The sequence below is a fragment of the Macaca nemestrina genome, chromosome 13 (genome assembly GCF_043159975.1).
Source record: "Macaca nemestrina isolate mMacNem1 chromosome 13, mMacNem.hap1, whole genome shotgun sequence".
In the NCBI taxonomy this organism is placed as follows: Eukaryota; Metazoa; Chordata; class Mammalia; order Primates; family Cercopithecidae; genus Macaca; species Macaca nemestrina.
Genome location: NC_092137.1, coordinates 116851749 through 117135207, shown reverse-complemented (window position 1 = coordinate 117135207; position 283459 = coordinate 116851749). Strand labels below are relative to the sequence as shown.

At 42.1% G+C, this 283459-nt stretch overlaps 1 protein-coding gene, 4 long non-coding RNA genes and 1 pseudogene across 57 annotated transcripts; 1 reads left to right on the top strand and 5 right to left on the bottom strand.

Moving 5' to 3' along the window:
• Positions 1 to 68038: 68038 nt before the first annotated feature.
• LOC105490119 (mitogen-activated protein kinase kinase kinase kinase 4) lies at positions 68039 to 258890 on the top strand. Of its 50 annotated transcripts, none has more exons than XM_071077197.1 (32): positions 68039 to 68475; positions 68816 to 68881; positions 160672 to 160728; positions 190913 to 191038; positions 192306 to 192416; positions 196484 to 196574; positions 198728 to 198858; positions 201059 to 201113; positions 202581 to 202659; positions 206474 to 206649; positions 209223 to 209295; positions 210663 to 210873; positions 222638 to 222799; positions 225640 to 225726; positions 226287 to 226508; positions 227453 to 227614; positions 230460 to 230693; positions 231573 to 231679; positions 233056 to 233207; positions 233841 to 233938; positions 236312 to 236487; positions 236985 to 237105; positions 238192 to 238383; positions 240365 to 240482; positions 240801 to 240971; positions 243715 to 243858; positions 249682 to 249816; positions 252334 to 252434; positions 253962 to 254111; positions 254657 to 254816; positions 255662 to 255801; positions 258034 to 258890. In XM_071077197.1, exons 1-32 carry the CDS (start codon positions 68419 to 68421, stop codon positions 258115 to 258117), a joined length of 4149 nt encoding a protein of 1382 aa, XP_070933298.1. In that variant the 5' UTR covers positions 68039 to 68418; the 3' UTR covers positions 258118 to 258890. The 50 variants fall into 50 exon arrangements, with proteins under 50 accessions (XP_070933298.1, XP_070933312.1, XP_070933311.1 ...); XM_071077199.1 differs by having other exon boundaries at positions 68262 to 68475; positions 226380 to 226508; positions 233059 to 233207; positions 253962 to 254135; XM_071077198.1 differs by having other exon boundaries at positions 68262 to 68475; positions 226380 to 226508; positions 253962 to 254135.
• On the bottom strand, positions 98463 to 98967 carry LOC105490118 (protein S100-A11 pseudogene; annotated as a pseudogene).
• Positions 102305 to 117024, bottom strand: LOC139357970 (uncharacterized). 2 transcript variants are annotated; one of them, XR_011612100.1, is made up of 3 exons: positions 116903 to 117024; positions 116531 to 116570; positions 102305 to 102432 (listed from the first exon to the last, which is right to left on the bottom strand). It is a non-coding gene; the product is annotated as an uncharacterized lncRNA (long non-coding RNA). The 2 variants fall into 2 exon arrangements; XR_011612099.1 differs by lacking the exon at positions 102305 to 102432 and adding an exon at positions 115033 to 115151.
• LOC105490117 (uncharacterized) lies at positions 191047 to 204069 on the bottom strand. The gene is made up of 3 exons (XR_011612098.1): positions 203937 to 204069; positions 192283 to 192410; positions 191047 to 191289 (listed from the first exon to the last, which is right to left on the bottom strand). It is a non-coding gene; the product is annotated as an uncharacterized lncRNA (long non-coding RNA).
• Positions 258891 to 261726: 2836 nt separating the features above from the next.
• On the bottom strand, positions 261727 to 262755 carry LOC139357971 (uncharacterized). The gene is made up of 3 exons (XR_011612101.1): positions 262629 to 262755; positions 262267 to 262484; positions 261727 to 261853 (listed from the first exon to the last, which is right to left on the bottom strand). It is a non-coding gene; the product is annotated as an uncharacterized lncRNA (long non-coding RNA).
• Positions 262756 to 272411: 9656 nt separating this feature from the next.
• LOC105490121 (uncharacterized) lies at positions 272412 to 282450 on the bottom strand. 3 transcript variants are annotated; one of them, XR_011612096.1, is made up of 4 exons: positions 282111 to 282450; positions 280974 to 281114; positions 276954 to 277111; positions 272412 to 273230 (listed from the first exon to the last, which is right to left on the bottom strand). It is a non-coding gene; the product is annotated as an uncharacterized lncRNA (long non-coding RNA). The 3 variants fall into 3 exon arrangements; XR_011612095.1 differs by lacking the exon at positions 272412 to 273230 and adding an exon at positions 273973 to 274705; XR_011612094.1 differs by lacking the exon at positions 272412 to 273230 and having other exon boundaries at positions 276658 to 277111.
• Between the last annotated feature and the right edge of the window lie 1009 nt (positions 282451 to 283459).

Sequence of the window (283459 nt, the reverse complement as noted above, 5' to 3'; positions counted from 1 at the left end):
ACCTGGGTGCAAATTCTGCTCTGTAGTTGACCATTATACTACAATGGTTTCCCATAACACCAGTTTCTATGTTTTCCATTTATAAACACCTGTAATTTGCCTTGCTTGGCTTTATGATGTGTGACTACTATACATTTGACGTTATAATGGAAATGTGGAAATGTGCACTAATAAAATGCACCTTTAGCCATTCGCTATCTTAGGGATCTGTAAAGCATTATTTATAAGAAAGATGGGTTTAGCCATTTCTTTTCTTTTCTTTTCTTTTCTTTTCTTTTCTTTTCTTTTTTGTGAGACAGAGTTTCACTCTTGTTGTGCAGGCTGGAGTGCAATAGCGCAATCTCAGCTTACTGCAACCTCTGCCTCCCGGGTTCAAGCTATTGTCCTACCTCAGCCTCCCAAGTAGCTGGGACTACAGGCACATGCCACCATGCCTAACTAATTTTTGTATTTTTAGTAGAGATGGGGTCTCACTATGTTGGCCAGGAGGGTCTTGAACTCCTGACCTCAGGTGACCGCCTGCCTCGGCCTCCCAAAGTACTGGGATTACAGGTGTGAGCCACCACGCCCAGCCTGGTCATTTCTATAAGTTTGAAAACTACTGGCTAAGGAGAAGAACGGTGCTGAGGCTGGGGGTGTACGGAGGATCGGCATCCATCTCCCAAGAAAACAAGGCAGCAGCCTGGGGCCTGGGCCTGGGAGGGCAATGAAAGAGGCTCAGTGTTACGCCCAGGAGTGAGGAAGGCCAGGGAGCATCTCTGAGCCCCTGTGAGCGCAGGAGCCCTGCCTGCCTCAGGTCTGGAGGAGGGTCTCACTTCCGGCTTCAAAACGGGCTGCCTCTGCTCTGCTGCGGTGAAGGCCCTGAGTGACACATGCTGGAGCCCCTGTGCTGGGAACTGAGAGGACGGGGACAGTCCTGCCCCTCCTTCCAGATTCCACAAGGGGAATTACAAAGGGGTCAAGATCAGAGGAAATGTAGCCTCAGGAGCTTTACAGGAACCCAGTGGAGCTAAAGAAGGAGAAAGAGGCTGTGCTGGGCCCCTCTGCCCTGGAGCTAGGCACAGCACCCAGAGCCCTTCTTTTCCCCCAGGTGTCGTGCCGAGGGGGTGCTGTGGGGTTTGCTGTCCACCTGGGCCTCGCACCCTTCCCCTGGTCCTTCTTACTCTTTTATTTCTTGAGACAGAGTCGCATTGTGTTGTCCAGGCTGGAGTGCAGTGGCATGATCACGGCTCACCGTAGCCTCAACTGCTGGCGCTCAAGCGATCCTCCCACCTCAGCCTCCCAAGTGGCTGGGACCACAGGTGCTTCTTGCCACAGCACCTGGCTAATTATTTTTGTATTTTTTGTAGAGATGGAGTTTTTGCCATGTTGCCCAGGCTGGTCTGGAACTCCTGGGCTCAAACAATCCTACCACCTCGACTTCCCAGAGTTGGGATTACAGGTGTGAGCCACTGGACACGGTGCTCCTGGATCATTTAACAAAGGTACGTTGGGCAGCACAGGCCAGGGCTGGGCTCCCTTTCTTAGGGAGTTTCTCCAGCTAGACTGACTCAGGGATACTCTACTCTAACAAAATCCTTCCCTTGACTCCGCCTTCCCCTCAAGCTACTATCCTATCTCATCTTGGAAACTTCTTGAAAGAAAGGAATCACCACCCCAGACCATTGTGTGTGTCTCTCCCCGACCTAATAATATACCTGGCTCCCTGCACCCCACTGCACCGATGATGTCATCCTCCGAAAGGTCACCAGCAACTTCCTGATTTCAAAACCCAGCAGCTTTCTGTCAGCCCCGAGTCCTCACTGACCTCTCGCCTAGCGATTTACACTGGCAGCCACCCCTCATCGGGGGGATGCACTTTGCTTCTGTGACTCCACCTGCTGCCTCTCCCACCACCTCTCTGATGCTTCTGTGCTGTCTCTGAGGACTCTTCCACCTCTTGCACCGTTCTTCTTAAGGAAGAAGGTTGTGTCAGTCTTTCAGGGCTGCTATTACAAAGTACCATGACTGGGGGTTTAAACAACAGGAGTCCACTTTCTTGAAGCTCTGGAGGCTGGAAGTCTGAGATCAAGGTGTCGGCAGAGCTGGTTCCTTCTTTTTTTTTTTGAGATGGAGTCTCACTCTGTTGCCCAGGCTGGAGTGCAATGACATCATCTCGGCTCACTGCAATCTCTGCCTCCTGGGTTCAAGTGATTCTCCTGCCTCGGCCTCCCGAGTAGCTGGGATTACAGGCATGTGCCACTACGCTTGGTTAATTTTTGTATTTTTGGTAGAGGGGGGTTTCACCACGTTGGCCAGGCTGGTCTCGAACTCCTGACCTTAAGTAATCCACCCGCCTCGGCCTCCCAAAGTGCTGAGATTACAGGTGTGAGCCACCGCACCCGGCCCCTTCCATCTGAGGCCTCTCGCGGCATGTAGATATGGGCTTCTCCCTTTGTTTCCATGGTCCTTCCTCAGTGTGTGTGTGTGTCCTGATCTCCTTGTCTAAGGACAGCAGTCATATTGGATTAGGGCCCTCCCTAATGACCTCATTTTAACTTAATTACCTCTGTAATGATCTTATCTCCAAATATATAGTCACACTCTGAGGTACTAGGGGTTAGGACTTGAACATATGAATTTTGGGACGTAGGGGGACAAAATGTATTTATGTATTTGTTTGTTTACTTATTTATTTTCATTTTTTGTAGAGATGGGGTCTCGCTGTGTTACCCAGGCTGGTCTCAACCTCCTGGCTTCAAGTGATCCTCCCACCTCCGCCTCCCAAGGTGCTGGGGTTACTGGTGTGAGTCACCAGGCCTGGCTGAAGAGACACAATTTTTTTCTTAACAATGGTCTTCCAGATTTGGTTCTTGATCCTTTCAGACATTTCGTTCTTGTGCCCACTGCTGAAGTTTCATGTATTATTATTGAATAAGCAATTTTATTAATTTCATTATTTAAATTACAGAAGTAATGTATTTTATTTCATTAAAGCGAAATTCCTTTTTTTTTTTTTTTTTGAAACAGAGTCACCCAGGCTGGAGTGCAGTGGTGCGATCTCAGCTCTCTGCAACCTCCACTTCCTGGGTTCAAGCGATTCTCCCACCTCGGCCTCCTGAGTAGCTGGGATTACAGGCACGCACCACCACGCCCAGCTAATTTTTGTATTTTTAGTAGAGATGGGGTTTCACCATGTTGGCCAGGATGGTCCCAAACTCCTGACCTCAAGTGATCCACCCACCTCGGTCTCCCAAAGTGTTGGAATCACAGGCATGAGCCACCGTACCCAGCCAGAAGATGTTATAATTTCTGAATAAATAAATTGCTCAAAGTTCTTTACTGAGCTGTAAGATCAAATTCCCAGAGCATTATCGCGGGTCTCCCACCATGGCTGTCCTATCACATGTGGTGTGCTGTCTCCCAAACACCATCTTCTTACCTCCTCTCTGACACCGACATTCCCCGCAGCTTTTTCAGTTCTTTCTCTCCTCTGCCCCACTTCAGAGCCAAACATTTTGTTGGTCTCCCTCTCAAGGCTGGCCACAGAATTTGAGAGAACCAGGTCAGAATTGCGGGACTTCCTGTTCAAAGCTGATTCAGAGTTTCAACAGAGTGACAGCAGACCATTACACCGAGCCAGCGAGGGCTCTCCTGCCACCAGCTGGGAGGCCAGCCCAGCCCCCCCTGCCCATCCCTCCCCCACACGCTTCTTTCCATCCGCCATACCCCAGCCACCACCTGCCCAGGTTTCCACCGCAGCCTCCTGTGACCCCCACATCCATCTTATCTTCCACCCCATCTGCCTAGTTACTCCTACCCAAGGACGCCAGCCCTTTGAGCCTGTGCTCAGAGCCTCTGGTATTTCCTCATTTCTTTAGCAAACTGGGCACAGTCTCTTTGGGCCAGCATCTGAGGCCCTCATTTCCTGGCTTGACTCCTACTCACTCCCCAACTGAACACAAAGCTCGAGGCCAATGCTTCCCCGTACAGCTCAGCCTCTGTTCTTCGGTGCGGCTGTGCCATTTCTGTGCAGTCTTACCCACTTGATCTGTGTCATCAGAACCCCTCCAAAGATCAAGGCCTACCTCTGTTGAGAAGCATTTCCTGGTGTCTGACCAGGGTCTGATCGCTTCTCTCTGGTCAGTCCTACACACTCAGGGACCACGCTGAGCCCCTGCTGCACACCGGGCACCCTGCTAAAAGCTCATGTACTTTTATCATTTACATCTTTAACACCCCTACCGGGAAGGTTGTATCAGTATCCTCTGGGGGCTCAAAGAGGCTGAGTGGGTTACGCAAGGCCACTTATACTGCCAAGTGGTGGACTGTCTGGCTCGAGGTCCGTGCCCTTGTTGTGCCTTATGGGGCTGACGTTGGTGCATTTCTCTTGGTAATACGCTCTTGGAGGAAAATAGATCCTTCTCATTTTTGTTTTCCTGGAGGAGCTTTCTCCATCCCCACATTCAGCCCTTACTGTTACTGTGATGAAGCAGCAGCAGGCCTTCAAACTTTGGGTTAGCCGGGGAAGATGCAGTGAGCAACCAGATCACCTTATCGTTCCAAAAACTCAACCAGTTATGGATTCCCTGGAGTGAAAATATCCCCTTTCAAAAGCAACATACCTTGGGCACTATTTAGGGAATATGTATTTGTCAATCACACTTGACTATGAATTGTCAGATTCAACTCAGAACTGGCTTGCCTTCCTTCCAACTGAGAGCAGTCCCTAGGGAATTTCTGGCTGGAGGGAGGCAGGCGGGCTCCCCACGTTCATCCTTTTGTTTGCTTTTGTGCTAGGCTCTGTCTCTGCCTCAAACTCCTCTCCCTGGCTCAGGGTAAAGGAGGAAGTCAGCCTTCTTTGTTGTTGTTGTTTTGAGACAGAGTCTTGCTCTGTTGCCCAGGCTGGAGTGCAGTGGCACCACCGCAGCTCACCATCACCTCAAACTTCTGAGCTCAAGGGATCCTCCTACCTCAGTCTCCCAAGTAGCTGGAATTACAGGTGTGCAGCACCACTCCCAGCTAATTTATTATTATTATTATTTTGTAGAGATTGGGTCTCCCTGTGTTGCCCAGGCTGGTCTCGAACTCCTGGTGTCAAGTGATCCTCCCACCCCATCCTCCCAAAGTGCTGGGATTATAGGTGTAAACCACTGTGCTTGGCCAGATTTCTTAGCTCCTAATATTTCTTTTCTTCTCACTGGCACTGGGGGAGCCAACTTCTTTCAGAGCTTCTGTGGGGCCTGGAAATAGTGCTCATCCCTCCTCTTTGTTTCTTTCCCTGCCCAAAAAGCAGTTCCACCATGATGCAGAGTGAAAACTGTGGCAGGTTTCACTGGGAGGAGCACCTGACCAACAAAAGTTAGAGAATGTGCAACCATTAACTACTGCGTTGGGCTGGGTGCAGTGGCTCACACTTGTAATTCCAGCACTGCGGAAGGCCAAGGTGGGTGGATCACCTGAGGCCAGGAGTTCAAGACCAGCCTGGCCAACATGGTGAAAACCCGTCTCTACTAAAAATACAAAAATTAGCTGGGCATGGTGGCGGGTGCCTGTAATCCCAGCTACTCAGGAGGCTGAGGCAGGAGAGTCTCTTGAACCTGAGAGTTGGAGGTTGCAGTGAGCTGAGATCATGCCACTGCACTCCAGCCTGGGCGAAGGAGCAAGGCTCCCTGTCTCAAAAACTAAACAAATACATGAATAAATAAATACTGCACTGCAAAATAATATTTCATGTTATGGAAAATGTCCGTCACATACTATAAGCAGATGACAAAGCAGTATGTGTAACAGGATCCCAGTCTTCTATTTAAATAAATGCGTGTATTATACTTCATCCACAGAAATTAAATGTGTATTGTAAAACGGTAGACATACTTTTCCAAAGATATTCACCAATATGTTTTCAGTGGTTGGATCTGGGTGGCAGATTTTGAATGAAATTGTCTCACCTTTTAAAAGTGTATTTTAATAATTTTTTTTTTTTTTTTTTTTTAACCGTTAAGGTGTATCTCTCAGGGACTTGTGCACAAGCTGTGTGCTGACTTGGAAGCTAAGAGACAAATCTGCACGTGGCCTGTTGGCCTCCCGGTCTGGCACCTGCCTCTACACCTCACACAATCCCCACCCTGGCAGCTGCTGGGAGGAACAATATGCCACCAAAGGCCCTTCACCTGCGGTCTGCAGGCATGTGAGCGCCTTTGCCAGCAGGAACTTGGTCAGGAGTGTACCACTTCCCCTTTGTTGGGAATTCCAGGCTGACGTGGGGATGTGATTTGAGGGTGTGACCAACCCAGAGGAAAACAGGGAGTTGGGCCGCGTTCTCCTGACTCACCGTCTTGTGTTTGCGCCACACTGCCTGTGAGGTTGGAACAGGGGACAATGGCTCACAAGGGTCTTTCCACCCTGCCAGCCAATGCCCCCTTCTCTGCCTGGCTCATCCTCACGCCAAGAGTGCCTGCTTCTGACCTCTTCTTGGTCCACCTGGGCTGGCACATGGTTGGCATTCTAGAAATGCTGCTCAAGGGACTGGGCTTCCAAGCTCTCATTACTTCACTCTGACTCCACATTACCTGTCACATCTCTGGTTAGACAGAAACCTCTTAACAACTCCAGCCCTCTCCCACCCCACGCTGGGAATCCAACTCGGTATGGGAAAGGTCTCACTGAAAAGAACACCATATTCCCGCCCCTCCAGACTCCCCAGCTTCAGATAAATGGAAGGGTGAGAAAAAAGCACGAGCACATGAAACAAGCCGGGAAGAAGTAGACGCTGGACGCTGCGTCCCTGATCGCACCAACAGAACAGACATTCCCCTGGGTCCATGCTCAGCCCACTCGTCGGCCTGGACTGCTCTGCTTCCTATTCCTCTGACCCATCCTTCTCAGCCCACTGCAGCCCACAAAAGCTTCTTGTGACAGCGCTTGTATTGTGATTTCACTGTTCCATCGTTTATACTTTTTTTTGTTTTTGAGATGGAGTCTTGCTCTGTTGCCCAGGCTGGAGTGCAGTGGCACGATCTCGGCTCACTGCAACCTCCACCTCCCGAGTTCAAGCGATTCTCCTGCCTCAGCTCTGGAGTAGCTGGTATTACAGGTGCGCCACCACACCCAGCTAAGTTTTGTATTTTTAGTAGAGATGGGGTTTCACCATGTTGGCCAGGCTGGTCTCAAACTCCCAGTCTTAAGTGATCCACCCACCTCGGCCTCCCAAGGTGCTGGAATTACAGGCATGAGCCACCACGCCCAGCCAACTGTTTATATTTTATCTCCTCCACATACTAAGGTTTGAGGACAGAGATCCCATTCCTGAAAGCAGCAAAGTGTGTCAGGCTTAAGACTGAGACCTGGGCAAGATTCCTGGCTCAGTACCTTAGTAGTTATATGGCCATAGGTAGATTGGTTGAAGTACTTGAAGGCCAACACAAATCTCCACCTCGTAGGACTAGCGGAAAGAGTAAATGCAACAATATATGTAACAGTCCTGATAACTAGTTATCCCTCCAACCTTTAACATCTTCCTATCCTTTACAATACCTGTCCCAGGGCCTTTCAGATTGTCCAATAAATATTTGTTGGTTGACTGACAGGTGGTGGTTTAACCTCCATTCCTTCCTGAATCTCATCTGCCTGTCTCAGAAAGCTGGTCCTTAAGAATGTATTATAGAAAAGTTCTTGTGGCTATACCCTGATATTCACAAGAAATTAAAGATAAACGTCACTGATTTTTTTTTTTTTTAACAATCTACCTACAAAGTAGTCTTTTTGTTGTTGTTTCACAAGCTTCCTGTTCCCAGAGAAAAATAACATGTCTTTTGATTTGTCCTAATCGTCTGTTGCATCACAATTTGTTTGGGGCCTGTCACTCTAGTTGGTATAAGACACATTTCCTTCATTGCAAGAGTTATTAATAAAATACAATTAAATAGAGTTGGAATTGCGTTTGAGAAAAAGTCCATTCCAACCACTTCTAATGTAGTAGAATTTGTGTGAGCAATTAGTAGTCTCTTCCACAAAAGAGATTTAAGAAAATGTAGGGGCTGGGCACAGTGGCTCACACCTGTACTCCCACATCTTAGGAGGCCGAGGTGGGTGGATCACCTGAGGTCAGGTGTTCGAGACCAGCCTGCTCAACGTGATGAAATCCCATCTCTACTAAAAATACAAAAATTAGCCGGGCGTGGTGGCAATACCTGTAATCCCAGCTACTCAGGAGGCTGAGGCAAGAGAATCACTTGAATCTGGGAGGTGGAGGTTGCAGTGAGCCAGATCATGCCACTGCACTCCAGCCTGGGTGACAGAGCAAGACTCTGTCTAAAAAAAACAAACAAACCAAAACCCATCAAACTCCGTCAAAAAAAAAAAAAAGAAAAAAAGAAGAAAATGTGATCCAATATTAAAACAAATTCTTATGAAAACTCAACTTGGGGCTGGGCGCGGTGGCTCATGCCTGTAATCCCAGCACTTTGGGAGGCCGAGGCGGGCGGATTGCCTAAGCTCAGGAATTTGAAACCAGCCTGGGCAACACGGTGAAACTTCGTCTCTACTAAAAATACATAAAAATTAGCCGGGCGTGGCAGAGTGTGCCTGTAGTCCCAGCTACTCGGGAGGCTGAGGCAGGAGAATTGCTTAAACCCGGGAGGTGGAGGTTGCAGTGAGCTGAGATAGCGCCACTATACTCCAGCCTGAGTGACAAGGTGAGACTCCATCTCAAAAAAAAAAAAAAAAAAAAAAAAAAAAAACGGAAAAAGAAAACTCAACTTGGCCAGGCACGGTGGCTCACATTTGTAATCCCAGCACTTTGGGAGGCTGAGGCAGGTGGATCACCTGAGGTCAGGAGTTCAAGACCAGCCTGACCAACATGGTGAAACCCCGTCTCTACCAAAAATACAAAAATTAGCTGGGTGTGGTGGGGCATGCCTGTAATCCCCTCCTACTTGGGATGCTGAGGCAGGAGAATCGCTTGAACCTGGGAGACAGAGGTTGCAGTGGATCTCGCCATTGCACTCCAGCCTGGGCAACAAGAGCGAAACTGTCTCAAAAAAAAAAAAAAAGAAAAGAAAAGAAAAAGAAAAGAAAACTCAACTTATCAACTCTTTTGGAATGCAGCTAAAAGAATACTTATGGGAAAATTAGAGCCTTAAATACATATATTACAAAACAAAAAAATCTGTAAATTAATGAGCTAGGTGTTTAACTCAGGATGCTGGGAGAAAACAACAGTGAATTTGATATTTGTCTTAAGGAGTATCACACTTCAGTGGGATCACCCACACACACATATTTTCATACAATGTGCAGCAAATTCATAAGGTGCTTTTCTGAGTTTTGTAGCTGTCTTGCTTATATCAGTTTCTCAATAAATGCGCGATGAATGAATGGATAAGCGAATGCTCAAGGCATTTCTCATTTCCTAGAAGCCACGTTAAAAAAATGTAAAAGCACAAAACAGATAAAATTAATTTTAATATTACATTTTGTTTAAGTCAGTATATCAAAAATACTGTCACTTTAAAATATAATCAATAGGCCGGGCGTGGTGGCTTATGCCTGTAATCCCAGCACTTTGGGAGGCTGAGGCCGACGGGTCACAAGGTCAGGAGTTCAAGACCAACCTGGCCAATACGGTGAAACCCCGTCTCTACTAAAAATACAAAAAGTAGTCAGGTGTGGTGGCGGTCGCCTGTAATCCCATCTACTCGGGAGGCTGAGGCAAGAGAATCGCTTGAACCTGGGAGGTGGAGGTTGCAGTGAGCCGAGATCATGCCACTGCACTTCAGCCTGGGCAACATAGTGAGACTCCTCTCAAGAAAAAAACAAACAAAAATAATAATAAAATAAAATGTAATCAATATAAAAAATCATTGAGATATTTTTCTTCTTTTTTTCATATTCCTAAGCTTTCAAAAGCCAGTGTGTATTTTACGCATAAAGAATATCTAAATTCAGATGCTAAATTTTCATCAGAAACACCATATCAAGTTTTATATTTCATAAAATTTACATTGAAAATGTAAATAATATAGAATCATATATCCACATGATACCCAGACACCCAAGTTGTTTGAAACTTACTTAAAAGTTTTCCATAGCTGGCCGGGCGCGGTGGCTCAAGCCTGTAATCCCAGCACTTTGGGAGGCCGAGATGGGCGGATCACGAGGTCAGGAGATCGAGACCATCCTGGCTAACACGGTGAAACCCCGTCTCTACTAAAAAATACAAAAAATTAGCCGGGCGAGGTGGTGGGCGCCTGTAGTCCCAGCTACTCGGGAGGCTGAGGCAGGAGAATGGCGTGAACCCAGGAGGCGGAGCTTGCAGTGAGCTGAGATCCGGCCACTGCACTCCAGCCTGGGCGACAGAGCGAAACTCCGTCTCAAAAAAAAAAAAAAAAAAGTTTTCCATAGCTGAATGGAAAATCAGTTTTCAAACTTAAATTTAAATACTAAAATTAAATAAAATTAAACATTCAATCCACATTGTAAGTGCTCAAGGGCCACAGAGAGCTAGAGGCTCCTGTATTGGACAATGTCATCCTAGTCCATACAATATTTATACAGTGAGTGACTGTCCCTTTCAAAGTGTTCCACCTTGCCTCAGCTGTCTGCTGGCCCATGTTAATATGGAACTTTCCATTCTGACCTCAATCAAAAGCAACTGGCTGGGTGTGGTGGCTCATGCCTGTAATCTGAGCACTTTGGGAGGCTGAGGTGGGTGGATTGCTTGAGCTCAGGAGTTCAAGACCAGCCTGGGCAACATGGTGAATCCCCAAGAAAGAGGGAGGGAGGGAGGCAGGGAGGGAGGCAGGGAGAGAGAGAGAGAGAGAGAGAGGAAGGAAGGAAGGAAGGAACCTTCCTAAGTTACTCTGTAGAAGTAAGGAAGCCTCAGATTATCAAAGCATCCTCTCCCAATATTCCATGTGAATTTCTATTTGACAATAGCACTGAGCATGGTATTGTCTTTCTTTTTCAAAGATCAGTAAATTATACTTCAAAAAATATTAATAACTGTGCAACTGAAGCCATAGGTTAATGTGCAAATAAATTCATAGCATTTCATTTCAGAGGATGCCAACAAAAAGGAGATGAGAGTTTCCTAGGGTCAGTCCTCTCCCCAAACCCCAAATGGGGTGTTTTGGAGAATGAAGCAGGAGAGCGCATGGCAACGTCGCTCCCTGAGCTTGAGCTCATCACCTACTACCTGCTCGGAGCTTCATGACAGGCCCCACACAGGGCAACACACAGGGCCACCCGTCTCCTCCTTCCCCAGCTTGGCTTAGTCAGAAAAGAGGAGGATTTATTTCAGCTAAAGGAATTGAACCCCCTAATCAGGTCATTCTTTGTGCTGTGGCATAAATGCAAGACTTGCAAAACCCTTGGGAGGCTCTTCCCCAAATGCCTTTGGCCACTCATGGCTGGTCCTTCCAGCTTGTAGAAGGAAATTCAGAGAAGCAGTTCAAGGGCCCCGCTTTAGGCATTGACACTGACTTGCAGTGAAACCCAGGATAAGTCTTTACGGCCAAGTTTCTAAAGCAGGAATTGTAAAGCCTTCCCTACTTACTCCATGACTACTGTGAAGACCCAAGGAGAATGTGCATTCTGTGTAAAAATACCTGGAAAAGCACAGAGTATTTTACACACCAAAAGTATCATTGTAAAAATCACATTGGCTGCAAATCTTCCAACATACGCCAGGAAAGACTTAAAACAGGGGAACCCAGCCCCCAGGCCCTGGACCCATATTGGTACCTGGCCTGTTAGGAACAGGGTCGCATAGTGGGAGGTGAGCAGCGGGCAAGCGAGCGAAGCTGCATCTGTATTTACAGCTGCTCCCCATCACTGGCATTACCGCCTGAGCTCCGCCTCTCGTCAGATCAGCAGAAGAATTTGATTCTCACAGAAGTGTGAACCCTATTGTGAATGGCGCATGCGAGGGATCTAGGTTGCATGCTCCTCATGAGAATCTGATGCCTGATGACCTGTCTCTGTCTCCCATCACCTCCAGATGGAACCATCTATGTTGCAGGAAAACAAGCTCAGGCTTCCACCGATTCTATATTATGGTGAGTTGTATAGTTATTTCGTAATATATTACAATGTAATAATAATAGAAATAAAGTGCACAGTAAATGTTATGTGTTTGAATCGTCCTAAAACCATCTCCCCTCCCCACCAGTTCGTGGAAAAATGGTCTTCCATGAAACCGGTCCCTGGTGCCAAAAAGGTTGTGGACCACTAACTTAAAAGATCCGTAAGCTCCGCAGGCCTTCTCAGTTCATGTTGGGGGTACACATCAGAAAATACAACGTCTTGGAGGAAAATTTGGCATTATCTATCAGTGCTAAATGTTCATGTCCCCAGACCCATAAATTCCACGTCTAAGAGTAACCCGAGGGTGGGGAGCCATGGCTCATGCCTGTAATCCTACCACTCTGGGAGGCCAAGGCAAGTGCATCACCTGAGGTCAGGAGTTTGAAACCAGCCTGGCCAACATGGTGAAACCCTGTCTACTGAAAACACACACACACGCAAATTAGCCAGGTGTGGTGGCGTGCACCTGTAATCCCAGCTACTCAGGAGGCTGAGGCAGGAGAATCACTTGAACCTGGGAGGCAGAGGTTGCACTGAGCTGAGATCGCACCACTGTACTCCAGCCTGGGTGACAGAGCAAGACTCTGTCTCAAAAAAAAAAAAAAAAAAAAAGCGTACCCTGAGAAATACATATTGAAGACGTATGTACAAGGATTTTACTTCAGTGTGATTTGTAATAGCAAGAATTGAACCCTGCCTGAAATTCTAACAGTGAGAGGTAACAAATAGACTGTGCAGCTGCTAGAGAATAAAGGAGACTTATGTGTATCTATGTGCAAATGAAGCCATACATTTCACTAGTTTTATTTTTCTTTTCTTTTAAAACAGAATAAAGGAGACTTATGTGTATCTATGTGCAAACGAAGCCATACATTTCACTACTTTTTTTTTTCTTTTCTTTTAAAACATTTTTTGGTAGAGCTGAGGTCTCACTATACTGACCAGGCTGGTCTCAAACTCCTGGCCTCAAATGATTCCCCGCCTCAGCCTCCCAAAGTGCTGAGATTACAGGTGTGAGTCACTGGGCCCAGCCATTTCACCAGTTTTTAAAAGCAGGTTATAGACTAAATGATAAAATAGTATAAATATGTTATTCTTATTGCGTTAAAACCATGGAAAGATATCAGCAAATAACCTCTAGAAAGGTAGACCTAGGTGGACCTTATACTTTCTACTTTGTTTCCATAAAATGTTGTTTAATGTTTAAATGTTTACATTGTTTAATGGTTTAAATGTTTAAATGTTTACATTGAGCATTTGTCACTTTACAAGAGTAGTAAAAATATTTCCGTCTTTAAAAACAGTGAAAGAGAAATAATTTTGCCAAAAATGTACTAGGCAATGGGAATTTGAAATTTTAAAATATGATCCATTTCTTTGCGGAGCTCACAAAATAGCCAGACATATTTAAAAGGAAAAAAAGCTTTACCTTTCTTCTGAATAATTGTCTCAGTCTTCCAAATCACTTTGTAAATTTTGTTTTAAAATGACTCTATGAGATCTTCCACTGTTTTTAAAGTTCTCTGTAGCTTTGAAGTCTCAAGATACTCTTTACTTCACTTTTTCCTTTGTTCATTCAAGAAATATTTACAATTCACCGCACAGCCAAGGTATTGTACTGTGTGCTAGGGTGGAACAAGAGGATTTCTTACTCTGATTATGGGGAGTTTGCAGTCCGATGGGATACACAAGAGAGTCATATAAATAATAATAACAAAAGGAAGACAGGATGATAAATGCCTGAGGAGATGGACCAAATGGAGTGTCCTCTGTTTTAGAGAGCGTGCTCTGGGGATCGCAACAAGCAGGATGGCCAGGGCTTTGCAAAAGGGCGCTTGACCTGCATTGCGAAGGAGTGGTGGGCTTTGGGAAAGTCAGTATTACTTGCCAAATTTAGCAATTAACTGAGAAACATGTAGCAGCTGGAGCAGGTTCTGAAGCTTGCCACACTTGGTTTTTGTTGTTGTTGTTGTTTTGGGTTTTGTTGTTGTTTTTTGTTTTTGAGACAGGCCTCACTCTGCTGCCCACACCGGAGTGCAGTGGGGGTGATCTCTGCTCACTGCAACCTCTGTATCCTGGGCTCTAAGACATCTTCTCACCTCAGCAACCGCAGTAGCTGGGACCCCAGGTGTGCCAGGATGCCTAGCTCATTTTTAAAATTTTTTGTAGAGACAGGGTTTTGCCATGTTGTCCAGGCTGGTCTTGAACTCCCGGCCTCAAGCAATTCACTCACCTTGGCCTCCCAAGGTGCTGGGATTACAGGCATGAGCCACCGCGCCTAGCTACCACTCATGTTTTTAATTCCAGTGACGAAATCAGCTCTCTGCCACACCGCCACCCCTCTGTGTTAACCAAAAGGTGAGCCTTTACATGCACTTGGTGGTCCTGGTGGCATGGCCCAGGGCTGGGCCTTGGGAGCTCATGGCTGAGGGTTTGCAGTACTGGTCCAGACTTACCACCCCTCCCTGCTGAAACCAGCCCTTGGATAGATTTTTCTGGTCATTGAAACCTCTTGGCAGACCTGATCTCCGAACTGAGTTTAAAGTCACATGTGTGTGCAAACCACGCCCCACCTCCCGCACATCAGGAGGCAGCTCACACTCACAGGGCCCTGACATACAGCCAGTGTGACCTCTGTGTGCCGAGCCACAGTGTGCCCGGCTCGATGGAACCACGCCCTTGAGCAAAGGCTCCTCTGTGAAACAGCAGATCTAACCGTTTCCTCCCAAATCCTGATTTCAACATTCTAGAACGTCCCTCCATAAAGACGTGCATTTTCCCCTATTTTCCTTTGTTCTCATGACAGTTTAAGGAACACTTGTGTGAAGGTCATCGCTTCCTCTTGTAGTCGTGCTGCACCCTGGTAAACAAGAGGATCTAGTCACAAGGCTGGCAGCTTGGACTGGGGAAAACATCATTCTAGCAATTATTTTGGGAACCACCACGACTGGGAGCAGCAGATGCTCATAGACGCAGTGAGCCAGGATTTATTAAGCAGTTAATATGTACCAGGCACAGGGGATGCAAAAATGAACGGCCTGATCCTTCACCTCTAGGAGTCTGCCGTCTGATAGAGGAGACACTGTTGCAAATCATATTCATAGCTACCATTATTTGGGACACCTCTGGATCAGGCATTATGCCAGTATGATTACAGTCATACCCTCTGCAACCCTGCAAGATAGGTTTGGTGAATCTCTTTCCATATGGGCAGAGCAAAGGCCCAGGGAAGTCAAGCCTGGAGGAGCACAGAGAAGGTGCTCATAGCCCAGGACAGCCCAGGTAGAGGCTGGGCTGGATATGTCCCACATATGAGCTGGAAGTGCATGCAAGGCCTGTTGTGAGTAGCAAGGAGTGTGCAGAAGCTGGGAGTGCTAGTAAGGCAGAAAAGGCTGTAAGAGGCATGAGACAGGTAGGCAAGCAGCCCCAAGGTTGAGAAGCTTGCACGAACTGTGGCTCCATGAAGATGGTGGCACCTCTGGCCAAGAAATATGGCAGGGCTTTGCTTCCAGAGTAGAGATGGCCTGAGCTCCAACTTCTTCCTGAGCTCCGACTTCTTTCATCTAGCCTCGCTTCCCCCGGTAGCCAGTGGCACCTTGGTCAGCCATCTTCAAGGCCAAAGAAGACAAATGCAAGAGTGACACAGAAGCACGGCTTATCTACTTTCCTGGAAGGGTGATGCTCCCCTGGGAGGGACTTGGCAGAATCACTTCACAGAGCACACAGCCACTGTGTGTCTGCCACAGACCAAACGCTCCAGTGGGAAGGAGTGGGCCCACGGGCTGGTCAAATTTACCCTGGTCCACGAAGTTTATTTACCTTTCTTTCCAATTCCTGAAAGCTCTGCAGGCAGTGGCCAAACTTGATGTGACATTGGGCAAAACACATTACCCGTTGGTGCCTGTTTACTTATCTGTAGGAAGCGCAAGGTTGGACTTGATGATTTCCAAGGTCTCTCCCTGCTCTAAACATCCACAAGCCTAAGCCAGCATCTGGAGAAGAAAGATGAATTCCCACACTCCACCTCTATTTGATGGGCTATTTTGACTGCACTAATCAACATTTTTTTTTTTTTGAGACAGAGTTTGCGTCTTGTCACCCAGTCTAGCATGCAGTGGTGCGATCTCAGCTCACTGCAACTCCCACCTCCTGGATTCAAGCGATTCTCTCGCCTCAGCCTCCTGAGTAGCTGGAATTACAGGCACGTACCACCACGCCCAGTTAATTTTGGTATTTTTTAGTAGAGATGGAGTTTCACCACGTTGGCCAGGCTGGTCTTGAACTCCTGACCTCAGGTGATCCACCCACCTAGGCCTTCTAAGGTGCTGGGATTACAGGCATGAGCCACCGTGCCTGGCCTACAATATTCAACTTCTATAGATGGAAAGAAGTTATTCTACACCATAAACCTGTCAACAGAATATGGTAATGTGAATATTGAAGAGTTTCCAAGTATTTGGTGTCAGAGGATCCATGTTTTAATCTAGGTGCCATCACCTATTGGCTACTGAGCTTTAGATGCACTGTGCCCGAACCCCAGTTCCGACATCTGTCAACTGTAGGAAAGCATCTAACCACGCAGAGTTATTGGAAGGATCACCTAAAATGATAGATACAAAAGAGGTTTCTGGAAAGTATGTTAGGAATATCATTTCCAGTATTAAATTCTGGATGGTCCAAAATTTGGTAAGTATGTAAAAGACAAAAGGAAAGGAATTATGGGTGAACACAGAGTAATTATAGATCAGGACCCATCAGTAAAGTGAGGGAAAGCGCTTGCTGACAAAATAAGAATGAGAAAAACGGTGACTTGATTCACTTGAGAAGATGGGAGGAAGCTATGGTGAGCAGTACTGGGGACTTTAGCAGTCCAGGTAGATTTCCCTTAAGCAGGTTCTTCCGTAGGTAAATATATCGTTCCCTACTGGAAACCAAGCACCGGGGTCAGAGAGTACTGGAGTTCATGTTACTTCTCAGATTGCTCACTTTGGGATCATCTGGCTGCGCCAACTATGGCATTTAAGTTTGAGGAAACAGGCCAGGGAAGGTGAGATGGCTTACCTGAGGTCACAGGAATAGAAGCATACTCAAAGGGCCTTGGGAGAATTGCATCAGACGATGAGGGAGCATGGCCTGAGCCAGAGCAGGGGCTGTGCAGAGGGCAGATCTCTCCTGATTCTAATGGGGCTATACTTGATCCCACTAGAAAAGGATTTTTTCCTCAAACATTAGGATTACGAGGCAAACTCTTCTTGTGTGAGAATCAGGCTGGACCAAACAGGAAATATATCTTAAGCGGTGTCGAGCTGGGTTCAACGATGAAAATGTGAGTTTCTACAGGTATAACTCAGAGACATTGCAGGTTTGGTTCCAGACCACTGCAGTAAAGCAAGTCACACAAATGTTTTGGCTTCCCATTGCATATAAAATTTATGTTTACACTACACTGTGCTCTATTAAATGTGCAATAGCATTATGTCTAAAAAAAATGTACATACCCTAATTAAAAATACTTTATTGCGGGCTGGGTGTGGTAGCTCATGCCTGTAATCTCAGCACTTTGGGAGGCTGAGGTGAGTGGATCTCTTGAAGCCAGGAGTTAGAGATAAGGCTGGCCAACATGGTGAAACCTTGTCTCTACTAAAAATACAAAAATTAGCCAGGCGTGGTGGTGGTGCACGCCCGTAATCCCAGCTACTCAGGAGGCTGAGGGACGAGAATCGTTTGAACCCTGGAGGTGGAGGCTGCAGTGGGCCGAGATCATGCCACTGCACTCCAACCTGGGCAATAGAGTAAGACTCTGTCTCAATAAATAAATAAATAAATAAACAAACAAACAAATAAAAATAAAAACACTTTATTGCTAAACAATGCTAATGATCATCTGAGCCTTCAGCGAGTTGTCATCTTTTTGCTGGTAAAGGGTCTTGCCTAGATCTTGATGGCTGCTGACTCATCAGGGTGGTGGTTGCTAAAAATTGAGGTGGCTGTAGCAATTTCCTAAAATAAAACAATGGGCCAGGCGCAGTGACTTACGCCTGTAATCCCAACACTTTGGGAGGCCGAGGCAGGCAGATCACAAGGTCAGGAGATCGAGACCATCCTGGCTAACATAGTGAAACCTCGTCTCTACTAAAAAAAAAAAAAAAAAAAAAAAATTAGCTGGCCGTGGTGGTGGGTGCCTGTAGTCCCAGCTACTCAGGAGGCTAAGGCACGAGAATGGCATGAACCCAGGAGGCGGAACTTTCAGTGAGCCAAGATTGCACCACTGCACTGCAGTCTGGGTGACAGAGCGAGACTCCACCTAAAAAATAAATAAATAAATAAAAATAAAACAATGAAGTTTGCCTCATTGATTGACTCTCTTTTTCATGAAATATTTTTTTTTTCTGTAGTATGTGGTGCTGTATTATAACATTTTACCCACAGCAGAACTTCTTTCGAAATTGGAGTCAATCCTCTCAAACTCTGTTGCTGCTTTATCAATTAAGTTTATGGAATATTCTAAATCCCTTGTTGTCATTTCAACAGTGTTCACAGCGTCTTCAGCAGGAGTAATTTCCATCTCAAGAAACCACTTTCTATGCATATCAATAAGAAACAACTCTTCCTCTTTCAAATTTCATCATGAGATTGCAGCAATTCAGTCACTTCTTCAGGCCCCACTTCTAATTCTAGTGCTCTTGCTATTTTTCCACCACATCTGCAGTGACTTTCTTCACTGAAGTCTTGAACCCCTCAAAGTCATCCATGAGGGCTGGAATCAACTTCTTACCAACACCTGTTAACGTTGATATTTTGACCTCCCTGCCACGAATCATGAATGTTCTTAAAGGCATGTAGAATGGTGAATGCTCTCCAGAAAGTTTTCAATTTACTTTGCCCAGATCTATTACTATCCATGGCAGCTATAGCTTTACAAAATGCATTTCTTAAATAATAAGACTTGCAAGCTGAAATCACTCCTTGATCCATGGGCTGCAGACATGGAAACAACATTAATCTCCTTGTACATCTCCATCAGAACTCTTGGGTGACCAGCTACATTGTCAATGAGCAGTAATATTTTGAAAGGATTTTTTTTTTTTTTTTTTTTGAGACAGAGTCTCGCTCTGTCGCCCAGGCTGGAGTGCAGTGGTGCGATCTCGGCTCACTGCAAGCTCCGCCTCCCGGGTTCAAGCGATTCTTCTGCCTCAGCCTCCTGAACAGCTGAGACAACAGGCGCCCGCCACCATGCCCGGCTAAATTTTTTGTATTTTTAGTAGAGACGGGGTTTCACCATGTTAGCCAGGATGGTCTCGATCTCCTGACCTCGTAATCTGCCCACGTTGGCCTCCCAAAGTGCTGGGATTACAGGCGTGAGAAAGGAATTTTTTTTTTTTTTCTCATCAGTAGGTCTCAACAGTGGGTTTCAAATATTCAGTAAACCACGCTGTAAACATAGGTGCTGTCATCCAGGCTTTGCTATTCCATTTTCAGAGCATAGGCAGAGCAGACTTAGCATAATTCTTAGGTGCCCTGCGATTTTCAAAATGGAAATGAGCACTGGCTTCAACTTAAAGTCACCAGCTGCATTAACTCCTAACAAATCAGCCTGTCCTTTGAAGCTTTGAAGCCAAGCATTGCCTTCTCTCTGGCTGTGAAAGTCCTACATGGCATCTTCTTCCAAAAGAAGGCTATTGCATCTACATTAAAAATCTGTGTGGCCACCTTCATCAGTGATCTTAGCTAGGTCGTCTGGATAGCTTGCTGTAGCTTCTCCATCAGCACGTGCTGCTTTACCTTGCATTTGTTTGTTATGGAGACAGCTTCTTTCCTTAAACCTCAAGAACCAACATCTGTTAGCTTTCAACTGTTCCGTAGCTTTCTCACTTCTCTTAGACTTCACAGAATTGAAGAGTCAGAGCATTGCTCTGGATTAGACTTTGGCTTAAGAGAATGTTGTGGCTGGTTTGATCTTCCATCCAGACCACTAAAATTTTCTCCGTATCAGCAATAAGTCTGTTTCTTTTTCTTATCATTCATGTATTCATGGAGTAGCACTTTTAATTTCCTTCAAGAAGTTTTCCTTTGCATCCATAAATTGGCTATTTGGTGCAAGAGGCCTAGCTTTTCTTCCTGTCTTGGCTTTTGACATGCCATCTTTACAAAACTTAACCATTTCTAACTTTTGATTTGAAATGACAGGTGTGGGACTCTTCCTTTCATTTGAACACTTAGAGGCCACTGTGAGGTTTTTTGTTTGTTTGTTTTTTAAGACGGAGTTTCACTCTTGTTGCCCAGGCTGGAGTGCAATGGTGTGATCTTGGCTCACTGCAACCTATGCCTCCCGGGTTCAAGCAATTCTCCTGCCTCAGCCTCCTGAGTAGCTGGGATTATAGGCATGCACCACCATGCCAGGCTAATTTTGTATTTTTAGTAGAGATGGGGTTTCTCCATGTTAGTAAGGCTGGTCTCAAACTCTCAGGTGATCCGCCTGCCTTGGCCTCCCAAAGTGCTGGGATTACAGGTGTGAGCCACCACGCCCGGCCTTTGTGAGGTTATTAACTGACTTAATACCGTTGTGCCTCAAGGAAAAGGGAGGTCCAAGAAGCAGGAGAGAGATGGGGAAATGGCTGGTCAGTGGGGTGGTCAGAATACATGTAACATTTAACTTTTGTTTGCCTTTTTATATGGGCGTAGTTCGTGTTCCTCCAAAACAATTATAACAGTAACATCGAGGATGACTGAGCACAGATCACCCTAACAGATATAGTAATAATAAAAACGTTTAAAATATTGTGATAATTATTGTGATAATTGTGTCAAAATTTGACACAGAGACACAAAGTGGGCACATACTGAATGAAGCCAATAGACTTGCTTGACAGAGAGTTGCCACAAATCTTCAATCTGTAAAAAAGGCAATATAGGCTGGGCGTGGTGGCTCACGCCTGTAATCCCAGCACTTTGGGAGGCTGAGGTGAGCAGATTGCCTGAGGTCAGGAGTTCGAGACCAGCCTGGCCAACATGGTGAAACCCCGTCTCTACTAAAAATACAAAAATTAGCTGGGCGTGATGGCACATGCTAGTAGTCCTAGCTACTCAGGAGGCTGAAGCAGGAGAATTGCTTGAACCGGGGAGGTGGAGATTGCAGCAAGCCGAGATCGCACCATTGCACTCCAGCCCGGGCGACAGAGTGACTCTGTCTCAAAAAAAAAAAAAAAAAAAAAAAAGACAATATATGGGAAGCACAATAAAATGAGGTGTGCCTGTACATTACCTACTTCTCTATAGCGGCAGTAGGGTCCTCATATAACTGTACTCCAGGTGGCTTTCCTGGGCATAGAATGTGCAAACCAGCCACTAACAATTGCTTTGCTGGTGTCATCCCCAGTAGAGTGGTGGAAAATATGATTATTGTTATATTCTTATGGCTATTATATACTCAGAGCCTTTCATGTGTTCCATGCTATGCTATTATCTCCACGAACTCCAACCTACACAATGACCCAGTCATGTAGGTATTTGCAGTAAATCTGCTGAGGCTCAGCAAAGTTCGGAAATTTGCCTGAGGTCACATAGCTGGTGAACAACTGAACCAAGGTTTAAACTCAGTTATGCCTGGTTCCAAAGCCCCGCCAGTGTTCCTCCCACTCCTTCATATTGCTCTAGGCCACAGGGACCGCAGACAAGCAACTGCAATAGCCGAAACCCCAGAGAGTTCCTGTATCAAAATCACCAAACCAGTTGAAAGGTTAAGTGTAAAGTCAGTAATCACAAGTCATTATTTCTGCAATGTACTACCTAACTACTGTTCTATTTAGTTCAAGATGCCACTTACTAAGTTTGGTATCGAGAGCAACTGTGCCAAGGTAGAAGCAGTCCCATTCATGTAGGATCTCAGAGTAATGAGAACCCATGTTCATGGGGCATAGAGCAGGCCACAGGAGGATGTTTATTCTGAGGTAGCATGAGCTGAGTCAGTTCAACAAGCATGACTGGAGCACTAACACATACTAAATTCTGTGTACACTGGGAATACCTGGGAATCAGTGGTTTCTCCAGGAAGATCTAGAGGTGACATGTAAAAAGACAGTATCATTATATCAGACTAGTGCTTATTAAATGTCTCAGTACTCTTTTCAAAGATAATCTTGGCTGGGTGAGGTGGCACATGCCTACAATTTCAGCACTTTAGGAAGCTGAGGTGGGCAGATCACGAGCTCAGAAGATAGAAACCATCCTGGCCAACATGGTGAAACTCCGTCTCCACTAAAAATACAAAAATTAGCCTGGCGTAGCAGCGCATGCTTTTAATGCCAGCTACCCAGGAGGCTGAGGCAGGAGAATCGCTTGAACCCCAGAGGTGGAGGTTGCAGTGAGCCAAGATTGAGCCACTGCACTCCAGCCTGGCCACAGAGCTAGACTCTGTCTCCAAAAAAAAAAAAAAAAAAAGATAATCTTTATTAGCTGACAATAATTTCATCCCGCTGGATCACTTAGAGAAATGACTTAAAGAAGCCCTATACATTTTTTTTTTTTTTTGAGACGGAGTGTCACTCTGTTGCCCAGGCTAGAAGTGCAATGACACGATCTCGATTCACCGCAACTTCCGCCTCCCGGGTTCAAGCGATTCTCTTGCCTTAGCCTTCTGAGTAGCTGGGATTACTGGCACCTGCCACCACACCCAGTTAACTTTTGTATTTTTAGTAGAGATGGAGTTTCACCACGTTGGCCAGGCTGGTCTCAAAACTCCTGAACTGAAAGTATTCCGCCCACCTCGGCCTCCCAAAGTGCTGGATGACGGGAATGACCCACTGTGCCTAGCCAAGATGCTCTACTTTCATAACTTTATTTAAAGGTCTAGAAGTAAAAAGACTTAATAGAATTCAAGTGACAAATTTGGAGACATGAATCAGTGCCTTAGGCAAAATGAAGGCGAGCGTAGTGTCCCGAGACAGAGTAATGAGAACAGAATCTCTATGTTGCTGCTATGGGGATGGCCAGAGGTACAGGCCTCAGACGGCAGCTACTTGCACATCTTGCTGCCTCCAGTGGCATATGCATTATTCCTTCACAAACACCAGGAAGCAGGGAACAGTGGGGAGCCCTCAGAGAGGCGGCAGGCAAGCCAAGCTGGAAAGACATGAGTGAGGAAGGCCTATAAAGTAATACTAAGCCTTAGGGGTCACTGACTCTATTTCAGGAACCTTTAAAAAATATCCATTAGTACCAGCCTAAGCAACATAGTGAGACCCCGTTTCTACAATACATAAATAAATAAATAAATAAATAAAATTAGCCAGGTGTGAGGTGCACGCCTATGGTCCCAGCTACTTAGGAGGCTGAGGTGGGAGGATGGCTTGAGCCCAAAAGGTGGAAGCTGCAGTGAGCCGTGATTGTGCCACTGCACTCCAGCCTGGGTGACAGAGCGAGACCCTGTCTCAAAAAAAAAAAAAGGCCAGTGTCTCACTCTGTCGCGCAGGCTGGAGTGCAGTGGCGCCCGCCACCTCGCCCAGCTAATTTTTTGTATTTTTAGTAGAGACGGGGCTTCACCGTGTTAGTCTTGTGCCCTTTCTTAATTCTTACTCCTCATCCCTACAGGCAGTCACTTCTGATTTCTGTATCGATCGATTAGAACGTCGTAGGAAAAGAATCATATAGTGTGCACTATTTGGTGTCTGACATCTTCGGTGCAGCGTAATGTTTTTGAGGTTAGTTCCAGTTATTTATGTATCTATCGTTCATTTATTTTCATTTCTGAGTAGCATTCCATTGTATGGATATGCCATAATTTGTTATTCATTAGTCTTCTATTGATGGTCATTTGGGTTGTGTCCAGTTTTGAGATATTATGAATGAAGCTGCTATCTATGAACATTGTTGTTTTCCCCCGAAATTGTTTTAAAAATCCATTTTCTGTTCTCTTGCTTTTTTCTCCCTTGTTTATTTTCTTAAAATCTTGATGACTCTACCACAGACACCAAGTGACTTGGAGCTGAGGCCCATTCCCTGGTAGAATAATCATACAGATGAGAGCCTTTGTATTCCAACCTACCACACAAAACAAGAAAATATCAATAGGCCGGGCGAGGTGGCTCAAGCCTGTAATCCCAGCACTTTGGGAGGCCGAGACGGGCGGATCACGAGGTCAGGAGATCGAGACCATCCTGGCTAACACGGTGAAACCCCGTCTCTACTAAAAAACACAAAAAACTAGCCGGGAGAGGTGGCGGGCGCCTCTAGTCCCAGCTGCTCCGGAGGCTGAGGCAGGAGAATGGCGTGAACCCAGGAGACGGAGCTTGCAGTGAGCCGAGATCGCGCCACTGCACTCCAGCCTGGGCGACAGAGCCAGACTCAGTCTCAAAAAAAAAAGAAAATATCAATAATTTATATGACTTGGTTGTATTTATCAAGAGTTTTGATGAACTTAGCAGTAAAATGTGACGGTAGTAACTACTGGAACATTCTTTCTAAGCAATGCTACAGAAACAGTTTCCCCCATACACACACAAGGATATCTCACTCACCCATGTATGAACCCATGGCGTTAAAAATAAAAGAGGTAGGCCAGGCATGGTGGCTCACGCCTGTAACTCCAGCACTTTGGAAGGCCAAGGTGAGCAGACAACTTGAGGTCAGGAGTTCGAGACCAGCCTGACCAACATGGCGAAACCCCATCACTACTAAAAATACAAAAATTAGCCTAGTGTGGTGCTGTGCGCACCTGTAATACCAGCTACTTAGAAGGCTGAGGCACCTGTAATACCAGCTACTTAGGAGGCTACTTAGGAGGTTGAGGCAATCACTTGAACCCGGGAGGCAGAGGTTGCAGTGAGCCGAGATCATGCCACTGCACTCCAGCCTGGGCCACAGAGTGAGACTCCGTCTCACAAAAAATAAAAAATAAATAAAAGAGGTAAAAGATGAAAGTTACATGTCTTTCTTCTTCCTCCATTTGCAACAAACTAAGAGTTAAAGACATTAAGAAACTAGTAGAAAGGAGAAATTTGGCCCGGAATCAGTCCTCTTTCCATACGCCACTTCAGTCTTCCTCTCCATCCCCCTAGCTCGAGCCCAGTCAGTGCTCTACGGATTGCGAATCCTCCATAAGTGCTGAAGATTGACCGCCTCTGTGATGTGGCTGCCATCCAACCTTCAGTCACTCACATCCAAGGTGACTTTTCTTGTCATACAACATCCATGTTTGAAGACCTTTCTCATTCCCAGAACTTCTGATCCACTTAGGAAGGTCTCTAGAGGGATATATAGTTAAATATGGTAGATGGAATTATGTGTTTATCTCCCTTCCCTCCAAAACCTTCACTCAAATAACAGATATGAGACTTAAAAGAATGAATAAAAGGACACAGAGCAAGATAGAAAATGACAGCAATGACATTTGGGAGCCTAGAAATCATGAGTTTGTGCTAATGGATTTAGCACCCTGGAGAAAGCCAAAATCTAAACTGGCAGAGAAAGAAATTCAGAAGTAGGCTGATTTGTACAGCAGAAAGTCAGACGGACTCAAGAACTAGAGGTACTAGGTGACTAAAAGTAGGGATCTGAGTGAGACTCAAAATAAGTATATTGGTTAAAAGTCACTCTCAGAATCTGTTACCCCTGAATTTCCCCTTCGTGTTTAAGCAGCCAAGCAACTGCCCCAGCCCACACTGGGAAGAAGACCCCAGGTTCACTCTTGCTTCAGTGAGGCAAGATTGCACCACTGCACTCCAGCCTGGTGACACCGTGACCCTGTCTCAAAAAAATAAAAATAAATAAATAAATAAATGGCCAATAAGTTCAGGTAGTCCAATATCTGGAAGGGAGTTCAAGAATGAATAAACGGAGAAAAGTGAGGAAAAGAAATGAAGCAAACCATCATAAGAGACAACTTCTGGAATGGAAGGATGTGCGTTTGTAGATGGAGAGGGTTCACCAAGGGCCCAGAGCTAGGGAGGAATGACAATGACAGGTCACAGGAAATCTCAGAACACCGAGGACACAGAAAACCTCAACAGCTTCCAACAAGTTAAAGAAAGGAAAAAAAAAAAAGACACAGTCAAAGCCTTGGGGAAAGACTGGGAATCAGAATGGGTCCAACTCCTTGTCAGTGACCACCAGAAGACAAGGATTATACATCTTCAAATCCTAGGGGAAATGACTTCAAACTAAAATTCTACATCCAAGCAACCACTATCAGTCTAGGGTGAGGGTAGAATAAAATGTTAAAAAACTTTACCTTCCTGTCCCCATTTTTCTTTTAAGGACAGATATTCTCCACCACATGAGGGAATGCTTGAAGCAGAGGCAAGCCCAGGGTCTAGGCATGGGAAGGCATTGCCCATGCTGGTGGCTAGGGCTGCCCTGCAGTGACAGTGACCTGCAGGCCTGGGGTGCTACTGAACTGAAACCCAATAGTCCCATATACAGGTTTTTTTGTTTGTTTGTTTTGTTTTGGATAAACATAGAAATTGACCCTCTGGTGCTAAAGCTTGAAATTTGTATTTGTTTTATCTGAGTTGCTTCCAGGGAAAAGACCCTCAGGCCTCTCAAAAAATAGTATCAAAGAACTGCAACTTACCAGATCATTGCATCAGCCAATGAGATGCTAGACCCCTCATTCATCACAATTGCTTCCTTACCCCACCCTTGTTCCCGTTTTCCTACACATTGTTACATTTCTTCCCTGCTATGTAAACCCCTAATTTTAGTCCATCAGGGAGGTGGATTTGAGACTGATCTCCCATCTCCTAGGCCGCAGCACCCAGTTAAAGCCTTCTTCCTTGGCAATAATCACTCTCAGTGATTGGTATTCTCTTCCGTGAGCAGCAGGACCTAGACGGAACCCCTGGTATTTCCATAACAGCATCAGTCTGAAACTAGAGGACAGAGGGTTCCAGGAGGGGTGGCCCCAAGGGAAAAAGAAATTGATAAATTACCTACTACATTTGAATGTACGGAGAAGCAATTTACATTTTAAGAGATTTATAAGAATGAAGATAAATTAGCAATTGGCACATAAAAATCTAAAAAGAAAAATTATCTTAGGAAAGCAAAAAAGAAAAAAACTGTTATATGAGAAAGAAAATGTAGTTAATTATATAGTATACCACATGGTTAAGCTTTGAATAATATTTCCACAGTCATAGTAATATAAATACTGGTAACAGTTGACCAAAGTATTTTTTATTTTATTTATATTGGGAGGGAGATTGTAATGTATGAGAGTCAATTATTCTCTTCTGCAGAAGGAAGACAAAGGATAGTATTAAAGTAGAAAAATAAAGAAATAGCAGCATAAGCAAGTTATTTAAAAATATGAAGGCAAAAATCAAAACAAACAGCTGAACTAATTGAAACCGGTATCGCCTGTAGTGGGAATAGGGAGTAGAAAGCTGGTACAGGAGCTGCTGTTTTTGTTACTAGCTCGTAAAATGATTTCACTTATTAATGTATCTGTCACTCTAAAAATTAAGATTTTCTAAAGAAAAGAAAAAAATAGGCTTGAGGGCTTTGTTTTTTTTTTTTCTTTTGAAACAGAGCCTTGCTCTGTCACCCAGGCTGGAGTGCAATGGCGTGATCTCAGCTCACAGAAACTGCCTCCTGGGTTCAAGCAATTCTCCTGCCTCAGGCTCCTGAGTAGCTGGGACTATAAGTGCACACCATCAGGCCCGGCTAATTTTTGTATTTTTGGTAGAGACAGAGTTTCGAGATGTTGGCCAGGCTGGTCTCCAACTCCTGGCCTCAAGTGATCCGCCCACCTCAGCCTCCCAAAGCGTTGGGATTATAGGCGTGAGCCACCGTGCCCAGCGGGTTGTGGACATCTTTCGGTGTCTGGAGACAGAAGTACATTGGGTAATGTGGGATCTTACGCATATCCAAACCCCTATCCTGCTGGATGCAGCCACCCACAAATCCCCAGTGTAATCTAAGCCTCCTTAAGGACTCCAGTCTGCGTCTGGTTCCTCCTTCCAAGTTGTTGTAGAGGTCACTAACCAGAAAGATCGATTTCTCTTTGGTGGTTTATCCCCAGTAGACAGAACACACTATAGATGCAGTGCTATCTTTTTTAACATGTGAAAGAAATGCATAGGTTGCCAGGCTAATTAACTAAATGTTATATTTAGCTGGGAAGATAACATAGCCCTAGTGTTTGGATTTATCAAAACAAATTCCAGATGGCACACAAGCCACAGAGAGAGGGGCCATCTGGTAAGAAAAAGCAGGGCTCATTTTTTCTAAAGGTGAAAGGTAGTAAATGTCAACACTTTCTTTTTTTTCTTTTTTTTTTTTTTGAGGCAGAGTCTTGCTCTGTCACCCAGGCTGGAGTGCAGTGGCGCGATCTCGGCTCACTGCAACCTCTGCCTCCCGGGTTCAAGAGATTCTCCTGCCTGAGCCTCCTGAGCAGCTGGGATTATAGGCACCTGTCACCACACCTGGCTAATTTTTGTATTTTTAGTAGAGATGGGGTTTCACCATGTTGGCCAGGCTGGTCTCGAACTCCTGACCTCAGGTGATCCACCCACCTTGGCCTTTCAAAGTGCTGGGATTACAGGTGTGAGCCACCACGCCTGGCCGTAAATGTCAAAACTTTCTATGGTGAAAATATATCTATCTGTTGCTCTCCTGGAGGAGCAATCCTCAGCCTCATATCTTTGCTAATTCAAATACCTGTAACATTATGCTCTTTCAAATAACTGAATGATTAACTATGGCGAGTATAAGTGATTAACACTTGGTGAGTATTGTAAGGTTTCAGCACATACCTGTTAAATGTATTTTGTACAGTGACAGCTGCAAGCATTAATAACACCATTTAACAGACTCTACAATTACACAAATTCTTTGAGTATATAAACCAATAAAAACTGAAATTATTTTTTTCCAAAATGATTTAAGATGTTGCTGCCATTTTTTTTTATTTAGCTCAGCAGTGGTATTTTTAGTGCGTTTTCTGTTTGACAGGATGTTTCTTGCACAAATTTTCCTCTCTCCCTATTCCCACTGTTCCTCTGAAACTAATCATTCCCTGCCTGTATTTATTCACCAGTTTCCCACCCCCCTCCCCCTGGCCCCACTTGCACACAACTGCCAGCTTAATCTTCTTTAAACATTGCACTGTTTATATAACTTCGCAGCTCAAAAAACAGTCAATACCTCTCTGATGTCCAGAAGATAATGTGCAGGCTTCTGCTCACAGACACCCCAACCTTGTCACCCAACCCCCTCAGTGTGAGTCCCCCACACCCCACGGCTGCAGCCAAGTTGTCACCCCAAGAACTGGAGCTCTGTGCCCAACCTCAGTGCTTTGGCTGGGACCAGATCCTCTCTCTGCTGGGCCCTAACAGCCTTCTCCTTAAGGAGTCTGGGCCCTGCTGCGTCTATCTTGAGCTGAATCCAAGATGATTCAGCATGAAGGTGGGAATTGTGCCCACAGAGAGGCTTCTTCCTCAAGCCCACCTGCAGGTCAGTTTCCAGGGGTGAGGTCATTAGCCCAGATTTTATGTGATGGGAACACTTGGCTATCCTTGGTGGTAAGCACGGTAATAATGTCTCCTTACCCTACAATGTCTACAGCCTAATCCCCAGAACCTGTGAATTTGTTACGTTACATGGCAAAAGAGACTTTATGATTAAGTCAAGGATCTTGAGATGGGGAGATGATACTGGATTAGCCCAATAGGCCCAATGTAATCATAAGGGTCAGAGCGAGGCAGGAGGGTCAGACTCGGAGAAGTTGATGGGAGGACAGAAGCAGAGGTCAGAGAGAAAGGGAGATTTTGAAGATGGAGGAGGGGGCTATGAGCAGAAGAATGCAGGCAGCCTCTGGAAACCGCAAGGAATGGATTTTCCCCTACCCTTCAAAGAGCCAGCCCTGCCAACACCTAACTTTAGCCTAACTCGTAAGACTAATTGAGATTTCTGACCTCCAGAACTGTAAGACAGAAATTTGTGTTGTTTTAAGCCACGAAGTTTGTAGTAATTTGTTCCAGCATCAATAGGAAACTACTACACTCCCTTTGCAGGCTCTCCTGGTCCCAGTTCTAATAATCCTGGCCTGCACTCTGATGTATCCATTACCAGGCTTTCAGGCTGAGACCGATAAAGGCTAAAACCTGCACAGTCCAATACATTCACCACCAGTCACACGCAACTATTTATAATTAAACTTAAACCAGCCATAATGACTCACACCTGTAATCCCAGCACTTTGGAAGGCCGAGGTGGGAGGATTGCTTAAGCCCAGGAATTTGAGACCAGCCTGGACAACACAGTGAGACTTAGTCTCTACAAATAAAAAAATTAACAGGGTGTGGTGGTGTCTACCTGTGGTCCAAGCTACTCCGAAGGCTAATGTGGAAAGATTGCTTGAGCCTGGGAGGTGGAGGCTGTAATGAGCCGTGATCTTGCCACTGCACTCCAGCCGGGGGGATAGAACAAGACCCGGTCTCAAAATAATTTAATTAACTAACTAATTGATTTAATTAAATTAAAATAAAACATTCAGTTCCTTTTTTATGCTAGCCATATTTTCGGTGTTTAATAGCCACATGTAGGTAGTGGTTACCAAACTGGATAGTGAAGACAGAATAATTCCATCATCTTGGAAAGTTCTATTCGACAGTGCTGGTTATAATGATATGGTGTGTACCACTAGTTTTTATAAGTCACTGAACCGTTTGACTAAGTCAAATGAAATCTCAAGTAGAAGCCAAATATATTACAGAAACAAAGTCAGAAGTGCTTTTATGAGTGCCTTTATGTCCTCCTCCTTTTTACCTTTTTTTTTTTTTGAGATAGAGTCTCACTCGGTCACCAAGTCTGGAGTGCAGTGGAGTGATCTCGGCTCACTGCAGCCTTATATATTCTCCTTCTAAATAGGGAGTCCTGGAGATGTTTTCGGGTCTCAGGAATCGGTGTTAACTCAGACATGGTTTAAAAGCCCCTAAAGATATAGTTTCACCTTCCCCCACCAGGAGGCTGTAAATAGTATAAGTCTCTTGGGGGACCTTCCAGGCTTAGGAAACAGGGCTTAGAGGGGACTGATATGAGCATACTGGAGTGCTTGGCCCTGGCCCAGGACTGCCGCCTGACACCAGAGAGCACTTCTGCTCTGCTGTGTTGCTTAGAAAGTCTGTCCTTGGTAAGGTGATTCAAACATCTTCACCATTTTCTTCTAAGTTTGGATGTTTTCATTCGAACACCTTTTTTTTTCTCTGTCACCCAGGCTGAAGCGCAGTGGCACGATTAAGGTTCACTGCAACCTTGACCTCCCACCTCAGCCCTCTGTGTAACTGGGACCACAGGTTTGCACCACCATGACCAGCTAATTTTTATTTATTTATTTATTTATTTATTTATTTATTTATTTATTTATTGGTAGAGATAGGGTCTTGTTTTTTTGCCCAGGCTGGTCTCGAACTCCTGGGCTCAAGTGATCCACTCACCAAGAGCTGGGAATAGAGGCATGAGCTACTGAACCCAGCCATTTTCTTTAATTTGTCTGGTATTTGTCTGTATAATATGAGGTAGTGATCTAGGTTTATTTTCTTGAATGGATAGCAAATGTCCTATCATTTCCCCCCACTAACTTGAGATGCCACTTTGGTGATATAAGTTCCCACGTATAAATGGATGTTTGTCTTTTTATCTCTCCCTGCAAGGTTATAACCCTGCTTTAATTTCTATAGCCGTGCAGTTTATTTTGCTCTCTGGCAGAGCAGTTCTTCTCCTATTATTCCTATTTTTCAGTATTTTGTCCGTTCTTGTTAGTTTCCTCTTCCTGAAGCACTTTAGCATCTGTTTGCCAAGTTTCCTCTAAACAGCCAATTGAAAGTTATTGGAATTTACAAACTAATGAGACAATTGACATCATAAAAACATTGAGTCTCCGGATTTAGGAACACCATTTACTGTTCCGTTTATTTAGGTGCTTATTTTTTTGCTTCTTAAAGCTTTATACTTGTCTTCATTTCATTGTAAGTCAATTTTAAGGCATTTGCTGTTGCTACTGTGAAAGGGTTTTGTGCCACCCCCGCCCCCCATGGATTTTTAAATCACTTAATGAGAGTATACAGAAAAATGAGATTTTTGTGTCTATGGTTATCTTACTGAATACTCTATTTTATTTTATTTTTCCATCAATTCTCTGGAATTTTCTAAACAGACTATGATACTATATACAAACTATGAGAGTTTCTCCTTTCTTCTCCCTGGTATTTTTATCTTTCACTTCTTTTCTTGGCTTACCTTATTGGAATATCCAGCGTGAGGTTGGAGTGGGAATAGCGAGTACCCCTCTATCTTCTTGACTTTTAATGACAGCACTTCTATCTCTCACAATTAAGTATAATGTTTGCTGAAAAAATGTCTCCGTTTTTCTAATTTGCTCAGAAAGTGATGTTGACATTTAACCAAAATACTGTTTCACATCTGAGATCATTATATATTTTTTCTTTTTTCTTTTTTCTTTTTTTTTTTTTTTTTTTGAGACGGAGTCTGGCTCTGTCGCCCGGGCTGGAGTGCAGTGGCCGGATCTTAGCTCACTGCAAGCTCCGCCCCCCGGGTTTACGCCATTCTCCTGCCTCAGCCTCCCGAGTAGCTGGGACTACAGGCGCCCGCCGCCTCGCCTGGCTAGTTTTTTGTATTTTTTAGTAGAGACGGGGTTTCACCGTGTTCGCCAGGATGGTCTCGATCTCCTGACCTAGTGATCCGCCCGTCTCGGCCTCCCAAAGTGCTGGGATTACAGGCTTGAGCCACCGCGCCCGGCCTATTTTTTCTTTTTTAAACTGGAAGTGTTGAATTCTAATAAGAGATCTCCTAATATTAAAGTAGCTTTATATTCCTGGAATAAACCCTATATGGCCAATCACTTTAGAATTAGTCTTTAGATATATGGATAAATTCTATTTGCCAGTATTTTATTTGAATTCCCACTTAGGATTTTTGCGTCTATATTTTTAAGTGACGTTCCTTTATAGTTTTCTTTTTTTAGGCAATTTATTTTAAAGTTTCTCTAGACAGCAAGACTGTGTTAGCCTTGTAGGATAATTTGGGAAACTTTCCATCTTTTTCTAGCCTCTGGAACCTTTCTATGTCCTAAGGTCTGAGAGAACTTTCCATGTAATTGTCTGAGACAAACAGCTTTTTCAGGATGGAATTTTCACTAACTTTAATTTGTCCTGTAGTAATTGGCTTATTCTGTTTTTCTACCTTTTTTTTTTTTTTTTTTTTGACAGAGTCTTGCTCTGTTGACCAGGCTGGAGTGCAGTGGTGCCATCTTGGCTCACTGCAACCTCCGCTTCCCAGGTTCAAGCAATTCTCCTGCCTCCACCTCCTGAGTAGCTGGAATTACAAGCACGTGCCACCACGCCCAGCTAATTTTTGTATTTTTAGTAGAGATGGGGTTTCGCCATGTTGGCCAGGCTGGTCTCGAACTCCTGACCTGAGGCGATCCACCTGCTTTGGATTACAGGCGTGAGCCACCGCACCAGCCCTTTTTTTCCTCTTTAAATGTCACTTTTGGCCCCAATGTTCATTACAGTGTTATTCACAATAGCCAAAAGGTGGAAACAATCCAAGTGTCTATAATAAACAGATGAATGGATAAACAAAATGTGGCATGTACATACAATAGGACAGTATTCAGCCTTTAAGAGAAATGAAGTTCCAACACATGCTACAACACGGACCATCCTTGAGAACATGCTAACTGAAATAAGCCACTCACAAAGAGACAGTGTATGATTCTACTTATATGAAATATCTAGAAAAGGCATATTCATAGAGCAAAAGTAGATTAGAGGTGACCTAGGGCTGGGAGAAGAGAGGAATAGGGAGTTACTGCCTAAAAGTCCCAAAGTCTCTGTGTAGGGTGATGGAAAAGATTTGGAAACAGACAGTGGTGAAGGCTGCACAACAGTGTGAATGTAATTAACACCACTGAATTATACACTTAAACTGGCCAAAATGGCATATTTCATGTTACATGCATTTTACCACAATAAAAACTTTTGAAATCCACATAAAGTGCTTTTTGTTTAAGAAAACTGCCACTTTTGATAATTTGTATCTTCTTAGAATATCTTCCATTTCATCTAGCAGCTTCATTTTTGGGTATGAATTTATAATTTTGTCCCTTTTCTTAATTTTATTGATCTGCCTTCCCATTTTTGTTGTTCAGGCTTGTCTAAAGTTTGTCTATTGCCCCCACTTCGGCACCCCCACAAGAAACAGTTTTTGGTTTAATTGATTTAATATGCTGGGTTTTTCTCCTTTTCAATTAATTCTTCCTACTAACTCTACATTTCTTTTTCAATAATTATTTTCAAGCTTCCTGTGGTTTGTTATGTGGTAGTCCCACTTTCCTTTACTTAAGAAGTTAATGATTTTAGTTATTTCTTATTTTATCCTAGAGATTGAACTTTGTTTTTTTTGAGACAGAGTTTCACTTTGTTGCCCAGGCTGCAGTGAAATGGCATGAGCTCGGCTCACTGCAACCTCCACCTCCCAGGTTCAAGCAATTCTCGTGTCTCAGCCTCCCACATAGCTGGGATTACAGGCACCTGCCACCACACCTGGCTTCTTTTTTTGTATTTTAGTAGAGACAGGGTTTCACCATGTTGCCCAGGCTGGTCTCGAACTCCTGAGCTCAGGCAATCTGTCCATCTCGGCCTCCCAAAGTGCTAGGTCAATAGGCGTGAGCCACCGCGCCTGGCCTTTTTTTTTTTTTTTTTTTTTTTTCTGAGATGGAGTTTGGCTCTTGTTGCCCAAGCTGGAGTGCAATGACACAATCCCGGCTCACTGCAACCTCTGCCTCCCGGATTCAAGCAATTCTCCTGCCTCAGCCTCCTGAGTAGCTAGGATTACAGGCACGCACCACCACACCCAGCTAATTTTTTGTATTTTTAGTAGAAACGGGATATCGCCATGTTAGCCAGGCTGGTCTCGAACTCCTGACCTCCATTCGCCTGCCTCGGCCTCCCAAAGTGCTGGGATTACAGGTGTGAGCCACTGCGCCTGGCCAAGAGTAAACATTTTTTTTTTTAATTTAAAAGCTAATTGATTTCTTTTTTCTTTTTCTTTTTTTTGCTACCCTTTTTCTATTACTAATTTCTGATTTTATTGCCTCATAGCCAGAGAATGAATGTATGGCCATGTACATATAATTTGTACTTTTTGAAGTATATTGAAATTTTCTTTTATTTATTACTAAATTTTTTTAAAATATATTTTTATATAGAGACAGGTCTCACTATGTTGCTCAGGCTGGTCTCCAACTCCTGGGCTAAAGCGATTCTCCTGCCTCAGCCTCCCAGAGTGCTGGGATTACAGATGTGAGACACCGCCCGGCCTATATTGAGATTTTCTATGTAGCCTAATTCATAGAGGCTCTTATGAGTATTCTGAGGTCAACTGAAAGGACTACATGTGAATATATACATATATATGTATATGTAAATAAATGTGCATGTGTATGTATATCCATTATATATAAAATCCAGTTATTTGTATTATTTGAATCTTCTGTGTGCATGCAGAATTAATTTTTTGTCTGTTTTATTTGTCAATTTTTAAGAAAGGTATGTTAAAGTGTCCCACTAAGATTTTGATTGTCAATTTTTTCTTGTATATTTGCATGTATATTAAAGCTTTGTTATTACAAGGGGAAAAGCTCATGAAAATATATTTTCTAGGCATATAGTGTCTTTTATCATTATGAAATATCTTCTCATTCTATCTAATACTTTTGGTTTAAATTCTGTTGTGTCTGACATTATTTTGCAAAACTTACTGTCTTTTTTTTTTTTTTTTTTTTTTTTTTTTTTTTTTGAGGTGGAGTCTCACTCTGTAGCCAGGCTGGAATGCAGTGGCCTGATCCTGGCTGACCGCAATCTCCACCTCCCGGATTCAAACGATTCTCCTGCCTCAGCCTCCCAAATAGCTGGGATTACAGGCACGCGACACCACACCGAGATACTTTTTTTGTGTTTTTAGTAGAGACAGGGTTTAACCACGTTGGCCAGGATGGTCTCGATCTCTTGACCTCGTGATCCGCCTGCATTGGCCTCCCAAAGGGCTAGGATTACAGGCATGAACCACCGCGCCCGGCCTGAGCCATCGCGCCTGGCCAAAACTTTTACTTATTTATTTATTTAGAGACGGAATCTCGCTCTGTCGTCCAGGCTGGAGGGCAGTGGTGTGATCTCAGCTCACTGCAACCTCCGCCTCCTGGGTTCAAGGGGTTCTCCTACCTCCGTCTCCCGAGTAGCTAGGACTGCAGGCGCCCACCACCATGCCCGACTAATTTTTTGTATTTTTAGTAGAGACGTTGTTTCGCCATGTTGGCCAGGCTGGTCTCAAACCCAAGTGATCCACCCACCTCGGCCTCCCAAAGTGCTGGGAATACGAAGTGTGAGCCACCTGGCCCGGCCCGGGAAATCATTTTCCCTTAGGATTTTGAAAGCATTGCTGGTTCTAGTCATGTTCTTGAGGCATGTTAGCCAATCTGATCTCCACTCCTTTGTCTATGGCCCGTTTTGTTTCCTAGAAGCTTTCAGTATCTTTCTTTTGTCCTGAGTGCTCTGAAATTTCACAATGAGTTGCCTTAGTAGGGGTTTATTTTCATCCACTCTGCTGGGCGTTAGTGAAACGGAAACCGTTCCCTTGTCCCCCTCACGGGGTGCGTGATGGGGGTGTGGCTTGCTTCTTGGGTGCCCCGCTGCTCAAACCCCTAGGGGTGGCACGCAGACGGGCAGGCTGTGGGGCTCTGACCCCACGGCAGTGTCTCAGGGTGGACGTCTGCAGCTCCTGAGGCTCCAGTGGGCGCGTGTTACAGGGTGCTCTTTTAGTTTAGCTGTCGGTAGTCAGTTTATGTCAGCTCAGTTAGACCCTCTGCCTTATCACAAAGACAGAGGGCTTCCTGCATCCCGGGGTTTCTTGCTTTGGTGTACCGTAAGAATCGGAATACACCTGGGCTTGGAGAATGAGTGCAAGGTTTTATTGTGTGGGAAGAGCTCTCAGCAGATGGGGGAGCCACAAGGGGATGGAGTGGGAAGTGGTTTTCCCCTGGAATCGGGCAGCTCAGTGGCCCGGAGTCTCCTCCCACCATTCCGGACAAACTCCGCGAGGTTCTGGTCGATGGCTTGCCGGCGTCTGTCGGTGTGCTCTTACGCTGATGTGTTTCTTTCAAAGTCCAGCACTTGTGTCTTCTTCTACCTATAAGCTCCTCTCGATGTGCAGCTGCTTGTGTCTCTGCCTGCTAGGGTCTTGGGGGTTTTATAGGCACAGGATGGGGGCGTGTTGGGAAATGCAGCATTTGGGCAGGAAAACAAACAGAACATAGGTGTTCTGGGCACAGGCCCCGGGGTCCTAGCCAGGGACCATGCCTTTCCCTTCCCAGCACTTCCCTGCCCAACTCCGGTATCATCAGTTGGTACTTTCCATCTAGAAACTCATGTCTTTTATGTCTGAGAGAGCTCTTGAATTGTTGACTTGATAATTTTTGTCGCCTTTGTTTTCTCTCTGGAACTCCTGTTCCTCAGTAGTCTGCCACACTGATGCACTGATCCTCTATCACTTCTAGCCCATTTCCATCCTCTTTCTTACCCAAGCTCTTTATTTCTTCCATGTCTTAGGGAATTTTCTCAAACTTCTCTTCATTGAATTTTTTCATGAAAATTTTTTCAGTTTTTTAATTTCATTGCAAAAGTTCATCGAATTTTTCATATGTGCCATTGTATTTTTAATTTCCAAGACAGCTGCTCTTCTTACCTTTCTAAATAAATACAATTATCAGGCTGGGCGTGGTGGCTCACTTCTGCAATCCCAGCACTTTGGGAGGTCCAGGCCAGTGCATCATTTGAGCTCAGGAGTTGGAGACCAGTCTAGGCAACATGGCGAAACCCCGTTTCTACAAAAAATAGAAAGAAATTAGCTGGGCATGATGGCGTCCTCCTATACCCAGCTACTTGAAAGGCCAGAGTGGGAGGATCACTTGAGCCCAAGAGGTTGAGGCTGCAGTGAACTGGGGTGGTAACACTGAACTCCAGCGTGGGCAACAGAGTGAGACCCTATCTCAAAAGATACACGAATAAATAAAAATAGATACAATTACTATATTTTACCTCTTCGAAAATAATGTTTTGTTTTGCTTTCAAAATTTTTTATGTTTCAGCATCATTTCTGATTCCTCAATTTTATTTTCTCTTTTGTTAGTTTTTTGTTTTGATTTGTGCTTTTATTTATGTATTTATTTATTTGGAGATGGGGTCTCACTCTGTTGCTCAGGCTGGAGTACAGTGGCCTGATCATAGCTCACTGCAGCCTCACTGCTCAAGTGATCCTCTCACCTCAGCCTCCCATGTAGTTAGGTCTACAGGTGTGTACCACCATCCCGGCTACTTTTTGGAGAGATAGGGTCTTGCCACGTTGCCTAGACTGGTCTTGAACTTCTGGGCTCAAGTGATCCTCCTGCCAGGGCCTCCCAAAGTGCTGGGACTACAGGTGTAAGCCACTGGGCCTGGCCGATTTTTGCTTTTATGTGGAAAGTTTCCTTAACTGTCAATCCTTAGAGGATCATTTTATTCACAGCTAGGAGTGAGTCACTTAAAGCATATAGGGGGGAAAAAGCTTAATGGAAGCTCTCTATGAGTGGGTGTGGCTTATTTCCTAGTGGAATTACTATGAGATCTCTCTGGGCAGTGTAGTTGGGGGACCCCAACCATCAATATTTGAAGGTCTTTTCTCCTTGCCCCTCTGCCATGAAAATAAGTATGTCTCGGTGGGTCACGCCTGTAATCCCAACACTTTGGGAGGCCGAGGCGGGCCGATCACTAGGTCAGGAGATTGGGACTATCCTGGCTAACATGGTGAAACCCCGTCTCTACTAAAAATACAAAAAATTAGCCAGGCATGGTGGCGGGCCCCCGTAGTCCCAGCTACTTGGGAGGCTGAGCCAGGAGAATGGTGTGAACCCAGGAGGCGGAGCTTGCAGTTAGCCGAGATCGTGCCACTGCACTCCAGTCTGGGCGACAGAGGGAAACTCCGTCTCAAAAAAAAAAAAAGGAAAATAAGTATGCCTCAGATAAGGGTGCTCTATGATTACAAGTCCTAGATTGAGAACATACATGGAACAGACCCACATCCTGAGGCAGAGACATAGTCAACGCATGATCATCAAGTGATGTGAGCTGGAAATACATTTTTACCATCATAGCTGCTGACTGATATTTTTGATACTATATGAAACTTAATATATCATGTCATTTTGTATCTTCCAGTTACCATTCTTTTTTGTTATAGTTATTTTTATTTTTCTATCCTTGTTGAATTGATGACATTTCCTTTATTCCATTTTCTTTCTTTCCTTCTTTAATTTGGCAGGTATTTGTATTAGTCTGTTCTTTCATTGCTATAAAGAAGTACCTGAGACTGGGTAACTTATAAAGAAAAAGGTTTCATTGACTCAGAGTTCTGCAGGCTGTACAGGAAGCATGGCTGGGGAGGCCTCAGGAAACTTAGAATCGTGGCAGAAGGTGAGGGGGAAGCAGGCACATCCTACATGGCTGGAGAAGGAGGAAAAGAGAGCACGGGGAGGTGCTACACACTTTTTAAAAAAAACAAAACAAACAAAAAAAACCAACCAGATCTTGTGAGAACTCACTCACTATCATGAGAACAGCAAGGGAGAAATCAGCCCCCATGATCCAATCACCTCTCACCAGGCCCCTCATCCAACACTGGGGATTACAACTCGACGTGAAATTTTTGCAGAGACACAAATCTAAAACATATCATTATTCTATTTCTAATTTTCTAGCAATTACCCTCAAATTATTAACAATGTAATTATTATTCAACAGATTTAACCTTCATATTTTTAAAAACAGAGTAAATCAGTGTCTATATCTTGAAAAATACAAGTCAGATTTACCACAAATTTATTACCCCCATGTTGAAAATAGTTGGAATTTAACTCCAGAGTATTAAGAAAATTATATTCCATTATCCACCAACAAGTATTTAAACTTTCGTTTTTCTGGCCTTCTTGTTCACTCTTTTCTCTTGCATCCCTTTCTTCTAATTTCTATGATAATTTGTTTTCTTTCGCTGACATACATTCTGGAATATTATCTTGTAAAAGCCCTAGGGGATGTAAACTTCCAAAATCTTTAATGCCCAAAAAAGTCCTTTTTTTACATTAAAAAACTTTATTTGCAGCTGAGTTTAACAACGTGACACAAAAAAAGCATTGTATATTGCAAAACTTCTAACTGACTCTGCCACTTAAAATATCTGTTTATAAAACCACACTAGCATGCCTCAGAGTCAGGCACTGTGGTTCACCAAAAGTTATAAAGAAATAGAAAAATGGGAGTAAGGAAGAGAAGATTTTAGTTTCTGTTTTTACAGAAGCATTAAGAACATTTGAATGCTAATGACCTGGAAAACAGAAAATGAAAGAAGCTTTTCTTCTTACTGCTGGTTGAAGAGACCTTTCTAAATTTCAGGGCATTAAAATAATATATACGCTACCTACCACAGGAAGTTGTTTAAAGCAAAGGTTTACTTTTTTGTGCTTTTATATTACTTTGAAAGCTATCAGGACAGAGCTATAAAAGAAAGTTACATACTCCGACTCTGTTTGATCTCTCAGATTAACTAGATTTTTATACACACGAACAATATGTGCCAAATTTAAATGCATACTAATTATTAAGGGTGATTACTCAGTTACCCTAACTGAGTGGGTTCGAGACTGCTGTTTATAAACCTAACACTAAAAGCTCGAACTGAACAGTAAAACCAGTCAGTTTCATAAAGGTATCTTCATTTTGACCTCCCACTTGAATGTTACTTTGGCTGGATATAAAATTTGAAGTTCAAAGTAACTTCCACTCAGAATTTTGAAGTTAATTTTTCCTTTTTTCTCCCTTATGCTGATCTACAGTTTCCATGCTAATCTGATTACCCTTTCTTTCTAGATAACCTGGTTGGTGGGGGGGGGGGGGGGGCGGGGGTTGTCTTCTGGAAGTTTTAAGAATTTCTTTTTATCCTTGGAGCTTTAAAAATTTAAGATGAGGCCGGGCGCAGTGGCTCACGGCTGTAATCCCAGCACTTTGGGAGGCCGAGGCGGGTGGATCACGAGGTTAGGAGATCGAGACCATCCTGGCCAACATGGTGAAACCCCGTCTCTACTAAAAATACAAAAAAAATTAGCCAGGCGTGGTGGCGGCGTCTGTAGTCCCAGCTACTCAGGAGGCTGAGGCAGGAGAATGGCGTGAACACGGGAAGAGGAGCTTTCAGTGAGCCGAGGTCGCGCCACTGCACTCTAGCCTGGGTGACAGAGCGAGACTCCGTCTCAAAAAAAAAAAAAAAATTAAGATGACACTTCTGGATTATTTTTCTTTTTTTCTTGCTCAACGCATAGTGAACTTTAAATCTGAAAATTTATATTTTCCATCAGTTCTGAAAAATTGGCAATTATTTATTTGAATAATTCTTCCCCTCTTTTTTCTCTATTATCTTTAGAAGGCTTATAGGAAAAATGTCCAATTACCTGTCTTACATGTCATTTACTTTCTATCTCATAATTGTCATTACTTTATCTTTTAGTGCTATATTTAGGGAGAATTTCTTGGGTTGATCTTACACTTTTAGATGAATCCATCCTTCTATTCAGCCCAATTATGTAAGTTTTTATTTCATCAATCATTAACCCATTTATGCCTGAGGTTGCAATTTTTTTGAATTTTTGCAATCAAAAAACGACCTTGAGCAGTAGGATATAAATAACTCCCACACGCTTAGCGTTCCAGTAATGGAACACTAGGCATAAACAGGTTTTAATAGGTATTGGAACTAGGATTCAAATATAGAACCTATACTATTAAACACTATGCTGTTAGTATACGGTATCAAGACTTTTTTTTTTTTTTTTTTTTTTTTTTTTTTTTTTTTTTGAGACGGAGTCTGGCTCTGTCGCCCAGGCTGGAGTGCGGTGGCCGAATCTCAGCTCACTGCAAGCTCCGCCTCCCGGGTTTACACCATTCTCCTGCCTCAGCCTCCCGAGTAGCTGGGACTACAGGCGCCCGCCGCCTTGTCCGGCTAGTTTTTTGTATTTTTTAGTAGAGACGGGGTTTCACCGTGTTCGCCAGGATGGTCTCGATCTCCTGACCTCGTGATCCGCCCGTCTCGGCCTCCCAAAGTGCTGGGATTACAGGCTTGAGCTACCGCGCCCGGCCAAGACTTTTTTTCTTTAAGCCAATTAGAGTCTTTGTCCTTTAATGTAGGAATTTTAACCCCCCCTACATTATGGGATAATGGATATATATGAATGTACTCTTACCATCTTGATGTCAGGATATGAAAACCTTTTAATTTTCTCTAAGAATATCATTTATACTTTAAAGTATTTTTTTCTTTCCTTTTCAGGTTATTTACTTTTTAAGTTTTTTTTTTCAGTTTGATGATTTTGATGCCTTTCTTTTCTTAGTGTTGCTTTTCCACAAATACTAGGCTAATCTTGGCTATCTGTGTTCATATTTGAGATTCTTCTTCACCTATCACTGAATTTTTTTTTTTTTTTTTTGAGACAGAGTCTTGCTTTGTTGCCCAGGCTGGAGAGCAGTGGTATGATCTCGGCTCACTGCAACCTCTGCCTCCCAGGTTCAAGTGATTCTCCCACCTCAGCCTCCCGAGTAGCTGGGACTACAGGCACCCGCCACCACACCCAACTAATTTTTGTATTTTTAGTAGAGACGGGACTTCACCATGTTGACCAGCCTAGTCTTGAACTCCTGACCTGGTGAACCACCTGCCTCGGCCTCCCAAAGTGCTGGGATTAAGGCAAGCGCCATCACACCCAGCCTCACTGAATGTTTTAATAAGAGTAGTGTCTCCGTCTGACTGTAGGGAAGGATCAGGATTTGGGTTTAGGTTGGTATGGGTGGCCTGCCTTCTGAGTCTCCCTCCCTTTTGCAGTTTGTTACTTCCCTGGAGCCCTGGGCCCATTACTCATTCTGTGGGTCTCTTGTGTGGGACTCCTAGGAGGGTCCCCCAATTAGGAGAAGCATTTCTTTCTTTCTTTCTTTCTTTTTTTTTTTTTAGAGATAGATCTCACTCCTTCACCCAGGATGGAATAGAATGGTGCAATCTCGGCTCACAGCAACCTCCGCCTCCCAGGTTCAAGCGATTCTCCTGCCTCGGCTTCTCAAGTAGCTGGGACTACAGGTGTGCACCACCACACCTGGCTAATTTTTGAATTTTTCAGTAGAGACAGAGTTTCACTATAAGTTGGCCAGGCTGGTCTCGAATTCCTGACCTCAGTGATCCACCTGCTTCAAAGTGCTGGAATGACAGGCGTGAGCCACCGCGCCCGGCCCAAGATGGTAACTATTTCTCTTTTGAAAGCAGCTTAAAGGGTTTTAACTTGGGGACACATGCTGCTGTCACCACTGGATATGCACTAGAAAAGCAGGGCAAGGGAAAGGACTGTTCCAAATACACCTAACTAATGGCCCTGAAAATTGCTTGAAAGTCCATGCCTGTTCTTTGTAATCACATATGATGAGTGTAGAGAAAGTTGCAATCGCTCTTGCAGCCCTGAATTTCAAACAGGATTTTTCTTGTTCTTGTTTTGCCACCATTTCAGACCTGTTTGTCTTCTACGAATTCCTCAAATTTCTGGACCATGGAAGCTTCTTTCTTGAATTTTCTGTTTCGTTTCTCTGTTTAATTATTTCTTTAATGGAGAGTGAGAGGCATAGAGCATGTCTTCAGTTCTTCAGTTAGCCAACCTGATTCAGCAGTCTCTACTTTATCCTTAAACACATCATTTGTCTCAAAAACAAAGTGGGAAAAGAGGGTATGTTTGTGGGTAAATAGCTCCCTACCGCTCCTGACAAGCTTAGCTGAGAGAGCTTTATCATCAGTCTCGCAGCCCACACCCCAGGTAGGCTGCGGTGCTTGGCCAAACCAATTAACTCCCTTTCCTGAGTTCTTGGTACGCCCTGCCCTTCATGTTAGTTTCACCTTTTCACTTGCCCTCCTCCCCGAACCCACCTTTTCCTTCACTCAGGTGTGCATAGTTGTCAAGTAGTCTATTTTGTCCTGTACAGAAAATCATCTAAGAAATTAATCTACATTAAAATGTTAGGAATTTAATGTATTTTTCTTACCAGTGATATGTAAACTTTGAAGGATGGTGAATGAAGGAAAGTAACACTCACCTTAAGGGGTAGATTGGTAATAATGGCATTTCAGATATTTCAAAGGGAGAGGTCTTCAATATCGATTTCAGACAACCGTCACTTTGCCTATTCATAAAGATAGCCTTGCCTTCTACAAACGGGATCCTTCGGCAGCTCCGGTCAAGGCTGTAATGAGAACTACTGACAGTCATTTTCTTTTCCTCCTTAGTCCTTTGCAATCGATGATGAAGCTATTTTGAAAAATATTCAGTATAGCCCCCCGGATATTTGTTGGAGGTGGCCTGTTGTGTAGTTATAAATGGCACCTTTGGGAGGGTACAGGCCATGGTGAAGGTGTGCAAAGGAGGAATTTCACTTATATGTCAATGTCTTCATACTTTTGTCCAGAAATGGCACAAAGGTATCACTTTCCACATGCATCTCTCCCTCCTTCGTGATCTGCCGTCATGGTAATTTGCCTAGTTTCCAGGAAGGAGGTAATTCCACTCTGTACACCTGTGGCTGGGAGGATTAGTCAACACCGAAGTCATCAACCTACCATGCAGGTGTCAAGTCAATGAGGTGTGCATACAAAACAGGCTAATTAGTTCTGGTAATTCTCCTCAATTACAAGATCCTCCTTACACTGGGAGGAAAGTACCTTAATGTCTTGTCCAGATTCCACACCTCTCCTGCCACTCTGGGTTTTTAACAACTCACTTCCATATGCAAGCCTATCCTATTCATTGTGAAACTTCTTTTTTCAACTCATCAAAGCTTTGTTCATCTTCACTCCCCAGTTCTAGGGTAAAAGTGTGCTACGGTTTGCCCAAGACAGTTTGTGTTAGTTGTCCTGACGTTATATCTGGCTTAGCTTTTTTTAAATCTGTATTTCAAATGTTTATTAGTTTATTTTTAATTAATTAATTGATGTATTTATTTTTAGATGGAGTTTTGCTCTTGTTGTCCAGGCTGGAGTGCGGTGGCGTGATCTCAGCTCACCGCAACCTCTGCCTCCAGGTTCAAGTGAGTCTCCTGCCTCAGCCTCCCAAGTAGCTGGGATTACAGGCATGCCCCACGACGTCTGGCTAATTTTGTATTTTTAGTAGAGATGGGGTTTCTCCATGTTGGTCAGGCTGGTCTCGAACTCCCTACCACAGGTGATCTGCCTGCCTCGGCCTCCCAAAGCGCTGGGATTACAGGCGTGAGCCACCGTGCCTGACCAATTTTTTTAACTAGTATTGTTATTAAGCCAGATGGGTTTGATATCACTCCACCTTGTATTTCCAGCTTCTGTTGAAAGTATGTGAAACCCGGCTGGGCGCGGTGGCTCACGCCGGTAATCCCAGCACTTTGGGAGGCTGAGGCAGGTGGATCACCTGAGGTAGGGAGTTCGAGACCATCCTGGCTAACACGGTGAAACCCCGTCTCTACTGAAAATACAAAAAACTAGCCGGGCGTGGTGGCGGGCGTCTGTAGTCCCAGCTACTCCGGAGGCTGAGGCAGGAGAATGGCGTGAACCCGGGAGGCGGAGCTTGCAGTGAGCCAAGATCGTGGCCACTGCACTCCAGCCTGGGTGACACAGTGAGACTCCGTCTCAAAAACACAAAAAAACAAAAAAGGAAGTAGGTGAAACCCATGTTGTGAACAGAGGCCTTACCTTAACATATGATTGAATCTGGAAGATAAGCCTTTTCAGACTCACTGTATTTAACATCTCTCTTTCAAGGATGGCTCGCAAGCACACTTGCTGACAAAACAAAGTGCTTGGAGAAGGAGCACCTTGGGACAGCTAATTTATTCTGGTCTTGGGGATAATGGGAGAAATATTTAATGTTCTTGTCCTTGTCAGCTACTTTTTGTACTAGCCAGTTGTGCTGAAGCCCACAGTGATCTCTGAGGTGTATATTGTCAGGGTCATTGGGAAATATGGGAAATTATAGGAAAGATGCATGTGAAACATGGACAGGAGATAGGTGAGCAGTCTCCCATAGAGCATTTAGAAAGTGGTCTGAACACTCTTGCTACAGTGGACTTGTACTATACTGTACAGTATAAATCCATAACTGTTTATTTTGAGAAATTCAGTGAGTATTTGCATTGCATTTTGGAGGAATGAGGTTAAAAAATGGCATGTGTAATAAGAAATTAAGTATCAAATTTCTATTTTTCATTAATGTGAATAATGATCTTATAACCTTGCACAAAATATTTGTTGACATCGACCAACCACCGTGGGGACCTTAATGATCTCACTGATTGAATGCAAACCAAAAGACACATGTCTGCTGAGGACGCATCAGCTTCTACTTGAATATTAGTAGGTATTTTAGGATCACTGTGCCCCAAAACAACATTTTAACTTGGGAGATACAGAATGTGCATTTACATATTACCCTGTGAAACGTGAGTTTTCATTGATATCAAATGGTGGTTCTTCTAAATTTATTTTATGAGTGAAAAATGAAAAGATAACTGTTATTACATTGGCTCAATCAAAAGAAGAAATCTGAAAAGATTTTTAAATGATGCCAGTTTGCATTTGCAAATGACGCTTCAAATAGAAAATCAGCTAATTCTAGTAATGATTACTTTCCCCTTCCAGCCAAGTCAAAAAATGAAAATATAGCATTTGGAAATTCATTACGTTGAGAGTGAAACATTTGACATTGTTAATGCTACTGTAAATTCAAGTTGACTCTCTGGTGAACCCAGGTCATTTGTAGGATATCCCACATTTCTTCATGTTGTCATTTAACTTGTTCCTCTGTTCCCTGTATTTCTTGTAAATAGGAGGTTCAGTCTTGACAAGGCTTGATTAGTTCTTATTAAGTATTTCTGTCAAGACGACCTCAATCTCATTATTTTATTGGCCAAGAAACAGGCCAAAACAGGAATTTAGAAGCAGGCTTATGTATATGGCATTTGGTTTTGAGTCAGAAGGTCTGAGTTGAAAACAAGCTTTACCCTAACATCTAGACAATTTGCTTTATTACTTTCAAGCTTATTTTCCTCTGTAAAGAGGAAGTGTCGGAACAGATGCTCCCTAGTGTGTTTCTGATTGAAGGTTACATGTCCATTTTCACATAATTAGTTTGGTGAGCTTGGACGTGACAACTCTGATCTACCCTCCCCTAATTCACAGTGCTTTTAACTTTATCATACACACATACACACATATATATAATAAATATATATTTATATATGGTATATATAGTTATAACATATATTTGCATACAGTGTATATTTATATATATGGTGTGTGTATATGTATATATATTTGAGACAGGGTCTTGCTCTGTCACCCTTCAGCCTTAACCCCCTGGGCTCAAAGTGATCCTCCCACCTCAGCCTCCTGAGCAGCTAGAAGTACAAATGTGCACCACCACCACACCTGCCTATCTAAAAAAATATTTTTTTGTAGAGATGAGGTCTCACTATGTTGCCCAGGCTGACTTTTGATTCCCATCAAATACTTTTGACCTTATTGATTCCCATCAAACACTTAGCAATGCTTGTTTGTTTGTTTGTTTTAACTGAGGTATAACACAGTAATATGCACTAATCTAAGTGATAAATTTTTGCATTCGTATACCAGCATGTAATCCACCAGAGATTAAGTTATAGAATACATTAGCAGTGACAGGCTAACCTAGTGGTTTTACTACTACTAAGTTTAGAATGAGTAAGCAGCCCACTGTAGTATGACCTGATATATAAAATGCAAGAAAGATGCAGAGTTCTACCACAGTTTTGAGTTAGAAGTCAGAATAATAGATTTGCTGTACTATTACTGTCTTCGCATGTGCTTTCTGGAGCCATCTATGTAGAAACACCATGACAAAATAGATTTTAATGTTAATTAAACATGTTTTATTACATGCAAATTAAAAAAATATTAAGGCCCCTGTCTTAGCACACTTTATTACTCACCGCCGCCCCCCTCATCAGAGTCAGTGTCAGGGTTCAACATGCTGTTCTCCTCTCTTGGGTGCTGACCACAGTCACTTTGGGTTTTTTGTTTGTTTGTTTTGAGATGGAGTCTCACTCTGTGCCCCAGGCTGGACGGCAGTGGTGCCATCTCAGCTCACTGCAACCTCTGCCTCCCTGGTTCAAGCAATTCTCCTGTCTCAGCCCCCTGAGTAGCTGGGATTACAGGCGCCCACCACCACGCCTGTGTAATTTTTGCATGTTTAGTGGAGACAGCGTTTCGCCATGTTGGCCAGGCTGGTCTCGAACTCTTGACCTAAAGTGATTCGCTCACCTCAGCCTCCCAGAGTGCTGAGATTATAGGCATAAGTCACTGGCACCCGGCCTGACCACAGTCACTTTGGATGCAGAAGCAACCAATCCCCCAAATCAGCCAAGTCCATGAGAGACTATGGCTACGAATCACTTCTTTTACAGATTATCTCATGCTTCTTATTTCTGTCCTGCTTTAATACTGTGTAAGAAAAGCAGGTATTTGGTAGTTTAAATCATGTGTGTGCATAATATATTAACCACATCTGAAGTGAATAGACACATCTGGAAATCTAAGGTTTTGGTTCTCTCCACGTTTAGCGAACATAAGTGCACGCCACACACCAAGCTCCCTGCCTCGTTTCAACGTTACAAAATGGCACACAGAATCGTGCTTGGGGTTGAGCCTTGTTTGCCTTTGTTTGAGCCAACAAACTGGGCATTGTCTTTGCACAGTCAGTCAGAGCTGTAAATAGTTGTCAAGAATGTGTAACCAGACATATAATTACCAAGAGTGCCCTTTTTCAGACCCCATTTCAACTAAGTGCATTCCCCTCATTTCTCACATTTGCCAGGCCTGTCAGTTTCTCAAGATTGCAAGCCCAAAGTCTTGAGACCCTCTGTATCTTGGACAGCATCTATTGTGTGGTTGGAATTCAGCAAATGTTGAAAAATAGAGATAATTACTCGTAAAGCAAGTTCAAGGGTTCCTTGGTATAATGCTGAGTATTTATTTCCACTTGTCGAGGGGGAGAATCTTTGACACAGATTCTTTTTTCCTTGAGGAGAGACAGATAGCCTTATACAGGAGAGTGGAACAGATCTGGGCTTCTCTGCAGAGGGTGGTGTGACCTCACTTGAATCTCTCTCAGCAAAATACCAGTGGTTGTAAAGCTGCATCATTCCAGGGCTGTGATCAGAGGAAACAGTGGGCAGGAAAACCCTTTGTTTTCCTAGGAACTGCCTTTTCATCTTCTGGCTTTCCTGCTGCTGTGGTTCTCCATGCTTCTCAGGGACCATTGAACTTACAGCCTAGAGTGGGCAGGCAGTGCAGAGCCCAGGGTTACGTCCTCTGTTCCAGGTCTTCTCTGACAGACCTAGGGTCTTTCTTGGATCCCAGAGAAAGACAGCGGGTGGCTACCCATAAGGCACGTCTTAAGAAGTGACAATGTTCTAAATTCCCCATGATCTCTCCCTTGAGAACCTGTACTGGAACCTGAAGTCCCCTCACCGTTAAGCTGCTCCTCAGGTCGGGCGCGGTGGCTCATGCCTGTAATCCTAGTACTTTGGGAGGCCATGTCAGGCAGATCACTTGCGGTCAGGAGTTCAAGACCAGCCTGGTCAACATGGCAAAACTTGCTCTCTACTAAAAATACAAAAAAAATTAGCTGGGCATGTTGGTGCATGCCTATGGTCCCCGCTACTCAGAAGGCTGAGGCGGAAGAATCGATTGAACCTGGCAGGTGGAGGTTGCAGTGAGCCGAGATCGGCCACTGCATTTCCAGCCTGGGTGACAGAGTAAGACTGTCTCAAAACAAAAAAAAAAAAGAAAAAAAAAAACTGAAAAAATAAAACTCCTCCTCTTATAACTTGGCAGAGCCTTTTTGGAGGGAGTTTGACAAAATGTTCTAAGAGCCTAACAAATATTCATAGCCTTTTTGTTTGTTTTTTGTTTTGTTTTGTTTTGTTTCATTTTGTTTTGAGATGGAGTCTTGCTCTGTTACCCAGGCTGGAGTATATATAGTGGCCAATCTTGGCTCACTACAACCTCCGCCTCTTGGGTTCAAGTGATTCTCCTGCCTCAGCCTCCCGAGTAGCTGGGACTACAGGCATGCACCACCATGCCCAGCTAACTTTTGTAGTTTTAGTGGAGATGGGATTTCACCGTGTTGACCAGGCTGGTCTTGAACTCCTGACCTCAGGTGATCCATCTGCCTTGGTATCCAAAAGTGCTGGGATTACAGGACTGAGCCATCGCGCCCAGCCTCATAGTTTCTGAATCTGCCATTCCTTGTCAAGAATTTGCTTAGGGAAAGTACTAGCATGTGTGGTAATTAAAATAGTGACTGATGAGAAACAACCTAAATACCCAAAATCACAGAAATGGTGAAATAAATTACATTCTAGTCAATTCAGCCATTAAAAATTAGGTTGTAACATGGTGTTTAATGATGTGAGAATGTTAGCAATATATGAAGTCAAAAGAAGCAGGTTACCAAACAGTACAATTTCGATTACATTTATAAATAAATAAATAAACCTAACATACTTAGGAAAAAGAACACAGAAAATGTATTAGATGTTAATGATTGTTAGTAAGGATTGTAGGTGAATTTTATTTTTTACTTTATACTTTTCTGTATTTTCTTCAATGAATATGTTACTTTTGAATTATTATTATTTTTTAATAATGGGTCTTGCTACATTGTCCAGGCTAGCCTCAAACTCCTGGGCTGAAATATATGCCTGCCTCAGCCTTCTGAATAGCTGGGATTACAGGCGTGAGCCCTCATGCCCAGCAAATATGTGTTATTTTTATAATGAGAAAAAAACTTCATAGAGTTCCCCTTTTATGTTCCTTTATGTCAAGGAACTGGATCTTCCAAGGCTTGGTTAAAATGCATAAGTTGGCCAGGTGTGGTGGTTCATGCCTGCAATCCCAGCACTTTGGGAGGCCAAGGCAGGCAGATCACTTGAGGCCAGGGGTTCAAGACCAGCCTGACTAAATGGTGAAACCCTGTCTCTACTGAAAATACAAGAATTAGCCAGGTATGGTGGTACATGCCTATAATCCCAGCTACTCAGGAGACTGAGACACGAGAATCACTTGAACCCGGGAGATGGAGGTTGCAGTGAGCCAAGATGGTGCCACTGCACTCCAGCCTGGGCAACAGAGTGAGACTCTGTCTCAGGAAAAAAAAAAAAAAAAAAAAAGCATAAGTTACCTGAAACTTAGAGGTCAAAACCATGAGTTGTCCAGATGATCCTGGTTTTTAATCCTAGATTAGCTATTTTCCATAAAGGTGCAATCATAGCCAAGTTACTTAACGTCCCTAAGTCCTGGTTTTCTCCTCCATGAAATAGGGATAATGGAAGAGTTACACAGAGCAGTGGGAGGATTAAATGAAATAGTGCAGGAAAAGTGCTGTGTAGAGTGGCTGGCACCTGACAAATGGGGACTGCTAGTAATAGTAATAGTAATAGTAGTGCTGGGAGAACTACCACACTCTGCTGCCAACTATCCATGCCACATCAGTACGAGTAGTTTAATTTCTGTGAGTTTAATTTCTGGCCGCCTTCTTGTAGGACAGACAAGAGGAGTTGGGAGTCCGAGAGTCTGAGGTCCCAGGAGACCCAGAACTGGTGGGCACACTGTCCCCAGATGGTTGGGTCAGCCCTGCCCATGTCCTGTGCACCGAGTGGGGAAAAGAGATATTCTTATCTCCTCGCAAATTCACACAAGGAAAAACTGCCCCACTTTCACTTTTCTGTCGTGTAATGTTCAGAATAGCCAAATACCAGCTGCTGGGAGAACAACACATTCTAATTTCCTGGCTTATAGGTAGTAAAGTTTCATCGTATTGGCATAGCTTTGCCAATTTAAGGAATTTAATTTCCTTAGCTTTTTAAACACAAAGCACTCCCAACAAGAAAAATGGAAATAAAAAGGTATAACTGCACAATGGAATACACATACCAATTTGAAGATGTCACTGACATTGTCATAATCACTCATTAAAACACATGCATGCAGGCCAGGCCCGGTGGCTCACCCCTGTAATCCCAGCACTTTGGGAGGCCGAGGCAGGGGATCACCTGAGGTCAGGAGTTCGAGACCAGCCTGGCCAAGATGATGAAACCCTGTTTCTATTAAAAATACAAAAATTGGGCTGGGCGCGGTGGCTCAAGCCTGTAATCCCAGCACTTTGGGAGGCCGAGACGGGCAGATCACGAGGTCAGGAGATCGAGACCATCCTGGCTAACACGATGAAACCCCGTCTCTACTAAAAAATACAAAAAACTAGCCGGACAAGGTGGCAGGCGCCTGTAGTCCCAGCTACTCGGGAGGCTGAGGCAGGAGAATGGCATGAACCCGGGAGGCGGAGCTTGCAGTGAGCCAAGATCCGGCCACTGCACTCCAGCCTGGGCGACAGAGCAAGACTCCGTTTCAAAAAAAAAAAACAAAAATACAAAAATTGGCTGGGCGTGGTGGCATGCGCCTGTAGTCCCAGCTACCCAGGAAGCTGAGACAGGAGGATCGCTTGAACCTGGGAGGTGGAGGTTGAACTGTGCCGAGATTCTGCCACTGTACTGCAGACTGGGCGACACAGTGAGACTCTGTCTAAAAATAAATAAATAGGCCGGGCGCGGTGGCTCACGCCTGTAATCCCAGCACTTTGGGAGGCCGAGGCGGGCGGATCACAAGGTCAGGAAATCGAGACCACGTTGAAACCCCGTCTCTACTAAAAATACAAAAAATTAGTGGGGCGCGGTTGTGGGCGCCTGTAGTCCCAGCTACTCGGGAGGCTGAGGCAGGAGAATGGCGTGAACCCGGGAGGCGGAGCTTGCAGTGAGCCGAGATCGCGCCACTGCACGCCAGCCTGGGCGACAGAGCGAGACTCCGTCTCAAAAAAAAAAAAATAAAATAAAATAAAATAAAATAAAAATAAATAAATAAATAAAAAATAAATGGGTCGGGCGCGGTGGCTCACACCTATAATCCCAGTACTTTGGGAGGCCAAGGCAGGCGGATCACAAGGTCAGGAGATCGAGACCATCCTGGCTAACACGGTGAAATCCCATCTCTACTAAAAATACAAAAAAATTAGCCGGGCGTGGTGGCGGGCGCCTGTAGTCCCAGCTACTCAGGAGGCTGAGGCAGGAGAATGGCATGAACCCGGGAGGCAGAGCTTGCAGTGAGCCGAGATCGCGCCACTGCACTCCAGCCTGGGCGACAGAACAAGACTCTGTCTCAAAAAAATAAAACAAATAAAATAAAAATAAATAAATGCATATAACAAGAGAAATAAATATTTTTACTTTCAAAGGCATGCAGCAGCAATATAACCATATAACAAGCAATATAAACTCACGCTTGCTTTATCCAAGCCATGCCATAGTTCCTTATTTATATTTTTATGTCAAGCAATTTTGTCAAACTTAGCAAAAGACATGATTCTTCCAAAAAATTAAATAAACATGCTTAGATCTCAATATAAAAAAGAAAATTATTTTAGCACGGCAGTAGAAAAAGTCACCAAAAAAAGTTCAAAGCCAGTAAGACACTATTTTAAAACATTAGCTAATTCAAAAATATCCCCACCAAACTGGACATTACTCAATGCTGAAAAAATACTCCTTTTGGCAAAATCAACTTCTATTTCCATCTATTTCTATCTTAGTTTTCTTCCTTCTTTTTTTCCTATTAGTCTCTTCCCTGTCATCTGTTATATGTATGTAAAAAGGTCTAAGAAATGCTTTTACAACCTAATTTTTAAATATTATTATTATTATTATTTAGAGACAGAGTCTCTGTCACCCAGGCTGAGTAGTGGCAAAATCATAGCTCACTGCTGCTTCCAACTCCTGGGCTTAGCCTCCTGAGTAGCTGGGACTACAGGTGCAGGCCACTCTATGCCCAGCTAATTTTTGTTTTACTTTGTGTAGCGACAGGGTCTCGCTATGGTGCTCAGGCTGGTCTTGAACTCCTGGCCTCAAGTGATCCTCCTGCCTCCACCTCCCAAAGTGCTGGGATTACAAGCATGAGCAACCCTGACTGGGCCAAAGATATTCTTTATAGCGATTCACAAACTGTAGTTACTTGTTTTGTTTGTTTGTTTTTTGAGAGGGAGTCTCATTCTGTTGCCCAGGCTGGAGTGCAGTGACATGATCTTGGCTCACTGCAACCTCCACCTCCCAGGTTCATGCAATTCTCCTGCCTCAGCCTCCCGAGTAACTGGGATTACAGGCACCCGTCACCACGCCCAATTAATTTTTGTATTTTAGTAGAGATGGGGTTTTGCCATGTTGGCCGGGTTGGTCTTGAACTCCTGACCTCGGGCGATCAGCCTGCCTCGGTGGCCTCCCAGAGTGCTAGCATTACAGGCATGAGCCACCACACCTAGCCTTGTAGTTACTTGTTTAAAAGTCAATCTATTTGAAAACTATGGTATACATGAAAGCAACTTGATGGTTAGAAGAGAGTTTTGTCAGATTTATCTTGATAGATTAAAACAGTGCTATGAACTTGGTATGTGCCTAATTACAATAGTCACCCCTTATTCACACTTTCGCTTTCAGTGGTTTCAGGTACCTGTGGTCAACTATGGTCTGAAAATAAGTGACTACTAAACAACAACAATTCTGAGAGAAAGGGAGAGCCATATTCACATAACTTAATGAATATGGTCTCTCCCACATTCAGGTGCAAGAGAGAGTAAGAATAGGGGAGAGGTGCCACACACTTCTAAAGGACCAGATCTTGCAAGAACTCACTATTGTGAAGACAGCACCAAACCATGAGGGATCTGCCCCCATGACCCAAACACAGCATATTATTATACTAGTTCTATTTTTGGTTATTGCTGCTAATCTCTTACTGTGCCTAATTTATACATTAAACTTTATCACAGGTATGTATGTATGGGAAAAAACGTAGTATATATAGGGTTCGCTACTATCTTTGGTTTCAGGTGTTCCCATGTGTCTTAGAACATATCCCCTGGAAATAAAAGGGCGGGGGGGGGCGGGGAGACTAGTATAAATACATGTTAGACAATGAGAGGGGTGGCTAGAGAGAAAGTGAGGTGTCACAGCAAAAACTACCCAAAGCACCACTTTCCTAAACCACCCATGTACTAAAGTGTGGAAACCATTACATTAGGGTGAAAAAGAATAAGGGTCTTCAACTGCTGCATGAAACATCAAAATTTGCCAGGTGCGGTGGCTCAAGCCTTAAGAGGCTGAGGTGGGTGGATCCCAGCACCTTAAGAGGCTGATGTGGGTGGATCACGAGGTCAGGAGTTTGAGACCAGCCTGGCCAACATGGTGAAACCCCGTCTCTACTAAAAATACAAAAATTAGCGGCATGGTGGCATGCGCCTGTAGTTCCAGCCACTCTGGAGGCTGAGGCAGGAGAATCGCTTGAACCCAGGAGGTGGAGGTTGCAGTGAGCTGAGATTGCGCCATTGCATGCCAGCCTGGGCAACAGAGTGAGACTCTGTGTCAAAAAAAAAAAAAAAAAAAAAATCAAAATTGTTAAAAATAACTGCTGTGGTTTGATTTTTGTCTCCCCCATATCCCCAAAAAGGTATGTTAAACTCCTAACCCCCAGAACCTCATAATGTGACCTTATTTGGAAACAGGGTAATTGCAGATATAATTATGGCGGTACCTGCGCCGAATCCCTACAGGTCTGCAGCAACCTCAATTTTTGCCTCCTCAGAAGGAAGAATTTGACGGAGGGGCATAAGGCAGAAGGAGAGAGCGAGGCAAGTTTTAGACCAGGAGTGAGTTTATTAAAAAGCTTTAGCGCAGGAATGAAAGGAAGTAGAGCACACTCGGAAGAGGGCCAAGCTGGCGACTTGAGAGATGAAGTTCGCAGTTTGACCCTTGACTTGGGGTTTTTTGTTCTCTTTTTCAGACGGAGTCTCGCTCTGTTGCCAGGCTGGAGTGCAGTGGCGCAATCTAGGCTCACTGCAACCTCCACCTCCCGGGGTCTAGCGATTTCCCTGCCTCAGCCTCCCGCGTAGCTGGATTACAGGCACGCACCACCACGCCCAGCTAATTTTTTTGGATTTTAGTAGAGACGGGATTTCACCGTGTTGGTCAGGATGGTCTCGATCTCTGTCTGACCTCATGATCTGCCCACTTCGGCCTCCCTAAGTGCTGGGATTATAGGCGTGAGCCACCGCGCCCGGCCTGACCTGGGGTTTTATATGTTGGCATGCCTTGGAGGTCTGGGGTGGAGGTGGAGTTGCCTCCCTTCTTTCCTCATTCTTCCCTTGGGGCGGGCTGCCCGCATGCGCAGTGGCCTGCTAGCACTTGGGAGGGGAGCACGCACAGTGTGTTTACTGGAGTTGCATGCATGCTCGCCTGAGGCATCCTTCCCTTACCAGTCTAGCGTTCCTCCTAGAGGAAGGTCATGTACCAGTTAAACTCTACCATTTTACCTCTTAATGTGCATGATTGAGCCCACTCGCCCAACTCCTGAGATTTTATGGGAAGCTGTTGATCACCAATTTTAGGTGTTTTCTGTTTTGGGAGGTGGCCCTTCCCTGGTGCCTGCTGTGAACAATTATTATTTTAGAGAGACAGTTCACAAAACCGACTGACCATCATTTGATGGTTCCCTGACATTCCTGGTGTGTGTACGTGCGTGTGCACAGGGGCGGGGGTGGGGGTCAAGGTGGAGAAGTAGGGTGGGGTGGGAATCGGGGGAGCCCTCTTCTGCCTTGCTCATATGGGACTAGCTACCTACTGCAACAACGGGTCATACTGGAGTAGGGTGGGCCCTTAATCCAATATGACTGGAGTCCTTGTAAGAAGACAGCCATATGAAGACACAGACACACAGGGTGAGCAGCATGAGATGACAGGCAGAGATGGGAGTGATGCAGCTGCAAGCTGAGGAACAGCACATGCTGGCAACCCCCAGAAGCCAGGAAGAGGCAGGGAAGGACCCCCTTCCAGGCTTCAGAGGGAGCAGGCCCTGCTGACCTCTTAATCTCAGACTCCCAGCCTCCAGGACTGCAAGGCAACACAGTTCTGCTGTTTTAAGCCACGCAGTCTATGGTACTTTGAGTAGCCCTAGGGAATTAATACAATTACTTTATTTCATGTTATTTTAAGTGCTATTTAAGGCCAGGTGCAGGGGCTCACGCCTGTAATCCCAGCGCTTTGGGAGGCTGAGGTGGGCGGATCACCTGAGGTCAGGAGTTCGAGACCAGCCTGGCCAAAATGGTGAAACCCCATCTCTACTGGAAAAAATAAAAATCACCCAGGCGTGGTGGTGCGTGCCTGTAATCCCAGCTACTCGGGAAGGCTGAGACAGGAGGATCACTTGAACCAGGGAGGCGGAGGTTGCAGTGGGCTGAGACTGTACCTCTGCACTCCAGCCTGGGTGACAGAGTGGGACTCTGTCTCGAAGAAGAAGAAGAAGAAGAAAAAAAATACACATCTTGAAAGAAAGTAAAAAACAGTTTTGTCAGTGAAAAACTATTAAAATTTCAAGTATTTCTTGCCATTATCTTTCCTCTGAATAGTTTTAAAATTTTACATAGCTGTGACCATAATCTCATACAAATTTTGTAGTGATATTTTCTTTTTTTTTTTTTTTTTTGAGACGGGGTCTTGCTCTGTCGCCCAGGCTGGAGTGCAGTGGCGCGATCCCGGCTCACTGCAAGCTCTGCCTCCCGGGTTCATGCCATTCTCCTGCCTCAGCCTTCCGAGTAGCTGGGACTACAGGCGCCTATCACTACGCCCAGCTAATTTTTTGTATTTTTAGTAGAGACAGGGTTTCACCGTGTTAGCCAGGATGGTCTCAATTTCCTGACCTCGTGATCCACCTGCCTAGGCCTCCCAAAGTGCTGGGATCACAGGCGTGAACCAACACGCCCAGCGAATTTTTTGTATTTTTAGTAGAGACGGGGTTTTACCGTGGTCTCAATCTCCTGACCTCATGATCCGCCCGCCTCAGCCTCCCAAAGTGGATATTTTCAATTCGTATTATAACATTCATTCTCTATGTTATTACAAACCTTTCGTAAACATCCTTTAAATTTTTCAGTATAGTCAATGTTGCCTAGATTATTGTTCGGCAGCTTTCTTTTATATTTCTATTTCTTTTATTATAGACGGTCTCTTGGATCTGACTCTTGAAGGAGTTAAAAATGCTTTTGATTACCTTATCAGTTCCCTTAAATGTGCTCTGTGCGAAATAGGACGTAGGCTATTTAATTAAAAAGCAGGCTACAAAATAGACCCTAATAGACTGCTCACACTTAAATAAACTGGAATGGGGTCACAACTCACTCTCAGGTCTATGTGTTAGTATGAGAACGAAGTGTCAGATAATTAATGCATACTTAGCCCCAAGATACCAGGTTGGGTGATGTAACCACTATGACAGGGTAGATTCTGGTAGAACCAAATCAAATCCCAGGTTCCTGGATTCCCTCCCCTGCATCATTTCTATTCTCTACTCAGGTCATGGCAGTGATTCCAAAAAATGTTTAAAGTTGGCATAGTTTGGATATTTGTCCCGGCCCAAACCTCATGTTGAATTGTAATCCCCAATGCAGGAGGCAGGGCCTGGTGGGAGGTGTTTGGATCATGCGGGGGGATCCCTCATGGCTTGGTGCTGTCTTTGAGATAGTGAGTCATCGTGAGATCTCCTTTTAAAGTGTGTTGTAGGGTTGGGCATGGTGGCTCATGCCTGTAATCCCAGCCCTTTGGGAGGCCGAGGCGGGTGGATTGCTGAGCTCAAAAGTTCGAGACCAGCCTGGGCAACATGGTGAACATGGTGAAACCCTGTCTCTACTTAAAAAAAAAAAAATTAGCCGAGTGTGATGGCACGCACACCTGTGGTCCCAGCTACTTGGGAGGCTGAGGCAAGAGAGTCACTTGAACCCAGGAGGCAGAGACTGCAGTGAGCCGAGATCGCGCCACTGCACTCCAGCCTGGGTGACAGAGTGAGATTCTGTCTCCAAAATAATAATAATAAATAACAATAATGATAAGATAAACATATGCTGCACCTCTCCCCCACTCTCTTTCTCTTTTGCTCCTGCTTTTTGCCACGTGATGTGCCTGCTTCCACTTCGTTTTCCACCATGAATAAAAGCTCCCTGAGGCCTCCCCAGAAGCCCAGTGACGTCAGCATCATGCTTGCACAGCCTGCAGAACTGTAAGCCAATTAAACCTCCCTAGAAATGACCCAGTCTTGGGTATTTCTTTGCAGCAAAGCAAGAACAGCCTAATACAAAAGTGTTGCTTAGTTTTGAACTCATCAGAAATCTATTTAACAGATATCTCTGCCATGTGATTATGTAAGTCTTGGTTTCAAGTCCACTTTAACTCAGGGCTTTTAAACTTCTCTTAGCAGTGGAAATCTCATCTTAAAAAATATTACAAACATTCCTAATTTATAAACTCTAAAAAAAGCAGAACTTGTGTGGTGGAAGAAGGGAGGGCCAGGCAGTGAGCTCAGCAGTCCTATTTCTAACTCCTCAGACCTCCCCTGAAATATTCAGGAGGACCTGCACCATCTCTAGGGAACCTTAGGGCACTGAGGAACACAGTTTGTACAACAGAACACATATTCTATTTTTCATCCACTCTGCATAGAATGGCTGGACAGAAAGGGACATTCTTAGAGGTCTGATTCTTCCTAAACAATGAATAGTTCTGAAAAATAGCTTTAAAAATTTTTCCTAGGTAACTGGTTCTCTCTTCTGAGTGCCTGACTTGTGCTCAGTTCCTGGAAATTTCAAAATGAGTGGTGACATTTATCAATGGCGTATATTGAGGCCATGTCCAGATCATTCCATCTTTAATTCCTCTTGCTCTCTACTGACATCCGGCTTCCTCTGTATCTTCTCTTATCTATATAACTAAAGAGCTAAGCTATGATTCTAAAGATGATGCTTGTGTCACAACTCTCCGCAAGTACTATTTCAAATCTGAATATATATATTCTTACAACCCAGGCAGCAAATAGTGATAAGTTCTAATGCAATAAAAGATGCAATGCTGTGAGAATAAGTAGCCCTTCCTTTTTGTGACTCTGAGTTGCATTTCCAGGAGTTGTAGACTTTTTCTTTCTTTTTTTTTTTTGAGATAGAGTTTCACTTTTGTCACCCAGGCTGGAGTGCAATGGCGTGATCTCAGCTCATTGCAACCTCGACCTCCCGGGTTCAAGCAATTCTCCTGCCTCAGCCTCCCAAGTAGCTGGGATTATAGGTGCCTGCCACCATGCCCGGCTAATTTTTGTCTTTTTAGTAGAGATGGGGTTTCACTATGTTGGCCAGGCTGGTCTCAAACTCCTGACCTCAGGAGATCTGCCCCCTCAGCCTCTCAAAGTGCTGGGGTTATAGGCGTGAGCCACTGTGCCTGGCCCAGACACACTTTCTCATCCAGCTCTTCCCCTCGTCCAACACCTCCCTACTCCTCAACTCCCAAATAACCTCCTGGCGTTGTCTGTAGCCAAGAATTAGGACAAATCCAGGTGACCCACGTCAGTCCTGCTGGTCTCTTCACCCAGTTTTTACTACCTTTTCTAACTAGTTGCCCACAGAATATAGAATGAAGATATGGAAAAGACGAAGATCATTATGTTTATTTAAAAGAGCAAGAAAGACCTCAAAGTCTGTAATTTATAAATATGGCATTTTCACTTCATACTTTATTGTTGGTATGTCACCACTTAATCTTTTGTTATAGGACATATTTTAGAAGGTTTTGAGATTGGAATCACTATAATTGACTGAAAACTGTAAATCAATAGGATGGGCGAGCTTGCAGTATCACTAATGGAGCCTTGTGGTTCATTCATTTTTAAAGGGATCAACTTGATAATGATTGAACCTCCTCTTCAATGAAGGCTCTTATGCATGCTGGCCAGGATCTGATGCATGATGTTCCAACTCATGATTCTATTTCAGTTGTGATACATTAAATGTCTGAGCATAAGAGAGGACCATTGGTCTGGTCAATCCTGAGGATTAGCTGCACGGGTGAGGACACAAATATTTCATTAAGTGTGAACAAAAGTCCATGATCTCCTTAGCTAGCAGGTCTAGCTCAGCCTTTCCTTGGTAGAGTCCCTGATTCCCTTCACCCAAGCACCTAACAAAACCAGACAAACCTGACAATCACTAACATCTCCATCCAGCTTTGCCCAACTACTTCCTACAATCCCATCTAGATTTCCAAATCTAGGGCTATCTCTGACCCAGTTTTTGAGGCCCTTTGAGGATTTCACAGGTAAAGGACTTTACACTAGTTAATTTAAGCAATCCTGATATATAAAAATTTATATAAATTTATAAAAAGGATAAATTAAGAAACGGTAATTCTCCTTATAAAATGTTTCAAATAGGTCTATAAATAGCAAGTTCCTCTGCATTTAAAATACTATTCTGGGCCCGGTGGGGCGGCTTATGCCTGTAATCCCAGCACTTGGGAAGGCTGATGTGGGTAGCTCACTTGAGCCCAGGAGTTCATGACCAGCCTGGGCAACATAGCAAAACCTTGTCTCTTAAAAAAAATACAAAAATTAGTCAGGTGTGGAGCTGTGCACCTGTAGTTCGGACTACTCAGGAGGCTGAGGTGGGAGGACTACCTGAGCCCGGGAGGTGGAAGCTACGGTGAACCATGATTGTGCCACTGCACTCCAGCCTGGGTGACAGAGACCCTGTCTCAACAAACAAAACAACAAAAAACCCAAACAACAACAACAAGAAAAACACGCTAAAATACTATTATTATTATTTTTTTTAAGATGGGGTCTTGCTTTGTTGCCCAGGCTGGAATGCAGTGGTGCAGGCATAGCTCATTGCTGTCTTGAATTTCTGGGCTCAAAGGATCCTCCTGCCTCAGCCTCCTGAGTAGCTGGGACTACAGGTGTGCACCACTATGCCCAGCTAATTCTAAAAAAATTTTGTGTGTGGCGGGTCTCACCACCTTGCCCGGGTTGTCTGGAACTCCTGGGCTCAAGCAATCCTCCTGCCTGAGCCTCCCAAAGTGTTAGGATTACAAGCGTGAGCCACCATGCCCAGCAGTGGCCAGATCTCAGCTCACTGCAAGCTCCGCCTCCCGGGTTTACGCCATTCTCCTGCCTCAGCTTCCCGAGTAGCTGAGACTACAGGCGCCCGCCACCTCGCCCGGCTAGTTTTTTGTATTTTTTAGTAGAGACGGGGTTTCACCGTGTTAGCCAGGATGGTCTCCATTTCCTGACCTCGTGATCTGCCCGCCTCGGCCTCCCAAAGTGCTAGGATTACAGGCTTGAGCCACCACGCCCGGCTATTCTGTTTTTTATAAAATGTTCACAAAAATCTTTTCCATGAACACATATACACGGTAAATTTGTTTTTTTAAAACGTTTTCTAGCAAGCGAAGTTCATCTAGCCCAGCTGCCTGCAGAGGTAACCTGCTCACTAACACTCATTAGCTCATCCCATTCTTCACTTGCCCTTCTCTTTGATTTGTGCTTCTGTGATCATCTCCCAAATAAACTGCACCCAAATCCTTGCTTCAGGATCTTTGAGAAACCCAAACTAAGCTAACTTCCTCTTGGCAGACGTGGCAACGTCCATGGCTCTGGTGGCTAGGGTAGGGGATTGGAGCTGCCCTGTCTGCTTCTTCTTTTCCTGCCCTTTGATCTGTTTCTGCATCCCATGCCTTCCATCCTGTTGTGCACTAGAGTAGTTGCTTCCTTTTAATTCAACTGAGGTACTAGTTAAAAAGACTTTGACTCTACCAGTGGTCATAGATGGTCTTTCAAGGGCTGAACCTGGCTGCCAAATCTACAGTACTATCCGTGTACCATTAACAACTTTCATCACTCATGCCACTCTCTTCCATCCTGGCTAAGAGATATGAACCATCATAGGGATGAAGCCAGGGTTGGACAGATCAGTGTCTCAAAGGCTCTCAGAGGACCTTTCAATCCTTTCATCTAATCCTCTAATCTCACATGTTAGAAAACTGAGGGGCAGAGAGGATAAGCATTTGCTCAACAAGTTGTCAACCAGGGAGTAAGAAGTCAGGTCTGCACTCCTCCCTTTTAAGCTTTTTCTGAACCCACCCCACCATTTCTTTGCTTGTTTGCCTCATTACGCTTGCTCACCAATACTTTCATTATTTATTTCTGGTTGACCTAAGTCCTCAACGAGTTATATCTATGCAATCCCCTGCCCTCCTTACCCTGCCCCATTTTGAGGTTGAAAATCTATTTCCCACCACATTCTTCAACAATGTAAAACCTAGGCAATAAGTGATGGACAGGAGGTTGTTGCTGTTCACCTGAGGCTCTTGCATTATTAAGCTCTCTCTGGAATTTGTGCGTGGGTGCGAGAGGGCTGCCAGTTTGGTCCACTGTATCCCAGGAAGATGAGCATTCATAGCTCATGGCCTGCCGAGCTCAGGAGAAGCTTGTCTGCCATCCAAACTCTGGGGAGCCAAGGCTAGGCTGTTTCTCACTTGATCTAATTGATCATCTGGGTTCTGTCTTCAATTGTGACACTGGGTCCCTGCCTCAGCTTTGCTTTCTGGTTCCACCTAACATGTCTCACTTTCTTGCTTTCCTTCTTTCTCTGTCTCCGTCTCTCTTTCTCTTCTGATGGAGTCTCTCTCTGTCACCCAGGCTGGAGCCCAGTGCCATGATCTCGGCTCACTGCAACCTCTGCCTCCCGGGTTCAAGCAATTTTTCTGCCTCAGCCTCCCGAGTAGCTGGGACTACAGGCAGGCACCACCACGCCCGGTTAATTTTTGTATTTTTAGTAGAGACGGAGTTTCTACTAAAAATATTGGCCAGGCTGGTCTCGAACTTCTGACCTCGGGCACCTGCCTGGGCCTCCCAAAGTGCTGGGATTACAGGCGTGAGCTACCGCGCTGGCCAGCCTTCCTTCCTTGCTCTCCCTTTTCTTTCTTCCTTTTTTTTTTTTTCTTTTTTCAGAGTCTCACTCCATTGCCCAGGGTGGAGTGCAGTACAGTGCAGTGGTGCAATCTGGCTTCGCTGCAACCTCTACCTTCCGGGTTCAAGCGATTTTCTTGCCTCAGCCTCCCAAGTAGCTGGAACTACAGGCGCGAACCACTGCGCCTGACTAATTTTTGTATTTTTAGTAGAGATGGGGTTTCGCCATGTTGGCCAGGTTGGTCTTGAACTCCTGGGCTCAAGTGTACTAAACACAGCTTATTATGAATTGAGCACTTGTGTCCCCTCCCGCAATCCCTCCATTCATTTGTTGAAGCTCGAATCCGTAGTGTGGCTGTGTTTGGAGACAGGGCCTCTAAGGAAGTAATTGAGGTTAAGCAAGGTCTTAAGGGTGGGGCCCTGATGGATAGGATTAGTGCCTCGTAAGAGACACCAGAGAGCTCATTCTCTCTCCTCAAGCATGTACTGAGGAAAGGCCATGTGTAAACATAGTCAGAAGGAGGCTGTCTGCTAGCCAGAAAGAGAACCCTCACCAGAAATCGAGTTGGCCAGAACTTTGATCTTGGACTTGTAGCCTCCAGAACTGCGAGAAAACATTTTCTGTTATTTAAGCCACCCAGGCTATAGTATTTTGTAATGGCAGCCCAAGCTAATACATGGTGTTAATTGAAAACATGGCCCTGATGCCGGGTGCTAGAGTGGAGTTTCAAGCTGGGCATGTGTACACCACTCCTGCATGAAAAGGTAATTGACTTTGGTTTTGGGTTCAAAACTAAATCTTCCTTTCTTGCTACCATTTAGTAATTCCCATCTTTTTCTCTGTTGTGACAGCATCTTCCCAAGTGTGGACATCCTCCCAAGTTCTGAACCACAAACAAATCTTTTACCTTCTTGTCTACACTGCCTTCTGGTATTGTATCAGATGCCAAGCCTTAGAGAATCTACTGTCTCAAGACCTCTTATATTAATACCTCCTGTCACCCCTTATTACCCTGGCATAGGCTCTTGTCTCTTGCTTGTTTTTCTCATTTCCAGTCTTCATCTGGTATGCAGAAGAGGAACGAGAGGCTCAGAAGAAACACATGCAAGGTTGCACAACGGACAAATAACTAGGGTTCAAAGCCAGTTCAGTTTTGCCCCAAATCCAGCATACTTTCCACTAGATCTGTTTAGTACTCTTTCCATCTTGCTAAAATCGACACTGTTCTGCTTTGTACTAGTGGTTATTTATGAAGCTGTCTTATGCCCATTATCAGTGTGTAAACTCTTTGAGGGTAGGCTGTCTCGATCTTCCCGATATCCCAGGCAATTGCTAAGCCAGTGCCTTGCACTGTGTAGGCACTTCCAGAATAGGTAATGATTCTAAAGTGGGAGATAACAGGCACAACAGTGATATAGAGGATAGCAGCGTAGGAGAGACACAGATTTAAAGAGAGCCTGTAGGAGAAGGAAGAGATGATTTTGAGTTGGGCTTGAGGTGATGAAGGAATGTGGATAGATGGAGAGGAAGGGGAGGTGAGAGGTGGGCTTCAATGTCATGGGTTTGGAGTTGAACCTGTGGAAGGAGGCTGCTTTGTGGGGGGCCCTGGCATTTCTGCATCAGGTCTAGTTGTGCATAGTGAGCAAGTTACTTAACTTTTTTAAGTGCTGGTTTTCTAATGTATAAAGTGGGAATAATGGAGTGTCATTTGGAATTAAGAGCAGAATAATGAGATAATACATGTGAAGGACTTAGCACATTATATCATCTATTATTAATAATAAACACTATTAAAATGCTAGCAATAGGCCAGGCATGGTGGCTCATGCCTGTAGTCCAGCACCTTGGGAAGCCAAGGCGGGCGGATCACCTGAGGTCAGGAGTTCAAGACCAGCCTGGCCAACATGGTGAAACCCTGTCTCTACTAAAAATAAAAAATTAGCTGACCATGGTGGCAGGCGCCTGTAGTCCCAGCTACTGGGGAGGCTGAGGCAGAAGAATTGCTGGAACCCAGAAGGCAGAGGTTGCAGTGAGCTGAGAGCACTCCACTGCACTCCAGCTTCGGTGCCAGAGTCAGATTCTGTCTCAAAACAAACAAAAAACAATGTTATCAATAGTAAGATAGCCTGAAAGTTCAGATGTGTTTCTGTCTAGTTCTCTGAGTAAATTATTTTATTTACACTTATAGATAATGCCATTGCTGCTGGCAAAAACCAAAATTATCTAAAAGCACCAATACATTCATAGGAATACTTGGTTACTATAATTTTCCTTATAAATGGATACCAGGAGCCCCTCAATATATTTTACCCTTACCAGGGATTCTCATAGTCAAAAATTTCAGAAACCAAACTGTTGGGAAGCAGGAGAGTGCCATACATATTCTGGGTAGAGCTAACTAACTTGGCTGACTGAATCAGAGATCCGGATTCTGCGAACAGGCTAACCTGGTGAAAATCCCTGCTCAACTTCCAGGCTGGGCTTTTAAGGAATTCGGACATATTCCTTATCTTTCAGTACTTTGCTTTCCTTACCAAAAAGGAGGATAACATTCCTTCAAGGCTGTAAATAGAGTGCTGTGTGTAAAGCACTTGGCACAACGCGTTTGTTTGGGGGAGACACAGTATGTGCATAAGAATTGGTAGACGATGATGGTTATGTTTATGAAAATCCAATCATGAATAGCCGGAGGCCACTGTTGTCGACGAGTGATCCCTGTAACAGTGACGTTAGCTACACTGAGAACTTACACACGCACATTCTCAGGCCCATTGCTGACCTCCTGAAACGGGAACTCGGGAGGCAGGGCCAGGCAATCGGCACTTTGCCTGAAGCACGCACGTTTTGAGAACACCTGTCAGGTAACCGGGAACCACTGAAAGTTTTTGGACGGTGGAGGAATGCGATGTAAATGGCTGTTGATTCACTGGCATTAAAGTGCCTAACTACCGACTGGCTTCCGAGGTTGCCGGAAGAAACCTGTTTGTTGATCCTTAGTGATGTCCAGGTTACAAAACGCGGGTCGGTACTAAGGGCCCCAAACACAGTGCTCACCTACCGAGCGCAGCCGGGAGCGCAGCGCCAGGCAATTACAGGAGCTGTTTTGGATGTGGCCCGGCAGCCCAGCGATGCTCAGCGGATCCCGCAACTACAACCACAACCGTACCACACATTTAGCTTGCAAAAGCAGAGAAAGGAAAAGAAAACCGTGCAGGGAAGCCGGAAACGAGGGACTTCAGGGTCTCCTCTCTAGGAGGTGGGAGAGTGGGGGATGGGGCAAGCGGGGCGAGGAGGGGGCGAGGATCGAGGGAGGCCCCTCCTCCGCGCGGCAACACCCGGTTCGCGTCCCTCTAGAGCCGGGGCGCGGCCGGCGGGACACACCCTTGCCCTGGGAGACACGAGGGTCCCTGTCCTCTTAGCGTCGGTCCAGCTCAGTTTCCTGTCATTTGTTGTTAGCGCGAGGTAGGGGCGTTTCTCCACCTCAGCTCCTCCCCGGGGAAATCCCAGCCCGTTTCCTCCCCGCTCCTGCTGTTTTCGGGAGCGCCGTGCGGGGTCGAGCGCCGGGGCCGCACCCTGGGCGCCGGGCGTCGTGTCGGGGCCGCTGCCCGCACTGCCCGCCGGCCCGGCCATTGTTCGGGCCCCACCCCTGATGAATATTCACGCCGCGCGGGCGCCTCGGCCCGCGCCCTCCCCGGCAGGGTAGGGGTGTGACTGCGTTTCCGCCGGTTTTTCCTGCCTGAGGAGGAAAGGGGGAGCTGTTTTCTCTCTCCTCAGAATATATTTTTGGTGTCCCGTTTCTCCTCCTCCCGCGCCGCCGCCGCCCCCTCCCTCCCCACCTCGCTCCCCACCTCGCTCCCCGCCTCGCTCCCCGCCTCCGCCTCCGCCTCCCGGGTTATCTTTGTCTCGCTGCCTCGCGCTCACTCGCTCAACTCTCGGCGCCGCCGCGGCCCCACGCTCCGGGCCCGTCCTCAAGGCGCGCGGCGCGGGGCGCGGGCGCCGGGGCCTGAGGCGGCGGGCGACGCCCGGGGGCCTGACGGCCGGCCCCGCGCCATGGTGTGAGCGCCGCCGCCGCCCGCGCACGCTCCGTCCGCCCTCCGCGCGGCCCGGCCGGCCGAGAGCCCCGAGCGGCCCGAGAGCGCAGCCGAGCCCGCCGCCGCCGCCCCCGGCCCCGCGAGGAGAGTCCCGGGCCGGCCCGGCTGCCGCGCGAGGAGCGCCGTCGGCGGCCTGGTCTGAGGCTGAGATACACAGAGCGACAGAGACATTTATTGTTATTTGTTTTTTGGTGGCAAAAAGGGAAAATGGCGAACGACTCCCCTGCAAAAAGTCTGGTGGACATCGATCTCTCCTCCCTGCGGGTGAGTGGGCCCGCGAGCGGGCGCGCGGGGAGCGGGGAGCGGGCAGCCGGCAGCCGGCAGCCGGGGCCGCGCCCTGGTCGGCCGGGCGCTCGGGCGCCGCCGTGGGCAGAGCCGCCGGCGCGGCGGCCCCTTTGTCTGCCTGTGCGGGCTGGTGCGGGGCGGGCGCTACCCTCCGCCGCCCCCACGCCCCGAGCCCGCCGCGCGACCCCCGGGCGCCGGGGGACCGCGCGGGGCGAAACCCACCTCTTTTGTCACCGCCCTTTCTCTCCAACTGCCCTGCTTGATTTATTCATTTTTTGGCTTCTTTTAAATGATAACCCCTCCCCTCCTTCCTCTCCAGGATCCTGCTGGGATTTTTGAGCTGGTGGAAGTGGTTGGAAATGGCACCTATGGACAAGTCTATAAGGTTGGTGTGGGCGCCTTCTTTGTTTCCCGTGGCATGTGGAAACTTCTTGTTGGGGGACGAGGAGAGGGTGATAAACAGGCTGCTGACTGGAGGCCACGCCGCTTGGCCAAAGTTGGGAGAGGGGTTTCGCCTTGCAGTCCCTCTGTTTTTGCACACCGAGTTTATATTCAGACTGGCCTTAAAAGACCTCATTTCCTGGCTTTGAGATAAGGAAATAAGCTACACTCTTAGGCATGCACTTTACTTCAAAAAAATGGAAAAGCATTTTTAAAAGATAAGACAACCTGAATTTTCTCTTTTTTTCCCCCCAAATCTGGCCTCCTGAGTTTGTGTGTAAATTAAAATACCGTGGAGGCGGGCCTTGCCTCTGACGATCCTAAACCACTGCTTTGGCCATCGTGAAAATTGTCATCATGTTTCAGCCTCCACTCAGTGCTTGCCAGTTGCTCAAGGTGGGGAGTTTGGCGTTACCTGGGAATACTTTATAACTGTGGTTGTCATCCTTTCTATTGATGGATACGTATTTTGGGGAAGCAGGGAGGAGTGTGTGTTTGGGCAACAGGAGCAGGAAGAATTACAGTGTGGGGATTATAAAATCTGAATTCCAGGAATAACCTGTTTGACAGCTGTGTAATTGAAACAGAAATGACGGAGAGCGAAGAGAATATAGAGGATGCCCTGGTTTCACACCCACCCAGGTCTTTATCTTTTTTGAAAATTTTAACACCCACCCTCCACCCCAACGATAAATGAAACTAGCAAATCTGGAGACTGAGTCTGCGCTGAGTAGCTGACACCTGATGTGACTAACAGTGTTCATTTTATCCATTGTACAGTCTAGAGATTATGAAAGAGCTGTAGGGAATGGAGGCACAGGCCTTGAAAATTCAGAACGGAATGTTAAATTCTTCCTGTCTTGATTCGTTTCTCATTACTGAAGGTTTTCTAAAAGTTTAATCTGCACTGGGGGAGTGTTCTGTTAGAGTCGGTACAAGGTTAGGGAAGCAGGGCTTTGTGGTTCACCATGAAGAATTGTCATTGTCTCATTAAAAATGGGTGGAGTTGGGGGGGGGGTTGGAAGCTGACTGTAGACGTTTTCTTAGGCTAGATTAAGTGTGGATCTTATTGTCTTCTCTTTTCTGCTTTGTGAGTAGAGTTTATCTATCACTTAAACGCCTCTCCTCAGCCCAAACTTCTAGCCTGGGCAGTGTACTTACTGGACTGTGGTCCGAACTTGGGTCAGTATTCTTAGGTGATCTCAAGTGTATTAGCTTGTGTTTTGTTGGTTAACTCTTGGGGCCGGAGCCAGATTTTTGAATTTGAAAGAGAGCCCTGTTAACTCAGCTTGCCGGGCTCAACTGAATTTGGAAGGCTTTGGAAAATTTTGGAGAAGATTGTGTTGCAATTCGCTGAGTGGTTGGTAACTGGCTAAAGGATACTCTCCCGGGTCTGTTGTTTGTTTAAGCATCAGTCAGTTTTTTTCTAACCCAGTTTTTTCTCGCCAAATCTAAGTGGTGATTGTAGTCTTCCAAGTGAATTAGCCAGAGCTTGTTTTTGACCTGGTTACACAGTAGTTGGATTGTTTGTCTTATTTGGTCAGCATGGATGTTAAGGGCAGAGAAGTAAGCCAGAAGGTAATATAGTCTTTAAACCTTAAGAAAAAGGAAAGAATGAAACCCCAGTTTGTCTTTATTGGTTTTAAGAGGTGGGAGCTGTTTATGGTAAGAGTTTAGTCAAGTTCATTGTTATTTCCCCTCATTGCCTTTTTAGTTCCATTCCCCCCAGCCCTCCCAAGCTTTTGAACTAGGTTTGCTGAGCGCTATGTTTGACAAGTATTTGGGATACTGGCATGACACAGCTCTCTGACTACAAAGTCTGTGCAGTTGAGAATTTCTCTAATTATGCAAACCTAAGAAATAAAATCCGTGCAAAAGTTGCCTACAGTCCAGAACAAAATAGTGCCTGAGGTTTTGCTCATAAGCAGTTACATTTTTATATTATGGAAAACTTGAAACATAAAGACTAGAGAGCTCGGTTTATCAGCACATGACTAATCTTGTCTCATCTGTATTCTTCTTCTCCTTTATCTTAATGTAAACCCCAAATGCCATTTCAGTCATAAATACTTGAGAATATTTCTTTTTTACAAAATCACATTGTTGTTATCACACTTGGAAAAATGTCTTACATTTACTGTTAACATTTTCCTGATTGTCTCATACATCAGGAAAATTTTTTTACTCTACGTGTTTTTTTTTTTACTATAACAAGAAGTTCTTTAATGTTTACAAGCAGGTACTGGGAACTTCAGTCTTAGAGGTGGTAAAAATAGCAGAGCATCTCTTTTTTCCTCTTTTTAAGTATTTAATTTCTAGAACCATTTACCATTATGCATAGGAGTTCATTTTGGATTTTTGTTGGATAGGAGTTCATGATTTGCTTGTGGTAGCTTTGGGATTAGATTATTAACGCTCTAGAGTTTGTTTATTGCTGCTAAACATCCTTTAGGATGAATTCGAAAAATTTTTTGTTGCTGAATTGTTACTTATAAAAAGGTCTTTATTTTTAAACATAATTTTAGGTAAAAAAAATCTGGAAGCTGAACAACTTGTGGTCCTAATTTATTTTAGTGTCATTTTCTATTTTTCAGTAGCGCAGAGGTTGCTTATTTTGAGGCAGCTATATATACATGAAGTGAATGAGTGGAAAAGAGAGTTTTCCGAGATTTGATATGTCGTATGAAATAGCTTTTTTTGGGGCGAATGACTCCCCTGCAAAACTGTGCTAATGGTAGACCCCTCATTTATTGAAGAAAGGGAGGGGAGGGGTTTGTGTGTGGCCGTAGGGCTGAGAGTGACCTTTGGGAATGGTAGAAAGGTTAGGGAGTAGTGGGAATTTCAAGGAGATGTTACTTGGACTTCAGGAGAGACAGCCTCTTTAAGCAGTGAGGAGCCACTGAAAGATTTTGTTGGAATTGGGGATCTCTGAGAGTGGGGGACTTGATCCAGTTTTTTGGGGATAACTTCTAATTTTCTGTATCTCTGACAACAGTGGTAAATGGTCTGGTATAGTTGAACAGTATATAACTTCATCTTAAAAGAGGGAGGTGAAAAACAGGGTATATTCTGTTTAGAGAAATTATTTTCACCCTTAGGTTTTCGAGAGAAGGATACTCAATAAACTTAAGATTATAAATTTTCTCTTCACAAGTTTACATTCAGAATACCATGTATTTATAAAAGAAGTGTCTGGTACGATCAGTGAGGACAATGATAGTGTGAAAAATTAAAACCAGAAGTAAATCAAGTTTGTTTCCATGTTATTTTGGATTTTATTGTTATTTTGTTTTGAGACAGAGGTTTGCTCTGTTGCCCAGCATGGAGTGCAGTGGCACCATGTCCACTCACTGTAACCTCCGCCTCCTGGGTTCAAGTGATTCTGCTGCCTCAGCCTCCTGAGTAGCTGGGATTACAGGTGCGTGCCATCACGCCCAGCTAATTTTTGTATATAGAGACGGGGTTTCACCATGTTGGCTGGGCTGGTTTTGAACTCCTGGCCTCAAGTGATCTGCGTGCCTCGGCCTCCCAAAATGCTGGGATTGTATACAGGCATGAGCCACTGCACCCGGCCTTATTGTTATTTTAAATATTTATTTGACCATTTTTGTGTTTTTCTTAGAGTAACTACTGTTATTTTGCATTTTGTGAGCATATGATGGCTGGTGTTCCAAATGTCTTGAATAAAAGACTGCCAGCCGGGCGCAGTGGTTCACGCTTGTAATCCCAGCACTTTGAGAGGCCCAGGTGGGTGGATCACCTGAGGTCAGGAGTTCGAGACCAGCCTGGCCAACATGGTGAAACCCCGTCTCTACTAAAAATACCGAAAAATTAGCTGGGTGTAGTGTCGGGTGCCTGTAATCCCAGCTACTCAGGAGGCTGAGACAGGAGAATCACTTGAACCTGGGAGGCAGAGGTTGCAGTGAGCTGAGATTGTGCCATTGCACTCCAGCCTAGGCAACAAGAGTGAAACTCCGTCTCAAGAAAAAAAAAAGAAAAAGAAAAAGAAGATGGCCAGTCTGAGGACAATTCTGAGTTTTAGAAGGACTGACAGAGGGGAAATCCAGTAACAGTAACGTGGAAGTCAGGGAGTTTAGAATCCAGCAGGTGAAATGTCTGAAATCAAGGTTCACTCAAAGGAGGGACCATAGACTTTGTGGAAGACTGACCCATTCTGACCTTGTCATTGGAGGAAGGGTATAATGTGGACCTTGGAGGTTGAGGACGAGGGTACCCTAGGCCCAAAGACCTTGATGGTAAGGGGAGCTAATGCTAAGCGTTTGCTCATTCCACGCCCATTTGACACTGTGCTAATGGTAGACCCCTCATCTGTTGAAGAAAGGGAGGGGAGGGGTGTTTGTGTGTGGCAGTAGGGCTAAGAGTGACCTTTGGGAATGCTAGAAAGGTTAGGGAGTAGTGGGAATTTCAAGGAGATATTATTTGGACTTGAGGGGAGACATCTTTAAGGGATGAGGAGCCACTGAAAGATTTTGTTGGAATTGGGGATCCCTGAGAGTAGGGGACTTGATCCAGATGTGTGTTGGGAAGGAGTTGGTAAGATGGTTGGCCTTGGGCAGTGGTCCAGTGGCAGGAGGTGAAGGCCGAGGCAGGATAGTGGCTGTGGTGGTAGAGAGGAGGAGCAGTTGGGGTGGATACTTGGGCATTACTCTTTGCTAGATTTAACTTGTTGAAGTCACTCGTTCTTTGCAGGCTTTGGTATGTCCCTTTAAGTGGGTACACTGTTTGGCCACGGTATTAGGAGGAGACTTGGGATTCCCAGCACTTTGGGAGGCCGAGGTGGGTGGATCACCTGAGGTCAGGAGTTGGAGACCAGCCTAGCCAACATGGCAAAACCCCATCTCTACTAAAAAAATAAAAAAATTAGCCGGGTGTGGTGGTGTATGCCTGTAATCCCAGCTACTTGGGAGACTGAGGCAGGAGAATCACTTGAACCTAGGAGGCGGAGGCTGCAGTGAATTGAGATCATGGCATTGCAATCCAGCCTGGGCAACAGAATGAGACTCTCTCAAGAAAAAAAAAAAAAAAAAAAAAAAAAGGGTGGGGAGTTAAAGTTCTAAAATTGCTTTTGATTGCTCAGTGGTAAAGAACCATATAGATTGTCTGGCTTATAAAAATCATTAGGGGCCAGGCGCAGTGGCTCTCACCTGTAATCGCAGCATTTTGGGAAGCCGAGGTGGGTGGATTATAAAGTCAGGAGTTCAAGACCAGCCTGCCAATATGGTGAAACCCCATCTCTACTAAAAAAACAAAAATTAGCCGGGCGTGGTATTGCGTGCCTCTAGTCCCAGCTACTCCAGGGGCTGAGGCAGAAGAATAGCTTGAATTTCCCCAAGAGGTGGAGGTTGAAGTGAGCCGAGATCGCGCCACTGCACTCCAGCCTCGGAGACAGAGCCAGTCTCCTCTTAAAAAAAAAAAAAAAAAAAAAAAAAAAAAAAAAAAAAAAATTTGGAGCAAGTACTTAAACTTTTGTGAGGGATTCTCTAAGTATTATCTTTTAAGTGTAGCAAGCCTTGTTCTTAATTGGAGGTAAGGTCACCCAATGGGGCAAAATGAATTTTGTAGAACTAGATGTTTTCATTAGGAGAAGGTTGTGTCAGCTGATCGGCCACTGAGAGGCATGTTCAGGCTTGTTCTGAGACACAGATTTCCTTCATGCTGGAAGATTCTGGACTTGGGCAAGGTGGGAGGAAGCCAGCCCTGTTGAGCAAGCCCTGTGTGGCTCTCTTCGAGTTTCAATCCCAGACTTTCAAAAACTGTTTCACTAACTCAGAAATACCAAAAGCTCTACAGAAAATCCAACCACCAAACAAAACCCTGCTGCTGATGGGTTTTTAACTCCTTACTGCTTGAAACTTGGTGATAAGTGTACAGTCATTTGCCTAGCTGCAAACAAGTATTTTGCCTTTTTTCTTAACCAATATTTTATATATATATATATACACACACACATACATACACACACACACACACACACGCGCACACACACACACAATTTTTTTTTTTTTTTTTTTTTTTTTGAGACAGTGTCTGGCTCTGTTGCCCAGACTGGAGTGCAGTGGCGCGATCTCGGCTCACTGCAACCTCCCCCTCCCAGGTTGAAGCAATTCTCCTGAGTAGCTGGGACTCCAGGTGTGTGCCACCACCACGCCTGGCTAATTTTTGTATTTTTTTTTTTTTTTGAGACGGAGTCTCGCTCTGTCGCCCAGGCTGGAGTGCAGTGGCGCAATCTCGGCTCACTGCAAGCTCCGCCTCCCGGGTTCACGCCATTCTCCTGCCTCAGCCTCCCGAGTAGCTGGGACTACAGGCGCCCGCCCCTGCGCCCGGCTAATTTTTTCTATTTTTAGTAGAGACGGGGTTTCACCATGGTCTCGATCTCCTGACCTTGTGATCCGCCCACCTCGGCCTCCCAAAGTGCTGGGATTACAGGCGTGAGCCACCACGCCTGGCCAATTTTTGTATTTTTAGTAGAGATGGGGTTTCACCATATTGGCCAGGCTGGTCTCGAACTTGAGTCAGGATAAAGTTTTTTTTTTTTTTTTTTTTGAGACGGAGTCTTGCTCTGTTGCCCGGGCTGGAGTGCAGTGGCCGGATCTCAGCTCACTGCAAGCTCTGCCTCCCGGGTTTACGCCATTCTCCTGCCTCAGCCTCCAGGCGCCCGCCACCTCGCCTGTCTAGTTTTTTGTATTTTTAGTAGAGACGGGGTTTCACCGTCTTAGCCAGGATGGTCTCGATCTCCTGACCTCGTGATCCGCCCATCTCGGCCTCCCAAAGTGCTGGGATTACAGGCTTGAGCCACCGCGCCTGGCCAGGATGAAGTTTTTAGACACACGGAAAGATGACTAGGAAGAAAATGGAGAAGGCCAAGGTAATCTTACATTTATTACTAGTGACCATTGTGGCAGCAATGGTTCTTAGGTTTTATAATGTTATATCACTGCTCACCAAACAGAATTTGTTCTTTTGTTATGGAGCTCATTCAGTAATAAGAGTTGGTGAGTATTACTCAGAAGAGAAGCTGCCTCTTGGGTTGAGTAATTAATAAAGTGATTCATTGGGAGGTAGTTTTTTTCTGTGAGAATCTCTAAGGAAAGATGACAATGCTAAGTTTTAGAACATCCCAAGTTTTAAAAACTGGACTCTGAGAAACTTTGATGTCTAGATAGCATTAGGTATAACTAAACTGGGGAGACAAAAGTGAAAAACGATTAACCATATAAGGGTGGTTTCATGCAGATGCTGTGGATGGTGCTGGGCCCTGTTCTGAGAGTTAGATGCACAGTGGTAAATGAAGCAGATGAGATACATCTACCCTTATGGAACTCAAGAAATACAGGGGGATGGACACAAAATGCCAGATGTGGAATGTCAGTCATACATTCTGTGTTGTCTGCATCCCCCTGGGTCCCCAACCCTGCACACTTGTGTTCAGACACAATGAATGCTCCAACACGTGGAGACGGCACATACTGCAATGTGTTCATTGTAAGTGGCTCAACCTCAGCAGGGCTTCTCTGTGCTTTACAGTAAAAACAAATGACTAGAAAAGTGAAATGAAAAGTTAGACATATAGAATGTCAGTCTACTTTTTTAACTTGTAGAATCAAAAGACATTTTTACTCTGTCAAATTGCTGTAAAAGTTTTTGTTTTCTTTTTTAAAAGCATAAGAAACTCAGGTGATACAAAAGTTTTTGTATACTTTTAATTTCAGAAATGAACTTGCCGTGGTCAGCAGACCAAACTTTGAGGAACACTGAACTGGCAGGATTGAATTTGTAGCAGGGCTGTTAGTGAGCTGTGGGTGGTTGGTGTGTTAGTGAGCTGGAGAATTGAGGACTGTTGTTTGTGCCCAGTAGGTGGTTTTCCAACCCTTTGAACATTGGGGAGCTAGAGCAGGTGCTGCTTACAGCTTTGTGCTTAAGTGCCAAAACGTCTTTGGCCCCTGTGCTTTGGAACTGTCTCAGATATGGCTAAATATGAACAAGTTATCCTATTAAATTTGAATAAATGAAAGAAAAACACCGCTTTTACATTATAACTTTAAAAAATTCTTTATGTGATAAATAGGGCCTTAACTTACCAGTTATGAATCCGTAGTTATTAATCACATGATAGTAAAGTGCTTCTACCTGAAGTCGGAGTCATCCTGTTCTCCAGAAGCATCTGTTTTCAGTGCTTTTAGCTGCTACATCAGAAATTTATTGCTATATTTCTACATTATGTACTTATATGGCCATTTCTTTTATCAGTTTTATACATTTATTGACTTCCTCTAGCAGTAGTTGTACTTATTGAACTACTTAGTTCAATAGTAGTTGAATATTTAACTCCTATATTTGCCGCCTCCCTTAAGTGGGCATGCCGTAATTTTGGGCTAAAGTGATAGTTGTTTCTTTTATCATGACTATGTAAATACCATTTATATGTGAGCTAAACAGTCTCATATGATTACATTTCCTTTTTAAACAACACCCCTGCCCCCACATCGCTTTTAGTTTTTCCTTGGCTTAGTTTTCTTTGTACCTATCATCACCTTCCCCCTCAGATACCCTAAAAGGTATAACAAATGCCTAGCAAAGTTTACTCTTTTTTTTTTTTTTTTTTTGAGACGGAGTCTTGCTCTGTAGCCCGGGCTGGAGTGCAGTGGCCGGATCTCAGCTCACTGCAAGCTCCGCCTCCCGGGTTTACGCCATTCTCCTGCCTCAGCCTCCGGAGTAGCTGGGACTACAGGCGCCCGCCACCTCGCCCGGCTAGTTTTTTGTATTTTTAGTAGAGACGGGGTTTCACGGTGTTAGCCAGGATGGTCTCGATCTCCTAACCTCGTGATCCGCCCATCTCGGCCTCCCAAAGTGCTGGGATTACAGGCTTGAGCCACCGCGCCCGGCCAAAGTTTACTCTTTATCACATTTTCCAAATGCTTAATTTAACACCACACATCAGATAATTTATTGTTGCAGATAACCTTGTTGATTTCAATTTTTTCTCCCTGGAGTTTTCCTCGTAGCTGCGCAGGTATGGTTGCCCCTGGGCCTGGCATGTAGCTATTGTCCTGGAACGTCTGTGTCCTGGGTACTGCAGTCTTCCTTTTTGGTTCACTATCTTATTTTCCTGAAGCACATCCTCTAGTAGTTTTAAAAGAAAGGGTGTATGGGTATTAAGGTTTTAAGTCCTTGTATGACTGAAAATCCCTTTTTCTTGTCACTGCCTCATCTCCTCTTGTCTGGAACATAACTGCTTTCGATTTCTTTAGGGACTAAATCTCTGGTTTCCTGTGGGTATGGAGTGATGTGAGACAGTTACCAGACTGTGTAAGGCAGAGAAAGGGGATCTGGGGCTTTCAGCCACTAAATATGCAAACTTTGATCAGTTCTGATTTTGGCCTTGCATCTCACTTGGTATTGATTTATTCCAAATGATGACCTTCTCAGGGTTTTGTAGGTCCAACTGTCTCACTTCTTTTTGGTATCCTTAGTAGGCACTTAGGTTGTAATTTTTACTTCTTGGTGAGTTACTCCTCCATCCACTTTTTATTTTATCTGTCTTTTGTGTGTGTGTGTGTGTGTGTGTGTGTGTGTGTGTGTGTGTGTGTGTTTTTGAGACAGAGTCTCACTGTTGCCTAGGCTGGAGTGCAGTGGCGCCCTCTTGGCTTACCGCAGCCTCTGCCTTGTGGGTTCAAGCGATTCTCCTGCCTCAGCCTCCCAAGTAGCTGGGACTGCAGGTGCGGACCACCATGCTCGGCTAATATTTGTACATTTAGTAGAAACGGGGTTTGACTTTGTTGGCCAGGATGTTCTCGAATTCCTGACCTCAGGTGATCCCCCTGCCTGGGCATCCCATAGTCCTGGGATTACAGGCATGAGCGACTGCCCCTGGTCTGCCTGTCTGTCTGTGTCTTTTGGAGTACAGTGGTGTGATCACAGCTCATCGCAGCCTCGATCTCCTGGGCTCAAGTGAACTTCCCACATCAGCCTCTTGAATAGCTGGGACTACAGGTGTGCACCACCATGTCCAGTGAATTTTTTAAATGTTTAGTAGAGCTGATATTTGAGCATCTTGCCCAGGTAGGTTACTGGACTCAGGTGGTCTGCCTACCTCGGCCTCTCACCATCCACTTTTTAACTGTCAAAATCTGACAGAAATGATCTCTACTACCTGTCTTCCCCTTTATCTCTTTATTCTTTTGTTTACTTTAAAATCATTTTTATGGGAATTAATTCTTAATAACTCATGTGACCAGTCCACCATGTTTGACCAAAAGTTGTGTCTTTGATTTTGGACTTAGGGTTTGGCTCAGGTGTTTGCTGCTTTTCTTCCAGAACAATAACAATACCAGCAAAACAATAACAATAACAAAAAATAAAAAATGAAAACAAGGGTAAGCAGTGCGTAACCTCTGTGACCTTACTGCATGACCTCTGTCAGAGATACTTAATTTTGGGAGGTGCAAGCCGAGGGAGACGAGGATGAGGAAGAAGGAAAGTGAGGCAAGATGCCAAACAGTGCCATGAGATGTATTAATTACCGTGCTGGCTGCTGCTTTGAACAAATCTTTGAGAGATAGAGGAGTGTGTTCAGCAGTATTTTTTTTTAAAGCAGCTTTATTGAGGTATATATTCTGTACTATGAAATTAACCCAATTCAAGCTTACGTTTCAGTGATATTTAGTAAATTTACTGAGTGGCACAACCATCACCACAAATCAATATTGGAACCCTTTGATCATGCCAATAAGATTCCTCCTACTGATTTACAGTTAATCCCCATTCCAGCCCAGAGCCCCAGGCAACCACTAATCTGTCAGTATTAATTTGCCTTTTTGGAATATTTCATATAAATGGAATCCTACAATGTGTGGTCTTCTGTGTTTAATGTTTTTGAGGTTCGACCATGTAGCCGTGTGGTTCTTTGTTCCTTTTTATTGCTGAATTTTAGGCTATGGTTGTACCACATTTGTTACCTGTTCACCAATTGATAGGCATGATGTTGATGGAACTGCACCTTAAGTCATCCACAGAAAGGAGGGGGAATTTATCTTTTTGGGTTTTCTTATTTCTCTTTAGTGTAACCAAACACTTGGTTCTGATGACCCCGGGTAACTGTCTGGATGAGGGAAAAGCAGTTGGAAGTTTTGTGTCCCTGAATCCTTTATCTTCCCCACTCTTATTATTTGTCATTACTGTGAGTTTATTTATTTATTTTTTGAGATGGAGCCTCACTCTGTCGCCCAGGCTGGAGTGCAGTGGCACAGTCTCGGCTCATTGCAGCTTCCACCTCCTGGTTTCAAGTGATTCTCCTGCTTCAGCCTCCCAAGTAGCTGAGATTACAGGTGTGAGGCACCACGCCCAGCTAATTTTTGCATTTTTAGTAGAGATGGGGTTTCGCCATGTTGGCAGGGCTAGTCTCGAACTCCTTACCGCAGGTGATCCGCCCATCTCGGCCTCCCAAAGTGCTGGGATTACAGGCGTGAGCCACTGCGCCTCGCCTTAAGTCATTTTTAAAAATGTGAATACAGCTTCTTTGTTATCACTATGAAGACAAACTGTTCACTATCAGCAAGGTCACTGGTATTAGGAACGAGGCCAAACGAGTTTTTCCTTCTATTTTTGGGGGGAATTCCCTTGTATAATAGCCAGCTGTTTACCATGTGATGCTAGACTGCAGTTTTCCTTTATTTCAAGCAGAGGCTATTGACTTGCCTGGATTTTAAAAAAACAAAGCAAAATGTGTTTTGGGGGAATAAGTTTGCTCATTTGTTTCAAGTGTGTTTTTCAGAGTATTTTTCTTATATTTTATTCTTAAGTTTTTTTGTGATATCTTTTGTTAGGGTCTTACTACATTCAGATTACATAAAATTAAATTAAATAATAGTTTAGTTTTTGAAAATTCTTGTACTGGAGAGCTTTCATTCTTACCTGCTATGACAGTGACAGAATGCTGTTGACTACCAAAGCCCTTCCCCCCATGAGTTTTTCGGAGACTCTTTATGTAATCGGTGTGTAGTTTTATGACTATTCAATTTTGAGAGGTATGTCAAAGACTGACTATTATCTGAGTTAGGGCTGTGCATCAAGGTACTTAATAATTTGTTGGAGATCCCAGGTTAGACACTGAATATTGCCTAAGGTTGAGTGTGTACATTTAAGTGACAAAATTCGTTGGGTGTATTCATTCACCTGCTAGGGCATGACTCACATTCTAGGGCCATTCCAGTTTGAAGTTGGCATATCAGAGCATCTTAGTTCTCTATATGTACACGTTTTGTCATATGTTCTTGTTCCCCACCTTGATTCCCAGAAAAATCTGACAGGTGTTCAGCTCTTTACTCTTCAGTGATTTCAAGGCTTGGTTTCTGTTTCTTGTTTCATTGTCTACAGATATTTTGAGCCTGCTCTGCTAGTCAAGATTTCCTTTATTTATTTATCTAGTACTTAATGTGTTTATAGTATGTGCCAGGCACCATGCGAGGCTTGCTCACTGGTGACAATGGACAAGAAAGGCAGTCAGCTCATGCCCTTGTGTAGCGTATAGCCTAATGTGTAAGGCAGAAAATGAACACACAGTTAAAGAGGATGATATTGCAGATGGGGAACAGCAGGGGCCTATGGGAATGTGTGACATGATAGCTAAGTCAGAGCTGATAAAACAGATATGGTGGTATGCACAGTGAAGCTTTATGATTTCAATTCAGATGCGCTAGATGAGGCATAGATGTATGTGGAGCAGTGAATAGTCTGCTAGGAGTTAAAACAAGCCACTGAGCTGATGATTCATCATCTTGGTTAGTACTACTTTGAATAAAGATAGGAGGGGTGTGTTCCATTGATTATGGTAATTGACTGCCTCCATTCAGTTTGCCTTGAGCCAGCTGTCTCTCAGGAAGCCTTGCCTCCTACATCTGCACTGTTTGGTGTTCCTTGCTTTTGAGTCTCCTGTATCAGTTAGGAGTTAGCATCCTGAACATTCTCATGTGGGTGAAGGAGGGGCCTTCGTCAGGCCTCAGATTGTCTTATGAGCAGTATCTGGAATAATATCTGGTAAATGGCTGGCCTGAAGTAGGCCACATTCTGCCCTTCATTACACACAGGGAGGCTGCTTTGTTTAGCTGCTGGTCCCCACGATGTTAGGGCTGAAAGGGACCTCTGTAAAATGGGAACAATGGTGTACAGGAACAATGATATTCACATAGTTTTTAATAAGTTTCTGTAGTTCCGGTTATATAACAAAATTATTAAAAGATAAAGTTTTTTTGCTCTTTTTTTGGAGACGGAGTCTCACTCTGTCGCTCAGGCTGGAGTGCAGTGGCGCCATCTTGGCTCACTGCAACCTCTGCCTCCAGGGTTCAGATGATTCTCCTGCCTCACCCTCTCATGTAGCTGGGATTACAGGCATGCAGCACCATGCCTGGCTAAGTTTTGTAATTTTAGTAGAGATGGGTTTTCACCGTGTTGACCAGACTGGTCTCCACATCCTGACCTCAAGTGGTCCATCTGCCTCAGCCTCCCAAAGTGTTGGGAATATAGGCGTGAGCCATTGGCCCTGGCTTTGCTCTTTGATAATATGGACAAAAGAGAATTTTCTTTTTCTAATCCTATTAGGTAAGATGATGCTATAGCTTTTTTTTTTTTTTTTCGATGTTGAGTGAGATATTTCTAACCATTCTGTAATCATACTGGAAAATGGGACTTTGTAGTTACTAATGCTGGCTTTCAAAGTGTGAAATTCTTTTTGCATTATTTTATAGAAGCAAGGGCTTTGTCAGTCATCAACTCCAAGATTGTATTAGACGTTTCATTAGTTTTCTAGTTAATTAGCTGAAAATACATTCTTATTGTTATATGAAAAAAGCGACTTAAATGTTGAATTTTTAAATAGGATGCTTATTTATTTTTTTCTTGTCTTTATACTGTTATTTTCTTGCTGGCTCTGTCAGCTAAGGACTTGCTCTCATTGGTAGTCCATCTTTCCCTTTTTTTTTTTTTGCTTTTTAATGATTCCTTTTGCTGGCTTATTAGCTATAACTTCTACTTAGGTTATTTTATAGGTTGCTTTAGGTTTGTAGCACATGTTTTTAACTTACCACAGTCTACCTTCAAATGATATTATACCTTACTATGGTATACATCCATTTCTACCCACTTGGCCTTATAGTTTTTTAGTGTACATTTTACTTTTATGTATTTATTTTTTATTTATTTATTTTTATTTTTTGAGACGGAGTCTCACTCTGTTGCCCAGGCTGGAGTGCAGTGGTGCGATCTCAGCTCACTGCAACCCCTGCCTCCCAGGTTCAAGTGATTCTCCTCCCTCAGCCTCCTGAGTAGGTGGGACTACAGGCGCCCGCCACTATGCCCAGCAAATTTTTTGTATTTTTAGTAGAGATGGGGTTTCACTGTGTGAAGCCAGGATGGTCTCGATCTCCTGACCTTATGATCTGCCCGCCTCGGCCTCCCAAAGTGCTAGGATTACAGGCGTGAGCCACTGCACCCAGCCCTATTTTTTATTTTATTTTTTTTGAGACAGTATCTCCCTCTCTCGCCCAGGCTGGAGTGCAGTGGCATGATCGTGGCTCACTGCAACCTCCATCTCCCAGGTTCAAGTGATTCTTGTGCCTCAACTTCCTGAGTAGCTGGGATTACAGGTGTGTACCACCATGCCTGACTAAATTTATTTTTAGTAGAGATGGAGTTTCACCATGTTGGCCAGGCTGGTCTTGAACTCCTGATCTCAGGTGATCCACCCACCTCAGCCTTCTCAAGTGCAGGGATTACAGGCGTGAGCCACTGCACCAGGCCGAGAAATTTGTTTCTTAAGAAATATCAAAGACCTTGGCCTTGGGACATTAAGAGATAGTTCACTTTGAACTTCAAGGGTTGATTAATTAAAAGTTTCTGGTAAACCAAAATCTTTTTTTTTTTTTGGAGACAGAGTCTCACTCTGTCACCCAAGTTGGAGTGCACTGGGCACCATCTTGGCTCACTGCAACCTCTGCCTCCTGAGTAGCTGGGATTACAGGTGCGTGCAACCACACCTTGGCTAATTTCTGTATTTTTAGTAGAGACAGGGTTTCATCATGTTGGCCAGGCTGATCTCAAACTCCTGACCTCAGGTGATCCACCTGCCTCCTCGGCCTCCCAAAGTGCTGGGATTACAGGTGTGAACCACTTCGCCCAGCCTTAAACCAAAATCTCGATTGTGCTTAAAATATTTAAGTAAAAAGGTACTTTGCTATAGCATCCCAGTGTTCCAGTTTGACAGTGATCAGTTAACAAATTTCTAATCCCCCTGCTAAGTGCAGTACCTCAGGCCTGTAATCCCAGCACTTTGGGAGGCTTAGGTGGGCAGATCATTTGAGGTCAGGAGTTAGAGACCAGCCTGGCCAACATGGTGAAACCCTGTCTCTACTAAAAGTACAAAAAATGAGCCAGGCGTGGTGGCACGCACCTGTAATCCCAGCTACTTGGGAGGCTGAAGCATGAGAATTACTTGAACTCAGGAGGTGGAAGTTGCAGTGAGCCGGGATCACGCCACTGCACTCCAGCCTGGGGTGACAGAGTGAGACCTTGTCTAAAAAAGAAAAAAAAGGCTGGGTGCGATGGCTCACGCCTGTAATCCCAGCGCTTTGGAAGGCTGGGGCAGGTGGATTGCTTGAGATCAGGAATTCAAGACCAGCCTCACCAACATGGCGAAACCCCATCTCTACAAAAATTAGCCGGGCGTGGTGACGGGTGCCTGTAATCCCAGCTACTCGGGAGGCTGAGGCAGGAGAATTGCTGGAACCCGGGAGGTGGAGATTGCAGTGAGCTGAGGTAGCTCCACTGCACTCCAGCCTGGGCGACAGAGTGAGACTCCATCTCAAAAAAAAAAAAAAACAACAAAAACTTTTCTCACCTCAGATGGCCTTATGACAAGAGCCAATATTTTAATATCTTTGTCTTAGAACCTCACTCATACAATAGAGACAATCCTCAAATCCAATCCAGAGAGTGTTGCTTCAAGGAACAGTGGTGACTTTTTTTTTTTTTTTGAGACGGAGTCTCGCTCTGTCGCCCAGGCTGGAGTGCAGTGGCCAGATCTCAGCTCACTGCAAGCTCCGCCTCCTGGGTTCACGCCGTTCTCCTGCCTCAGCCTCCCGAGTAGCTGGGACTACGGGCGCCACCACCTCGCCCGGCTAGTTTTTTGTATTTTTTTAGTAGAGACGGGGTTTCACCGGGTTAGCCAGGATGGTCTCGATCTCCTGACCTCGTGATCCGCCCGTCTCGGCCTCCCAAAGTGCTGGGATTACAGGCTTGAGCCACCGCGCCCAGCCAGGAACAGTGGTGACTTTTAAGATAGATTGGAAGTCTGATGGTGCTACATGAATGCTAAACAATCAAGTCTTTTCAGGTTTAGTTTAATAGTTATTATTCTTATACTTTCAAAACCATTTTCATGTAATTTTTTTCAACTATTTGTTAAATGTTAGTAAAAGAGGAACTACCCGAACACAGATTTTATCCAAGCAACCTGTTTAGAATAAATTATAGGGAAAGAAGGTTTCATTAAAATGCATTTCCTGTACTTGTGAAGAAACTTGTTGAGAAATTAGCTTTGAGAAAGTTATGCCATCTTTATGCAACATATTTATATAGTTAAGAAACATAATTAGCTTACATTTCAAAAGAGGCTGTTTTTTTTTTTTTTTTTTTTTTTTTTTTTTTTTTTTTTGAGAAGGAGTCTCGCTCTGTCGCCCAGGCTGGAGTGCAGTGGCGCGATCTCGGCTCACTGCAAGCTCCGCCTCCCGGGTTCACGCCATTCTCCTGCCTCAGCCTCCCGAGTAGCTGGGACTACAGGCGCCCACAACCGCGCCCGGCTAATTTTTTGTATTTTTAGTAGAGACGGGGTTTCACCGTGGTCTCGATCTCCTGACCTTGTGATCCGCCCGCCTCGGCCTCCCAAAGTGCTGGGATTACAGGTGTGAGCCACCGCGCCCGGCCTCAAAAGAGGCTGTTTAACAAAACAGTTAGAAAACCCCTCCCTATACAGTGAGAAATATATTGTACAATTATGTAACTAATCATAGTAATTTTATTTTCCCCAAATAACTACAAGAACCTTGTCTTCCCCTTTATCAAAAAACCTTGAGAAAATGAGCCTTCTTAAGAAGTTCGACACTGATACCAGCCAGATTTAAATCAAAATGGAAATTAACATTCCTTTCTAAATCATGTGCAGAGTTCATTTGAACATTGTGATAATTTCCATGTAAATCTGATATGTAAATGTTAGGACTAGGAGGAGGTTTGAAAATTATCTTGTTCAAACTCTCTGGTAAAAGAATGGAGCTAAAATTTGTTCCATAGGCTGCAGTCCGCTTCCGGAATCACAGAACTCATCAGTCACAGAAATGGGACTAAAATACCTTCTCCTAGTTAAAAAAACCAGCTTAAGAAATTCTTGCCACTCAACTTTTCTTCTATGAATCTCTCAATAATTTTTCACTACTCAGAGAATGTGGTAAAAGTAAGAGGCTTCCAGACCCAAAAGAACGAATGTATGTGAACTACAGACCTGCATTAGTCTGTTAGGGCTGCCATAACAAAATGCCACAGGCTGGGGGTTTCAGTAATATAAATCATTTTCTCATAGTTCTAGAGGACAGAAGTCCAAGATTGAGGTGTTGGCAGAGTTGGTTTTTCCTGAGGCTCTTTTTTCTAATTTGCAAATGGCCACCTTCTTAGCCTTTCCTTTTGTGCACCCCTCCCTGGTGTCTGTGTCCAGATTTCTTCTTACAAGGACAGCAGTCAGATTGGATTAAGGCTCACTCTAACAGCCTTATTTTAATTCAGTCACTTCTTCAAAAGGCCCTGTTTCTAAGTCTCATCGCTTTCTGAGGTACTGGAGATGAGGGTATGTGAGTACCCTCATGTCAGTAATTTGTCAGTAATTTCTGGGGGGCACAGTTTTAGCCCATAACAATACTGTAAAGTTTTTCTCGTACTGAAGACACGGAAAATAATTTTGCTCTAAAGTGCTAATGATTTATTAACTAACACAGGTGGAATATCCCTTGTCTGAAATGCTTGGGACCAGAAGTATTTCAGATTTGTTTGGATTTTGGAATGTTTGTATTGTATTTATTTATTTATTTTATTTTATTTATTTATTTTTTTTATTTGAGACGGAGTCTCGCTCTGTCGCCCAGCCCAGGCTGGAGTGCAGTGGCGCGATCTCGGCTCACTGCAAGCTCCGCCTCCCGGGTTCACGCCATTCTCCTGCCTCAGCCTCCCGAGTAGCTGGGACTACAGGCGCCCACAACCGCGCCCGGCTAATTTTTTGTAATTTTTAGTAGAGACGGGGTTTCACCGTGGTCTCGATCTCCTGACCTTGTGATCCGCCCGCCTCGGCCTCCCAAAGTGCTGGGATTACAGGCGTGAGCCACCGCGCCCGGCCTTGTATTGTATTTAATGGTATATTATTTCTAATCCAAAAGTCTGAAATCCAGAATGCTCCAGTGAACATTTAGTTTGAGAGTCATGTTGATTCTCAAATGGTTTCAAATTTTGGATTAGGGATACTCAACCTGCAAATTTTGAACCTTGTTTTTTTAAACTAAAAATTACATAGGGTCTTCTAATCCAGGGGTCCTCAACTTCCGAGCTTCAGACCAGTACTGGTCCTTGACCTAATAGGAGCCAATCCGCACAGCAGGAGGTAAGCAGTGGTCAAGCGATTGAAGCTTTATCTGTATTTATAGCCACTCCCCATTGTTGGGCAGGCTATGGGAGCTCCCCATAACCTGAGCTCCACCTCCTGTCAGATCATCGGTGGCACTAGATTCTCAAAGGAGCATGAACCGCATTGTGAACTGTGCATATGAGGGATCTAGGTTGCACATTTTTTCTGAGGATCTAATGCCTGATGATCTGTCACTGTCTCCCACCACTGCCACCCCCCGCCCACCTTCGAGGAAAAAGTTTCTTCTGTGAAACTGGTCCCTGTGCCAAAAAGGTTGGGACTGTTGTTCTAATCAGATAAATAGCGTATTCATTAGTATATACATTCAACACAAAAATACTACAGATGGCCAGGCGCGGTGGCTTATGCCTATAATCCCAGCACTTTGGGAGGCCGAGGCGGGTGGATCACGAGGTCAGGAGATCAAGACCATCCTGGCTAACACTGTGAAACCCTGTCTCTACTAAAAATACCAAAAATTAGCTGGGTGTGGTGGCGGGCGCCTGTAGTCCCAGCTACTTGGGAGGCTGAGGCAGTAGAATGGCGTGAACCCGGGAGGAAGAGCTTGCAGTGAGCCGAGATTGCGCCACTGCACTCCAGCCTGGGCGACAGAGCGAGAGTCTGTCTCAAAAAAAAGAAGAAGAAGAAAAAAGAGAACTACAGATGCTATTCTAGATGATGGAGATAAAGAATTGGCAGAAAAAAAAAAAAGATCGTGTTTTCATGGGGTTTAAGACGACAAAGTAATATATCAGTGAGCCTTTGCTGGGTAGCAAACCATGACTGAAACTTGCTGGCTTAATGTTACATAAGCATCATCTTGTTTGCTAATACTTTTGTAGGTCAGTAATTTGGATCGGGACATACTCAGTGTGGTAGTGTGGTGGCTCTTCTGTTGATCCCTTCTAGGATCCCTCTGGAAGCTGAAGTCAAATGGCAGTTAAAGTGGGAGGGGGGCGAGCTGCATGGTGTGACTTGGGTTGGCCGGCTTTTTAAGCACCCTGGCCTTTTCTTTCCCATATCTCAGTTTTTTCTTTGTCTCCTCTCTTCCTTTTGTTGTTCCCTAAAGAATATTTTAAAAGTTTCGAGTATTAACAAAATATTCAACTTTTGGGGAATGAGGCGGAGATACAGTACATGAAAATAAATATGTACATTTAATATCTTCATTTTACACAAGAATCTAATCGTCATTAATGGCAGTGTTGTGGCATGCCCTGTTACAGCTGAGAGTTAGGGTTTTGCATTCACTGATTTGGGTAGAGTGATAATACCAAAATGACAAATAAGTCATGAATTTTGCCTGGGCTTCTGGTGCTCAAATACCTTAATTCATGGATGGCAACACTCTATCTGCTTTTCTTAGCTCAACAGGAAATGAGAGTAGGGCTTGGGCAGGAAGAAGTCATGCATACCCAGTTCTCAGCGTGCGGCCTTCTCATTGGTTGTTTAGGAGAGCAAACGAAGCTTGTCTCCTTCCCCAAAATGTTGATAACGAAGGCGAAATGAGATATAGCTACAGGTAAACTAGATTGAATCTGCTGTTTATGTGTTGGAAGATGACGTTTGAAGATGAGTTTTAGTTCTTAGCACCAGTACAACAAATGATGGGATTTGAGGTTTAAGTGCCTAAGTTTAAGGGTCTCGTATAATAACTCTTAATTTCTTTTTGTGTCAGGAAAAGAACAAACTCTTGCCTTGAATTAACCAGGTATTTTTAAAAATCATAGACTTCTCTCATTAGAGGAAATGGCCTGAATTCCATTTCCAGGTGACTTTTTAGCTTTAAAGGAGGGGCACATGGGATTGTCTGTGGTGTGGCATCTGCAGTGCACAAGCCATTTGTTTCTGGAAACAGTCTCACAAGCAGTGATCTTGGTGAGTTTAGGAATGAATCAGGATTGTGCTGAACTCAATGAGGACTCATTAGCCTTGGATAATATGATTCTATAAATTAACGGAAATGGAGAGGGTGAAGGCTCAGGAGTAGAGAGAAAATAGGATGACACTGGAAGCTAGGCTGACTGGTGGGGGTTTTGGAATCAATGTGCTTCAACTATTAGTTGAATAAGCATATAGTTGAATTAGTAGAGTGGGAGACTTGACCCTTGACTGTGTGTTATAAAAAAAAAAAGCTATCTTCTCTGGGCACGGTGGCTCATGCCTGTAATATCAGCACTTTGGGAGGCCGAGGTGGGCGGATCACCTGAGGTCAGGAGTTCGAGACCAGCCTGACCAACATGGGGAAACTCCATCTCTACTAAAAATACAAAATGAGCCGGGCGTGGTGGCACATGCCTGTAATCCCAGTTACTAGGGAGGCCGAGGCAGGAGAATCACTTGAACCTGGGAGGTGGAGGTTGTGGTGAGCCAAGAACGTGCCATTGCACTCCAGCCTGGGCAACAAGAGTGAAACTCCGTCTCAAAAAAAAGCTATCTCGAGTACTGACATGGTCCACCATCTCTTTTATGTACATTTCCTCACCTTAATTTTTATTTTGCATATGCATGGAGAGGTTAAGTAACTTGCCTAAAGACACATAGCCAGGAAACAATTGGAGAAACCAAGTGTTAAGGCATTTCAGTCCTGACTTCTGAGTTTAGCTCTTAACCTTTTTGCCAGGTTGTTTCCCAGGGTATCGACAGGTTTGGTTGGTAGATAAGATGTGATTTGGCAGAGAGAGGCTGCGGGGGTTTAGGGCCAGCGCTAACAGTGGGAAGACAGGGAGTGTGGATGGCTTAAGGGGGGATTGAGAGGCAAAGGAGGTGCTGAGAGGAGCACAAGTTGCCAGTCCTGAAGCTTTCCTTTTTCTCGACTTTTCTGTGTCTTCCTTAGAGCCTCTCATACTTTAATGTGCATTCAGTCATCTTGGGAGCTTGTGAAAATGCAGATTCTGATTCGCTGGGTCTGTGATTCTGCATTTCCGATACGCTTCCCCAGTGATGCTACTGTAATTCCATACTTCGAATAATAAGGAGTAGTAGGGCAAAGAAGTTAGCGTGGGGAGTGTTGGTAGTTCACTGGAACACAGCTGCTAGGGTGGGTTATTTGGACTAGGGTTATGTCCTATCCATGTGGTGTAAAGTGTCTCGGCTATCTGTACATTCAAATCGATGATTTTGTGAACAGATGATAACTTTCAGTTGGGACTGTAGTCTTTCTGAGGCTCACAGGATGTTGATGTAGGAAGGGGTGTTAGAGAATGTGCAGCTTAACCCCTTAGCTTATGGAGAGTGAGGGACTTTGTGGCCTACGCAGAGCTAGGTTCGCAGATCTGGCCTCTTTTATGCTTTCACTCTCCGTCTGTCTGGGTTGGGTTGGAAGGCAGTGCAGTGAAGTGCTACTGTCTTCCCCTCTACTATTTGATGATTTGGTGACGTGACAAGGTCATAAATGGATTATGATTCTCAAATTCCATTTCATTTTGTAGTACATTTCCTGAACAAAAGTAAGTGTTGGAGAGAGCGAATGAATAAAAGGGCTGGTTTCTGGGTGAGGTGGCTCACAGAGTGGGTCAGAGGCCAGGACTGCCCCTAAGCCGTGGCAGTAAGTTTCTAGTGAAAATAGATGACAGCCATTGTGGTGTTTTGGAGAAGGCAGCAGACCCAGACAGTGGCAGGCTTTCAGGCAACAGCTGTGTTTTGAGGCCCCAGGAAAGAGGGGGAATGTGGGCAGGTGTAAGTACAATCAGGGAGAAACTGGGGAAAGACTTTTAGGCAGGCTTTTTGGTTCTTGATTATGTGGTCTCTCTTGTACCTAGGAAAGCAGACAGTAAAAAGTGTCGTTGTTGGAATAGAAAATTCAAATGCCTGACTGTGAGAATAAGAGTTCAAAAAGGGCACTGGGCGTGGGGGCTCACGGCTGTAATCCCAGCACTTTGGGAGGTCGATACGGGCGGATCACAAGGTCAGAAGTTCAAGACCAGCCTGGCCAATATGGTGAAACCCCGTCTCTACTAAAAATACAAGAATTAGCAGGGCATGGTAGCGGGCGCCTGTAGTCCCAGCTACTTGGGAGACTGAGGCAGGAGAATTGCTTGAACCCGGGAGGCAGAGGTTGCAGTGAGCCGAGATCACGCCACTGCAGTCCAGCCTGGGCGACAGAGTGAGACTCGGTCTCCAAGAAAAAAAAAAAAGAGTTCAAAACAGGAGAGAATAGTGGATGGAAGGTAGGAAGAGTCTGAAGCTTTAAAATACTGTTGAGAAAGAAACAAGGAAAAAAATCAGTCTGGACCGAGATTTGTACAGCACAGTTGTACTTAAGTGTTTGTGTTTTTTGGGGCAGTGGGTAAGGTCAGTGTTGTTGTTGTTGTTTTTTTTTTTTGATACTCCTGTCGTCCAGGCTGGTGTGCGGTGGCATGACCTTGGCCTGCTGCAGCCTCCACCTCCCAGGTTCAAGCAATTCTCCTCCCTCTGTTTCCTGAGTCGCCGGGATTACAGGCTGCCACCACCACACCTGGCTAAAGTTTTTGTATTTTTAGTAGAGATGAGGTTTCACCATGTTGGCCAGGCTCGATTTGAACTCCTAAAAGTCAGTGGTTTTTATGTTGAAGTCTTGGGACTATAGAATGATAGTTTTGGAAGGAACTTCAGAGAGCCTCTGTGCATCTCCCATGTTTTTCCTAGAGAAAGCTCCAAGGACCCAGTGAGGTGGAGGGACTGACTGGCTGAAAGATATGTCAGCATATAGCAGACTGCCAAATGAACCTTCGCATTTTTGCCTCAAATGATTTGAGGACACTCTGGGTTTCTCTCATCTTACTCATTAAAACAAAATACAACACTTTTACTGAGCGCCCTTTATGAGCGGGCACTGATCTTTTCATCATTTTTCTTAGATTTTTAGATTGTGCTTTCTGAAAATTTACATATTCAAGTTAAGTAATCTTTTATTACTGTTTCCTTGATGGGGAATAATTACTAGATCTAGCTCTTGTAGGTCTTAATTTGGAAAACCAAGTTGAATTATTGCTGAATTTTTGGTTTAGGCACAGTTGATAACATTTTGCATTTTGTTGCATCAGGTCAGTCTTTAGAGAATAACATTTTTAATACTTCATTTTTCCTATGAGTCACATTAATAAAAACCACATTTAAAATTTTGTCCTTTCAAAGCACTGTACTGTGGCTGAATTGCATTTAGTGCTACTCATAGGATTTTTACTAGCATTAATTCAGATCTTCCAGTTATTTGAAAGTAGAGAAATAACATTTCCGTTTTGCAAATATGCCTTTACAATTTAATTTCCACTATAGAACATGTCAGTAGACTCTGAGGTTTAAAAAATAGGATGAAAACTGATACTAGTAATTGTCAATACATCATACAAGACATTGATACAGAGATAATACCTTAAAGCAGACTTGATAATTCAAAATCCACTTCTGAATGGCTTTGGAGAGGTGCAGTTTTTTTCTCTGGGGCATTTTGAAAAACTATTTCCAAAGAGGAGATTGCCTGAGTTTTGTGAAGGAGGGATAGCTGATTGGGCAGGACAAAAAGACTGGAGGAAATAGCCTGTCTGAAATATCTTTGAGTAGTGTGTTAAGGGTTGGGTAGTATATTGCCTTTTTTTTTTTCTTTTTTTTTGAGATAGAGTGTCGCTCTGTCGCCCAGGCTGGAGTGCAGTGGCGCGATCTCGGCTCACTGCAGCCTCCGCCTCCCGGGTTAAAGCGATTCTCCTGCCTCAGCCTCCTGAGTAGCTGGGATTACAGGCACATGCCACCATGCCCAGCTAATTTTTGTATGTTTAGTAGAGACTGAGTTTTATCATGTTGGTCAGGCTGGTGTTGAACTCCTGACCTCGTGATCCACCTGCCTTGGCCACCCAAAGTGCTGGGATTATTACAGGCTTGAGTCACTGGTGCCTGGCCCCTGCTTTTTGTTTTTCCTAAAGCCTTTCGACCCACCTGCTCAGAAGGAGGTGGTAATTGGTTGAGAATTCAAGAATTGTTACAAAGCAAGGGTGTGTTTTCCCTAGCAAATATAGTATTTAGAGCAGAGCCCCTGCAAATCCCCTAAACCCAGTAAAAGCCAGCAAGACAATAAGCCCATCTTCAGCTGATAGCAACTTCTTTGGCTAGTCGTATTCCCTGACTCGTGCTGCACCCGATGAACAGAGTGCCTACTGAGACCTTCCTGTGGGCCTTGAACCTGACCGTCGTTTACAATAGAGGAAGACGGAGTGAGAAATCTGAAGGAAAAGCGTGGCAGAGGCTCTCAGCTCTGGTGCATCTTGGTATATCTTGGGGAGCTTTAAAGTCTCACTCTAAAGCAGAGAGTCCTAACCATGTCTGTAATTTGCAGTCACTTGAGGAAAGAAAAAGATCGATGCCTTTGCTGCAACCCCAGGATTGAGTATTGGGGTTTTCAAAACCTTATGGATTATTCTGATGTGCATTTGAGCTTTTAAACCATTGAGTTAGGACAGTATCTGTCTACTGGAATTGGCCAGTTATGGCCCTGCAACTCCGATGAAGGGTGAATTTGAAAGTTTTGTGTGCATTTTTCTCGTTTTGTTTCTTTTACCTTCATTTATGATAGCCCAATTTTGGGAAACAGATTCGGTTCCTTGTGGGAATTTGCTTCTTAGCTAGTTTTATATTTGAGAGAAGGAGTAAATAAAGGTCTGCGTTTTTCTTTTCTTTCCCTCATTCTCCCATCCCCACCATGGAAAGATCGTGAGTTACAGTTGATTTTCTGATTAACTTAAAGCTTTCAACTAGGATTACATTGGAAGTTCTTCCTTTGAGAGTGTATTGTTTTCAGTTTGTAAAGCCCTTATCTCATAAATACAACTTTACACGTAACTTTGCTAGAGGACGCTTTTTAAAGGATGCCTGTATTGTTTTTGGAGGAAGCGGCTTCAGAAGGCTAAGGACTAAAATTTTGGTTTCAGAATTTATTTCCTATCCATGTTCTCTATGTTGTATAGCATCACTCATAGTTGAGTTGAACTTGCAGCCATCAAACATTGGCATTGTAGTAGCAGTATACGGCATCTGTATTAGTCAGTTCTTCTACTGCTGTAAAGAACTCCCTGAGACTGGGCAATTTAGAAAAGAGGTTGAATTGACTCACAGTTCCATATGGCTGGGGAGGCCTCGGGAAGCTTACAATCATGGCGAAAGGCAAAGAGGAAGCCAGACATCTCCTTCACAAGGCGTCAGGAGGGAGAATGAATGCAGGAGGAACTGCCAAACACTTAAAAACCGCCGGATCTTGTGAGAACTCACTATCACGAGAACAGCATGTGGGAAACACTGTTATGATTCAGTTACCTCCACCTTGTCTCTTCCTTGAGGTTTATGGGGATTATAGTTCAAGATGAGATTTTGGGTGGGGACACAGGCAAACCATATCAGCATCTTATTGAGGATGTTCCCCTCCTTTTTGCATATAATGCAAACATCTCATTGTATAAACTAATATGCTAGTAATGTATTGTAAATATTTGTACTAAGTATAGGAGAGAGTTGCTGAAGATGTTTAGATGCATATCTTACATGGTAAGGGTAAGAAAAATAGGCTTTGGATAAGCACAGAAGGTAGATAAAGTAGGTTATAATATGCTTTTTGCCCAACCTCTGGAGAACTGTGAGAGTCACTGTTTATCTTCTGTTGGGTTTGGCTTAAGAAAGCCTCTCCCCTTGTGTAACTTGTGTGCCTTGAGTGGCTGAGCTCCTGGGCCAGAATCCAGGTGAGTTCTCTGTAAGGATGGGTAAGACTAGAGGTTTCACCTTAAACAACTTAGAAATGACTTTTGAAGGTTTGAAGCACTACCTACTTGTTTTTAAATGCTTTTTTGTTGCCAGCCTTGCTTTGTTTTTTACACTATGAGAGAGATTGAGAAGAAACCATAAACTGGTCTGGTGGAGTTAAGTAACCCTAGAATTGGAGGAGGAGATTTTAGGTTAACTAGTTAAACTTCTTGTTTCAGTTCAGCACACCCTCTCACAGCATCTCATGCCAGTCTTTTGCCCTTTTGTCTTGCAAACTCCGAGTGACAGGGCCTCCTGGCCACCATTGTTTACTACATCATTCACAGTTAGGAAGGTCGGCTGACATTTTCTTCCCTATAACTTCTGCTTTAGTAAGTGATGACTAGCCAGATAGTGAAGACCTCAATCATGTTTCCCTAAGGCTTCTTAGCTGTAGACTGAGCATCTTTAGTTTTTACTATGTTTGACACATCTTTTTTTTCTGTCTTACGTGGTATTTATGGATGTGCTTTAGTTTGATGATGACTTATTTAAAAACGGTGGTGCTTGGGGATGGACCCAGCATTCCAGCCAGCCAATCAGTGTGCAATGTCCTGTGCACTTGCTTGCCAGGTTCTGGTCACCGGAACAGCCCAAGATGACAGGTAAACAGGCAAAGCTGTGAGGTTAGTGAGTGGCAGTTTCTTAAGGGGCCAGGAGGAATTTCCCTCAGTAGTACACTGGGAGGATTAGTGATCTTGAGCCAGATCCTGTCATCTGTTTGGACCCTCAGGTTCCTTTTATACAAAAGAAGGGCTGGGTCATTATGGGCTCTCATTCCTTTTTAAAATGTTGAGTGCTTTCAAAAGGCGGCAGTTTCTGAAACCTCTATCTACTACAGGGATTTAGTAGAAGGTGATTGGGATTTATTGGGCTCCTGGTTCCACTCAAAGGCTAACACCAGACGGTGTTTTAGGTCTTCATTTGTCACTTGGTTTGGTATTTCTGCCACACTTTCCACATTCTGATTTCTCTCTTAGGAGGGAATGAAAACAGGATCAGCTTTGCCTTTAGAACTTAAGGAATATGTAGTTCTCTTCCACCTGTGGGTGATTCACCTAGAGAGATTACAAAACAAACTTATTCTAGTACTACTTCTACATAGATCTATGGATAAGGCCCAGAAATCTGTATTTTTTTTTTTTTTTTAAAGCTGGCAAGTGACTTCTTAGCCAGGTTTGGGAAGTATAGTTATGTGCATATAAGGATGTTTTAATCCATGATGGACCTAATATATGATGGTGGTCCTATAAGATTATAATATTGTGTTTTACTATATGTTTTCTGTGTTTAGGTACGTGTAGATACACAAATTGTAAACAGTACTCAGTTCATTGACATGCTGTGCAGGTTTGTAGCCTAGCAGCGATAGCTAGACCATGTAGCCTTGGTGTGGAGTAGGCCATACCATTGAGGATTGTGGAAGTACAGTCTAATGTGATGCTTCTTACATGGATGAAATTGCCTTTCACAGAACGTGTCCTCATCGTCAAGCAACACGTGACCGTACCAATTTTAAAAGTATTTGCTTCTTACAAATAGTGAAGTATTTTTAGATAGCATAATGTGTACCTAGAATTTGCTTCAGAATAGCTCAGTACAAGGAAAGAGGTATGGTTAGGAATAAAGATGAAATAGATGTAGCCATGCTTTCATAATTAGTCAAGCTATAGTGATAGGTGCACAGGGTTCATTCTTCTACTGTCTACTTTTGTTGTGCTTGAAGTTTTCCAGACAAAAAGATAAGCACAAAAAAAAAAAAAATATATATATATATATTTTGCATTTTGAAACCATTTACTCTTGTCGATTGTGCTTATTCTATAATCACAAAAGGTAAATGGTAAGGTATGTACCATACTTATCTCATTTAAGACTGACATGAATTACCTCCCTTGGATAATCAAGACTTTTCCCTTGGCCTCCGTCTCGGCTCTGTGCAGTACACTTGAGCTGTTGGGTGAGTGGAATGTCATGATGGCCATCATTTTGGCTTCAAGTCTATAAGATAACATGAAACTAGACGTTCTCTCACACGATGCCCTGTGCCACAGTCAGCGTCTCATCAACATTTTTGAGGTGTGACAGGAACACTCTGGTTGGTGCATGTGTGGCTGGTGACTTGAGGAGGAGCCAGGAGGCCCCATGGGCACATCGTGGTCTCACATGGCATTGTGCCCTCTTCAGGGCAGGCTCTGTGGTTGATGTGGTGGGTTCCGTCTCTTCCACATAAACCCACCTCGTCTTCCCCTTACAGCCTATTTTTTTGTGGTCACTTCATGTTTATTTTGGGAGAAGTCTGGATAAAAGCTGAGTGTTCTTATGAGTCTCCTGCATGTCTAGTGCCACCTGTGGGGGATCCTTTGTGTGGAGTGTCTTTTAGCCTCACCGCTTCCTCAGGTTGGGTATTGCTGCAAGAATGAATGTGAACTTTGGCTTGGGATAACTCATTTAGCTATTTCATCTCTTACTCTTTGCTGTGAAGATAAACCAATCAAATTGATTTCTGTGTTAGTTGCAAATTTAAGAGTTTTGAAGCTGTTTGCAACTATTAACTTTGAGAGTTCAGAATTATAAAGGGTCTTCGCGCATATTTCTAGTAATGCAAGGACTTTTGCAGAGTTTTGATGACTGCTTCTGAATTAAGATGGATTTAAAAACTGATGTAAGCATCACTGTACTGTCACAGGTTGAGTGGTCTGTCATGGGTGCTGAGACAGGTAAATGTGGACACTGTGCCACAGAGAACTGCCAGCCATTAATTTATGAGCCTTCTTTCTTCCGTAGTATTTTAGTTTTGATTTTATTGTTGACTAAAAGTCCGTTATATTAAAATATCAGGTAACATTTATGAATTATCTGAGTTAGCTGCAGGCCTTCGATGGTTAGTAAGTGGTCCTCAGTTTACTTTTCTCTCCTGAAGTTGGCCTAGTTTAGCTGATGCTTTATATTTCATTATCAAGACCTCAGATTTTACTTAGAACTCACTTTATTTTGGACTTAAAGAGTCTTTTTTTTTTTTTTTTTCCATGTTTTAAAAAAGTGACATTGTTTTATTACTATTGGCAGGTGGGGCCTGCATGAGGTGGTTGGTATGCTGGGCTCAGGGGATGTGTGGGCTGTGGAGATGATGACAGAAAGGCTGGAAGGAAAGGGGATGGGTTTGAAGGCCAGGCCCAAGGGATCCTCAGATCCGCTTCTGGGAAGGGACAGCCTTGAGGAAGGAGTCATGGCAAGCCATAGCTAGGCCACCAATCAGATTCAGAAATTCTGAGAAATCTAGCTGTCCATCACTGTTGGTATCCAGTCTCTTCATCATGCGGTCAAGGACACCGGGATCCTTCTGGTTCTTTGTGAAGGCAGCCAGTTCTGTATTCATGAAGCTTAGGAACTCCGTCTTGGAGAGAGTGTAGTTATAACCATCCTTTCCAGCATACTTCTGGAAAACAGCAATCAGGGACTCGAGGCACCGCTCAATTTCTGTAGGGCTGGAGACTTTTGCCATGTTGGAGCTGAGCGAGATGCGGGAGGCTGTGGCTGGGAGCGGCGCTGAGAGCTCTCGACTTAAAGAGTCTTAATGGAGAGGAGTGTAGAATATATTCCTTAAGCTACATGGGAAAGAGCAAAATGTTTTGTCATTTGTTTGGCTGGATTGTTTGACATGAGATAGAAAAGGAATTCATTTTGACCCTCTCAGTCCTTTTCCTGTTGCTCTTAATAGAATACCCGAAACTGGGTAATTTATAAAGAGAAGGGATTTGTTTTTTACACTTGTGGAAGCTGAGACGTTCAAGAATAAGGGACCACATCTGGTGGGGGACTTTCTGGTTGATGGGGGCTCTCTTCAGAGTCCTGGTGCAGGGCATCACCTGGTGAGGGGGTGAGCATGCTAACTCATGTCTCTTTTCCTTTTGGCCACCAGTCCCACTCCCATGATTACCTATGAATCCATGAATGGGTTAACCCATTTATGATGACAGGGCCCTCATGGCCCAGTCACCTCTTAAAGGCCCCACCTCAATATTGCCACATTGGGGGATTACATTTCAATGTGACTTTTGAAGGAGACAAATATTCAAGCCATAACACCCTCTCATAGCTTTCTAATGAGTTTTCTAACATGTTTGGATGGTATACAGATGGTCTGTAGAAATGCAAACAGTGAAAACACTTAGCATTTACTCATGTAGTGCCATCTTCAGAAAGAAAAGAATTTGCTTCTGCAAAACTCAGTGGACTATATTTTAAAGCTGCTATGACAGTTTACAAAAAATATTATTTCCACAAATACTATTAATATCTCAAAATACCTAGAAGTATAAAGAACCTGTGATAGTTAGTGAGATTGTCTTTTGATTGTAATTGCAGAACTCCTTAAAGATGAAGCCATTTTTTTTCTGAAATAAAATGATCTTTGTCCAACACAGCTTACCAAGTAAATGGCCTGTGAGTCTGTATTTTAGACTCTTAACATTTTTGGGGATAGTATATACTGGGTAATATAAAATGAAAGAGAAATAGGCAGTTGTCTCTTTTGGCATTAGCTCTCATGTTAAAAACCATGAAACAGAAGGTGGTAATTGTCAGGCGCAGTGGCTCATGCCTGTAATCCCAGCACTTTGGGAGGCCGAGGCAGGCAGATCACTTGAGGTCAGGTGTTCAAGACCAGCCTGGTCTTGGTGAAACCCCGTCTCTACTATAAATACAAAAATCAGCCAGGCATGGTGGCACGAGCCTATAGTCCCGGCTGCTTGGGAGGTTGAGGCAGGAGGATCGATCGCTTGAACCCGGGAGGCGGAGGTTGCAGTGAGCCGAGATCACGTCACCGCATTCCAGCCTAGGCAACAGAGTGAGACTGTCTTGAAAGAAGGTGGTAAGACCAAATAAGGAGCGCACTTATAACTCCAGGGAGAAAATGTGTAGCATCAGAGAGTTAGAAGGTTGTCATGGTAAACTTCCTGTCATTAAATAACTGAGGAAATACCCAGGTTACGTCTTTAAGATTACAGCCTAAGTAATCTCCCGATTTCCCAGTCTAGAATGCTGTTGAAGCTGGATCCCAAAGTATAGATTGTCATAGCATATTTCTCTGCAGCATGCTAGCAAGATTTTTATCAGTGGTTCCTCTCGTCTGGGGGGCTTGTTAGACATAGATTACCGGACCCCATCTCACAGTTTTTGGTCCAGTAGTTCTGAGGTAGGACTGAGAACCTGCTTTTCTAACAAATTATGGAGTGCTGCTGAGGCTACTTACTCCTCTGGAGACCACACTTTGAGATAATGTTTGTACATTTTAATCACCTGGGAAGCTTTCCTCTTAACATTTTATTATGAAAAATTTCAAACCTATAGTAAAGTTGAAAGGTGTAAAATGAATACCTACCTCCTAGATTTTATAGTAACATTTTTTTTTTCTTTTGAGATGGAGTCTCGGTCTGTCACCCAGGCTGGGGTGCAGTGGTGCGACCACGGCTCACTGCAACTCTGCCTCACGGGTTCAAGCAATTCTTTTGCCTCAGCTTCCCGAGTAACTGGGACTATGGGCATGTGCCACCATGCCTGGTTCATTTTTGTGTTTTTAGTACAGACGGGGTTTCACCATGTTGTCCAGGCTGGTCTCAAACTCCTGACCTCAAGTGATCCACCCACCTCTGCCTCACAAAGTGCTGGGATTACAGGCGTGAGCCGCCGTGCCCAACAAATCTCCTAGTTGATTTTAATGTGCAACATGTTTGGAGACTAGCTCTGGCTGCTCCTATATCTTGTAGTATATGAGAGAAACTGATTTATATTCAGAAACCTGGCAAAATTAAGAATAAAATCAATCTGTTGACATGAGGAAAAATTGGTGAGTATTGCACAAATGTTCAGCTTTCAGGAAATGGTGAAGATGTTAAGAATGAAACAGATGAAAGCAGAAGCAACTTAAGAATTATGGCTCAGAAAATGATTAGAGAGAGAGAAAGAAGAAGGAGAGAGAGAGAGAGAGAGAGAGAGAGAGTGAGAGAGAGTGTGTGTGTGTGTGTCCTGCTCCCACTCTCCCTCCCTATCCTTTTTTCCTGTAAGGCCTTCCCTGGAAATAATCTGCCCGATGTTGTGGAAGACATTATACTAAGAAAATATAATTTTTATTTAATATTCTGCTTACAATCTCTTTCCTTTATTTTTGCCAGCGTTTCACAAAGTAACAAAGTGGACAGTGCTTCTCTAGTTGTAGGGTACAATCTATTTATGTGTAGTACAGCCAGTTTATTTGGTCAAGACTAGCATCTTTTAATTGAATAGAAAATAGAGCGCATCACATGTGCTAAGAGTGTTTTGCGAAACCTTTATTTTGGTTAAAAATACGTGTTATAGGTGTCTTGCGTGTGGTTTTAACTGCATTTTTTATTATAGGCTATAGTCAAAATAGTTTGAAAGCTACTGTACTGGGAGATGCTAGGTTCCTTTTAGTAAAAGTGAAGAATGGTTTTAAAAAATACACTTTGAAACAACTGAATAAACATTTATTTTGAAATGGGATCCAGCCACATTGCCCACTGCTATCTGCAGTGTGATCCTCTTTTCGTTTTGTTCTGGTTTGGCTCAGGGCCTCACTGTGTCTACACCCCTCCAGGTAACTCCTCTTGCCCACATGTGTGTGAGGACCCACACCACCCGCTCCTTGATTTGGCATTCCTTGTCTCCAAGCCAAAGGTCCTTCTCTGGTGAAATCCTGTTACAGTTCCTGTCTTCTCCATCTGACATACTCTGTTTGGTACTCTGGATGTTTTCCTGTCTTGAGGGTTATCTTGATTAGCTTTGAGGGCAGGTTTTGTTCTTGGTGTTTCCTGCAACCCTCAGCACAACATCAGATAGTGTGTAAAGATGCCAGGAACCTGTCTTTGTGTCTCCTCCTGCAGCTCCATGGGGCCTTTGTGAGTGCCCCAGCATGAGACAGAACATCTTCTGGGGCAGCTAGAGTTGGTCCAGGGCTCTCTCTTTAAGATGTGTCCGTGGACCTAGGATAGGGGAAAGGAAAGGCTTATTATAAGGTTTGGATTCTGCTTCGTTTATGTACTTTGTATCTGAAACCTTTTTTCATATTCTTAGTCTTCTTTCTTTGAAATGGCTGTATGGCATTCTGTCAGGTTTCTGGAATAGTTGGTGGATGGTCTTTGGGGATTATATTCATGACTTAAAACTCCTTTCCTGCGTTGTGATATGATCATGAGTCTGGGGTGGAGAAGTTTGTAAATGGGGGCCAGCTCCCCACGACTGGAAACTGAAGGGCACACCTTCTGTCTTGCCCCGTTCCCCTTTTTGAGTTTGTGGTAGGGACAGTTTTTCAGGTTATATGTTGGTTATAGCAAAAGAAGGCAGAGGTCAAACTCATGGCTGGCTAGTGGCAGAGACACCCTTGTTTAAGAAGGTTGGGTGGCTCACGCCTGTAATCCCAGCACTTTGGGAGGCCGAGGCGGGCGGATCACAAGGTCAGGAGATCGAGACCACGGTGAAACCCTGTCTCTACTAAAAATACAAAAAATTAGCCGGGCGCGATTGTGGGCGCCTGTAGTCCCAGCTACTCGGGAGGCTGAGGCAGGAGAATGGCGTGAACCCGGGAGGCGGAGCTTGCAGTGAGCCGAGATCGCGCCACTGCACTCCAGCCTGGGCGACAGAGCGAGACTCCGTCTCAAAAAAAAAAAAAAAAAAAAAAAAAAAGAAGGTTGGGTGGGGGAAGGAGCTGGTGCCCTATTGTCCCGTGGGTCACTGTTGCAGATCACAGACGCCAGGTCACTAACTCCAGAGCTCTGGTGGGATGAATGCCCAGCAGCACTGGACACATGTTCAGTATGGGGGTATTTCCGTCATCTCCAGAGCACATTCACATGGCTTCAGTAGGGTTAAGCATACGTTTTTGAATTTTTCCCCCTAAGACTATTACAAATCCTTAAAACTTAATTCCTGTGAATCATTTTGACTTAGAAATACGTTGAGTAGTGGCTGGGCGCGGTGGCCATAATCCCAGCACTTTGGGAGGCCGAGGCGGGCGGATCACAAGGTCAGGAGATCAAGACCATCTTGGCTAACACAGTGAAACCACGTCTCTACAAAAAATACAAAAAAATTAGCCAGGTGTGGTGGCGTGCACCTGTAGTCCCAGCTACTCGGGAGGCTGAGACAGGAGAATAGCGAGAACCCAGGAGGCGGAGCTTGCAGTGAGCCGAGATTGCACCACTGTACTCTAGCCTGGGCGACAGAGTGAGACTTCGTCTCAAAAAAAAAAAAAGTTGGAATAGTGTATATTTACATTGATTTGAATGTGACAGTAATTTTAATTTTTTTTTGTTTTGTTTTTTGAGACAGAGTTTCATTCTGCTGCCCAGGCTGGAGTGCAGTGGCGCAATCTCGGCTCATTGCAACCTCTGCCCTCCGGATTCAAGTGATTCTCTTGCCTCAACCTCCCGAGTAGCTGCGATTACAGGCGCGTGCCAACACGCCTGACTCATTTTTGTATTTTTAGTAGAGATGGGGTTTCACTATGCTGGCCAGGCTGGTCTCGAACTCCTGACCTCAAGTGAACTGCCTGGCTTGGCCTTCCAAAGTGTTGGGATTAGAGGTGTGAGCCACTGCCACTGGCCGACAGTAATTTTGTAAAAATTATAAAGCAAAGAGCAGAGAATGATCTTGAAAAATGAAATGGGTTGGGTGTGGTGGCTCACACCTGTAATTCAAGCACTTTGGGAGGCCAAGATGGGCAGATTGCCAGAGCTTAGGAGTTTGAGACCAACCTGGGCAACATGATGAAACCCCGTCTCTACAAAAAAATACAAAAATTAGCTGGCGTCATGGTATATGCCAGCTACTGGAGGGCCTGAGGTGGGAGGATAGCTTGAGCTCAGGAGGTCAAGGCTACAGGGAGCTATGTTGGTGCCACTGCATTCCAGCCTGGGTGACAAAGGGAGACCCTGTCTGAAAAGGAGAAAAAAAAAAAAAGGTGGATGGGAGGGGTAGGGGAAAATAAAAGGATTTTTGAAAATAAACCAGAATAATGCACCCTCTTCCTGTTTTTCATTCACTCAGGATTCCTTTTAAATGAGAAAGTTTTGGTTCCTGGATACTTTTTGGTTAGTGATACGTTTCTTCTCTCTTTTCAGAAATAACTAGGAAAATTGTTAAAAGTCCCATAATTTTGTGTGGATTTACCAATGTTGTGAACCTTTCCCTTAATTTTGAATTATTCTTCAGAATTGGGGAGGTGAAGCTGGTTCTGCAAGTTTTTGTAGTAACATGTATGTAAAATAGCACTGAAGGAGTAGGGACAGATTTTGATATAATTTATTATTATTTATAAACTCTGTGGGAGATGAAATGGGCTTCGAAAACCCACAGAAGTAGCTGGTGTGTAATTTACCATGGCTCTGGGGCTGAAGTAACCCACGCACCCTTCCTTCATAAACTTTCCAGAATTTATTTAGCTTATGCTGATTTTATTCCTTTGAGAACTGATTACCTCTCAGGAGTGTAATCAAGATGGGCTTGTGTGGGGTGGGGCCAAAGGGAGAATGGCAGGCAACCATCTCAGAGAAAGTGGTTTTAACATCTTGAGGTGAGTAATCTTTAAAGTTTTAGCTGCTGTAAAATGGGATGCTATAAAATTTGGGGGAGTTTTCCTTCTACCTGGTTTCGTTCCCTCATCCCCCAGCCCCATGCAACTGCATTTCCCCTCTTCTGTGCTGAGAGAAAGGAAGGCTGCCTCTCCTTTCTTGGTTTGGTAGCATGGCTTCCAGTAGTCATCTCCTTGCTCCTTTTTTTTTTTTTGAGACGGAGTCTTGTTCTTTTGCTAGGCTGGAGTGCAGTGGCGCCATCTTGGCTCACTGCAACCTCTGCCTCCTGGGTTCAAGTGATCTCCTGCCTCACCCTCCTGAGTAGCTGGAACTATAGGCTCACACCATCACGCCCAGCTAATTTTTGTATTTTTAGTGGAGACAAGGTTTCACCATGTTGGACAGGATGGTCTCGATCTCTTGACCTCGTGATCCGCCTGCCTCGGCCTCCCAAAGTGTTGGGATTACATATGTGAGCCACCGCGCTCAGCCCTCCTTACTCCCATTTTAAGTGCTGGTGGATTTGGAAAGATGGATATGTAGTCTCTGGGATCATTGTGTTTGATGTATTTAGGGTTTAGCAGCTGTCTTCTCAGCCCAAGCCCTGTGTCGCTTGGCATCTCTGCCAATGTTACTACGTCCCAAGAAGTTTTCGGGTGGCTTCCAGGTCCGTATTGGAAGCGATGACCTACCTGTGTTGTGAGATATCCCAGGAGCCAGCCTTTGTTACTCACAGGCTCACGGATTGCTCAGCCCTGGCCTGGAGTCTCTGTGTCTGAAGAAGCATGAAAGCAGCTGGCCCCAGCCCTGCAGGGTACATCTAAGCCTTTGACTCTGAGGAAGAAAATGGCGATGGGGGGATGCAGGGATGAGGAGGAAAGGCCTGACTCTTTGAGGGTGTGATGAAAGGGAAAGGATGTCAGGAAGCCACTGGGCAAAAGGCTGTTACAGCTGACCTTGAGAGGTCAGCCGATCCGTGAGCTGCATGGGGCCCAGAGAAGGTGAAGTTCTTTCATGAGATCATGCAGCAAGTTAGTGTCAAGTCTAGAATTAGAACTTGGGTCTCTTTGACCCTGACAGCGGGAGGTGAGTAGTGGCCTTTAGGTGTGGTGGTGGTTGTAGGAGCAGCCAATTGAGGGAGAAGAGTCAGGGGAAGTATAGCTGGTTGGCTTGTCGGCTCCCTGAGGCTCTCACCTTGTGAGACCAAAGGGCACAATGTATGGCGTGTGCATGGGACAGTGGAAAGAACGGAGGTTTCAGGGCCAGACAAACCCATCAGCCCTCTCTCTCAGAGGAACTGCTCTGTGTGCAGGTAGCCTCGTGTAGTGCCAGCCGGAACTGCTGTGTGTGCAGGTAGCCTCGTGTAGTGCCAGCCGGAACTGCTGTGTGTGCAGGTAGCCTCGTGTAGTGCCAGCCGGTGGTTCCCTGCTCCAGGGCTCTCTGGCTCCGGGGCAGCTGTTCTGTGAGAGGAGTGTCAGGGCCCGTTGCAGGAAGAGCACAGATCAGGAGTCTGGTGTTTCTGAACCAGTTCTTTCACATACTGGCTGTGTGACCTTGAAAAAGTCAGCCTCCTGGAGCCTTTGTTCCCTGAACCACAGCCTGGCCACAGCAGTCCTGGCGTCAGAGGTGAGGGAATGAAACTAGGGACTTAGCACACTGTGTGGCACCTGGTGTACTTTTCATAAATTAGGCAGAGCTTGGTGCTCCCCACACCCCCCAAGTATCTGGTAATAATTCTTCATCTTCTTTTTTCCATTATTATTGATGACATTATTGATAGAAAATAAATCCTATGAGTGAGTTGATTCCTTATCCATTATGCAGGGTATCATACTACAATTTCTTTAATAATAGAAAAGGGTAAAGTTTTGGAATTACTCTTACTTGGAAATCTGTACAGAGTTAAAATATTAAGGAAAATGGAGAAGAATATAGTAACTTGATAAAATGTGCCCCCTCCCCTCATTTTGTCTTTTACTGTATAGCAGCTGATTATGTGTATACAACTTACTATTGTATTTAAGACAAAACTGAAAAGTCTCACAGATAAATCCGAGGCACATAATTATGTTATGACTTTTGTGCTGAGTGGTAATTTAGTATGGATATCAGGTAGTTTACTTAAAAGATTGTAATTATCCTTATTACACTGCAAGCCAAAGTTTTTAAAATTTACATTCTTTTGTATCAGCAGATACACACCAGTTCAGCCATCATTAGTTTGTCACACAGCTAGTGCTTGGTTGTTACCCATTTACCCGTGCACACATCAGAGCTAGCTGCTGTGTGTTGCTCTCTGAGAACTGGCCTGTCCTCCCCATACTCCAGCCTGTGCACTGCCTGGTGGCCGGTGGGCTGGCTGCTTTGTGTCTGTGAGCCAACCCTTCTTTGCTGCCTCCTATTGCTGCTGCTTGAGAGGGAGATTGAGGCAGTAGAAATCCTGGGTCTGTGCTCTTGGCCTGCTGTTCGGGGAACAGCATGATCCCCATGCTGGCGTTTGGCTGGAGCCTCAGCCTGAGATGATTGTGGAGGAGAGAAGGCTCTTGGGAAAATGGACTCAGAAGTCCTCAGCATCTAAGACTCTTAGAACAGAATATTGCAGAGGCTAGCAGTCAAAGGGGCTAGGCCCAGTTAACTAATGTTTTGACTTGTTCATGGGCAGGGTGTTGTTCAGAAGACAATGAAAATGCACCTGACTAAAATTGTACTGCCTCCCCTCTCGCTGGTTAGAACTTAACATTTATTTGTCCAGCACTAAAGCCCTTTATTTTCCCTCGATTAAGAGGCTTAATATGCAAATGTACAGTGTAGTGACTGAGTTTCAGTGGTTGTATAAATGAGACCACTGTTACCGTACCATGGCAAGGAGGATTTAGGCCAGAAAAGCAGGAAGGTTCTGGTGCTAGGGCAGAATGGGGGTGTAGAAAGTGTGTGGGGCTTTCTGGCTTTCTTACAGGGGCAAATGGTTACCTACAGTAAACTTCTGGACTCATCATTTTTGCCAATGCTAGCCTATTTATCTTCATCTTTGTACTAGACAGCTGGAAGTTGTCAGAGGGCCAAAGGTCTTTATTTCTTGGGCAGTGTTTGAGCAGAAGTTTTCTTCTGTTCAATGCCCAGTCAGGGTACCAAGTAGGGGCCACCTGCTCTATTTTTTTTACTGGGGTTTCCTGGTAAGATCATATGAAAAAATCTGTAGGTTTTGGAGTAAACACCTCCCGGAATACTATTGCTTAGTCACTCTTCTTAGTCATTTGTTGGGGTGGCCAAGGTCAAGGCAAAAAGGTGGGCTGGGGCCTGCCCGTGGGAGGCCATCTTTGTCAAACCAAGGAATTCAGGCTTCATGCTGAAGCCTCTGGATGAACTTGAAGCAGAAGAGGGAGATTTGTATAAAGACCACTCCAGCAATAGTAGGGTGGGTCCCATGGAACAGAGTATGACTGAGTCAAGGAGACCAGTTTGGATGTTGTTGGATTAGGAGCGAGAAAAGAAAATGGGAATGGAAGTAGATAGAAGGGTATAAATGAGTTCTGGCTGACAGGTCAAATTCTGATGAGGACGCAGAAGTCTCAGAATGGCTTTGAATGGTTGCTGACAGATACGTACTCTCAGGATGAATGATGTGAGTGATACTTTTTCCACAGGGAAGAAATCTGTTTCCTACAGCCTTCTATTTACTGATGGTGTTTTCCCTGTTAAACTTTCCAGACGCCTACTAGTTACAGGTGTTTTATTCCACCAAAAGCACATTGACATCAAATACTTAGAATGTTAAAAATTGCAGAGCTGCTGCTGCAGTCAGAATTTCTTGCCACTTGTTTTTACACAGTCCCCTGTGATAACCTCCGTCCTAGCTGGCCCCTATATCTGATCTGCTCCCTAACTTTCAGCTGTCCAAATCAGTTCAGTCTGTCCAAAACAGTTCCCTTCGTTCAGTGGTTGCCCATTGCTGATAGGATAAAGGCCAAGCTCTTTAATGCGACTCTAGGCCCACCAAATGCGTGGTCCTCTTTATCTTATGCTGCCACACTGGCCTCTGCCAGCCCCTGCTTCTTGCCCATCTCCTGCCTGCCAGGCACTTCTTCTGTACGCCTCTCTCTGCCTTCCCCAGCTGGGTCCTGTTCATGAATACAGGCACTTTTAGCACTGTGTCTCTTGCTGTCATAGCACTTGGCACAGTTGTGTTTTTTACATTTGTTTGTGCAGTCTTTGATTAGTATTGGAGAGGGATCACTTGCTTATTGCAGTGCCTGGCATGTAGCTGATCCTTACGTATTTTGAGTATAATAACTTGTTCTGTTGCTGACCCTCAGTCATTCAAAAATGTTATATTCAGTATATTTTTTTCTGATTGTCCTGTACAACTAAGCCCCTTTGCATTATGCCCTCTAGGACCCTGTTCTAACTTTGTAACGCTCCTCTGCTTCTTGTAAGTAATTGTTGATTCTTCCTGCTAGAATGTAAGTTCTGAGTTGCAGAGTTAGTGCTTGTGACACTTGGTACCTGGTGGGTACTTAATAACCGTTTGTTGACTGAAAGAACAGTTTAGAAAGTTCTCTGTTAAATTTAAAGCGGTTAAAGCCCTGGCAGCACAAGTGTTCATCAATCTCCTTCCTCCCTCATTCCTTCCTTTCTCTCTCTGACAACTCATTTGTACTATCATAGTATTACGTACTTGCTCTGTTATGAGCTGTCCATATACAGGAAAAAGGGGCTATTGGGCAATTTGGAGTTTTGATTATGAAAAGTTAGTCATTATGACAAAGGCGTGAAACACAGATGATAAAGCTCCTAGTAAAATTTAATCTTTTGAAATTATTTGTCACCTGGGAGAGCTGCCATTCTGACACTCAGTGCTTTTTAAAATCAGTCTGGTGTGTATGTACTTCTGTTGGTTAGAGATTGTGCGTGGGTTTGTGGTTTCTGGGAGACCTGAAAATGGGGCCGAGGCTGTTGGTTTTCTGCAGCACTAATAAGCTGCCACCCTTATTTTGTCGTGATGAGGCTTGTGCCTGCTTTTTAATTTTTTGATTAAATTGTGCTGATTACATGGTTTCAAAGAACTTATGAATGCACAGTATTGCTCCAGATTACTTGTCAGTTAGGATTTACCTATTGTGAGATATTATATATATGTATGTATATATTTTTCTTTTTTTTGCTATTAGTCATTGTTGTCTCATTTGATGGATCAGAGTATGAGATTGGGAAATGTTACGTATTAATATCAGGAAAAGAGGCCTGGAGTAGGTCTGGAGGTAGAGCTGCTTAGTGTTTTATTAACCATGCTGATGAATGCACGCATTCAAGATAATCTGTTTCCTTTCCATTCTCTGCCACTCCTTTTGAATTGCTCAAGGCTGGGATCCTATGTCTGGAACAGGTGACTCAGATGAAATAAAGTTTGAAAAGGAAAAAACCCCTGTCATTTTCTGGTTACTCATTATCATTCAGGGTCCAGATTCTGCCTTTTCTCTCGACTGTCTCCCACTTCTTTCTCCCTCACTTAGGCTCCTGTCACCTTTAACTTTTTCACCACACTTTTTGAAAGTTGGCCAGGAACGAATGGAAATGGCGAGGAATGGCATGAATTAATATTTGTTGATCTTCTGTTCTGTGGCAGGCTCTGGAAGTATTTTGAGATTCAGAGAGGTTACTTAACATGCTAGCATCATATGGCTTGTAGGTGGCAGGGCTGTGCTTGAATCCAAGATTGACTCAGGACCTATTTCTGGACCATGGTGCTTCCAGTGCTTTCTCATCCTGGTTGAACAAGGAGAAACTGTCTTAAAAGTCACCCACTACATCCCCAAGAAGAGAAAGCCGCTTGTACTTTTCCTTCTCTGAAGTCACAAAAATACATTCCTAGGTAAAGACTGGGATATTGCCAACACCGAAGAGTATCTGCACATGTATGGTTTCTCTCTCAGTCCATTGAACAAAAGAAGTTAGGTAAACAGCTTCTGATCAGAAACTGACTTGGATTCTTAGTGAACATGACGGCCAACCTGAGGGGTAAAACAATTTTAGGCAGGATATGTTGAGAAAGAAATGCCTTCAGTCAATACTGGAAGTAACTTACATGCAGATTTTTTAAAAAAGCAGTAGGATGCCTTTTTAAATTTTTTTAATATGGGGCAGTTGAAGTCAGTTTGGGTTGAACAGAATTGATAGTTACTGCCTTTGGGAGTCGATTTGTAGAGTGAAAGAAATCGACTTGTAGAGTGAAAGAAATAGAATAATGATCTGCAGAAGGTTTTTTTGGCCCAGTGATTTTTTAAAGACATCTTGCACCTGTCTTATTCTCTCGCTGTTCTCCTATGCTTTGGATTGCTGCAAGGACCTTGACTGAGGCGTTGCTTCCTTGCAGATCTGATGACCACTCTTTTCTTTTCTTGTCCTCTGCTTGCTTTCTGGGTTCCTGTCCTTGTGTTTATGCAGTTTAAGGGAAGTACAATGGTGGAAAGGTCACTGTCTGGCTGCCACCGTATTGGTGGTGACCTTGGGAAAGAGACTGAACCCAAGAATCCATTTTTGTAGTTGCAAATTAGGGTTGATTGTAATAGTCCTATTTCATGAGGTGGTTGTGAGGATTAAATGAAACAGCATTCGTAAAGTGACACATATGTAACGGTGCAGTGAATACGGTTGCTGCTGGCCATCATTATTCCTTGGTACCTCTGGAAAGACATTCGTTTTATTGTTCTTTTTAGCATCGTTGTCTACTGTTACATATAATACCTAGAAGGTAGAATGTGTGACTTATGAATAGTACAGGGCATGGTAGGCAGGATAGGAGGCGAACCTACTCAGTTCGCAAGCATCTCTGCAGTTGACTCAAATAAATCTGGCAGTCAACACAATGCTTTTCTTCCTTGCACACAATCTGATGTTCAGAAAACAAATCTTTACATGTGGACAGTAGTTCCCAAAGGTGTTACTTCTGTTGCCTTCAGGTTACAGCATGGATGACCCAAAAGTAAAAACATTTATAAAGTCATTTTAGTGTATAAATGGAAACATTTATTTTCTTCATCGGTAGGAGTCCTAAAGTCTTTTTTCCCCTAAAATATCATTTAATTCTAAAGCTTCTATTTACTTTTCTTACAATTTAAGAAATACAGGCAGAGCATTACCTCTGTAATACTCGGTGTGCTGTGCAATAGGTTTTTAGTGGTTGTAATTTAAGTTCTCTGGAGGTTGTCAGCTACCTTCTCAGAAAAATCTGAGTGCTCAGTGCCTTATTTAAATAGGGCTTATTGGATATACTTACTTTTTAAACTTTATTGACTAAATAATTAAAAAACCCCTATCTTTACTCTGAAAACTTGTTTCCTTTACAACTGGTAGTTAGGAGAATTTCTAGTGAATCTTTAAATTCAACTCCAGAAATGAATTCAGAATTCACTTGGATTAGAGTTGTTAATTACCTCCTTGTTCAGCCAACGTTATTTGAGTAGTCAGCTATAGAGGTATTAGGAGAACCAACCTTGGGACCATCAGAATGGCTTCTGCCTGTCAACCTGTAAACGAGACAGACCCTATAAACCTTTTGTTAGTAGGGCCGTCACTCTCATCTCTCCTTATGTCTGAGATTCTGGCCCTTCCTGTGCTTTAGGGAGGTCCATTATTTTACACTAAAGGGAGGAAGGGTGATGGAGAATTGTTGACACATTTCCTTTTGGGCATGTTGGCCACAGGTCGTAGGCACCAGGGATGCAGATGTTGAATATCCTGGGAGGATGGAAAATACTACTGAACGTTCAACATAACATCTGTCGCTTTCTTGGGCTTCAAAGTTGCTTTGTATCATCTTGATATTTCCCCCTCAACCATCATAATTTAAAGCCTGCATTATTGTACTGTGCCTCTAATTTGTTGTATAAATCTGGAATCCTACGCTGATAAGGTCATTTGCTGTTTCTAGTAGAATAAAAACTTGAAGCCATGCTTTTTGACCTTGATGTCTGCAGCAACTGTTCTTTTCAAGCTTACTGAGAAGACAGAAAGGAATGTTGACATTCAAGTGGGAAAATAAATATTTGAAGATAGGATTTAGTTGTCTCAGTTTGCACTGTCAGCATAAGCAAAGCCCTTCCCTTATTCGCTTTGAAAAAAAAAAACAAACCTTATTTTTAGAGTAAGGGAAGGAAACATGTCTGTTGAGAAAACCTTGCTAAATTTTGTGGAAGTGGAAAATTCTCTCCTTAGCCCTTCTCTCCTTTTCTGTAGCTAACAACAGTAACAATGATTACAGTCAGCATTTGAATGTGTATGAGCCAGATCCTGAACTGAGTGTTTACCCTTAAAATACCTCCATTGGTTGTTACTCTCATTGCTATAAATGATGAGACTGAGGTCTAGAGAGGTTATTTATCACTTAAGGCCATAAAGAGTTAAAAAGTGGGTCTGAGAATCAAATTCAACTTTGTGATGCTTGAGGACTCTTGGAACACTACTGTATTATAAACTTTGAAATTTTGACCCTCCTTCGCTATACATGGGGAAGTGTGGAGGGTAATAGGTATTTTTCTTTTTTTTTTTTTTTGAGACGGAGTCTGGGTCTGTCGCCCAGGCTGGAGTGCAGTGGAAGGATCTCCGCTCACTGCAAGCTCCGCCTCCCGGATTCACGCCATCCTCCTGCCTCAGTCTCCCGAGTAGCTGGGACTACAGGCGCCCGCCACCGCGCCCGGCTAATTTTTTGTATTTTTAGTAGAGATGGGATTTCACCGTGTTAGCCAGGATGGTCTCCATCTCCTGACTTCGTGATCCGCCCGCCTCGGCCTCTCAGAAAGTGTTGGGATTACAGGCGTGAGCCCCCGCGCCCGGCTGGTAGTAGGTATTTTAAGGATATCACGGACTCCATGTTAATGAAGAGGAGTTCCCTGCCGACTTGCTAAATTAGATCAACGACATTTTACTCTATCCCCTCCATCCCCAGCCCCCAACCTTAATTTTTCAGTTTTAATTTCTAATGTGGTAAATATTGATGTAATCCAGCAAAACATAAAGTTATTTGAAGTTTTCAATTTTTATGAGTGCAAAAAAGTCCTGAGGCTAAAGACTTTGAGAACGACTGGTTTAGTGTTTAAAACATAGGCTTTGGGTCAGTAGGCCCTGAGTTTGAGTCCCTGTTCTAGCATTTACCAGCTATGGGCCTTTGTGAAAGTTATTTTTCTGATTCTTAGTGTACTTATTTGAAAAATTGAAAAAAACTGAAAAATGGGTTAAATGGGGTTGTGAGAACTACATAGTACATGGCAAGTGTTTCACTTCAGGTCGGATGTTCTTAGGAACGCCATGCCGCTCTGCTACGGGGGCTGGAAGGTGAGTGTGTGTTTGTGGAGGGTTTAGTGAGGGGTCTAAGTGAAGAGCACGCCCCTTGTATCTCTTTGGTTGTGAAGAGACTGTCGCCAAGAGCACAGGAGGGCTGCATGACCTGGTTCCAGGGCCCCTGGGCTCCGGTGGGTCATCTGGGCGGGAGGAAGAATTGTACAGGACCCTTCAGAGTCCTGCACTCTTGGGTTGGGCTCAGCCTGACTCAGGAGGCAGAGTGCTGTCCAGGAGAGAATTTGAGCACTGAGATTGCCTTTGGAGGCTTCCCAGGCAGGTACAGGCAGGTTCTGACCTTGATTCCTTTAGGCAGACTGAGGAGGCAGCAAAGCTGTACTGAAAGCTCATGGGTAACCTAGGGTGTGTCTTTTGTCTTCAGTGGCCTCTTAGGACTGGTGCTGTTTTCCTTAAGCCTTTAGAATAAATTGCCTCTTCCTGCTCCTTGGCTTCCTGAGCCATGCTGCCTGTGCGCCTGCCCCTGGCTTCTCTCTCAGCCTCTTTGTGCCTGTCTGACTTCTCCCTCTAGGATGTCTACAATAAATGTGTGCCAGAGAGTGAAGCCCCTGTAATAGTGTTAACTTTGGCTTAGTAAAATGAGTGAGAACTAAAGCTAGCGCTGCTTTGCCACTTCCTCTGACCCCACTTTCTTTTTATGGAAAAAGTCTGGTCCCTGATTGTTTTTCAGCTGGAGGTCTTGCTCACAAGCCTTCTTTCTGCAGTAGTTTCATTGCAAGGTCAAGCAGGTAAAGGAGAGAAAATATTGACTACTTAGGATGACATATTACTCCTAATTGTATTTCCTGGAATGGGAGAAAGAAGAGTAATGAGTTATTAATATCTCCATAAATAGGGTAGCGAGAAGTAGCTCTACCTTTCTCCCTAAGCATGTCAATTATAATTTAGAAGTATGAAAGAGCAAACCTATTTCTTTTCAGATTTTAAATTCTAAAGGGAGAGGCTTTTTATCACACCCACATCCTGCTCTCCCTTTTGAAAGAGGTTTTATTTACTTTAAAAAAATTACTAAATTATAAATCTGTTTACATTCAGTTCTAACTTGTCTTCAAGTTTTCTACTTGGGAAGACTGGTGAGACTGCAGCAAGATGAACTCAGTTTTCCCTATGAAAGATTGTTGGGGATGTGTGAGCAGAAGGTAGATCAACCACATGCTAACATACCTTGGGGAGTGTGGCAAGGTGGCTGCCTTAAATTTCAGGGCAACTCAGATGCTTCCATCTATCTGACCTGAGCATGAGCAGGTAGAGGTTGATTAATGCTCTTTTGCCTTGTGTGTTGGCTTTTTTTGGGGGGTTTACATTTGGTAAACAATATTCCTAACACAGTGAAAGTAACAAAACGACAGAGTTCTCTGTAACAGAACTGTGACCCTTGACGCAGTAACGAGGAAGAGCATTGATTTGGCCATTCATTTTTGGAGCCAGTGTTTGGTAAGGCCCTAACTCTCAGTAACAGCCATCCTTTTCAGTCAGTGTGTTGTCTGTTCCCTATTCATGTGACAGGGCCACGTTGAGCTTTTCATGGGCACTTGCCTTTCACTGACAGGATGCTGTCATCCTTTATTTCCATTCTACCCTCCCCACTTCAGACATGATAACATTTTTCCTGGGGGGAAAATACCTCACATTTTAAACAACTCCCGGGAGCAGATAATACTTTTTTTTTTTTTCTTTTTTGAGACGGAGTCTTGCTCTGTCACCCAGGCTGGAGTGCAGTGGGGCGATCTCAGGTCACTGCAACCTCTGCCTCCCGGGTTCAAGCAATTCTCCTGCCTCAGCCTCTTGAGTAGCTGGGACTATAGCCGCACGCCACCACGCCCGGCTAATTTTTGTATGTGTAGTAGAGGCAGCATTTCACCTTGTTGGCCAGGCTGGTCTCAAACTCCTGACCTCAGGTGATCCGTCCTCTTTGGTCTCCCAAAGCGCTGGGATTACAGGTGTGAGCCGTCATGCCCAGCCCAGCTAATACTTTCAAGAAGAAAAATGTGATGAAGGTAGGACTGCCTGTTTTCTTGTTTCTAGCACCTCTCTTTATGGCGATGAGGAATCTTGCTATTAAAGACTGAGTGTCAGATTAGCATGAAACTTGTCTTAGCCTTGTAAAACAAAATGACAGGGAGGTCTTAAAGCCTCCAGAGCAGCACTGCCCACTAGAACTGACCTGAGCCACATAGAGACTTTTCCAGCGTACCCATAAAAACCTAAAAAGAAAGAGAGGTGAAATTAATTTTGAGGAGATTTTATTTAACCTATTTCAGCCATACTGCTATCACTTCAACACATCATTTAACAAATACATTAATTAGGCAGTTTACATTCTTTTTTGAAATCCAGTGTGTGGTACACATTTACAGCACATCTCAGTTGGGACCCATCATTGTCCAAGTGCCCACTAGCCACATGTGGCTTAATGGCTCTTGAATCCCAACAGAGCAGATTAAGAGACATTGCTTGCTCTTTCTACTACTTAATGAACTTTAGTTTTCTTTTTTTCTGGTTACTGAATTCTAGATGTTAGATTTGTAGGGCCTACCTTTTGACCAGCACAAGGGGTTCTGATGTCCCTTGAGCTTGGGAGACATAAGGAGGCCTGAGCCAGTCTGTGGTCTTCTCCTTGGGCTGGGGGTGTCTGAGGAGTGGGTGGGGCCAGCGTACCTCACTGGCAGGTCCTAGGCGAGTTGGGCTTTACCTTCTCTACAAGAGACCTGCCAGCCTCTTCCCTTACTTGAAGATAAAGGGGTGCAGAAGGCATTTTCTGGCCAGCTGTTCTTTGCTGATCTGTTCATCCTAAGAACAAAATTGAGTGGCTTAAAACAAAATGTAGCCAGTCTATAGTTCCAAACCTTTAAAGCCTCTGTTACTTAATAAAGGCTGGCAATGAGTTATTCTGAATAGCCAGAGTTTCTCAGAGAGCAGCTCTTTAAGCACCAGGAGCTTAGTAACTTTCATGGTGGGAAGAGTTCTAAGAGTGTTCTAGGTACTTCTGTCATCTATATGGGGTGGAAAATTTTAATTTCACTTTGTTGATGGTGCGGCATCACCTTTTTGGTATTCTGCTTCACTCACTGGATGAGTAGCTAGTGTAGCAGATTTAAAAGTGTGAGATCAAAAGCTGAATGTAGATAGAATGATGACGTTGGGACTTGATTTGTTGAAAAGTGTGTAATGGTGAGTTTCTTTGGTTTATTTGCATCCTTTTCAAAGGTGAAATAGAGCATATGCATATGCAGCCTGTAAAAGTGTGTGGTTCTAGATTAATTTTCACAAGATTTCTTCTGTAAAATTTCATATTATAAAATAAATCAGAAATATAGAAAAAAGTGAAAATATCACATCCCTCTCTACAATACTGCTCTCCTCCCTCCTTCCAAATAATACTATTTAAGCATAGTGGCTGGTCTCTGGTGATTTCCTACATACAGTGCCAAACATAGTATCATTTGCCACCAGGTAAAAAAACAAAATTATTAGAATCTACATCTTCTGATATAAATCCTAAATTTCTATATTTTATATAGCTACCTTTGGGCCATGAGTTCTAAGTTTTTTCTTATTATACATGTAGCTCTGATGTGTCTAAATTTGAAATGCCACAGCCATAATTACCTGCACACTTTTGGGGGCCCATTTAGAGCATTTGGTCTGAAGTGCCTTCCAGTTATTAGCATAGAATGTGTGCAAACAGCCATCCATAAGCCATTAAGTGCCCAGCTGAATATCAGTGTGTAAAGATGTGGTTAAAACTGCCTGATTGTGCATTACTAAATTATTTCTGGATCCACTAGCTTGCAAAACACTGCCCTAGAATGTAAACAAACCCCTCACAAAGTTTGTTGCCTACTTTTTTTTTCCTTCAGGCGAGTCTTCTACTCAGTTTCTTACTTGTATTGGCCCCCATTTGGCTCTCTGCTATGGTTGATACTTGTCAGTCTACACTCAGATCAAATGATTTGAAATCCTGTTTCCTTTTTTCTTTTTTTCTCTTTTTTTAATAAGACAGGGTTTCGCTTTGTCATACAAGCTGGAATACAGTGATGTGATCATAGCTCACTGCAGCCTTGAAGGGCTCAAGTGATCTCCCACTTCAGCCTCTTGAGTAGTTGGGACTGCAGGTACACACCCCCACACCCAGCTAAGTTTTTAATTTTAGTAGAGACATGCTCTTGTCGTGTTGCCCAAGCTGGTCTTCAACTCCTGGGCTCAAGTGATCTTCAGCCTTAGCCTCCTAGAGCACTGCGATTACAGGTGTGAGCCACTGTGCCTAGCCCTGAATTTTTTTTTTTTTTTTTTTAATGTAAGTGTATACTGATTTTTAAATTTTGGTATGATGAATGAACATGATTTTTATTGGCTTAGGGCACCTGTTATTGAGAAACTTAATTTTTTCATGTTTTGTAAGTTTAATAAATGTCTTTTTTGTGTTGGATTTGGATTTGTTGTTCTGCCATGGTAATATATATTATATTCAGGAGAACTGACTACCTCTCACAGCTGAGTCACAGACAGGAAGCTGACTCTCCATGTTGTCCTCTAGAATTTTAATTTTGTGGGATTACTTTTCTTATTGTAGAATGAGACCTTGCTATAAAAATGTTGTCTTTGGGATCTTGCACATTTTTGGACTATGTGTTTAACTATAAATATTGATTTAAGGAGATTTTAAGCTCACATTAAAACTAAATTGTATTTTGCTTCTGAGAACAGTACAGCCCTTTGGGAAGAAAGATTTTTAGGCCAAATGTGGAGCTGTTTCCTTAAGTTTGTTTTTTTTTCCTCCCTTGACTTAGGTAGGTAGGTTTTGTCCTTGCCGCCCCTCCCCCTCACAAGTTCTTTATAGAAACCTGTGATTTCTAGCCCAGTGTATATTGTTGCTTAAACATACAGAATATTGAGGAACCCAAGTTTTACTGGAAGAGTTCTTAGCAACTGACTTAGGTAGATAAAACATTTTGCCCTTGTGTGCCCCTACTCTTTTCCCTCAGGTACAAGTTGAGGTTGGCATCCTGAGGGTAGAGTTGACTATGAGAGTTTAGGACAAGACCAGGAGAGACATCTGAGGGCTTCTCTTGTGACTGCTTTTGTGTCCATATTATTTTTTTTCGTTTTTTTGTTTTTTTTTTTGAGATGAGTCTTACTCTGTCGCCCAGGCTGGAGTACAGTGGCGCCATCTTGGCTCACTGCAACCTTCCCCTCCTGGGTTCATGCGATTCTCCTGCCTCAGCCTCTTGAGTGGCTGGGATTACAGGCACCCGATACCAGGCCCGGCTAATGTTTGTATTTTTAGTAGAGACAGAGTTTCACCATGTTGGCCAGGCGGGTCTTGAACTCCTGACCTCAGGTGGTATGCCCTCCTGGGCCTCCAAAGTGCTTAGATTATAGGCGTGAGCCACCGTGCCTGGCCTCGTGTCCATATTCTTAGCCAAGAATGGTGTATATTTCTTTTAGGTTTGAGAAGGGGAGAGTGATGTATCTGGTCCCCATAGCAGGGGTAGGAATTTTCAAGGGTGGAGTAATTAAAGGCTTCTTTAAAGGAACAGATATTCCCACCTTCTAATTAGAGAAGATCTGCACTGCAAGTGACCACAAATTAAAACAGCTCAGTGGGGACAGAAGATTGGATGTCATGTCCCAACAGCCTTATTTATCTCTTTCTTTCCAAGGGTTCCCCCCCCCCCCTTCTTAGCTTTAGATAGAGATTAGAAAAGCTGTATGGGGAACAAATTAACCAGCAAACAAATAAAAGAGATCCCAAATATCATTTTAATGCTGTGTCTGGTTTGGTACAATCAATAGGCTTGGTTAATCTTTGCAGCAGCCTTTGAAAATGAATGGAAATACTAAGGAGGTAAACTGCTTATACTTTTTGGCACCTCTTCTGCTTCCAGTGAAGAAATGCTCTGCAGGTGCTTGAGGAACTGGAGTCATAATAAAATGGCACCATCAAAGTGAAGGGTCGAGCTCTTTTTTTCCGATAAGCAGAATGACTTTTAATGTCTGTAGCAGCTGATGTGCTATATCAGTTGTATACATTGTAGTGTGTTTTCTATATCCTGTTATTCAGAGGAGTATCCACAACTCCAGTCTCTGGTGTAAAACAGAGAATCTTAGTATTTCATAGAATTTTTGAGAGAATGTTGGCTGGCTCTATTTGTAAATACTGTACCTTGCTTTTTGGCTTCTGAAGAATAGTCTAAAGTTTACCAAGTGAAGCTGATTAAGCAAGGAAGCACCCTAAATAGATTTCCATTTGCACATCTTCAAAAAAGTGTGTGTGGGTATGTGCCTCTGCGTGTTTACGGAAGTAACAAATGCTTCTGGTATTTGCCTTTTAAAAGCAAGCAAACAAAACAAAACAACAGCTTCCACTGTTCTGCTTTAAGAAAGCAGGATTTTCTGTCAGATGACAAATGTATTGAAGAGGTTTCCTGTGTCCACATAATTTCCATTTCCCATTTCTTGACTCTGAACTTGGAATACAACAAGACTGCTTTTAGAAATAAGGAATTAGGCCAGGTGCGGTGGCTGTCATCTGTAATCCCAGCACTTTGGGAGGCTGAGGCCGGTGGGTCGCTTGAGCCCAGGGGTTCGAGACTAGCATGAGTGACATGGCGAAATCCCATCTCCAAAAAAAATACAAAAATTAGCCAGGCGTGTTGGTGCGGGCCTGTAATCCCAGCTACTCTGGAGGCTAAGATGGGAGAATTGCCTGAGCCCAGGAGGTGGAGGTTGTAATGAGCTGAGATTGTACCACCTGGACTCCAGCCTGGGTGACAGAGCAAGACCTTGTCTAAAAAAAAAAAGAAGGAACGAAGAGACATATCTAGGATCAGCAGGATGCTCTCACAAAGGAGTGGGGGTCATCAGGATTGTATATTCAGATAATGTTTGCTTCTGCTGTAAGTCCTCTACCTTTTTATCTTTTCACTTCCTTTTGTTTTGAATTTGGGGACCAGTCCAGGCCCCACAGCCTGGGCACAACACTGATACCTGCCACTGGGAAGGGAGGTAGCCTTTGTTTTTTTGTTGGGGGGTGTGTGTGCCGCTTCCATCTCCCTATTGGTGGATTGGAAAGTATCATAGGGTTTTAATAACAACTTTTCAGCTATGTATTAGCATTTTTGTAAAGAATTCAGTGTTCAACAGTTGTACATACACACATTCTTATCAGGTGAAGAAGCATGAAGTTAACTAAAAGGAAAGGAGAAAACTTACTGAAGAAACTGGTAAACGTTCGGTGGAACATATTTAGTAGGATACCACCTTTGTAGAAATGATCTTTCTCCTCCCCTTTTACTTTTATGCAACAGAGAGGCAGAATACTCGGATACAAGACTGATCCTCTCCTGCTTCTCAGTGCTGCTTCCAAGTCCCAGCTTGTGGTTGGGAACACAAATAGCTTAACCCCTGGAGTCTCAATGTCTCATTTGTAAAATGGGACTCAGACAAAAGGCCAAAGGGGCTGATGCCTTAAGATGCCTTTCTTCATTCAGTACATTATTGGGTACATACTGAGTACTACGCACTGCTGTTTCCATGTATTTAGATGGAAGGAAATGCATGGCCTCTGCCTGACCTCATGGAGCAGAGAGAGAGGACGGGCATTAAGCAGACAGCTCCTAAATCAGTGGTTACATGACACGTAAGTTAAGGAACTGTTTAGGAGGTGCTGAAACTAAACTGGCTTTCATTTAAGACAGGTGAGTTGGTAGGGGCTCAACTACAGACACCTGTAGGTAGGGTTGGCCGGCCATTCTATCTACAGGTGCATGTAGTTGAGCCCCTAACAAGCTTTGACTGTGTGAGTACTCTGTATCCTAGTTTGAATGCCCAGGATTTCTTGCATCTGAAGTTTCTGGGTGATGTGTTGTCAAAATGGAGGTGTTGCTGGGATTCTCAAGGTTGGTCAGTCCTCTTCAGTCTGTCCAGGTCACTTTTGAGGGTTCCTCTTTTCCTGAGTGGCAGGCCAGTTAGTGTTTGGCTAATGAACCTTTTTTACAAGCTTTTTTTGTTTGATTTGAGGCTTGAAGTTGTACAGCTTGGGGAAAACTTTTACAGCTTCAAGGACAGTTCTAGCTAGAGAAAACTGTCTCTGGAGGTCATAAAAGTTGAGGTAGTGGGAATGAAAACGTTTCATCGCATAATCCTATAAATCCACGTGAGTAAAGGAACAGGTGTTCTTGTCTCAAGCCTGTGGACGTGTATCTGTGAAGTGTTCATATATTCTTATTTTTAAGGCTTTAAATGGTATAGCTTTGAAGCGTATTTCTGAGGAATAACCTGTGGTTGGGGTTGGGCAGGGATGCCATTTGTCAGCTTGAGTGTGGACTGTGGTCAAGATATCACCACAGATGTCCTCTGGCTCTTCTGAGCACCAGCTTCCTGGCCTGGTACTTGTGTATCGCCTGTGACAAACACCTCTCAAAGCATTTCCCTTCTTGGGAGAACTTGGGGGAAATGGTCAATGGAATAGACAAGTCCTGTCTTTTTTTCAAGTGTCTTTTAATTTTTTGAAAATAGTATTTTAAAGTGTCCTTTCTAACCTAGCTTCCCTAAAATGGGTTAGGAGGAAGTTGGGTAAACTTGGGGAATGAAGTGGGGTGGAGGGGGAGGGGAAGAGAGACAGTGGGGAAAGGGAGAGGGGGAAGGGAGGAAGGAGAAGGGAGAGGAGAACACATTTGTAATGTATTCAGAAGGATCCCTTTAAACTGCGCCTCACACAGTGAATGTTTTGCACCTTTCACACCTTCAAGGTGTGAATCTTCGCTGTGGTCTGGACAGTGTGTCACAACTGTCATGCTGGTGTTGCTTTCTTTTCCACTGTTTAGTTTCAGTTGGGTCCCAAAGGAGCCAGCACAGTGTTCATCATTCAGGGGGAGGTGTCAGCTCTCATATTCTACTGTTTCCTTATCAATGTTTTACATTTTAGTTCTGAGCATTCTGATCCTCATAGAGCAGGTGACCTCTGTGTAGGGTGAGCCATGTGAACGTCCTCTGGGTCTGCTGGGGGAGAGCAGTGCTTTCCAAAGCTCACGGTGTTTGAGTTCCCTTTTTGTTTTTTGTTTTCTTTTTCTTCTGAACCTCCCTGTTTTTTTCAGGGTTGTAAAGTGGATTAAAACTAATTTTATATTGAAATGGAAACTTTTATAACATGCCCAAGGATAAATGAGGTCACAACAAGGTAGTGAATGAAAGATTTCTTGAAAGTTGGTGAAAATAAAGTAGCGTAGGAATCACACTTGGTCCTATGGTTTTACATTTCTCAGGTTGTATTCACAGTGCACCAGCTTGTCTCTTACGGAGTGCTTAGTTTCTCAGCAGTTTATGTTCTTGTATGAAGGGTGGCATTATCTCAATAGAATTGGTTCATTCTTAGCTCGGGAGAGAATGCCACTCCGTCTATCCATCTGCATTTTCTCATATCCTTATTCATACAGTACCTAGCCCATTTTCTGATGGTCATAGCTAAGCTCACCCCGTGTGCCAGAAGTCACATAGTACTGGGAAGTTCCGGGGTGACAGAGGGAAAGAAAGAGGATGACATTGATGGTGCACTCAGCTGGGCACTGTGCTAGTGCTTTCACCTGTGAGGATGAATTTGCGATAATGCTATATTCCCATTTAGCTGAAGAAAAAACCGAAGGCTTAGCAAGGTTAATTTACCTGTCTGTGGTCATACAGATTGGAGGTGCTGAGTTAGAATTCAAGCTTATTCCATAAAACTGCACATAAAACTGAGTTTTACTGGCCGTGTCCACATTCTACATCATTATCACTACCGGCCACTGCCCACATCTGTGTCTGAAACCGTGTCAGGCTCAGGAGACCTGTTTCTATTTCTACTGGTGCCAGGCTCCGACTGTAGGGAGCATTGGCAGCTCACACAGATAGTCATGGCATTCAAGGCAAAAGCAGACTGCAGGACAATGCCAGTTCTGTGTTTATTGCCGAGTAAATGATGACAGGAACAATAGCCAGCATTTATTGTGTGTTTTATGCACTCCAGGAGTTGTGGCGTGTACTTGTACATGCAGTATTTCATTTAAGCTCTCAAATGAATGCTATGAAGCAGGCACTGTTTTTATTTCCATGTTTTAGATGATGAAACTGAAGCTTAGAGGTATTTGTGCAGTTTGCCCGATGTATAGGTGCAGAGCTACTCAGTAGCAGACTTGTGATTTGACTTCCTTGCTAAGCTTAAATGCCTCTCCAAATTTGCCTTTGATTTAAAGAGTTAATCAGTTTCTTCAGCTCACACTCCCCACCTGCCCTTCTGCCTTGCCTACCACATAACATGCATTTTCAAAGAAAATCTTTGTTTGAAACAGTTTTTGAAATGTGCCTTTGGCATTTTGAACATAAACATTCTCATTGTGCTGCTTGCAGGCAAGAGGCTGTGGAAATGCATTCCCTGGAGGATTTAGCAAAATAGGGTAGATATCCATCTTTTTTTGTTGAGGTTCTGGAGTCTGAAAAATCAAGTCAGTGGCATTCTAAGATCTCATCTAGCTCTGATTTATGAAACACAGTGAGATATGGATTTCAGCAAGTATGGGAACCACTTTTAACATTTTATGAATTATCCTTTCAGACATTTTTGTCCACGAGTATTCACTTTTTTTTTTTTTTTTTTTCCTTAGCCCAACAAAAACCTTTCCAGGCTTTAGTCTGGAAGACAGTCTGTTTGTCTCAAGGAGTGTTCATTATAGAAACTACCAAGGGATTTTGGTGACTGTTTTGGATTCAACCAGTAATGCACTTTTAGGAAAGTACCTCAATCTTTTGTGGTTTGAAGAGTTAAATCATCTTGGTGTGAATGACTCTTTCAGGTTAGCTTTCTCTTTGGGGTTTGCAGGAACCACTCAAGTTCAACACCCACCATGGCCCCTGTTCAGAGGGTGGACAGCTAGCCTGCTGGGGTCTTGATTATTAGTAGTGGCTATTTCCAGTTAAAGGAAGAGAAGGGGATGATTGACAAGCCGAATATGGCATTTGGTTTTCTTTCTTTCTTTCTGTTAACTGGAAAGGCTCAATTAAATAATGACATTGCTTTTGTTTTTCAGTGTTAGATACTAGTTAATATTTATCTAGCCCTATCTGCATCTTCTGTTGTACATGAATGTGAAATGCCTTCAAGGGGAGAGATAATCTGCAGGGCATCTCTTACCAGTCAGTAGGTTTTCATGCCTTCATAGTGCCACCTGATTCTGCCAGACTCTGGGAAATCACTTTCAAGGTATGGATTATGACATCGTTCTATTCACAGTATATTAGAGGCTTTGAGTTGGGAAGCCTTTTTGCTTTTTTGTTTGTTTGTTCGGAATCTTGCTCTGTCACCCAGGCTGAAGTGCAGTGGCGCGATCTCAGCTCACTGCAGTCTCCACCTCCTGGGTTCAAGCGAGTCTCCTGCCTCAGTTTCCCAGGTAGCTGGGACTACAGGTGTGTACCACCATGTCCAGCTGATTTTTGTATTTTTAGTAGAGATGGGGTTTCACTATATGTTGGCCAGGCTAGTCTTGAACTCCTGACCTCAGGTGATCCACCTGCCTCGGCCTCCCAACGTTCTGGGATTACAGGCATGAGCCACCACGTCCGGCAGAGTTGGGAAGCATTGTTGATATAAGTTTTCATCAAGCAGAGTTAATTCAAACACAGCCCTGGGAATACGCGCAGAGAATGTAAGGTGGCTTACTGGCTGACAGTAAAAGAAATGCCACTCCTCAGTCTTCAGCAGCGCTATGTTGGAGCAAGAAAGGCTTTTTTTGCTTTATGAGTTGTTAGGAGGGAAGGCCCTGGAATGGAAGGCAGGCTAGTGTGAAGATGAGGGGAAGGAGTCCAGAATATTGTTAATCATGGCCACAAAAACCCAGTGAGTTGTATGAGGTCTCACAGTGGTGAAGTAATATGATATGATGAAATGTAAATATTTGTTTTTATTTATTTATGCCTTGCTCCAGAAATAATTTAAGGTCTATCTGGGCAGCTGCTTCATTTATATTAGCTAAGAAAAGTTAATGAGGAATTCACCTTGTTTGCTAGATTTGGTAATCGCCAATGACTAAGAATGACAGTGTTTGTCAAATACTGAAAAAAAAAAGTTAGTTTGTTGTTTTGGTGCCCCCTCCTCGCCTTTTTTTTTTTTTTTTTTTTTTTTTTTGGCCTTAAAAGCAGTGAAAAATTCTTGTATTCTGGGCTAAAATTCTTAAGGGTTTTCTTGTGGACTTCCTAGTAAAGGCCCTTTGTCTGTTATGCAGAGTCCGAATTCACATGACCGCTGCTGGGGAATAAATAACTACTTAAATACAGCAAAGGAAAAGGCTGGCTGGTCTTCTTGCTCCTTTCATACTTGTTTATTTCCCACCCCGAGTTCCTGACCCCAGGAGAAACTCTTGTGGAAGAAAAGCTTTACTGAAATTAGTGGGCAGCCTGACCCAACTGTTGAAGGAACAGAAACTCCAGAAAATGATACTCTGAGTATCATCTTTATGTCTGACAGATGAAAAGTTTTTGGTCTCTTTCCGTCTGTCTGTCCTTCTCTCCTCCCTGCCAGCTGCCCACTCTTTTCTTCTTCTTTGTTTATTTATTTCTGCATTAATCCGCCCTCGCTCTGCTCCTCATCTGCCTCTTAAGTTTCTCCATTTAGCAGAGTAGATTGTTGTGAACTCGAAACCAATAGCTGATTTAGGCCTGCCCCCTGCCTTGTTACGTGGGCTTGTCTTGGACAGAGTACTTTGTGCAAACAGGTACTTGTATTTACTGCCTGTCTTTTCTTTCACTAGGTGACTTTAGTGGGTGCACATCTGTCTGTAGTAGCTGTTACTGTGTTTTGATGCATGTAGGGAAACTTTATAGTATGAATTCTTTTTTTTTTTTTTTTTGAGACAGTCTCACCCTGTCGCCCAGGCTGGAGTGCAGTGGCGCGATGTCGACTCACTGCAAGCTCTGCCTCCCGGGTTCATGCCATTCTCCCGCCTCAGCCTCCTGAGTAGCGGGGGCTACAGGCACCCGCCACCACACCTGGCTAATTTTGTTTTTGTATTTTTAGTAGAGATGGGGTTTTACCGTGTTAGTCAGGATGGCCTCCATCTCCTGACCTCGTGATCCGCCTGCCTTGGCCTCCCGATGTGCTGGGATTACAGGCGTGAGCTACCACACCCGGCCGACACCTTGATCTTAATGAAGTCATAGGATCCAAGTGCTGCTGCCCAGACCCTCCTGCAAGATTTACTGTGGGTGCTAATACAAATTGAATTAAGCCAAGAGGGAGTCTGGAAGCTGAGTAGATGCCATCTACTCCAACCCGTTTCCTATTTTGCAGCTAGGACTATCAGTGCCTGCTCTGTAGTAGTTGAAAAATACTGTTGACATATTATTTAAGGTCAGAGGTACATACAGGTCATTAGTGATAGGACAGGAATCTGACCTGTGTCCTCCGGGGGTCTGGTTCATCTTTACCACAGGTATGTTTTTTTTGTTGTATTTATTTGTTTTTGAGACAGCCTCACTTTGTTGCTTTGCTGGAGTGCAGTGGCTTGATCTCCCCTTGAAGGCATTTCACATTCATGTACAACAGAAGATGCAGATAGGGCTAGATAAATATTAACTAGTATCTAACACTGAAAAACAAAAGCAATGTCATTATTTAATTGAGCCTTTCCAGTTAACAGAAAGAAAGAAAGAAAACCAAATGCCATATTCGGGGCTTGTCAATCATCCCCTTCTCTTCCTTTAACTGGAAATAGCCACTACTAATAATCAAGCCACTACAGCTCGCTACAGCATGGACCTCCCGGGTTCAGGTCATCCTCCCACCTCAGCTTCCTGAGTAGCTGGGACTGCGGGTGTGCACCACCATGCCCAGCTAATTTTTGTATTTTTTTTTTGTAGAAACAGGGTCTCAACATGTTGTCCAGGCTGGTCATGAACTCCTGGGCTCAAGTGATCTGCCTGGCTCAGACTCCCAAAGTGCTAGGGTTATAGGTGTGAGCTGCTGCACCCAGCCATACAGGGGTATTTTATTAGCAGAGTGACCTCTATTACTTAGAAATAAACTACTCTACTATGAAAAGGTTTCACCTGAATATTTATTGGGAGTTGTGTTTGGGAAAGACCTTTCATACCGTTATTGATTCTTCATTCTACTTCATGCAGAGCACAGTGGTACAGGGTTTGTTGGACTTCTGGGGTCTCATTCAGCTCTTGAGATTACTTCAGAACTATCTGTGTGTACCTTTGGAGTAAGGGATAAGAAGGAGGGAGGTGTCTTTCATGTAGGAGGCTTGGGGCATAAAGAGCCTTGGGACTTTGTTTTATACAATTACAGTGTCATCAGAAACTCATTGAAATAGTTGCAGTTTGACAAATGCTTTTTGGAATACTGATATGTTAACTTTATACTTTTATATCATTCTCTGTTAGTAACTCCAGATTACTTGTTACAGGTTTCAGAAATAGCGTATATAATCTGTATTTCTGCAGTTTTCTCTTTTTCTACAAAATTTGAGAACACCTTCCTAGGAAATCATTGGTAAATACTATAAGTGAATAGACTAGATCTACAGAAAACCAGTCAAATCTGTAGCTCACAAATGGTAGAAGTCAAGATCTGAACCCAGATCACTTTTTAAAAAATAAATCAGATATACGGTAATAATGACAGATTATTTAATACAGACTCAATGGATATATAAAATTTTAAAAATACCACAGTCCCCCGTTATCCACGCGGGATACATTCCAAGACCCCCAATGGATACCTGAAACTGAGGATAATACTGAACCCCGTGGTTTTCCTATATATACATAGCTAAAATTTAATTTATAAGTTAGGTACAACAAAAATTAGTAATAAAATACAAAAATAGGCTGGATGTGGTGGCTCACGCCTGTAATCCCAGCACTTTGGGAGGCCGAGGCGGGTAGATCGCTTGAGGCCAGGGGTTCAAGACCAACCTGACCAACATGGTGAAATCCCGTTTCTACTAAAAATAGAAAGATTTATTTTTACACGCGTGGTAGTACACGCCTGTAATCCCAGCTACTCCAGAGACTGAGGCATGAGACTAGCTTGAACCCGGGAGATGGAGCTTGCAGTGAGGCGAGATTGCACCACTGCACTCCAGCCTGGGTGACAGAGCGAGACTCCATCTCAAAAAACAAACAAACAAAAACACTAACAGTGCATTGTAAGAAAAGTTATGTGAATGTGGGCTCTCTCAAAATATCTTACTGTATATAATACTTGACTGTGGTTGACTGTGCATAACTAAAACCATGGAAAGTGAAACCTTGGGTAAGGGGGGTACTACTGTTGTCTGTCTTATAGTAATGAAGGTAGTCATGGAACCCTCTATTGTTGGAAGATGACAAAATTAAAGTATCTGTCAAATTTGTGGTTACAGTAGCTGTTTTACATTTTTTATTTGAGAAGGGATGCTACAGAAGGATTTAAGGACACATCGTGAGGGTTGTCTTACTCTCTATATGTGGCTTAAGTCAGGTCCACGACCAAGGGCAGTATACTACAGTTCACCCTGAACAACATGGGTTTGAACTGTGTGGGTCCACTTTTATATACTTGGATGTTTTTCAGTCAAATGCATATTGGAAATACAGTATATACAGGATGTGAAACCTGTATATAAGGAGGAGCAACTTTTCCTATAGGCAAGTTCCACAGAGCGTCTATGGGAATTGACTAAGTGTGGATTTGGGTATACTTAGGGGTCTTGGAACCATTCCCTTGAGTCTACTGAGGGAGGACTGTGTATGAAATTTAGGCTTTCCAGCTGTGTCCTTTGATAACCATAACCCTGACTGATCCCGTAGTTTTCCTTTGAGGAGGAACCACGTGGTCTGAAGAAAGGAAAAGAAAACATGAGAAATTTGGCAAAGGTCAGGAATACAGGCATTAGAAGTAATCACACTCACATCCCAGGTGGCACACTTTCTTGGAGTTAAAATGAAATTGATCTCTTATGGGTGTTCGCCACTATAAAGAAGGGTTGCCATTTCATTTTGGGGTTCTTGTTTTAGTTTTCAGTAGACTATAAAGGGTCATTCAATTAGGTTAGGCTTTTCTCTCTGTGAACAAAATTTGCTTCCTTTGCTTTCCTTGGTCATTTTTCTCCTAGAAAGAGCTCTTATCTGTTTTCCTTTAAGGAGTCTTTCATGACACCATCTCCTTGGCATTTCCTCTGAGTTGGCAGTCCTGAATTTCCCAGCCAAGAGGAAGGGGTTTGTTTGTGAAGGGGAGCTGTAACATCAGTGAAATGAGCTTTTTCTTTCCCTTTCCTCTTCCTGTTCCCTTTCCCTTTCCCTCCTCCTTCCTCTCCCCTCCTCTCCCCTCCTGTCCCCTCCTGTCCCCCATCCTCTCCCCTTCCCTTCTCCCTTTCCTCTCCTTCCCTTCCCTTTTCCCTTCTCCCTTTCCGTCCGTCTCCTTTGTCTTGACAGGGTCTCACTCTGTCAGCCAGACTGGAGTGCAGTGGCACAATCTCACTTCACTGCAGCCTCTGACTCCTGGGCCCAGGTGATTCTCCTACCCCAGCCTGCCGAGTAGCTGGGAATACAGGCACACGCCACCACACCTGGCTAAGTTTTTGTATTTTTTTTGTAGAGATAGGGTTTCACCATGTTGGCCAGACTAGTCTTGAACTCCTGATCTCAAGTGATTTGCTGGCCTCGGCCTCCCAAGGTGTTGGGATCACAGGCATGAGCCACTGTGTCAGCCAGCTTTTCCTTTCTTTCTTTCTTTTTTTTTAGATTTAGACAATATTTTCAGTTTTTAAAATACTTTTATAGGCCAGGTGCGGGGGCTCACCCCTGTAATCCCAGCACTTTAGGAGGCCAAGGCGGGAGGATCACGAGGTCAAGAGATTGAGACCATGTTGGTCAACACGGTGAAACCCCGTCTCTACTAAAAATACAAAAATTAGCCGGGTGTGGTGGTGTGAGCCTGTAATCCCAGCTGCTAGGGAGGCTGAGGCAGGAGAATCGCTTGAGCCTGGGAGGCGGAGATTGCAGTGAGCTCGGATTGCGCCATTGCATTCCAGCCTGGGCAACAAGAGCAAAACTCCGTCTCAAAAAAAAAAAAAAAAAAAATTGTTTAAAGTGGAGTGTTTAAACATGTTGGCAATTTAGATAAAAAAGACTAGATTGAATCCAAAGAACCAACTTAAAAAAATGTAGAATTATAGTTCTTCCTAGAACAAAATGTCAAGGCTATAATAATCACAGTTTTTTGCACTCCAGCCTGGGCAACAGCGTGAGACTCCGTCTCAAAAAAAAAAAAAAAAAAAAAAAATCACAGTTTTAAAGTGAAACATTTGTGTTTGGTGAACTTGCTATAGAAGTTAAAGATACTATTGTTGTAATATGATTTTCTTTTCACTTGGTTTTGGTATAAATGAAGTACTTCGTATTTAAAATTAAATTAAGGTTTTCAGGTTTGCTGTTAGATGTATTTTTTCTTAAAAAAAATTTTTTTTTAATGATTGTGTAGATAGTTTAGCTAATGTTGCTTGATCTTTTCCAGTGACATGTGTGGGGTTTTATTTGGGCCCAGTCATCTAGCACATATCAATTTGGTGTGTTGTGTGTGTCTGGCATCACACTAGGTCCTGGGAATATATAGAGAGGAGAGTCCTTGCCTTCAGGATTCTGTCACTTTACAGTCAGGTAATTAAATTACGGGGAGTATGGAGGCATTCCCTTTTTTTTTTTTTTGAGATGGAAGTCTCAGTCTCTTGCCAGGCTGAAGTTCAATGGCATGATCTTGGCTCACCGCAACCTCTGCCTCCCGGGTTCAAGCAATTCTCCTGTCGTAGCCTCCTGAGTAGCTGGGATTACAGGTGTGCGCCACCACGCCCGGCTAATTTTTTTGTATTTTTAGTAGAGACAGGTTTCACCATGTTGGCCAGGCTGGTCTCGAACTCCTGACTGCAAGTGATCCACCTGCCTTGGCCTCCCAAAGTGCTGGGATGACAGGCGTCAGCCACCACACCCGACTGAGTACGGTAGCATTTTAATCCCTATCTTGCCCCATCTGCCACCGTCACCGAGCTACATTCAGCGCTGCTGCTGAGTCAGGGCAGACATAATTGGAGAACAGTGGGTTAGGCTGTGTGACTGTGTAGACTTGGGTGGATTGAAATAGGTCTGTAAGCTTGGGCAACTCACATAACCCCTCTCAGTCTATTTCCTTGTCTGAACAAATAGAGCCAGGAGTCTCTTCCAAGCAGGGTTGTTTGCAGGGTTAGAAAATGTATGAGTAGAAAGTGAATTGACTTTTAGTTAAGCATTCAGTGGATGGTGTTTCTGTGATCTTGGTGATGAGCTCTGGCATCAGAAATTGTGGATCCCACAGTTAGAGGCACCTCATTTAAAATATCTGGAAGAAATCCTCAGTAAGAGAATATGGAGTCTGGCAAATTGCCACACCTCGGTTAGACGCTTAATCTACCCTTAATCTTCGCTGTGGTGACAAATCCATGCCTGGCATAGGTAGCCCAGTTGGTCTTGTCCCTGCACCCTTGTCCCCTCTGGGCAGTGAAGATTTTTCCTTGCAGTGACTTGAATTCCTGGGATTTGGAACACCAGAGGAGTTTTCAAAGGAGGCCCTTCTGAATAGAACCTCTGTCTGTTCCAGGCCCTCATACTCCCATTCAACCCTGAGTACAGAAGTACTTTTGATACCATCTGCTGAGTTGTCAGCTCTTGTGGAGGTAAAACGGCTAAGTGGCACAGGGGAAGATTATTAAGGGCATGCCCATCTAAATGGGAGCTCTTTAACAAAAGTCTGGCAATAAATGGCATTTCCTCATTCTAAATTGCTGTGAAGAAACCCCCCAAGCATGTGTTGCACAAAGCTGTACTGTTGTCTCACTGGGGCTAGCAGAGGGCTGTGAAGCTCCTCTGACTTGATAAAATCCCTCCTCCTAGGCTTTTCAGTGCTTTGCCCTCCCTGTGTGGGTGTAATTGGAACTGGGAAAGGAAAGGATTATGGAAAGCAATAGTCTGCTTTCTGCTAGTTTCCAGCAGCTGTTTTGGGCTGGTGGGGGCTGGGGTGTTATGTGTGTGGTGGTGAATTTGAGTGGCCGCCATTTGTGGAAATGTGACAACATGTCATCAACTGATAGGTAGCTGGACGTGAGGAATGTGAGGCCAGAAGATTCTAGCTGCAAGGGGCCCCAGCTCCGCAGCCCCAGATGCTGGGTCAGACCTCTGCTCTACTGCTCCTAGCCCCTGCTGTGACCTCGGGCAATGCACCTGGGAGGGGTAGGATGTGTAAGTCCACTCTATCCTTAGCACAGTCTTCCAGGAAAGAATTCTGTGAGACAGAAGAATCCAGTGAGACTGAGAGACAAGAAGCAGAACTTGTGTAGCACTTATTCTTACCTACCACACCAGCCAGTGGATAAAGGTGCTATTCTCAGAGTTGCTGGAGAGCTAGACGGGAGTTAGGTCATGGCAGAACCACTTTGCAAAGAGTAAGAAAACACAGTTAAGTTATTAGCATATACCCGCTTTACAAGTCATGACCAGGTCAGATGACTTTGGATACTGTATATACATATCATTTTCTTTTGAGCTTTATCTTGACGATTGCGATTTTTCTAGGGTTTTGGTGACCGAGTTAGTGGGCTTGTAAGTTTTAATTTTTTCTTGATTAAAGAATAACCAGAGTTGTTATGCAAATGTCCACAAATGTGCACAAGTCCTCCTTGCATCTTCTAGCAAAAGGAAGTGTGAGTGAAGCAACAATTTCCAGAAGGTTTTAAATACACCAGGAGTGCTGGCACAGAAGGCCTTGGCATTCGTGGACTCTAGACTTAATAGACGCTCAGGAGATGAACTAACTTGAAGAGTGTCTTACCACAATTTCTGTGAGAAACAAAGGTGAGGAATGCATAGAATTCTGATCTGAATGTTGCTGTGAAATACAGTTATTTTGTAATTTTGGAAATGCCTTTAACTTAAAAAGCTCTCTCTGGGTGTATTTACAACATAATCTGACTTTAAAAAAAAAAATCCAATGTTTCATCACAAGACTGTGACTGGAGAGGGGCCTGGAGAGGACCCTGAGAGGTCAGGGTGCATGCAGTGTGGCTGTATGATTTTGCCTGAGAAATAGGAATTGATGACGGCATTGCTGTCACATCTTTTCATCTTTGGCATGTGGGGCTATAGTGACACAACTTTATTTACAGGGAAGTCTGTGAGTTTGGTGTTCCCTAAGGAAGATTTATTTAACATACTTATAACATTGTTTACTCAAATAAGTAAACACTGAAATGTTAAAAAAAAGATTGTGCATGTATGTATGTGATATGCATAAGGGTCTACCTTCCTTTTATGAAATATGAGTGTCGTACGTATGTATAGCATTGAACTGTAATGTCATACATAAAGTTCTTTCTGAAAAATTATGCCCAAATTGAACCTTGCTGTTAAAGTCATAGTTCACTTTGTTAGAAAGGCCATTATACTGAGTATAAAATGATGTGGAGTTTTGACCTTAGTTTTGACACTGTGTTCCTGGCTGAATCTTTGCCTTGAGCTCAAATTCCCATTGGTAAAATTAAGATGAGAACATTCTCATTCTGCCTACCTCTCTGAGGTTGATTTATGATGATCCATTTTGTGAATATATTAATATGTGCAAGGACATGTTTGAAAAGTATGTAATGACTTAGGAGATGGTATGCCATATGTATCGCATTTTAAACCTTTATTTTAATGATACCTAAGGAATTAGTTGTAGGGATAGTTTTGCATTGTTATTAATCATTTAATAATTGTGTCTGCTTTTAAAGCTCTTAGATTCCTCTAAAGCAGATTATACTTGAATTAATATAAGCCCTGAACCTTTTGGCCACTCATAACCTAGAGTAATATAACCAAGACCCTGACCTCTTTGATATTTTGGCTCATCTCCTTCTTTTTGTTACTATTTTCCTTTTCTTTTCTCCTGCATTCTCTCTCATTTATAAACGTATCCCTTGAAATCCTAAATGCTTTTACGTGAAATAATCTCATTAAAATATTTATTTCACTACTTAAGTGATGAAATTTATAAGCATTATTAGTTGGACAAACTAACATTATGTAATCCCTTGCAATGCTGTAGGTAATATACCATTGTCAGATGGTCCAAAAAATGTTAATCAGAATTTAAGTAAGCAAGGTAAACTTGAGGATAAAGGAACAAATTAGCAATGCAAATAATGCAAAGGAATATTCAGATAATTTCAAAATGTGAGACCTTCCATAAGGCAACTAGCCAGTTTCTTTAAAAAGTCAGTACCGTGGAATCAAAGGGGGAGTTGAAGAAACAAGCTAAAAAAAAAAAAGTATGTAGGGAGGAGGGGGTATTGGGAATATTTGAATATAGACCCGGATATTGGGTAATACAAGGATTGTTGTTTTTCTTAGCTGTGATAATGGCATATGATAATGGTAAGATACTCGTAACTGTTTTTAGAAGTGAAGTATTTTTTGTTTGTGTGTTTGTTTTGAGCCTGGAGTGCAGTGGTGCAATCATGGCTGTCTGCAGCCACCATCTCCCGGGCTCAGGTGACCCTCTTGCCTCAGCCTCCCAAGTAGCTGGGAGGTGCGTGCCACCATGTCCAGCTAATTTTTGTATTTTTTGTAGAGATGGGGTTTCATGGTGTTGCCCAGGCTGATGTCAAACTCCTGAGCTCAAGCACTCCACCCGTCTCAGCCTCCCAAAGTGCTGGGATTACAGGGGTAAGCCAGTCTGTCTGGCCTTAGAAATGAAGTATCTTGATCTCTGCATTTTATTTTTGAAATGATTCAATGAGGAAATCTATCTTATTAGGAGAGAAATAGATAAATTTGTCAAAATACTAACAAGTGTTGAATCTCGGTATTAAGCAATCAGATATTCATTATATTCAGGACCATTCCTTTTACTTTTCCATGTTTAGAAATTTCACAATTAAAAATAGACAAAATCGTTATTTCAGTTGCCGAGACAATTACTCTATGAGGTATATTTTAAAGTGTAGACCCAGTTGAATTTCTCTAAAGGTATTTCTTTGCCTTAGTGAACTTTTGCCTCTTTTCAACTTGCTTGTTTCATCTTCTATTAAAAAAAATTAAAAAAATTAAAAAGTGGAAATTAAAAAAGGTTACATACGCTATTCAAAGACATGAGTGGATGGAAAGTGTGGATGCTTTCGTCGGCCCTGGCTGTCTCACAGACCCAGTTACCTTCACCGAAGTTAAGGGACCCTTTTTATCTTTGACTACTTCTGAGAAAACTTTATCCCTTGCCTGATAAATTGAACTAATGTGGGTACCCACTTTCTATGCACACACATAGAAGAATTCATAGATCTTATGAATTTCTGAAATTACAGAAAAATGAACTGACTGGTCTGATTTTTTCCTCTTTATGAGTGCTGGGGGCTGGGCAGGAGGTAAGCTGGTGGTGGTCACCTGGGCTTAGTGGGAAGGAGGTCACTGCTGTAGAAATTATGTCAATCAAATAAGTTGAGTGGATTTCTGCTTTATGATAAGCATTATCAATGTCTTATAGGTGGTCTTTGGGAGGACTCTGGAGACCTAGAGCAGTCCCTGGCTCACAGTCTCTGGGGGTGTGGCTCGGGGCTTTTAAAAGTTACTTCATGGCAATGTAAATACAGTTCATGTGCTTTGTATTGGTTGGGTAATTTTGGAGGAAATAAACTGCAAGCCACCAATTTCCAGCTTTATTCAGATTTAGAGCCTTTTGTCTTGATTTTTTTTTTTTTTTCATTTCAAAGTTTTCTTTTAACAAAAGTTAAACACTGGATGTTTTTTCCTCACTTGTTTCCGGCTTTGGCATCTCTAAGCTCATTTCCTTTTATGTTTCCTGTTCTAGGAAATAATTATTTCAAACTTTGTCTGTTGCATAGGTTGAGGTACCTTCTTTATGTTACTGGTAGAGGGTATCCAGGTTCTTGGCACTTTGAACAAATAATTGGACAAAACGCACAAACAAAGCAAGGAAAGAATGAAACAACAAAAGCAGAGACTCACTGAAAATGAAAGTACACTCCACAGGGTGGCAGCGGGCTCTAGCAAGCAGCTCAGGGGCTTGGTTACAGAATTTTCTGGGGTTTAAATACCCTCTAGAAGTTTCGCATTGGTTACTTGGTGTACACCCTATGTAAATGAAGTAGTGGCCTGCAGTCAGTCTGATTGGTCGCTTTCTGCAACTAATCAGAGGTTGAAGTTACAAAGTTATACCCTATGCAAGCATCTGATTGGTTGTGGAACGCAACCAATTCTCCTGCCTCACTTCCCACTGGAGGGATTTGTTCCTCACTTCCCACTGGAGGGATGTGAAAAGGGGATAGCTAAGTGAAACAATGGGCAAGTGGCTCAGTCTGGTGAGAACAAGCCACAGTGACATGTTTGGTATCCTCCTTCAGGAAGAGCAAACCGAGAGCCACACATGCTTGCAAATACGTTATCTCACTGGGAGTTGGGTGGAGAGGCCCTATAGTTTAACCTGGCTTTTATTAGAATTTTTTTTTATTAGCTCACAATTGTGAAGAGTTTATCTCTTCTCCCCTAAGTGTATGGTCTTTTGAAAGCTCTTCCGTTAGGAATTTCAGAGGGCGCTTTTGAACACAAAGGCTCTCCTTCTGTATGACAGCTTGCTTTGGCGTGTCTTTGGCTTTTGTTTGCGCCATGATCTATTTATCTCCACAGTGGCCTTGGCTTTTAACTCTGAGACCTCAGAAAGTATACCAGTGCTAATCATTTGGTGTGAACCAGTGTCTCACCTTTAGAGATGGATCTGCCCCTGTTTTTATCCAGCTCAGGGTCCTCAGCAGGCAGAGTTCATGCACTGCTGGCTCCAGACTGGTTTCCATGCGGAGAGAGATGCTCCCCTCTAACTGACACCCAAGTGGAGTATATGGCAGGTTGTCATAGCCTTTAATTAGGCAGAAAGTTCGCTTTAATAATTGCTGTGACAGCTGGGCCTGCTAATAACTGGGTTAGAATGAGCTGTAATATTCTGTTCCTTGTGTTCAGATGTGTTTCTTTTTTTTTTTTTTTCCCCCTTACTTTACCACAAATGAAATGGCCTTTTGGATTTGGTGGACTTACTATAAATCGATACTGTTGTTCCAATAAAAGGTTGGTTTTCAGGAGTGTTTTGGAGTAGGTAATTGAAACACAGATTTTCTTCACTGTACTTATTTGTATACTTCCTTTTTACACACGGCTTATTAACTGCAGTTACTTAGGCTGCCTCTCTAAGAATATGATTATATTGTATCATAATGATAGTAATATTTTAATATATAGTGAATCGGGCACTAAAGTGACTTAAAAATATGCATTTCTGCATCAAATTAAGGGGTATACCATGTCGCTTTCAGTAAATTTTGATCTGTTTCCTCTATAATTGACCCCAGTGGGCTTGGGAAATAACTGAGCATCATGATATGTATTGCTTTTCTTTGGATACTACTAACTGCTTTTACCAAAGAATACATTGTTGGATTAGAGAAGACAGAGCTCTCAAGGAGCAAATGAGTCCTGCATGCAGTTCTAAACACCGCATTGCTGTCGTCATTGCTTAGGTATTGTATGCTTTTGATTGTAGTCCTGACATTTTAGTTTTGTATGCTTTTTCTTAATATTAACCCCACAGTCTACTTTTTTTCTGTTGCAGACCTTAAGACAATGTGGTAATACATATTTTACCCATCCCCCAAATAATAGTGTACGCAGTGTGTGAGCAGTATGTGAGTGGGGTTAGGTAAGCATCTAGATTTGTTCTACAGAAAGGGGGTTTCCAGCCAGTATCAGTGATGTTGGTACTTCTCGAACAATCTAAATCTAAGGGTTTTAGGAGCCTGTTTAGTTAAGTGATAAGAAGATACTCTCGTCTGGTGTTACTTTCAGTGCTGCCTCTTCTCTTTTAGCAGAAGGCATAAATGCCTTATATTTGCTCTGTGGTGAAAAGCTTCCAGTTCTCAATAGGCACAGAATGTCAGTGGCCACAGTTGGTATAAACCTGTTCAAAGTCTTCTAATTTGAAACTGTGGTGGTGTTTAGTTTATAAAGGTAAAAGAAGAATCTGTGAGGGCCTGGGATTGCATTTGTGTGTAAATTTTGTGACTTTTAGATAAGAAAGAAAACCTTTGCTTTTGCCAAAATCTTGTGCCCATGTTTGTTATATCACTTTTTGGAAATAACTACAGTTCACTGACTATTAAGGTGTTGTTAAGTGACTTGGCTTTTTTAAAATGTGAAAATTAACTGATTCATTATAGTGGTCTCATTTGTTCTTGTGTCATTATTTAAATAAAAAGGTAGAATGAGTTTCAGCTCATTTTCACAAATATTTACTGTTAGCCAGTTCTAGAGCCGTAATAGTGAAAATTCAGCAAGGTAAGGTCCCTGGCCTCTTGGTACTTACAGACTTGAAAGTTTGTTCTTAAATGGAGGGATGGCAGTGGTCATAACAGATAGAATTTTGAGAAGAAATAAGGATAAGTTAATGGGATTGGGGGAGAATGGGAAAATTACTCAAGATTTTTGCAGTATGTACCTCTACAGTTTATTTGAAGTGAATTTGATTCTCTCATATGTTTGGATACCAAGCCACAGTGAGACTGTGTTATTATGATGCTCATCCAGAAATGTCTTTTTTTTTTTTTTTTTTTTTTGAGATGAAGTCTTACTCTGTCACCCAGGCTGGAGTACAGTGGTGCGATCTTGACTCACTGCAACCTCTGCCTCCTGGGTTCAAGCAATTCTCCTGCCTCAGCCTCCTGAGTAGCTGGGATTACAGGTGCCCACCACCACACCCAGCTAATTTTTGTATTTTTAGTAGAGACGGCTTTTCACCATGTTGGCCAGGCTGGTCTTGAACTCCTGACCTCAGGTGATCCACTCACCTCGGCCTCCCAAAGTGCTGTGATTACAGGCGTGAGCCACTGCACCCAAACCAGAAATGTCTTGAGTCATGGTTTTGAGCCATTTGTTGGGGACTGTGTATTTAAAGGAAAGTCTGGAGGGAAATCGGGGACAACCACCAATCCTAACAGCTGAGGTGTATCAGTGAGGTAAAATGTTCTGGCTTATACTAATTAATCAGCAAAATTATATTTCATAAACATTTACTAGAAGGATGAGCTTGCTTCATTCATCTTTCTTCAGTTACTGTGGGTTTATCATATCATTTGTTCTTTTTCAACAAATAAGTTCTGAAGATAACATTAACATGTAGTTTTCACCTTCAAAGATGAACATTTAAAAAACAGTCATAGGTCTGAATTTCTAAAAAATTACACTTCTGTTCATTATAATTTTTTTTTTCTTTTTTTTTGAGACAGAGTTTCGCTCTTGTTGCCCAGGCTGGAGTGCGGGTGCACGATTTTGGCTCACTGAAAGCTCCGCCTCCCGGGTTCAAGTGATTCTCCTGCCTCAGCCTCCCGAGTAGCTGGGATTACAGGCCTGGCTAATTTTTTGTGTGTTTAGTAGAGACAGCGTTTTGCCATGTTGGGCAAGTTGGTCTCAAACTCCTGACCTCAGGTGATCCGCTCACATCAGCCTCCCAAAGTGTTGGGATTACAGGTGTGAGCCACCGCGCCTGGCCTGTTCGTTCTAATTTATAGAATAAAAATATTATACTATAAAGCTCAGTAATGCAAATATTATGATTGGCAATGGCTTGTCTTCCACATAGCCTCATTTCTTAAATAGAGAGTAGGTCTTCGTGTCCCCGGTATTCTCGTTGCCTACTGCCCGTGGATTGAACTGAGAAACCTTACCTGGGATTCTTGGAATTGCTGTTGCTGTCTTGTGTGGCAGCCAGCCACAGGACCCATAATTGTCCCAGTGGACATTAAAGCTGGAGCAGACAGCTGTCACCAGATGGCGCTAAATTGTGACCAGAATCTAGATGAATGTGGATCGCACAAATAGCCCCACAGTCAGTCGCATGCCTCTCAAGTGTCCTGTCTACCAGCTGTGTAGGCTCTACCTCATTGATTCATTCAGTAACCATCCAAGTTGAATATTTTGGACCCCACTTACAACCTCATGGCAGGAGTTTCCACAACTAAAACAGTATCTGCTTTTAAAAAGTAATAAAATAGTAGTCGGATGTATCACCATGTTCACATAAATAGCACACCTTGATTTTATCATACTGAGCTCTCCATGTTGTTTTTCTGCTCTCAGCCTGTCCTAAGGTTGGGGGATGGTGGAGGGGAGCTATTTATGAAACCCAGAAAGCCTGGATCTGTAGTAGGGAGGAAATGCTGATACTGAATTGGGTGAGCAGAATGGGAAAAGGAGGGAGCAAGAGCAAACCTTCTTGTACCTTCTGGTGTCCTGATTAACATTCCAGGGAGAAATTTGCTAGACCACTAGGATCTGAAGTGAGATGAGAAGATGGCAGTGGAACTGTGCCATTTTAGTTAGTTGCATTCCCCTTTTCTGTGCTTATGCTTTTGTCTTTAAGCACACCAGCACCTCCCCTTTTGTTGCACCCAGTTATGTAAGTATATTCTTCTTTCATGTGTTTTCCTCTGAACCAGCTGCTCAATCTTCACTGAGATTTTTCAGGTGCCTTTTGGAGAGAAGGGGGAACGTTTTTTCCCTTAACATTTTCCTAGCCCTCAACTTCCCTAGTTGAATTTCATTTAGTCCACTATATTCTTAAGTGCACAGAGGCTGCACAACATGCAGACATGCAGTTTAGTTGTGCGATGACTCCAGCAATTAATGAGGCCAGATTGATCTTTGCTGTTCCCTCATTTACATGAGGAGTTGAGCTGCCTAGTGCTCCAGGATGGACATATCATTTGAAGAATTGAAAACTATAATGAGAAGACTCCCAATTGACCCTACTCACTGTCCTTCTTTAAATAGAAGCAAAATCCCTACATAATGTACTAGAGTACCAAGAGTGAAACACAATAGCTTGATGACTGGTGATTGATGGTTTGGAAATCTAATTGCTGGTGGTCCTGTGCTGTGGTCCATGGTGGTTCAGCAGCGTTTCTCTGTGGGCCTCTGAAGTCTCGCTCAGCCTGGCAAGTCCAGGCCTGTAGTAAGCCCTCCTGTGCCTGTGCTGTGTGATTGTTCTGCCAGCGTTCAAAAGTCTGTTGGCTCGGTGTGTGTTGAAAGGACATTGCCCCTATAAACACTGTTGTCCTTGGACTCTACTTGGGCATGGCCTCTGATGGAGAATACTGGAGGCCAGATTTGTACTCAACATCTCAGCCACCTGAAAATCATTCAGAAATAAATTCCTTGGTTTTTATTCCCTGGAAGGGCCAATTGTCTCCCCAAGTGTCCCCCATTTTAAACCCTACGTATGTCTGAAGTTGCAGTTGACACAGCTTTTTTGACATAGCTAACAAAATTTCTTTAAATTTGGTGAACTTTAGTGAATGTTGCAAACAATTCTTTGATCTAAGTAACAGCTTAGGCACACACCTGCTGATTGAAAAGAGGCATATCTATAGAAATATTTGTTCCATGTGAATTTTGTTCTTTTTAAATTGTGGACCATTATGACTCCCTTTCCAAAGACCTAAATGAAATTATTTTGTGTATCTTCATCCAAGAAAGGATGAGAAAGAAAAGTTACTGCTGATTTTCTCAGTTAACCACTTGGTCTTGAATAGTAGTGCGCTTCACTTTCTGTGCTAGCCTGGAAAAATGTGCATAACTCAAAATTAAATGAAGTCCTTTTTCGGCATTCACATTGCGAAGTGTTTCATCAGTTTCCTGTAATATGAAGAATTGCTTAGGCATTATGGTAATGAACATTTCTTTATCTTGCCCTGCAGCTGGGCACTGTGCTAAACCTCACACACATGAGGATGTCAGTCTTCATCTTCACTCCCTGATGCGGGTACAGATGCGGGGACTGGGCTTTGGAAGTTGGTAATGTTACTGCCTCTCTGTCTGAACCCATGCTGCTCACTTGCTTTTAGGTGTAACCCTTCCTTGATTTATCTGGGTTGACGAAGTCGGTTTCTGTGCATTGAGTTTTCAGAAAGTGGAGTACACCATCTTCACACTGGTGTCGGATATTGCCTTGTAAATGCTGCTGACCCCAAGACCCCTTTCCTTGGGCTTCTCTGTGCCTTAGTGGACCCTTGGCACTTCTCCTTGGACCTAATGAACCCTCCTTGATTGTAGCACTAGAGACAGGAATTATACCTGTTTTGGTTTTGAGATTTTCTCAACTCAAGACCCGAAATCACTAGAGACTCCGAATCAACCGTCTTGCATGACAATGTGGTAAGAATAGGAAAAGGGAGGGCAGCAAGTGGGAGGGAACAAAGGCAATGCCAACAAAGCAAAATCCCTAAGCGGATGTGTCTGTCTGTTGAGGGGCCTCTCACTGAGCAAACAGGAAAATAGGCTGAAGGCCCAGAGGCAACCTGAATTCCCCACCGCACAATTGCCTTAAAATTTTTTCTTTTGAGTACATAGTAGAAAAGATTTTATGGATACATAGCAGATGTATATACACAGTAGAAAATATTTTATGGATATAGAGTAGGTGTATATATTTATGGGTTACATGAGATGACGTTCTGATACGGGCATGCAGTGTGTGATAGTCGTATCATGGAAAATAGGGTATCCATCCCCTCATGCATTTATCCTTTGTGTTAGAAACAATCCAGTTATACTGTTTTAGTTATTTAAAATGTACAATTAAATTATTATTGACTATAGGCACCCGGGTGTGCTATTAAATACTAGGTCTTATTTATTCTTTCTAACTATCTTTTTTGTACCCACTAACCCCCCTCCCCAACCACACTTACCTTCCCAGTCTCTGGTAACCATCCTTCTACTCTGTCTCCATGAGTTCAGTTGGTTTGATTTTTAGCTCCTAGAAGTAAGTGAACATGCAATGTCTGCCTTTCTGTGCCTGGCTTCTTTCACTTAACTCAGTGATGTCCAGTTCCATCCATAGTGTTGCAAATGACAGGATCTTCTACTGCATTGTGTTTAAGTACCTTTTCTTTATCCATTCGTCTGTTAATGGACACTTAGGTTGCTTGCAAGTCTTAGCTATTGTGAACAGGTGCAGCAGCAGACATGGGAGTGCAGATAGCTCTTGGATACCCTGATTTCCTTTCTCGTGGGTATGTACCCAGCAGTGGGATTACTGGATCATATGGTAGCTCGATTTTTAGATTTTTGAGGAACCTCCAAACAGTTCTCCATAGTAGTTGTACTAGTTTACTTTCCCACCAACAGTGTATGGTTCCCTTTTCTCCTCATCCTCGCCAGCATTTGTGACTGCCTGTCTTTTGGATACGAGCCATTTTAACTGGGGTGAGATGATATCTCATTGTAGTTTTGATTTGCATTTCTCTGATGATCAGTGATGTTGAGCACCTTTTCATATACGTGTGTGCCATTTGTATGTCTTCTTCTGAGAAATGTCTGTTGAAGTCTTTTGCCCATTTTAAAATCAGGTTATTAGATTTTTTTTCCTATAGAGTTGTTTGAGCTCCTTACATATTCTGGTTATCAATCCCTTGTCAGATGGTTAGTTTGCAAATATCGTCTCTCATTCTGTGGGTTGTCTCTTCACTTTGTTGATTGTTACGTTCGCAGTGCAAGAAGCTTATTAACTTCATGTTATCCTGTTTGTCCATTTGGGTGCCTGTGCTTGTGAGGTAACCTGAGTTTTGAACATTGCTGCCTCTCTTCAGTTTTTTATTTGATTAAAAAAACTATCATAAAGTTAAATTGACTTAGTTTTCTTTTGATACACAAGTCTGTAGAGTTTTACCATGTGTATGGATTTATATAACCACAATCAGAATGCAGAACAGTCTCATCACCCCCAAAGCCCCTGTCATGCAGGTCCTTTTGGTTCTGATTTCAAAGGCATGTCTTAGTGCTTAAGAGACTTGCACTCCTAGGTAGGCTCTTGGGTGTGGTGGAATTTGGGCAGCCCCGGAAGGACTTCTCCAGAGGCCTGGAGTTCACTCTCAGGTCTACATCTTGCTTATTTTATCACTTCCCCCCATTTTGTTTATCAATCTAACAAAAACCTAGGGTTTCCTGTCCCCTCTTTTTTTTTTTTTTTTTTAAAGGGGCTGAATGATGGTTGTAGACATTCATGGATTTTGTAGCAGTATTTCAGGACATTCCTGCATCAATCTTAACCTTCACGCTTCCTGCATGTTGTTGCTGAGTGGCTTTGTGGGGCCATTATTGGTACAGTTTAGGAGGATGAGTTTCTGGGGGCAGCTGGCCTATATCCGCAAAGAACAACACGGGGTGTTTGGCCCTAGAGAGAGAAGCCTTGTCCATCACAGAGGCTGTTGAGTCAACTCTTAGGTCATATTTAGCCTCCTCAGTTTGCTTGTATTTCCTTTGAAAAATTTGTGTCTCACCAAGTTTATTTCTGAATGGCCTATTCAAGTGGGGTAACTGCTGTGGTGGACTTGCCAGGAAACCTTAAAGGAGAGATCATCTAAGAGGTTTGAAGGTTGTACCTCCTATTTGAGATTGTTTGTAAAGGTCTGTGTTTACAAATTACTGAATATGTTTGTCATACAACACCTGTTAGCCTCTTGATTATTCTTTGAAAAACCATTTACTGAGGGCCTGCTGTGTGCAGGGCCTGGGCTAGTGCTCGGGGTGAGAACTTAGAATCCAATAATTAGTGATTTGCCATCTGTTTTGTTTTTTTCCTTGAAAAAAAAATTCTTCAAATTCTTGAAGCCCAGGAAAGGGTGGGTTACCATAACCTTCTGTGTGCCCCGAGGCAGCCCTGGTTCACACCTGGTATCCTGGCGTACTTACTCTCAGTGCCCCATTCATGCTCAAGATAGATAGATTCATGTGGTCAGGCCAGTGAAAGGGTAACGAAGGTCAGGGTGCTTGCGTGGCCACTCGCTGTAGGTCAGTGTTATGTGGCATCTGCTATTGGGCTTTTCCCATGCTGTCAGGGCCAAACCTGTTTATTTTCACATGTCGGGGAGATAGACATGCAATTAATGAGCTGCCTTATGCTTAACTTACTGTAACATGGGATCCAGGGTGGAGGTATTTTGGAGGGCTTTCAGTTTCTTATTGAGAGTGTGAGTTTTGGTGGTCCATATAGACTGGGTCCTTTCTGACATTACTCCCCATCAAGCCGTAGCTGCAGTTACTCTGAATTATTTAGAAGTTGCTTACAGATTCTCAGGCCCCTCACCTAGGGATTTTGATCCAGTAGATCTGGGTGAGGCCCAGGCCTATTTAATTCAAAGTAAAACAAAAAACTCTCATCAGTAACAACAAAAAGCTCTCCCCGTGACCGATGGTCAGCCAAGGTTGAAGAGCCATTGCTGTTCTATACTCAAGAATATTGGGCCCATGCCTTTCAGGTTCATGTGTCAGCGTTCTGAGCGATGAGGCTTGTGGGGATGCTGGAGAGCTCCTGCTGGTCTAACAGGGCGTTTCCCGCTGGACTCTAGACATTGTTTTCTTGGGCTTCGTCTAGAGGCTCAGCTTTAAAAAAATCTATTTTTCAAGAGAAGCTAGAAATCTGGGTTTAAAAAAAAAAGTACAGCTTTCTAATTTTTGGAATGTTCAATTAAGAAAAGACAAAAAATGCACACCCCCCACCTCCGAAAAAAAAACACTATGGGAAATGTTATGTCCAATTTAGTCAATGAATTACTAGGGAGGATTTATTACCAGGGAGAAGAACCCTGCTATTAGCATCTAGAGAGTAGTTTCTGGCTGTAAACTCAGAGCCAAATGCCTTAATCAGATGCCAGGGTAATTTGAAGTGGAAGAAGTGCAACCATAAGAGGACACACAGGCTATTTTTAATATGGCTCTGTTAATTAGCTTTTGTTAATTTATTCCACAATTGAATTTTGCAATCCCGTAACCCAAATAACCACATACCAAATAATAATAAGCCATGTTGTGGACCTAAATTTGGGATTTTATTTTTAAATTAAAAATATATATTTTTCTTTTTCTGACTGTTGTCCTTACAGAAAGGAGGGAGACTTTGCTTTCAGTGCTTACTTAGAAAGTCATAGCCAGACTCTGCCAATATAGGCCTCAGACCTTAACCATGAGTATGAGTTCTGCTTGAAAAGTGACTGAAGAGATGTGTAGTCAGGTGGTGAATGGAGAAATCTTGTAGCATTTTTAAGCTAAAGCTTCTCGTGGCCCTTTCTCTATAACCCAAGCATGAGCTTTGTGTGAGGAAGTAGCCGCTATTGGGAATGGCTGGACATACCCACAGAGAGTCCTGCTCTGTGCAGTGCCTGTTTTCATAGCAGCACACAGCAGTGGCTGTGCTTTGGGCACTGTGTCTGCTGTTGACAAGAAGAAGTGGAGCACCTGAAGCTTGAGCAGAACCACCACATTACCTTCAGGCAGTATGGGTAGTGGAGCTAGCGTATCCCACCTTCCGTGCGGGCTCAAGGTTTTCTGTGTAGATTAATTCCGGCTCACAAGGTCCCGCAGGGCGAGTGGCAAGACAGTCATTCATCGCCTCCGTCTGCTCTCTGCCCAAATGACAGGGTATCAGGGAGACCTCCCTGACCACGCAGTGTAAATGCAGCCTCCCCATGTCTCGCATTCTCTTTCCTCAGTGCTCTGCCAGGGTTTTCCCTGTAGCTTGTTTCCATCCTTTTTGTTTTAACTGTGAGAATGTATTCAGAAGAGCAGAAGGTGTATTGCTTGATTTTTGCTTATATACCCCTTCAGAACTAGAGCGCAGATTTTGCACCCTTTTGTTCACTGTTGTTTCCCTAGCGTCTAGACCAGTGTCTTGTATATCAGAATGTTGGCCTGGGAAGCAGACCTCAGAATCATGACCGTTTTATAGTGAGATGGCCATACTTGCAAGAAGTGAAGAGACTTGTTCAAGTTCTTCCGTTTAGTGACAGAGCAGTGGACTCAGATAATCAGACTTTCCTTTTACTTTCAATATTATGGATTTGTCTTAGGAAGACAGATTTTGGTGTACTTGTTGCTGGGAGAGTTTCAATTCAGTGTTCTCTTTGTACCAGTCATTCTGTAGGGGTAATTTTGGATGCTTGTGGCTGTAGGTTCAATAGAATGACTTCTCTGGAGCAGCAAGTCAGACAGACATCCTCTCATCAAAGGTTGATGAAGGGGACCTGTGGGTCTGGGGGGAACCACAAGGCAGAGCTCTGAATCCCGGGGAAGAAGCTGTACTGGCATTTCTCCCTCCATTGCAAGTTAAATATGCTGAAAGCTCCTCAGGCAATTCTGTAGTGCTCACCTGCGCGTGTCTCTGATTTGTGTGGCTAGCACTGTGTGCGGGGTCCCCACCTAATCTCCAGGCAGTTGTGAAACCGCTTTTGTATCTTTTTTGTAGTCATTTCCTTTACACTGATAGCCCAGGCTTTGCCCACACCACCCACAGGGTGGACAGCATGCAGAAGGTGTCTTGTGGGGTAAGGGATGGTGCTTTGCGGGGATTCTTTGGCAGCTGGCAGGCTTCTCAAGGTGCCTTGGTTGGTGGAGGCTGTGGATGGAGTCAGTGGTTGAGTGAAAAGCAGGGGCAGAGTTAAGAGGAGTCGGAGAGGGTCTTCAGAAAACAGCCACTGGAAGATTCTGGCTGACTGAAGGGCACCCAGGGAAGGACAGGGAGTCGTATGAAGGGACATACCAATCCCTGACTGCCCAGGTGCTTTTTACTCCTCAGGGTTTACATCCTGAGAAGGCTTCACCTATAGGCTGTTGTTGGTGCTTGAGTGGGGTGGAAGCAGGTTCTGGAACACAGACCTTTGATTTTAAATCTCTGTGGCCTGTAAGGAAAAGTGCTGATCCAAATCAGTGATCCGGTAGCCGGAGCTTTGAAGCCAGACACACCTGAGTCAGAATTCCACCTCACCCCTCTTTCTAGCTGTGTGACCTTGGGCTCGTTTTCTAATCTCATGGAGCCTCCGCTTTCTTTCTGTAAAATAGGGATGTTTTTCTTCATTGTAACTTGGTTGTAATGACTTCCTGTATTATGTATTAAAGTATTTGTACACTTCTGTGTGCCCGGCACAATAAATAAATGGATATTTATTAAATATATTTGTTGAGAGAATGAACACACAGTGAGTGCTTCTTTATCGGCCCGCCCTTTGTGGAGTGAGAGAGGAGGTTTGCTTATTGATAGGGAGGAGGAGGTGATGAGGGTGCTGAAAAACAGAGGGAAGCATAAAGCTCATCAAAATTTCCCTTTGCCTGTTGTTTTAGTTATGTAATCTGATTATTGCATGGCCTTATTGTGCAGAGTAGTGGGGGAAGGTGGTTAGAGCACTGACTTTATCAACACCACTAGATAAGCCTTAGTAAAGCTATAAAACTGCCCTTCTGTTTACTTATTCATGGTCTTTCATTGTGATTCTTGTTCTGAGAAAGCGATGAGGGGTTGAGTGTACAACTCAAAAAGAAATGGTGTATAACACTGAGGAAAACTCATCTGTTTTAATAATATGATTACTTGTAACTGATGACTTTTAACAAAAGATGATGCTTTGAGGAGGGAATTTTCTGTTTCACATGCCAAGACAAGAGCTCTTTCTATCTCCATTTTTTTTCTTTTAATTTTGGCCAAGATAAATTTTAGATGGACATGGTATGAGTTTGCATGAGAGTGCTCTGGCTTTGGAAACCTGAGTTGATGGCATGGGTGCATTATTTCTGTTAAGGAATACTATCACATGTAACCTCAAAAGAAAACTCGAAAGGTGGAGTTTCTCTTTCACCTTTTTTTTTTTTTTTTTTTTTTTTTAAAAAGGATAGTACAGTTACGAGTAGTGAGTAAAATATGAATATACAGCATAGGCAAAGAGAGCTGTGTACAGACTTTGAATACCAGAAGGAAAACAAATACTGTTGTCAGAGACCACGTGCAGGAAAGGAATATGTCTTCTGAACTGTGCTACTGGCTGCAGCACAACAACACAAGTAGTTTAGGTTCACAAACCAGATTATACTGTTTTTACAATAGTTCAGGGACACACAAAGCTGCTTAGGGTTGACTTTATATGAATAGTATAAATATACATAGGTTCAAGGGCAGTGTATTTTAGAGTTAACTTCTTGATGTGCTGAGAAAGAAGAAACGGTTTGACATCTTAATTGAAAGTTGAGTTGGTAGCGAATGGGAAGGGACCATGGGTGGATCAGGAGCCCATATTTGAATCTGAATCCCTTCCACCCCTTTGTCTCTTGCCTTTTGATTTGTGTATGAAACTTTCATTTTTTTTCTCTAAGCCAATGAGAAGAGTTCAGTTTAAGTGCTTTAGTGATGCTTGAAGTGATAGTTCAATATTGGAGTTACACTGTGGATATAATTATGAGAAATCGAGTGTACTGTGAAGTCACATGGGAGAAATGTAGAGAAATTTCTTGGTATTGAGGAAGGGGACCCCACATAGTTCTGTGTTTTGTCTTTTGTTCTAGATAAATGCTTAGCTATTATAATAAACAAGCTTTTTATTAAAATCCACTCAGTTATTTTGTGTATGATGTCTTCTGATGTCGAATGGAATCATAGACTCTTGGGTTGCAGTGCTGCATCTGCCCTAGCTTCACAAGGTGTGTTTTTCTTGTGTAACCCGAGTTCCCCACTTGGTCACTAAGAGGCGCAGTCCATTGGATTGCCACCTGGGAGGAGCTCCCTTCTCATTGGTCAGTTAGTGATCTTTTATTTAGTGCTGAATTGAATTATCTTCAAGAGTAGAGTATTTTTAACGTATCTTGACAGAGTCACATGATTGAATTTCATGGTTAGTATTACCATATTGACTATATATTACTTGGCTATTGAATGCTATATTTTTTAGTGGCTACAATAAATGAATAACTTTATATGTAAGTTTACCTATAGTAAAAAAGGGAAAATTTTTCTTGCTATTAAACAAAAGTTACTGAGTCTTTAGCCAGTTGGGTTTTTCAAGTGAACAAAGAGCAGCTGCATATGTGTGATAAATACTACTGATAGCTGCTATAGAATCTGAAATCTCCTTTGTTTTGGATGCTTTGACATGAAGACTTGTCAGTACCCTTGACTGTTGATGAAAGCAAGCATGTGCTAATCCTTTTTTCGGACCCTTTAGTTGATGATTTTTTATTTGCCAGTCTCCCTCTTCAAACTTAGTTCCTCACACTTGTTGTAGTAGAGACTGCAAGGCCGTTACCACCCTTGGAAGGGGCGCTGTCCTTTTTAATGCATCTTCACCAGGTATCTGTAAAACTCTTCTGCCCTTTTTCCCCACCTGACGCACTGCCCAGCCAGATCTTCCCTCCCCCTTTGTCTTAGTCCATATTGTGCTGCTGTTATAGACCACCACAGACTGGGTAATTTAAATGAACAGGAATTTATTGGCTCATGACTCTGGAGGCTGAGAAGCCAAAGGTCGAGGGGCTGGCATCTGATGTCTGGTGAAGGCCTTTTTGCTGCATCATAAGGTGGAAGGCATCGCATGGTGAGAGGGAGGGGGAAGGGGACTGAACTCTCCCTTTTATAATAAACTCACTTTGGACATAACTAACCCACTCCCTCAGACTATCCTTTTCACTCCTCCCTCCTGGCCTTACACCTCTCATGAGGCCCCAGCTCCCAACGCGGTTGCATTGGTAATCAAGTTTCCAACACTTGAACTTTGGGGACATTCAAACCGTATAGCACCCTTTTTGAAAGAATTACTCGTAAACTCTCATGGCCGGATTTCTTCTCTTGCACCCTTCATTATCTGTGCATTTAAATTGTCTCCGCTTCTCTAACATAGAGGTGCTTTTTTACTACAGTGATAGCTCATCTAACTGGAACGGAGCTTGCTGCCTGGTCCCCCGACCTGCCATCTGTCCTAGAACACAGCTGTAAATGACTGAACAAGCATGCAGAGCCCAGATGACTGGGCCCTTTCTTTGTTGGAGTCGGAATGTTACTGCCTGACGTAATATTCCCGGAGGCTATCCCTTAATTGCAAAGACTGGATAGTAATTAGTGTTCATAATGATTTCCCTAGGCCATTAAGAAAAGTACCTTCAATGTGCTCAAGAATTCAGGGTTTAGAAAGATTTCCATCCAGATTGACTCCTTAAAGAAAAAAGATGTGGTGCATAATTTATTTTACTTTTAGTTATCTGCTAACGTAGCTATGCAAAATGACTCATTTGTTGGGGAGTGGGTGGTGGCATTAGGTAAAGTCTTACCATATTGTCTATTTTGACTGTTTCATTCTTAATAGAAGTCTACACATTCCCTGCAATTGAGGTATAATTTTCTTTAAAGGGAGTGTTGTTTCAGATAAGGTAGCTGCCTAAGAAAGGAATAATTCTATATTGAGTCTTTTAAGCTCTTTAGGGAATGGAAGCATTGTCTTATTAATTGGAAAGTCCCAACTGATAGCACTGACATATTCTTGTGCTTCCTTTGCCTGCCTGCTCATCTGCAGCCCTGATCACAGAAGGAAGGGAGAAGTAGATGAGAAATAGTAGTTATGAGGATGAAATGTGCACAAATAGGAGCCCTCTCACCTTAAGCTTGGTTTGGGGGTCTGGAGGCACGTGATGAGAACAGCAGCAGATCTGTGGGCTCACGTTCCCTTACTCGTGCTCCATTAGTACTCCAGTCTGAAGGGATGATTTAGTACCAACCAGGAGATGTTTAGAAGACCGAGATGTTTGCTGAAGTACTCTGAGCTCTCTCAGGTTGATTACATGCTTTCGTATCTTAGATGGCTCCTGGAGAGCTGTCTGGGTAATACGTTCTCCCACTTTGGTAATTTTGGTTTTTTTGCAGACACTTTTTGGAAGAGAGCGCCTATGAGTGAGACCTGTGGTTTTGGGGTTTACAGTGCACAACCAGTCAAGCTGGTCTTTGCCTTTTGGGTGGATGCATATAGAAAGAGTGGTCAGTAGATTTCCCAGTGCTATACTCATGCCATTCAACTCGTGGTCACGGACGTTTCCATATTTGCCAGTAAAAATAAGAAAATTCACAAAGGAGAGTAGTTTGGAATTGTCAAGTTGAGCTGCGAATGGTGTGGATGAGATATTCTGGGGAGAGAATAGACAGACCAGGTTTGGCTTAGCTACCAGGTGAGCGCCCTTCTAGCTCTCTGGGATTTCTTTCTAATCTGTAAAATCACCTATTTTGTTGAAGTAGGCTTGCCTGTCCTTTCCATTCTTAGACATTTCAGAACATAAGTTATGTGTTTTTCTGGAAAAAAAAAAAGAAGATATTTGTTAGAATTTACTTGTTACGAATCTAACCTTCACACACCAAACCCCCAGCTAAGACAGTAAGTTGCATATATAATTGTAATAAATACTATGTAAGTCTGCAAGGGGAAAGAGAACTTGAGTTTGTGACTTTTCTTGTAATCTTGAAGAAGTAATTCCCAAACTTCAGAGTGCGTTAAGAAATCACTAGGATGCTAGTTTTTAAAAGGCTTGGATTCCTATATCCCAGTTACACAGATCTGATGGCCTGGGATAGAGCCTGGAAGTCTGCGTGTCACAGGTGAAAGGGAGTGATATTTGTTACTGAAATTGACCTGCCTAATATACTTAACATACTTTACCCCCAGTAAATCTCTTAAATCCAAAATATTAACACTCCCAAACCAACAGCACACCACTAAAAAGTCAACGAACAAATTATCAGGAAACAAAGCTTCCCAGTTGGTTGGGAATGAGAAGCAGCCAGGTCTTCTCCCTTCTGTTGCAGGCACATGTCGCACTGCCATGGAATCTTCTCTTTTGACTTAGTGACGGAGACTGCCGTCTTCTTGAGGTGCATGCAGCGTATGACAGGCTTCTCTCATCCTTGCATGTCTGCAGAGATGTGATATGGTTTTGTGACATACCTTCTAGTCTTGGGGGGAATCATTGTGCTCTCCCTTTTTTTTCCTGGCCAGTTGCTACCTCAAACCTGTCCCCTTCTGGGATTTGGAAAGGATTATTTGCAGCTCACATCTTGAGAGATCCATGTTCTATCCTTTGATGATCTTCGGTGCCATCCAGGCATCTTTGAAGGCTCAGCTGCAGCCTGCATGGTGGGTCCACACCACTAGCCTCAAAGTGATGTGTCCTCCCTTAACAGCTGCTTTGCACATCCTATCAAAGCAGAGCAATTGGTTCCACATTGTCTTCTTTCCTAAGTGTTTCTACCCCAGGGCACAGTATTTCTCTGTGATGCTCATCTTTTGTGTGTATGTGTTTTTTTAAAACACCTCTCTAAATTGTAAGCTCCCTGCAGGCAGGTTGCTGTGTTTTATCTCCTCAGCAGTGTGAGGCATGTCCTGAGCACTGATTAAAGGTAGTCTTCAGGTTACTGAGACGTGCATTAATAGGCTTCACTATTAAGCAAATATAAAGCCAATTTCAGGCAATTAATCTCTGAAATTTTTATTTCAGATTAAACTCAACAGATAAAAGGAAGCTTTAATTTATGATGAGATAAAGATGGGAACAACTAAAAGCCTCTTACAGTTTCAGAAAGCCATGGACCAGAGTGGCTTGTGAATGTGTGTACACATGCCTTCAGGTTCCCTAAACAATTCCTGTGGGGTGTTCTTTCTTTATCACAAGAAGAAAAAGGCCAGGAGTTGAAAATAAGTTTTTATTATTGGTTAGTGTATTGCCATGTTTGATTATATCTATTAAAATACGTTATAGAATAATGTACTTGGCAGTTCCTATGTAAGTTGGTTAACAGGACATTTGTGGTCATTTCTGTTTCAGGTCCACAGCCTGGTATAGAGAACCAGTCTAGGTGTGACTCTTGAGCTTGTTAACCTAGCCCCCTCTAAGCTTTAGTTTCTTCATCTGTCAGTTGAGGATAATGATACTTGCGTTGTGTGGGGAAGTAAACAATACATATAAAATGCTTGTTCACTAACTGCCTCAAGAGTAGGGCCAACGTGGTTCCTGTGACCTGTTCTTACAGTCCCGCCTCAGGACTGTAATGCTCTCTGGTGTCACAGCATATGCTTGCTGGAGTTCAGGCTGTGTGTGTGTACCCCTCTGGGCTACTGAGGGAAGAAGGCATTTGTTATTCCTAACTTGCGTGTTTACCTTACATAGTGTCATTAACATGATACATTTTCCTTGTCTCCTATTTATTCGTAGGCTGTATGAATACAAAAGTTTTATGATTCTGGATAAAGGTGAGATTTAGGGAGAAAGCACTATGAACGGAAAAAGTGCTGCTGAGTCCTGGGCACTTTCTTGCTGAGATGTGAGGTGGTGGCACCATTTAATAGCAAGGCTCTGTGAGGGAAGGTCAGAGGATGAGTGGGGAAACTTTCTGATAGAGTGATTGGTATGAGACCTCTTCAGATTGGAGTCCGGAGGTGAAAGCTCTGTTTTTCAGTGCTTGAATTCATTCACTCCTCAAAGTTCCTCTTAATATGGATGAGACCAATGGAATTTGCCTCTCGACGAATATACTTAATCATCAAATGTGTTTTAAAGGGTAATTGGAGTTTAGGTAAGGATTATGCAGTGTGAAGTTACCTAGCCTTTAATGATAGTAGAACATTTGAGAAGATAGGAACATTGCCATCTTTTTCTTTTTTCTTTTCTTTCTTTTTTTTTTTGAGTTGGTGTCTTACTCTGTCGCCCAGGCTGGAGTGCAGTGGCACAATCTTGGCTCACCGCAACCTCTGCCTCCCAGATTCAAGTGATTCTCGCGCCTCAGCCTCCCGAGTAGCTGGGATTACAGGCGCCCGCCACCATGCCTGGCTAATTTTTGTATTTTTAGTAGAGATGGGGGTTTCACCATGTTGGCCAGGCTGGTTTTGATCTCCTGACCTCAAGTGATCCACCTGCCTCGGCCTCCCAAAGTGCTGGGATTACAGGTGTGAGCCACTGCACCCAGCCAGATCTTTTTCTTTTGGGATTTAAAAGCTTCCTTTTGAATGCTGTTCCTTCTGCCTGTAGGCTCCTCTCTATGGGCCGGAGACAGATTTCATTCTAGTGCGATGGTTTTTCAAGTGCGAGGTGGCAATTTTGACTTGGTTGGAAACATAAAGGAGAGTTGAAAATCAAGCCATTTTCTTCAGCTTGGACCTCTATTAAGAATAGTTTGAGTTTTCTTAAAAAAAGAAACATACATTTTTTGCAAAATTTAAAGACTAAAATTGAACCAGAAACTAAGAAGGTTGCTCTACCAAAGGGGATGTCGGTTGTGGTTATTTGAACCATTCAAGCTACGTGAAATGATGTTGATTGGAAGAAAAATTTTAATTCTAAGTCATGCTATGTCTGCTAACCCTTAAAAGCATAGAGGCGAAATAACTTAGGCTGTTTCTTTGAAAACAAAATATTTTGATAGAAATTTGATGAGTTAGTAGAAACAGTAGGAGTCCCTCTCTTTAAGTATATATATAAAATCACTGTGGAAAGGGGATCCTGCTGCTATTGTACTGTGGGCAGATAACTGAAGAAAATTCAAAGTTCCTCATCTGTAGAATAGGCTAGTGACCTGCTTTGTTGCCCTCATAGGGTTTTTTAGGATCTGTTGAGAAAATAGATGTGAATAGTATTTGGGGACTTTTTATCACTAATTGTCTTATAAACACATTAATGTTTACATGGTGCTGTATAAAGCAAGCTAGCAATGAGTCTTTAATCTCTGCCATCTGGCATTTTATGTTTATTTTATCCCTGGATGGGATACTGTGCCCAAGAAATGTAGATAATGGGACAAGAGAGTAACATTCATAAATGGATGCTAGGTATGTATATTTAATACTGACCAAGTAATTTACTGGTATATTTTAAGAATGGATGATACAAGGGAAAAAAAGACCCTGTTAAATACTAAATTCGGAATCTCTCTGTGCACAAGTTAGGTGTTTGAGTGACCCAACATCAGGTGGGTCCAGAGTGATCCAGTAATCCAGAGTTAGGTGAAGGAACATGATTTATTGCTCATTTTCAATGAGCAGGCTGGATGAAGCAGCCCTTAAGAAACCTTATAGAGGCCAAAATGGGATGATATAATAGATGTCTAGCCCCAGGCATCAGTGAGTAATGCCTTTTCCTGAGTCCTTAAGTTCCCAGCATAATGCAGTCCGTTTATGGTTACACGCAGTTTCATTTTCTCTTTAAATACTCTTCAGGTGGTATGAAGGAGGGTCGTGTGTTGTAGCTAAAGAGATGCCAGGAGAGGTGTGGTAAGGGCCTCCCTTGTGAGTTGGGCCACCCAGCTTGGGCAGGCCTAAGCTTGTAGCCCACCCTGAGAGGAGTCAGTATATTCCCTCTTGGGTAGTATTGAATAAATCACAGGCAAACTTTTGTCCTTTAAAAAACTCTTGGTGTAGCTTCCTTAGCACACTATTATATGCATATTAACATTCAGTACATTGAATCCCAGCTTCAGTTTTTCTCCCAAGACTATTTTGCTGGCCATTTTGGTTCCTTTACACAAAGGTGACCCATCTCAGCAGGTGGATGATTACTATTAGTTTCAAATTTAGAAGTTTGCTTTTTTTTTTTTGGAGACAGGGTGTCGTTCTGTCACCCAGGCTGGAGTGCAGTGGCATGATCTCAGCTCACTGCAGCCTCTACCATCCAGGTTCAAGCGATTCTCCTGCCTCAGCCTCCTGAGTAGCTGGGATTACAGGTGCATACCACCACGCCTGGCTAAATTTTGTATTTTTAGTAGATTCGGGGTTTCACCATGTTAGTCAGGCTGGTCTTGAACTCCCGACCTCAGGTGATCCACCTGCCTTGGCCTCCCAAAGTTCTGGGATTACAGACTTGAGCCACTGCACCCGACCCTTTTTTTTTAAAAATAGAGAAATACGTTATTTTAGGACTCCATTCCTTCCCATTGCATTGACCATTCCTTTCAAAAATTAGAAATGGGCCTACATTGACTACACTTGAGACAATTGCAGTCGACGAGGAGAAGGGAGCAAGGGAATCAGCATGGGCCTTTGTTGGAGTGGTATGAGGACGCATCCCTGCCGAGAGCCCACTGTGTGCTGGGTGCCAGGGCCAGGACTAGGGCCTTACGGACTCTGCACTTGATCTGCCAGCTGCCTGACTCTAGAGCAGGGATGAGGCACCTGAACACAGCGGGTCGGAAACTCCTAGAACTTAAGTTTAACTTCCCTGAGGAAATACGGTGATGGGGTGATGGACAAGGAAAGACATTCAAGGCTGCCTGGGTCCCAGATTCATTTTTCCTGGTACAGTGTCTTGTTTGAAAGGAGGGAGGCAGAATTCTTAGATGATTTTCTGATTTAAATTTAAAATAGACCTAGTCTGGAGACCTACTGTGTGATAATGAAGACTGGTGCTGTCACATGGTCTGGCCTCATCACAAAAATAATTGTTTGTTGCTGATACTCTGTTCCCTTAGTAAGGGAGACTCATGTTTTATGTAAAGCAGATGCTGAGTGAATTCACATTTCTCAGCTGTTATGCCACTTTCTAAGTCTTGAGGATACACACTTGTGGTCTTGAGTTCAGGCATAGAAGAAAGCATAGACCATTTTCTGTTCCTCCTTATGGCTTTATTTATGTTAACGTTTATTAGAAAAAAGAAAGGTACTACTCTATAAATGTCTGAGGAGGCTTTTTCATAGACCTGTGGATTTTCTTGATTTGTAGAGATCTTAGGTGTTAATCATATCAGATACTCAGAAGACCCTTCCATCCCCAACGTTTTGCTAACACATTCCCAATGCAGCATACTTATGCTCTTGAAAAGAGGGAAAGCCAGGACAGTGCGTTTGACATTTTCCCTCATCATTTGGTTTCTGTCAGCGAGAAATATGCTTTAGTAATTTGGAAATAAACTCACTGCAGGGGGTGAATAACAGGTTTGAAGGTTGATTAGTTGCTAAGGAGATGATCTTTGTGTGCTTATGTGGAAAGTATGAGAGGATCACTTAATACTATATCCTCTGAAGTTCTGCTCTTTCTCCTTGGGTTCAAGAAAACCATCATTTGGTTTCAGGTTGTGTTGACAGTCACAGTCAACTGTAGGAACTATCATTAATTTAGGGAAACAAGGTTCCAGGGTTGTGCTTGACCTCTGACCATGTGCCACACAATGTTCTTTGTGCTCCATTTGTTGTACACAGCAGCCGTATGAAGTGGGGGTACCACTGTGATCTCACTTACACAGATAGGAGCCTGAGGCACACCAAGCAGAGTCTTGCCCAGGTGCAGTTACTCAGTGTCATAGTTGTAATACAGTGTCATTTTCACAGAATTGCTTGGTCCAAGTTGTAACTTGAGTTCCTGCACACACTCTCCTCCTCAGATGTGAAGTTTTAAAGTTCACAACTCTTTAAATCATGAGAATACAAGAGAGACAGGCTGTTGGAAAATACGGGGATGTTCTTTCTGTTTGACATCTGTTGCAGAAGGACTGTTTCTCACAAAGTCCTTAAGTAGATCATGCTCAGCATATCTGGATGCTCTTTGCTACTGGCCTGAGAAATGACCAGCAGGGCATTGCAAAGAGTGAGTAGAGAGTAACAAGACTGACAGTAATTCAACCCAGTACTCCTCATCTGGGTGAAAGGAGAATGATACCAAGTATGACTGATACCTAGTGATACAAATGGGTTACAGAATTTTAGATTCTAGGTGAGGCATTATAATACACCTGTAAGAAACCTATCTCCCTCCTACCCCCAATTTCTTTATACATTAAAAAAAAAAAAAAATCCAAGAATTGTAAAGAAGTATATAAAGAAATTGGTGGGAGGAGGGGAAGAATTTAAAAAAGTGAATTTGTTTGATCGTTTCCTCATGTTATGCTTTAGCTTGTTTCTTTCTTGCAGTCCCCACATTGGGACTGCAGGAGAGCTTCAAAGAAGACTTTCAGTATAATTCTTGTGAAATAAAGTAATGGGTATTGGGAATACACAGGGAAAAATTACAGTTTTCCATTTTTGACGATAAAATGTCTAGAGGGTTTTTTGGGGGTCATTTTTTTTTTCCTGTAGCAAGTTAAGAAGGAAAGGATGGCCAGTGTGATTTGTAGAAAAAAAAAGTTTCTTCTAGATAGTGTTATGTAAATTAAACCTGTGAAGGAAATAAGTAATTGATGCTTTATCAAAAACTCATTTGTTCAAGGAATTGTCTTGCTTAAGTGTGGTTCATTATAAACTATATTGTTATATTGGAGAGCACAGGACTATTTTGTCATCACTGTTGGTTAGTAAGAGATAAGTATAGATGAAATACGATTTGTTGGAAACTTCAGCCATTTTGTTCTAATGATTGTGCAAAAACATTGGTGCTCATTGATCTTTTTTTTCTGTTTTTCAGGGTCGACATGTTAAAACGGGTCAGTTGGCAGCCATCAAAGTTATGGATGTCACTGAGGTAAGATTGAGTCACACACCTTTTTAAATAAATTGTTAGATGGAAGACAAAGATTCCCCCAACAACATAGAGCATTACTGTGTTTGGAAAATCTGATCACTTGAGCACATTGCCCTCCTGTGACATTGTGGGTTCATAGGTCCAGTGGACTAGTTGGCCTAAATTGTAGTACACGGTCTCTAGGTAACTAAAAGGAAGTAGCATTTTCTCAAAACACACGCAGTGCACACACACATCTGAGTGATGTCATCCTTGGCAACGTAATGGGCCATAATTGGAAACATCTTCTCTAATGGAAAAGAAAAAATTTGAAAAGGGATCATGGAGGTCACATGAATAGGGAGATTGAGGGTTTCGAGTGGAGGAAAGCTTCTCTAGGGTATTAGGCCACATTTGTGCCATTTCTTTTATTTTTAACATGGGGGAGGAAAACAGACCCAGCCAAGTTCCCAGAGGTTGGAAAACAGAAACATCTGCTAGAATGCTGAGCAGATTGTTGGCAAAATTTAGTAGCAAAAAATAGTTCTTGAAATGGTCGCATGAGGATTTACTGTGCAGCTTTAGATGGGAAAGAGGAGAACGTGACCGAGACAACAAGTAAGTGTACGTGTGCCCGTATGTGTGCTTGTAATATAAGCATGAGCCCATATTTAAATTCTTTAAAAATAGTAATAGATTATAATGAACTAAATCCATTTCATTTTAAAGTATTTTTATCTGAAATTTTGCTTCATGCTCATGTTTACCTCTAACTTGCCTAATTATGAGTAGGATTCAACATCATATTTCACAGATTCTAGAAAGAGTTCACCAGTAGCATTGGAGATTTGGGATAACTTTAAATCCAGCCGTACTTTCCCCAAGTCTGGGGTCAGTCGAGGGAGATAATGGCTAACCAATCTCCAGTGTGCTATCTAGAGAGTGAAATCTCCTTTGCCTTGCTCTCTGCTTGGTCTCTGACAACATGGTCATCTTCAGAATGGGTATTTGTCAGTAAGAGTTGGAAAACACTGTTGTCCCTGGACCACAAGACAACTGATAGAGCCTTTCATAAATATTTGAAGATGTGACATTTTATGAGGTGACCACTCTCTTTTCTCTGTTAAAGAGAATAATGGATACTTTAAAATGAAAATGTACCATTGCTTAGTTGAATGGCCAAAAGATTCTCCTTGACATACTCTGATGTAGACTATTCTGTTGTATTACAGTGATCCTATCTTGGTGTACAGCTCAGTGGGAAATTGGATGCTTTCCAGTTAAATATTTTTTAAAGATGTTTTTGAAGAGTGGCGAAGGAACCGTAACTTCTTGCTTATTTTATTTTGAATACAGTAGTTGAGCTATTTATGAAGGACCCTCTCTGTGAATGGAATGACCAATACCACCTTCCTACCAAAGTCTCCATTCAGAATGCTGTGCATCTTGCCAGTGCGTGTTGGGAGTGGTGTTGCTGGAAAATACGGTCTTTCCATTATTTATTAACACACTTTTTGACTTGTTTACTGGCAGACTTGTAGGTACAATTTTAAATGTAATCTTTTGGAATTTTATGAACTGAGAGTTCACCCTTGCAGTGTCATGCAGCCTGTGCTGCTTCCCCTGACACTGCTGTTGTGGCTGGTCAGGATATGTCCTCTTTCACATCTCTAACGGAATCTACATGGGGTTTGCTTTCTCTGTAGGGATCTTCTTCACCTAATCCTGGCTGTGATTATAAGTGTGCAATACATGATCACTGTAAAAAAAAAAAAAGTATAAAGTATAGGAAAATATAAAGAAAAAGTTAAATCCTTATGCTTCTGCCACATTATTATTATTATTATTATTATTATTATTATTTTTTGAAATGGAGTCTCCCTCTGTCACCCAGGCTGGAGTGCAGTGGTACGATCTCTGCTCCTTGCAACCTCTACCTCCTGGGTTCAAGCAGTTCTCCTGCCTCGGCCTCCATAGTAGCTGGGATTACAGACTCCCACCACCATGTCCAGCTAATTTTTGTATTTCAGTAAGATGGGGTTTCACCATGTTGGCCAGGCTGGTCTTGAACTCCTGACCTCAAGCAATCTACTGGCCTCGGCCTCCCAAAGTGCAGGGATTACAGGTGTGAGCCAGCGCCCCTGGCCCTCTGCTACCTTATAATAGCTCTTGTTAGTGCTTTGGTGTATTTCCTTTCAATCATGTCTCTGTGAACATAACTATAAAATACATACTCATATGTAATGGATGCTTTTGTATCCCACTTGTTGAGTGGGATACAACAGGTATTTTCTTGCCTGAAAAATCAGGCAATGTTGGACACATGCATAATGTAAGTATTTTTGGGACTCCTTTAAAAGTAATTATTGCAAAACCCATGTATTCAGGTAAAATGAAAACCAGATGGTGAGTCCTCAAATAAGTATTATACAAACCCAATCAACCATTTACCATATTGTCCACTCAGTAATGTTTCTTGTGTGCTGTTTTCATGCAGTGACCTTTTCTATAGCATGGAGCACAGTCATTGCCCATATAAGTGTTGTTTATGGATAGAGGGCCGTGTATAGCAGTCAGCCTGGAAAACATGCCCTTGCCAAGCCTGCATGTCAAAGCTCCTCTTGTGTAGTTGTAGGCACTGGCCTGGCTGGGACCTGGGAGCAAGTGGGGAGCAGGCTGAGTGAGAGAGATTTTGCAGCATGTGCTTCTGGTCCCAGCTCCAGCAGGAGGGGCTGTTGGAGCGGGTTCTCTTGATGAGAACAGGACTCTTCATGGTTTTTTACCTCCACTTAGTTTCATCTCAGGAGCAAAAAAGTGCAAATACTTGTTTTTGGGAAAAATCACAGATTTGTTCTGACTCTTTAGGTGAAAGTGAGAGGCAGTTACCAGGCTACTAGTTACTCCTCAGGCCCAGAAGGCAAGAATTGCAGCACGTGTGGGAAGTTGAATGGTGTGGCTGCGTTTCTCCTGAGCTGTCAGCTGTTGGCAGGCTGACTGAATCTAGCTCTGGAGCTGGCTGCAGACAGTGCAAAGATGGGGGCCCACTTCACTGGCTTTACTTGATTGTGTGAATCTGGAAAACAAGACCAGCTGAGAATTCAGATTTCATCCTGGGGTGAGGTGACAAGGGACTATGGAGGAAACCAAGGGGCCTGGAAGTGGGGAGGCATTTATTTGCAAGAGATGTCAAGTTCTTTTCAAATTTGGTGTGTGAGTACTTTAGCTGTATTAAGAATTGACTATCCTTAGGATTTTGAAAGGCTCTTTTTAAGGAAAGCATGTCTTTTATCTGATTGGTTTTGGGAAGGGCTTAAGGAACAGATTAAGGATGTGCTCAAAGTGGATGATATTAGGACAGCAGATCTGTAATGTGTTTTTTTGTTGTTGTTTGTTTGTTTGTTTGTTTTAAATAATGATAGATTCAGAGGATTTGCAGAAAATTGTATAGGGAGGTCTCATGTACCCTTCATTCAGTTTTCCCGTGATGAAATCTTGCATAACTGTAATACAGTATTATAGCTTAAGTACACATACAAAATAAAGCATGGTAAATGATTGCTTTTACCAGTGATTCTCAACCTGGAGTTCATAAACTCTTTGAGTGAGGTTTGTCTCTGAGAACAGAATTTTATTTTGCATTTTAATAGTGTCCCCCAACTTTTTATTATGAAAAAGTTCATATATCCAGAACTGTTGAAAGAATGAACACTCTCAACTCTTCACTTATATTCAACATTTGTTAACATTTTGTTCGTGTGTGTGTGTATTGTTTTTGAAAATAATTTTACAGCTATCACCGTGATGCTTCACCTGAAATTACTTGAGCATGCTTGTCTTAAAGACAGTCTTCTGCATATCGTAAAATTGCATCTGATGTTCAGTCTACATTCATATATCTTTGATTGTGCCAAGAATGTTTTTATAACTCTTTTTGATTCATAGTCCAGGTTTATGCACTATACTTAGTTATCTTATCGCTTAACTTATTTTTAGGCTAGTAAGTTTCTCTTTGCCTTCCTGCCTCCATTTTTATTTTTTTTATAAAAGAAAATTGACTTTTGTAAGAATTCAACCAAATTGTTTTGTAAAATATCTTGTATTCTGGATTTGATAGTTTCCTTATGTTACGCTGTAACTTGTTCTTTTCTCTCCTGTATTTCCTGTAAGCTGGAATTATGTTGAGAGGTTTGATTAGCTGCAGATTCAATATTTTTTGGCAAGAACACCTCAGTGGTGGTATTGGGTACTTCATATTGCCTCAGGTCAGGGGTACATTGTTCTAGGTGAAGCCTGCTTCACTCATAGCCTTCCCATTATTAGTGAAGCCAAGTTGGGTCACTGGATTAAAGAGGTGACTGCCAGCGTTCTCCACCACAAGGGTGCATTATTAGTTTTGCATTCCCCAAATAATCTATCTCCAGGGTGATACTTTGGCACTGTGTGAATATTCTGTTCATGAGTAACCTTTCAGCAATGGCTTTGGCATTCATTTAATGATTCTTGCTTAGGTTAGTTATTATTGCAAAATGATGATTTTACGTTCTTCCTTCTGTATTTATTAGTCAACAACAGTCTATAGAAGAGTTTCCTAACTACCCCTGCCCTTCTCTCTTTGTCTGGATATTGCTGTGGACATGAGTGGTTTTGTTTAATGTGTTTCCATCAATTACAGCTGTTATTACATAATCAAGTTGTACCATATTTGGCAGTGAGAGCCTTTGACATGACCCCAGTGGGTCCCCAGTGGAGTCTGTAGCCTTTCGACATGCCCCTATTAGTTTTTGAGTACCTCTTTGTTTTTCTGGGACAAGTAGATATTTGAAACTCACCTACCAAGACATGGAATCCTCTCCTCTGAGGAGCCTTAGTTCAGTTGAGTGGGGAATGTATTTAGAGACTAATATCTGGATGCTAAGTATACTCATTGCTACTGAGGTATTACTGCTTCTAGGCCCTTTGAGTAGGCAGAGCTAAGAAATGCATTTTTCTTTTTCAAAAACCAGAGTTTTTTTCTTAATTTCTTCTATCTTGTATATCTTATAGTTGTCTTTTCTCTTATACTGAAAAATTATACTGAACTTAAAAACACATTTTTGTGTTCAGTGAATATAAAATTATTTCAGTATTATAACAATATTACTACTTAAAATAGACATGGAAGGAGAAGTTTAATATTTTTCTGAAGTTTTTTTGGCCCTTTGCTTTGCATAAATCAAGGACAAACATTTCTTAGGTTAATGCACAGAGAACAGAGGCAAACTTACTATGTGGTGTTTTATGTCAGTTGGGGATGAAACGGTGCTCTTTGGAATGAATGATGTTTGACTGCATTTCGTCAGCACTGAGTAGCAGAGCTGCATCCAATCCAGTCTTCTGGCCTGTCTTGTGGTCTTTCCAACATTTGGTCCTTTTTCTCAGCCACTCGGGCATAGGATGGTGTTACAGCAGGGGATTCTCAAAATGTAGCTATTGGACCAGCAGCTGCTGCGAGTACTTGAAAACTTGTTAGAAATGCAGCCTCTGGTTCCATCCCAGATTACTGCTTCAGAAACTCTGGACTGGAGCCCTCCACAAAATTCTAATGCACCTTCAAGTTTGAAAACCCCTGCTTTAATGGAACCTTAGGAAAGAAAGAGCCCACTCCCTCCTGTCTGTGGGTGAAGAACTGCAGCTCAGAGACGCTGATACTTCTTGCTCAGGAGCACATTGCTAGACACTGCAGGAATTAGAACCTGGATCTTTGATTCCCTGCTTACTGTACTTGTGAAAGTATAACCATTTCAAACATCAGGTTTTTAAGTAAGCTCGTTGAGTGAGCTGATTTGATCTGAACTTTAAAGGATAGATGGATCTTAACATTTCTCCTTTTTAAAATTTGTTTTTGGCAGATTTGTCAGAGCAGACTTTCTTTTAGTGTTAAGACTACAGTGTCCGTGAATAGTAATTCTGTCATATTACTTAGGGGATGGGAAGATGCTGGGCATTATGTCTGTTACCTTCTCATTATTACATACATTAAAATACCACTTTTGCTGAAGACTTTTTAACACTCCCGATACCCTCCTCAGCCACTTGTTCAAATGATCCACTCTCCACCTGCCTTCTTCCACCTGTGGCAACCCTTTTTGCCGTGACTTTGTTCCCTGCAGGCTCCTTCTTCAGCCCCTCTGTGGTTACAGCCTGTTTGGTCCTTTGACAACTACCTTTGCCCTATGAACTGTCTTCCTCTGCTGTGTATGTGTGTGTGGGGTTTTTTTTGTTTCATTTTTGATTTTTGTTTTTTGAGATAGGCCTCACTCTGTTGCCCAGGCTGGAGGGCAGTGGCACCATCAGGGTTCACTGCATTCTGGACTTCCTGGGCTCAAGTGATCCTCCTACCTCAGCCTCCTGAGTAGCTGGGACTACAGATGTGTGACACCATGCCCAGCTAATTTTCAAAATTTTTTTGTAGAGACTGAAGTCTAACTGTGTTGCCCAGGCTGGTCTCAAACTCCTAGGCGCAAGCTGTCTTCCTACCTCCCAAAGTGCTAGGACTGCTGATGTGAGCCACCGATCCCTGCCGATTCTTCTACTGTTTTAATTGTTAGCTAGAGAACAGTGGCCACATGTTCATTTTAGATCATATCCTCTTTTAGGATTCCCTTCTAGGTTCATGACAGCACCCTTTGTTCACATGAGTGGTGCTTAGCTTATATTTGCTCTTTCTGAAGAATGTCCCAAGCCAAAAGGCAGTTCTTGTTGTTGTTCTTCTCCTTAAAAAATTAATAATAATAATAATAATTATTATTATTATTATTTTGAGACAGGATCTTGCTTCATCCCCCAGGCTGGAGTGCAGTGGTGTGATCACGTCTCACTGTAGCCTTAACTTCCCAGGCTCAAGAGATCTTCCCACCTCAGCTTCCCGAGTAGCTGGGACTAACATTTTTTGTAGAGACCCAGTCTCCCTGTGTTTCCCAGGCTAGTCTCAGAGTCCTGGGCTCAGGCTGTCCTCCTGCCTTGGCTTCCCAAAGTGGTGGAATTATAGGCGTGAGGGACCACACCTGGCCAAAAGGCAGTTTTAAAGGAGAATTTCCAAAAGTGTTTTGAGCAGTAGCAAAAAATATATATAGTGTCCCTTTTAAAAGATTAGAGACAGCCTTTATATTAATATTTATGTGCTAATGTATTTTACTCATACATTTACTCATTGTAGGCTAGTTTTAAATATTAAACAGGAATAGAGAAAAGTATATTCACTCTTACTGAAAATATGACTAAGCACTAATTGCTTTGTTCATATGTAATTTTGGTTCATTGGGATTGGAAATGGCAAATGTAAGCCATGGTTTGTAGGTTTTTTGTTTTTGTTTTTAATCCTGTTCATGGAATTGCACTAATTCATTTATTTAAACAAGTAGTGAACACTGTTCTCTCTGGAGTGGAATAGAAAGATTAATTATGCTTTAGGAGTAACTATTCTTGATTTCTTGGTAAATTAAAAGTTGCTGTGAAAGGACGATCTTTGTAATTATTAATGAGCATTCTTCAAGCAGATTGAACATCCACAGTTTCTTAGCTTAATTTCATCATTTTATGAACCAAAGGCATTTTTTCTAAGTAAAATAAATGGTTGAGTAAAAAAATCACCCAACACATTTTATATAATCTAAATTGCTGTTTTTTTTTTTAAAAAAAATGGATACTGTCCTTTCACCATCCCATCTCCTTTCCCCAGCTACCGCTGCTACTGCTGCTGCTGCTTTCTTCTTTCTTTATTCCTTTCAGCTTTGGGCTATACATGCAGGGTTTTGTTTTTTGTCTTGACACTTCCATTCTTGCTTCCATTCCCAGTAAATGTATTGAAAAGAATGTCGTGTTGGAGGTCCCCAAGACCACCCTCAGTTTCGATTCCAGCACATAGGTGTACTCTCCGCTGTGATTTATAGCACAATGATAGGATCTAGAGCAAATTCAGCAAGAGAACAGGCACGTGGAAGGAAGTCTGAAGGGATGCAGGCACAGACTTCCCAGAGTCCTATCCCAGTGCAGTCACACAGGCCCTGCTTAATTCCTCCAACAGAGCTGTGATGGCACGTATGAAATATTGTCTACCAAGGAATCTTGCTAGAGACTCAGTGCCTTGAATTTTTATTTGGGGATGGTAGTACAAGCAGCCTGTGCTTAGCATGCACCCAAAATTTCAGACTTCCAAAAGGAAAATAGGTGTATGGCGTAAACCACATTCTAGGTACAGTGAGCCACTCTTGGCCAGTTCTGGGAGTGGCAGAAACCCTACCCAGATCAAAATCCCAGATGCCAGCCGAAGGCCAACCTTGCAAGCTGCCCTTTTTAGGGATGGTGTCAGGCCTTAGGACTAAACAGACACCTCTCCTGAGTGCTGCGTTGATATATCACCTGCCTCTTCAGCATCTCTACTTGGATGTCGATAACCTAAACTCCACATGTCTCATGTGAGTTCCTGTTCTTCCCCCATAAGTTGTTCCACTTGGAGCCTTGCCTTTTCTCAGTTGGTGGCAACTCCACCCTTCTCATTGCTCAGGCCCAAAAAGGTTTTGCATCCTGGGTGAACTGCTTGCTTTCTGTCTTGTACCACTTGGCTCATCTGTCAGGAAATGCTATTGGTTCTGCCTTCAAACAGTGTCATTTGTGTTAGAATAATCTTGGTAGATTGTAGGTAGATTGACTACAAGTTAGTAACTACTAGTTAGTATTTTTGAAATCATAAAAAGTTTTAATGATGGTCCTCATAGTCTGTGAGAGTCTGTAAGAACAAACACACACAAATCTAACCCTTCTCACCACAGCCTCTGTGCTGCCACCCTTGGCTGCCCCTCTGGTTTTGGCTGCCACCGTCTGTTGCTTAGATTTCTATCGTAGCCCCTGTCACGAGCCTCCTGCCTCCATGGTTGTTTTCCAGCCACTTCTCACTGTAGCAGCTGAGTGAAGCTTGGGAAACAAAGTCAGAATAGAGTATTTCAGAGGCTGCTTACTTAGCTCAGAGTAAAAGCCCGGGTTCTTACAGTGGCCGACACGACAGGGCCCTACTTGACTGGCCTCCCAGCCCTCCTCTCCTCCTTCTACACACTCCAAGCACACAGGCCTGTTCACTGTTTCTCCACCCTGCTCGCCTGATCCCGCCAAGAGACCTGTCACTTACTGTTTGTTCCCTGTGCCTGGAATGCCACTCCCTCATGGCCGCCCAGCTCACCCCCGCACCTTCTTCATGCCTTGACACAGCACATGACCTCTTCCTACTCCTAAAGCTCTTGCCCGGTTCTATGTCACCATATCTAACTGGCTTATTTATTCTACTTAATGTGTTTCATTGCCTCCACCATGCCACTGACTGCCTATCCCCCAAGAATATAAGCTTCATACATAGTGACAAGGATCTTTGTCTTTTTTTTTTTTTTTGAGTTGGAGTTTCCCTCTTGTCACCCGGGCTGGCGTGCAATGGCACGATCTTGGCTCACTGCAACTTCAGCCTCCTCGGTTCAAGTGATTCTTCAGCCTCAGCCTCCCGAGTAGCTGGGACTACAGGCGTCCACCACCATGCCCGGCTAATTTTTATATTTTTAGTAGAGACAGGGTTTCACCATGTTGGCCAGGCTGGTCTCGAACTACTGACCTCAGGTGATCCGCCCACCTCAGCCTCCCAAAGTGCAGGGATTACAGGCGTGAGCCACTGTACCTGGCCAGTTCTTTTAGTGATACTTCATCCCATGTGCAAATGCATTGCCTAGCATATAGCAGGCATTTAGTAAATACTGTTGAATAAACAGTGCTTCCCCTTCTTTTTATAAGTAAAACCCCAAAACTCAAGTAAGTTACTATGCTTGGTTGATGGGGTGTGTGTGTGTGTGTGTCTGCTGTCTGTCTGTCTGTGTGTGTCTGTGTGCACAGGCCATGAAACTATTTGATGATTACACAGTTTAGATTGTCTTTTAATTATATAGTGACATGCCCTTTGAGATGTGGTAAAATGGTGAAGCAATACAATCGGAAAGAGGGTTTTAGATAACCTATGTCCATTCCTTTGAAACACTTAAAATGGTGAAGTCTCTTAAAAGGATCTCTTTAGCACCCCTGCCCTTTTTGTTTTTGCCTCCTGAATTTAGTTCCAATAACTGCTTTCCAGTTTACATTCTCTTCATAGGACTGGGGTATAAATTCTAGCCTAAACTAACCTGTCCATATGATAAAGCTTTCTGGAATTGCTTGTTTTATTAGTCTGTCAACGTCTCGTGAAAATCTATAGTAACAACATACACAGGATCTTAAACATTTATATGACAGTGGAATCATTTTTAGAATAAAAGCTCTAATTGAGAAACGGACCCCGCCCCCCATTCACTCCCATTAGCATAATACCCTGACAGAAGGAAAGACATTTTTGGTGAGAAATTTTTATCTCCTAGTTGTTCTGACTTTTGTACTAACCTTACAGAAAGGAGAGTTGACTTCTGTGGATTTGATCTAAAATGGGATTAGGGAGCCAGCTAGTTGATGGGCTGGGTTTTTAGCATCCGAACTTGCCATTGTAGCACACTGTTAATCTGTGAATGGCCTCAGCATTGCAGGAAGCCAGGCTCTCTGCTCCAAGGGCAGAAAATCCCCTTAGAAAGCTGCCTTCTGGTGAATGAGCAGCCCGTGAGAGTACAGCCCCTCTGTTCTGTTCTTCCACGTTAGCCTGCAACATCTGTGCCACAGGTCAGACTCTCTCCCTTGATTTTTAACTCTGTGCGCTAACAGGGAACCCAGATTATATTTTGGCTGTGATCCTGTTCCCGAGCTTGCATTTTGTTTTGCAGTTTGTTTTTATTGCAAAACAATTGTCCATTGAAGCTTGGGCATTATATGTAGTTCAGTATGTGTCAGAGGTTTTAGGTGATGTTTAGAACTGTGAAAATGATTTCATGGTGGGGTGAAAGAATTTTATTTCTGACTCCTCTCCCTAGTACTCTCAGGTGCTGATTGGTCTCCAAGTCTGAGTGCAAATTCTGCCTAGATGGAAACCTGCCTCTGAAAAGGGACTGCCACTATCTGTTGGTTATCTGATGGTTATCATGATGTCCTTGGGGCTCTGAAGTCCCCAACGTGTCCAGGGGGCTTTTCTCTGAGCACAGGAACCTTGTGCCAGTTTTCTTTTACCCGTGTTTCTTTTATGTCTAGACATTCCCAGACACTTTTTTTCACCCCCTAATATACCTGTGCTGTAGCAGCATGGCTGACAGGTCTTGGGAAACCAGTTCTCGAGGGTAGCTGTGTTTACTCGCCTTTGTCTATATGAGCACTGAGTTCAGGAGAAGTGTCTTCCTATGTACAACCCTCAGTAGCTTTTAAATTTTTATATTTTGGGCCGGGTGCGGTGGCTCACGCCTATAATCCCAGCACCTTGGGAAGCCGAGGTGGGTGGATCACGAGGTCAGCCTGGCCAACATGGTGAAACCCTGTCTCTACTAAAGATACAAAAATTAGCCAGGTGTGATGGCGTGTGCCTGTAATCCCAGCTACTCAGGAGGCTGAGGCAGGAGAATTGCTTGAACCCCGGAGGCGGAGCTTGCAGTGAGCTGAGATTGTGCTGTTGCACTCCAGTCTGGGTGACAGGGTGAGACTCCATCTCAAAACAAAACAAAACAAAATATATACACACACACATATGTATATATGTGTGTATATATATGTATGTATACACATACACCTTTTTATTGAAGTGAAGCATGCATACAGAAAAGTACACAAATTATAAACTCAGTAAATTTCCAAAAACTGTACATAACCCTTCAATGGACCGGCACCTAGATCAAGAAACAGAACTTTGCCACTTCTGGGGTACCCAGGAGTGCCCTCATAGGCCCCTTGCAGTCACTAACTGTTCCATGGAAGGGTGACACTGTCCCGACTTCTGTCAGCACGTATTACTTTTGCCTGTGTCTGTTCTTGATACAAATGGAACCATGTGGTACTCTGTGTCTGGCTTCTTTCAGTTAGCATTGTGTTTGTGAGGTCTACCCATGTGGCTGCTTATAGGGAGAGCTCATTTATTCTCATTGCTTTTAGTATTCTGTGGTGTCCCACTAACTTCCAAGTGAATATGTCCCTGCTGTTGATGTAATACTTACTATGTGGCAGGTGCTGAATTGAATTGCTGCAGAGATAGAAAGGAATTTACCTAGTCTAGGCAATTCTGTGATGGATAAGAGATGCTGGGATGCAGGTTATAGGAAAATATTCACATCTGTATTTCTCATAGTTTGGGCATGGTTAAATATCTACTTCTTTTCTGACTTCAAATTGTATTATCTTAATTGCAAGAGTCCTGAGAAAGAGTAGATGATGTTGCTGGCGTGTGATGACTTGGGAACTTTACTCTCTGCTATCTTTGTTGGCTTACAGAGCTTTCCCCACTATTACAGGTCTTCTGCAAAGAATTTGTGCGGTACTTCTTGGGATTCTTGTCTGGCCTGGGACTCACTGCTGCTTCCGTCTCACCCTGTTTCTGGGGCTGTCTACTTTCCTACCGACTTTGCTGCACTTGCAGCATGTCCTCCCCCTGCTCCCTTAGGGTGGTGTAGGTTTGGGGTGGATTAAAGATAGGGAGACACAGCCAAATAAAATTCCAAGCAAGCTTACGTTCTTGCCCCACCCCACCCACTATACCCTGCTCCTGTCCCCACCTTGTCCCTTACAGATGATGAAGAAAGAAATCGCTTCAGTTCTACTCATTCTTGATTTTAATGAGAAGGATGTTTTAAAAGCAAGGTCTTCGATATGACATTTTGTCATACCTAGGAGAGCAACAATAACAGCAGTAACTGCTAGGTTGAGGTAATCTGTAGTTAGGTGGTATTTCCTGGTGATGAGTCATTTCCCCCCCCAGGTCCCCTGGGGATCTTTCTTTCGTGAATGAGTGAGGGAAGGTGTTTATACAAGAAAAGAGTGAATGCCTTCATTTCAGCTGTTTCACTTTTTTTTTCTTTTTGGGACGGAATCTCGCTCTGTCGCCCAGGCTGGAGTGCAGTGGCACGATCTTGGCTCACTGCAAGCTCTGTGTCCCAGGTTCAAGCACTTCTGCCTCAGCCTCCCTAGCAGCTGGGACTACAGGCATGCGCCACCACGCTCGGCTAATTTTTGTATTTTTTTTTTTTAAGTAGAGATGAGGTTTCATCATATTGACCAGGATGGTGTCTAACTCCTGACCTCGTGATCCACCTGCCTTGGCCTCCCAAAGTGTTGGGATTGCAGGCGTGAGCCACTGTGCCCTGCCTCAGCTGTTTCACTTTTAATGTGCCGGGTGAACTTGCTTTTGTTCACTTACTGAAGATGCTGGGTTTTTCTCCCCCTGAAGCTAGAACTGAAGAAGACTCCCTGGTTATTTTTTCCTCCTTAAGTTGTTTAGAAAGCAGAAGAAAACTGTTTATTTGGAAAGTGACTGTGCAGATGTTTTTGTTCACAAGGGAAAGGAGGAAGAAGACCGTTGAGATAGAGGAGATTACAATTTGGAGCTACGGTTAAAGCAGCACATCTGCCTGGGCCTGGCTGGCCCTGGTGATTCTGTGTGGTTGGGCACATGTGGAGTAGTGTTGGCTCATAGCCTCTGCAGCCTTTTTTGAGTCTGTCTTTTACCTTTCTTTTTTTTCTTTTCTTTTTTTCCAAGACCAGGGTCTCACTCTTGTCACCCAGGCTAGAGTGCAGTGGTGTGATCACAGCTCACTGCAGCCTGGAACTCCTGGACACAAACAGTTCTCCTACTTCAGCCTCTTGAGTAGCTGGGGCTACAGGTGCGTGCCACCACACCTGGCTAGTTTTTTATTTTTAAATTTTTTTAGAGATAGGGTCCCACTATGTTGCCCAGGGTAGTCTCAAACTCCTGGGCTCAAGGGCTCACGTAGTCCTCCTGCCTCGGCTTCCCAGAGTGCTAAGATTATAGGCATGAGCCACTGTTCCTGGACATCTCACCCGTATTGTAGCCCAACATGGCACTCCTGTATCATGATTTGAGGAACCGACTACCTTCACAGAAAGTGCTTTATAATGACATCAGAGTTAATAGGGTGGGGTGGGGGATGTTAGGGTAAGTGCCATTTCTGTCTCATCAGTCTCTAGACTGATGGTAACCCATATGACCAAAGGTGCTTTTCTGTATTAGTCCTTTCTCACATTGTTATAAAGAAATACCTGAGATTGGGTAATTTATAAAGAGGTTTAATTGACTCATGGTTCTGCAGGATGTGCAGGAAACAGTGGCTTCTGCTTTTGGAGAGGCCTCAGGAAGCTTTCAGTCATGTCGGAAGGCAAAGGGGAGCAGGCATCTTACATGGTAGAAGCAGGAGTGAGAGAGAGAGAGAAAGAGAAGGAGAGAGGGAGGGGGAGGGGGAGGGAGGGAAGGAAGGAAGGAAGAAAGGAGTGCTATCCACACTTTTTAAACAACCAGATCTCTTTAAATGACCAGATCTCATGAGAACTCACTGTCGCAAGGACGATATCAAGAGGGATGGTGCTAAACCATTCATGAGAAACCCACTCCGTGATCTAGTTACCTCCCAGCAGGCCCTACCTCCAACATTGGGGATTACGATTTGACCTGAGATTTGGGCCAGGAAACATATCCAAACTGTATCACCAAAGATACTTCTTCACAGTAAAGCCCAGCAATGGAAGTTTTCTTCAGGATAAGCCCATTGCCTTACAAATGACCATCAGTTCTGGTTGTTTTCCTTGTTTTTATTTTATCGATTAGGAGGATGGGGAGAAGAATACCCATGGCTCCTTACCTTGCTGGCAGAACAGGATAACTGAAGATGAGGGCTCTGTGGTGTGGGTGCTGCCTTTGTGCAGCTTGTGCCCAGGGTCCTACACAGAGGAATGGCTAGTTTTGTGCAAGTGAGGGACCCTGCGTCTTCCTTATAGCCACAGAGCCCATGGCTGTGGGCTGCTCCTGTTTCTGACACAGCAGAATTCATAGATGCATGCTGCTTCAAGTGAGTTCATGCTGGATGGTGAATGTTTTCTTAACTTTTTGCTTTATGCTAGTTTAAAAGTTCAAGGCTTTTTTGGCCCTTTGACTTTACTGGTTACTTGTGCTTGTCAGGATGGTAAGAAAATTAAAATGTATTCCCCCTGTTACACCACCCCCCAATTTAGTATACCTACAGTGGTGAATTTTATGATTTGTAAATTACAGCTCAGTGAAACTGCTGGAACAAAAAATTTAAGTGACTTTTGAAATCGTATTTCTTAATTTTTACTTTCTATGAAATATAGTTATTCCAGGGATAAAATATAGAGAAGTAAAAAGATGAAAAAAATTACACTCATAATTACATCACCTTGGCTTAACTCCTGTTAAAACATTAATGTATATATTTTTAGTTTCATTTTATGTGTATGTGTATGTGTGTGTGTATGTATGTAGATAAAGTTATTTTTTAAAAGATGGAAACGTTTTTTTCTCTAACAGTAAAATAATGTACTCATCTAGAAAACTGGAAAGTGGAAAAATATTTTCTTATAGTCTCTCCCCCCGACGTTCTGGTGTATTTCCAGTGTTTGCGGAGTAAAGCTATTTCTTATGGCTGCCATTCACTCAAGGAAAGCCCCCCAGTCAAACGTGTTTATCTGTGTGGCTGCATGTAGTTTAAAAATGAGTTTGTATTTATTTATTTATTTTAGAAAGATTTCTCCTGAATAATTCAGATGGTGAATTCCTTAATCTTGTTTAGTCTCAACTACATACTTCGTGCAACTTTTTTCTAGTCACCACTTCATGGTACACTTCTACAACTTTGAGCTTGTAAATAGTGTGTATATATGTTATTTTCATGTAGTGATTTTTTTTCCTGTTCATACACTTTGGACAATGTGGATTTTAGATTGTCAATTACTGAAGAACAGGCCACTGTAAATAACTTCATAATACTGTCTGTCTGAACAGACAAGCACTTTTTATTCTTAGTGTTTTTTCTTGTTGTTGGCTTACAAGATCTTGAAAGGTGGTTGCTAATCACCACCATACATATGGTGGTTTAATCAATATATTTTCCCTGATAGATGCTGCTTCAATGATACTTGTCATTGTCTTTATTATTTTAACTCATCTGAATATAAATAAAACTGAAGTTAGGGAAAGGAAGCAGCATATTACTTAGAAAAGGCCTGATGACTTTTTAAAACTTAAGTACTATTTGAAACCTCTCAATAAATTGCTTGTTTTTCATAACTTGACTCAAGCCTTCCATCAGTTGCTTAGTTAAGGTGGTTCAGCCCCAGTACTTCTTTATTGTATCATTGTCAACATCTGTTGCTTTGTTTGGAAGGAAGATGGCTGGCTGCTGAGCCTGTCTCAAAGCTGGACTGTGACATCGTGTCTGTGGTTGATGGACACAGCTGTGCAATTTCTGTGTGTGCTTGGCAGCACTATCTTCAAAAACATCTGGTCTAAAGATATAGTTCTCTTCTCCTGCAATTGTATGTAAATTATTTAGTGCATAATGGGATAATGCCAAGTACACTTACTTGATATGAACACATAAATGATTTAAAAGCCCAACATGATTTTCTGTGCCGACCCAAAGAGTTCAGTGAATTGGAAGATTCATTGTCTAACTGGGTGTGTGCATGTATCACTTAGTTTGGTGCTAATACATCACATGCCATGGATATGCTAATTTTCTTCATTTTAAGTGAAGGAAATGGCTGGTTTGGTATAATAGGTAGCAAAAGCAGGAGGGAAGCCTTTGGCTAAACCATCAGGGTGAATTTAGTTTGAATCAAATCTTTCAAGGATTGCTCTGTCTAAGATACATTCCTCAGCATCTCCTGTACATGTTTTTAAGGGATGTTTAGAGAAGATTCCATAGTACCACTGTGCGTTTTTTTAAATATAGGTAATTGCTGTGCATGTTTTAATGATATTTATATTATATGAATACATGTATTTAATTATATTTGCATTATATATTATGCATTTATATGTTATAATTGATTCGTACCCGTAATTAATGTATAAGCAACCTCATTAGCCTCTTGCATTGGACTTGGTGAGAGGCTTCTCTAGATTGGCTCTTATTTTTATAATATCTGAAAAAATTCTCAATACCGTTTAAAAGAACAAAGGTCTGCAGGATTTGTTACTTATTATATCCCTCAGGTTTTATGATTTTCTTTCCCCCCAAGTAATTAAAGATGTCTTCAGTGAAATTTACCAGTGAAGGATCTTAGCTCTGAATAGCAAGCCCCAAATTAACCCGTTATTTACTCTGGGCTCTCAGGTGGCTTTTTTTCCTTTTAGTTTTGAGGTTTTCTTTTTAAAGGTCTAAGCCTTAGAGAACCTTAAGTTTTAAATTCATTCTTTCTTCCATTCTGTGTCTATTTTTAGTTAGAAAAACTGATAAACCCAATTAATTCTGCAAGCATAGGTTACAGTATTCTGTGCCAGTTTTTTGCCCAAGTCTTACTATTCAGGAGAAACACTAGCTGTTGAATGTGCACAAGTCTATAAGCATCCATGCACAAGCCAGTGCCTTATGCACACTGCTGATAGATTCCAGTGTGAGGCTGCCAATTTATACTGAGCCTGGCAGGAAATGAGGGCATTTTCTTGATTTCTTTTAACAGACTTGTTTTGTTTTATTAAGTTTAGTTAGTCTGGGCTCAAGAATGTGAAAATAGGGCCGAGCAAGGTGGCTCACGCCTGTAATCCCAGCACTTGGGGAGGCCGAGGCGGGTGGATCACAAGGTCGAGAGATCGAGGCCATCCTGGCCAACATGGTGAAACCCTGTCTCTACAAAAATACAAAAATTAGCTGGGCGTGGTGGCGGGTGCCAGTAGTCCCAGCTACTCGGGAGGCTGAGGCAGGAGAATCACTTGAACCTAGGAGGCAGAGGTTGCAGTGAGCCGAGATTGCACCACTGCATTCCAGCATGGCGACACAGCAAGACTCTGTCTCAGAAAAAAAAAAAAAAAAAAAAAAAAGAGAGAATGTGAAAGTAGTTTTGCTGGCCCGTGGGTTCCGTGGTTTCATTCTGTGTAGTGTCATTCCCTGTCTGGTTTCTTTTATGCTGGCTCTACCCAGGTTTCTTGGCCCCTCCTTGGCAGCTGCCCAAGTACACATGGAATGATCTTTCCTCACCCTCCCAGGTGTTGACTCCCCTTCTCTCTGCATTTCCTTGTCCCTGTGCTCTGCCTGCCTCTGTATCTGCATTGGCCCATGTTGTCTCTTTGACGAGTCATCTGTCTCCCTGTCCTGTCCCTTCTCGCTCTTTCCAGTGCCCCACGTGGTGTTTGCTATGAAGTGGGCCCACAGTTCATGCTTACTGAATGAATTTATACCAACGGATGGGCATGTGGATGGGGCACTTGTTAAAATCTGCCAAGGAAAGTGGCGTGGCAACTTCTTGGCCTTCATTTTTTGGGTAACAGCAGATGGTAAATTTGGCAGTCGGTATTGTTGGTTGGAGCTGGATAAGTTGAGCAGGTTCCAACCTGGTAATATCCTTTGTGCTTGTGAATATGGGTTGGTAAATGGCCTTTCAGGGTCTTCACTGGAGACATTTATTTGTGTAATTTTAACTGATTTAAGTTTTTGTCTCCATCTCTGTAAGTCAATACACACTCTTGGAGGAGAAGGTACCTACCACTTGAGAGACTTTGTATGTGTTTTCATGACAACAATACATTTACTTTTTCTTTTGTGCAGAAATTTAGTTCCTCCATTACATTCAAGGTAGGTGTGTGGTAGTTCATGGTCCTCCTTTATTCTGACAACTACATTCTTTTTCCTTTGCGCACGCTTCTCTCCCCCTGCACCGTGAGAGTTCTAGTTTTAAAACAATTGCTTCAAGTTAGCCAGACTGACTGAGGGGACTCCATGCAGACTTTGCATGTGTTTTGCTTCATAGCCATTCAGAGTACAGGGAGATGATGATCACAAGACAGGGAGGACTGTGTTGTTCTTTAGGGAGTGATGTTGTTTGAATCTTTGCAGATGGAGGGTATCTGCAGTGTCTGGAGGCCTTCTTTTCATGTCTTTGGTCCAGCCACTCCTGCAGCCTCCAGTCCACCTCCTCACAGCATGCGTATGTGTCCCTGTGTACTTGCAGATAGATGGAGTAAAGATAAAGGAACACAATGGCAAGTTAATGAACTGTTTTAAGACCAAAATGACTTACCTACAGCTTTATGAAATGTGTGGGTAGTAGACTGCCTTAAAGTTCTGTATAAAATGATTAATAGCAAGGAAAAAAATTGCTAATAACTTACAGTATCTTTCTGGTGATTGTTTTTAAAAATGTGCATCTTTGCCGTAAACAATTGCCATACAGTGTGCTTACGGTTCTGGATGGGGTGGTGGGATGCTCGGGGACGCTGCTGAAGTAAAAGAAGTAAGTGCGAGATAAAATAGCACCAACTTGTCTTCCAAATTTGAGGAAACCTTGTTTGCCTATTTAAATTGGATTACATTAATCCTGTCTTACTGACTTCCACTATGAAGTTAGAGGTTTATTTAATGGAAAACACTTTTTTTCCTGTATATGATAAAATTTGTATTTTCAACAATAATCTTTTAAAATTACATTCAAGAGAAAAATTATTTTCTGATAAAATACGAATAGTACTCAATGTTAGTAGTAATATGTATTGTGTTCAGAGCATGTCTCAGAGCGAAAACACTAAAAAGGGAGCTGTGGCCGGGACCTGCAGCAGTGTGAGTGCCGGTGGTGGTCACTCTCCTCAGTGCTCTGGGGCGCAGTTGAGCAGTGCCAGCCTCAGCAGTTGTTCGTATTATTTCCAATCGAATCACATATTGAAGATCATTGGTTCTCTTCTCCCTCAGTCTTTTTGGTATCTTTGAATTTTTGGCATCTTTTCACATTTTTCCAAGAGAAGCACTTGCAGTTTATCATTATCTTGTATGAACAGAGGTAATGACGTACATAGTTAGGACATACATTGCTGACTGTTGTTTAGAAGGGAGGATATGGGACACATTTTTATGAGTTTCTGTGGTGGTGGAGTATAAAGCATTCAACAGGATTTTCCTCATAAGGATTACTTACATAGTGGGCTAGAACTGAATACACTGGTTTGGTTCAGAGCAGAGCTTCTCCTTGGGTTTAGTTAAGGTCGGTTTGAGTAACTAGTATAATGCAGATGGTAGCCCTGTAGAGTCAGATTTCCTCAGAGCTTTGTCAGGTGTAGTAGTTTTTCCATTGGGACTGTGAAGCTTTTGATTTTGCGTTTCTCTCATTGTCTCCCATTAGATGGTTTGATACGTTTCTAAGAAGTAGAGAAAATTGAGAGGGAGAGACTTCAAATTATTTTCCTAGTTGGGGTTGAAAAGGAGGGAGGTGATGTTTAATTACTGAAGGCTTGATGACTGGTGCCACCCTATAGTTTTCTTCCACACCACAGTGTTAGGAAATGATTGACACAGGTGAGAAGCTGGGAGAAGCGTTGAGTGACCTCCAGATACAGGCTGTGACATTTTCTGCAGAGAACGTTCAGATGCAGTATGACATTGCCAAATGTATGCTTATACCTGAGTTTTGTCACCTAAATGTGTTTAAGTGAAGGGTGTCTATTAGGAATTAAAATACCTTGATTCTATTTTCTATTTTACCCAAGTCTGTGACACTTATTCATGGTCTTTTTTGAGTAACTTCTGTGGAAAGCATCTTTGAATTCTTAGAGCTAAGAGAATGGTTCTTCATATGTGGTTCCCATGAGGCTCTTCCAGAGACTTCTCCAGGGATGTGAGCTGTGATACAGAGGTCACTCCGTTGTATTTGAAGTGGAAACTGCCATTTCGTAAGAAAGACAGGATCCCTTTCCAGATTCGCAAATTATCCACAACGAAGAGAATTATTTGAAAGTAACAAAATGGTAGTGCCCACACGTTGAAACTAAGGCTTTTTTCCTTGTTACCGTGTTGGCGGATTATAGCAAATTTTCCATTTTCCAGGGAGCATCAAGAGCCAGGGTGATTTTGGTTTAATATCATGACATTTGAAAGATAGCTTTCCAAGGAAAGATTTCACTGCTTTTCTCCAGGTGATCATTGTTTTTATTTTTTCTTCCTTTTTTCTACTCACGTATGTGGTGATTCATGAAACATATGAGAATAATACACAAGCAGGAGTTGGGGTAGCTTAAGAAGCAATAGTGGAGGAGACAGGAAGACTGAGGAAAAAGAGTAAGGTAAACCATGAAACATATCAGAATTCGGTGCTTTGCTTCTAAGGTCCTCAAGGTCAGAGTTAGAAAGTCACGGAACTGTGTAAATACTAGCCATTGACCCCACCCTCTGAAGTCCTTGCTTCTCCAAGTAGGGTCTGTGGAATAGTTACTAGCTTCATTTTGACAGCCAATACTTTGATTCACACACAAATCAGTAAGTTGCTTATAGCAATTGAGGTCAAACAAAAATTATTTAAATGATGGGATCAAAAGTAAATTGATTTCAAACATCTTTCTTGTGGAGTTTTTCCTATATGTGACTTAAATTTTTTTAAAAAATTATGATTATATTCTTCTGTTGGTGGGAAAGTAGGAACAGATGACCTGTATGATAATGTGGGGCCTTTTACTCTGCTACTCTGGTTGAAGGGTTGAAACATCTGTAAACCCAAGTTGTTGCTTTTTAAATGCACTGGGTTCTAATTTAATGGACCAGAAAAAGCAAATTGGGTGTCAGGTTCCTTCATGGGCAGATGCCCAACAGACATAATAGTTTATACCAGTGGAGGTGTAGGTTGTAGCTTTTGTTGAGTTTTTTTTTTTTTTTTTTTTTTTTTTTTTTAATCTGTGAATTCTGTGATCAGTGTTATTCCTGGGTTAGTGTCAGATAATTTTATCCCCTCCCCCCCCCCCCATATGTATATGGTCCAGCTTCTTTGCATGCCTGGTAATTTTTAATTAGATTCCAGACTTTGTTAATTTTACCTTATTGGGTACTGGATATTTTATGTTTTTTATAACATACTTGACCTTTGTTCTGGGATGAAGCTAGTTCTTGGGAACAGTTTGATCCTTTGAAGATTTTATTTGGGGATTGTCACATCATGTAGTCTAGGTTTATTTGACTCCACTGTCGAGGCCAGAGTCTCCTGAATCCTGTGAATGATGAGTTTTTCCAGTCTAGCCAACGGCAGGAGGCACTGCTTCCCATCTGTTTGAGCACTGGGTACTATTCCGAGGAATCCTTTAGGATCAGGCTCTTTCCCTAACGTCAGGTGGTTTCCTCATGGGGATGTGTTGATAGTGTGCTACTGAGTCTTCTAGGGGGAATTGCTTGTTCTCTGTGCAGCTGTCTCCTTTCTCCTCAACTCAGAGACTCCTCTGGGTGCCGTTTAGGTTTCCTTTCCCTTTGCTGCAGCTTGGAGTCCTTCTCAGGGCAGTAAGCTGAAGTCTGCATGTGTTTCCCAACTCTCAGGGTCACTGTCCTTATGGCCTGAAGGCTTCTAAGTGCTTTCATATGTTTTGTCTAATTTTAGTTGTTCAGGTGGCAGGATAAATCATCTGTCCTTGATGCTTTATTTTGGCCAGGAGCCGAAGTTCCCTTCATTCTTTTTTATTGAAGACACATTTTGTCAAATATGTAAGCAGGAGCTCTGGTACCTGTGAGTGCGTGGACGAATCCAGCATGAAGTGCAGAAACACTATTGCTTATCACACCCTCCTTCAGAGCTGTGCTCCTTGTTGCCATTCCTTTCTTGGACCCGTTTTTAAGGTTTTAGACAACACTCTATTCAATGTGTATTGTACTCTTTCCCTCCTTGCGCTGTGGGAAGCTTCATGGGGTTTGCCACTGGGTTAGGAAGAGGTATGAATAGACTGAGGCAAGATTCTCCTCAAGGGACCTTGTGGCAGGTCAGGAAAGTGAAGACAGAGGATGGTAAGTGCTCCACCTACCTTCTCCTTTTGCTCCAGGAATGACTTAAGTCTGGAAGGAGCCAATAGTAAGAAGTTGCGTATCCGGATTGGTACGTCATAGCAAACAGGAAGAAGTGACCATGAGGCTAAGGTCAGAGCCTTGTGGTGCCACTGACCCAGTTGAAGGCAGTTTAAACAGCCAGGCTGTAGTTCTTCAGGCTCTCCTAGGCCTCCCTGCACAACTGACCATTGGTGTCAGCGGCCCAAGCAGAGAAACTGGTGGTGGCCCTCGAGCAGCAAGGAGGGGAGAGGACCCTCAGTCCAAGGACAGAAGGAGATGGACTGTGTGAGTTGCCAGAAAGCTCATTTTGAATTCTTTGGGGGCCAGACTTTTCTATCCTAAAGTCTTATTTATTTATTTATTTTTTCCAAATTAGGAAAATAGTATATGACAATTGTAGAAAATTAGGCTATAATCTAGAGATAATATTTGGTAGCATTTCTCCCCTCCTCCTCAATGCATTCATTTAAACTGAGTACTAGTATGAACTATTTCAAGTATATTCTTGAAGACACTTGTACCCATGGTATTTTGTCTATAGATTAGGGCTCGACAGGGTCAACTGTCAGGATTCCTGGATGTTGATGACCTGAAGCTTTGGAAAGATCTAATAGTTTCTTTTAGATCCTAGAGGAAATAGTGGTCTGACTTGAATTTATTGTTTGAGTGATACCACCATGTTCGTTATTTGCCATGTGGTGCTTTTTGGTGGGGGTTTGTCCTTCTTGTGGGTTATTCAGGCAAGCATCAGTCTCCCAAAGTTATTGATGGACAAGTGATGCAGAGGAGAATAGAATGAACTATATTCACTATCTGAAGTCCTCCCCACCCCCATCCATCCAGGTGAATGGTGTCATTGTGTAGTTGTCTTCTATATCACATTATTTTTAGATACCAGCTGAGTAGTGCAGTCTCATTGAAAGATTCAGCAGGTGGCACTTTGTAGAAGATGGAGGGATCCAGAGTGCGTGCTGGGGGCTTTGCTGTGTGTAGTAGAAATTCTGTGTTGTGCTTTCCATGGAGAACAGGGTGGGTCTGGGGCTTCAGGCCATGGCATGCTGGGTTTGGAATCCCAGAACTAGCTCATTGGTTCAGTAGCAGAACTAGAAAGAGGATGCATTTTGGTTTGAAATGTGCTCACGACAGACAGTGCTTTTTCTTGAGCAGGCTGTCGTGAGTGTCTGATTTCCATTTTAGTTATGTTAATTTTGTAATTTTTCCGTCGGTTTTTATTGAGACTGATCTTGCAGGGGGGAGCGGATTAATTTTAAGGAACATGTAATTTCTTCCTTTGATCAGATCCTATAGCCTTAATTTTGTTCTGGGATCTTTCCTGTGTAGTTATATTCATCTATGATTAGTTGAATAGTCAGTGAATTTAAGTTGTAATGTGATGTGCCTGTTTGAGGGAAAAAAATGGATTAATTCTGTGCTGCTTTCATTGGTGTGGTACTGAATAATACTCTTAGATGTAGTGGGATTTACCAGGTAAAAAGTGATCTGTTCTCATTTTTCTACCCGTTCACAGTCACATAAAGAAAAGATTCAGTAGTAGTTGACAAAAACAAACTTGTAAACTGGTTTTTAAAAACAGTTATGTTCATTTGTACATTTTGGTGCTGAAATCTTCCAGAGATGTATCTCATTTTATCAGTCCTCTCTCCAGCTAACATAGAGTGGTCAGTCAGTTGCTTTTTTCTTTTATCCAGCTGTCGCCGAGTCTACTTTTAATTCTGTAAAGAGGGTATGCCAGGTGAAAGGTTTCATTTCACCTGGCAGATGCTCAGAACATTTCCCAGTCCTCTTGGATTCCAGTTAGCTTATCTGAAGTCTGCCTGTCTCTCCTCACATAGTTACTACCATTGATGGAATGAGAAAAAATTTAGGTAACAAGTTTGAACAGCATTTTAAGGGGTCATTAAAAAACAACAGAACACTCATACCATGCACTCCTGTGTGCTCAGATGGTGGAGTGGTAGGGCTTGTCATATGACAAACCCATGGCTGCTTGTGAAAATTACTTCTTTGCAGATGTTCCCTGCCCCACCCCCACCCTCTGACAGCCTGCAAGGCGACTCAAAACTCATCTCCTAGTCAGGTCCTAGCCTGAGACAAAGGCCTTTTCTCTGAGAGTTTGCTTCCACTGGTTAAAGTCCAAAATGCTAATTGGCATCAGCTGCATTAAATCACTAAGCGGGGGCTAGCAGCTGCCACACCATTTGAGTAACCAGGAGGGGGACCTTTTTTCCCTTACTAAAAAGGCCTCTCTCTCAAGTTACTCTTGATTTTGTTTTTCATTTGTTTATACTTGTGACCTGCTAAAGAAGAGCATGGAGGACACAGTAGTTTGGACTCTGCCTGGACACATGGAATATATAAACTTCCTCTATGTAGTTTTGCCAACTCAACTTTATGTATGGGATTTTTTGTTGTTTCTAAATTTCAATTTTAGCTGGCCGCAGTCTGTTTTCTCCTGTATCTTTCCAGGCCACATGGAGTGTTTGTTTTTGGTGGTGCTCATGGTGGTGGTGGTATGTATGTATGTACTTAAGTGTTGGGATGCAACCACCAAACATGTGTTTAATAACCGAAAGGAGACTGAAACTCAGAAGTTGATTCATTATGACCCTACTCTAAAGACAACATAAAATACTGTATAATAAGCATTAGTCATAATTAGATTTCCAGTTGTAGCTGGCTCATAGCCATTGGTAGATTCTGTATTTCTAGTAGTGTTTTTTTTCTCCAAGTGGGCACGCATAATTGGACAGTAAATGACAATTAGTGGTGCTAACTACCTTTTTATTTTATAAGATGTGTAATAGTCATCTATTTTAAAATCATAAAATCAAGAGAGGAAATGTTCAAAGTATATATGAACTTGATCCTAAAACAGTAATTTGAGGGGATAGTATTATTTCCCTGCAATGTATTTTGTAGTTCATTTTTGTATGCTTCCAGGATTTGACTATTTCAGACCTGGGAAATATTCTGGCAGGTGACATTGATGGGATCACTGTATTTCTGGGTGATATTTGGGTGTTTCCGTCATATTAGAAAAACTATTGCCAGACTTGATTGTATTTTAGTTGTTCATCTAAATCATTGATTCTGAGATGCAACCCAGTTTTGAAGGTGTTAGAGTGTGTACTTTATGGTTGACTGCTTCATGGTTTCATGACATAAAATAGTGGTGGGCTGCATTCAAGGGCTGCATTCAGATTCAGTGAAATACATGGTCCCATGGTAATCTGCCACCAGTATTTACCAATGTGCCTATTCAGGAGTTTTCACACCACTGGACAGTATGGAATTTAAGCCTATGAGAACTTTAAAATGTGTGCTGGATTTTTAACTCGGTGAGCTGTGAAAATATCGAGTGCTCTTGACTCTTTATTACACAGTGGTGAACAGGTTAGATCCTGGAAGACATTGGTTTGTGTCACTAAAAGGAAAAAATATAAATGGAACCTAGTGGAAATATTTTATAATTCTTAATTATTGCTCAGGAAGCCTTTCATGGGAGAATCATAGGTAGCATTTCTTTCTGTCAAGAAGTGGAAGCTACTGGCAGAGCGTGATAGGGAACAACGGCCCTGGAAATAGTTTAGCCACTGCAGGGAGTGGAGGTAGGCAAAGGTAAGGGTTGGATTGCTGAAACGAGTCTGGACAGTCCAGTAAAATTCACTACTGTATGAAGTTCTTATTACAGGAACAAAGTTAAAGTCAATATTTGGATTTTCCCCTATTCTAGTTCAACGTAAGATTAGACGAATGGCTAACTAGAATAACCAATGTTGTCTTGTTTCTGTGTAGTTTTTATACCCCACGTCCTTACAGATTTACTGACTTTTGGATAAAAGGAGAAAAACGGTTAGTTCGCTTTCTGGTCACCCAGCTGCAGTTCAGTGTATGGAAAATGGGATGTTTGGCTTTTTAGAGCACATTAACCATGGACCTTATCCTGGGAGTGACACCACATGCCTCTTCAATGGGCCCTGTTTACAGCCACTACCCTGTGCCAACTCTTTTCAGGAGCCTACCTGTCTTGACAAGCCTCATTAGGGCTGTCCCAGGCCACTCACTGCTTGGTCAGGAGGCCTCTCGGAAACCCTCAGATAGCACTGGGAGTGAGTTGTGGTGAGTCAGGAGGGAGCAGGCTCGATGTGCCCCCATGCCAGCAAGCCCTGGTCACTACTGCTCATCATACTGTACATGTTGATCTGTGTGTGCAGAGAGCACAAGATAAAACTTTTGAGGCGTTAGGTTTCCTACTTTTATTTGGGGCATGCTTCCTCATGTTCTATGGAATAAACATTGTTACCCTTTTCTGTTTTAGAATGAAGTTCCTTTGAAGCAAGGTCTCAAATAGAAGTGTTTCTCTGTTTTACTAGCTAGTCTAAACACTGGTTTTGTGTAGAATTAAGATGGTTATCTACTATTGAGTATCTCATTTTTCTTTGCTGCTTTCAACATGGCCATATTTAAATCTCAGATAGAAATTATACCTATTTGGTAGGACTTTGCAGGGTTTGAAGGAGAATTATTATATCAACTCTATTGGGTCATGTGACTGCTGCCATATTTGTAGTCATCTATCAAAGTCACATGACAAGTGTGCCTGTAGAATATATAGTTGTGCATCACTTAACAGTGGGGTTATGTTCTCAGAAATGCATCATTCATTAGGCAGTTTTGCTGTTGTCCATCATCAAAGTGTGTTTATGTAAACCTAGATGGTACACATGGGCTACCTGGCATGGCCTATTGCTCCCAGGCTGCAGACATGTACAACGTGCTACTGTACTGAATAGTGTAGGCAGTTGAAAAATAATAGCAAGTAGTTGTGTATCTAAACATAGAAAAGAGATTGTCAAAATATGTTATAAAAGATAAAAAATGGTACTTTCCGCATAGAGCTCTGAACATTAATGGAGCTTACAGGGCTGGAGGTTGCTCTGGGTGAGTCAGTGAGTGGTGAGTGAATGTGAAGGCCTAGGACTACTGTACGCCACTCTAGACTTCATAAGCATTGTACACTTAGGATACACTCAATTTGTAAAAAATATACTTTCTTCAGTAATAACTGTAGGTTACTGTAATTTTTATTTTATAAAACTTTTAGGTACTTTTGTAATAACACTTAGCTTAAGAAACATTGCATAGCTGTACTAAAATATTTTCTTTTTAAAAATCTTCGTAAGCTTTTTTCTGTCTTTTCTAACTTTTTAAACATTTTGGTAAAAAATGAAGACAGAAACACACACGTTAGCTTAGGCCTGCACATGGTCCGGCTCATCAATATCTGTCTTCCACCTCCACACCTTGTCCCAGTAGAAGGTCTTCAAGCCAGTAGCACACATAGAACTGTCATTTCCTATAATAACAATGCCTTCTTAGGGATACCTCCTGAAGGATCTGCCTGAGGCTGTTGTAAGTTCACTTTTTTTGTTGTTTAAATAGGAGTACACTTTAATATAACAATAGAAGTGTGGTAAACAAACCACTAACATAGTCATTTATTAAGTATTATGTACTGTACATAACTATATGTGCAATAATTTTATACAACCGGCCATGCGACAGATTAGTTTAGCATCACCACAAGCAATGTCAGTAGGTGATGGGAATTTTTCAGCTTCATTTATTAATTTTATGGGTTCATTGTTGTATTTGCAGTCCTTTGTTGACTAAGATGTTATGTAGTGCATGACTGTATTATAATACTCTAGCGTTTATATTTCAGAACCAAGCTGTAAAGCTGCCATCTTGAGAATTACTATTCTAAGATGACTACATGTCTTGTTATACATTTGTTTTCTAAAGCAGTAATGTATAACTGAAGTTTGTATTTTAAAAATTGTTTTTCCCATCTGATCTCATTAATATCTAATTAATGATGTCACAGCTTTTAAAGTATAACAATTTGCAAATCAAACTTCCTTTAGGCTTGTAAGGCCTTAAGAGTGGTTCTAAAGGTGCTAGACTGAAGCAGTAAGTAGCAGTAAGTAGGGTTCTTCCAAGTTGTGTGTAAGTGCATGCATACACACACACAACACACACACGCATGTACATCTAGGCTACTCAGAGCCCCTACTCTTACCTGGAGAGAGAAGGACATCAAGTTATGAGTGGGATGGTTGTGTCAGTGTAGAAAAGTAAGGACATTTTAGGGGACTAGTCATCTTTTCCTTTTGAAAATGTATGCAGTATAGGGGATTCTAGAGATCTGGTCATCAGATTTCTCCCGATCTTAAATACTGTGCTTTTCTAATCAAGGATGATTTTCCCTTTCCTGCACAGTTCCTGTTCTTTCTCACTTTAACTCTGCTTTCCCTTCATTCTGTGCTAACTACAAATCTTCCTTAGCCTGACTCTTCGCAGATAGTATGTCACGTGCATATAACAAGGAACAGAGTGTCTACCTGGCTGGTGTGCACAGCTTCTTCTCCAGGTTTATGTGAGAGATAGGTGGAGATCACAGACTTCCCAGCCTTTGTCATTCACAAGGGCAACTTATTTTTATTTTCCAGACTTGTGTCACTATCTGTTTCCTTCATTCCCCACCCTAATCTTCTCACACAAACTCTGGGTTTCTTCCTCTGCTCATCTTACTTCAGTAAACCAAGATGCTAGGAGAGGAGCCAAGTCTGAAACAATGTGCTCAGTGATGTTTTGTTCCTGGGACCCACTGGACTCAGCTGAACCTCTTCCCGTTAGTGGGTTCTCACTGAGCACACCGTCACAGACTGCACCTCCAGCCTGCATTCATGTATTCAGTACTCTGCCCTGGCTTCACTAGAGGGTGCTGTCGTGCAGGGTTGTTCGAGGTAAACGTTTTCTGGACTTAACGGACCAGATGATCTATATTTGCAAAGGAAACAGACTTTCCACGTGATAAGTTCAAATAGTATCAGTCATTTCCCTTTTTTGGTCCCATTTTTACAGCTGAACAAACCGAGGCTCAGAGAAGTGGAGTGCATTTCCAGAGGTCACAGTTAGTGGGAGAGCTGGCCAGGCAGCCCCCTCGCACTGTCCCTGCAGCTCTCCGTGTCTGTCTTTACCTCCTATGCATCACGTCCTATAATCACACTTCAAAGGATGAGTCCTCTAAGATTCCTGTTCTTGGCATAAGGATGAAGTGAATGCATATGTGCCTCTGCTCCTGGAGGGTGGGAAACGTGTGTTCTTTTCCTTATTGTATGTGGTGTGGGAGAAGTAAAGTCATGCACATCATTCAGTAGCCACACATTTTATTTTTTCTTAAGGATGAAGAGGAAGAAATCAAACTGGAGATAAATATGCTAAAGAAATACTCTCATCACAGAAATATTGCAACATATTATGGTGCTTTCATCAAAAAGAGCCCTCCAGGACATGATGACCAACTCTGGGTAGGTGGATGTTTCCTGAGCATTTGTGGGCGTTCCGTTTGCTTGAATTGTAAGGGCGTGGCGGGGGTGGGGGCTGGGGGGAAGGGAGGGAAGAAAAACCATGAAGAGGAGCAGTAAGTAGCTGGCAGATTCTAAAGGCTTCCTTGGCCGGTGTCTCTGGGTTGACTATATGCTGGTTGTTTATTGTGATACTGATTTCACATTGCATGGAAAAAAGTTAACTTTGTGTTTCAGGAATAAAATGGCAGCATCTAGAAGGAATGTGATCAAATAGCAAGGAAATTAGGAGCTTGAAAGCAATACAATAAAAACTTTATTTATGGGAACAAAACTAATTTGAAAGCCCAGCAAATTGAGCTTACCACTTGGAAATGAGAGACAGATCTCAAGAAACAAACTTCTGTCAGTAGCTTATCAATAGTATTAATGATAATAGTTAATTAAATTACAGGGAAATTTCTGGAATTGACACATTCAACCTTATCTCTTTTTGAACACATTTATATTCAAGATAATGACCTGGAGATACCATCAGATCTGTGGCTATCACATTATTTAAACTTGCAAAGCAGGAAGATAGATGAATACTTTTTGTATCAGTATTTTTAAAGGGCCGTTACAGAAAACATCTGCAAAATTAAATAGAAGGGAAAAAGTTTACTCTGTTACCATTGCCCAAATCAGGTCACAGTTAAAATTTTAGAACAGTTCAGTTCGGTTTATTTTCTGGGTACTTTAAACATACCGTTGTGATCATATTGTTCAAACATTCAGATACTGTAAATATTGTATTAAAAATTGTATAACTGCTTAAAAATACTATTTTTTATTCGTATTAGACCCAGTTAATATAAAATATAATAGTTTGAGGATCATAATGTGAAAAATAGAATGTTTTTGAGGCAAAATGGAAAAGAATGTTAGGGAATATTTGAGTCAGATATTTGATAACTGGGCAGTGATGAGGAGCAAAGTGGTCTTCCTGTGCCCACGTGCTTCTGAGAGAGAATGAGCACTTCAGAATTGCTGTGCTTGGGTGTGCCGTAGAATACCAGACACTCACAGTCTGCTGGACCAAATACGTAGAGCGAATACATGGGACCGTGAAATGAGCTTTCAGTTCTTTAGGTGCCTCCAAATTATTATGAGTTATTTAGGAGCATCACGTTTCCAGGTCTTTAGAATAAAGAGATGGCATGGCGGTTAAACTGGTTTTCCCAATTTCTCCAAGATGTGTTACTCACCTTGTGTCTTGTCTGCCCTATAGCTTGTTATGGAGTTCTGTGGGGCTGGGTCCATTACAGACCTTGTGAAGAACACCAAAGGGAACACACTCAAAGAAGACTGGATCGCTTACATCTCCAGAGAAATCCTGAGGGTGAGGAAAGTGGGTGGCTACAGTGCTCCAACCCATGATCCTGTGCTTCCATTTTCATTTTCCCAGCCCCAAGTACTTCTTTGCATTACTTATACATATATAGATTATTCTCTTTGACAGCCAAGGATTCTGTATATCTAGCTAGCTTTGATAATTTTAAGCTACATCATGATTTGACTCTGGCAAGTATGTAAAGAAGGTTGACTTAAATAAAAAAAGCATTTCTGTATTTCCCTGAATTTACTTTCCATGGCATCATGACATACCTATTGGCAGCTTTCCTTTGAGTTAAAAGGAAATCAGAGTGGAAGGGAAGAAAAATAATCTCCAACTATTGTTTTTAAAGGAATTCTGTGTATAAGCTTATAAATAAATACTAATGGTGCTGAATGCTGGTTTTCAAAATCACCTTGAAGACTTTGGTGTTAGCTACTAGAATCTGTTACAATATTTATGAAGAAAAGTTAGAATGTTTAATATTATTGACAGCCATTTGGAAAGCTGGCTAAATATCTTAGAGTAAGTTTCTGAACTACTATTTTAGCAGCTTTTAAATGTTTCTTTTGAGTAGTAAAGCCATGTTGACGGCACAGGCAGAGGGTTTCTAGGATTTCGTATTTGAGCAGTGCATGTAGGATATTACCAGTGGGTCTCTTCCTTCATTTGGCTATCACAGTTTTTCTCTCTACTTCATCCCTGAATTACACACAGACATTACTTGGTTGCATTTCATTTACCTCCCACATTGAAAAAAAAAGATTGTGAAGTTAAATTGAAGCCCAATTCTTATGCTTCCCCCACTAATAAAAAAACTTAAAAGTAATGAATAAGTTATTTTAATTTTTTTAATAAGTAAAGTTATCCCACTTTTTATATGTAAGATTCATAGAGGATTGCAGGTTTAAAAACTGCCATCTAGACTTCCTAGAGAAACGTTTAATTTTTTTTTTTTTAATTTAGATATTTATGTAGTCCTTGAAAAGAGGCAATTCCCCTAAGAAGACTAGTTGTGGGGGGTGGGGTAGGGTGACAGGAGAACCATCTTTTTATAAACACTTGCAAATGTCATTAAAATATCAGGATCTTTTATGAGTATTACAGAAAGCAGAGCCTAAATGTGGGAAACTTTCCTGCCCTATACTACTGTAAAGGAAGTCAGGTACTGGGCCAGGTGGATTTCTTCTATTAGTAACTAAAACTCTTTAGCGTGGTAGGCAGGATAGAACATTGGTTGAGTGGTTGGAGACTAGCATAAGTCATACCTGGGTTTGAGTCCTGCCTCTGCTGCTTACCTATAGCACACCCTATGTTATTCAACTTTCAGGACTTATTTTCTCCTCGTCTATACATTTTAGATACCAACCTTTTGAAATTACTTTTGTTAGGAGAATTCAATGAGTTAGTGTATATTAATCATTTAACGTAACATTTGGATACATAGCTACCTATCAGTGACTATTAACTGTTGTCATTATTCTTTGTTTTAAACACCCACTCTCCTGCCATACACATCCCCACCTGCGCACCCACGCCCCTACCTTTCTTATATAGATATCTCAAGCAGAGAAGTAGCTTTTAGCTTAATGTCCTAGGCATCAAATGTATTTCAGCCTTCAAAGACAAATGTGTTTCTATACCCAGGCAAGCGTTGTTTACCTGTCATATGTAACATGTACATTTAGCCATTTTACCATCAATAATCTCCAGTAACATTTAAAAAAAGCCAAAGTTGTTTGACGCCTCTAAGCCAGCTTGAGTGTGACATGTGAATGAACATCTTTTTGAGACACAGGAAATCTTTTTCACCTCACTGGGCATCTGAAACACGAGCTGCCTTCGCCTACATTTCATCTAGAATGGGAATTTTTCCTTGTGACAAAAGTTTCAATTAACTAAAAACAAGCAAATGCCTCAGGGAGAGTTCGTGTGTCATGCAGTAGTGCGTGTTCATTATAGGGGTTACTAAGAGTTGGCTTTGGTAAAGAGAAGGCAAGATGATAAGCTGGAGGTAAGGCCTCATGAGAAAGGAATGCAGCCACCCCCAGAGAGATAAGCTGTGTTCTCAAAGACGGTTGGGGTTAGACAGTTTCTGTGGTGGCAAAACCTTTCCTCATTTCTCACTAGATGTTGGATTTAGACATTATGATCATTATGATCAGACCCTTTGAATGGTGAGGGTCCTAAGCAGGTAGGCCGCAGCCAATAGAGAAGTGCTTTTTGGAGCCAGCACACTGTTACCCTCTGGACCACAAGGCTTAGCAGCAAGGCCAGCATGTTCTTTTCAGCCCACTTCCGTGTTTACATTCTACATGGCAGTATCTTCATATTGAACATGGGAACTTAGAGCTTTCTGTAACCAATGCTGTATGACAGCCTTTGACTGCTCTTTTGTTCCGTGACCATGCATGATAGAGAGTTTAGGGGAAAATGTTTCCTGGTTTAGAAACACGGATGCATTTGCTCAAGGATAGTGCTTCACTGAGTGTTTGGACTTGGCGTCTCTGCTAAGGAAGAATAATTGTGGCCTGATTTCTGGTATGGGACTAGTTGAACACACATACACTCCCAGGTACTTAATGGCAGAAAAAGGTTCTTTTTTTCCAAATAATCATATAACATTGTTGCAGAGCTATTAGATACACTTAATTCCCTGTAGAAGCAGTGATCCTGTAGCAGTATAGACAGGAAAACAGGCATTGTTCCATACATTTATTGCCGGTAATGAACAAGAGTGCATGCAAGCCACATTTGTGTGACAAGATGTGGGTGCTTATGTTTGTTGTTAAGATAGTTCTGTAAAAGTTTAAGAAGAGGTTGGCAAGTTAGAAAACAAAAATGAACTGAAGTAATAGAAATAGGAATTACGAAGAATTGGGGAACTTAGCTTTTGTGTCTCTCCTTTTGCTATTTGAAGTTATACCATGCTGAGAGGAGGTACTTTGTTCCTAACTATAGCAATAAGGTACCATATATTTTTAGTGCTTTTTTCTCTAGTCAGTGCTTTGTGGTATAATACCGCACATCCTGTGTTGTGAAAAATAAACAGAGCTGTCAAATAAGCTTTGCTCTGTTTCCTAGACAGACCAGTAAATGAATGTTTAGAAACCCCCTATGTTAGAAAAATTAGTATTCTAGAGGAGCTGTTGTATTTAATTCATATCTTACAAAGTAATGATAACAATAAAACCCCATGAAAAAAGAATAAACAGGAAAAAAATCAAATAACCCTTACTTATAATCTGCCCTTTTTGGATTGAGACATTTTAGAGTAAATAGGTTGCTTGTATCTTAAGGAGGTGAGCTGTATATTTGGCTTCTCTAGCTAAGGACAGAATAAGTAAATGAGTTGTGAGAATGATGCACTACTGTCTCTTGGACCATATTTGGATGCAACATGTGTTTTTGTTCTTCCACCACCTCTTGTAAGAGACAAGCTTTTGGGCCTCATTCCAGATACAAGGTCATCAAAAAGTGTTATATGCCCAGTAGGTTTGTTTCCTTGGGAAAGAAAGATATTTTATTTGAACACGAGGCTCTTTTTGACAGCACAATCATTTTATGCTTGGGATGGAGGTGGGATTGATCAGCACTTAGCAGTTTGTCACTGTGCAGTGGGAAGGCTAGCCAGTGTTAAAGAGCCAGATTTCAAAGCCCTCTCTTGCCCTTTGCTTTTCCCCTGAGATGTGTCTAGTTCAAATATGCCCACGGGGTCACCCTCTAGACATTTAGCGTGGGAAAGGAACCACCCTGTACACAAATAGCACAAATTATAGCAGAGAAACTGCAGATGGTAATCTGCAGTGTATCTTAAAGGCACAGCTAGAAGTGGTCATGTTGCTCACACGGGGAACCTAACCCACTGGGAATGTGGCGGGGGGGAGGACTTCTTTCTGTGTGTGTGGTAGTATTGGTGCTGTCTTCCTGGGAATGCACTAAGAGTGAAGTTAATGTTCATGAGCTCACAAACACCGTTGGTCCACATGTGCACTTTCTTATAAAAGGTGTGTTCCTGGCTGTTTACTTATAGTCACAGAAAACTAAAATTCAGGCCTGTCTTTCCTATTCAGGGACTGGCACATCTTCACATTCATCACGTGATTCACCGGGATATCAAGGGCCAGAATGTGTTGCTGACTGAGAATGCAGAGGTGAAACTTGGTATGTAATGGATGTGCGGCGTGATCTCGTAATTGCACCTGGCACAAGCCAGCTGCACTCCCAGTTCTGCTTCCATCTAGCTAAAAGTTCAGTCTGTTACCCATGTTTTCTATTTCTGTTCTTAAGAATGTGGGAACCGAGCATATTGCTTAGCCTGGCTCCAGCCTCCCCACTTCCATGTTAGTTCCCTCCCACCTCCCGCCCCCTGGTTCTCTATACAGCAGCCAGACTGATCTTCAGATCAGACCATGCCACTTTCCTGCTTAAAGACCCTTAATGGCTTCCTATTTTACTTTGGATAAAACCGACATTTCTCACCCTTGCCTATAAAAAGCCGTGTAGGATCTGATGCCTGCTACTTTTCCCTCCTCATTTTATGTCCCTCTTTACTTCTCTCTTCATCAGTCACTGTCTTTTTTTCTTTTCTTAAACTTCCTGGATCTTGCCTTGGGGCCTTTGCATAACTGTTTCCCATTGGGAAGACTTGACTTCAGTTTTGAAGTCACAGTTTTTTTTCTCATGTTCAGGGGCCTTTTCCAACCTCTGATCTGTCTTGGGCCTTGCTGCTTGTTTCTTTCATAGTATTGTTCACAATTTATAGTTATGTGATTGTTTTTTACTTCTGTTACTGTCTCCTTTGCCAGAATGTAAATTCTGGGAATGCAGCAAATAGCCTATTACCCAGCACCCACAGCATAGTGACTTCATTGTAGTAGGTGCTTGATAAATTTCTGCATGGATAGGTAATTACAGCCCGTGGTGGTTTCCTGGAGTTATTCACAAGGGTTCTTTTATATTTCTTGTTTCCTTTAGCTGGGTCTGAACTCATTCCACTTTCATCTAAGTGTTGTATCAAATTTTTAAATAGCGTTTGTATTAATTTTTCTTCCACTAACACATCATAACAAAATTCTTTCTGTTTATATGGGTCTGGTCCACCTTTCTTTTAGAAATCATAGGCACAGCTGTTGTACTGTAAAAGTAAGATCTTCATAGTTACCTCCTTGCATAGTGTCTGTGTTTGTTGGTCTTCTATGGAGGAATCTGCCCAATTGGAAACTCCCCTCAGGGCTCCCCTCAAGGAAGCACTTGAGCAGTTCTCATACCAAATGACTCAGTGAGCTGTGCGTTCCCTGCACTGGTCTCCTGCTATCGGCCTCTGATAGTACCTGAGCGATCACTTAGTGATTGGTTACCATTGCCTTCCAAGTCGCTGTGATGCTCGCTTAGGCTTCCTGTACTAACTGGCTGGCCTGTGTGTCCCTGGTTCCTGTGCTGCCTGGCCCGTGTGTCTCTGTCTCTGAAGGAGTACTCAGTGAGTAAGTCCACACCCTGGACAAGCCATTTTCTGAGCGTGTTCTGTGCATAGAAGTTGAATCTATGATCCCTTTTAGTCATCTCAGCGCTTCGTAGGCCTTTCTGCATGGGCGCCTCCACCTTTGCAGGTTCCTGCTTGGGTAATGGTAGTGTGTGTGGTGATAGTGTTGGCAGGGACGGATGGCAGGCATTCCGTTAGAGGTCATGGTCTTCCTGCCAGCTCTGCCTGCCATCCTTGAACTGTCCTCTAGACCACCACCACCATCCAATTGGGTGGGATGCAGAAGTCACTGAAAAATCAGCAGAAGTCCCAAGTGCTTTAGGGTGTGTTGTTTGTGAACATATGATTTAGCTTGTTGTTTTTTTTTTTTTTTTTTTGATTCAGTACTGTGTTTTTTTCAAGAAAACTTTTGTGAATTTCTTACCTTTATGGTTATTAGTGCTGTTTAAGAAGGTAAGTCAAGTGTGTCTTCAGTCAGTTCTCCAGAACCTGGGGCTCTCTGTGACTTGATCTTGTTTGCGGCAGTTCTCTGAAAGCACTGAAGGTTGTGGTTCATTCAAAAGGCCCTCTGCTGGTCACTGTCGGAGAAGCTGGGGAGGCAGCCAGATCCAGGCTTCACAGAAGCTTCCAGACTGGTAGAGGATCTCACAGTCTCGGTGGCTTTACTGTGGAAGGGCACTCCTGACCAGTGGTGCTTGCCTTGAGGAGGATCGCATATTCATGAAGCACTGCTGTTTCAGTTTACTATGAAGACATTTCCTCCTTGTGTTTTTTCACAAGTATATCTGGTTTGTAATTGTGTTTCACTTTCTCTTCCTTTTTCTCCCTCCCACAGTTGACTTTGGTGTGAGTGCTCAGCTGGACAGGACAGTGGGGCGGAGAAATACGTTCATAGGCACTCCCTACTGGATGGCTCCTGAGGTCATCGCCTGTGATGAGAACCCGGATGCCACCTATGATTACAGAGTAAGAGGCACCTGCTCCGTAGGCCTTTGCAGGGCCACTGGCATGCCTGAGGGATGGGGGCTTTGCTTATAAATCTCACACCCCTTGTCTGCCTGCCTTTTCAGGGAGGAAGACCTTCAGTGAGGAAAATTGCAGGTGCAAATTTTTCAGGACAGTATTCAGATGCTGTCTTTTTTGGCCATTTGTATCACATGACTGTGTTCTCATTAAGGAATACACTGGTTTCAAAGCAGTCTGGAGCACTTTGTGGTGCCTAGAGCTTTTTGTTCCTATTTACTATCCTTTTTTTTTTTTTTTAACTTGAAGAATATATTAGAATCGAATATTTATTCTTTTTAAAATATTGCCAGTGTACAATAATAGCTTCGAGTGAAATTTTATATTATTCTTGTTAAACTGCTGTACAGCATTGATTTGGTATACAAATTTATTTAAATTATTAGAGTGACCTCTAGGGACTTGAATCAATAATGCACTTTAAAAAAAAAAATCTAGATGTAAATCCATATTTGATATCAGACTCGGGTTACTATGTTTACAAAAGCTGTTTTTAAAAATCCATGCCTTAATTAGATGAGCCAGTCTGGTTAATACACCTGTTAATGATATGCAAAATGGAATTCATGTCTTAACAGTCTCCCATGTATTTTAGTATTTATTACAAATATCCAATTAATGAGACTTAATTTAAGACTGTAGTGCAGAGTAACTTTTATTTTTTATATACTGAAGTATCTTAAAATAGGTAACAGACTTTGTGACTTTCCACTCTTTACTATGTCTCTAAAATTTAAAAATGTTTTCCCGCATTCCCCAAATAATTATTATACCTAAGTAAATACAAATAGTTAATACAAAGTTGGTAATTAGACATGGCTGGTATGCAGAACAAGACAGTGTATTTGGTTATTTAATCTCTTTTAATCTAGAACCACCCCCACTGCCACCCCCACCTGGTTTTTTTGTATTTGTTTTTGTTTTGCCATAAAACTGACTTTCTGAAGAGCCTGGGCCTGTTGTCTAATGTTCTACCCTTGAGATTTGTCTCATTACTTCTTTATGTCATTTAGTTTGTTTCCTGTAAACTAGAAAGGCTTAATTTGTATCAAGGAAAACCTTCTTAGCAAAATCACCACTGGGGAGGTGGAGGTGGAGGTTCTTCATGTTGCCTCACAGCAGGGGACATGCAGAGCTGTTCATCCCCCGCTCATTGCCAGGAGTGGCCCCTGGATTAGGGTAATGAGCCCCTTTGTGTACCCTGATAGTATAGAAAGCTTAATGAAAATAAGGGAGGAATGATAGGTCTCTCCTTTTTGTTGTATTCAGATATATGTGTCTGAACTTTGTAATATAAGTATAGATTATTTAGAAAACCTTTAAACTGAGCAACTTTAATTCCTTGGTTAGGATAGCATATAAACAAATATATAGTAATGATAATAACTATCCTCATCTGCTTTTCAAAAATTCTTTTTTTTGGATTTTAAGAAATATTGTCTGATAAGACTTTAGTACATCAAACAGTGTTTAGTGAGTACTCTCCATTACAAAAGTAAATAAAACTGGCAAAAATGCCTGCCTTCATGGAACTTATATTTGAGTAGAAAGTGAAGTTTAATTCAAATTTTAAATTTAGTATTTCAGGGGAATCAGAAAAAAAAAAAAGATTCCATGTACAGAAAACCAGCTGACTTGTTTGGTTTGCAAGTAGGGTGGGGATGCTTAGTAGCATGATTTGAATTAGTGAGCCACGTTAGGTTTTATGAATTCAGTGGTGAGCACTTTGTAAAGAATGGTTTCTGGCCTTTAAACTTTAAAATCTTAATTAAGTTTGAGTTACTAACAGTAAACATCCATCTGGGCCAGAAGTCTAAAGTATTGAATGCTTATGAAGAAATGAAGAAATATATTGAACCGTAGACCATTCACTGAACAGTTAGAGAGAGGTTTTTAAGTGGGACCAGCTCTAGTTCATTCATAGATGTGAGTGGTTTTAATCAAATCAATTTTCTGCTTCTTTCCTTCCTCCCTCCCTCCGTCCCTCCCTCCTTCCATAAGTTCTACAAATGTGTTTGTACTTTTAATTTTCTGGCAAACTTCATTTTGGTTTATATAGCAAAGTTGTGTGAATAGCCAGACATGTAAGTTAGTGGCTTTGTAGCTACTCCAGTATCCGTAACATACTGTTTTATTTTTGCAGAGTGATCTTTGGTCTTGTGGCATTACAGCCATCGAGATGGCAGAAGGTGCTCCCCGTAAGTAACTTTCTTTTCTTTTTCCCCGTAAGTAACTTTTCTTTTTAGCTCACTTGTTAACGTGTAACTTAAATCTCTCCCAAGACTTCAAAAAGAACAGCTCAGCTCCATGGATAAAGGCATTTCTGGTAGACTGTTTAGATGAAGGCATCATCAATATAGTCAAGTTTTAGATATAAAAGGAATTCTTGGCAACCACTATTACTATTTCTTTTAAATATCTCTAGGAGGCCTATAGGCTACATTTTCTTTTATTTAAGTTGTACTCAAATGTGTGACCTGAAGTAGTGCTGAGATCAAATAATAAGTAGTAAGTTTTCTCTTTACATTTTAAATTGAATAATTCAGTGAAACTACTCCTAACACATGAAATTTTAGTATTAAGTTTTGAGTTTACAAATGGAGGCAAAACTTTATTAATAGAATAATTTTTTGTGCGTGTTAACTGAAATTTTGTGAGTTTTTGCTTCTCCATTGGATTGAATTAATGAGAACTTCATATAATTCATTTTTGATCACGGATGAGGTAGAATTGCAGAGAGCAAAGGAAAAAAAAACCCTGCATTTTCTGCTGTCCCCATTAAAAAAGGTCTACACAAAGAATGTATAACTGTCTGGCACAGCACATAGTTGCTGCTGAATAAATATTTGTTGAATGAATGAAAGTAATTATTGACAGCTAAAAATTAGTTTTCAGCGTGGAAATAGAGATCTGCCTCAAACACCATACATTCCCCTGTGCTTCCCTCTGAGACAGTAAGGCGGGGAAGTACCACCTCATCCTTTGTCTCAGTTTTTGTTCACAAGGGGAATAGTATTGTCTGCCCCTCCTCATTGCCCAGATGCCTTGTAAGGGTCTTTTGAAGGTAAAGAAACACATGAAAATGCACATTGCCTATGGTGACACAGTAATGCCTGCGTGTGTGCCTAACACACCTTTATTGGGTGAGTGATAGGAGTACAAAAACAGTAATTGCACAGAAGTAAATCCATTTCATGCTCAATTTTTGCTCTTTCTAGTATTTTTAGCTGTAACAACAAACAGCATTTCTGGAGGGCCTAACTGTGCTCATTCTGTTCCAGGCATTGCGTGAAGGCCTTTGCAAGCCATATCTTATTTAATCTCGACAACAACCCTATGAAAATGCAATCGTTTTCATTGTAATCTTACAGATAGTTTAACAACCTAAGTGTTAGTTCCTGTAAGACTTAGATTTATGAAAACTTTCCAATGTCTGTTGAAAAATGTATATTCTTCTTGTTGCTCTCATCCTCCCGCTGTGCTGTTTTTAAATGGGAAATTCAAGGTATGCTCTGGAGTTCATAACTAGGTGTCTAGACTGCTCGGTATGAAGCCTGTCAGTCAGACGATGGGCCAGAGCATTTCATGTTATTTATGACTGAGCCCTAGAAATCAAGAATGAGTAAAGTAAGTGCCATACTGACACGACCGTCTCCTCTCCTCAGCTCTCTGTGACATGCATCCAATGAGAGCACTGTTTCTCATTCCCAGAAACCCTCCTCCCCGGCTGAAGTCAAAAAAATGGTAAGCTATATATGGTTTTTTGTTGTTCTTTTCCTTTTTTTTGTTTCTTTTTACTTATACTTTGCTTTGAGATAAAATTCTGGCCCTTCTAATTCTGGGGAACACAAGAACTGGTTCTCCAAAACTCCAATTAAAGGGTGCGTTGATTTTTTTTAAATGAGATTTTTCTTGATAAATTCTCTCTGAATTACAAAACGGTGACAAACAACCACACGAAACACTATAACATGTCTAAAGACAAATGTTCTATTTTAATATTTAGACATTCTTTTAAGTGTAATATACTTCTAAACATCTTTCCATTAAAGAAAGTGACTGGGCCCGGTGGCTCGCACCTGTAATCCCAGCACTTTGGGAGGCCAAGGCGGGCGGATCACCTGAGGTCAGCAGTTCGAGACCAGCCTGACCAACATGGAGAAACCCTGTCTCTACTGAAAAAAAATACAAAATTAGCTGGGCGTGGTGATGATGCCTGTAATCCCAGCTACTCAGGAAGCTGAGGCAGGAGAATCGCTTGAACCCAGGAGGCAGAGGTTGTGGTGAGCCAAGATCACGCCATTGCACTGTACCCTGGGTAACAAGAGCAAAACTCTTGTCTCAAAAAAAAAAAAAAAAAAAGCTGTGTTGACTTGCAGTTCCTCAGATGTCGTAGGATTTTAAAATTAATGGAGGCTTTTACTGTAATTATTATTTTTTTTTAACTGAAGTTAGACATACCAAATTTCATTGCAGAATAGCATATTAACAGAATGGCTTAATCTTCTTGGGCTGTCACTTTTCCTTCTCCTTGTAACTCTCATACATTTGTCAGACAGAGTACTGATACCCACAGAGAGAGAGAGGAGGATGACTTTCCCTGAGAGAACCTGTTAGGATTGCAGCATTGTGGGAACATACTGTTGGGTTAGTTGTAAAATCTTGAAGAGAGAGAGCAGTGTTTTGGGTTCTGCTGAGAATTTTGCCCCCTCTTTCCCTCCTGAATTTCCTTCTGGGTCCTTTCCTGTTTGTTCTCGTCTGTACTCTGGCTCATCATGCATGGCCTTCCCTCCTTTTTGTGTTCCTCTTTCTGTTTTTCTGGACTCATTGATTCCTACCTGCTATATGACTTTTTTTTTTTTTTTTTTTTAACAGTTCTTACTAGTTTTCCAATTGATGCTACCTCGTCTTAGGTTCTTGACTCTCATTCTGAAATACACAGAACATCTCAGAGTTAAGCTTCCATTCTGAATTTGGCCTTTTAGCGGTTCCTGTTTATGCTTTTTTTCTTGTTTACTCACCTTCTGGTGATTTGCAGTTCTCTTTTCCCCTATGTTGTTGCACGCCAACACTCATCTTCATACCAGTTTTCTTCGTGCTGCTTCTCCCTGTATCTCACTGTCCTTTCCCCCAACACATTTCACCATCCTTTCCCCTCTGTCTTCTGCTGGCAGGATTTTTCTCAGTTTTTATACAGTCTTTAGGCACGTCTGACTCCATGTGGCTGTCTGATTCCATTTACCTGTGTTTAGAATGGTTTTTATTGCCACGGAGTTGTAAGGATTTTAGCTCCAGTCAGTCTTCTGTATTATGACATAATAACTCTGGACATCCTCAGGTGGCCATGCCTAGGGAAACCCAATGTGTATAGCTGATATCACCCAAGGAATCAGCTATGGAGCTGGAGTAACTCTTTACCCAGTTCATGCTTTGATTAAGTAGTACTCATTCTCCCCTTTTCTTTATCTCTCTCAGATTTTGTTGACAGAAGTCCGTACTGGAAGGATTGCTAAGTTAATGCTGTCTTCAGGGTTCCTCACACTCCGATTATTCTGTCCGTTAGCTACAGTTTTGTATTAACCACTGTGTGTCCAACATACAGTGATACAAAGGTACAGTGGTAGACAGCAATAAATGCTTCCTGTGTTCTTTTCTTACACCAAACTTTCTTTAAACTGGATTAGATGGCACGTTTCATCCATTTATATCCCTGTTCTCATATTACCCAAGTATTCTAAAAGGGTGAGATAATTACAGACTTTATCCTTCTTCTTGTGATTGCTGTCCACCTGATGTAAGTTCTGTTTTTTTGGAGAAATGGCTTTCAAAAGATGATCAGTGTCCTTCTGCCAGCAGAACTTGATTCTTGATTTTAGGAAATATTTTGTAGTCCATTGATTCCCAGATGTTAGTCTGTGGACACAATGCTTAGGAATCCTTTTGGAATCTTTTAACTGATGGCTCTAACCTCAAAGTTTCTGGTCTGAGGAGTGACTCAGGTATTTGTATCTTCAATAAACTCCCCAAAATGATCTTTGTGGACATTGGGTCTTAGAAATCTCTGCGTTAAAGCATTTCACTATCCTGTGTAGAATCTTCCATGTTCCTCATTAAACGTAGAATAAAGTAACAGCGACTTTGAATGACTTTAAGGGCTTTTCTTTGAGCTGACCCTAACCTATTTTTCCATTCTTTTTCACTTTTCATACTAGCCTCAGAAAATAACTCATTATTCTCTAACACTTCCCTACTTTAGTTCATATCATTCCTTCACTCTGGAATGTTGTCTTCTCTGTCCTACCTTACAAATATCAAGTATCCTACTTTTTCTTCTTGTCAATCCACTGTAACAGGTTTTTGCTTCCTCTGTAAGTTTGATATATGTCTGCTGTTGTATCTAACTAAATTTCTCCACTTTATTTCTTATGTGTATGTGTTATAGAGCCTAACGTAAACAAATGCAAATAGTTGATACATAAATATTTGTTGAATTGAAAAAAAGTTAAGTTTCAATGGAAATACGAGACAATAGAAGTGATTCTTAAAGGCAGTGAAGTAGAAAGAGTGAACTAATTTTCTAACTCACATTTTTAAAGAATACCTCATTCATTCAACAAAACTTTATTCCATACCTATTGTGGTGTGCATGCCTAGCGTTGAGCATTGCCTACAGGTTGAGATGTAGGAACTAGTTTTTGACCTGTACCATTTCAACCTTTCAGCGGGACAGAAACATAAAGCATGCAGTCTGTTAAAAGCAGATAACCCCAGAAGAAAGGTTCCTAACTTGGGTTCACATAGGGCAGAGTGTTGCCAGGAAGATTTACCAGAAGTGGTGATTCTTGAAATGAGTCTCAAAAAATAGGACAGGTGATTGGTAAGAGTGTCCTGACCAAGGCTAGGGCTGTGGTCCTCATGAGCTGGTTATGGAGAAACAGGCAGAAGTAAAAGTGGCTAGTATGGCAAATGTAGGTGACAGATTCATCTCTTCCCCTAACCCCTCCAAAAAAACCTCAACAACTGTAATTTCCACCTTTGTAGATTAAACAGAGGGAACTGACAAATCAACTGGTTTGGAACTCTGGTTGAAATGTCAAATTAACAGGTTCAAGAGCCCCAGCATTTGGTCATGGAGTCTGCTCCTTTTCTTATCTCATTGCTGTCCTTGTCTTCTAGGTACCGGACATCTGTCCCGTCTGCCTTCATTTTATCAAAGACCTCCCGCTACTCCCTTGCCCCCGCCAGTCCTGTAATTAAGTGATTAATGTGCAATATTAGATTTAAGCCCAGTTCATTTAAATCTGACTTCCTTCTTAGCTCCCTATTTGTGGTGTGTTGTTAGCGATAGGATGCACCACTTAAACTGTGCTAAATTAATGCTCCTGATCCTCAACAGTCCTGAGTTCCTATTTATGTTTCATACATTATTCCTATGCATTTGCAGAATGTTCACGGTGAATTCTGAAGCTCTTCTTTATGTTGAGGCTTGTAAGTTACTGATATTTTGGATCTTTACTCTCTGTGGTGGAAATTTGATGATCTTTTTCACTTCTTACAGGTCGAAGAAATTTTTTAGTTTTATAGAAGGGTGCCTGGTGAAGAATTACACGCAGCGGCCCTCTACAGAGCAGCTTTTGAAACATCCTTTTATAAGGGATCAGCCAAATGAAAGGCAAGTTAGAATCCAGCTTAAGGATCATATAGATCGTACCAGGAAGAAGAGAGGCGAGAAAGGTACTAAGCCTGTTTTTGTTTTCATCCTTTAAAATTTTTATGTTTAGGTTCTTGCCAACTAGAATAGGTCACTCCCTTCCCAGCTGTGAGAGTGCTCACTTGGCCAGTGCTTGCATGGTTTCTCTCTGCTTGCAGTTCAGTGCTTAGGCCTGGGGTCCAGCCTGGCTCCAGGTGGAGCTGGCTGGAGCTTTGTGGTGTGTCACCAAGCTTACAGCAAGTAAATAGGCATGACGATGGGATGCTCTTCTTGTTCCCAAGGGTGACGTCATTGTTGCTGCCCATTTTACTTCATCATGGATGTGTTCATGGCGTATTTCACTGGGGTTTATTGAGCATCTGCTGTGAGCATCACCATCAGTGTGTTTCTGTATAATTCTCCTGCCCAAGAACCCCGCTCAGGGGTTTTTTACTGCCCTCTCTATTACAAGTGGTGTGGCAGCATGGGCCACATGCATAGTCAGACGACTTTGCTTTCAATAGCATGCACAGCACAAGCATGCTCTTGTGCTAACTACTGAAGGTTCTTTTGTGTTCCCAGTATCTTTGTTTTATGTCTTTGCACATACTTTGCCGACCTTCCTGGAATGCTCTCCGTTTTCCTTCTGTCCAGCAAGGTGCAGTTCAAACATCATCACCATCTTTACTAAACCATCTTCTCTGAGGCTGCTGGCTCACACTGATCTTTCTCTTTTGTGGGTCCTTATAATAACATTATAGAACAACACTTGGATAACTGGTATCCTATTATTTTTTGGTTCAAATTTCAAGGTCAGAGAAGAAACTAAGAAGAGCAGGTTCAAGGCAGTAAAAGAATTGGTCAAAGTCTGGAGGCCTTTCTGCCTGTACTGGTATTCATAGTTAAGTTATCATTGATGTTCAGAATAACCTTTTTCCTTCTGATATACTTAGTTATAAAAGTAATTAGGCTTTGTATATTAAGCTATGCACTTGTAACACAGTTAACTAAAGCTTGAAAACAAGACTTTTTTTCCTTAACTCTCAATTGACATGGAAGCACTGTTTAGGAAAAAATTATTTGCATATTGGATCATTTTCCCATAACTTTACTTAGTAATAATAGCTAACATTCATGGAACATTTGGATTATCTCGTGTTTTCCTCATCACCCACATTTTGCAGATGGAAACAGCAGAACACCTTCCCTTCCTTTCGGTCTTCAAGTCACAGTGACCTCTTTATTTTCTCTTTGGGTTTACTTTCCAGATACCATCAGCCTCTTGTCAATAATTAGTAATTTGTAGTATAAAATTATAAACATAGCAGAGTACCTATTTTAAGGATTCTGAAGATTATTTAAGCTGGAATTTCCCTTTGAAGCTAGCAGAGTCTATTAAAATTAAATAGCTTTGATGGTTTAGCATACAGAAGAGCTTATGTTATATATGCAGACTGATAAATTTATATGGAACCATATTTTAATTGCTCAGGCACTTTAAAACCAGGAAACTGATTTTCATCTTTTTTTTTTTTTTATTTTGGGACAGAGTCTTACTATGTCACCCAGGCTGGACTACAGTGGTGTGATCTTGGATCACTGCAACCTCCGCCTCCTGGGTTCAAGTGATTCTCCTGCCTCAGCCTCCGAGTAGCTGGGATTACAGGCGTGCACCACCACACCCGGTTGATTTTTGTATTTTTAGTAGAGACAGGCTTTCACCATGTTGGTCAGGCTGGTCTTGAACCCCTGACCTCGTGATCTGCCCGCCTGGGCCTCACAAAGTGCTGGGATTACAGGTGGGAGCCACCGCACCCAGCCTGATTTTCATCTTGTATATCTTTGAAAAAAATAGAGGTGTGTGTGTCTAGTCTTTGCTTTTAAATCTCTTCAGCCTGTCTGGGTTTTTTATTGGTTTCTGGAGTGAAACTGCTCACTAGAAGTTGGATATTGACATTAAGTGAAGGGACCGGTAAAATGGCCTTTTGGGAGAACTGTATGAAACCTGTAGAACTGAAAGTGAGTTATTGATGTTGAAACTTCTGTTTGTTTGAAGTCTGGCCTAAGTAGAGCAAATTTTAGTCTCGTTTTTTTTTTTTGCTATATGGTTTAATTAGTTTTCCCTGATTTTGCCTGGTTTGTTTGTGGGTACATTTTGGCTTGTTTTTCCTGTACCTAGTTAATGTTTCACTCTGTGTCCATCCTACAGGCTTTTTTCCCTCTGCTGCACTCTCCATGGATCCCTAATTGCAGAAAATCACCAAATAAATTATCTTGGTTGCCTTAGTTTCAGCAGTCACATATCTTTTTGAATTTTGCCATCAAAGTGGATTTTGTTGAATTTGCTAGTGTCCTTGGGTTCTTTTCTTATGTGTCAGGGGCGCTGGACCCCCTCTCGTGGTCCTGCACCTCCTCAGCAGTGCGTCCCCATACGAGGTTGGCTGGAATGCTGTGGAATCAGCTTTTCTATAGGGAGTAAGGCTGACTAGGGAATAGATGCTGTCACTATGGGAACGTGGTGTCTTGTCCCTCCTCCCCAAATCCTTTATACAAGTTGCTGTTTTCACCAGGAATTTGTTTATTTTCTGCCATGATGCTCTTGTCCTTTTCTTTGTAGATGAAACTGAGTATGAGTACAGTGGGAGTGAGGAAGAAGAGGAGGAAGTGCCTGAACAGGAAGGAGAGCCAAGGTAACCACGAAGCCACTGTTCAGTATCCTGCTTTATGAAGGGATTAAGTTTTATGTTGTGCCAGGATTTCAGAAGACTCCTGTGTGGTACAACGAATCTTAAATTCTTTGCTAGTACCAGTTAGACAGCGTCTTACTTACTTCCATTCTTCTCTATTCTTGTCCTGTAAACATTTTTCTTCCCTGGATCCTCTTACCCAGTGATTCTTTACCAAGGGTTGTATTGTGTCCTCTCCCCGAGTCATTGATAAATGTGTGGGCCTAGGCAGGGGAGAGTGCCCCAGCATTTATTGTTCCAGAAGCCATGGATAGTGAAGGTGCCATTGAACACCATTTCTTGTGGTATATAGAATATGGCTACACACAAAGAATTGTCCCACTCATGGACCAGCAGGACTGTGTGTGTCCTGATTTATTTTACGGTGTGTGTTTTAGTTTATCTCTGGCTCCCCAAGGTTCAGTAAAGCAGAAGGTTAAGGAGTCAGATTGGTTGCATGAACCTCATAATAACTGATGAATCAGAGAATAGAGGATTTTTGGATTGTAAGATGGGTGTGCCTGGCATTTGTCCATGCTGCAGGATGTGGCTGATGAAGTGAACAAAGGGAGGGTGGAAGGGGAACCATGTGCCAGAGAATGGGACTTGGAAGAGAGAGAAGAGAATTTATTGAAGCTACTCCATAATCTCTTTTTCTTCTTGTGTAGGAGAGATTTTAATCCATTTTAGACTAAGAATTTCAGAGGAATTTGAACTGATTTCATGAGCAGTGTAATTGTTTTTGAATAGGAGGAGCACCATATGGCGAAAAAGGCAATTTAAGGAGATATCTTTGCCGTGCTGCTCTGGATGCCATGGCAGTGGAGAAGTAACTCGGTGGGGAGGTCACCTAGGAAGGGTGTGTTTAATTGATCTTTGCAGTGGCTGATTCATAGGACCCACTTGGGCTCAGCTGCTGACCTGGAAATTAGAAAGTGGGAGGGAATGGTGTAAACACTGAAGAGTGGTCTGATGGTTCTGTTTACTGAAGTAAAAAAAAAAAGGTAGTTAAAGGACTAGTGAAATCAAAGAAGGTGATTTCAACCTTTCCTTTGACTGAGTTTGAATCGTTATGAGAATCCTAAGTAGAAATGTCTTGTCAAGCAAACATCTAGGACAGCATTTTAAGACATTTACTAAATAAATAAAAGAAGATATGGGACTATTGAATTGTAGCTATGGTCATTTCTGTGAATGTATTAGTTGCCTCCCTCAAGTCAGAAGAACTCAGAGAATGAATGTAGAAATGGAATAGGATGCTGGTGCTGCTGTCTCACTTAGAGGACAGTGTGATCTGTGCACACCCCTGAAAGCCCTACTTTCTCCAACAGTTCCATTGTGAACGTGCCTGGTGAGTCTACTCTTCGTCGAGATTTCCTGAGACTGCAGCAGGAGAACAAGGAACGTTCTGAGGCTCTTCGGAGACAACAGTTACTACAGGAGCAACAGCTCCGGGAGCAGGAAGAATATAAAAGGCAACTGCTGGCGGAGAGACAGAAGCGGATTGAGCAGCAGAAAGAACAGAGGCGACGGCTAGAAGAGGTAGCAAAAGGAAAATGTCCAAGTTGGTTGGTCTTTTCTCTTTCTGCATTTACACTGGTAGTTAGCCACTCCAAGGAATATCCTCCGTAGCTTCCTGGGGTAATACTTATCCCCTGGCACAGCTGTTTACATAACTTGTGAAAGAAAGCTTACACTTTGGACTGGCAGGCCTTCACATTCCTTGAGGCCTTAGAAATGTTTTCCTTCCTTGTGAAAACTTGGATCTGCCCCACAGTTACTCATCAACATACTGTGTTAGATGCCGAGCAAGTGTCCCAAAGATGGCATCAGACCAGTTTTGTGAAGTCTTTGCATTATGGTTTAAGTTGGCTTGCTCAGGATTGACCTGATTGCTTTTCCACTCTCAGCCTCTGAGTCCCAGTGCATATTTTTCTGAAACTTCAGCCTTCTTCACATGAAAAATTATTTTTTTCTCTAAATGCCTTAACTTTAGGTATTCTCAAGAGTAGGGGATGCAGATGAGGACAAATAGCTAATGCATACCGGGCTTAATACCTAGGTGATGGGTTGACAGGTGCAGCAAACCACCATGGCCCACGTTTACCTATGTAACAAACCACGTTCTGCAGTGTATCCCAGAACTTAAAGTAAAACAAAATTTAAAAGAAAAAGATAAGATTTGGACTTAGAGGCAGAAACACAGGAAGAGTACCATGTGGCAAGGGAGGCAAGATGGGAATAATGGTCTGCCAGTCAAGGAAGGCCAAGTAGTGCCTGCAACCACTGAAACTAGGAAGAGGTGAAGAAAGACCCTTCCCTAGAGCCTTCAGAGAGAACATGGCCGTGCTCACACCTTGGTTTCAGAGTTCCAGCATCCAGAACTGTCAGAAAATAAATTTTTACTGGTTTAAGCCAAAAAAACAAAAAACAAAAAAACCATAGACACTAAGGGATGCAGAAAACAATTTGAACCTGGAAGTTGTAGTGTCCTCTGGTGGAGAAGTACATTTTGCACCACCTGCTCGTTTAACTCATTAATATTGCTAACATTGGTAATGTGGTTACCTTACAGCTTTCATGTTTTTAATGCACAGAAATATATTATTTCCCTGTACAGTCATGGGTCGCTTAATGACGGGGATACATTCTGAGAAATGCATCATTAGGTGATCCGTCATTGTGGGAACATCATAGAGTGTACCTACACAGACCTAGATGGTACAGCCTACTACGCACCTAGGCTATGTGGTGTGGCCTCTTGCTCCTAGGCTACAAACCTGTACAGCATGTTACTGTGCCTAATACTGTAGGCAGTTGTAACACAATGGTAAGTATTTGTATATGTAATCATAGAAAAAGTATGGTAAAAATATGATATTATAATTTTATGGGACCACCATTGTATATGCAGTTCATCGTTGACCAAAACATGGCCATTTCACCTGGGGGTCAGAAGAGTCTTTTGATTTTCTTTTCTTGACTGGCTCCTGCTGCATACCTCACAGGTCCAAATTTCTCATTCATTATCATTTCTGTTTTTATTTAATTCACAGACATTGTTTTTTTCCTCCAGAAAAATGGCCCAACAGCAGTAAAGCCCTGTATTGATATTATCCAGTGGAATTTAGTCTATTAAATAGCAACACATGCTGTTAAATATTATCCTACTAATTTAACAGCACATTTTGGCATGGAATCTTTCATACACTTTGTGTATTTTTGTAGTCCGGATTCTGAAAACTCTTTATAATTTGCCACCTGTTTAGAAAAATTGGTGCCTGCTGAACTAAGGAGCCTGCAAATAGTCAGCTACGACTTCTAGAAGAAAACAGGACATACGTTCCCCGGTAGTAGGGACAACTTCGCTGCTTATGTAATGCTTTTGTAGTTAATTTGCAAACTCCTTATAGTATTTTTGTTAAGACCCTTTTCAATGTTCTTTTTAATAACTCTTGAATGAGTTCAGAGGTCTGTTCAAGTTGCGTATGGACTGTACTTACTGAATTAGAATGCTTGGATTTTGAGACTCTGGCTGTCCAGCCTCTGCATGTGGTAGGTGGTGAAGGTGAGCGCTGGCTCACAAGGAAGAGCTGAAGTTTTAAAGTCATTTTGTTTTATAAGCTACGTAGATGCTAGTGAATGTCTGTGAAAACAAGAATTTTGTACTTGACATGTTTTAATTAGCCCATGATGGATTTTCAGTGTAAGCTCAAACTCAGGGTCATCTCTTTGAGCTTCTTTTCTCAATTAGGAAAGATTAAGAAAATATTGAAATGGGAAAAGTCACATGAGTAGAATTCCACTGGTTTGGATTTTTGGTCAGCTAGCTGCTTGTTATTAGCCTGGGTAATTAAGCTTTACTGAAACTCCAGGTCCGAGGAAGGTAATTTGGGAATAGAGTGATCCCTTATTTGGGGAATTGGTTCTAGGACTTCCCATGGATACCAGAAGTGCAGATGCCCATGCCTCTGATATAAAGTGGCCTAGTCTTTGCATATAACCTGTGCACTGTGTTCCATATATAGTCATATGTTGTATAACAACATTTTGGTCAACAACTGACTACATGTATGACGGTGGTCCCATAAGATTATAATGGAGCTGAAAAATTCCTATTGCCCAGTGACATCATAGCCTTTGTAACGTGTAATGGGTTGTAGCTCAACCTGTTACTCGTGATCATGGTGATGCTGGTGTAAACTCACGTATTGCACTGCTGGTTGTATAAAAGTATAGCACGTACAATTATATACAGTATATGTTACTGTGTTTATGTATTTACTATATTATACTTTTTAATCATTAGAGTGTACTCCTTCTACATATTAAAAACCAAGTTAACTGCAAAAGAGCCTTAGGTCCTTCAGGAGGATTCCAGAAGAAGGCATTGTGATCATAGGAGATGACAGCTGACAGTTCCATGTGTGTTATTTGCCCTTGAAGCCCGGCCAATGAGATAAGATGTAGAGGGAGAAGATTGTGATATTGAGGATTCTGACCTTGTGTAGGCCTAGACTAATGTATATGTTTGTGTCTTTCTTTTTACCAAAAACATTTTTTTTTTTTTTTTTTTGGAGACGGAGTCTCGCTCTGTCGCCCAGGCTGGAGTGCAGTGGCCGGATCTCAGCTCACTGCAAGCTCCGCCTCCCGGGTTTACGCCATTCTCCTGCCTCAGCCTCCCGAGTAGCTGGGACTACAGGCGCCCGCCACCTCGCCCGGCTAGTTTTTTGTATTTTTTTAGTAGAGACGGGGTTTCACCGTGTTAGCCAGGATGGTCTTGATCTCCTGACCTCGTGATCCGCCCGTCTCGGCCTCCCAAAGTGCTGGGATTACAGGCTTGAGCCACCGCGCCCGGCCTACCAAAAACATTTTTAAAGCTAAAAAAATTTTTCAATTAGGAAAAAGTTTATAGGATAGAAATTTAAAGAAAGAAAATATTTTGTACAGTTATATGAAGTGTTTGTGTATTAAACTCATAAAAGAATAAAATTAACTTTTAAATTTTAAGAAAAAGTTACATTAAGATTAATTTAATATTGAAGGAAGAAAAACATTTTAAAATAAATTTAGTATGGCATGAATGCACAGTGTTTATGAAGGCTACAGTAGTGTACACTAATGTCCCAGGTCTTCATATTCACTCACCACTCACTCACTGACTCACCCAGAGCAACCTCCAGCCCCTCAAGCTCTATTCGTGGTGAGATTGCATTTGTAATCTTTTATAGCATGTTTTTACTGTACTTTTTTTGTGTTTAGATGCACAACTGCTTACCATTGTATTGCAGTTATTTAGCATATTCAGTATAGTACCAGGCTGTGCAGGTTTGTAGCCTAGGAGCAATAGGCTACACCATGTGGCCTAGGTGTGTAGTAGGCTGTACCATCTAGGTTTGTGTGTGCACACTATATGATGTTCATACAATGAAGAAATCACCTAATGACGCATTTCTAGGAACATATCCCTGTTGTTAAGCAACACATGACTGTACTTTAAATCATCTCTGGATTACTTAATACCAAGTACAGTGTAAATGCCATGCAAATGCCTGTTATGCTGTATTATTTAGGGAATAATGACCAAAAAGGCTGTACAGATGGAATTTTTTCAAATATTTTTTGGCCTAACGTTGGTCGAATCCATGTGGTTGTGAAACCTGTGGATACAGAGGGCTGACTATTTGAGCCATAATTGGTTCGTAGCCCTTTACTGGCATTAAGGATTTAGTCAGAACTGTTTGAGGAACAGAGATTATTTTATGAACAAAGTAGGTGAAGATGGTCAGCCTCACTCATAAGATATTAACATTGAAAGGAGATAACTGTTACCTGTCAGCAGACTGGCAAAACATGGTCAGTAAAGTAAAGGCTGTGGGCAAACACAGTGCAGATGCCACAAAACCAGGCCCACTGGGATTGGGGATTTCTCTTGCCATCCACACACTCCTGTCTCTGCACCTTTTTTGCAGGTGAGGGATGGTGCTTTTGCCCTTCGTAGGTCCTTCATCTTTAAGAACTACATACACTCCCACCTCCCATCTCCCTTGGTGCTCTCTGGTAACTGCTGCTGCTAGTATCGCCCTTGTTTGCTTCTCTGCTTTCTCCTCATCTCCTGTGTGAACTGGATCTCCTTTGGAAGTCCTTGCAACTCTTTTGGAGTTTGTCTCCCAGTTTTTCTGAAAATGAGGTTTTTGTTTTCTCTTGTTTTGTTTGGATGGTTCCAGGAGGAAAAGGGGAGAATGCTGAGCTCATGCAGCCAAGTTTGTACCGAGAGTCTCAGCACTTCTTCCCGGCCCCTCCCCGCTGCTCTTCGTGTGTGTGGCTGAGCTCCCGGGGTCCTTCTCTTATGGGTACACTCATATTTTGTCAGTTTACTCTAAGTGAGTTATCCAGATTCAGAAAAGGATCATTTTCTTCCTTCCTCAAAAAGGTGTTCTCTTTTGTTTTGGAGACAGGGTTTTGCTGTGTCACCCAGGCTGGAGTGCAGTGGTGCAATCTCAGCTCACTGCACCCTCTGCCACCCGGGCTCAGGTGATCCTCCTGGCTCTGCCTCTTGAGTGCTGGGACTACAGGCATGCACCAGCATACCAGGCTCATTTTTGTATTTTTTGTTTTGTGGAGATGGGGTTTCACCATTGTTGGCCAGGCTTGTCTCTAACTCCCAGGCTCAAGCAATCCACCCGCCTCAGCCTCCCAAAGTGCTGGAATTACAGGCGTGAGCCACCGCGCCCATCCAAAAAGTTTTAATACTACTTTTCCTATTTAGAGCATCATCACACCTTTGGCTCATAAAAGACTTTGGGTCTAACTAAATTTTTTTTTTTTCATTTTGTTCACAAGCCAACCTTTTCTTTCATCCAGTATTTATTTGCTTTTTAGGAAAAATGAAACTTACTTAATTGTGGTGTCATTTTATCCCAATAGTTTTGTGCTCTTTTTTTTGTTGTTGTTGAATCATGATTTGGCATCCTTTATCTGTTCCTCTCTACTCTTGTGACATTCACACATTTAGTTAGCATGTTTTCTTTGTCCTTTGTCTGAGTTTAATAAAAATAGTCTGGGCGTGATGGCTCACAACTGTAATCCCAGCCACTTGGGGAGGTCGAGATGGGGTGCTCACTTAAGCCCAGGAATTTGAGATCAGCTTGGGAATATAGCAAGACCTCATCTCTATTTAATAAAAAATTTAAAAAGAGTAAAAGGAAATAAAAATATTAAACAAGATGGTGTCCTGGAGCAAACCAGATGAGTTTCCTGCTACTTGTAATTCTCTTTCTATTCTTGAACAGTACTGATAAGGATATTTGGGTCTTTCCTGTCTCAGAGTCTTTTAGCTGGTATTCGAAAAAATTTCTTACATCTTTCCTTTAAAAGCCTTTACCCTTGGACTCTCAGTTGTCACTTTGTGATTTTGGAAAATCTGCTTCCTCAACTGAGGGTAAATGTTAGTGTGAGCACCAGCAGTTTCTTTTGGCCTTTCTTCCACCAAGAGGACACACAGTAACATTTATTTCTGTCATTCCTACAGAATCCCAAAGTGATTTCTCCAAATCTCAAAAGTTAAATTTTAGAGGGGTGGTGGAAGTAGAAGACATTAAAAACAAAGGGAAGCAAGAGAAAAAAAACTGTGTGAAATTTGATTAGTACTGATATTAAATTGTAACACTAGGAAAACATAGAAGTTTCTTAGTAAAAAATTAACAAACTGTACCATGCATGCATTGTGTGTTTCTTAGTTCTGAAATTTAGAAGGAAGTCAGTGAACTCCTTTACTCTGAAGCACTTTGCAGCAGTTGCCATGTATTTGAAAGAAATAGGAATCATTTTCTCACTCCTCCTTTCCTACAGAAAAGTTCTTTGTTTTGCAGGCCATTAGTATCTAACATCAGGAGTACATGTTAGCACATGCTACCTTTCTTAAAAAAATAGTTTCAGCTTTAATATACACAGTAATGATAGTGTCCTGGCATGCCAGTGCCCCTACAGCTAAGGCCTTGCTTCCTGTCAAGCTAGCAGCTCAGTTGGTATGCAGAAGGTGGCTGGCTTGCTTTTAAGAACTCCATATAAGTTCTTAAATATTCTCTTGGCATCCCAGTCTGGTGCTTGGTTATATTTGCAGTTAAATTTTGTAGTGAGTTTAATTCCTCATACATGATTTATTACCTAGAGATGGGGAAGAAACGAATAGTTCTCTACTGTGACTTCGTCAGAACTTGCAAATAAAAAAACTCAAGGGTTGATGGTATATATGTGTAGTAACATGACTGCAGAAGTTCTTGGAAATAGCAGAGTCCAAAGAGTTAACTGGTTTATCAAAATATATTAGTTTCCATTGAAGCCAATAAATCCAGTGGAGTATATTTAAATAGATCTCACTATTATTAGTGTAATTTTATTTAGAAAAGTTTTTAGAATTGTGAGATGAAAGCTTTGCTTTTAAATACCAAACTAGAATAGGAACTTAGATAATTAAAGCTTAGTTGGAAAAGTACATATTTACTTAGGCACGCTTGGGAAAATTTAAGTAATAAAATCTGTATAGTTTGAGAGATTTGGTGATCACGTTAGGGCATCACACAGTTTTTCTGTTTCTATTTTGTTTTTAAAGAAAAGATAGTTTAAGAAAATAAATTACATCAGTTTGTAAAAGCTTCAAAAGACTATGTAGTGTTTATCATTCTTAGTTGGGTAAGCCTGAAGAAGCATGTTCATTAAAATTCCCTGGGCTTTATTATTTGCAATCATAGGCATAAGGTTAACAGTACAGACCGATGTTATTTTATTGATGGTGTGTATGTTTCAGTTTTTGATATTTTCTTTTGAAGTTCTAATGCAAGAGGCCAGCTTTTCACATTACCTGTTAAGATATTAAGGGCTTTCTTATTTTTTTAATGATTCCTCTTAGTGCCCCCAGTTACCTCCAAATTGAGGGCCTATTCTGAATGTAGTGGTTTTTATGGTTGGTACTTTAAATTCTTGCTCTCAATCTAGTTTACCACTTCAACTATTAGAATATAAGGTGGAAGAGAAGTTGGTAACTGTACTTTTTTTTTTTTTTTTTTTTTTTTTTTTTGTGCCTTAGCTATTGTTCTTAACTATTTGGTCCCACTAACCAGGACTTGCTTAGTGGGATAGTGTTGGGAGATTTATCACTTTCCACACTGTCTTCTGGGTTTTTTTTTTTTTTAAAGGTACGTAACTTACCTGACCTGCAAGATTTGGAGGAAAGAAGCAGTTTCTAATTCATCTTTGTATATCTGTGGTGCTTAATAAGTATTTCTCAAAGAGATGGATTAGTTGTTTGTAGTCTTTGTATCTCTGGAAAAGAAGGGCTCATTCAAATTTAAGCCTATGTGAAAATGAACCCTTGGGCTTGAGATCTCTCATTTGAGCACCAGAAGTGCCTTAGAGTGAGTACTTTAGAGGACCTTTTATGATATCTGGAGGCATAAAGGAGGTGTGTGTTTTTGTTGTTGTTGTTGTTGTTTTAAAGTATGAGGCTCTACCTAGTGTAATAATTAAAGCTCAAGACTTTGTGCTCTTACTTGGTGATCTTGAAAAGATTGCCTTAGGATTTGATTGAATTTCATAGGACCTAGAGACCTGAATGGATTCCTGAGTCTGTCATCTCTCTAAATGCTAAGTGTTGGGTAAATTCACAGCAGTTTCTGTTTTGGATGTCATATGCTAGGTATAAAGGTTAGATTCAAATAAAAAAAGTATTGAATTTCTCTTCTGAAGGTAATGTGTGATATTTACTACAGGGGGAAAAAAGAGATAATTACATGGTTCCTGCTTTCAAGACGTTTGCAGTCTCTTTCATGTTGATCTAGTAACCGAAGGTATGGTAGTATCACCTGAAATTAAAAATTAAAAAGCCTCTCAGAAGGTTTCAGTTGACAGTTGAACTTTTTATACAGCATATCCTGTTTGTAAGATGTTTGCTTGCTATTTTTTCTTTGATAGTATATTTTGAATTAAATTTATACATTTTTATTAATTGAATAAAATGTAATTATGTTGACATTATATGTACATATATACAGAGTGAGTTTGCACACGTACGAACATGCACAGTTAGACTACCCTGTCCTGTGCAGCTCGTCTACTGAGCATCCCCTGCCCCCAGCAGGAGCAGATACCTGCTGCCTGGGAACAGTGAACAACAAAGACTGGGAACATGGAAAACACTGAGTATGTGGCGAAAGATGAACTAAAACAAGGGCATTAAGTGAAAATGTGAATACTAGTCAGTGTGACTGCAAGCGTGCTCACTTCACTCAACTCCCAAAATGCTGGCAGACACGCTTACTACAAATGCTATCTCTTTTTCACATGCCCTTTCCTCAATGCCGTAGGATATTAGAAGGATTCCCAGAATATTGTGACGATTTCTCTCTGGAGATAACTGACCAGCCCAAAGGAAGTAAGGCCCCAGTGAAGTGATCAGGGTGAATCATAATCACCTTACTCTATTGCTAAGTAGTTGCCAGGTGCTCTTTGTCTATACTGTCCTTATAGTTTGCTTTTTAGGATCTTAAATGTAAATGGACAGCCAAGATTACCAGACACTGAGGAAAATCTCTAACATGAAAGATTTTGAAACAAATAGGAAAAAGAACTCGAAGGATATAGAGACAGTCAGGGAACAGAGCAAAGCATCTCATACGTATTTACATATACACATGAACAGACGCAAGACCTTATCCTTGGAAAGAGAAGATACTATATGGAAAAAGAATACTCAGAAATTAAGAAGGAATTCTTGAGTTTTTAAAATTTAAATTAACACTCCCAGAAAGTGGGGGAGAAAAGACAAAAGCTGGTGGATAATAGGACAAAAGGAAAACTTACAGAATCAATCCAGGATGTCCAACTTCTATTTAATAGATGTTCTAGGAAGTGAATACTATAGAAAGAACATACAGGAATAATTTAAGCAAAATTTCCAGAACTAAGAAAATACGAGTTTCTGGATTGAAAGCCTCACTGAATACCCAGCACATGATTTAAAAAGGTTCACACAAAGGCACATATATTATTGTGTATGTGCACATACATATATACATACATCATCATCTTTAGAATATTGAGGATGAAAAGAGGATCCTAGAAGCTGAAGTTGGGAGCAGGTAGAGTGTGGAATGGGTCCGTACTAAGTATCAAGAATCTGAATGGTCTCAGAATCTCTAGGCGCAACATCAGAAACTAGAAGGTGGCATAGCAATGCCTTCGAAACTCGGAGGGAATGTTAATTTTCTTCAGCCGAAATTGTGTGTAACGTGTTAGGGGAAATAACAACTTTGCAAAGTTGTTTTGTTTTGTTTTGTTTTTGTTTTGCTTTGTTTTGTTTTACCTCTTCTTCTCTCTTCCTCAAGAAGCTGCTGGAGGATGTGTTCCAGCAAAGTAAGAAAGAAGATGACAAGGATTCCCAGGAAGTTTGTGGACAGAAATATAGGATGACTGGAAAACAGTCAGTGTCCAAGAATATAGAAAAAATACCTGATTTCTTTAACCGTGTTGAAAGGAGTGTTATGGTAGTGCAAGAGACTTTATAGATTATTTGTGATAGGTCCATAGAAATCCAGTGGAACAAACAAAAAGTGAGATAAGTAATAACACCTTGATAAATAAAGATGGCATAACCATTAAAGTTGTAGGTTTTAGACACTAGAGCAAGAGCACTATTCATTTTATGACCCCATCTCCACCCATGGGAGGCTGATGAGTTTTGTGTATTGAATTCGAAGAGCAGAGAATAGGGGAAAAGAAGATTCTCCCATTGAAAAACCTATGTAATAAGAGAGGCGGGACCAGAAGCAGACTCAGAACTTTGTTGAGAATAATGGGGGTATAGTAGTCAAGTGAGAGAGACTGGAGTACCCAAATCATCGTTGCTATCCAGTTATTCCAGATGAAAGATACTACTTTACATTTCCCAGGGCATCATTTTTAAGTGTCGGCTTTCAGATTAAATACTAGTTGAGAGTGGGGAGAAGACCCAGAAGGAATACTTAAACTATAATAAATGTGTACTTTGTATATCCATTATCAATATGTCTAATATCCCTGATAGCTTTACCCTAAGCTTTCTTGTTTAATGGTTAATTTTAGTGTCACAAATAAAGTTTGTGTTAATATTATTGGCTCTCTCTGTCTGGGAAATTTGATGGCTGTGCGTCCTCTAGAGCTGTTGCTATCCAGTAGCCACTAGCCACGTTTGGCCATTTAAATTTAAATTCAGTGTGACAAAATAAAAAACTCAGTTTTTCATTCATACTAGCTGTATTTCAGGTGCTCATTAGCAACATGTGACTAGTGACTATGGAGCAGTGCAGAGACAGAACATTTTTATTACCCAGAGAGTCCAGAGTCTAACTTGTGCTTTACTGGCAGACAGCCCTGGGCTAGAAGAGTGAGTTGTCATCCAGTGCCCGGTGTGTCATCTTGCTCTGTACTGTAGGGTTACATAGAACAGTCTGGGTTTAGAAAGGCTGAGTGAGTCTGGTAATTCAGTAGCATCTTTTACACCTGTTGATGGGCTGCAGGGTAGAGTGTGGTTAAGAGTATGTATGAGCTGTAGAGGCAGAGCAGCTCTTCCAGCTGGGGGCTTGCTGGCTGTGTGACTTTGGGCAAGTCACTTACCTTTTCTGAAGCTGTTTTCGCATCTGTAAAGCAGGGATGAAATAATGACTTCCTTGGGTTGTTAGGAGATTTATATTAGGTAAAATAAATGGAATAGAAATATCAAATACTTAGCGTAGTGCCAGGCACATAGTAGTAAGCATTTGCTCAATGGCAGTTTCTGAAATATTTGTATTAATGATAATGGTCATAGTTATTCTGATGTCAGTTCCTCTTTTCCTGATGTGTGCTGCTTTTTTTCCTTTTTTAAATTATTTGTCTTTCTTTCTTTGCTGGATTTTTATTTCCCTTTATTTCTTTCTCTCAATGTATTTTTCTTCTTTCTTAAGGGTCTTGCATAACCCTGTTAATGATATCCAAGAATAAAGAATTTTCTGTCCCCTAATTGCTGTGGTGCAGTGAGCAGTGGGGAATAATTATTATCAAAATGAAACTAAACCCTGTAAGGATTCACAGAATCACAATACTTTTGATGAAAATTCATGAGGAAGCCCTTACTTATGGGTGCAAGGGGCAGTGTGGAAATAATTGGCTGGTAGCTATGGGGCCCATGAACCTCACCTCGTTAGTGTCCACCTGTGACTGACTGATCAGCACACTATAACATGAGAAAGATGGCAGGAAGATCCCTGGTAATTATACATTTTTACTTACATAGCAACAAAGGAGAGAGCGTGAAGCTAGAAGGCAGCAGGAACGTGAACAGCGAAGGAGAGAACAAGAAGAAAAGAGGCGTCTAGAGGAGTTGGAGAGAAGGCGCAAAGAAGAAGAGGAGAGGAGACGGGCAGAAGAAGAAAAGAGGAGAGTTGAAAGAGAACAGGTTAGTTCACAGAGAACATACCAGGCATACATTTGTGAAGTTTGTTACTTTGCAGAGCTGGGGGATTTTTAGAAAGTACACACACATGTGATGCATACACACATGTACACACATACACATATACTTAGAACTTCAGATGTATGAACGTGGTGAAACACAATTGGAATGACATCAATAAATTGGGTCTCTTATCCTAAAAAGGGTTTATAAATCATTATACTTTAGAAACCTCTTGAAACCAGTTAAGTGGTCTCTAAATAGTATAATATCTGAAAGATGTCTGCATGTATCTTCTCAGATTTGGCTTAAATGCTGTGGACCCCAAATATATGGGTGATAATTAACTTTTTTTTAAAAAAAAATTAAAAACCAACAGTAAGAAATTTCTTATGAGAAATATTTGAATATCCAGTGGCTAAGTGAATATTGTAATATATATCAGCATGTAATTCCGTATATACACAGTGCATTAAAAAAACTAACATTGATGAGTTCAACCAAAAAAGATCAGGTTTGAATAATATTTGCAGCATTTTATTAATACCAGATATGATTTTATTTAGAATTTTTTGTTTGTTTCCTGAACCACCTGTGCAAACAAAAATTGCCCTTAGCCTCTTTGCCTTTCTTGTCTTTGATCTCTTTGTTATGAGCTTGGAATAAAGAAAAAATGATACATGAGGACCAATTTAAATAACACTTGGTATCTGTATTTTAAACTTATAAACCATGGTGTTAACTTTCAAATGTGACTGTTCAGCTGCCGTCCTTTATGCTAAGCATGTGTCTTGGGCTTTCTGAGCCTTGGGTCTGCGTGCTCCTCAGTGTTTTCCCGGGAATTTCAGTGACGCTTTTTGTGCTACCTAATTGACATTGTGAACCATTTAACTGTGTAGTGCGTGTGCTTTAACATTCCACTTTTGTTTATACCTGGGGGCTGCAAAGAGGAAAACACTCAAGCTTTTAAGAATTAAATCACCTAGAAATAATGATTACAGTTCGATTGTGAGAGGAGGGTGTGATGGCAGCAATTCATCTTTAATGCTCTAGTGGCAGTCATTAAATTTTGTGAATAGCAAGTATTTGGCACCACTTAAAAAAAAATTCTAAAATCGGTTTTATTCTGTTTTCCCCATTCTATTGTGAAATAGTAATTCCCATGTTAACAGTGCTGTTGGACACACTTCATTTCAGCATAAGCGTTTATGTTTGTGTAGATGTGTGTTGTGTTGCGTATGTTCATTGACTATGTGTTAGGAGCTTTGTGGTTTGGAGAGGACATGATTTTTCCAGTTGTCCCTGTGGTTTGAGGGCAGAAAACAAATGAGTGTACTGATTTGATCTTTCAAGTGACAATTTAATTCTGTTTTGTTCAAAAACGAAAATGAGTTGGAAGTCAGGTTCCTTTGCTCAGTCACATGTGGGTCAAGGCCACACAAGCCTTGCTAGGAGAGGTATTGCTGTAGCATATACCAGGGAGGGTCAGGCGTAGACACAAGAGATGTAGATCCCAGGTCAGAACCAGATATGTTAGTCAGTGGCCTTCTGAGTAAGTCCATCTCCCCCTTCCCTGCCCACTGCCCACACCCCCTCAGTTGGCTTTTTTGGCTCAGTTTTCTTTGTAAAGTAAGGATTTCTTAGGATTTTTATATGCTGTAATTTCAGTATTCTCCCAGAGATACTGGTTAACTAAAACTTCTGTTCAGCCCATATTGATGGCTATTTTTGTTTCAAGGTGTGCACCATGACACAAGGGGATGGTCAGCAGGAGACACTCTGAAAAGGGAATCTGAATTTCAGGATAAAATGTCTCCTCAGAGTCCTTCTTAGTCTATTCCTCTTCTAGAAAAAAAGGAAGCCTCTGTTGCTTGTAAAATGTTTATGCTTTTCAAGGTTATTTCATATCGATCTCATGTCTGAACCTTAAAAAAATTCCTGAGGGTTGGGAGAGGAGATTTTGGATGCTCATTTCTCAAATGAGGAGACTGAGAGAAGGGGAGCTTTAGCGCATGCTAGAGATCATAGAGCCAGTTCTCAATGGAACAGGGACTGAGGCCTCCTGGTATCCCTGTCCTTTATAATATGCATGCAGCTTCGAAGTAGGTAACATCCATAACATATTTGGGATGTGTTTACCTGTGTTCATTGTTATGAAGACTAATCATTCTCTTCTCATTGAAAAGAAAAACCACCCCATCTCCACCTCCTCCTCTCTTTCTCTCCCCTTGTCCTTGTCTGTCTCTGTCTGTCTCTGTCACACACACACAAGCTCATCATGGAGCCTGGGTCTGTTCGTTTGAGGACAGTTGCCCAAGTCTGGAATATAGTCATTCCAGGTGGCTTTGGAATTGTCAGTGAAAGCGTGAATCATGTTTGTTGTATTTTAATATTAAGCAGGTTTTGGTTTTAGGTTTCAAAAATTGGTGATCTGTGCTTGTTATAAATAATGACTTAATAAGCAGATGTTTACTAATCAGAACCCTCTGATCCTTTTTCATTAAACTCTTGATTTCTCTGGGGTTTACCAACCTTAAGAGGAATGGCATACTCTTTTAAAATTCTGCATTTGTATGCAACAGCTGTGTTCTAACAGAAATACTTTTAGACCCCTTCATGTATATCATGGAAATACATATCATCATTTGTTAGGCTCCTTAGGTCTTACTGGCCAATTTGAAGTTCTTGGAGAAATCTTTAGCAATAGATTTTCTTTAGGTATTTACCACTAAGTGAATTGTCACTAAAGATGATTGGAGCAAATGGTTCTTGGTGCTCCATTCAGGTGGTTCTGATGCTTTTCTTTGGGATAAATTGATTGCTGGGTGATTTCTGTGTGACAGGAGTATATCAGGCGACAGCTAGAAGAGGAGCAGCGGCACTTGGAAGTCCTCCAGCAGCAGCTGCTCCAGGAGCAGGCCATGTTACTGGTAAAGCCCCGCCTCTGTTTCATTCTGTAGCATCAGGGCTCCTTCATCCTTCCCCTAAGTCGAGCAAGCTGTGGTGGTCACCAGACCATTTTGGTTTTGCTGTGGGCAGCCAGGCTGAAATAGAGATGCCCATTTTATGGTCCTATTGGTGGCACATTGCAACATGGTCTTCGTTTATTTATTTCTCTTTAATAAATTAATTGTTCTTGTTTGGTAGATCAACAAAGTTTTAAACAGAACTTGGCACTCAGTGAACACACTAGAATGCTGAGGGCAGTAGGTTGAAAGTACATGCCACAGAATTTTTACCTAGTATCTGTACCACTAAAACTCACATTTAATTGAATTATCTCTTACTCTGTCCAATGATAATTATGGTTAGCAACAGCTGTGAGATTTTTCCACAGGTAATGTGCTATTTAAAATCCCAGCTATTTTGCTTTCTTACAAAACACTGAGGGAAAATGTATGGTCACTTTTTTAAAAAGCCAAACAAATCCAGAGAAGAGGCGAGTTCTCCAGTGTCCCATAGATTTAGTGTTATCCTCTCCCTCTCCAAGGAGTGCCGATGGCGGGAGATGGAGGAGCACCGGCAGGCAGAGAGGCTCCAGAGGCAGTTGCAACAAGAACAAGCATATCTCCTGTCTCTACAGCATGACCATAGGAGGCCGCACCCGCAGCACTCGCAGCAGCCGCCACCACCGCAGCAGGAAAGGAGCAAGCCAAGCTTCCACGCTCCTGAGCCCAAAGTCCACTACGAGCCTGCCGACCGAGCGCGAGAGGTATCCTCTTTCCTTTGTCACTTAACGTTGCTCTGGAAAGCAGTACAATGACTCTTCAGAGCTGTGTCATATGAATTCTAGAACGGGCGTAGAGGTTAGCTGATTATCTAGTTTCTTCGTTTTCTAACTAGGACATTGAGTTTCAGAGGAGTGGAGGGCCTTGCCCAAGGTTTCATATCCAGTCAGTGCTTTTTCCATAAAGGACCAGAGTGCCTCAGTTAACATATATCCCAGAAGAACTTGAAACTGAACTAAACAAAACGAAGATTACATGACACAGTCATTCTTAAAAATGTGGATGAAAGAGTGGTCTGATGAACTATTCTCCCAAGCTAAAGAGTGCCTGTGGCTTAACTTTCTGACTTTGCAGATGTCAAGATGTACTGCTAGATTGGTGTGTTAGGGCTAGCCAGAGCCTCAGAGTAGGCTGCAGCAGGGACTGCTTGGGGGTGCGAGGTGGGCGACAGGTGTGGCTCCAGAGGTATTGAATCCTGGCCCACAGGTGGCGGCAGCCTTCTATTGTGTCTGCCTTCATAGGCAGTAGCTTCTAAAAACAAGTGTTCTGTTTGTTCTGGAGTGCTCTTATTTTTGGTGGAGTGAAAAGCATTCTGGATTTCTGATGATAGTTTTTTCGTCTGTTAGTTTAGTTGCTTATGACAGATTACATTTTTCTACTTTATCATCGTATACAGTCTTAGAATTCTGAGCAAGGAGGAGAGCTTAGAGACTGCCCTGCTAATTTTTATCTTCACAAATATTTTCTTTTTCCTGAATCTAATCCTAGCACTGCTTTATCTACCTTTTTTCCAGCTGCCCCTCTCTTTTCTTGTGGCAGAAGAAAACAGAAAACTTATCTTTAGATTTCTTCCACTTTTAGACTTTCTTTGATATTTCTGCTTTTCCCCTACTAACACTGAGTTATGTCTTCTAATTCTCTGATGCAGGTGGAAGATAGATTTAGGAAAACTAACCACAGCTCCCCTGAAGCGCAGTCTAAGCAGACAGGCAGAGTATTGGAGCCACCAGTGCCTTCCCGATCAGAGTCTTTTTCCAATGGCAACTCCGAGTCTGTGCATCCCGCCCTGCAGAGACCAGCGGAGCCACAGGTAGCAACAGCCAGCTTTGCTGTGGTTGAGGAGACTCATGCAACGGCTCGCTGAGCCACAGGCCTACTGTCATATCACAGTTTAGTTTGTCACCACATTGAAAAAGAGGAGAGATGAGCAGGAGTGACTTTAGACTAAAAGAAGGCATACACTCAGTTGATAGGGAAATATTTTTTTCCTTTTTCTTTTTTTGAGATTTTTGTGTACTCATTAAGAGTATCTAGAGTGAGTGATTTCTTCTAACTTTTTGCCTGCCCTAACTCAGCTCTTAAGTGCCTCCTTTTTCTAATACAAAGATCTTTTAGTTTAGTTTTTAGAGAACTGGGATTACAAATACATAGAGGGAGAGCCAAAAATTTTCTCTGAAGTATTTTAAAAGTAAGTGCTCTACTGCGTGATCCCTGGCTCTTGGCCAGTCCTATGAATGGGCCTTAGATGTTGCCCCTGAAATTCCATGCAAAATGTCTTTATTTGTTTAAATGTGTATTTTTTGTGGGAGTGGGGGGGATGACCTTTTATCAGATTCTCACAAGGTTCAAGATCCAAAAAAGTTTAGATCTAGCGGATTAGGTGTGAATTTCTCTGATATAGGCCATGGAAAAGGCTGTGACCTCTCCTTGGGTCTGCTGCAGCATTCTAGCCTTGGCTAGGTGAGGGGAACTGTTGGGCTGATGCTTTGTGGCTGGAGCAGAACCCACAGTGCTGTCCATAGAGGAGAGCAGGCAATGAAGATTACGGCTAAAGATCTTAGAGATCCTTAAAATGCCGATTCCTACTCTCTTGCTGAAAATTACTGACTTTTAGACATTTTCCCACTTGCCACTCTGTAATCCAGAATATTAGGAACAAGTTCTTATGCTTGAGTTTATTTTTCACTGGTGTTTGCATGTGTGGGAGACAAGTTTATGTTCTTGTGGCAGGAAACTGTGGGATCTGCAGGATGGAGGAGTTTTTAAAAAAAAAAAAAAAAGGCTGGGGCACAGTGGCACACACCTGAAATCCCAGCACTTTGGGAGGCCAAGGCAGGTGGATCACCTGAGGTCAGGAGTTTGAGACCAGCTTGGCCAACATGGCGAAACCCTGTCTCTACTAAAAATACAAAAATCAGCCGGGCGAGGTGGCGGGCACCTGTAATCCCAGCTACTCAGGAGGCTGAGGCAGGAGAATGGCTTGAACCCAGAAGGTGGAGGTTGCAGCTTGCATTGAGCTGAGATAGTGCCACTGCATGCCAGCTTGGGTGACAGAGTGAGACTCCATCTTAAAAAAAAAAGAAAGAATAGCTAGGACTGAGGCCAGGGGTATGTGAGGGTGAGTGAGTATTTCCATGGGACCAGCAGTTTCTTGAGTCCCAGGAGAGCTAACAGATGGGCAGCTCCAGAGAGGAGGGGATAGAAAGGAAAGAGGAAAGCAGGAGAGGGTAAATGGACACAATTAAAAAGGAAAGAGAAGAGAGACTGCTAGAATAGGTCTGAGGACTCGTGGTGTTTAACAACTTTACACTGCTTGAAGATCAGCGGATACAAGTTTTCACACTGCAAATTAAACTTGCCGTAAATGGAGAATCTTTATTTGGCCACTAATAGTTTAGAAAATAGGAGTTTCTGAATTATCTATACTGATTTTTGCATTTGTTATGAATTTGTGTAGTACCTAGAAAGAGTCTCCCATTTCCTTCTCCTGTTCATTCTTCGGGGGAAACTTTTCTCATGTAGGACTCTATTTTAAAGCTCATTTTTTATTATAATTTCAGGTAATACTTTGAATTACATGTTTTACCTCTGAAAATCTTAAACATTTTTGAAGTCTGGGATTATACCAATATCTGGTATTATATAAATCTCTCACCTGTATATTGTAGAAATCATACACCAGAACTAATTTCACGTCTTGTATTTGGAAAGGTTGAACAAATTGATTTAGTATTTTCAGTTTTTGTCAAGTACATTGATGTAATGGATATGTAGCCATCATTTTTTCAATTGCCATATTGAACAATTATTTTGGAACAGTAAAACATAATTTAATGAAAATATTTTATGGATTTTTTCAGAGATCATTTTCCCAATTTAGAAGCAACCAGATAAACTCAGTTGACAAGTAATTGTCATATTTTTGTAATTTCCCAAGTGGAAGGAATACTCCAACAGTAGTCAATTCAGGGAATCCATGGTACTAAATGTTTTTAAAGAAATCACAATTCTTTATTTTCAGCACTAATATGACAGTATATGGAGATATCTAGGTTATGGGTGTTTGTAGACTTGGGAAAAATAAGAAAAATTGTTGGTATAGTTGAAAAATTAGCTGTTCTTGAGATACAGTCTGTCAAAACATGAGGGGTTTGTCTTTGCTCATTGAACGTGCCATTTTGTTACTCAGTCTGGTGTTAAATCTGACACTGCAGGTAATGTGAGGATGGCTAGGTAGGTTTGCACATTTGGCAGTGCCCTTTATCTTATGATTTTTCTGCCTGTCTCTGCCTTTTCAGTCTCTGCTTTGACATGGATGTGCATGCAACCCATCGTACCTGCTTTGGGCTCTGAAAGCCTCTTTGTTTAAAAAAAAAAAAAAAAAAGTCTTCACATTAACTGCTATCTGTAATGTTTGTCTGGATATTACAAAGAGTTTTCCTTGTAAATGTACATTTGTTCTTTTCTACATACTGTGTTCCCAGACCACTTCTTCACTTTGAAGTGTAACTGTTTCACTGCGTGGCTGACCTCACACTGTACCGCCCCGGTGTGTATTCTGCCTCTGCCAGTTCCTGCTTTGGATTTGGTATTGACCAGAAAAGCCAGTTTTATGCAGAACGCATTGAATGTTTTGTGTTTTGTTTTCTTGTAAGGTACAGTGGTCCCACCTGGCATCTCTCAAGAACAATGTTTCCCCTGTCTCGCGATCCCATTCCTTCAGTGACCCTTCTCCTCCCAAATTTGCACACCACCATCTTCGTTCTCAGGACCCATGTCCACCTTCCCGCAGTGAGGTGCTCAGTCAGAGCTCTGACTCTAAGTCAGAGACGCCCGACCCTACCCAAAAGGCTTGGTCTAGATCAGACAGTGACGAGGTGCCTCCAAGGGTAAGGAGCAGAAAGACAGATGTGTGCTGCTTTTTTCCTTTTTGTTATTTTTTTTTTAAGATTATTTATTTTAATTATGGGGATGCAACTTTACCAAATTTAAAGGGGCATTGAAATTTCAAAGGGACTTTTTAATGGTGAGGATAAAGTTCCATAGTTAGACAGTTTTATTCAGCCAGTGGCCAGTTAGCGTTTTATTGTTGTTAACTCTAAATAAGGCAGCAAAATGATGTAAGAGTATGTCTACAAAGAATAGGCTTCTTAAACAAATTCATAATCTATTTTAGCAGTTTTTCTATATGTTTATGCAGAAGCTATGCAGTTTCGCAGTATTAATGTCAAAACTTTTAGAAAAGGTCTTATAAGAAAAATTTTATTTTCTTTTTAAATGTAGGGGATTTTGTTTTGTTTTTGTGTTTACATGTTAGTGAAATTAAACAAAAGAGCCAATGTCAATTTATTTTTCCTCATTTGGAATTTGCTTCCTCTGAATATTTTCTTGCTTCCTGCCAGTCTTTGCTTCCTGCCAATCCATTTATAGACCATTGTTTGGTTTCTTTGAGCTTATTTCCTGATTCTCACGTTATCTCAGCAAATGCTTTGTATGTCCCTGCTACCAAGCTTCAGTCCAGACATCATTTAAATGTTACAGGAGCATAGAAAGACTGTTTGTACTGGCTTCTTGGATGCCTGTGACTAAATTTTCTGTCCGATTGTATCAGTGTAGGACCAGGGAAGGAGTGGGGGTGGGGAGTGGAGGTGATAGGAAGGACTGCTTTTAAATATTAGGACTGCTTTAAAAATATATTTTGGTTGGGAAATATTTTTTTTTCCTTCTCATGTTTTCAATAATTTAATTGCTATATTTTCTACTTAAAGGTTCCTGTGAGAACAACATCTCGCTCCCCTGTTCTGTCCCGTCGAGATTCCCCACTGCAGGGCAGTGGGCAGCAGAATAGCCAGGCAGGACAGAGAAACTCCACCAGGTAAAAGACAAGCGAGCGCTGAGAACAGGCCTCCTGTGCAGTCTACCACAGCCTTACATTGTCTGTTTCATAAAAATGCTCTTAAACACAGAAGTTCTGGGGCAAGGAGATTATTAGGTATAAAAGGAAAAGCTGCCATAAAATCCATCAACGTGGATGGCATCAAGTTGACGTGTAGTAAAAAGTGGGTTTGAATCTGGATGTGCATTAATATAGCAACTCTGAAATTTAAACTACTTTTCTCTGTATGAGTAAATGGAGGGAGCACCAAGGAAGGGAGAGAAGTTCTAAGAGAACTGTGATCAGAGGGAGCTTTTCATCTAAGGGACGTTGTAAGGCCTGTGGCATAAAACAGAAATCACAAACAGTTTACTGAAGAAGTCACTTGTTGACTGACAGTCTGCAATAAGCAAGTGAATTAACCAAATAATATCCTTTTTAGGTTCTAGAGCTGCTCTGTCCAGTACAATTAGCTACAGAAGTTTCCTTAAATTTAAATTAAAGTTTAAATTTAGTTAAAATGAAATACAGTGGGAACTTCATTCCGTAGTGCACTGGGTATATTCATGAGCTCTATAGCCACATGTAGCTAGTGGCTATGATATTATCCAGCTCAAATATAGAACATTTTCATCATAACAGAAAGCTTCATTGACCAGCACTATCATAGGGAAGAAAAGCTGATTATGTTGAATGTTTTATATCTTAATCATCACTGAACCTCCGAAGTTAGCCTTCTGCGCATGGAACCTTGGTCTGACTTGAAGTGTCAGATGGATGATGGCCCAAAAGCTGCACAGAATCCTCAGCACTGCTAGTGGCAGGGGGACTGTGGTGTTCTTCTGTGACCAAGTCTGTGTCATTAATCCTTACCTAGCACATGTGTGCTTTGGGTTCATCCATGGCAGGAAATCCATCCCAGTCCATGCTTTCTGTACAATTTCTAACAGCCCATACAAAGGACTATTCTTTGTAAGTGTCAGTTTTTGAGAACAGCAACAGGCAGGTGAGAGCAGCCGCCTAGAAACAGAATATAGTTTTGCGTATAATTATACAAATATGGAGTGTTTTCCTAATGTTAAGAACTGACATGTAGCTGTGACAGAAATGGTGCTACTTCTACACTGAACAGTAGTATTATATCACGCCTGATGATTTTAGATCTAATGGTAGGATACCATTTAGCATACAAACTAAAAATATATGAGATAAAAATCCATGAATAATGTCGTTTTATCTTTTGGTGAATTTAATGTTGAATGCTGTTTATAGACTGTTTTTCTCCTCCCTACCTTTTAAAGACATTGGATGGACACACGATGGTACGGCATCTAGAGATGATGCATTAGCTGTTCTTTTTTCTTCTTTTCTCACAGCAGTATTGAGCCCAGGCTTCTGTGGGAGAGAGTGGAGAAGCTGGTGCCCAGACCTGGCAGTGGCAGCTCCTCAGGGTCCAGCAACTCAGGATCCCAGCCCGGGTCTCACCCTGGGTCTCAGAGTGGCTCCGGGGAACGCTTCAGAGTGAGATGTAGGCTGCCTTTCCTTTGCCTTTTCCCTGCTAATGTTTTGGGCTGTGATCCATATATTGGAAGTTCGTCTTAATCTGTGGTTTGCGTGTAGCCACACATCACAAAACAATGTTTTAGCATAGGTTGCCAGTGACAATAATAGTCATCCTGATTTTAATCATAAAGGAGCTAAATTTTGAGAGCTTTATATATACCTAGCACTGTGAGTGCTTTACAATTTAGTGGGATTAACTAACTTTTCCAAAGTAATGGGCTAATGTGTGAGCTAGGATTTGAACCCATTTCTTTCAGTCTGGGCTGCAGAGCCTATACCGTCATCAGTATTGGTTATTTTAATGTACTTGTAATAGATGAGTGAATATTCCCTCTATTGTATTACTGACATAGTGTGACAAGGTATACATTGTGAACACGTGTCAAAGTGAGTGTGATGATGGAGGGTTTAAGTAAAAGAGTCAGGAAGGCTGCTGGAGCCCTCCTTGGGCCCTCTCTGCTCTGTAGTTCATACCTGCATGTGGAGAGCCTGCTATGAATGCGCAGACAGGAGTGGGTGGGGTGGGCAGGGCAGCTTCGTAATACACATCCATATGTTGATATGTGTCCGTCCGTCTTGTCCCTTTTAAACCCAATAGCGTCATCCAAGTCTGAAGGCTCTCCATCTCAGCGCCTGGAAAACGCAGTGAAAAAACCTGAAGATAAAAAAGAAGTTTTCAGACCCCTCAAGCCTGCTGTAAGGATTGTGCAAAATCAGTTTTACTTATTTCAGACTTGAATGCGATCTTTCTATTAAAAATATGTGGTTGCGAGGCCTGCAGTCTCTTCTGCGAGGGCCCCTCACAGATTTGAGGAATTATAAGGAATGACCTGGACCCCAGACATATTTGTTCCCTTACATTGGTGTCATCTGCTTTCCCTGCATAAAGTCTCAAGTGGGTGAAACTTTGTGTTCTGTTGTTCCAGCCATACACTTGGTGTACAGTCAGCCTTACAAAATAATGCAGAACAAAGTATAGTTTTTATTTAACGAAACTTCCTTCTAAGGAAACTGATGTTTTTAAAAAAATACAAAAGAAAAGTTTTTTTTTAATCTCTTTCTTGGCATTAACCTTTATTTATTCTGGTTTGTCATTTACAATACTGGCTTTTAGAGTAAGTTTTTAAAAATCACCTTCTTAAACTCACTGGTTGCCTACCTTCTGCTTTTTGGTACCTGGGATGATAGTTGTGACTGCTTCTCACCCTTCTCTTTTAATCCCTCTGATGTTACCTGACCACGTAATTATGCACACTTCGCGGAATTTTAAGCCTGTCAGAGTTTTCATTTCCTGCTTGAACTGATTTCTGTACTTCTCCCTCTCCCCTTCTTTCTCCCGTGCTTCCTTGTACTGTGCATTCCTCATCAACGGTGGCTTCTCGGACTCCACGAAACTGCGCTGTCCCGAAGGGCGAAGTGGTAAGCGCCATCTCTGAAAAGTTCCGCCTCAGAGCAGCACTCCGACCGCCTGTCAGCTCAGCTTGTATTCAAGCTGCGGTCCTGCTCCTTCCTCAACTTGACTTCTTGTTCTTTTCTGGAATTTAAAAACCTTAAACTTTACTCCAGCTTTCTTAACATAACATTTGCTGTATCTATTGTTATTAAATGTAGCTTTTTTGAGTAACTGTTTAAAAAGCTGCAGCTATCACCACGAAATACTAATAGCAAGACTCAGAGTCCAATCACTGTAATTTCAGAGGCTCAAGCTCAAAGAAAAGAAACATTCTCAACTGTGGGGAAAAAAAAAAAAAGAAAACCAAGTTGGAACTGCTAGAAATAAAAGACAAAAAGAATTACATAGACTGCCTTTTAAAAAAGTGGTTACTTTTAAATAAAATTCCCAAAAAAAGATGAATTTGGAGTTTTATATGAAAATGTGGAGTATAAATAGTAATCACTCTTGAAAATTATTATTTGGTGGATTGATTGAATCTTAAGAATACCTCAGTGTGGAAGAGTAAAGGGAAACGAAGCCTTTGGAACAAATTCCACTACTGGTTTCTTTTCTTTCGGATATTCCTATTCATAGGTGGTGTTACAGGGGGATGTGGTAAGGCTTGAAGGAGGGCGATAGGGACGCCCATAGCCTCCTGCCCCCACACTCAGGGTTGCCACTGTCTCTTCATGTGTCTCGGACTTGTCCATGAATGTGGCAGGTCGTGAACAGTCAGTGAAGTGAGATGTAAATGGCATCCTAGTGCTCACTTCACTCCTCTTTCATTGTAATGTAGGTTTGAAGTTTTTTGTTTTTTTTGTTTTTCAGTATGAGGTAAAATTCTAGATCAGCAAACGTATATACACAGATCCTTGAGCTTTGGTGTGAAGACACATGCCTATATGACAAAGTCTTCTTTAAAGGGGGCAGTCCAGAAAGCAAGCCTCTAGCTAAATAGGCCTGATTTAAAGAGTTGTGGGAGGGAAGTTACGTTTCTACAACTTTTATTAATAAAATATTAAACCTAAAATGTTGATTATAGTAAAATGTTAATATTTATTAAAATTTCATAAATATCCTACAAATAGTAAATATAAACATTTATTAAATATTAAACCTTAGAGCGTTGAAGTTTTTAAATAATAAAAGTTGAAGTAAAATAAAAATGTATCCCTCAAAACCTTTTATATCAGGCCTGTTTAACTAGAGCGTTGCTACGTCTAAAGAAGACTTTGTCATATGGGGAGACGTCCTTACAACAAAGCCCAGGGGTCTGTGTATATACATTTGTTGATCTAGAATTTTACCTCATATTAAAAAACAACAATACTGTGAGCTTATCATAAGCAGATGATTGTGTTTTTTTATTGGCATGGGATTTGAACTGTGTATGACATCTTTGACTTTTTTTTGGTGTCTTCTGTTTTTTTTTTTTATCTCTCTCTTGACTTTCTTTGGTCTTTTCTATCAAAAGCCATTAGGAGCTCACTTTCTTATGAAACTGGGTAACTACTCTACAAAAGTCTTACAAAACTGACATTGTGGCAATTTATGGTTAAAGAACTTCTCATCTTCTCCTGTCCCTGCCCCCCTGTTGCCTTACTTAACTCTCTCTTCTCTGTCCTTTGCTTTAGGATCTGACTGCACTGGCCAAAGAGCTTCGAGCGGTGGAAGATGTACGGCCACCTCACAAAGTGACGGACTACTCCTCATCCAGTGAGGAGTCGGGGACGACAGATGAGGAGGACGATGATGTGGAGCAGGAAGGGGCCGACGAGTCCACCTCGGGACCGGAGGACACCAGAGCAGCGTCAGTCCCCGGCCTCTTTTAGAGCTGATGAGAGTTTTCTCTCAGAGCCTGCTTTCCGCTGGGACCCAGTTGTGCCTAGACTATTGCGTGACCCCATGAGCACTTGCTACGTAGTTCTCATGGATTCAGCAGCAGGCCGCCTTGTGTTTCCCCTTCTCCTCGCTGGTGTGTGCATGTGTCAGTGCTTCCCCCAGCACCCCAGCGTGTACTTTATTTTTTCCTTTTGATTGGAGGATATATGATCCAGGGGAAATTTCAGTTTGATATAACTACTTTAATGAGCTGTGATTACTCATTCTAAGTTTTTGCTCAGAAACAAATGGCACTGGAAGGAAGTTCTTTGTTAAAGGGAGAAAGCTAAGCAGTTGCTTTTTTGGAGGAGGCTTTATACCGGTAGCCTCCTCTCATGTTTTGATTTTGAGAAGGCAAAAAGCATAAACAGGATCTCCTTGACTCCAGAGATTAAGGCCTTTCACTTCTGGATTTTGTCTCTATAGGTCATCTCTGAATTTGAGCAATGGTGAAACGGAATCTGTGAAAACCATGATTGTCCATGATGATGTAGAAAGTGAGCCGGCCATGACCCCATCCAAGGAGGGCACTCTAATCGTCCGCCAGGTACCCGTGTCTTCTCTGTCGTCAGAGGCTGAGCTTCTCCTGTGGTCATTAACCCACTTGCTCATTCACTCACTCATGCTGTTTCTCCATCATCATCTGTTTTCATGTTAACAAGTCCCAGAGGGTCAAGTGTCAAGTGTCGGGGGCTAGGGAGGCAGGTGTGTACTGCATGCCCGGAAGGTAGCGAGTAGTCTCCACCCCACATCGCTGCTCCTCTGCATGTCTGCGGCAGCCCTCATTCAAGCACCGCGCTGAGTCTCACAGTCTATGTCTGAGGGGGAGAGAAGCCACAGGGAGTCCTTAAACAGGCTCGCAGAGTGAGGAAGCAGGTCTGGAGTCTGGCAGAGTAACCACCTTGGCTCTGCAGAGCACGCTTGGCTCTGAGTGTCTGCAGCGCCACAGCGGGAGCGGGTGAGGCAGGCAGGACGAGCCTCATCACAGGCCCAGAGACTCGGAGAGCAGAAGGGTTCGGGAGGTTTCTCTTCTGTGTTCCAAAATGTTAGTTTTTCACTTGTTGAATAATTAAATGTGTGCCACCCAGATATGCTCAGTTTGGATCACTAAGCTTTTTAACTGTCTGTTCGTTTCTTAGCTTAGACTTAATTAAAGTGATGCGCTTCTCATTTAAATAGAACAGGGCACCTATTTAGTATTTTGGACTTTGCCCTAATTGTGTTTCATGCTATGGCAATGCATTCGGATGGAAAGTAGGAAGAACATGGAAAAGACCAGGATTCAGAGAATCCACAGGTACTTTCTGGAGCTTTACAAAGAAAGATTTAAAAAGAAAAAAAAAAAGGATACTGGTTTTGGTAACAGAAGCTAGCGCAACAGATAAACCAGATTAAACAAACACTCACTGCTCGAGTTGTGCAGCCACCAGATGAGGTACTTTGAATTCTGTTGGCTCAAGTTAGGCATTTGGTGAGGAAGTGTGAGCAGTTCAGGCTAATTTCTTTGGTTTTTCCTTGGTAATTTAGCAGAATTTATAAGTCACGCAGCACCTTAAACAAAGCAGTTATCAATAGGGCCATAGGCAATTTGAGCTGCGCTTGAGCGAGACAAGTGTGCCTGTTTTTTCTACAGAGTACAGTTGACCAAAAGCGTGCCAGCCATCATGAGAGCAATGGCTTTGCCGGTCGCATTCACCTCTTGCCAGATCTCTTACAGCAAAGCCATTCCTCCTCCACTTCCTCCACCTCCTCCTCCCCATCCTCCAGCCAGCCGACACCCACCATGTCCCCACAGACACCCCAGGACAAGCTCACTGCTAATGAGGTATGTCTCGCACCACAGCTGGCTGCTTTCCTGGGGTTAGACCAGCACTGCCTAGGAGTTAGTTTGCAAAGGAGACCTTTCCAACACCCTCACCCCTTCCCTTCCCACCCTGCTTTCTCTGTCACCTACCCTTCTCCCCAACCCCAAGTAACATGTTTCAGATCTGCATATAAACCCCTTAACCCTAGATCAGCTCCCCAAAACTTGCCAGTTCACTGTTTACTGTTCTCTAGATAAGTATAGTTGCATGGCTTTCTTTATCTAGTTTTTTTTTTTTTTTTTTTTAAAGTCTAAATAAAATGCTGTATCCTCAGATCCATATTATGTATTTGGCATGAAATTCTTATAGTCATTTGTGGAATCTGCCTTTTTCATTCTTTTTATCCAATAAATAAAATATAGGAAGATTCGGTTCAGCAGGCTTGGCCTTACCTGGACAAACTTGTTATCCTGTACAGGAGTCTCTTTCAAACAGAGCTGGTGTTTTTTGTTTTTTTTTTTTCCTTGTTTTGGGGGTGGCTGTTGGTTGATTACTCTCACTTGTTTTCACCAACTCTGTTAAGGATTTCGTTCTTTGAAATTTATAATCACTCAGTGGTTTAGAAGCCGAATTATTTTTGGGAAACCTAGAAAAAATTAGGATGTTAAGCAAGAAGGGCAAAGGTTTGAGCTTGTTTTTAATTTAAAATTTTGTGTGGGAAATCTGTGTGCTCCTTTGAAGGCTTGGTTGTGGTGCTCAGTCTGGGTGTTAGCTCAGTCTGGGTGATTCTTTGCTCTTTGAACAGGGTTATACTCCAGGTGTAGTGACGTAGCCCACTCGAGCACCCGTACTGAATTAAACAAGTGATTTGATTCCACAGAAGATTTGGTTTCAGTGCCTTTATCTACCAGTTGAGGGAGGTTAGAAAGAATCAGAAAAATCCTCTCCTCCTGAGGAGCAGGGGCAAGTCAACCGCTTCCTAGACAGGCTTGGCATCGACTGGACTGGCCACTGACTCATGGGACAGGGAGGGAAGCTGCCAGGGGACAGACATTCAGGTGGGAAGCTTCGGGGAGGGCATGGGCTCTAGGACATGGCGACTCTCGGTGTCCATGGAGGGGTCCAATGGTACAGGACAAAAGCACTTGATCAGACATGTTCCTTTTTTCTCCTGAGATCTATTTCCCACCTACACTCACATTCCTCCTTATATTTATATTTTAAACTTTGCTCCATTTCGCTCTAATGTGCAGTATTTTACTATAACCCTTAACTCACTAAACCGGCAAATTTATTTTTCTGTTTGTTTTGTTTTTAATTGTCATTACATTTCCACTTAACAATTTGTTTCACTTTCTTTGTGTTTTTTTGTCTTAAGTTACATTATTAACCAAAACACTAGTGCTCCTAAAAGATCAAAAGGATGTGCCTTCTTTTGTCATTTGCACTTTCACTAATGAGTCCCCATTTGGTATGGGTTTAATGGTGATGCACCTAAAACAACAGTAGCCAAAGCTTCTGTAGCTTTCTGGCAAGAGGCTCAATTTAAAATAACTAGAATTATTAATAATTGCCAATATTCCAGCATAGGTTATTTGGACTCTTTTGGGTAGGAGAATAAATTCAGAAATGGGTGAATTGAGATAGACATTTCAGACCTCCTTTAGGAGTTTCATTATAAGTATTTACTTAATTTGTTTTAAAGCTAGGCACACGAAATATAGATTTCATTGGTAGCTTGCAGCACCGCTTTGTAAATGAGCAATGTCTCTGGTAGAGACATGGCTCCTGCAGTGGTTCCAAGTAAAGCAGCCTGCCCTGAGGGTTGCTATGCCATGTGGAAGCTCCCTGCAGAGCATTTTTTGGGGTAATGATGCAAGAGAAATAGAGCAAAGTATTGGGAAATAGTTAGTGCAACACAGAAGTGAATTGAAATGTATATTTTTAATGTTCATTTTTAAAATGCCAGTTGTATTAATAACATTGAAATTTACATTGCAGACTCAGTCCGCTAGTAGCACACTCCAGAAACACAAATCTTCCTCCTCCTTTACACCTTTTATAGACCCCAGATTACTACAGATTTCTCCATCTAGTGGAACAACAGTGACTTCTGTGGGTAAGTACAGTAGCAACAAGAAAGCAGCTGACAAATGGGACTTTATCTTTGAGTTGCTCTTTTGGGTGGCTTAGGTGTAGCTGGTTGTTCACAGGCACAGACCTCAGGTACAGAAACTTCCCATCCCAGTTGGATTGCCTTATTGGCAATGCTCTGCAGAGTCCATTTCCTTTTTCCATATATATTGCTTACAGATACCTTCTCTTTGACAAAGTGTTGGTTATACCACATGAATATTTACTTGAAGTGTATTGGGGGAGGGAGGCAGGCATGATGTGTGTGTGTACAGAAAATAATTTCAAATGTATTGTGTTTCAGTGGGATTTTCCTGTGATGGGATGAGACCAGAAGCCATAAGGCAAGATCCTACCCGGAAAGGCTCAGTGGTCAATGTGAATCCTACCAACACTAGGCCACAGAGTGATACCCCAGAGATTCGTAAATACAAGAAGAGGTTTAACTCTGAAATTCTGTGTGCTGCCTTATGGGGTAGGTGTCTAGCCACTACTCTGACACTTTCATTTTTATTCTGAGCAGTGGCTGGTCTTTTAGAGAAGTACTGCTTTGAATAGTTTGTGGATAGACAGGATGGAAGACTTCTGTGATGCCCATCTCCTGTCACATGCAGAGTGGTGTATTAGCAGACTGGTGTGGCACATGTATATGCTTGACTCATTTTAACTGTCAAATATTGGAATGATTAATCTCCATTTTATTTTTATTGAACAAATTTTTAGTAGTAGTTTTGTTACATGGATATATTGTATAGTGGTGAAGTCTGGGTTTTTAGTGTAACCATCAACCCAAATAGTGCACATTATACTCAATAGTGTACATTGTACCCCTGAACCCTGAGGTTGACTGTTTTCACTATAAAATTCAATCATATCTAGCAGTGGAAATGTTGGAGAAGTATATTTATAAAAACTTACTGCAACATGCAACCCAGTATTTTTCATTTTTCATGCTCGTAATTTCCAAGGACTTCACAGTGACTATATTCTTTTGACGATTAGCATTCAGTACTTTATAAAATTATACAACTGTACAATTATACAATTTGGAAATAATCATGGAGAAGTAGAAGATAGAGTGTAAGTGCCACAATACCTTCAGCTTTTGTGTTTTGAAAAGAGTCTTCAGCTTATCTTGTTACTCCCTCATTCCTTCTCACTGTAAAATCTTGAGGTTGATGTTTATATGTTTATTTTTAGAAATGCAAATAATATTTTGTCACAAGGCTCATATTTTGTGTAGTTATTACCAGATTCTTGACATAGGAGTTTAAAAAAATCTACTTGATACTGAAGATTGACCAGGAAAATAACAAAATATTGTGTAAAATAGAACCTTTGAAATGGTATCTGTCTGGCAGCAGTTCTATCAATAAGTATGTGTCTTTTCTGCCAATAATTCCTGAGCTGTTTTAGATCAATTTGCCTAGATATATGCAGGGAACACACTAAGCATAATATTCAAATAAGTTCCACCTTGACAAGGATATAGTCAGGGCAGAATGGCCAACCTCACAAATAAAATTATATGAAAATGAATCACATATTACATATTTAAATATTTTTCTTTAAGTTGTACAGCATTTTTTTTTTTTAATCTCTAAGCATTAAATCAGTATCCCCACAAGCATTGCTTGGGTGGATACTCTCCTCCAGATGTTTGGATAATCCCAACTCGGTCAACTCGATAGGGGACCAGGCACGAACTGAGAGACAGTTCTAGGAGCGTTGTTCTGTCAGTGCCGTCACAATTATTTATTTCAAATTATCTGGAAATGGGGTGTGGGCATACGTGTGTGTGCCATGATATTCTTCCCCCTCACTCCCTCTACACAAATACTTTATTCCTTGTCTTGATGAGTTGATGACTGAGGAAATCAGCACATACATACATGTATCCAATTCCCTAGGAATGTAAGGTTGTCTGTGCTACATGTTACAAAGGTGATTCTGACAGTGAAGGTTCTAGATCAAGGAACAAGAGCATTTGGGGAAATACATGAATGATCAAGAGGGAGAAGTGCTTTGGCCAAGCGGTAATCAGTCTTAGATGCCAGCCCAAGGCCTTTGGGACAATTTCTACATGGAATGTGCAGTTTTTGAAGGTAGTCATAACTTGAGTATTTTAGCAAGATTAGGATTGATTGGATGTACATCATGAGAAAGTAGAGAGAAGCTCCTTTAACAACCTTAATTAAGGTCTCTATCCATCACTTATAAGGCTGCCAAAGCCTGAACAATTGTGAGAGCAGAGGAAAGGGAAAGTAGGCACAGAGAAGAGATTTTCTCTGGCTCTAGTGGCCAGTTTTAGCTAGTTTTGCAGAGCAGCTTGGGAGCTGTTGATAGAAATGGCAAAAGTTATGAGGCTAGTTTCAGTAGAGATCTGCAGTGGGTGGAAAGCAGGAGGCAAAGTAGCAGCGTGGAATTAGGAGTCACTGGTTTTGAGGCACGCTCACACACAGGTGTGTGTGTGTCACCAAATGGACACCAGTGGAAATGTCTCCACTGAAGAAGCAGAGGGCAGGTGTGGAAACAAGGAAGGAGATGTCACATCACAGCAGAAGAGTGTGGAGACTGTGACAGTACAAGGTTAGAGAAATAGGGTGAGTCACATGGGGAGGTCACAATATTTTGATAGTCCTAAGAAATGGAGGGACAAGAGAACTGAGTGCAGCTGTTTCTTGATGATGGTGGAAAGTAATCTTTAAGAAAAGCTTAAACGTGAGTGATGGAAGCCAAATCGTAAGCTGTTAAGGATTTGAGGGCTGTATGTGGCCCATTCCAGAGATTTGCCAATGAAAGATAAGGAAGCACAAAGAGATCATGGTATCAGGTGAAGGTTTGTTCAAATGTGTGATGTGGCTAATTAGACATAGAATCTGTAAAGACAGGAAATAATCAGCATATAACATTCTCGAGGAACTGAGGAAGAATTAGAAACTAATGGATTATTAAGGAAATTGATGGGATAAGGGTTTCTTTTTCTTTCCCTTATCCTTTCTTATGTTTAAATATGTCAGCATCATTGCTACATGGTGATGTGTTACAGGATTGGTTACTTTAACTATTTGACCTCTGACTATTTTAAGGATTTCTTCTTCTGGGTGAATTAAGGAAGCTGCACTTTTTTCCAAATAGATGATGTTATCCTTTCTGTGCAACCTGGGGATTTGCCAAGCATAGCATAAAATTGAGGCCTTTCTGTGTCCCTGAAACAGGAGTGAATTTGCTAGTGGGTACAGAGAGTGGCCTGATGCTGCTGGACAGAAGTGGCCAAGGGAAGGTCTATCCTCTGATCAACCGAAGACGATTTCAACAAATGGACGTACTTGAGGGCTTGAATGTCTTGGTGACAATATCTGGTGAGTATTTGTTTTGTAAAGCAGAATATGTGACACCATCTTAACACTATTGTTAACAATCTTGTAGCTTTACAAGGTTGTTTTACAATGTCGTAGCTTTGCACACTAAACAATCTTAACAGTATTGTAGCTTTACACACTAAACTTCAGTTAGCTCATTCTCTGATGTACTGATTAAATAAGATACAGCCGCATCGAGGCTTGACAATCATGTGAGCTGAAGATGTATTCAGATGCAACTCACACACGCGCATTTGATCTGTGGCTCCTCCAAAAGCAGTCTTGAGAAGCATACGAATGTATGCTTTCTCACTGGCATCTCTCACTGCTCTCTCTGCCCAGTTGCTTGTTAGATTTCATTTGCCTTATCCAATATGTAGGTCTCTGGCCACTCCTTTCCACCAGACTTTTTTTTTTGTTTTTTTTTTTTTGAGACAGAGTCTCGCTCTGTTGCCCGGCTGGAGTGCAGTGGTGTGATCTCGGCTCACTGCAACCTCCACCTCCTTGGGTTCAAGCATTTCTCCTGCCTCAGCCTCCTGAGTAGCTGGGACTACAGGCGAGCACCACCACGCCCGGCTAATTTTTGTACATGCAAAAGGAAGTATTCTTTGCCGTTATTGTAAAAGTATAGTATTATGGTTTTTATTATGTGAATTAAGACAATTATGTCTCTTTTTTATTTTTATTTTTATTTATTTATTTTGAGACAGAGTCTCGCTCTGTCGCCCAGGCTGGAGTGCAGTGGCGCGATCCCCACTCACAGCAAGCTCCGCCTCCCGGGTTCACGCCATTCTCCTGCCTCAGCCTCCCAAGTAGCTGGGACTACAGGCGCCGCCACCACGCCCAGCTAATTTTTTGTATTTTTAGTAGACACTGGGTTTCACCATGTTAGCCAGGATGGTCTCAATCTCCTGACCTCGTGATCTGCCCACCTTGGCCTCCTGAAGTGCTGGGATTACAGGCGCAAGCCATTGCGCCAGGCCAATTACGTCTCTTTTTAAGAAGAGCATTTTTCTTAGTGTAAATTGTATAATATAAACTACTACAGGAAAACAACTAGGAGAAATAAAAAGTAAAATCATCCAGAGATCATATCTTTTAACTTTTGTAAGTTTTTAACTTCCAGTCTTTTAAGCATACATCACACTCACTATACACTTAAGGGAAAAAATCTGCATAAAAATGGTTATACAATATTTCAAACATACAGGGGATAATAGGAATAATGGCACCCACGTACTAACTATAACTCGCTGGTTTGAACAGTTGTCACAGTACACTGTTGTATATACAGTCAGCATCCCTGTTCCTCCCCCATCTACCTGTCCATGGCAACCTCTGTCCTGAAGTTCGGGTGTATCCCATCCAGGCCTGATTGTCCAAAACACGTAGTCTGCTTTCTCCATGCCATTGAACATCCTTCCATGGTCTCCATTGTATATGACCACAGGCTGTTTCCTTGCATAGATGTATTAAAATGTATTTACTTATCTTCTCTTGTTGCCCTTTAGGTATATTCCCTTTTTTTTTTCTCTCATGTGAACATTTTTCACAGATATACTGGTAGCTTACTTAACCTTTAGGCGCATACCATGTTACATAGATCATAATTTCCTAATAATTAGTGTTATTGCTTGGTCAAATGGTATGCAAAATTGTAAGACTTCAAATGGGTCTTGTATACCACCACTTACAGTCACTTATGATATTATAATCACTTATGAAACCACCAATGGTTTTGATTTAATTATCTGCTTGTTAGTACAAGCTTGTTATGTAACATATTTGCTTGTAGTTATTTTATTTCTCATATATGCTTTTGGTTGTTAAGTAAAGGAGTTTCTTGAAATGCAAAAATTTCACTATTTATACTTAAATGAGGAAACAGCCATTTAAAACTAGAGTTCTGATGGCTGGTAGTTATTTAAGTTGGAGAAAACAAATCTGCATTTAGTGATCCAGTGAAACTAGACAGTTCATGGGGATCAGTAATCAGCTGAGACCAGGTGCGGCGGCCTATGCCTGTAATGCAAGCAATTTGAGAGGTCAGAGCAGGAGGATTGCTTTTGCCTGGGATGTTGAGGCTGCAGTAAGCTGTGATAGCACCACTGCACTCCAGCCTGGGTGACAGAGTGAGATCCTGTCTCAAAGAAAACAAATTAACCATTATAATCAGCTGATACCAGTAATCATTTTTTGTTCTACTTTTCTGTTTTTTTTCCTTCCTTATTAGCTTTTAATGGTTTTCACAATCATAAATGTAGTACATGTCAATTGTAGGAAGCTTCAAAAATAGAAAAAACTTAGGAAGACCAAAACAAAATGTCACCCCAATCTCAGAGGTAACTCTTACTAACATTTTGTATTTCCCTCTCCTCTTTTCTGTAAATATATCTCACAAGATGGAAACAAAACATTATATGTAAAACTATGTGGTCTTTTTCTTCTCTTAACATGTATTGAATATTTTCCTGCAAACAATTCCCCAAAAGTTAAAAGGATGATACTGAAGTATGACATACACAGAAAGTAAGATAAGCATACAGCTCAGTGAGCTGTCACACTCAGAATCCATCCAGATAGCCCCACCGTCTGAAGACATGGAACATTGCCAGCACCCCAAAACTGCCCTGTGAAGCCACCCAGGGACTGCCCCCAGAGGCAAGCACTGTCCAGACTTTGAACACGTTAGGTCGATTTTGCCTTCATTGAACTAATTTTATCTAATGATAAAACAGTATGTGTTCTAGTGACGGCTATGTCTTTTTTTTTTTTTTTTTTTTTTTTTTTTTTTTTTTTGAGACTTTTTCTAAACATTTTTTCAGTATTTTGCAGTTTAGCCATTCTGAAGGGGTGTAGGAATTAATAGGCATATCTCACTTTAATTTGCAGTTTCCTAATGACATATGGTACATCTCCTATGTATATCTTCTGGTGAGGTATTTCTTCTATCTTTAATCCATTTTGTAATTGGATTGTTGCTCTCTTATTGTTGAATTTTATTTTGGATTTAAGTCTCTTGTCAGGTATGTGTTTTGCAGATACTTTCTGCCCGTTTGTGGCTTGCTTGTTCATGCTGTGGAATGATGTCTTTTACAGAAGTGAAGTTTTTAATTTTAGTGAAGTCCAACTTACTAGCTTTTTCTTTCATGAATTGTGCTTCTGGTATTGTGTCTAAAAAGTCATTGCCAAATCCAGAGTCCCTTGGATTTTCTTCTGTTACCTTCTAGAATCTGCTTTATAGCTTTGTGTTTCACATTTAGGTCCATGATCCATTTTGAAGTGATTTTTGTGAAAGTTTCAAAGTTTGTGTAGTGGTGGTTTCTTCTGCATGTGGGTATCTAGTTGTTGCAGCAGCATTCGTTAAAAAGACCAGCCTTTCTCCATTGAATTGCTTGTGCTCCTTTGTCAAAGATTACTACTATATTTGTATAGTTCTGTTTCTTGTTTCTGAGACGGAGTCTTGATCTGTCATCCAGGCTGGAGTGCATTGGTGAGATCACAGCTCACCATAACCTCCGCCTCCCAGGTTCAAGTAATTCTCCTGCCTCAGCCTCCCGAGTAGCTGGGATTACAGGCACGTGCCACCATGCCTAGCTAATTTTTGTATTTTTAGTAGAGACGGGGTTTCACCATGTTGGTCAGGCTGGTCTCGAACTCCTGACCTTGTGATCCGCCTACGTCTGCCCCACAAAGTACTGGGATTACAGGCATGAGCCACCACGCCTGGCATATAGTTCTATTTCTGGGCTCATTTTTTCTTTTTTTTCCATTTATGTATTTGTCTCTTTTGGTGCTAATAACCACACTGTGTTGATTACTGTAGATTTATAGTAAATCTTGAAGTCAGGTACTGTCAGTCTTTCAACTTTGTTCTTTTTAAATATTGTGTTGACTGTGTTGGGTCTTTTGCCTCTAGAGTCAGCTTATTGATACATACATAATAACTTGGGACTTTGATTAGAATTGACTCTATGGATCAAGTTGGGAAGAACTGATGTCTTGACAATACTGAATCTTCTATCCATTAAGATGGAAATCTCTCTCCATTTATTTAGTTCTTCTTTCATTTCATCAGAATTTGCAGTTTTCTTTAAATAAAACTAGCAAAGGACTAATTTTATTAGATTTATTGTACCCGTTTTGTTTTTTTAAGTACTAGTATAAATGGTGTTGTAGTCTTAATTTTAAATTCTAATGGTTTGTTGCTGGTAAACAGGAAATACAGGAAAGTGACCAACCTTTTTATTTTATTAGGCTTGTATCCTGCAACCTTGCTATAATTCTTGCTATAATCGCTTGTTAGTTCCAGCAGGGTTTTTGGTTGGTTGGTTGGTTTTGGATTTTTTTTTTTTTATTGGTTCTTCAGGATTTTCTATGTAGACAATCATGTCTTCTGTGAAGAAAGACAGTTTTATTTCTTCCTTCCCAGTCCTTGTACGTTTTATTTCCCTTTTTTTTCTAATTGCATTAGCTAGGACACCCAATATAATATTTACTAGGAGTTATGAGAAGGGAAATCTTTCCCTTGTTGTCTATCTTACAAGGAAAGCATCTAGTTTCTTGCCGTCATGTATGACATTAGCAGTAGGGTTTTATGGTAGATGTTTCTTACCAAATTGAGGCAGTTCCTCCTCTATTCCTATTTTCCTGAAAGTTTTTATTGTGAGTAGGTGTTGGGTTTTGTCAAATGTTTTTCTGCATCTGTTGATATGATCATGTGATTTTTCTTCTTAGCTTGTTGATGTGAGTGTGTGGCTGGCTTTGCCCACCATCGTTTATGTTGTTGTTGCTTGTAGCTGTAGTTTCTCTTTGTTCCTTTAGATGACTACACCACAATGTATTTACTCATTTTACTATCCATTCAGAGATTAATGTTTCCTGTTTGGGGCTATTAGGAACCATGCTGCTATGAACATTCCTGTTGGTGTACTTGGGGGCATACACATACACTTACATTAGGAGAGAGATTACCAGATCATATGTAAGATATGCACATGTCCTATTTTAATAGATAATGCCAAACTTACAAAAGCAGTTCTAACAGTTTACACACTAGTTTCTGAAGTTTCTAGTTGTTCCACACCTTGCCTACCTTTGATATTGTCAGTCTTTTAAATTTTAGACATTCCAATAGGTGTATGAAATCATCTCATTATTGTTTTAACACACGTTATTACTGTTGAGAACGAGCATCTTTTTGTGTGTCTCTGAGATCACTTCTTTTGCGAAGTTCCGGTTACAGTGGCACGTCCAGTTTTTCTATTGGGTTATCTCCTGTTCTATTTGATTTGTAGGAGTTCTTTACATATTCTGGATATGACTCCCTTGTCAGCTGTTTCTGTGGTACACATCTCCAGCTTGTGACTTGCCTTTCCCTAGGTTTAAGTGCTGGCATTAAGTGATTGATTTAACCCTTGTGCTCATCTGTCAAATGGGAGATAGTAGCTACTCTAGAGGGTTTTGAGAATCAGATGGCATAGTACATGTGAAAGCATCTTATAAGCTTTTTTGGTTGTATTATGCAGATATTTGCATTACTTTGTAGTTTATTGATACTACCCATCTACATAAGTGTGAATTTATTGTTTTTTAAAAACTTTCCCTCTAGCCCAGGCCTGTACCCAGTGATAATTCTGTAGGGATTTCAAAAGTCCATCTGAGCAACCTGAATTGAGTTTCTGGTAAAACTTTGAAACAAAGGGGTTTTCTTGGAGGAAATGATACGTACTCTTTGTAGAAGTTTCTTTGGGTTACTATTGTTATTAATGATGAGACCTACTTCTGAATATGCACGTAAAATATTTATATTTGTTTTGCTAGGCAAAAAGGATAAGTTACGTGTCTACTATTTGTCCTGGTTAAGAAATAAAATACTTCACAATGATCCAGAAGTTGAGAAGAAGCAGGGATGGACAACCGTAGGGGATTTGGAAGGATGTGTACATTATAAAGTTGGTAAGTTCTAGAAGCGTCATATTTTGTTTTTCCAGAGTTTAATTAGAGTTCAGTTTGAATTTTAAACTTTAAATTTTCACGGGTTTTTTGGAAGTTTGTAATAATAAACTTGTTTCTGAAACACGTGAATCATTTCTGGTGTTCTGTTTCCAAGGCACATTCTAATATTGAAGTCTCATCTAGACATTGTCTTATTCCCTCTGTGCACCTATATGCATAACAGAGTTGGTCCCTGCAACTCACTCCACCCTCAGTCTCCCCTACGCTGTTCATCTTGTGAGAGTCTTTCCACTCCTCCTCTTTGACAGTCCACATTCCTGTCCTCTGTAAGATGTGGTTCACGGTAACCTCTTTAAGGAAATCTTGCCAGTGGAAGCCAGCTGACTTGAGTCCTTTTTTACATGCCAGGCTTATTCTCCACTTAGAGGTCTGAAGGTCCTTGGCAGGCACTGGTAAGAGAGTTTGAGAGTTTGACTCTAGGGCTTATGGCCTGCCGTTTTGAATTAAGTGCCTGTGCACAGCTACTGTGCTCCTCACTAGTAAGTGAGCCCAGCTGGCCAGTCAGTGTTTTATGGCAATTGTATTGTTTTTTTCTCCTTGGCATGAAGCAGTGATTCTCATGAAATAAAATCTTACAGAAACAAAACCGGAACTTTTTTTTTTTTTTTTTTTTTTTTGAGATGGAGTTTTGCTCTTGTTGCCCAGGCTGGAGTGCAGTGGTGTGATCTCAGCTCACTGCAACCTCCACCTCCCGGGTTCAAGCAATTCTCCTGCCTCAGCCTCCTGAGTAGTTGGGATTACAGGCACCTGCCACCATGCCCAGCTAATCAAAACCATTTTTTTTTTTTTTTTTAAATATGAAAAAAACAAAATACTGGGACAAATGTTAGACATACGGGAGAAAAAATGGACCTTAGCTAAATTAAAGTTTTATGGGAAAGATGTGATATTCTTAACAGAATTTAAACAGGAAGTTTTTCTATATACCTAAAACTGATTAATGTTACGGACCTATTGAATGTTTCTGCTTGCGTGTTTTCTTTTTTCTGTGTTTATGAAAATCTGTACATCATCAGTTCCTCTGTTCGCAGGGATGTTGTCATGCTTGGCGTTGCCTTGTTCGTGTAGTCTGTCTGCACCCCTCAGCTCATTGGTTAGTGGTGATTGTGGAAGCTGCCTCAGTATCTCAGACGATTCTGATGATACGGGAAAGAGAACTATCTGCTTAGGATAGATTTTAGGATTAGGATTTTCTGGAAGTGGAAAGTGTTTTTATTTGTTGAGGTATAACTAAAATCATCTAAGGCTAAATATAATGAAACAGCTCATAACAGATGAAATGTACATGAATGGATTATCCTACAGGGGGAGCAAGAGGCAGACATGTTAAAAGTCTGTTGGGCTTCTCCCCCAGAACAGAACAATAGTCTTTTTGCCTGTCACTCGTACAGAATGAATCATAAGTATTTTCAGGAAATAAGTGTGGATAATATCATTCATTCGTTGTCATTATGGTTGCCACCAGGAACAGGGAGCTATTTAAATGTATATTAAATTAACAAAAATTAAGTAAACCTTAAAATTTAACCCTCAATATCATTAGTACATTCTAGGTGTCCAGTAGCCCCATGTGTGTAGTGGTCATCATATTAGCAGTACAGATACAGAGAATTTCTATCATCGCAGATGTCTGTGAAACAGTACTGGTTTTGTCAAACTCTTAGAAACCTTTGTGTCTTAATGTTTGTTTATTGATTTATTTAAACAGTGGTAATACGTAGAGTTTAACAAGGGGAGTTATCAGTTAACAAGTTCTCTTTCATGCGCAAAGAAGGAATCAAGTAGTGGTGTGATGTCAGCTTGTAAAGAAATCATGAATCTGCATTAGTAAGTCACATGTACTCAGGGACCCCTGGGAGTACCTGTTTTGTCAGAGTTGCCTGGCAGTAAGGGCACCAAAATAGCTATGGGAAGGAGGCAGTTTTACTACTTCTGTAGATCAGGAAATGGTCTTAGTGATACTTGGACTTGTGCACAGATACTTCTGTTGGTAGAATCCAAGACTCCTGAATATTTTAGTATAAGCCTTTTTTCTTCCTCGGTCTGTGTGAGCCCCATGCAGGACTCGGGAAAGTTGTAAGGAGTACCTCAGTCTCTCTGTATGTTTCAGAAGTCTCTTGGCGGATCAATCATGTTGTTATTCATTTGGAGTGATACTGAGCCCTTGAAGACTTTAGGGTGGTATACCTGGCATTGTCCTTGATTAGAAAATATCTTGGAATCTTTTATAAGAAGATGAGGATCATTAGTGAAAGTACTCATTGATGGTCAAACTACATTAAAGAGTTGGAAAAGGAAACTATGAGGTGTGATCTGTCTCTGAATTTTTCCCCTGCTTGTTTGGATGAATAAATAGAAGGCATATTTATAAAGTTTGCAGAAGACAACTAAAACAGTTTAGAGGGCTATGTTGATACTGACTGTGCTTCCCTTGCTTTTTTATTTACTGTTTTTCAGTAAAATATGAAAGAATCAAATTTCTGGTGATTGCTTTGAAGAGTTCTGTGGAAGTCTATGCGTGGGCACCAAAGCCATATCACAAATTTATGGCCTTTAAGGTAACAACATCAAGTGAATTTTAAAATAGTATTGGCCATGCAAGCTGCAACCAAGAGTCAGGGAATACATTTAAAAAGTCTGAACTGTTAAAATTGCTAATATAAAAGCTATGTGCTAATATAGCATATAACTTTATCATAAGAAACCATTTCTAATGTAATGTAATGTAATAAGCTTAGTTAATCTGCTTTCTAAGCCCACAGAGTGAGAAGGAGAGAGAGATGAATGTTGGGTAGACACTATAATTGATGTGGCAATGTGGTAACAGAGGAAGAGAGAACAGCACTTCCACCCTCCAGTTAAAAAGGTGACCTTCACCTGAGTCATGGATGCGTATAAAGATTTAGATGTGTTTTTGATAACAAAACTGTGTCTGACGGGCAGTTTTAAGGTATATCTGTTCATAAAATACTAATTAAAAATTAAATTACAGAAATTCTAATGACAAAGAACAGTATTATATAGTAAGTGAAAAACGTTAAAATATTTCATATGATTCCATTTTTGTTTAAATAAAAAACTCAGGTATAACATCTGAACTAATGTATAAATTAAGATGTTTTTGCCATTTTGCATGTATACAGTTTTAGGAAAGTAAATGATTGAGTACTTAGTGTTAAAATTAGGACTGTTTTCATTTGGGAGTTCACAAAAATACTCATGGAATTTACAAATATACCTCACATTGCCTGGTGATTGGCTTTTTAGAATAGTTTTTTTATTTTATTTTATTGAAGGGGTAAGTTTAATTTATTTGGAAAATTTATATTTTTGGATTGCCTAGTGCTTGATTTCCCAGTGAAACAGGATAAATGGAGTTACAATATTTGCTTAAAAAATAAATCCAAGTGTTACTGAATAAAGGTAATTGGTTATACAGTTATATTATCTTCTGAGATCTGACCTTGATATTCTTTATATACCAGGTACCGTGCTAGTTGGTTTTATACATATTACCTGATTTAAAGCTGCTGTTTCATTATCCTAGTCTTGTGAACTGTGGGTAGTGATGTCAATGAAAAACGGAGACCACCAGCACAATCCAAGCTGTTGTAGCACATACAGCCTTTTCACCATTTTAGTCTAGTCAGAAAATTAGAGATCTTTATAGTTCAGATAGAGGTTAGTATGGTAATAGTGATACAGTTTTCAGTGTGTGACTCCTACAACTCCTGTTGCTCTCCTGTGCATTTGAATAGTTGAGTAGTATGCTTGGGAAAGTCCTCGCTATTTTACTGTGCATGCTTTTCTGATCAAGGCAGCCAACAGCACAGTAAGTGACAGAGCAGAAATCTTGGTCTGGATAGGGAGATTTGGAACATAACTTCTGGAAGAAGTATCTTCCAGATGCTAATTAACAGGCAAAAACATAATAAAGACTAATTTTGTAGAGTATTGTTGCTTACGGTTGTTGCCAGTGTGGCTCAGTAATGGAATAACTGAGTATGTTGGGTCTTCTCTAGTTTGATCTGTTAGAAGTAAGTTCTCCTTCATCTTCTCACTTCTCTCTTATGGCTTCTTTGCAGTCATTTGGAGAATTGGTACATAAGCCATTACTGGTGGATCTCACTGTTGAGGAAGGCCAGAGGTTGAAAGTGATCTATGGATCCTGTGCTGGATTCCATGCTGTTGATGTGGATTCCGGATCAGTCTATGACATTTATCTACCAACACACGTAAGAAAGAACCCACACTCTATGGTTGGTTGACTGGCTTCATTTTGTTTTGACTTTTTTCTTTACTCTGCTTAGTGAACTAACACAAGCAGGGATTCTTCATTTCCCCTCGGTGTGGGGGTGAGTATTTAAATGATAAGCAATTTTCAGTAGCTCCAAGCTCTTAGACAAGTGGAAATCCACCTTCCTGGCTCTGTGGAGCCCTTGTGAAAACCTCTTAGCCCTTGCTTTGACTAACATGGGATGGATTTGGGGCAGTTGCTGGCAGGCCAGAACATCCCTGGGTTGGGAGTGGTTCTCAGTTGGAGCCCAGCATCCAAATATGTTTCATGGGCCTCAGGAGATGTGAGTCAGTAGAGTATATTACTGGGAAAGAGCAGACTTGGGGATATATTTTGCATGAGTATTCTCAAATGTTATCTAATTGCTGTATTTATCACCAGGGATATGGTACCAGTGCATTCACCAAGAGTCTTACTGAGCACTTTCACAGGGCTGGAAATAACCACAGACATTCTTCCCTGTACTTTGTTCCTGTTCTCTAGATCCAGTGTAGCATCAAACCCCATGCAATCATCATCCTCCCCAATACAGATGGAATGGAGCTTTTGGTGTGCTATGAAGATGAGGGGGTTTATGTAAACACATATGGAAGGATCACCAAGGATGTAGTTCTACAGTGGGGAGAGATGCCTACGTCAGTAGGTATGGAGAACTTGGGAAAGGCAGCATTAGTGAACGTGGAGCCGTGTCTGAGACTGCATGTATCTATCATGCTGACTTTATATGTCCTTCAGACCTTTTGGCTACCATTGAACAGAGTGGTTGGCAGTAGATGGTAGAAAGTTAGATTGTAGTCCGTGGAAATAGTCATAGGTCTATTTTACAACAAAATCCAAGAAATTATTTTATACTTTAAAAATCCTGTTATCATAATCTCTCATTTAATCCTTAAAACATCCACAGGAAAATCGGACATGTTTTTGTTGACCACTTTGTAAAGGGAGACAGAGAATTGGTAACGAATTGGTAAAGGGAGACGGAGAGAAAGGGAAATTATTTGCACTTGAGAATGGTAGAGCCGTAACTACAAACAGCCTTGTGCATAGTTTCCTAGTTTGCGTTCAGTAATAAAGACTGATATTTGACATTTTCATGGGTTTCTATTCCAAAACTATTTTGGTTTTATTGTAGTTAAGTCACTGTCTCTGATCACTCATCGTTTCTCTTCCCTGCCTTCTCTCGTGATTGGATTGATAAAAATCTGTGCACTAAACTCTAAACTCAGTGGCACATTTTTCTAGATAGGCATGAAAGGCCTAAGGAGAATGAAATAGATCAACCACTGATGCAAGTCACTCCTTCACAGAATGGACAAGGTGGTTACAAAGGCAGAGTTCCTTGAAAACAAATATTTAAATGCTAGGCATTTAAATTTTAAATTTTAAAAAGATTTAAAAGTATAAAAATATTTGTTTATCACATAAGCAACATCTTTTCAGGGCTGTTTCCTTATCTTTAATGGTTTGTAATTTTTCCCTCCCCAAAAGCGTATATTCGATCCAATCAGACAATGGGCTGGGGAGAGAAGGCCATAGAGATCCGATCTGTGGAAACTGGTCACTTGGATGGTGTGTTCATGCACAAAAGGGCTCAAAGACTAAAATTCTTGTGTGAACGCAATGACAAGGTAATGGTTTTCTTATGGATTCTTTTTAGTTACTCTGTCTTTTAGTAATGGCTTGTTTTGCATGGAGTTTGATTATTAATTTCCTTGGAGTTTTGATAAAAATAATCAAGGAACTTTTTAAACGTTGCTTTTTAGTCATGTTTGTGAGGATTGGGTTATGTTTTGCTTTTTGCTATGAGGGGACAGAGATATTTTTCCGCTGTAGAAATTAACATATTTGGGTTTTGCTTTGTATATATATTTTTAACTCTATTAAATGACCTGTCTAGGCTATAACAATTAGTTTAGAGATAGGGAAGATAAAAGCTGCCAGTTGAGTTGACTGAAATTCTTTTGTGAGTGGAAGGAACCACCATGCGATTTGCCTACATCGAAAGGTTCCTCTCGCCTGATGTGTGTCAAGAGGATGCCCCTTGTTAGTCTGTGAGTGGTGAAATTGCTTCCTAGGTTTGCATGTCAGAAATGTTTCACAGTAAAAATCATCTTATGCAGACATAACATAACCTCCTGCACCTGAGACGCCATGGCATCACACCCCCTTTGCTTTTCAGAACTGGCCGTATCACTCCAGGGACGATTCCTGTGGCAACTTCCTCCCAGGAAGTCCCTTTCAAACTGGCTTTGGAGGGGAGCAGGTAGATGGCCAGGGGCGTTGACCCATCCCTGTTTGCCAAGGGAGAAGGCATCGAGGGTGGAACTGATTTTTACTAAGCCCTACCCTTTCTTTCTTCTGTCCAGTCAGACCTTTGAAACTTGGCTCTGAAGAACGTTTCTGCCTTTTGCCTCACATTGACAGACTAGCAGTCAGCCCAGTTCTCAGATTTAAACATTTAATCATTTAATGTGAGAAAGAAGAAACTACACATCTGTCCTTGGCAGCTGGTCCTGCTTGCCCAATACATCCCAAACACAAAGTCGCTTCACCCCCACCCACTGTCTTCTGCAGCCCTACAACTCAGTTTCAAGTGGAGTTTTGCCTACAGATGATCTCCCAAATCTGTGACCTTGAAAATCTCTATAGCTCAGACCTAATCCAGGATTTTGTCAGCTTGTTGGCTTATACTTCCTAAGTATGTTTACCGTAGCTGCAACTATAACATTCTTTGAATTTCAGGCACTTAAATATTTTTATCATGCATGTCATGTCCTTTAAGATATATTAATAAAAGGCACAAAAATTCTATTACTTTATGGATTATATGAAGAATTAATACATTTTTTGTTGATTTTTAAAAAGAAATTAGTTGTTAAGGAGTGTTCCCTGTTGTTCATTGTGTGTTTTTTTTTTTTTTTTTTTTTTTTTTGCTCATTGTGTTTTTTAAAGACATTTATTTATTAGAAGGTGTTAACAGTAGAAGCAGAAAGAAATAACTCTTCAGAAACATCCATTTTTTTCTTTGTGTTCTCACAATATGCCAATATATAAGGAGTTAGTAGTAACAAGCCTGAGTTGTAATAAAAATTGGCTGCAGATGGTCACTCCTTACAAAGTATAAATTGATAATCGCCCCAGAGGTTTTTGTGGGTTGTTAGTTTGTTTGTTTTGATGATGGAGTCTCGCTCTGTTGCCCGGGCTGGAGTGCAGGGGCATGATCTCGGCTCAATGCAGCCTCTGCCTCCTGGGTTCAAGCAATTCTCTGCCTCAACCTCCTGAGTGGCTGGGATTACAGGCGCCCACCACCATGCCCAGCTAATTTTTTGTATTTTTAGTAGAGATGGGGTTTTACCATCTTGGCCAGGCTGGTCTTGAACTCCTGACCTCATGATGATCCACCTGTCTCGGCCTCCCAGAGTGCTGGGATTACAGGCGTGAGCCACCGTGCCCGGCCTTTTTTTTTTTTTTTTTTTGACATAGAGTTTCCCTCTATTGCCCAGGCTGGAGTGCAGTGGTGTGATCTTAGCTCACTGCAGCCTCCATCTCCTGGGTTCAAGTGATTGATTCTCATGCCTCAGCCTCCCGAGTAGCTGAGATTACAGGTGTGTGCCACCACATGGTGTTTTTAGTAGAGACGGGTTTCGTCATGTTGGCCAGGCCGGTCTGGAACTCCTGGCCTCTCAAAGTGCTGGGATTACAGGTGTGAGTCACTGCGCCCGGCCTCAGTTTCTTTTGAAAAGGCTCTTTGGGGGTCTCAGCTTCTCGTACAGTGTTGAGGATGATGGTGGCTTAGATTCCCTGGCTGGAAGTGCTGCATGACCATGGTAACCATGCCCTCTCTTTTCTGGCTTTTGCAGGTGTTCTTTGCCTCTGTTCGGTCTGGTGGCAGCAGTCAGGTTTATTTCATGACCTTAGGCAGGACTTCTCTTCTGAGCTGGTAGAAGCAGTGTGATCCAGGGATTACTGGCCTCCAGAGTCTTCAAGATCCTGAGAACTTGGAATTCCTTGTAACTGGAGCTTGGAGCTGCACCGAGGGCAACCAGGACAGCTGTGTGTGCAGACCTCACGTGTTGGGTTCTCTCCCCTCCTTCCTGTTCCTGTTTTACCAGTTTATCCCCATTCTTTTTTTTTTTTTTTTTTTCTTACTCCAAAATAAATCAAGGCTGCAATGCAGCTGGTGCTGTTCAGATTCTACCATCAGGTGCTATCAGTGTTTGGGATTGAGCATCATACTGGAAAGCAAACACCTTTCCTCCAGCTCCAGAATTCCTTGTCTCTGAATGACTCTGTCTTGTGGGTGTCTGACAGTGGCGACCATGAACACGCCGTTGGTTTTATTGGCAGTGGGCACAAGGAGGTGAGAAGTGGTGGTAAAAGGAGCAGAGTGCTGAAGCAGAGAGCAGATTTAATATAGTAACATTAACAGTGTATTTAATTGACATTTCTTTTTTGTAATGTGACAATATGTGGACAAAGAAGAAGATGCAGGTTTAAGAAGTTAATATTTATAAAATGTGAAAGACACAGTTACTAGGATAACTTTTTTGTGGGTGGGGCTTGGGAGTTGGGGTGGGGTGGGTTAAGGGGTCCCATTTTGTTTCTTTGGATTTGGGGTGGGGGGTCCTGGCCAAGAACTCAGTCATTTTTCTGTGTACCAGGTTGCCTAAATCATGTGCAGATGGTTCTAAAAAAAAAAAAGGAAAGAAAAAGAAAACGTGTGCATTTTGTATAATGGCCAGAACTTTGTTGTGTGACAGTATTAGCACTGCCTCAGTTAAAGGTTTAATTTTTGTTTAAACCTAGAAGTGCAACAACAGTTTTACCACAGTCTGCACTTGCAGAAGAAAGAAAAAAGTTCAAACCACATGTTTATTTTTTTTGCCTACCTCATTGTTCTTAATGCATTGAGAGGTGATTTAGTTTATATGTTTTTGGAAGAAACCATTAATGTTTAATTTAATCTTAATACCAAAACGACCAGATTGAAGTTTGACTTTTATTGTCACAAGTCAGCAGGCACAAGAACTGTCCATGAAGATGGGAAATAGCCTTAAGGCTGATGCAATTTACTTCCAAGTTTAGAAAGCAGAATGCTTTGTTTTCACCAGATTCAGCATTAAAGGTTGATGGGGCAACTGCAGCCCGTGACACAAGACATCTCAGTGTTCTCGATGTGGGGGGTGGGTGGTAGCAGACAGGTGGTCACATTAGAATAGTCACACAAACTGTTCAGTGTTGCAGGAACCTTTTCTCGTGGGCGGGGGAGTTTCCCTTTTCTAAAAATGCAATGCACTAAAACTATTTTAAGAATGTAGTGAATTCTGCTTATTCATGAAGTCGGCATCTTCTGTGTTTTAGGTGTAATACCGAAGTCCTGGCTTTTCTCGTTTCCTCACTTGCTCTCTTGTTCTCTGTTTTTTAAACCGATTTTACTTTATGAATATATTCATGACATTTGTAATAAATGTCTTGAGAAAGAATCTGTTTCATGGCTTCATGGTCATCACTCAGCTCCCCTAAGGATGTTACCGTCTCTGAAAAAGATCAGGGGCTCCGTGTCCCAGTCCTGCCATCTGACTTTCCTCTTGTCGAGTTCCGAGTGGAAATACTGCATTATGGCCGCTTTAACCTCAGTCATCAAAAGAAACTTGCTGTTTTTTAGGCTTAATCTTCTTCCTTTGTGGTTACTTTTCCTGTATATTGTGAAAATGGGGGATTTTCCCTCTGCCCCCACCCACCTAAACACAGCAGCCATTTGTACCTGTCTGCTTCCCATCCCACTTGGCACCCACTCTGGCCCCTGTCAGTTTCCTCTTCCTGGTTCAGTATTTTTGAAAAAGGCCCTCCTTTCAGCTACAAACATCTGGTAAGTCAAGTACATCCATCCACCCATGAATGCAGACACAGCAGCTGGTGGTTTTGTGTATACCCACAAAGACAAGATAAGCTGAGAAGCCTTACTTTTTGGGGAGGGAAAAGAAGATGGAAATGGATGTTTCATTTGTACGAATTTGGAGCAGTGCTGAAGGCCAAAGCCACCTACTGGTTTGTAATTAACCTAGAGAAGGTTGAAAAGTTAATCTTACCTTGAAAGGGATTTGAGGTAGGCTGGATTCCATCACCACAGGACTTTAGTTAGAATTAAATTCCTGCTTGTGATTTATATCCACGCTTAGGCTTTTCATAAGATGAAACATGCCACAGTGAACACACTTGTGTACATACCAAGAGAAGAAGGAAAGGCACAGGTGACTGTGGCTCCTTCCCTGGCTTTAGAGAACAGTAAAAGGTGGGCAGATGTCTTTGAAGAAATGCTCAATGTCTGATGTTAAGTGGGAGAAGGCAGAGAACAAAGAATGTGGCATCGTGGTCTTACATTATCCAAAGACTTGAAGCTCCACATCTGTAAGTCAAGGGTTACACAAAAAATGCAAATGGTGTTTCACTGGAATTACCAAGTGCTTAGAACTTGAGGAAAACTGGCTTTCCCATAGGTGGTGAAGGGGTCTGAGCTCACACCGAGTTGTGCTTGCTCTGCTTGTGTAGCTCCAGGCACCCCGTGGGCACTGTCTTGGTGTTTGTGGTGAACTGAATGGAATCCATTGTTGGACTTAAGTTACTGAAATTGGACCATCCTTTGTCCCTCTAGGTGGGGGCTTCCTGGTCTGTGCTTTACTTGCCTTTTTTCCTTCCCTTTTTAGCCTCACCCCCTTGTAAACCAGATTGAGTTGCTATAGCTTGATGCAGGTACCCAGTGAAGTTTCTCCATAAAAGATTGGGAGTCGTTGAAATGTTTAGATTCTTTTAGGAAAGGAGTTATTTTCCCCCCTTTTACAGGGTAGTGACTTCTCCACAGAAGTGCCAATATGGCAAAATTACACGAGAAAACAGTATTGTAATGATTCCATTACATACGGAACATTGAACTGTTATAGGAGTGCTCTTCCAAACAAAACAAAAATATCTCTAGGTTTAGTCAAAGCTTTCGTAAGTAATAACCTTTCTGTATTGAGATCAGAGTAACCCTTTCTGTATTGAGTGCAGTGTTTTTACTTTTTTCTCATGCACATGTTAATGTTGGAGAAAATGTTTACAAAAATGGTTTTGTTACACTAATGCGCACCACATATTTATGGTTTATTTTAAGTGATTTTTTTAATGGGTTATTTAGGTTTTCGTCTTAGTTGTAGCACACTTACCCTAATTTTGCCAATTATTAATTTGCTAAATAGTAATACAAATGACAAACTGCATTAAATTTACTAATTATAAAAGCTGCAAAGCAGACTGGTGGCAAGTACACAACCCTTTTTTTTGCAGTGCTAACTTGTCTACTGTGTATTATGAAAATTACTGTTGTCCCCCCAACCTTTTTTCCTTAAATAAAGTAAAAATGACACCTATGTTACGTGACATGAGTTTGAAATATGTTCTGAGCCTTCAGAATGTTTCCTTCCTGTGAGGATCCATATTTGATGCACACACCTGCCTCCCCTGAGCTGCCCGCACCAGAGCAGGCTCCTGTATTCTGCTGTCTCAGACGACAGGGGCTTGCCCAAGGCCAGGCGTAGATTATGGAAGTAGCCAATGTTTGTCTAAAGATCTCAGAGATGAAGTGGGAGATGAACCTCCATCACCATGTTCCTGAAGCCAACACGGAGTAAAGCTGGTCCTTATCTTTAAGAAAGAAATAATGTTGCATTTTTGCAGTTTCTGAATTTGGATCAAAAAGTAAAACAGCATGATGTCTGTAGTAGGACAATTAAAGTAGCTCTTTCTCAGTTTGGCGCATAAATACCAACTTGGGTCTAATCATTGGAGCCCCTTCAATGTAAGGTCATTGTGTCTAAGCGCTGGGGTTCTCCATCAACCCCCCGTAGGCCTGGTAGGCGTGATCCCCGTCAGGCAGATCTGGGGCCACGCTCTCAGTATGGGCACCTCGCCTTAGTCTCCGGGGCTGCCCGTGCTACATTGTCATCAATTTAATAAACCACTTCGTGCTTCATCCTAGAAACATGTTATCTCTCTAATGTGAAAATAAAATTATAAGTACTTAGGCTGTCAGGTGAGTAAGATTTTTCTTTTCCTACTTGATGTGTTGCAGTTGGTGGATGATTAGCAGTAAAAATCTGGTGGAGTTTTCTTGGGACCATCATGCATTCCTCCTCTTCCAACTTTCTCCTCCATTGGTTGAGATTTCACTTAAAGGAAGCAACGGGGGATCCAATCAAGACCCTTCAGCCAACACCAGCTCTGTGTCTTGGCATCACATTAAAAAATACAGTAAAATTGGTGCATTCTCTGGCATCTACTTAAAAAAAAAATGCTTCATTAAGCAGAAGTGGCTAAGGTATTCTGTAAAGTAAAATGGCTAAGGGATCAAAACTTGGGGAAAGTCGTTACTATATTTTCTTATGGGAGAATATAGGCACTCAAATATTAGTTCCCATACCTGGTCTACCTCTCCCTTAGGTAAATCAGACTGTATCCATGTGTCACATTCTTCCTGAAACAGTCTCATCTTTGCCTCTGTCCTGCCCAGCTTCTTTGCTGTTATCTTGTTCACTGTTTCCTAAAGGATACGTAGCCCGCATATTAGCCGAGATTGTTTCTCAAATTTAACCACTTATTAAATGCAAACTCTGCTCCTCCTGAACTACCAAACATTATAATGGCTGGCACAGAGCAGGCACTCAGATTCCCTGGCCGTTTGCTTAAGGAGCATGAAATAACTCCTATGTTAACCCAAGGGAAAACCAGCCCACCTGTGCAGTGTGGGACGGGTGAGGAAGTGCTCTGGTCTTCCTTCCTTCCAGGAAATGCTGGGGAAGTGCATCCCCAGGAGGGCTGCAGAGCTCCACTGCACTGGGCATGGGCCATCCTGTCCCTTAACAGGTTCCTGGTACTCACCAGTCCCTCCAGCTGGAGCTTGGGTGCTGGAATAACACTGCAAGGATCCTTGCTTGTTTCTAAGAAATTTGGATTAGATATTCCACCACAAAATGACTTTTAAAAAAATCCTCATTTCTATTTTGGCCAAAAGTGTAAAATTCAGGCAGGTTGCTCACCAGAGTTCTGTGGAGGGATGCGGACAGAGCTGACCAAGGCCGTTCTGCTCTTATCCTGATGTAACTACAGCTTTTAGAAACTAATATTAAGTAGCTGTTCCACAATAAATGGTATTGAGTACTTCCTGATTCTTTGACAGCTTTATTGAGATAAAATTCACATACTGCGTAAGTCACCCATTTAAGTAGGCAATTGGGTGGCCTGTAGTCTATTCAGAGTTTTAAGTCCATCACTAACAATTTTCACATGTTTTTATTACCCCAAGATGATGCTCCATACCCCTTTGCTGTTATCCTCCAATCGCTGCCTCCCTCCACCCCCTTCTTATCCCCCCACCCCGCCCAAGCTTTAGGTAGTCCCTAATTTACTTTCTCTCGCTATAGATTGGCTGTTCTGGACATTTACAGAAATGGAGCCAGTCACCGTGTTGTCTTTTGTGACTGCCTCCTGTCACATAGCTCATCCATGTTGTAGCATGTGTCAGCACTTCCAGAAGCAGCTGCAGAAATGGGTTCCTGCTAGGTGTGTTTACTGTTGAAGCTCCTAGAAACCCAGGGATCCCTTTTCCACAGATGATCTTGATGCCAAATGTAGGCTTCTCATAGGTCAGATGCAGCAAGTCAACTTTTGGAATGGGGGACCGTTCTGGAAGCACAGTCGCCAACATAGGCCCCGCCTGCTGTGGAGAGCAGACCTCCAACCCGGAAAGGTTGGGACATATGGGCTTTCTTTGTGTCCAAATCCTAAATCAGGGTTCTGAGGTTGTCCCCTCTAACTTACGTGGGCTCACCCCTAGGAAGGGACATAAGAACCGGCTTTGCTGAGCTGGGATCCTTTTCTGATCCTTGGCAAATGCATGGAGCTGTCACATTTCACAAGGGCCTTGTCCTGTTGGCACCTCGTGTATCTTACTGGCATAGAGCACATTTCCTCAGTGCTGCCTCCTGGAAGGCCTAACTGTCCCCAGACTGTCATTTGCAGGATACCTCATTGAGTAAGTGTAGACACTAGTAAACTTCTGGGAACTTGGTGGCGTTCTGGTCAATCTAGCAAGTTGAGCAACCACTGTCTGCTGAGGACAGTCTTAAGGTATGGTGCTCCTTTGGGGAAATGCAGAATTAACTAAAGGGGTTACTTGCAACAGTGCTTAGTATATTCTAGATGTTAAAGCAGAGCCTTTAGTAACTGTGTGTATAAAAGAGACACATTTTTAAGCTACAGCAGCATGCAGCTGCCCGAATAGCTGGTGTGAGTTTGAACTGCGTGGATTTGGAAGTGAGAGATGACGCCCTTTGGTGGTCAGGTCACACTTAGATACAGGGACCACCTGTAGCCTCATCGCAGGAGAGGGACACAGCAGGACAAGGCTTCAAATTAGATCCAATGAAGATGGGTCAACAGAAAAGAAAATAATTGGTAGAAGCAAGCATATATTCCTTTAAAAATCAAAGTATCTTTCAACCCTGATCAATCCATCCTGCTTTGGGTAATTAACAATGACAGCAATGGGATTTTATGTATATTTGCTCTGCACCAGGCCCTGTGTGCTAAGGGCTTTTACACTTGTCTTCTCAGCCTGTAGAAGAGGAGACTCAGGCTACCCATTTGTTAATTTAAATTTATCTGTAGAGACACAAATGCAGGAGCCAGAAGATAGAGCTAGGAAAAGTGGGTTGAATGCCCCGGGAGCAGAATCAGCCTCCACTATGAAAGGGACGATCAGAACTGCCTAAGGGGATGAAACAGGCAACTTCAATGGCTTGCCCGGTCCAGGCCCCTTGAGGCAGGCTTTGTTGGGGTGTAGAGGACCTGAAGTCCCTTCAGCCCCCTCTAGCATCACCTACCTTGAGGTAAGTTGGGACTAGATATGTGTAAGGGTGGTGTATTAGTCCATTTTCACGCTGCCGATAAAGACATACCCAACACTGGGTAATTTATAAAGAAAAAGGTTTAATGGACTCACAGTTCCACGTGGCTGGGGAGGCCTAACAATCACGGCGGAAGGCAAGAGACAATGAGAGCTGAGTGAAAGGGAAAACTCCTTATGAAACTATCGAAGCTCATGAGACTTACTACCATGAGAACAGTATGAGGGAAACCGCCCCCATGATTCAGTTATCTCTCACCAGGTCCCTCCCTCAGCATGGAATTGTGAGAGCTACAACTCAAGATGAAATTGGGGTGAGGACACAGCCAAACCCTATCAGGTGGTGAGCAATTCATGAGCCACTCAAGAACACTTCCGAACTCATCAAATGGCTCCGGTATTCTTTGTAAACGTGAACGGACTCTGGATGCAGCAGAAATGGGGTCTGTCTAGAGGTGGAGGCTTCTTCAGGATGCACGGATGTCTCATTGGCCCAGTTAGCACACTCCCTGGGACCTCTGTGTGGAAGGCTGGCTACACTTGATTCTTTATTCCCGGTACTATTGCTGGCTCCCCAGTGAACCCTACAACAACCAGGTTAGGAAATCTACAGGCTTTCCCACCACAGGAAATGGGCGGATCCTGCTAGATCAGAGAGCAGGCACTTCTGTCTGGCCCTGGAGAGCTTTCCACAGGTAGTCAACCCTTCAGGTGGCAAAAGAGAAATGGCTGCACGTACCCAGACCCAAATCTGTTAGATTTCCAACGTTAAGCATAGAGTGTCCATATATTTTTTTAATCAGAAAAAATTTTTAGAGTGCCATTATCTAAGGCCAATTAAAGAAATAGTGTGGATTTTAAGTTTGAATTCAAAGGTCAAGCAATGAGAATAGATATTGCCTGGCTGTTGGAGTTTATAGATAATATTTGTCAATGTCTGTATCTAAATTTTAGTTGTCTAATATGGAGAAAATTCTGATGCCCACAGGTATATGATCACAATTTTTAAACAGTTAACCTTGCAAGATAAGAACCTAAAAAGTATATGAAGTCAGTGATTTCGGGATACTTTTTAATGATTCAGTAGTAGCAGAAGCTTTTCAGACAGGCACAAAAATAAGTCAACCTGTCAACATCATTTTTCTTGATCTCTGGTGTAAGATAAAATATATAATTGTGCACATTTTGAAAAAGTAATATATTCCACAGTATATTCCAAAATATTACTTCAACATGTAATCAGTATTATAAAGACTAGGATAATTGACTTTTTTCATTTCATACTAAATTTTGAAACCTGGTATGTATCTTACACAGCATTTCCCAGGTCCCACTAGCTGCACTGAGCACTCAGTAGCCACACAAGGCTACCATTTGCCAGAGGCTTTATGTACATGATTATGGTTACTTCCTGCTGGAGTCTTTGGAGGTAAATATTGTCTACATCTTACTGAGCTCCTAAAAATTACATATCCTGCTGGAGGTTTTTGAGTTTATCAATGGAGGAGCCAGGATTAGAACCTAGTCTGCTAATCTTTAAGGGCTTCAGTGCACATTAGTTTGGTTAGTGTTTTCAAGGAGTTTTCGACACACTAATTTTTTGAGTCAAAGGCTTGCTGACTCAGATGTGGTTCCATTGGAATGTTACCTGGAATGCAGGCTGGGGTGTGATCCTGATAAATCCATTGACTCATTTCATTCATTCACTTTTCATCAAGAAACCTGGATTTTAGAAAATAGATTTTACACGCCCTCATCTATAAAGCTTGTGTTACCTGCCTGTGATAAAACAAATGCAAGAGAGTCAAAAATAGTTGGAGGACACAATTTGCAAATCTCAAGGGAGTGAATGTGGTGGTGCCTGGAGCCTAGGAAGACCTCATTCCCCCTCTGAAGACAGACATGGTACAGTGTTTGCTTCATTTCCTTGATGCTGTGAGGAAGAGGGGTATCAGCTGAGGTGTTTCATGTCCCCTCAAGAAGTCGCACGCCACACGCTGTAGGATCCGTGCAGCCGATTGGTTGCACTTCCCACAGCAGGCAGTGGGTGTTGTAGACAGGATGCTGTGTCCTGTGCAGGCAAGGGGGTGGTGGCAACCTTTGAGTCACCTGATGGGAGCGAGGTGAGTCCATCCTGCCTGGAAATGAAGTTGTCAGAGACTTGTCAGAGTTGTGGGGGAAAATCCCACTCCACCATTATGTATAGTTGCTGGTGCCTGTCGCATAACACGTAAAAGAAGGAAAGGAACACAGACTCGTGGTAGAAACTGAGAAAGGTGACAATAACTCTTGGTGTCCTCGTGGCATGTTCATACGTAACCTAGTCATTGACTAAGAGGATGTTGAGTGTCCCATTCTTCCTGCATCACTCTGTACTGCAGGAAAAGCTCAGGAGATCTCAAGAGTCCAGGCTCGAAGCTCCCTATTGCTGAAGTGCAACCCCATTGTCTTAGTTTATACCTTTAATGCTTTGATGCCAGTCTAGAGAGCTAGATGCAGGTGTTTCCGCCAAGTTGATGGGGAAGCTGTCATTGTAAATTGAGAGTAACACAGGATGATGCTCATCTTGGAATCCACCAGAAGTAGTTATTTATCACCTAGGACTGAACCTGAACCTTAGACAACATTCTTCTTAATTTCAGATAATCAAATTTAGCTATTGGAATCCTTGTTTTTTTAACCTACATAAAACTGAACATGAAGGATCTGCATCAAAATAAGTGTTTTATGATTGTATGCACTAACTTGTTTACCTATTCAACAAATACGAAGTACCACACTGTACAAGCCACTGTGTTACATGCTGAGGTTATTGTAAAAAGTTAGAGGGTCTGATTTGAGTACAGATTCCAAAAGGAAGTTCGCTATAAGCAATTAAAAAGATATAGTGCATAGAGAACCCCAAGGAATTACTTGAGAACAGTGCAGCCCAGGGTTCAGGCGAGAAAGACTAACTGCAAGGCTGCATACCCTTTCCAGGAGTGAACCTTTAAGCTTTCTAGATTCGTGGTTTCAAACCTTGAGCATGCATCAGACCCCACAGAGGGTTTGTTACAACAGATGCCTGGACCTCACCCCAGAGTTTCTGTTCTAAAGATCTGATGTGGGGCCAGAGAATTTGCGTTTCTAGAAAATTTCCATGTGGTGCTGAGGCTGCTGGTTGGGGGATCTCATTTTGAGAACCACTGTTCCATAGAAATTGTTAGTAAAAACAGGACAATTAAGGACATTGGAAAATAAATTAAGATAAGCATAACCTTATGAGGCAAATTCAAGATCAGAAACAGAACTTCCAGAGGGGAGCGTGCAGGCTATCACTTACCCACACTTCTTAAACCTCATTAGAAAATTCCTTAGTGAGAAGGAATCGGAGACTTACACCTGACTCCCTTGTCTGTCCCTGCCTGTTTTGTACATGCCCATTGATTGATACAACAGGATGCTGAGTTTTGCTCTGGAAGCTGTGAGACATGGAACGCTTGTATTGGTTCTCACCAGAGGCAGCCAAGCCTTTGCTGCCCAGTTCTCTCCCAGAATAGTGATGGGTTTTGCATGTCAGGGCCAAAACAAGTTGCCAGGTCCCTGGAAGACAATTTCACTGCCAACACCTCTGTCTGAGAGGCCAGGTCCATTTAGGAAGTTTGGCCTGGAGAGGCAAAAGAGGGATCTGTTAAGAACTGAATGGCCCCCTCCCCCCACCCAATTCATATGTTGAAGCCCTCACCCCAATGTGACTGCACTTCTTAAAGGTAACTAAGGTTAAATGAGGTCATAAGGGTGGGCCCTAATCCAATAGGACTGGCGTCTTTTTAAGAACAGGAAGAGACACCAGGATGCACATGCACATGGAGAGGCCACGTTAGGACACAACAGGGAGGCGGCCTTCTGCAAGCCAAGAAGGGAGGTCTCAGGAGAAACTACCCCTGCAGCCACCTTGATCTTGGACTTCCAGCCTCCAGAACTGTGAGGCAATGAATTCCTGATGTGTTTAAGCCACCTGGACTGTGGTGTTTTGTTCTGGCAGCCCAAGCAGAATTACACAGGGTCCAACCAAGGTGAAAGGGTGAGCCTCCTGAATCTGGAGATGAAGACAAGTTTAGAAGGGGGTTCTGCAAGTAGAGACTTGTCCAGTTTGTCCTTCACCAGGTGATGGGACCTCGGAGAGGTGAAGTGTTTTGGGAAGTGAGCAGTCACAGAGGCAGATCCCATAGGCTGGAACAATGAGTGTTCCATGCAGACCTAGCTCCTGTTTCCAGATGACTTTAAAGACCCAAAGGTTCTGGTGCAACCCTACAGGGAAGGAGCCATCCCCTAAACACTCTGTAGGTTAGAGTCCTCAACATTCTAAGCAGTGGGGGCTTGGAGCAGATTGGACCTGATTCTTAAAAATAATGTGTCACTTCTTGCCCTGAAGTTGTGAAGCAAACTCATATCTACTACACACTGTATATATAAATAGTAGGTCAAGCATATAGAACTTTTTAAAACTTCTTATTATGGAAAAAATTTAAGTAGATACAAAAAGAGGAAGAATGGACCCCTATGTATCCATCCCCCTACTTCAAGTATTATCAATTTACGGCCATCTTTTGAATCTATTCTCCCACCCCACTATCCTCATGGCTTATTTTGAAACAATACCCAGACGTTATAGCATTTTATTTGTAAATATTTCAGTATTCATTTCTAAATCCACTAAACCATTATTATACATAAAAAACTAACAATAATTTCTTAAATTTCATCAAATATTCATTCATTATTCAAATGTCCTTGATTGTCTCATGTGTTTTTTGAAACAACATGTTTGAATCAAGATCTAAATAAATAAAACACATTGTAATCGGTTGATGTATGCCTCTTTGAAAAAAAAAATCAGGATTATTGATGCTCAAATAGTCCCAGCTTTGGCCAGTAGAAATCTCTTCACATTGGCTCTTGGGTGTTTTAGATATGACGATAGTAGTCTTTGATAGCTTTCTTGCTTTCTGATATGACAAGTTCCAGGCTCATTTTGTTCATTTCCCACCTTAGCCCTGGAGTCAGCCATCTCTCCAGGAATTAGGATTTTCTTCATGGGAAATGGTATTTCGCGATCACAAGCTGGTGTTGGTGTTGCTCACTGCTGCAAAGGTCATTTTTCTTCGTCTTTTCATTGTAAAGTTTTTTTTTCCTTCTTTCTTTTTCTTTTCTTTTTACTTTTCCTTTCTTCTTTCTCTCTCTCTCTCTCTTTTTCTCTCTCCTTCCTTCCTTCCTTCCTTCCTTCCTTCCTTCCTTCCTTCCTTCCTTCCTTCCTTCCTTCCTTCCTTCCTTCCTTCATTCCTCCTTCCTTCCTTCCTTTCTCTCCCTCTGTGGCCCAGGCTGGTATGCAGTGGTACCATCTTGTCTCACTGCAACCTCCACCTCCCAGGCTCAAGCAATCCCCCCACCTTAGCCTCCCTAGCATCTGGGACTACAAGCATGGCCACCACATCCAGCTAATTTTTGAATTTTTTGAGAAACAGGGTTTCACTATGTTGCTGAGGTTGGTCTCAAACTCATGGGCTCAAGTTATCTGCCTGCCTCAGCCTTCCAAAGTGCTGGGATTACAGGCCATGAGCCACAGCGCCTGGCCATTTGTTTTAATTATAGAAAATGCATCATGAATTTATACTGAAATTCGAGGTTATAGGATTTTTCTTTAACCTCTTTCAATCTCATCTTCTAGATCTCCTTTCTCCCCTTCCCAATAAGACCACCAACATCATGGGTTTGCCACAATACGTACACCACAGGCTCAGAATATCATCAGCACTATCACCAACCACCAACAGTGTGATGACTGAAAACAGTTTGAGGCTTGTTTAGGAGATGAGTTTGTTTAGTTTTTGTTTTTTCTTTTGTTTCTTAGAGTGGTTATGCCACCAACTAAGTATTTCATGTTGGTTTGGATTTTTTAGGGATTGCTTTTTATAAATTTAACTTTGTTTTATTATTATGTAAAATATTACCTTGTTCTAAAGCTAAACCTACAAAGCAAAATCTAGTCAGAGTATTCAAGCTTCCCTCCTTTCTCCACCAGTGTCCACCTTATCTTTGTAAGTAACAATCTTTATTAGTTCTTTGTTTATCCTTCCATTTAAAATATATATGAACCAATGTGTTCGTATATTTGTGTTCACCTTTTGATGACCTTCTTTTGATGACCTACTTTTCCCCACCGTGCTTTGTTTATGGAATAATATACCCTAGAGGCCACTCCATTGCTCACTTTATAGAAAGATATTTTGCATTTGTTTTCTAAAACAATTTTTAGGTAAAATTTACATACCATGAAATTCACTCATCTGAAAGGTCCAGCTGGACAAGCAATAGTATGTTTTTAGAGTCATTCAACCATTGTCACAATCCAGGAAGGCCCCTCCTGCCTCTTTGCAGCCAACCCTCTGGTCTCCGTGGGCTGCTCTCTCTGCACACGGCTATGAACAGTTGTGCAGTATCCCTCTGGGTGGATGCACCATAGTTTTTTCAGCCAGCTTGTTGATGCGCATGTGGCTGTTTCTAGTCTTTTTCTAATTAAATAATCCTTCAATGAATAGCCTGGCACACAAATCTTGCTTACATTTTTTGCCATCATATCTTTGGAACAGATTCCTAGAAGAGTTTCTGAGTCAAATTGTAAATGAATACGTAATTCTTCTAAATAGTGCCAAGTCCCCCTCTGAAGCATTTTATTCCCAGCAAAAAAATGTTTGAGTGTCTGTTTCACCACAGCCTCACCAACAGCATATGTTGTTAAACTTAGAAATTGTATCTCAATATAGTTTCCATTTGCATTTATCTTACTGTCAAGGAAGTTGAGCATTTTTTCATGAGCCTAACATGATGTTGGTGGTGTTATTGGGAACAGGGACCCTCAGGATGGGAGAAAGGAGATAGAGACAATGAGACTGAAAGAAGTTAAAGAAAAATTCTATCGTCCTGAATTTCAGTATAAATTCATGATGCTTTTTTTAAAAAAATCATTAAAATGCATCTCCACTGGAGGAGGCAGGGAAGCTTGAATAATCTGACTAGATTTTACTTTTTCTGTGAGATGTCAGTTCCTATCTCCTGCCCATTTCTCTAGTCTTTTTCTTGATTATTTTTAGAAACTCTTTATACATTAGGAATAGTTTTCAGGCAGGAGAATAGATCTGCAGGCAGGGCACCTAAGTCCAATTCGTGCTAACTTCTTAAAGCTGAATCAAGGGAAAACACCAAGGTCTGGGGGCAGGGAATCTGAGGCCAATTCCTGCTAACTCCCTAAAAGAGGAAACACCTGGGGCTGGGGGCAGGGACCCTAAGGCCAATTAACTCCAACATCCAAAAGCTAAACCAAAAGGAAAAACCCCATCTCTCCACACCAAAGTAGCAAAAGATCAAAGGCTACTCTCCCTACAACCCTCCCCTTTCTACACGTCTCAGATGAAAAGGGAGAGTGCCGTGGGATGGCTGTGAGCCAAGCAGGGGCCATCCCTTCATCTGCTTAGGGCACCAATTCACCTCAGCCTTTAATTAGCCACGGACCAAATCCTTCATCTAGATAAGGGGTAGCATATAGGGACTGTATTAGTTTGTTCTCACTCTGCTTTAAAGAACTGCCCGAGACTGGGTAATTCATAAAGAAAAGAGATTTAATTGACTCACAGTTCCGCATGGCTGGGGAGGCCTCAGGAAACTTACAATCATGGCAGAAGCAGAAGCAATCACATCCTTCTTCACATGATGGCAGGAAGGAGAAGAATGAATGCTGAGCAAAGGGGGAAGCTCCTTATAAAACCACCAAAACTTGTGAAAATTCACTCGCTATCATGAGAACATCAGTACTGCCCCCGTGATTCAGTTACCTCCCAGTGGGTCCCTCCCACGACACATGGGGATTATGGGAGTGACAATTCAAGATGATATTTGGGTGGGGATGCAGCCAAACCGTATCGTTCCACTCTCAGTCCCTCCCAAATCTCATGTCCTCACATTTTAAAACACTATCATGCCTTCCCAACAGTTTCCCAAGGTCTTAACTCGTTTCAGTACTAACCCAAAAGTCCAAGTCCAAAGACTCACCTGAGACAAGGCAAGTCCCTTCTGCGTACAATCCTGTAAAATCAAAAGCAAGTTAGTTACTTCCTAGATACAATGGGGGTGCAGGCATTGGGAAAATACATCCCTTTCAAATGGGAGAAATTGGCCAAAACAAAGGGGCTAGAGGCCCCATGCAAGTCCAGAATCCAGTAGGGCAGTCATTAAACCTTAAAGTTCCATAATGATCTCCTTTGACTCCATGTCTCACATCCATGGAGCGCTGATGCAAGAGGTGAGCTTCCATGGCCTTAGGCAGCTCCACTCCTGGGGCTTCACAGGATACAGGTCCCCTCCTAACTGCGTTCACTGGCTGGTGTTGAGTGTCTGCAACTTTTCCAGGCACATGGTGCAAGCTGTTGGTGGATTTACCATTCTGGGGTCTGGAGGACAGCGGCCCTCTTCTCACAGCTCCACTAAGCAGTGCCCCAGTGGGGACTCTGTGTGGGGGCTTCCACCTCACATTTCCCTTCTGCACTGCCCTAGCAGAGGTTTAAGGGCTCTGCCCCTGCAGGAAACTTTTGCCTAGATATCCAGGCATGTCCATATATCCTCTGAAATCTAGGTGGAGGTTCCTAAACCTCAGTTCTTGACTTCTGTGCACCTGCAGGCTCAACACCACATGTAAGCCAGCAAGGCTTGGAGCTTACACCCTCTGAAACAAGGAGGTTTCATAGGTTGAACCTATGAAACCATAGGTTTGAACCTATGGTTTCATAGGTTTGAACCATAGGTTGGCCCTTTTTAGTCACATCTGGAGCTGAAAAAGCTGGGACACAGGGCACCATGTCCTGAGGCTGCATAGAGCAGGGGGCTCTGGACCCAGCCCACAAAATCATTTCTTGCTCCTAAGCCACTGGACCTGTGATGGGAAGGGCTGTCATGAAAGTCTCTGACATTCCCTGGAGACATTGTCCCCATTGTCTTGGTGATTAACATTCAGCTCTTCATTATTTATGCAAATTTTTGAAGCTGGCTTGAATTTCTCCCCAGAAAAAGGGTTGTTCTTTTCTACCACATCATCAGGCTGCAAATTTTCCAAAAACATTTATACCCCACTTCTTCTTGAATGCTTTGCTGCTTAGAAATTTCTTCTGACAGATACCTTAAATCATCTCTCTCAAGGTCAAAGTTCCACAGATCTCTTAAGCAGGGGCAAAAAGCTGCCAGTCTTTGCTAAAGCAGAGCAAGAGTTACCTTTGCTCCAGTTCCCAACAAGTTCCTCATCTCCATCTGAGACCATGTCAGCCTGGACTTCATTGTACATATCACTGTCAGCATTTTGGTCAAAGCCATTCGACAAGTGTCTAGGAATTTCCAAACTTTCCCACATCTTCCTGTCTTCTAAGCCATCCAAGTCTCTAGGAAGTTCCAAACTGTCCCAGGTTTTCCTGTCTTCTTCGGAGCCCTCCAAACTGTTCCAACCTTTGCCTGCTACCCAGTTCCAAAGTGGCTTTTACATTTTCAGGTATCTTGATAGCAGCGCCCACTCTCTGTGGTACCAATTTACTGTATTAGTTCATTCTCACACTGCTATAAAGAAATACCCCAGACGGGGTAATTTACAAAGAAAAGAGATTTAATTGACCCACAGTTCTGCATGGCTGGGGAGGCCTTAGAAAATTTAAATTATGGCAGAAGGGGAAGCAAACACATCCTTCTTCGCGTGATGGCAGCAAGGACAAGTGCTGAGAAAAGACGGAAAAGCCCCTTATAAAACCATCAGATCTCATGAGAACTCACTATCACAAGAAAAACAGCATGGGGGTAACTACTCCCATGATTCAGTTACCTCCCACTGGGTTTTGTGGGGACTACAAGTCAAGATGAGATTTGGGTGGAGACACAGCCAAACCATAGCAGGGACCTCAAAAGGAGTACTTAAAACCCAGGAAACTTTGTAACCAGGCCCTTGAGCTGCTCGCTGGGGCCTACTCCCACACTTGCTTTAATAAATCCTTGCTTTTGCTGCTTCATTCCTGTGTTTCATTCCTTTGTTACTTTGTGTGTTCTGTCCAATTCTTTGTTCAAAATGCCAAGGACCTGGACACCTCACACTCAAGGCCTTCCTTCCAGTAACAGTTTTATTGTGTGTTATACATTGCAAGTAGTTACCCTAGTCTGTTATTTATCCATTTTATTTTCTAAAATTCTTTTTGTATGCTAAATAAAGCAAATTTTGTTTTTATGTAGTCAATAATCTTTTCCCTTATTTCATCTGGATTTTAAGTCAGTAGAAGCTTCCTCAATTCTGCTTAGAGAGGAATTGGCTCATATTTGCTTCTAGTATTGGTATAGTTTCTTTCTTTCTTTTTTAACATTCGTTTTATGATTTGTTTTTATTGATTGTGATGCACAGCTTGGGGAACAAATTTGATTTCATGTTTTCCATATGACATTCTTAATAGCCTATAACATGTATTAGAAAGCCCATTTTAGTCCCACTGATTTAAGATGACATCTTTATCCTATACTACATTTGATTATGTAATTGGGGCTGTTTATGAACCTTCTATTTTGTTCCATTGGTTAGTCAATCATGCACAACTGTCACCATATTTTAATGATAGGGACTTCATATCTTAAACCACTGTTTTATTTGATTAATCACCTTTAAATATTTATTCACTCCCTATTAAGAAAAAGAAGGCTTTGGCTAATTTATCCCTCATATCTTATTCCTCTTCCCAACTATTCACAATTATATATTTTTATTATTTTATTGGTTATGTTTTAAATTAAAGGTTAATTCTTAAAATAATGTTTTGATATCAACTTTATGGAGGTATAATTTACATACAATAAAATGTAACCATTTAAAATGTACATTTTGATGAGTTTTGACAACATATACCTATGTAACTACCAAGACTATAGAAATAAACAACATTTAGACGTTGTTTTCAGTTGCATCCAATTTAGTCAGCCTGTGCTAACTCCTCATGGAATGAGATGCATGCATTAGCCCCACACCCTACCCTTTGCCACTTCTTTTCCTTTTCCACCTCTCAAATTCTATCTTTATGATTTCACACGTGATAACTTTTGAATTTTGTTCTGTTACTATATTTAAAGTTATTTAAAGATATTTATATTAAAGTTTCAAGTAGATACATAGTGTTTACATTATTCTAATTCTACATATTATTCTCTGCCTAGTCAAGGGGTTGCTAGAGTTCCCTTTCCCTCTACCACCAAACATTATGACCTCTATACCACTGAGAGGAAAGTATATCTGCTATCTGGATCAAATGAATGATCTTTTCCTTTATTTTAATTGCTCAAATCTTGGTTGACATTTTAACCATGTTTTTTCTAAGTAGCATGTTTTTCCTAGAATCCTGAAGTAGTTTTAAAAAAGATATCTTCATCTTATCTTCAAAATCATCCAATTTTTCACTGATACTCCCTATTGAATGCAACCCACTTTTCTTAGCAACATCCCTTGTAGACAACTGCCACTTCCTGTTCCAGCCTGGATTGGTTGCTATCTAGGACTGCTGGCCAGAGATCATTCTGGAAATTCCCTTCACTGATAACTGTTCCTCCCCCTATCTGGGTTAGATTTCAAATGCTTTCTGAATTTCACTTCCTTCCGTTTTTTGTTTTCCTTCCTTATTTTCTTGAAGCACGTCCTTGAGTAACTTCCTTAGAAAAGGTACATAGGAGGAAAACTTTAAGTCTTGTCTTTCTGAAAATGTCTATATTCATTCCATCTCATATAATTAATTGATAGTTTACCTGGGAATAAAGTTATATATTAACATAAGCTTCCCATAGAATTGTGAAAATATTGTTCCATTGTCTTCTATCACTTGATTGCTGCTGAGGTGAGGATTCCTACCAGAATGACTTATTACTTGGTACTTGGAAGTTTTGCCCTCTGGAAGCATCTAGCACTAAAAAAAAAAAAAAAAAATCTTTAGTGTTCTGAATGCTTTCATTACATTTTGGATTCATTTATTGGATTTTTTCAATTATCCTAGTTGACATTTAGTAGTCTCTTTTAACATGAAGTCTTCTGATCTATCCCTACTTTCACTAACTCTGACATTGCAGGATCTCCTATTAGTTGGATGTTCTATCTGGTAAATTGACTCTTTTTCTCTCTCTCTCTCTTTTTTTTTTTTGACTAAAGTTTACGACACTGTCTTTCTGCTTATTTACTGATAAATCTTGACTTTGACTTTCAGCCTGTCTACTGATTTATGTTTTCATTTGGCAATCATAATTTTATGTTTTTGAGCTCCAGAAAAGGCATGAGGTAATGATATAATTACATGTTCCAGACCACCAAAAACAATTAGAAATGCTGTAAACTCTGCTTCCCCCACCCTGGCAAAAAAAATTTATTTGAAAGCATTGGAGAGTCACTCATGAAGACTGGACTCAAGGGGATACTAGAGAGAAGGAAGGGCATAGGAGTGAGCCCTGCATTCCATGGTGCATCTACCTTTGAGAGGTTTGCTAATTTGAAAGTGGTATGGGCAAAAGAGCAGGAAATAGCAGCCAATAAGCCTGGGAACTTGAGTTCAGCTTTCAGTAGCCTTGCAGTAAATGAGGAAACAAAACGTAGATGTCAGAGCTCCCAAGGAGGCCAAGATTGGAAGTCTAAGATCCCAGAGAAAGAGAAGCCAAATTGAGATGAACCAACATTTTTTTTCCCCACTTTTTCCACCATAGACACTATGAATTCAAGAAGCTAAGAACCTGGAAAATAATGAAGAGTTTTGGTAGTCATATAAGTCTGGGGAGGCAAAACTTTTAATGAAGAGCCCACTTAGAAGGTGGAGCTCTGGTAAACACCCTAGGTTTCCTATTAGTATCATGAAAAGGGTGCAACCTAGGATTAAAGGGCAAGGCAGAAAAAGGCCAGCTCCCCTTCAGAATTAAAACATAATTTTGAATCAACTCAGTCTCAGACTGGATAAGGTGTTCCACCTCTATTTTAACTGCCTGCCAGGGGCCAAAATCGATTCTCTGTGGAGGAAGATAATGTTAGTGAATCTCAAATTTTGTCTATAATTTTTCATATACAATATCCAGCCTGCAATAAAAAATTATCAGACATCCCAAGGAATGGCAAAAATTAACAAGTAAGAAAATACTATACAAAGAAACCTGCAGGTGATACAGATACTGGAGTTATATTGGAATACTTCATTATTATGTTAGAAAAAATAAGTGAAAAGATTGAAAATTTATGCAGAGAAATGTAATCAATGAGATAGAATCAAATGGAAATTTGATAACAGAAACTACTGTTAAAAGTTTCGGGCCAGGCACAGTGGCTCACGCCTGTAATCCCAGCACTTTGGGAGGCCGAGATGGGCAGATCACAAGGTCAGGAGTTCGAGTGAAACCCCGTAAAGATACAAAAAATTAGCCAGGTGCGGTGGTGTGCACCTGTAATCCCAGTCACTCGGGAGGCTGAGGCAGAGAATTCCTTGAACCCGAGAGGTTGAGGTTGCAGTGAACCGAGATTGCGCCATTGCACTCCAGCCTGTGCAACAGGGCGAGACTCCATCTCAAAAACAAACAAAACAAAACCAAAAAAGTTTTGTGAATGTGAAAAAGACAACCCACAGAATGGAAGAAAATATTTGCAAATCACATATCTGTAAAGGGATTAATATCCAGAATATACAAAGAACTTTTATAACTCAACTACAAGGAACAAACAAAAAAATTGTTTAAAAAACAGGCAAAGAAGTTGAATAGGTATTTCTTCAAAAATGATACACAAATGGCCAAGAAGCATGTGAAAAGGTGTTCAACACCACTAATCTTTACAGAAATGCAAATCCAAACCACAATAAAATACCACTTCTCACCCATTAGTATGGCTATTCTTAAAACAAACAAAGCAAAGAGTAACAAATTTGGGCAAGGATTTGGAGAAATTGGAATTCTTGTGCCCTGTTGGTGGAAATGTAAAATAGTTCAGCCACTAAAGAAAACAGCTTGGCAGTTTCTTAAAAACTTAAGCACATAATTAGCATATGATCCAGCAATGCCACTTCTGGGTACATACCCAAAAGAACCAAAAGCAAGGTCTCAAAGAAATATTTATACACCCACGTTCATAGCAGCATTATTCACAGTAACCAAAAGGCAGAAGCAACCTAGGTGTCCATCAACAGACGAATGTATCAACAAAATGTGATCTATCCAACAATGGAATATCATTCAGCCTCAAAAAGGAATGAAATTCTGGCACCTGTCAAAACATGGATGAACCTCAAGGACACTATGCTAAGTAAAATAAGCCAGTTACAAAATGACAATTAATATATGATTTCACGTATATCTGGTGTAGTCAAATTCATAGAGGCAGAAAGTAGAATGGTGGTTGCCAGGCGCTAGGGGAGGAGAAAATGGAGAGTTGTTTAATGGTTATGGTTTCAGTTCTGCAAGATGAATGGTTATAGTTTCAGTTCCTGGAGGGCTGCACAACAATGTGAACGTACTTAACATTATTGAACACTTACAAATAGTTAAGATGATACATTTTGTTACATGTTTTAAAAGGAAAATAAATTAAAAATTTAAAACTCAACTCCACAGATGGGCTTAACAGCAGGTTATGTACAGCAAGATAGAGGAGTAGTGAGCTGAAAGCAAGGTCAATAGAAAATATACAGAACGAATCACAGGGAGAAATAAAGAGTGGAAAACACAGAAAAGAGAATAAGAGACATACGAGACACAGTCCAAAAATCTAACATTGGTGGATACTGAGGTCTCAAAAGAAGAGGAAAATGAAAATGAGGCAAAAGCTATATTCGAAGAGGCTTTAGACAATGATTTTTCTAAACTGATAAAAGACATTGAGTGATAAATTCAGGAAGTTCTATAATCCTTAAGTCAGAGAATAAACAAAGAAACACACACATGAAAACATCATTAAAAATTTGCTGAAAATCACTGATCCTTTTGCTGTGTACATAGCTTTGCTTTCCCAGAATATCACAGAGTTGGAATCACACAAGACGCAGTCTTTTCAGACTGGCTTCTTCAGCAATTTCAGGTTCCTCTATGGCTTTTTGTGGCTTGATAGCTCATTTTCATATTGGGGAATAATAGTCCGTTGTGTGGATGGGTCACATTTTCTCTATCTGTTCATCTCTTGAAGAACATTTGGGTTATTTTCAATTTTTGGCAATTATGGATAAAGCAGCTATAAATATTTGTGTGTAGATTTTTGTGTAGACATCAGTTTTCAACTCATTTAAGCAAATACCAAGAAATATGATTGCTGGATTGTATAGTATGTTTAATTTGTAAAAACAAAAACAAACAAACAAAAACCACTACCAAACTATTTTCCAAAGTGGCTGCGCTATTTCGCATTCCCACCAACAGTCAATGAGAGTTCCTCTTGCTCCCCATCCTCACCAGCTCTGGTATTCCTGGAGTTTTGGATTTTAGCCATTCTAACAGGTGTGAGGTTGTTTTTCATTGTTGTTAATGGTATTCTGTTTCTGAGTTCCACATATTTATGTTTTGTATATAAAAATATGATTGATAATTGTGTGTCTATCTTGTATCCTACAACATTTCTGAATTCACTACTCCCAGGAAATTTTAGTGTAGGTTCACTGGGGTTTCTATGTAGTCAGCTCTGTTATCTGCATATAGGAACAGTTTTATTTCTTCCTTTTAAAACTTCAAGCCTTTTATTTCTTTTTATAGCCTAACTGCAGTGATTAGAGTTTTAGTACAATGCTGAACAAGAGTAGTGAGAGTGGATATCCTTACCTTGCCCTTAATTGTAAGGGAAAATATTCAGCCTTTCGCCATTAAGTACAATGTAGTTTGTAGATATTTGTAGACATTCTTCATCAAGTTGAATTAGTTTCTCTCTATCTTATTGAGAATTTTAGTCACAAATGGGTATTGCTAAAGCAGTAGTTAGTGAAAAAAATACGTAATATTAAAGCTTCTATTAGAAAAGATAAAGTTTCTTCCACCCTATTGAACTAGAAATATTAGAGCAAATTAAACCCAAAGCAAGCAAAAGGAAATAAATAATAAGGGTAGGAGCAGAAATCAGTGAAATGAAAAACAGAAAGAATAGAAAAGAATAAATACAGCAAAAGGCCGGTTTATTGAAAAAAATTAATATAATGTATAGACTTCTAACAATACTGACCAAGAAAAAAAAAAAGAAGCCACAGTGATCAATATTAAGAAATAGGAGATATCACTAGAAATCTCACAGATATTAGAAGCATAATCAAGGAATTTTATAACCAAATATATGACCACACATTTGAAAACCTACTCAAATTTGGCTTTTTGAATTCAAAATTCAAAAAACCGATGTTTTGAAAGACAAAAGCTACCAACATTTAGGAAGAAATATGACAACCTGAATGGTCCTATATCTACTAAAGAAATTGAACTTGTTGTTGAAAAATCTTTCCACAAACCATAACAAAGACTAAGAAAAAAACTATACAAAACTATACACTCAAAACATTACAAATAGGTCAAGATCGAATTCTAATAATAAACAAACATAAAAACAATTCTAAACAATTTACAATTCTAAACAATTCTAAAAATAAACAAACATAAAAACTGTAAATCGCCGCCATGAAGACAAAAGGGAAATAGGAATGAGAAACAGAGGATACAAGCAAAAAATAAGTAATAAAATGGCCGACAATAGCTCTAATATAAATGACTACCTTAAATATAAATCATCTAGTTTTACTATTAAAATATAGGGACTGGGGCCAGGTACTGGGCTGACATCTGTAATCCCAGCACTTTGAGAGGCCAAGATGGGAAAATCACCTGAGGTCAAGAGTTCGAGACCAGCCTGGCCAACGTAGTGAAACCCAGTCTCTACTAAAATTACAAAAACTTGCTGGTAATGCTGGTGGGCACCTGTAATCTCAGCTACTCAGGAGGCTGAGGCAGGAGAATCGCTTGAACCTAGGAGGTGGAAGTTGCAGTGAGCCAAGATCGCGCCACTGCACTCCAGCCTGGGTGAGTAACAGAGCTGGGGATTCATTTGTGATGTATACAATGGGGATTGGTAGATTGTCTAAAAAACCATGACTCCACTGCAGTTCACCCTTGAACAACATGAGTTTGAACTGTGTGGGTCCATTTATAAGTGGGTTTTTTCAATACAAGTTACGACAAATGTGCTTTCCTCTCCTGCTTTCCCTTCTGCCTCTTCTACCTCCTCCACATCTGCCACCCCTGAGACAGCAAAACGAATTCCTCTTGTTCTTCCTCCCCAGCCTACTCAACATGAAGACAATAAAGACGAAAACCTTTATGGTGATCCACTTAATAAATGGTGAACATGTTTTCTCTTCTGATTTATTAATAATATTTTCTTTTCTCTAGCTTACTTTACTATAAGAATATAGCAGATAATACATATACAAAATATGTGTTAATTGACTGTTTGGGTTATGGATAAGGCCTCGGTCAACAGTAGGCTATTAGTAAAGTTTTGAGGGAGCCAAGAGTCAATTGCAGATTTTCAACTGTGAGAGTTAGGTTGGCCCCAACCCTCACATTGTTTAAAGGTCAACTGTATATGTGTTTTTTAAAAACTCGCTTCAAATGCAATGAAAATTGTAGGTGGAAAGTGAAAGGTAGACAAAGATATACATGCAAACATTAACCAAAATAAAGAAAGACTAGTTATGTTAGTATAGATAAAATAGACTTTAGATCAAGGAAAGTTACTAAGGACAAGGATTAGGCACATTACGTAATGATAAATGGATCAATCTGCCTAGAAGACAAAATGATCCTAAATGTGTATGCATGAAAAAACCACAGCCTCAAAATACTTCAAGCAAAAATTGGTACAGCTGAGAACAATAGAGAAATAGACAAAGCCACAATTATAGTTGGGGATTTCAATACCACCCCCCTCAGAAACTGCTATAACTAATACACAGAAAATCAAGTATATAGAATAACTAAACAACAGTATCAATCAACAAGATCCAATCAATCTGTAGACAATACTCCAGCCAATAACAGCTGCATACACAATCTTATCAAAAGCTGTGGAACACTCACCAAAACAGATCATATACTGAGTTGTAAAATTCACTTCAATAATTCACTTCAACTCTATGATTTAAAAGAATTGAAATCATAGAGAGCATGTTTCTTCACCATGGTAAAAACAAACTAGAATCAATAACAGAAGATAACAGAAAAATCTCCAAACATTTGGGAATTAAACAACATGCTTCTAAATAATC

Bases quoted from the DNA above. Each gene is read 5' to 3' on its own strand.
- LOC105490119 (XM_011755448.3), top strand. From the start codon at position 68,419: ATGGCGAACGACTCCCCTGCAAAAAGTCTGGTGGACATCGATCTCTCC. The intron at 68,476-68,815 runs GTGAGTGGGCCC...CTTCCTCTCCAG, and splicing joins TCGATCTCTCCTCCCTGCGG to GATCCTGCTGGGATTTTTGA. The intron at 233,208-233,840 runs GTAGGCTGCCTT...TAAACCCAATAG, and splicing joins GGAACGCTTCAGAGTGAGAT to CGTCATCCAAGTCTGAAGGC.